Source organism: Aphelocoma coerulescens, chromosome 3 (assembly GCF_041296385.1).
Source record: "Aphelocoma coerulescens isolate FSJ_1873_10779 chromosome 3, UR_Acoe_1.0, whole genome shotgun sequence".
Taxonomy (NCBI): domain Eukaryota; kingdom Metazoa; phylum Chordata; class Aves; order Passeriformes; family Corvidae; genus Aphelocoma; species Aphelocoma coerulescens.
Genome location: NC_091016.1, coordinates 78,186,640 through 78,417,061, shown reverse-complemented (window position 1 = coordinate 78,417,061; position 230,422 = coordinate 78,186,640). Strand labels below are relative to the sequence as shown.

At 39.0% G+C, this 230,422-nt stretch overlaps 3 protein-coding genes across 4 annotated transcripts; 2 read left to right on the top strand and 1 right to left on the bottom strand.

The window, feature by feature from the left end:
* Positions 1–2,470: 2,470 nt before the first annotated feature.
* SLC16A10 (solute carrier family 16 member 10) lies at positions 2,471–70,288 on the top strand. Its single transcript, XM_069010978.1, has 6 exons — positions 2,471–3,144; positions 45,556–45,700; positions 48,838–49,276; positions 64,632–64,775; positions 66,259–66,487; positions 67,685–70,288. Exons 1-6 carry the CDS (start codon positions 2,778–2,780, stop codon positions 67,918–67,920), a joined length of 1,560 nt encoding a protein of 519 aa, XP_068867079.1. The 5' UTR covers positions 2,471–2,777; the 3' UTR covers positions 67,921–70,288.
* Positions 70,289–74,577: 4,289 nt separating this feature from the next.
* On the top strand, positions 74,578–85,622 carry MFSD4B (major facilitator superfamily domain containing 4B). Its single transcript, XM_069010977.1, has 4 exons — positions 74,578–74,983; positions 75,078–75,246; positions 77,890–78,006; positions 82,365–85,622. The coding sequence occupies exons 1-4, from the start codon at positions 74,621–74,623 to the stop codon at positions 83,606–83,608; spliced, it is 1,893 nt and encodes a 630-aa protein (XP_068867078.1). The 5' UTR covers positions 74,578–74,620; the 3' UTR covers positions 83,609–85,622.
* A 2,164-nt stretch (positions 85,623–87,786) lies between these two features.
* On the bottom strand, positions 87,787–206,279 carry REV3L (REV3 like, DNA directed polymerase zeta catalytic subunit). Of its 2 annotated transcripts, XM_069010975.1 has the most exons (32): positions 206,040–206,279; positions 159,179–159,368; positions 157,710–157,784; positions 156,114–156,274; positions 152,010–152,106; positions 143,603–143,697; positions 142,925–143,029; positions 141,880–141,964; positions 141,646–141,794; positions 141,228–141,356; positions 138,464–138,701; positions 135,227–135,366; positions 128,585–132,770; positions 127,223–128,208; positions 126,552–126,634; positions 125,382–125,507; positions 123,616–123,808; positions 121,106–121,217; positions 112,078–112,193; positions 106,937–107,055; positions 106,161–106,279; positions 105,058–105,199; positions 100,956–101,200; positions 99,846–99,954; positions 98,786–98,992; positions 98,057–98,166; positions 96,891–97,005; positions 95,299–95,436; positions 94,283–94,473; positions 92,975–93,221; positions 91,349–91,558; positions 87,787–88,937 (listed from the first exon to the last, which is right to left on the bottom strand). In XM_069010975.1, the coding sequence occupies exons 1-32, from the start codon at positions 206,176–206,178 to the stop codon at positions 88,797–88,799; spliced, it is 9,498 nt and encodes a 3,165-aa protein (XP_068867076.1). In that variant the 5' UTR covers positions 206,179–206,279; the 3' UTR covers positions 87,787–88,796. The 2 variants fall into 2 exon arrangements, with proteins under 2 accessions (XP_068867076.1, XP_068867077.1); XM_069010976.1 differs by lacking the exons at positions 159,179–159,368; positions 206,040–206,279 and having other exon boundaries at positions 156,114–156,272; positions 157,710–157,769.
* Positions 206,280–230,422: the final 24,143 nt, after the last annotated feature.

Below are 230,422 nucleotides of genomic sequence, written 5' to 3'. Positions count from 1 at the left end.
CGTATTCTTTTAGTTTAGCTAAATAGCAATAGGACAACAAGGTGCAGAATACTGAAGAAGTATTCAGAATAGTTATAGACATCACATTTATAAAAACTGTATGTACTGGAGAATCTGATTTTTTGACTATGCATTCCCAAATGTGAGGAGAAAGGGAAAATAATTAGTTCATACTAATCAGGGTATTAAAAAACCACTTAATGACTGGAAATTTGAATATTTTCTTAAAAATGCACAAAAGTGGAAGCTGCACACAATATGTTCACAAAGGGTTTTCTTAAAGAGACATCCTTTATCTTAAAAAGCGGGTGAGTCATGGTAGTGTTTATAGGAAACAGGCAAATGAAACTGTAGTACATAAATATTACCTTGGAAAACATGCAGAGAGGGAATTAGTCTTGAGCTTAACTGAACACTGTCCAAAACTGAAAAAATATGTGGCACTTCACTCAAGCTGATTTGACTTTCTATCATGCAGTTCACAGGCTTCCATTCAGAATTCCCATCTCAGGAGTCTCACTAAGAGTTAGAAACATATCTAAGACTTTGTGGAACCGTAACTCTTTGGATCAGTAATATTAAGATCCAGTCTTGGATTTTGGATTTTGCCCTTGTTTATTCCTGTGCAACTGAAAGTTTAATTAAGTTAATCATTGCTGACAAATGTAATGAAGATTCAATCTGATTCCAAAAAAAGGTTTGTTTGCTCTGTCATAATTGTTCAAAAAATGTTATATTGTGGTGGGGAAAGCTTTAATTATTGTAAGAAAGCTCAGCAGAGTTAGAAAACAGCTTCTGGACAAAGACTTGGTGGAGAATGTGAACTGTTAACTTTTGCATGTTAAATTGCTTATGAAATATTTTGAGCATAGTTAAGCTTATGATAGGCTTGCGGTTTTAATAAGCATCAACACTTGTTCCTTGGGGGGAACAGATGTGTTTTTCAGTGGTCGGCCAAATATTCTCTCTTTGCATTGACAATCACTATGCACTTCATACAACTATATTGTGTTTCATTGCTGGGCTTTTATTTTTTTCTGAATTCTACTGCTGGATGTGTATGTGTAATGTTTTTATGTTTAACTTAGAAGGGCATGGGCAACAAGACAAAGTGAGTGTGCAGGAAGATTAGTGCATCTATAAATGCACTTCCTTATAATCACAAATGTATTTTATGTTGTCATATGGTTTTCTTTCTTTAGTTACTACTTTTCATGTGGAGAGCAATGTGTGCTGAACCAGGAGACACAGTCTTAAGAACCTGTGCTTTGTTTTGGACTAAGCTTTGTTTTCCTGTGTGGCCACTGGTAGGTAGGACGGAGAAGGTGATTCAGGGTCAAAAAAGGAGGAAGAGGCTTTGGCAGGCAGGCTGAGGAGTTGGATGGCACAGTGGGTTTAGCAGTAGCAGCCCAAGTTCTGAGGGAAGAAACGGGGATGGTGTATGAATGCAAGAGGATGCTTTGAGCCCTCCAGGGCTCACAGGGAAGGACGAAGCATCCAGATTTAATCTGCTGATTTTCTTTTAAGAAGCTCCTCCTCATCAAGCCCAAACTGCTAAAAACGTAAGTAGCTGCCAAACAGCGGAACAGATGTGCGTCTGCAAGCTTGGAAGCAGGATCGTGAATCAAAAACTTGTCATTTGACCTGCGCTTCCCCTACACTCTCACTTCCATGGCTTCGGGGAGGAAAGCTCAAGAGCTGATGCCTCTGTGCAAACGGGAAACACGTGAAGAGGTGTGCAAGAGCAAGTACTTTCTCTTCCTTTGTTAAAGAGCAGGGAAGACAACTGGGCAGAAGCAGTTCCCCCACGGTCTCCCCTGGCACAGGGTGTCCCAAGGGGAGGTGGACAGCTGTCCCGGAGGACAGCGGATGCCCCGAGGCCCCTGGAGCTGGGCGCCTCCATGCCGGGGCTGGCAGCCCTTCCCTCGGGAGGGAGGGTGGGCGTTGGAGCTCCGCGGAAGCCAGAGAGCGCCAGGCAGGGCCGAGAGCCGGCTGTCACCCGTGGGTGTGCGGCGAGGAGTGCGCGTTTTGGGGCGGCTGCTCTTTATTTCGCTGTTGTTTGCAAGCAGCCGGGGCGGGAGATTCAGACTTTTCCCCCTCGCCCAGCTCGGGCGGGACACGGCTGGGCGCAGCTGCCCTTTCTCGTGGGGAGCGGGCAGAGCCCGGGAGCGGGGCCAGGGGCTTGTTTACCGCTCTGCCCGCCGAGGGCAGTGCGCGGTACCTGTGCGCTGGCTCGGGGCGCTCGCCCGCCCCCTTCCCGGCGGCCGTTAACCGCTGACTTCCAGCCTCGCCCTCCGCTTCCCCGGGCCCCGCTCCCCTTCCCCGGGCGGCCGCGGCACGCTGCGCTCGGTGCCGCTGCTGCCGCTGACACGGCGCCGTCCCGCCCCGCTCCACCCCCTCCGCCGGAGAGCCGGAGCGGCGGGCGGGGTGGGGGGGCCGAAGAGGAGCGTGGCTTCGCCTGCCTTTCCTTGGCCCCCCCTCCCTTCCCGCCCCTCCCGCCTCTCCTCCCGCGGCCAATCGGCGCGGAGGGAAGCGCTCGTGCCGCTGACGCCCCCGAGGGAGCCCCCCTTTTAAAATAAAGCGGCGGTGGTGCGGCGGGACGAGGTGGGTGTGTGTTGGCCTTGTTGGGTCCCGCACGCCGGTGGGCGGACAGAAGGCAGGGCGCCGTAGGATGCCTGTAGCCCCCGCAGCCAGGGGCTGAAGGGGGTAGGGGACGAGAGGTCGCGAGGAGGAAGGCGGGAGCGGCGCGCCTGGAGGGTCTCGCGCCCGCTCCGAGGATGGCGCCGGTGAGCGAGCAGCTGGAGCCGCAGGACGCGGGGGGAGACCCCGCCGCCACGAGCCCCCTGCCCGGCCCGCCGGCGGTCGAGGAGTCACGGCGGGAGAACGGCGGCGAGTGGTGTCCCGGGAGCGGCGAGAGCGGGGCCCAGCCCCGGGCGGCGGCGGAGGCCCCCGGGAGCGCGGGCTGCCCCGGGAGCGCTGCGGCGCCGGAGCCCCCCGAGGGCGGCTGGGGCTGGGTGGTGATGCTGGCCGCCATGTGGTGCAACGGCGCCGTCTTCGGCATTCAGAACTCATGCGGGGTCCTCTTCGTCTCCATGCTCCGGCTCTTCGGCAGCAGCGAGGACAAGCAGCTGGCCTTCAAAACAGGTGAGGGGCGGCCGGGGAAGTAGCCCGGGAGCAGAAGGTGTCCTGGCCGGGGCCTCTCGCTGCTGGCGGTGCCGCTCCGTCAGCCCCCGAGCCTCGGGGGGCCGCAGGAGCGAGACCCCTCTGGAGGGCCGGGTCAGAGCCTGCTCCTGCCCCTCCGCTGCTTGTGGGGCTGTGCTGGGGCGCTCGGGAATACCCCCCGATGGCGAGGGAAGCTCCCCTCGCCTCCCTGGCCCCTGGGGCAGCGACCTCCTGGGGTACGGGGAGAGGAGCAGGTGTGCTCTCGCTTCTTCCACAGATGGATCTTTAGGCATCTGCCGTCCTGCATTATGGGTTATAATGCACACTCCTGGTCGCAGAAACCTTCATTTGCCCTCCCCCCCCCGTTAGCCTAAAGGGGGTGTAGTGACACTTAAAATATATCAAGAATGGGCTTGATATATTGCGTTTTGATGTGCAGATTTACTGCTGCAACCAGTGTCACAAAACTCGCCAGTAAGGTTAATGATATTTACTAAACTTTAAAGACATTGACAGTACTCTCACACGTTACTGATCTAAAGCACTTTAGACACATAAGATTCAAGTAGTTAAAAGGTAAGCATATATTCTGTTTTATTTTATGTATGTTTTCTGTAGAAAGTGTCTTGTGTTCTGACTTTGTAAGTTGAGGAAATGCAGTTTTTGGCTCTTGGAGTAATAACAAAATTAACAGAATTATAATTTGTTACAGTAAATTAAAATTATAATTTATTATAGTAAATAATAAAGTTGACTTACCTAAAGGATAGCTTCGTGTTAAATTATTAAAATGAAATATTGAAAAATAAACACTGTCTTTTAATGTCTTTTTTCCTTTCTTAAAAAAGGGTGTTCCAGCTATGTAGCCTTGCAGAGGTGTAAGCCTTCTAGAAAACTTTCTCAGTACCCAGTGGGCATTACAGACCTTTTGAAATTCATGTCTTCCTTAATACTTGCATAAGAGCACCTAAAGTTGAGATGCTAAGACAAAGAAGTTAATTTTCCTCCTGCAGCCTAATAACTATTTTTGTCTGAAGTAGAAAACCAGGGCAGGTGTTTAGACTGAAGTAGGAAAGCTGAAAAGCTGTGGTAGAGCATTAAGTGATGTTCTTGCTGGCATTTGAACAGTTTGCAGTAATATACAAGGTGTATTCCCCAGTGTTCTTGAGCTAGGAAGATGGGAAGCTGCATCTGCACATCAGGTTGGGCAGTGCCTGTTTCTCAGAAGGGAAATGCATATCCAGAAGTAGGTGCCTAGGCTCATTAGCCTGCACAGGAGAAGAACGAGATTCAGAAAAGGTGCTGTGAACATCTACATACTGACCTGGGAGCACCTGGCCAGTCAGAAATGCAGAAGCAAATGGGTGGCTCTGCCTCTTCATTGTACAGAGGTGTAATTGCTTTTTCTGAGGATGTGGTTCTGTAGTAATAATCTCTTAAAAATTATTGTCTTGTACTTAAAAAAAAAAAAAGTCTTTAGGTACTAATGCAGTAGTCAAAATAATCAACAAGAGAAAAATTGAAATTATCTCCTACCTTCCAGAAGGGTAGTTGCACCACTGGTGTTTGAGTGAGGTGAGATTGTAGGTGTGCTGCACCCATGTTTTTGAAAATTTGCCTAACTGTAGGAAAGAGTGGGGAGGGGGGAAAAAAATGGAACCTGGCTATAGAGCCCAGTTGTTTTGCATCCTGCTTAGAAGAGCAGGAAGGGTTCTGAGTGCTGGATGCAGCCAGCACCTCCTGTATTGCTTTTTAAGTCATTTGAGGGGAAAAAAAAGCTACAGCTTCACTTTGTTTCACTTTGTTTTGCTTTATCAGATGTACTCTGGTTTGGGTAATGAAGAAGGCACTAACTTTGCTTTTTTAAAAATCCAAATGGGTTCAAATTAGGGAAAATACTGCAAGATAGCTGCCTTGACTAGATTACTTATGTGCATGTGAAGGAGGACTGCAAATACAGAAAGTCTCCTGTTAACAAAAGCACAGCAGATAAAAATGTACCTTTCCTTTTAAAAATGCCTGAAAGTGCCTTGATGAATTTGGGGTACTGTAAGGGCTAAGCAGCAGGTCTCAAGCAGAACTTTTTGCTTCTTAGTGTTGAGCCTCATTTGCCCAGAAACATGTGGAGAAAAGACCAAATGTGAGCTGAACTAAACAAATTGTACAATACTTATCTTGCCATAAAGGAGAGCTATGACCAGGAATGGCAAATTGCACTTAAAATAGCTCTTACTGAACACTGATGGATTAGCTGACATTGCTGTAAGAAGAAACAGAATGACTGAAGGGAAAAGTCACTATGATTTTAGTGTTAGAAAAAACTAACCTGATCATTCCCATGGTATTGATTCAAATACTTAATCTGCTGAGTCTCTTGTGTTTGGACTGATTGCAACTCAAACCTGGCAGTGGTAACTGAGTTAAGTTTAATGAATTGGAAAACTGGAATTTGTAATGAAAGTTTTCTTGCTGTGTGGCTTTGCTTTGGAAAGCAAAGTTTAATAGTCTAATCCTTCTGGAAAAAAAGATTTCTTTAATATCTGAAATGCTGATTTTTTTGAGAGGCATGAGCATTCTGGGTAATTTCTTTAAGGACCCCAGGTGTCTGTAGAATTTTGCAGTTGATCCACAGTACTAAAGAATTCAGGTCTGTTTGTGGTTCTTTAGTTTGTTGTTTGTTTTTTTTTTTTACTACAGTATTACTTAGCTGTTGGCAAAAGCACGTATGTTGCCGGAAGATTTTGTGTGCCTGCTCTTTTGGGACCAGTCAATAGTTGTCTCTTGCCTGGTGCTCTTCCCAAAAAGAGGAATTAAGTAGGTTATAATACATGCTGATTTTGGTATCTCTTAATAACATCTCGTAATATCTTAAAAGTCAATGCAAGGCAAAATGGGAGGGCCCTAAGTATCATAGTCTATGCTATTTTTGTTAGTGTTAGTAGCGGGGTGGGTATTTATCACTGTGAAAGGCAAAAAGGGAGGAGGCAGAATGGAGGAAGATGTGAAGAAGTGACTCTACCTTGCAGATGAGGAGTGGAAGGGAGCAAAAGTACAGGCGAGGTAGCAAGGCTGTTTCCAGCATGCAGCATCAGGACTTGATAAATAAGGTAAAGGACTATAATTAACATTGTTGCAGGATTTAGGAGTATTAATTGCAAAACTTGTGGGTCATAAAGGGTTCAAAAATGCCTTCAAGGGACACCTTTTTATGAAAAAAATTTGAACATAACTAGTACACAGTATTTTGGTATTTATATTAGCAAAAAAAAAGAATTTCTTTGCTTATGTAGTGCACTATATAAGCAATTCCATAGTTTCCTTGTGTAGCCATTTTTTGTTCAAAAACTAATGGATGCACAACTGCAGAAGAGGAAAAGTCCCTAGTGTAAGTATAAAACTTCTAGAAAGGTGTGCCTGAAGTCTCAGGAAACTACTCTGTTCATTGTTTATAGTTTATTGTGTTTGAGGAACAAGTTGGGTGGAAAAAAACAATGGCAATGAAATACAGGAGGCTCATGGTCCTTGGAAATAGGGCAGACCTAGCTGGCCTCTAGTGTTCAAATGCAATTGTAGTCTGATCACCATTGAAGGGAAAGGATTTGATCCTCAGACCAGTCCAGGGTCTGGGAGGAAGAGCACTTGGTTCCTTTCCCTTTTGGAGTTGTTGTTGGAAGGAGCACTGAGCCAGTCCTGTTATCTCTCAGATTTGTGTGTGAGCCCCATCTAATCCTGTGTTGTGCTCTCTTGATAGGTGCCTCTACTATATAGGTTTTTATGTGTATATATATCCATACTTGTTTTCAAAAGGAAAATGAATACTGTGATACTAGTGGAAACAGAGATAAAAATGGTAGCTTTCATTAACAAAAAAAGTCAGATAAAATTACTAGTTCCACTACTTTAATTGCTCCTTGTTCTTTGATTTGCAATGCTGACTCTGTAACTCCAGTGGATTACTCTCTCGTGTACAAGTATCAAGTACACCTATGTGTACAAGTATCACCTGCAAAGGGAGTGTGTCCTGCTGTTAGAGTTCTGCATCCACGTGTTTGCTTTGTTAGCCAGTGTTCCTAGAAGACACCGCCTCCCCTTGCCTGGACTGGTTATCTGTGTGCTTGTATGCCTCTCCCTGGGTTTGGCTCTCTAAGGTGAAGCCTTTGGTGACATATCTGGATATCAGGATGATTGATTTACTAGCTGAGCACTGTTGGCAGCATTGGGACTCTTGGACCTGGATTGCTGAGGGTCTGATAGGGCAGGGAGGGGAATTCTGATATTACTTTCATATTTAGGCTGTAATTCAGATACTGAGAAGATAATGTTGAATGACTACCAAGATCTACAAGGTCTGAGAACACATGAACTGCTGCCTTGTATGGTATCTAAATTTTGCTGAGCAGGGCTGGCTTTTTAATTTCACAGGACAGTTTGACATTTTCCTTTACTCTTTTGATATCTTCCCAAGTTTTCCTTCAGGGATAAAGACCATCAGCAACTTTGATATAATTCAAATCCTTGTTGTGCAACTGTCCTTCAGAACTACACTTATGTTTCTAAGTCTGTGGGCTGCTGTATCCAGTAAATTGGGAACCTTGGCAAGCTGGAACTGTGTCACATGGCTTATGAGAGAGCAACTGACTTTTCTTTGTAAGAAGTAGCAAGTCAAATTTGGAACACAGAAGTTACCAGAGTACACAAGTATAATTTGTGTGAGGTACAAGGAATTATACTGTATAATACCTTGGTCAGTGAGGATTGTATTGCAATGGAGGATGTAATTCCATTAAAAGCTGTATTTCAGTTTTGAACAAAAAAATGGCTACACAAGGAAACAATGGAACTGCTTATATAGTGCACTACATTATTATCAGTGCTGCTGTAGTCTGCTTTCCTTCTCATGTTTGTGTGGCTATTGAAACCAGAGCGGGAACCAGCAGTGAGTTCTAACCTGATGTGTAAGCAATGATTCATTTTATTCAGCTACAGTCATTTTTGTACCCCTTTGACCTGGCTTTGTGATTATAAATACGTATGCAAATGAAGATTCTGTAGTAGTTGATATCATGATATGACTGGGTCAAACTGGAAAGTTGAAGGCAATTTCTGTGGTATGCTCTTTGTTTAGAGCAGAATGATTAATACCACTACTGTTTATGCATACACACATGCACATGTCTTCATGCATCCAGCTCTGGAGCGTTTATCTTGTAGTGTTGATAACTAGTCTGCAGAGTGATTATTTGGGTTGTATTTGTGTTTTTTCTTGTGTTGGATTTCACATTGGTTAGATTCTTCCTGTTCCAACTGTAGGTTAACCTGAAAAAATCAGCTTTGTTAGGGAGAATAATTTTCCTCATGTGTCTGAAAGCTAGTTAGTTACCAGTTAATTTTTGTGGGTTTCTTTGGAGGCAGTACTTGAATTTCATTGGGATGAAACATCCCTATAAAGATGATTGGCAATTGTCACCACTCTGCATTAAATTCACATGCCTCAAGTTGTGAGCTCTGGTGTGCTGCGTGCCAGACAAAACCATATCCTCTAAATCCATTGAAATACTAAGTTTTACTGTACTTGATTCATGATAATTATGTTGCATGTGAAATACCTTTCATACTCCTAATGTTATGTCTTTGCCAATGTCTCTGTTGCTCTAACTCTCTGTAATGTAGAGAAGAAAGGTACTGTGTCATGTTACAAAATGAGGCTTTGCTGTTTTCTGGCATGAATGATGCACTCTGATGATATTGTGCTATTTTTCATTATTTACATAACATAATATTTTTCTTACTGCTTATTATTAGTACCTGCAGTCAGTGAAGCTTAGTTGACTTTGAAGTTTTCCAGTGTGCATTATTCCTTGCTCTTCAACTTTTTGTTTAATTGGTCCCTGTAGTCTGTTCAATGTCATCTTAGTCATCCATTTTTTGGCTACCATTCTTTGAGGTTTCTCAGATCCCTTCCTCATTTTTGAGTTGCTCTAAATAACTGCTATCTAAAGGGGAAGTTAGGAAAATGTGTATGTTTATTAATAAACCTTTTTCTTAGACTTAGCAAGGTGTACATGTGCTTAGTGTTTGCCTATCCATAAACATGATTTCATTTTTCAACAGTCTGCTTGCCTCCAGATACTTTCAGTTTCCTGATAATGTTCAGTCTCTTTTATCATGATTTCTTTAGCCTCCTGAAAGGAGAATTATTAAAGGCCATCTTGAAGTGTTACTGATCTCTCTTTCCATTATTGAGTTACTAGTCTTGTATGAAGCAATGTAGTAGACTGTTCTTAAACTATTATAGCATAATATGTCTGTTTACTCTTTTAGCCAGTCTAAGTTAATTAGGGATAATAACAAACTGGTTAATGTAGCCTTTACTTGGAGCAATGTCTACTAGAGTGGGCTTCTGAGGACATTGCCCAGTTGAGTTTTGACTGTCTGCAAGGATGGACACTCCAGAGCCTCTGGAGTGCCAATGTTTGACTACTCTGAGCAAAGAAGATTTTTCTTACCTTTAAATGGAATTTTCCCTGTTTGAATTTGTGTCCATTGCCTCCTGCTTCTCGTCAGAATACCACTGAGAAGAGTTTGGCTCAGCGTCTTTTCACATCCTTTCATTGGGTATTTGTGCATGTGAAGATTGCCCCCTCCAGCCTTTCCTGCTTGAACCTAACCAACACCACCTCTCTCAGCCTGTTATTGTGTGTCAGATGCTCCAGTTCCTTTATATTTGCTGCCCTTTGCTGGATTCACAGTAGTAATCAGGCTGCCTGCTCCACCTTTGGCATCTTTGGTGTGTCAGGCTTTTGATGCCTGAAGGTCTCAGAGAAGGTGAAGTCAATCCTTTGTCGCCTCCAGTGTTGTGCATTGTGCTGACCCCCTCCCACATTTCCCTCACCTGGTAACACAAATACTGCACCAGCACACACCTCTGCAGGCATCTGAGTGCCTGCTGCCTGCCACACTCTTTTAATAGAGTTCTACACATCAAAGATCACGCTTTGAAATGAGAGAAATATTCAGAAAATTCTGACTTGCATTGCTGTGTATTGCTAAGGCAAGTAAAGATTTTCAATAAACATTGATCTATAATGCTCAGCAAGTAATTACCCAGTTTGAAATTGCTTTTGCTCTGTGAACTCCAGGGAAGGAGAGGCACTGATTACTTGCATCCAAGCTAATGTAGCACTCGTAATATAACTGCTTGATTTTAGCATAGTCCTTGTGTGAAGGAATGATATAGGTTCTTTCTTATATCTTCCAAAGGCTTTTTTTTATTCTTTTATTTTGTGAACAAACCATGCAGCCTCAGACCACTGTAAATATGGTACATATTCAACCTTCAGCAAATATGTACAGAAAGGATAATTCTATGAGAAAACATTCCCTTGTGATCTTACACTATCTGTTTTAGTTCCAGAAATCTAATTCATTACAATAACAGCAGCTCTGTTTTAGATCTTGCCTTTAATTTTCATGGGAACTGGATAGGAATGACTGGTTCTAATAGCTAAGTTAATAGCAGCCCTTTAGTGCAGATGGGACCAATTTAAAAATGATCAGTGCTGGTTTGTTCCCACACACAGGAAGGGATTACTGGGATGTTGAGCCCAGCCTCTTTGTTATCAGCAGCAGGTCTGTAATCCCATGGAACATGGTCTCACTTAGGTGGTAGGGACTTGTACTTAGACTGAAAGTTGTAAAGCAATTTTCTTGCTGTGTTTTTGCTGAGTAAGCAGAAGTAGTGAAATCTTTGGCTGTTTATCTTCTGCAGTGTGCTTTGTCCAGTAGAGCTGTACTTTATGTATATCTTCCAAGTACCACAACAGGGTTTTTTTTCTTTTGCATTTTTAAGAACATATATTGGGGGAATAATAACTAATTTAAAACATATTAACTATTAATTTCTTAGTCTCTAGCTGTTGTCCTCTTGGAAATTATTTGTAAAACGTGCAGTAAAGATTGTCTTCTGATCTGGATTTAGCCATTTTTCAAGATGCTTCAGTAAAAATATTACAAATAGAAAATGCATTGGGTAAATAAAGAAGTCTTCTACTTTACAATAAAGATGTATGTTGATATATATAGGTACCATCATATGATTTTAGCTGTATTTTATCAGTGTGGTAACTGAGCAAGGATAAAACACTAAGATACAATGTTGTAAATAAACTGTGATCTTTTAAGGTTTTGCAGTCTGGAATGAATGAACAATCCTTTCTCTTGGACCAAAACATAACTTTCATAGTGACAACTTCATTATATGAGACCAGGAACAGTGTTCTTGTGTATCAGATAGGGAAGTTTCTGTTCTGCAGAAAGAAAAACCCCAAACCCCCTGCTTTACTTTACAACATCAAAAGAGATTGTTCTAATTCAAGATGTCCTAGTTTTAGCACTTTCTATATTGCATTGAAAGCTTAAGAGTCAAAGAATTCAAGAGAAGGTTAGTGTTCATTTCCAAGTGATCTTGAGTGAGTGTTGAGATGGGCTGAATCTTTGGAGACTTTTGTCTGTGCTGTCTCTGGTATCAGCACTCTAAACCTGCCTGTTGTCCTTAGATTGACTTCTGTGACTTTGCCTTGTTTGTTTTCTGTACCCAGGCATGTACTAGCCATGTGTCTCTTAAGGAGCTGCTTAGGCTGCTCTAGGTTAGAGTCTGGATAGCAGCTAAGCCACATACAGAGTGAACACTTGAACAAGAATATTAGTGTAAAAACAAGATTTGGTTTGTCCAAGGAGGCCTGTAGCTCTTGTCCAAAGAGTTGGAAGCACTGTGTGTGCTTGGGGTACACAGCCCCTTTCTGGGACAGTAACTTGATCCTGTGTTGTAACTGAACATGCTGGGATTGGAACAATCTCAGTGGGTTCCACAGGTCAGACTGAGCCTGCTTGTTGTCAGTGTGCTCCAGTTTGGTTGTGTATTGTAGTACTGTAGTAGTTCCAAAGTGGTTGGAACTGGCTGATGACATCTGCTTCTGTACAATGCTGCTTGTTTTTGAGAGGAAGTAAGGTGTGGTAGTGCTGCTTTACCTAAAGATGCTGTTAACCTCAAAGCACGTGAGATTGAAACTGAGGGCCTGAACTGTGGTGCATATTTGGACATGATGCTGGTATCTGTCATGGTTCAGAGTAACAGCCTTATCAAAAAGTTCATTTAGTATTGCTAGATAATATTTTTTTCAAATCTTGAATGTACTATTTTTGTGATGACTTTTGGATTCTTCTTCAATTTGTCTGTGGAAATACTGCCTGTGGCCACTTGAGTTTACTGGATTAAGTTGTTGTGTGTGTGACAAAACTGAAGGTGTGTACTTTAAAGAAAGCCTTAATGATCTTGGCACACAAGAGGGAATTTGAAGTTGCCCTTTGTTCTTTTATAACTTCAAGTAATTTCCTACCTTTGAAATATTTATGTAGCTTAGGCTCTTCAAAACCCATCATTGCATTCCAGACTTGAAAGAAATTGGAACTCTCAATTTATAATTTCTGCCACAGCTGGCTACTGGCAGTGATCTAGAAAATTAAATCAACACTAGGAAGTTTTCTGGAAGTTAAATGTGCAAGCCTGGGATGTATTTTCTAATCCTATCAGAGTAACCCCATTTTTTTATAAATTTGAGCATGAAGCATTATCAGCTTTTTACACCTCTGTATGCATCAAGGTATTTTGTTCATAGTGCAGCAGTTTAATGAATACTTAGTTTCATGCAGTGAAATCATTGACCCTTGAAGGTGTAGGGGGGGGAAACTGGGACAGAATTGGGTAAATTACTGGAAAGGCTGGAGTAGAACTGCACAAAATCGGTATGGACAATGTTAGTCTTTGTATGCAGTCAGAAGTTTAGTCAGCGTGACCCAGCTCTGGTGTTCTGACTTTTTTTTACTTTTTCTGATATTAGGCAAGGAAAATAGTATGTTGCATGCAATTTACACTACCTCATGCAGCAGTATTGATCTTTTGTATATGTGGTTTAAGGCATTTAACTTAATGTATGTTATGTGATACAGGTTTAGTCTCTGCATTGAGGTTGTGCCAAGAATTGTATACTGTATTAACTTTTTTGGCTGAAAATATCGTATTTCAGCAGTTAGTAAAAATATTTCAAAATATTTTGTAGATAATTTAACTGTATTTATTAAGGATAATTGTATTGGGAAAATACAGGTAGAGAAAGACATCCTACAAACTACTCTGCTGCTTGTTCTTTGGGATACTGTCTGAGTAATTGAGATTTCTTTTCTGTTTTATGTGGTATCCCACTTACCAGTATTCCAGGTGCATATTTTCCTGATCAGAGTAGGTAAGAGAAGTGCTATAAACAGTAAACTTCAAAGCCAGGTAAAAAATTTTATCATGTCTTTAAAACCCCCTCCATCTGGACCTAAGTGGTTGTTCTGGAGTTTCAAACAAAAAGGATGTGGGTTCTTAATGTGACAGCATTCCTCTAGGTTTCAAATTAAGGGTCAGAATGGAAAACATAGAAACTTAAAACTTGTAGCAATTTTTCATATTGAAATTATGTTGTTTTCTGAAGGTGATAAATCTTAGCATTTCTCATAGCTTCCTGTTTATAAGCAGTGTAAATTCTCTGGAAACAGTGTTTACTGTGCAGAAGATGGGGGTAATATGAACAATATTCTTAAAAAAAAAAAAAAGATGTTCATTATTTTTAGACATTGCTTTAAAAAAGAGGGTTAGGGCTCTGCTTTTCTTGGTCTTTTGCAGAGCTCTATAGAGTGCCCCATGAACTGTTCAGGAATTCCTCTTCAACACACTTATTTGTTTTTTTGGAAGAGAGTAATTTCTGTGATTAAGATACCACAACTTGGTCCCGATGGCTTAAAACCTGCTTACTACTTTTCATTTGTGTGTTAAACTAAAATATGAAGTAGAGGAGGCTCAGTGGATTCTAAAAGATAACTAGGAGTGGTCATACTTAGAAATGGGTAACAGTAAGGTGGACAAGCTGACCCCAGGAATCACACCATGTACTTGAGAGCATTGTCCAAATGCTTCTTGAACTCTCTCAGGCTGGTGCTGTGACCACTTCCATGGGGAGCCTGTTCCAGTGCCCAGCCACCCTGTGGGTGAAGAACCTTTTCCTAATATTCAACCTAACTCTCCCCTGACACAACTTCAGGCCATTCCCTTGGCTCCTGTCACTGGTCACCACAGAGAGATCAGTGTCTGCCTCTCCTCTCCTCTTCCCCTCATGAGAAAGTTGTAGACTGCCATGAGATCTTGCCTCAGTCTCCTTCAGGATGAACAAAGTGACTGCAGTCCCTCCTCATATGGCTTCCCCTCTAGACTCTCTTCACCATCTTTGTGTCCCTCCTTTGGATGCTCTCTAACACTTTATACCCTTCTTATATTGTATCACTCAAAGATGCACTTAGAACTTGGGGTGAGGCTGCCCCAGTGCAGAGCAAAGTGGGAAAATCACTTCTCTTGGCTGGCTGGTGATGCTGTTCCTGATGCACCCCAGGATATGATTTGCCTTTTAGTTTATAAGCTCTGCTTTTTATGAACTTTAAATTTCATGACAGAAAAATCACAAGGGCCATGAGCTAACTTTTTCTCTCAGGCTCCCTATATCCCTATTGCCAGTACTACCACATTCTTTTGTGCAAAACTCATAGCTTGGGAGTGGTGAATTAATTTTAAGGTAATCTTGCCACCAAGTGTGGAATTATATAATGAATAAAGTCCTTTTTTCTTGAATAAGTGCCTGTAGTGGCCAACCTTTTAGTGAAGTGTTGAGTGTACCTTTGTGTAAAACAGACATCAATTGAGTCATAGACTAAGAAGTGGTTAAAGAATGGCTTAGCAGTGTTTACACAAAAATAGTTGAAATGAGTGGAGTTCAGGACTAGTGTAAATGCAGAGGAAGGAAAAAGGAGCCTCCACTTATTGTTAGGGCTGGTGAAGAAGAGATCAAAGGTATCTGCTTCTTTTAAAAGTGGGACATCCTGTTAAGCCACACTCCAGCGAGAATGCTGCATCCACACAGATTTGTTTGTTCATATAAGTGCTTGTGTTCTAAGCTGACTTGTACTGCTTCTGATTACAGCTATGCTTTGCTGTTGGCATTGTTGTTTGCTTTAGCAGTTACTTTTTGTCTTTAGCTACCTCTCAATTTTTATGAAGTAATTTCATAATTGTAAGGCATTTTCCTGTGTGTGATTGATTTAGCTTAGATGGGCATAGCTTCTGTGAAATTCTGTAAGTAATGAATTTCAGTTTAGTGTAAGGCAAGGATATCACAAATGTTTTGTGAGGGAAGACAGTATCATAGCCTTTTAGAGCCAGTCTGTTCATATGCTTGTCTCCAATTTAAGGAGAGTTTCAAGTATTATAGTTACATTTTTACCTTCAGTGGTTATATCTGGCATGTGTTAAAATAATAAATGGGTAAACTATATATAGTTGTTCCCCTCCCTTACCTTTTTTCCTGTTATCTGGGTCACTATGGGAGTGCTGAAGCAGATGTGATGGTTGGAGGGTTTTTTTATGTTCAGAAAGGTGTGATATGGACTGAGGTGAGATGCAGCCTTCCTAAATGGCACTGGTGCCAGTCATTCAGTGATGCTTAACATCACACTGTACCAGTAATTTGCATTTTGCTTTCATTGGGGTTTTTTTTCTTTAGCTTTGTTCTGCATGTCTGTTTGCTGCACTGGTATGTTGGGTGACATTTTCAGACAGTGATGCAAAATATGTGAGAGTGGTGTTACGCCTGGAGAAAACTGGCAAGGTATGGAATTCAACTGGCAGATTATAGTAGAGGTCTGTTGAGTACATTTAGTGGCTTGTGGAGAGTTACTGAGCTGGGCAGATGCAGACTTTAACTTTAGGGTGGGCTGAAAGTCTGCAGTTAACCCAAGCTGTGCTGACTAGGTCTCCACTACCTCTAGTGGGAGCTTTGACTCCTCACTCACACAGGCATCTACACTCGGGTGCTTTCACATGGAAGTTGAGTCCTGTAGAACACCAAAAAGTACTGTCATACCCTTATGAATATGTGGTACATCTTTGTGGTCTTTGCTCTGATTAGCAGTATCCACAATGACATGCACACCAGTCCATGCTAGTTAGAGGTCACATTTACAAACCTGGTTAGTTGGATATTTAAAGGGGTTATTGCCAAAGTTATCTTTCTTTTGAAGGTTTATCAGAGCCTGATAGGATCGATACAGAAAGCTATGCCCTGTGGAACTCTTTGATGCTCTGATCTTGCATGTAGTCAGTAATTTAGCTCTATTTGCTGAAGAGTCTTCCATGTGACTGTGTATGAGCTTCAGCTTCTAATTGCTCTAGAATTTACTTCATGGCATATGGAAAACAGGCTGATGCTGACTTCATGGCCAACACTTCTGAATGATTCTGAAAGGTAAATTCATCTTGTATTTGGAACACTTAAATTCATTTATATAATTCCCACCAGTTAGACTGTAATTATAGGTGCTGGATCTGTTTCAGCTGTTTCCAAATATGAGGTAGTTATAGGCAGCTTTTCCAGGTATGATTGAGGCTAGTGGTTTGTTGATGAGCAAAGTTATGCTACAAAGAAGAATAAAAAATCAGTGTGAAAACATCAAAAAAGTTGAAGTATTTTACCAACCGGCATTGGTAGACTTGTAAAGCTTGTTCTTGGAGGCAAGATAGAGCTGCTTGGTGTGTCCCCCCCAGCTGCCTTTTAACCTTTTTGTTTCCAGTTTTGATCTTGGCAGGGTTATAGAGCTGCTGGCATACATAGATGCCAGCCAGTTATGTCCTGTCTCTGGGAGAGGGAATTCATGCTGAGTCCCACATTTGGTGGACGTTGGAAACTGCAAATTGCTTCCTCTCTGAAGCAGTGCATTGCTTCTCTGAAATTTGTCATGGCAGGAACTAATGCTTTGCCAAAGTATCTGAGAGATGCCAGTTGGTACCTGCCATTCAATTATTTTTTTTTTTTTTAAGTGTTGGCTGGGCTAATATGCTATTTGAGACTTTTGTTCATGCATTAATTACATCTCAGGAGGATAACCAAATACTTACAAATTAAATGTGGAGTGTTTTTTAGGAGGAAGCTGTCTAATAGGTAAATTGTCTAACTAGGATTTAGCTGGACATATCCAAGTACAAGTGGAATTGTTCTGGTAATGTTTTCTTATTCTAAGGAAACTGCTTAAGACCACCTTGCAGCAGTTAAAACTTGAAAGTATTTAGCTATAACAAGAAATTTGTAGTTACTTTTACTTTATGTTGGTATTAGAGGTTATATAGAGCAATAAAAAACTGAGTCTGAAAGTCTAGACAATTATGTATGCTCATCTCTTGATGTAAAAAGCCCTGGTAATGATCACATTGGTACTCACATATATATGCTCAATATATATTATATATGAAAATGTTTCTATTTTGTTTTTGTCATTTATTTAACTTGAATATTCTCTTGAGTGTTTTGGGGGGGCTGGGGTGTTTGGTTGTTTTTTGGGTTTTTGTTTGGTTGGTTGTTTTTTGGGTTTTTGTTTGGTTGGTTGTTTTTTGGGTTTTTGTTTGGTTGGTTCTGTAATGCTTTTAGTTTCTCTGGAAATAGACCAGTTGCTATGAAAATAGTTCAGAATAGCATGCTGCCTGGTTTTGGCTTAAACAGGTGTAGGTAACCAGTGGAACTGCTGGGGATCTGCATGGAAATGAAGAGCCACTTCCTTCTTTTCCTAACAGTTATTGTCTGTATATGGGCAGTATCTGGAAAGGTCAGTGCTGCTCTGTTAGAAAATGGCTTGAAGAATATTTTAGTTTTTTCCTTTCTGAAATGGATCCCTTTTCCCCTTAAGAATGTTATCTAGACAATTAATCTCAAGATTTTGCTGTGCTGTTGATCTTCAGCAGCAAATTGTCAGGTCTCTGAGTTCCCGTGCATATCAGCTCTTGATACTTTACTGATTCGAATTTCCAAGATGAAGCACTGGTTTCTACAGTTTGTTTGCAGCTGTCTGCTTTTCTGAGCTCTCAAACCAGAGGACAAATGCAGGAAAATGGAAATGCTCTTCTGTTATTTTAATAGTTTTAGTACTCTTACTACACTTACTTTTACATTCCTTACATTAAATGAGGTAAGATGCTCTCCACTTTTGACTGGAAAGAGGGAAATGTAGAAGTAACACTTAATCCAATTAATGTATTTTCCTGCTCTGATTCATTGTGATGACTTTGAGCACCTGGTGGTAACTGAGCATGAGCTGCTTAAAGTCACAGAAACCCAATTCCCATTATTTCTGCTCATTGAAGGGAATAAATGAATTACCAGACACTAATCTTGGGATAATTGCTTGCTGAGCAGGAGATCTTAGCTCTTAAAGAAATTAGTTTTGTAAGTTTATGGAGCTGTCAGAACTAGTGAACTATTAAAAAAAGGTTAACCACAAATGAACAGCAGCTGAGCTTTCAGTCTTTTATTCCCAACTATTGCAGCTGAACTTTGCAGTATAGAAATGTATGCAGTGGAGAGAAATATTTTTTCTTCCCCTTTGTTGTAGTTTAATCCCAGCCAAAACTTGGACATCCTTATGAGTTTTGCTATAATTTATCAACTGAAGTTTAAGCTGGAGACTGAAATTTGTTAATGTTTCTGGCAGTACAGAGGTATGACGTATGCGCAATAAGATACGGTATGTACTGCTGTTTTGAATGACCAAACCCAAAATGGTTTGAAGTAACTGTTATTTTGGGTAGCTCCTCTGATTTGGACATAGAAGAAGGTGTGTGTTTTTTAGGTCTAGACGATCTACCCTGTGACATTACACCAGTTTTCCTTATTCTCCCTTATTTGGTGTGACTTAGGCAGGTTAGTGTCCAAAATTCTTTTTGAGTTCTTCATAACTGTGTGGCCTTGTGATTTATGTCTTTAGGGTATTGGTATTGAAAGTCATGTTGCTTGTCACTGGTGGTCCTACTCCTTTGCCTTTGGAGAGCAGCGTGAAGGACTTGTTAGGAGTCCTCATTCGTAGCTCTTGCTCAGTAGCACTGACCTCACTGTAGTCTTCTTCTGGGTCTGGGAGCAGACTTCCTCCCTCACACATATCTGGAAGCATTCAGAGCCCAAAAATAACTAGATAAGCAAGCCTCAAATACACCTAAAATTTTCCCCTGTAGAATAAAACACCTGTTAACTAATTTTCCACACCTTTTATTTGCAGGATAACTAAGGAGTAATTAAGTGGTTCCTGGATCTTTCTGTCCTGATGAGTATTTTCTGTCTCTGTAGGTTGTTGCCATGGGCAATCAATGGATTTTTTTGAGGCTACAAAAATCTGTATTTGTCTGCCAAATTCCTAATCTGTATCCCATCTTTACAAATAACAGTATATATTCATTCAGATTTTCTTACACTGTTTATTATAAGGTTTAATACATAACATGTTTGATCAGAACTCCACAGGGATTCTGGCGAAGTGATAACAATACCCTGGGTTAACTTGGATTAAATACTCTGATTGGAAGTAAGTGTTTCATGCAATATGTTTCTGCCTGTCAGTGAGAACTGCACTTCTGTCCTGTTGACAGTCTTTATTGTGGAATCTCTGCTTGAAACTTCCTCAGTTTAAAGAAGTAGGCTTTATTTATTCTCCTTCCATTTATTTTAACTACTGTCAAAATATCAGGATATAGCAGACTTGTCATGTAAGGACACTACAATTGATAATTTTTAAGGACAAACTGATCACTGTAAGTTGTGTTTGACTTGTATTCAGAGTAGGCATGGAGTCTTCAGAGCCCTCCTCCAATCATTGTCTAGGTATCATCCACAGGTTGGTAGCAATGGAAGTGTAAAATCTATGTACTGTCACAGGTAGTTGCTGCAAATACATGATGTTTTATTCTCAACACACAAAAAGGAAACAGCATTTCCTTTTACACTCAGGGACTTATGTTTCTGAATGCAGACACTTTTAGGAAAGTACAAAAGCAGAATCAAACCCAGTCTACTGTTTGCAGATTTGTTTCTGCCACAGCATAGCCCCAGTGCTTTTTTTTAAAAATTCTAATAACAGCTGCACACAGTGGAAATGAATCCTTTATGGGAAAAAAGTAAATATTGTATGTATTTGTCATTGCAGCATTGAATTTTGATAGTTAAAATATTAGAGTAATTAAAATCAGATTTATTAAAAAAAAATCTTTGAATAGATTGATACAAAATGCAGAAGTATGTGATTTCAAACTTAGGGGTCTTCTGTACCTTGCAAATGCAGTTGTGCAAACAAGAAAATGGCTTGTTCTTGGCATTTTTTGGTGGTTAGGGGTATTGCACTGTGCACAGTTTATCAAAAGCAGAATAAAGTGAAAAGAATGTTACTCTTTTCCCTGTTGTTGTCCTTGTGTTTCCTGGACTATTGCTTGTAGAGACTTCCTTGATTTGGTATTTCCCAATGCCTTTTTATTTCTAATTTCGAGTTAATTAGAATTGCTTTATACCTGTCTTAAGCAGTTGAAGGTTGGTTTTAAACTCAGATGGTTCAAATTCTGAATTTTATGAAGAGGTTAGTGTATGCAAAAGCATTGGCACACACATTGTGCAATCACAGAACCATTACGGTTGGAGAAGACCTCTAAGATTGAGCCCAACCATTAACCCAGCACTGTTAAGTCCACCATTAAACTGTGTCCCCAAGTGCCACATCCACATGTTTTTTGAACACTTACAGGCATGGGGATTCTGCTACTTTCCTGGGCAGCCTGTTCCTAATGCCTGACCACCCTTCCGGGGAAGAAATTTTTCCTAATACGCAGTTCACAATATCCTCTCCTGGTGCAACTTGAGGCCATTTCCTCTTGTCCTGTGACTTCCTACCTGGGAGAAGGGGCCAACCCCTGCCTCGATACAACTTCCAGACCCTAACCTTTGAATGCAAACCGAGAACATGCCATAATAAAGTGGTGGCTTTTATTTTGCACACAAAGTATTGCATACATCTTTGGCTGTGTGATTTACTGCTTTTTTAAGATGGGATTTGAGTTGCTGTGACTAATGAGTAGTCACGTTGTGTCAGTATGCTCACTGGCATGACTGTGGTTGAGAAAAGAGACTAACTTGGTACTAAACCTGATTATAAAGATTTTTGAATAATTGAATTTGGCTTTTGTCTTTTAAAGTAATGTCTTCAGTGGTATGAGAACCCTCCCAACAAGAATCAGGAGCTGCTGACAGAAATATGTAATAGATTCTGTAATTTTCTGGCAGCAATTTCATTATTAAAGTTGATATTTATTTACTGTTATAAACTTGAGCTACTTGGGAACAGACCTCTGGGGTAAACTAAGGAATGTTTAATTTAACAAAAAATGTGGTTATTTGTTATTTCTGTTGTATCTTCTTCCTTGTGTTTGGTAGCTATGGAGAAAAGAAACTTATTGCATAAAAACATTGAGACTTCAATTAGTAATGCTGTGCTTTGCATGGATCCTCCTGTTAATTTGCAAGGAAGATTCATGACCTTTCCTTTCAAGCACACTGGCAGTGGATTTTAGAGGAAATAGCTCTGCTTGTGAAAACTCTCCTAGCTGTGGTGTCTCTATTAATGATAAGCTGGGTAGGATCTCTGGATCCCTTGTTAGAGCAAGTTCAGTCAAATCAGATTGCTCGGGGCCTTTGTCCAGTTAAGTTTGAGTAGAGATCCCATATTCCATCTTCTGCCTCTTGTGTTATAGCTGTGCACCTTTGAGCAGTGTAGTTACATTTTCACTGCCTTTTAGGTATGACACTAACCATGCTGTAATTACACCTGCCCTGATGAGGGAGAAATTTAGAGTCTTTGCCAGGAGTTCGGGAGACGAACAGACATTCAGTCTTCTCTGCTTTTGGATAGTTGTTTATTAAGTCTTATCAGAAAAATAGAGCCACTTAACGTGACCCAGACATAGCACAGAGCTGAGAATGCAGGAGAGTGCCCCGTTATCAAGATTTGCACAGTCTTTTAAAGGTAAATTAACCAATGGTCACTAAAAGCTTACATTATTTTTACTTTTCCACCAATGTATAAGAAATATCTAGTCATGTAGACAGGAACTGCAGAGTTCTTTGTCCAATCATCCCAAACTACTTTTACTGCAGAATATGGAGGAGTAGAAGAAAGTCTGGAGAACAACAACAATCCTCCATTTTGAAGTTTTTTGCTTTTATCTATTTACTATATTAGCAAACCCAAACCCTCTAAATTTTTCACCCTGTGACAATCTTACATACTATTCTATCACCTAGTTCACACCAGTGTAGATTCTAATTCTTCCCAGAGGGTAGGCAGTTTTCTCAAGGACGAAGGTCAAAAACAGTGTTGTCCAGGGGGGTGGAACTCTTCAAAACAGGCAGAGAAATATTCTCTGCACTCTGGGTTCCTACAAGGTAACTGTAGATGTCAATAAGATCTGCACTCCTTGTGCTTCCCCAAACTTTTCATAAGGCTGAAAAACCCCAGATCTGCCAGTCTTCCCTCCTCTATTAGGTGCTCCAACCTTCAGTTACCTTGGTGCCTTCTCCTGCTCTCACTGCAGTATTTCAGTGTCTGTCTCTTGCTCCAGGGAGCAGAAAACTCAGAGCAGCTCCAGATACAGCCTCATGAAAATTGAATGCCCATATCCCTCAGCCTGCTGGTAATACTCCTGCTAATGCAATTTGGAGTGCAGTTAGTTTTGATTGCTGAAGGGCACACTGCTGGCTCACATTCAGCTTGTGTCTGTGAGGTCTCACATGTCCCCTTCTGCAAATCTGCTTTCTAAGCAATTGACCTGCAGTCTGTACTGGCTCCTGTTCTTTCATCCCAGGTGCAAGACTTTACATCTACGTCTGAATTCCTTCTGTCTGCTGTTGTCCCATTGATCAGCACATTGAGGTCCCTGCACATAGCATCACTGACCTTCAGCATATCAGTCACTTCTTCCAGTGTGATACAACTTGGTACATGTGAATCATTTCTTTTAATATGTGCTATCTCTTGTAAAACCAGCTGTATGTCTTTAATGCTTAATAAGAGACTTTTGCACTTGAAATTAATCTGAGAGTGTTCTGCATCCAGTAATTGATGCTTACAAAGCTTAAAAAGTAATTTCTCCTGTTATACACCTTCTTCCCTTTAGCCAGTCAGTGATTTTTGAACTTGCAGAGGCTGAAGTCCAACTGACATCAGTTGCACTTAATACCTGTGGACTTCAGAACACTCAGTTGTAGAGGATGCTCAGTTAAAATTTATTTTCTTAACATAATCCGTGCTTCTTTGTGTTCTAAATGTGCTTTCTGATAATTTTGGGAGTCCCATCCCATTTTTGTTTAATGAGAAATTAAAAAATAAATTATTATATTAGATCATCCACATATATTCTCTCTCTAAAAAAAAACAACGTTGCCAAGACACACAATAAATATAAAATAAATATAAATATATATAAAAATGACAATAAATATAAATAACTTTTAGCTGCAGTCACCGGAGTTGTGTTTTAAGATGAGGAATTTTGTCTCTTCATTCCTTCTCTTTCTCAGGTGATTAGTTAATATTGCCAAACTGCAAGGGACTCAAAATGGCTTCCTTCTGGATGTTTATGGTAACTGCTGTCTCTGTATGCTAATTTGACCTCTCCTTGTTTCTTTAACCTACTTTATTCATACCTCCGAGGGCTTTTCTCTTATCAAATGGAAACTTTGTTTTTCTAAGAATCTTTTGTGATGGATGAGCCCTTTGTTGAAAGCTGCTATAAGTTCCATCGTTAAACATACTTTGAATGGCCTGTTACTTTAGCATATCCAGATAATTCTTGATAAGTGATTATATCTAAACGCTGTTTTTCTTAAATCTTTTTATTCAAAAGAAGTTTAATCGCATGATTCATGATTGCTTGATGAATGATAAGTATTTAAAGCTTTTAGATGTGCAAAAGCTCATGATATTCAGCCTCTTTGAAGAGGTTTTGTATCAGAGGTGTGGTGACCTCATTGTGGTGAACAACTACCTCTGTTTTGTATTAGTGCTTTGAAACTAGAATAAAAATTAGATGAGGGAGAAGAGTACTCCTTAAAGAAACCTTGTAAAAGGTTAAGGTAACTCTCAATTCTTTTAATTTTTATTCTAGTTTCTTAGCAAAATGCAGAAAACATACTAAAAATAGAAATTCCCTAATTATGTGCTGAGGAGCCTTTGTTTTTCTTGAGGAGTAGTTTTAAAAACAATTCCTAGTTGTATCTTTGGCAGTGGAAATGTGGGGGTCTTTTCCCCTCACACAAGAAGAAGGGTTCTTTCCTATCCCCATCACTTTTTAAAGATAATTCTTTTAATTTATCTGGCTGTATTAAAGCCATGAAGAGAATAATGTTCTTGAAGCTTCTACCAACTTGCACATAGAGGGTATTTCATTCTGATTGTCACGAAACCTCCTATTTATGTTCACCAATTCTGAAGTGTATGGCATCATCTGTTTCCCTTGGCAAGATTATGTGAAGATTTTTTTTCCCCTGGGAGTGAGGGGGGAAGGGAGAAAGATAGATTGATACTTTCATGCCTCATTCCTTGCAGGCTTTCGAAGAGCAGGAATGACCAGTTTGACAGTAGCCATCCTGAATATGAGCAATGTGAGTGAATTTGTCCTCTGTCTTCTAAGGAGCTGTCCCTAGTTGCATGTTCCAATGGAAGAGACACACTTAAAAATGGTTGTTTTGGATCTTTTTATTTTCAAGTTTCTGTAATGTCTTATATGAAGTCTGTAATATTCTTAAGAGTAGTAAACTGGTTGTAGAACTACCAGAATCCTTCAGTAAGTGTTAGTAAATTTTTTTTCCCCCTAAACTGATTCACTTCAGAGCTCCTGAAAGTAAAAGCATTGCCTCAAGCTAAGCATGATGTTGGCAGTTGTGCAAACTTCTTTGTGTAGTTTTTGCCAAAGAACCTTGTTCTTGACCTGAAATATCCCTCCTGTTTCCAGCTGTGAGCTTCATGAACAAACAGTATGAATTTTGACAAGCTTATCATTATTCATGCAGAATAATTTATTAGAGCAAATTTTTGTTCCTAATTAGTTTCCCTTTGTTTTTTTTAACAAGCTTTGTTGTTTTCACTGCCTTCTTAACAGCTCTTACTTTTTGCCCATGTCATTGAGTTGAGTAAGAAATTCTAAGAAATGACTGAAGGATTCAAGTGACATGTGACATTGCATTGTCTAGTTTAAGTGTCAGATACCTGTGCTAGTTTGAAAACAAACCAGTGGGAGGCGCCAAGTCAGAATAACAATTTAATGGAAATTAAAGAAAAGGAAAAGAAAGTAAAAGAAAACACTGACAGAGTCAAGATACAACCTGAGTCCCTGTTAGGCGGGGTGGTGGTAGCAGTCTGGTAGAATGGTAGCTGCAGTCCTCTGAAGTGGTGATCCTGTAGTAGAAGGGGTCTGCTCTTCCTCAGAAAGTCCAGTGGTGGCTGTGTAGCTCCTGTCCTCTGGAAATCCAGTGGAAAGCCAGTCTCTGGTGTAGAGTCCCAGATTATATCCAGGATGGGATGCTTGGTTCCTCCCTCTGGGTGGAGCATCTCACAATAGGGTAATGAGTCATGAGGCCAAGTGTTGATTAGGCTCATTAACAGAAGATAGTCCCAAGGGAGTTATCTCTGAGTCATGCAGCAGGACAATGATGGGCCATTAACAGCAAGACAGTCTGGGGAGAAGAGGCAAGGAAACACTGCCCCACCTGATTTCAACAGCTCGTGAGGATGGTAATAGAATACACCTCAACCCAGGACAATACCACATGTACTGTCTAAGAATGAATTAAAATGCAACTTAATTTTATTGGTACGTGGAATTATCTGAATTGGTCTTTAAATTGTCATGTTCATAAGCTAGAAATACCCAGGGAGAGAATTAATTAAATTGGAGCTTTAAGAGAAGATTGAATTTGGAGTGGTTAGGCATTTAAATTGCTGCATCAGGTGTTGGTTCACAATAAGCTAGTGTTATATGCTATTTAGGAAATCAGGAATTTCTCCTGCAACAAAATCTTTTCCTCAGTCAAATAGTTTGAAATGTTGAATCAGACATAAAATAGTCTGTACTAAATCTAGTTTCTGTGATTCCTTAATGCCTGGATAATATGGTGATGGAAGTTATGGACTGTTTCCCTTGTTAATATGGTATAGGGTTTTTTCCCCCTCTTACCTGTCCCGTTCATCTCCTTCCATCTGAATGATGAACAATGTTCACTGTGAACCCTTTGAAGATGGGGAGGTGATTTTTTTTCATTAAAACAAACCAACCCAAAAACTCACACAAAACCTAACCAGCCCTCACCCCTGTGTGTGCACACAGTCCTACCCACGTACTCAGTACCTGCTGTCGAGCAACCAGACCACATAGATAAATGTGTCAAAGTGGTTTTGCTAGAAATCCTCCCAATGAAATTAATGATGGAAGATTCCTGCTATCAAAATCCTCATGTCTGCTGGGTTTTTCTTAGGTCAGTACTTATGTGCTGAATTTGGATGTGACTTTTGTTTGTACCCTATAGGAGATCAATCCTGTTCCACCTCTGAGTCATTACTGAGATTAGAATTTACTCAGTCTCTTGACTCCGTTTCTTGGCTGCCTTATATCTTCAATCCTGTTGTTTATCTTCCCACGATTTTCTCTTAATGACCTAACCTATAGTTTGTCCCCTGCTTTACTGTAAATGTAGTCCTTGTTTTACTGACTTAGGTATTTTGAGGAGCGGATATGTAGATGTACTGTGGTCTTTGATCTGCTTATCTAGGTGTGCTGTTGTTAAAGGCTTTTCTCCTGCTATTCCTTCTGGTGTTTCCACACCCAGGCATTACTACTCATTGTCCAATCACATCAGTCTTAATGTTTCCATGTGTCTGTATTAATGTCTGTGCATTTGTACAAAAAGGGAAAGAATACATGCCTCTGTTTTACGATACCAGTTTCTCATCTGTTACTACCCCTTAAACTATTAAAATACGCTTTTTAGACCTATTGGCTGAATTGTTATTAAAATTACTCCCTTTTTGTTTGGCTAGCTACTTCACCTGCATATTCGTGTATGGGGCTCCAGTTTGTTCAGAATCTTTTTGTTCCTATATTGTCATCCAAGAAGTCTGCCTAGTTTTCCTTCTCCCCCTTTTCTTGCTTTTTCTACCTTGCTGGTGCCAAAGGAAACACAAGACTCTAGTGCCACACTAGCTTTAGTGTTAGAGCTTATCAGCTTAATGCTTTGCTTGGTTTTGGTATTGCAGCTCCTGCATTGTTCATACCTGCAGATTTATCCATCCTCAGATCTTACAAACCTGCTTAACATATGGCAATTCCTCAGTTTCAGGCTCCTGATTCACTTCCTCTCGTGGGCTGAGTATGCATTCCCTGTACAGTAAAGCTTCTCTTGTTTTCCTCAAAGAAACTCTGAAGAGCAGCCACCTTCTTCTGGAGATGGATTCCTAGAGAACTGGTGTGGTGGTTGTTACCAGGTTTGAACTGCCAAGGATTCCTCATGTTACTGCTGATTTCATCCTTCTTTGGCACCCAGTGCTTTTTACTCAATAAAGCACAAGCCACAGGGCTCTCTGCACTCATCTGCATGCTGAATTGAAAGCAAAAGTTGTTGTTTCTTTGTTTTCTTTGGGCAGTCTGGGGGATACTGAGTGTCAACAGCTTTTCTTTGAAACACTTTAGCTAAAGAAACATGCGTGCTATAATTTAGCTTTTAATAATTTCAGCATAATTAAAAAATAGGCACTGTTCTTTTGCTGTCTGCACTCCCAATAGTTAATTACTTGTGCAGTCCGTTGGACTGATACTTTTGTTTGCAGTCTTACTTGAAAATTCTCCCACACTGCTCGTGAGGAGGCATTCTAATAATTTATGTTGTTAGATTACTTTTACCTAGTGCTAGTTTACATTATATTATGCTATCAAGGTCAAGCTATGCATACCAGATTTCCATATTTCTGTTTAGGGATCAGTCATGGAAGTCTGGGGATTTTTTGGTTGTGTTGGGTTTTTTGTTGTTGTTTGTTTGGTTTGGTTTTTTTTCCATGAAGACATTTGGACTTCGAGGAAATTTAGAATAGCTGCTGAGCTCCCTAACTTGTATTCCAGTTGCTGCAAGGAAAGTATTCTGTCCTAGCAACTCTTATGCTGTGCAAGTCCTTGGGAGGAAGTGCAGAGCTTCCCAGGGGTTTTCTTTATGCTAGAATAGTGCTCTTTTTATCTGTATAAAAGCTACTTGTGAATTTACCTGACAGGGAGATCTCAAGGGAGAGGGCATTTTTTAAGTGCAACTTCGATACCTTCTACCCCTTGATACAATTTAGTGCTCCTGATGCCACCTCAGTTAACTCTGTAGTAGCTGGGGGTAAATGCTACAGCAGCTCTTCAGGAGGACAAACCTGTTGCCAACTGGACACTGTACATGAAAACTCATTTGTGAAGATGGTGAAATTAAAACTGAACTCTCAGAATTGGAAATGTCTTGTTTAGCCAGCTCTACTGAGCTGTGCTGTGTTGGTAGTTTTTCATTGGCTGGTGTAAGAAAGAGCTAATGGTTCTTGTGTGGCAAGTGCAACTTGCTGAAAGTACAAGCTTGGACCAGAAGGGGATGACTAGTGTATTTTAAGTAGGGCTATAATTTCTTTTCCTTTGGTGCTAAGTGTTTGGGAAAATCTCAGGCCAGATTTGACAGCCTGAGAGCAGTGAAGCTGCTGCAGCTTTTTGTCCCTGGTCTAGCCAGTACTGAAGCTGAAAATGTTTCCAGTAGGCACCCTCACACAGAGTGCACATGCACACCACATGTACACATCTGTGCACAGCTGGCCACACAAATTAACTGACAGGCACTCAAATAACATTCAGATGAACACAGCACCAGTGGTGCCATCCTACTTCCCCTCTCTAGCTGAACAGAATGGAGTTCTGGTAGTTGTGTGTGTGTGTATGCATCTGTATTTATAATAGAATGTTTGCAGTGTGGATCCCTCCAGGTGCTGGTTTCAGACACTCAGATATGAACACAGGTGCCTTGACCAGGAGAAGTTTAAAAGGGCATTTAGCAAGCAGACAGGACAGGCTGTGCTCATCAGGGGGCAGCGCCTGGTGAAACAACCGTACTGGCCTGCAAACTGCTGACATGTGGGCAATGCATTTTACCCTCTCATGATTCTTACTTTTCCACACTTGTTCCTCCCAAAACCCCTAAATGTCACCCTGGTTCCTTGCATAAATATTTATCCCCTGAGTTAGTTGTGTGATCCTGAAATGCTTTTCCCCCTATGAATCCCATGACCCAGATCAGTACTCTCCCTTGGTTCTGAAAGTGCCCTGGCATTGACTCATCCTGGTGGGTGTCACACCTGGATGTGGGGGCTCAGGCTTGCCTGGGACAGGCCAGGGAGAACAGGACAGGATGTCCCCTCTTCTGAGCCTGAGGCTTGGGTTCCTACCTGCCTTCACCCCAGTGCTCCTTGGGGCATAGAGAGACAGGCTGGAGCTGTCGGGGGTGAAGGCTCCTGGTGTGGGCCTGAGGACAGACAGGGCAGGATTCTCTTTGAGCTCCCCCTCCTGCCACAGCCTCTCTGTGCCCCTGTGTGTGCCTGCAGCTGACCTTCTATTGCATAAGCCAGCTCTGAGCAGCAGGAGCTCGGTGGAAGACACAACCTGATAAGGTCACTCGTGGTGCTGGCAGCAGGCCTTTGGCCAAGCTCAGTAGAGTTGTACTCCATGAGCAGCAGAAATCTAAAGCTTTATTCGGGATCTTGCATGTAATACACTTAACAGCCCTTTTTCTTGTTCTGTTGCTTTTGCTGCCCCTTTCTTCTTTCAGAAGCAGTAATTTATTGGTTGGTGAAAGCAAGCCTATGTCTTGAGTTTCTTAGATCATTGTAAGAGTGAGAGAATTTTTCTTTTATACTCTAGAGGACCAAAAATCCCTGTATATTTAATATTGGGCATATTGTATGAAATGTGGAGATACATATACTGTCTACACATTGTTAATGTTAATCTAACTGTTCACACATTATCTAGTGACAGTTCCTGTTGTAACAGAACTTTTGTTACATTTAATATTATTTTTACTACTTCTCTTCCCTTAAAATTAGAATAGAGAATAATAGTTCACTTACTTGTATGGAGTTAAACTGCATAGATGGCAAATTGTTGGTGTAATTCCTTAATTGATAGAGTTCTGGAAAACAGCACTAAAGTAAATGTGGTTGTAGAAATGGTGGTAGTAGCTGAGCTACTTAGTGCTTAGCAAGCTGATGAAATAGAACATATGTGAAATGCAGAGGTTCTAAAAAATCGGAGTGAAATGTTATTGGATGGAGGTTGAGCCTTCAGCAGAAATAATTGGGTGCTTGTCTTTGGTGATAACTGTTATACTATTCTGTAATGTACTATTATGCATTATAACTGGAAAAAAATCTGTACTGTTTATATACTAGTTCTTGCTATTGACAGAACAAAAATGGCTGTGTCACTGCAAGAAAGTGTTTCGTATTTGCTTGTTTTAAGCAAGACTGCTACAGTTACTAGGAGGAGTGGTGGTTTTAGGCTTCCTTTCAACAAATGGAAAGTTTCTCTAGTGAACAGTTAAGGAGTAAGGCATTAAAACTTCTTAAGATCTTCCATATTCCGTCAGATATTTGAAGGAGATGACTGATTCCTTGACTAAATTTTATAGTTTCTCTTAAAAAAAACCCCAATGCAAAACCGCCTTACATTAAGGAAGTAATAAACAATGTTTTAATCCAGGGCTTCAAAAAAAAACTTTATACTGCACACTGTGTGCCTGTTTGTTTGCTCATGGTAGGTACAAAGAGTTTCTAATACAGGCATCCAGAAGCTTGAAGAGCTGAAGGCATTGGTGAAAAAAGGGGAGGAAAAGAACCAGCAGTATGATTGGCTCAGTTTTGTGCTGTTTTACCTACTTTTTTTATAAATAAGAGCTTTGGACTTCTGATATTTTTCCAGAATACAGCAAAATAGTCAGTAAAAACATTGGTTTTACTACTAAGATAGTGTGATTTTTTTTTTTTTTAATTGAGCAAAACAATTTTTTTATTTAAAAGAATCTTCAGAAAGTTGTAAACCTAACCAAAATTTGATTGATTCGTGTGTCTTGTGGTGGGGTTTTTTTCAACCATAGTTTTGGTCAAGAATTGCTAGTAGGTGGAGGCAAAGTCAAAGACTAAGTAATGTAATACTAGTATTATTGGAATAGAAAGATGTTTCTTGACTAAAACAACAAATTTATTCCAGATATGATTATTTATATGCCCTTTTTATTTTTATATGGGATATATAGGCATTATTACTCCCTTATCTTTGTCTGGATTTTATCTATATAAAAACTTAAAGTATTTTGTTTGTAAGGATTCTCAGTATTTTAAGACCTGATATGATATCTTAAGCATAACCATATAATTTTTGGAAAGTAATACTGTACAATAAAGGAGAGAACCTGTAATGCTAAAGAGGACTTACATATGTGAAAAATCTTGTAAAATAAGGTTTGTACCTCATCTCAAGGAAAGAGTTTTAGCTCAAAATTTAAAAATGTAAAGACTGCTCAAGTAGCTCAATTACTTGCCCATTTATTTGTATGTTAAATTGCTGTGTTTTGCTATGGAAGTACCTGGTGCTATGTGTGAAATAAGGAAGTTGTGCGAAAATGGCTGTGAAAAACTGAGTTTGAATTAGTTTTTGGATAAACACAGTGACCTGGATAAACCTGTGGACCCCTGGAGAGAGGGAACCCATGCTGTAGCAGGTTTACTGTGAGCCTATTGGGGACCCACACTGGAGCAACCTGTCCCTGAAGGTCTGAACCCCATGGAGGGGATCTGCACTGCAGTTCATAAAGAACTGCTGCCCATGGGAAGAGCTCTTGCTGGAGAAGTTAGTGGAGGACTGTCCCCTGTGGAAGGGACCCCATGTTGGAGCAGAGGAAGAGTGTGAGGAGGAAGGAGCAGCAGAGAAAACATATGATGAACCCTGCAACCCCCATTCCCTGTACCCCTGCGCCACTGAGGGCAGGAGGTAGAGAATTTGAGAATGAAATTGAGCCGAGGAAGAAGGGGAATGTCTATTTTAAGATTAGGGTTTTTTTTCTCATTACTCTAATCTGATTTAATAGGTAATAAATTAAACTAATTTCCCTAAGTTGAGTCTATTTGTAATTGCTGAATGATCTCCCTGTCCTTGATCTCAAACCATGAGCCTTTAGTTATTTTGTCTCCCCTGTCCTGAGCTGAGGAGGGGAATCATAGAGGGGCTTGGTAGGTACCTGGTGTCTTCTACCCAAGATTAATCCACCATAAATTCAAATTCTCAGGTCTTGATTATTAACTTGAAGTAATGTGGTGCTCCTTTAAAATAGTTTTGAGCAAGTGTTAGCTTTTATGTTTCTCAGTAGTGTTTCCTAAGAAAAAAAAACAAACCCAAAACATTTTAGTCAAAGAACCATAGAACAGTTTGGATTGGAAGGGAGCTTAAACATCATGTAGTTCCAATCCCCCTAATGGCATGCCTGGATGCCCAGGGAACCCCATGGCATTTTAAGAGGGTCAGTTCTTTAAGCCAGAAATAATCATTTTGGATACCAGGAAAGCATTGCCAGCTCTTGGGAGTGTGGGTTGCATCTACTGCTGCAGCTCCTGCTGCCTCCTGGGAAGCAAGTTTGGGAACGACTGTTCCGGGAAACCGCATCTGATTTGTGGCTTGTTTTTAACTAGGGGAAAGTGGCATGTTTAGAAACACAAATAACTTACAGCCCCAAGGCATGCTGGCATTATAAGAGTAAGTCCCTTTGTGGTAGGTGCTCAATCCATGCCATCTTTCTCAGCAGTGGGTATTCAAACTCTCCTTTCTCCTCCACCTTCCTTGGAAGGAAAAACATTAAAGATTGATAAAAAGTGACTTTCCTAAGTTCCTGCCCATTGGTTTGACCCCAGGATCTTGCAGAAAATAGGGTTTGGACAGTACATTCTATCTTGGGAGAGGGTGTTCTGTTTCAACAGCTTATCAGGAAGCATTTTGTTTAAAAAACTTTTATACTTTACTAACTGTAAATATCATCCCAATTATAACTGCAACCGGTGATATTTGCAGTGTTGAGACTCCACTCAAAATCCTTTGTTGTTCATAATAACTAAAAATATGCAGATATGAACTCCAAATCTACTGAATACCTCAACAAGCTGTATTTCATGTATCCTGTATCTGTCAGGCTGATGTTTGCATCCAGTCACATCCAGCTGCTCAGCTAAGATAAAATTACTTACTCTGTGTGTGCAGTGTAGCAATTTGTTCACGTTTCCTAGATGAATGGCAACCTGGGCATTTGGATTGCTGGGTAGGAAACTGCGGGGGTAGCTGGGCATTAAGTTAATGAGGAATAGTTTTTAGTCCCAGTGAGTCACATTGGCAGACTTGAAAGTTTTGTATGAGGATGAGAGAGAAGAACAAGGTCAAGAGTTACAGTGGCTGGTTCACTTGGTTGCAAGGGTTAGAGGGCATGTGAGTGTAACTGATATAAAGGGCACATGGTGACATAAAGATTTATTCCATCGCACGTGCTTTCTGTCTACTCTTATCGAGCTTTCCATGCAAATGATTTCCTCTCACTATTAATCCTCTGAAAGGGAGGACACTTGAATTCATTTATTTGCTGTGCAAAAACTTAAGATGCCCCGATTGTTTTCTGTACTTGGAGGGAAGAGAGTAGGAGATGTGGGTAAAATAAAATGAAATGCATGGAAGTTCCCTTTTCTTCAGCCTGTGAAAATACCATCTAACTCTTAGTGTTGCTTAAAAATAATCCAGTTTTAGACTTCTATATCCACTTGGCATTGTATTTGTGATAGGTCTGATAAAATTATGTGGAAAACCAAGAAAGCATCCTTTATGAAGGACACATATTGAAGTTGTTAATTGTCAGCTCACTTTACCTGAAGGTTCCTTGCTTTAAAGTCAAATGTAACTTTCCACGTAACTATAGCACAAAATAGTGTTACAATTCCAAAGACAGAAATTTGCTGTATAGTTCAGTGTTTGTACTTCTATTATTAAATGCAGGCATGTGGCCTTGAACATTTGTCTGGTTTTTGCATGGTAAAGTTGTGTTGCAAAACAGACTCTTTTATTTCTGTATAAATACAGATTCCCCTCTGAAGCAGATGCAAGTTAAATAATCAGATCTTACCTTGAAAAATAATTACCTGTTGCAGCATCTAAATGATTTGCCCTAAAATCACTTGTTCTTCTGTTTTATTTGGACTGCATAATAGTACTTTGAGTTTGGTTAGTCTACCTTTTTCTTTGTGGTAACTAGTCTGTCCCGTGCTTAAAATGCCTATTGGCTGATGACTGCTTTGGGGTAGAGAGTGGGAAAGGGTGGTTTGTAACATGGGAAGATCTTTTCAATAACAGTTGGAGCCTTGAGGGTAGGGATTGAAAACCTAAAGTTTGATTATTTTGTAGGGGTCCTACAGAGCATAAGGGGAATATGTTGATGTAATCAGAGAATAAATGCTGTTAGAATCTGTCTTGAGGATCTGCATGAAGTTACTGACATGTGATGGGGTCTTTTAGCCAATCCTGGTAGGTTCAGAAGGATCTTTTAATGTGAAGAGTTAGGGTTAGTTTGTGAGTTGCTTGGTGGCAGTCTGTGCTCCTGAACTTTAAATAGTGTACCAAATGTATTTGTGAAGTAAGATTTCTTTATTGTGCTGCTTTTCATGGTCTCACAAGGACTTCTGATACTGTAGAAATGAAATGAATACCTGTGTCAAAAGGCAACCTTGATTTGCAGGTCTTGCCCCAGTGCAAGTGAGGTGAGGGAAAGAAAGAAGACTAATAGCTCCATTAAGAGTTTAGGAATTTGGATCTTGAGGTCTAATCTATGCTATAGCTCTAAAACATGAGGCCAATGTATAATGTCTGGTTGCAGATATGTTTGGAATGTGTGCAGCTGTTGTTTGGGAGAGCAGTTAGGATTAAACCTTTCTGGAAAATCAGAATGTCATCTTTGAAGTTAATAGCTAGTACTTCCTTATGCAGAGCATTACTTATTCTAAATCAAAACAGAACATGATTCTTGGCCTTCAACTCTTTGGAATTAAAAAAAAAAAATAAACCAGTGCTAATTTGAGGGGAGGAAAGGAAAGATAAAAATGTGCCTGGGAATCAGTTCTGAAGCTCAATTTTTTTGGCTAGTAGTTAAAAATGTGATTACATTGTGCTTTGAAAAGAGTCTCAGACAGTCAGCTGAAAACATTCTTGTATGACTCCTAAAAGGAAAAACAAGTGGTTACAGCCATTTCTTATTGATTTATTCCTTGTTTATTCTTCCTACCACAGCATTTTCAGACTTTATTAAGTGTCAAAGGTCAAGCTCAGTTTGCTATGAACCCAAATGCACGTGTTTTTCTGTTAATGATTTACTTCAGCCTTCCTTTAAAGGTTTCTGAAGGCTTAACACTTAAAATCTCTAGCAGCAATATTTTATCTAACATTGCACTTTTGAGCTATTGTTTTAGCTTCTACTAACTTAAGTGTTTATTTTCCTGTAACTTCTTAAAATACATAGAAGAGTTGCAGTCTCTCTAGTAGTAAAACTTGTTGGCCTAAAAGTACATCTTTAACTGTTGCAGGTTTATAAATTGTCCCCTGTTGTCTGAAGAAAATTTTGTGATAGCTTCCCATGGTACTTGTTTTAGGTTCACCATTGCAATCTGTTTTGTTAAAAGGAGAACCAACAAGCGAAAAAAAGTAAAGGGCTACAACACTCTGCCTAATCTTGTGTTAATATAGCAAGTGTAAATCAGATTTATTCTGATATATTAGTTAAATAATTAGCTAGTTGCAGTGGTGTGGGATGTTTTGTTAGTATAGGAATACTTTTTTTTTTCCTGCTTTCCTGCTGCTTATGCACACAAGAACTTATCTCGGGAGAAATTCTGGTCTTGTGTTGTCATTACTTATGAAGGCAGAGAGTGAAATTAGTCTAGTCCAATTCTAGTAAATGGCAAGCTTGGGGAGGCTCACTGTATTAGGGATATATGTGAAATCTGTTCTGGCACTTGGCTTTTCATCTGTCGCACAGCACATGAGAGAATAAAACCTTGGAAGAAATAAGCCTATGTTTTGACTTGATAGATGATTTGGTTTTGTTTTTCACTCCTGCAAGCTTGCTTTGCTTGTACAACAGTTTTCCAACATATTGGCAAGTTTATGCTTCTTTCTGCCTCCCTGCATTAAGTTCAACATGACATATATGAACCTGAAGTAGTGTTTTGGACAGTCATGAGGCAATACACTGAAGAGATGCGATGCATAAGCACGGGAAAGCTTACAGCTATTGGCAAAATCTGGGAGCTCAATCTTTCATTCAGGAGAAACTAATTTAAACTGCCTGATAATGACCTCATGTTTGCTGAAAGCAGAGGTTGTGCTTTCATGCTCTGTGATATGGAAACAGGTGTCTGTTCAGAGGTCTCTTTATAGGGATTCAGTGACTCATATTTAGTTCTTGGATTCGGATGCATCATAAAAAGCAGTATTTTTATAAAGTTATTCAATGAAAGGTTTGTTCCTCAGGGACAAGAAAAAAGAGTGTTTGGGGGGAATCCCCCAGTGCCTTGTATTCCTTTTGGATACTTCCACCAGTTCCTGGTTCATAATTCTTCATGTGTTGACCATGATCTCTGAATGTGTTATGGAAATCTGATTAGATCCTCTACAGATAGTTCTGATTTCCAAAGCATGCTCAAGATAGCCTTGGTGTCCAAAAGAGATGGTACTTCCTTGTGTTAAATTATCTTTGCCCAAAATATTTCAGAATTTTCATTTAAATTAGAATTCAATTTTTTTTGTTAGTATTGCTTTAAGGGAGAGCCTAGCTCAGACATCTGCAAACTAAACACTGTAAAGTAAGCAAACTGAAAGCTGTAGTCATGTAACCTGAGTTCAGAGTATAGGATACTTCCTGTGGCAGCGTTATGTCATAAATTTATTTTTAGTCCTTAAACACATACTTTCTCTAATGGGATCAGCAGTTCTCTTTTGGATAGAGCAAGCAGAGCACTTCTTTGATAGTAGGGATTCTAAGTGTGTCAGTACATGTATTTTAACACCTGCTTTCCTTTTCCACCGCCATGCTGTTCTGGGATCTATGGATTACTCAGTAATAGGAGTGGCAGTGTGGAAATCAGTTGCTCTCCCTTTTGCACTAATGAAATTCCTCACAATTCATGAGAAGTTACTGAGCAGGTTCTGAAACAATTTTCACAGGCAGGTGTAAGCAAAGCATGTAGCATAAGGTATTTGTAGTGATAGGTTAGATAAAAATGAGGTGACAGTTTCCAGGAGGCTGACCTACAGAGGCTCTCAGAGGACATGGATATTGGAATATTTGTTGGGTCTAATGGTTGTGTTCATCTGATAGGTAAGTAACATCCGCTGAACAATTCTCTCTTTTGGAAATTACTGGCTTTTCCTGGAGGAAAAAATAATAGATAATGGATAAAAGAGGCTGTACCTGGAGTGCCTTAGGCAAATGATAACCCAGGGCTCCTGGGCACAGGCAACAAGAATAAAACAATACTGATGAAAAATTGCACCAGCAGGAGAGAAATACAGAAATTCTAAGCAATGAATTTCACACTTTTAATGCTAATAATAAGTCTCATCTACGTGTTAGGATCTATTTGGTTTAGAATTTGAGGATACCCTCAACTCCTTCCCATTCTTAAGGGGGGAAAAAGTGAGGAAAAAGGTTTTAATCTCATGGCTCAGGTTTATTTCTTTTTTTCTTACCTGAAGGAGTTAATATTACCAACCTAAATTTTTTTATTCTGAAGAACTGCTTATTTTTAACATGATCTTCAGAATCCAGTTTTTCAAGAAGGGGTTTAGAACAGTACTGTTCCATAAATTATATGGAGTAACTTGAGTTACTCAAGGAGAGACTTTCTGGTTTTCTGGTCTGACACCCTTTACTCAAAGCCAGCCAAGTTAAAATACATTGAACCTCTGAGTTAGATCAGGTTGTTCAGTGTTGTCCAGTCAAGTTTTAAACATACCCAAGGGAGGAATTTCCACAGCTTTTTTTGGATAACTTTCTAAAGTTTGGCTACCTTTATGGTGAAAAATTTTCATGACATCTAATTGGAATTTCCTTTGTTGCAGTTTCAGTTGTGTTTTTGTCCCATCACTGTACACCACTGAAAAGGAGCTGGCTTTATATCTGTAATAATCACCTGTTAGATACTTGGAGGCACTGATTAGATTCATTTTGTGCTGCTTGTCTTCTGCATGCTGAACAAATTCAAATTCTGTAGCCTGTCCTCAGACGTGAGTGTGTTGGTGGCTGACCACTAGACTTGCTGTGTTCTTCTGTTATTGCTGAGGGATTAAAATGGCAGATTAAATTTGGTTTATGTACGTGTGTCATGGGGAGAAGTGTAATCCAAATAAGTGCTGCAAAAAAAGCCATCTACACCCTTAGACGTCATTAGCATTTGTAGGAAAAAAGTGTGATGGATAGTTTTCTAAACATATTTACTCTGAGGCAGCTGCAATACATTAAAAACAAAAAGAGGAGAAGAAAGGAAGTATAATTAGAACATAGAGACTAGAAAAAATAATTGTCAGCACAGAAATTTATTATTAAATGCTTTATGCAGTTCTGGCTACCCTGTCTCAGAAACAGTGTGATGTACTCAGGCTCAAGAGAAAGGGGCAAAGTAAGTCTTCTATTCGAAGACAGAGTCAAAGAGTTGCTTCATTTTGGAGAAGAAATTATTATGAACAGATCTGATTAAGGCATATACAATCATGGGTTTCAAGAGGAGCCTCGGCAGGGATGATTAATTCGTATTTCTTACAGTGGTGGAATTAAATGAGAGTAAGTTCAAAGCCAAGGGGAGTTATTTTTAATGTGGTGCTGATGCCTGAGCATGTTCTGTAACTGATTACAACAAAAGCAGAGAAGCCAAAGTAATATTGATGGAACTAAATGTTCTTTTTGAATGGTTAGATGCAGCATTATTCTTAGGTGGTTTCTAAGCTGCTTATTGCTGGATGTTGGGAGGATGTAGCCAGGGAAAAAGTATTGCAGGATGCTAGCCCTTTTTACAGAGTTCTTTGTTTAAGTAGTTTGTGGTGGTCAGAAACAGGATGCTGGGCTAAATCAATCTTTGATCTACATGGCATTGCAATTATTTTGTTGTTTTAAAAATTAAATGCCATGTAAATGTCATTATATAGGCAAAGAATTATTAATACTAGCTGGAGACAAGCAAATTATTTCCAGAAATAACCTTCAACAACCACTTTTGTCTCCTCCAGAAGAGGATCTCTCAAATTCCCAAACTATTCTCGTAACAAATCTTTTTATGGAAGCCAGTCTTCTGCTTTGCTGAAGAGAATATCTGTGTGTGTAACTGTCCATAATAGAAGTATAGGTCCTCTACCCATTCCATAGTTAAATTATGGAGTTGTTTGTTGTAAGATGTTGTGGATGCTGAAAATACAGCAGTGTTCCAGGGAAGCTTGGCAGTTCATGGAGGAGAAATTGCCAGAATATTGAAAAATACAGTGGAAAAAAAAAGTAATGTCCAGATTTTTTTTATAAAGAAAAACAAGTAAAAATATGCTCAGTCTCTCAGCTGTTAATGGTTTGAGGCTGGGAGAATACATAACAGGCTTCCTTATTCTTGCATAAATTGTAACTAATAACTTAATGAAAGCTAAATATTATTCAAGCTTATTGAGGTTTTAGAAGTTACTAAGTGCCTTTATTTTGCTTGCTCATATAGCTTGTCTTCTAGACAGTAGCATTTTGTTCCCTTTCTCAACCAGAACAATCTCAAGGGAAAATATTAAAAAAAAAAAATCTTGAAGCTTGTTAAAAAATTAAGGGTGTTACTACTGTGTTGAGCCAACCACTTGATAGACACTTGAGGATAAAACTGCCAAGTTCCTTGCTGTAATGCTTAAAAAAAATTGATTTTAAAGAATGCTTTGGCCAAGTAGCCTTTATTTAAATTTGTGCATGGTAAAACATTTCAATGGAACATGATATTAGTGTTTTCTTTTTTGTTGTCCTGTAAATCTTAGTGCTTTACTCCAAAGAATGATCTAAAATATTTAGTAGCATGGTTTATAATTTGGCTGATAAATACGTATTATGTAATATAACTGTGACAATGGGAATAATTCTGAGAGTGCTTAGATCTTAGATACTATATTTATAGTAAAGACACTTAAAATAATATTTTTTTAATTTTTAAAGACTCATGGTGGAACAGCAGCATATTTTTGGCATATGTGGTATAGTTGCATTACTGTAGACTTTTGAACAGAGGAAATAATTAAAGAAATATCAGAATATATGTTCAGATTTTCAGTGAACTGATCAGGAAAGAACACGTACCTGTGACTTTCATGTTTGATTAATTTTAGCTATAATAAAGTTCTGAGTTTTTGTAATCCATTATGTGTTTCACTGGCACAGAACAAACAAACAGACTTTTCAATACAGCTGCTCTCTGGTCTGATACTTTTATCTTAAGAATGACTTTTCCATCTTCTAGGGAAGCCTGGGAATTGTTAATTCTACAAAAAATTGCATGTTTTGAGGAGTTAATTCTTAGCTTCCAGTGCCTTAAGGAATATTTAAGTCCTTAAAGTAGGAATAGTTTTTTTTTCTATGGCAATCAAAATGTTCTGTGTATGAATATGAATGCAATTATATGTAGCAATTAGGTGCTGTATTAGTATCTGAATTAGCAGCTCTGGAATATGGCCAGCTTCTGCCAGAAAAGCAGCCAGTAGCCTGGAGGAGAAATACTTTAATTAAGATGTAATAACTGCACTAGAGAACTCTCCGTATTCTGGCAAGCTGCATTTGTAATTTTTTGTATTACTTAGGACAGTTGTAATTTCTGTTTGAAAAAATGTGGAAGACAACTCAATGTACATTTTTCATACTGCAGGAAAAAGTGTAAGGGTGCTTGAAAACTTAAAGTGAGATCAAAAATTACTTTGATCTACTGAATATATTTTAAAGCCACAAATTTCTTCATAGAATGGATATGTTGCAGCAAGAATTATTTGCCTTAGGGCATTTAAAGATTTACTCATGTGCTGTTGTTCTGTTTATTGTGATTATTTTTGGTGCTAGGTGCCTTCACAAAGGATGAAGACAGTACATTTTGTCAAACTATGCATTCATGTGAAGTTTAACTTCAAGAACATTCTTTTCAATAAATAATAAAGCTGTTCATACAAGACATGCCAACAATGTCTTTAAATCGCATTTCTGTAAGCTAATGAGAGCAACTTACTGACTCGAAGTAGTAATTTAAAGGGTTCCAGTTTTCCTTAGGGTAGGTAAGTGGTACAGCATGGGCTCCCACTTCTGTAGTGGGACTTATTCCCACATCACCATTCCATTCTGAAATGCTTCAGATAAGGCATCATCATTTGTCTTAACAGTCTGTTGTATTGAAAACCAATGGAAACCTTCTCTTTTAGGCTCTGCCCTGTAATTATTGTAATAACAAGAAGAGAGAATCAAATGATAAGAAAGGCATAGTTTTTTCATGAGTACCTGGAAGTACAAAGAGACAAAATAAGCGTGTTGTTAATTTAATTTTAGCTGGATATCTTCACTTTAGCCTTTCATATTCCAATTATTTTATTAGCTGTATAGGCTGGAAAAAAACACTGTAAACCTTGACTTCACTAAGGAGAATGGTAACTGAATCACATCCTGTAGCTCTGAAGTAATTTAGTCTGTTACTTCATGCAAGCTACTTAAGCTCAGTTTCAGATGCTCACTTTCTTTGCCTGTTTGTCTGCATGAATATGATCCATGTGAGATTGGATTCTCAAAACCAGTAATCTCTGGTGCGCTTGTCTAGTGTCTGTTGCCTTTGTGTCTTTTTTGTGCCTGGGCAGGAAGGGTGACAGGAGGATCAGCTGTTCCTTGGTATCTTCATACCATGTGAAACGTGATGGCTGCCTCTCAAGATTTAGCTGCCTCTTGGCCTTGCAGGTACCTCCAGGAGTCACAGGGACTCTTAGTGCTGCCCTGCAAATCACACAGAGGTGCTGAGGACTTTTCATGGTAATGTAGCCATCATTTATTTAGGAGGGTGACAGGCCGACATGGACATTCTATCCCCTGGTGTTTGCAGTTTCCTTTGGACAGAAAAGCAGCAGGCTCACTCTGGGAGAGCGTCATGGGTTAGCAAGCATAGTCCCAGAAGGGATGTCCTTGCTAAGGGGTGCTTACAGCTTCCCCCATGACCTGACAGAACCTATCAGCTGGCCAGTTTGAATACGGACAATTCTTTAAGCCACTTTAAGTTGTGACCGCCTCTGTGATCCACACTTAAGAATAGAAACCCTGAGGCAGACTTTCTGTCTTGTTTCCGGTGCTGGGACAGGTGGCTGCGGGCCCCATGTGGGGGCCAGCAGGCCCGGCCCAGGCCCTGCTCGGGCCGGGCCACGGCCATCCTGGAGCAGATGGGCCCTGTTCCACCCACGGAACCCCCCACAGCCCTGCTGTGGGCAGCCAGAGCAGCTCGGCTCCACCCCCATCTCCACTGTGATAAGCCACATCCCAGCTGCAAAGCCTAGGTGAGATTAACCCTTTTAGTGCTGTGAAGAGCTGAAAACCTGAGGGAAGAGAAAGAGGAGATGCTTAAAGCTGAAATTCTGTTGTGAAGCTATGATACGTCAGAGTACCCATTGTAATTCCATGAAGATGTGGGAGGTGGAGTGTTCAACTCGTGAGATAGGCAGATGCTGACGAAGCTGTAATTTCATGAGAAGTTTGGACAGGGAGAGATGGAAGCGATGAGGACTTTTGCTCCAAATGGGAAAGGAGAAAACCTCAGTTCCTAGAGATGCTCCCAGAGATAGTCCTAAAGATGAAGATGAGGAAGACCCTTTGCTCCCAGGGAAGGAGAAGGGCCTCTGTTCTTAGAGATGAAATGCTCCCAGAGATGGGTGAAGAGAACTTTTGTTTCTGAACTGCTCAACCTTAAAATTGTACCCCAAAAACCTTCAAGAGTGGACCCTTGAAAGCAGCTGTGGGAAAAGCTGCAATTTGGGGGAAGGGACTCATATGTGAGCAGAGAGACTCCTCTTCCTAAATGGACTGAACAGAGTTATTTGGAAGTGGGTGGCTGGCTCGTTGTGACAATGTGTTCATAGCAGAGCAAGAGAGACTCCTCTTCCTAAATGGACTGAACAAGGTTATTATGGAAGTGGTAAACAGACTGAACATCTTAAGGGTTGTTTTTTTACATTGTCAGTGGGAGAAGGGAGGAAGGTGGGAGGAGGAGAAGAGTTCTGAAGGTGTGGTATAATTTTTCTTCTTCTTTTAGGTCTGTTAATAAACTTTATATTCTTTCAAGTTTGGTGCCTGCTTTGCTTTCTCCTAAATCTTACCTCACAGAAGATAAACAGTAATGAGTATCTTGGACCAAACCACTACACTAAATTGGTGTTTCTGCCCGGTTACAAACCCAACCCGCTACAGAGAGATAAGGATGATGAGTCTTGTAGAAGTTGGACTTCTTAGAAGGTTTTTAACTGGGTGGTCTCCAGGCTGTATGAGATCATCTCCTCCCTCAAACTCCTGCTTATAAACTGTGGTTTATAATGTCTTGTACCTTCAGTAGCTATCTGGGCTGTAATAGGGTACAGATCTCACTGGAGTCATGTTCTGCCACACCCAAGGTCCTCTTGAGCATTCCTCAACTGCAGAGAAAGAGAAAGACTAGACCTTCCATAAACTTGGACTTTGCTGTTCAGGCAGTGTCACAGGGTCCTTGTTCTTCCTAGTCTCTTGTGCTCTCTCTTCATACAGCTTGAGTTTTTGCTGCGGAGGTGCAAGGCTGGCAGGGCTATCATATATGGGGTAGTCCTACACAGGAAATGGCCATAAGAGTACCTCGCTCTTTAGATTGTGCCTTGAAACTCTTATTTTATCACATGATCAAAAAATCCCAGCAACACACATCCTTCCCCTCCTCCCTTCCCCAGACAGGTAGGCTGTGGTTCATTGAGAGCATAGTTTGCCCTAAAACAAAGGTTTTGTTTCTTGTACTCCTTTCTGGTTTTCTCTAGCCATCTGTTCTCTCTTGCCTTTCATTTACATTGTAAACTCTTGGAAGAAACAAGTTTTTGCTTGTTGGTTTCTTTTCCTGTCTTTAGTGCACAATGATGTCTTAGTCAATGTGTAGGGCTTATTGGCTCTTTAATAACACATATCCTAAGCCTTGGTAGTGGTAGATCTACTTGCAAATATACTTCATTTAGTCTTGTGTTTATATGCTTTTCCAGATAATTTTATTTGCCTTCATCGCTGAATCACAATTGTTTATCTAACTATGTCCTTACGAAACATATTCTAAACAAAATTCCAGTTACACAGATTTAAAACTATTTCAGATTGAAAGAGTTGTCTTCTGTACAATTCAAAATGAAGCTAAAACATTTTTTCCAATTCATTTTGCATTAGCAGCTTTTTCCACTTCCTGTTTGGACCATTTTTCCCCCCCATGTAGGTGGGGACATTTGCAATATATATAAGTTACTATATATGCCAAATATATTAGTTTATTAGCTGTGCTAATAAAACTCACTTGTGGCTGAAAGTATAGGGGACTCACCTGAATTGAGTCTTAATGATCTGATAAACCAAATACAGTTTTCACAATGTCTGTAAAGCTGGAGCAGTATCAAAAGTAGTGAAAATTTCCCATTATAGATGGAAGTGGTTTTACTAACTCAAGTCTGTTTAGTATAAAGTAAAATTTCATTCCTAATGTGTATATTACAGTATAAAAGCCTATTGTTGTTTACTCATTATTAATGTTCAGTATGATCTACATCTAGTAATGAAGTTAAAAAGTTATTAATTTCTTTCAGCAAATGTACCTGTTTAAAGTCATTAAGGTCTAGCATAAAAGTCAAGTGAAATGTACTAACTAAAGTCAGAATTGATACGGATCCTCAAAGGTATCTTTAATGACCTAGGCATCAGTTTGAATATTAGGTTAGCTACTAGAGAAATGTCTGTGTGTTTATAAAAAAAAAAGTAGAAGTAATAGCTACAAAAAGGTTAATTGCATTCTTTGAGCTGATAAAATCTAAATTAGTTCATTATGTAAATTATTAGGCTTTTTTACTGTGTTAGGTAAATATATTTTAAGATGTATTTAAATATTTTAAAAATAATTACCCAATTGCTACCCAACTTTAGTTCAGCAGCATAAAATCCTAGGTGAAAACAAGTATTAACTGAAAGCTGAAATCACTTGTCTTCTAACATGTTGTCTTTTTTTTTTTTTTCTATTTTGCAGCATGGGTGAGCTCTCTTTCTATGGGGATGGTCTTCTTCTGTTCCCCAATAGTTAGCATATTCACAGACCTCTTTGGCTGTCGAAAAGTAGCTGTTATTGGAGCTGCAGTAGGGCTTGTTGGACTCCTTTCAAGTTCTTTTGTAAGGTAAAAAGCTTAAATTCATAACTTTCAAAGTATTTTAATTTAATCTGTTTTTTTAGTGTTGTAGAGGTAATGTTGATCCAGTCAGCAGAATAGGAAGGGGTAAACAGTGCTACTTTTTATTTGGGTTTGGTTTTATCTTTCAAACTATGACTGGTGAACTTTCAACTTAAAAAGTATTTTTATAAATATTATATCATTACAAGACTCCCTGTTTAACAGGAACCACTATGTATAAATATATCAACAGCAAGACTAGTGCTATAAGATTAACAGCATTGTCCAGGATAAACTTATGTTTGCTTGATGTAGATTGTATTTTAACAGGTACATAAACATTGTTGCTGTCTTCCCTTCCTGCCCTGTCCCCTTAATTTTCTTTTGAAATGGCTTTAATGCTGATAAAAACACAGTAGGACCTCCAGGAAGCTGTTAAAATTCTAGTAAAATTGGATGTTTTCTTCTCTTCTCACTGGTCCAATTGCTGAACATGGAGATAGAGAAGACCTTGGTATATTGACTATACTTAAGGCTTATTTGTTTTGTTTTGTTTTTTCTTCTAGTTTACAGTTCATTTGTATGTTTCTGTAACTTTTGCAGAATAAATCTTAAGAAATTCAAGAGTGACTGATTTGTTGGATGTACCCTGTAGAAGATGAGGAATCAGGAAATTTACTTAGTCTAGTCATCATCAGAAACTGGTTAATGAAGGTAGGGTGTAAGAAGTAGCAGGAAAATAAGCCGGTTACCTCTAGTTCTCAGACTTTTTTTTTTTCCCCCCCTGCCCTTAGCAGAATAAGTATAGGATCAATCAGGCTACATTCAGAAGATCTTTCTACTTAGGTACAAATGTATTTATACAGACAAAAAGCTTGTGGAAATGTCTTTTCTGTGCTTGTACTCTGAACCAGTTGATTGTGAGCTGCTGTGATCTGAACGGTTAATCCTGGTGCAAGTATTTGGCTTAATTCATTTTATTAAACAAACAAACGAAACCCCCACTTCTTGATATATTTTAAGAAGCTTCTTACTAAACGTGAGGTAAAAACTAAAAGATGTGCCTTGGAAAAGTCTTTCTTCCTCCTTGCTTCCTAGTAGTATGTTGAGTGATGAATACTAAACCACCCTTGTCATTAGATAAAGATCATTCTTTTGTTTGTCTGATACCCAATGGAACAAGGGCACGGAAGAGACGTGCTAGAGCAAGCTATTTTGTAAAGGGTTTAAAAATATTTCAGCTTAACTAAACTTTGAAGAGCACTTTGAGAGGTGAATTCTTGTAAGAGTACACTCCAGGTTGATGTGCATACTTGGCATTTCATTATGTTACTTACACTAAAATGATTTATGCTCATGATGTTATCAGTTCATTAAAGGAGTATAATTCAGATATACAGAAGTCAGTGTTCTAGAAGTAAAATATTGTAAAGCTGACAAATGTTCCTATGATCTACTGCTTTTGCATTGCACTAATTTCTTTATATAAATTTTATGTCTTAGGAAATTGAGACATAAGAGTGTTTATGATGCAGGACAATATTTTAATATGCATGTTGTGCTGCAGACTCTTGGAATGAATTTACGTATGGAAGCAAAAGTTCACTGTCCTTACTGTACTATGTTGCTCCTCTCATTTTATAATTGCTGGTTTTATTTTTCCTGGTTATTTTCCATTAATAAAGGTAGTAATTCTTTTCCCCATATGTTGTTTCTGCTTGGCTTATGTTGTGTATCATCAGTTTCGGAAATTGATCGCTTAGTATAGAAAGTGACAATATTATGTTACAGAAATAATTATTTTTCACTATAATACACAAAACCAGAGTTTCTGGAGTCAGACCTTTGTTAGGTCAAATAGTATTTTCAAAGAAGTTCTTTAATTGCATAGGAAGCTTGTGAAGTCTATTTTTGTATAGAGGGGTGCTGGCAAGTTGCATCCTGTGATGAAAAGCACTACATAAAGCATTCATGCTCCTTAAAAAAAAAATGAATGTATGGGCTGTTATTATGTATTGACTGTTTTTCAGAACTGCTTTAAAAGCAGGTGTTAACTAATAAAAAAGGTGGGGGGGGGGTTCACTGAAAACAGAACATTTTAAAAAATTATATAAACTGATATGTGCCACCTCAGAAATCTTGTAAAAATTTTCTTGCATACTGCCTCCATCTAAATGTTAAAAAATGTTTTATTTCGCTAACTAATACTACAGTACTAATTTAATTAATTATACTGATACTGTTACTTCATACTTTTAACATTTCTTGCACAAGTACTTTTTACTGATGTCACAAGTCTGTCTGGGATCAATTACAATGGCTTTGCTTTATTTCAGGTGTAGAGTAAATGGTAATGATGGTGAACTTTATGATGAAGAACCACCTTATTATGAGATGAAATTTTTCATTCCTTATTAACAATTTTTTTAGTTCTTTCTTAGAATATTCAGTATATGTCTCAAAACACTGAATTTAAAATATTTATTCAAAAAGGGGCTATTTGTCTAAAAAATTAATACCTAAAATGTCTATAATTTAATAATGTATTATATTACAAAATTTTGTCAGTATTTTAATTTTCATTATTAATGATGTTTGCCATGTTTGTTACTTTATTTTCATAATAAACTGTTTACTTGATTTTTCTGGGTTCATGAGGAGAGTTCAGTATTACATTTGAACTGCTAGCACAGTGAAGAAATGTGTAAATCAAAGCAGTACAAATTTCCCGGGGAGGGGGGGGAATCCAAAAACCCAGCAATGGTTGAACGTACATTTGGCTAATTTGCCCTGACAATGACTTCTAAAACTTTTTTTAGCCACACTTGTAGTGTATGCCCAATCACAGCTTCCTGGGTCTAAGTTACAGACCCCACACCAGCTGCCTCACACACTATTTGATGTAATTATAATTGGATGTAATTTTTCTTTTTTTACCTGTTGAATGAATTCTATGAAATTTTCAGTGGAAGGAGATAGAATAATTGCTGAATTAAGCTGATACGGTGCTATCTAACTAAAGTGTATACAAACTCGTAACTCACTTGTTGATTGATTGGGAAACTGTCTTGCATATGGGAGGTGAATATCAGCAACCACTGCCTTACAAAACACTAATGAGTTGTTCTTTTCTTTTGGTACAGCACCATTGAACCTCTGTATTTCACCTACGGGATCCTGTTTGCCTGTGGCTGCTCGTTTGCCTACCAGCCATCCCTGGTCATTCTCGGGCACTATTTCAAGAAGCGCCTTGGGCTCGTGAATGGCATTGTCACTGCGGGCAGCAGCTTGTTCACAGTATCACTGCCCTTCCTCCTGAGGGTTCTCATCGACTCTGTTGGCCTGTACAACACCTTGCGGGTCCTCTGCATCCTTATGTTTGTTCTCTTCCTGGCTGGATTTACATACAAACCCCTTGTTCCCAACACCAAAGACAAGGAGGGAGGAAAGAAGGGAAAGTCCAAATTTCCTCCTGCGAAAAAGATTTGCAATTTCTCCGTTTTCAAAGTTCTCAGTTACCGAATCTGGGCTTTTGGGATCCCCGCTGCACTTTTTGGATACTTTGTGCCTTATGTTCACTTGGTAAGTGCACGTTTCTTCCTACATGTGATGTTTGAAAATATTTGCCTTTGTGTTACTGATTTTAGAAATCAATTCGTGATAAGAAGCCAGATTTAAACTGCAAGTTGTGTTGGAGAGAAACACAAAATTAATTTGGATGTTGTCTTATTAAAAGAGTGCTTTAATCAGAAGTATTAGTTAAGCCAGTTAAAATCTTTGTTCTTTGTTCTCAATGTAAGGTTTAAAATACTTTAACCATGAAAAGAGAGATTTGAAAAATATTCTTTACTATTCCAAAGAGAATTCTTTATTTTGGTACTCAGCTGCATACATTGCCAATGACACTTGTGTGTTTTAGAGGAAGTGGGAAAGGAGTAAATAACAGGGAACAGGTTAGAAGTATAATTTTTGTTCCTTGGTATTGAGGTATGTTCAAATATCAGTTTTTAGGATCGATTGTATTCACCATTTTTCAGGTTTATTAAAAGCAAAATACCTGGATTTTTCTGTCTCTCAAACTCTAGCCTTGTAGTTTACTACTATAGCATTAATATGACTGCTCCTCTTACCCTGTCCCAACTGCCAGGTGAGCTGTGTTTTACTGCTGTCTACAGCAGCTGATGGAACTTTGGCTTCTGGTGATGGGGAAGGTGTCAATTAGCTGTTTCTTGTACATCTACTGGAGTTAACTTGTTTCCCTTGCATTTTTTTTCTGTAGTACACTCCTAAACTAAGAAGTTTAGGTGCAACGGGGAGATGCATATATTGTATCAGGCTGGCTGACACACGTTGCACTGCTTAAACGGTGAATTATTCTTGAGCAGCTTGCTGGTGGTGGTCTCTAAACTGAAGTGGTGTAAACCATAAGGATTAAAAGGGAAAGGTGGGGAAAAAAGCCCACAGCCCCCAATGAGACACTCCTTTTAGACCGTTACACATCCTCATATTAAGAGTTTTTGTTAGAGTATGGGCTAGTAGAACTCAGTATGAAAACAGAAGGGTCATGTTAATATTCATTATTCACCCATGATAGAACAATGGGATTAATGATAATGAATATCTTTACTTCTGTCAAAAAATCTTCCATGCCTTAAAAGCCATTCTTAATGCAATGCCTTTTCCTGGTCTTAAAATCAAGAGTCATACATGGTTAGAAGGGGAAAAGGGATTTTACCTTGGTATTTATTTTAAGGATCCTTAGGTGCACACGTCCAGGTCATATGCATCAAGATGCACCCTGCCTGAGTATGTCCCCAAAGATTGGGTATAACATTATAGGTCTTACTAATTAGCATATCTATCAAAGATTCCCCAATGAGAGGCTCAAGTGAGCCCCCCTCCCCAAGGAACCTTCTCCTGGATGGTTCTGTCTTAGTTCACAGAATGTGTTCTGGAGAGGACCTTGGGGTCTGGGGCACACTGATCCCTAGCTACGAAGCCTCTAAAATGTTTAATCTCTTAGCTTGACAAACAAGTCCAAGACTGTAGGGAAAAAGCACTAGGAATATAGAAGTTGTAAAAAGGTATAACAGGGGTATAAAAGAAAAGGCAAAAAATCTTCATGGCATCAATGCAGTATAACAAGTAGTTGTCACAGCTTTCTGTTAATTGGTTAGATTACTGGCTCTGCATCATATATTTATTTTTAAAATTACCTTATGGTGGGGGCTAGTGTGTTTTCGAGCAGCTGTAAACTGACTTATGAATGGTTAGTTCTTGTAACTTAGTTTCTAATAATGTAGATCTTACTGTATAACTCTTCAAATTAGACTATTTTGAAGGACTATACAATCCAGATGACATCTTGTGCTATTTCCCCATAAGCTTTGTAGAGATGTTTTGAAATAAAATGATCTTTAGAGGAGTAGAAGTCAAGTGTTGTGGAGTAAGCTATTGGATAGGTAATAAATGATTCTTAATGCTTGCAGAGAACTGAAGAATAAGGCTATACAAGCAAGCAGAAAGAACTTCTAAAATATACTTGTTGAGCAAAAAGCTTGTGATTTCTTTTATGAAGGTGCTTGTATTACTGCTTCCTGTTTATAAATCAGACTAAAGCAGCTAGTTGACTTGTAGAGAACAAAACTCATTATATTATAATAATATAATTTTTATAGGGTGCTCTCACTCCTGAGAGTGCTTTCCCTTCCTCCATATCAGATTGGCACAAATTCTGTTTATGAAATAAAACTCCAGCATAGGAAAACAATTTGATTGAGAGTGTTTCTAATATAGTGTTTGGTAAGACTATAAAACTTATTCCAGTATACTTCTAGAATCTAATATTTTAAAGATTACCTCAAAATTATATGAAGATACTCTTTTTGCTCAGAGTTTCAGAGAAATCATGATGCTTAAGTGTTTATAACAAAATCTTCAATGGTAGACAGATGCGTGCTTTGTTTGCCCCCTTTGAGAGGGGAAGCTCTTCACCAGCTCTTAGTAAAATTTAGACTGAATAACTCTTGTCAGAGCCCCTCCCTGAAACCCACAAGTTTTCATTTTAATTTACTTGTATCTAAATACTTAATTTTTCTTCAAGTCCCTGTGGATCAGTATTTGAGAAAGTGAATAGATCAGTGTTTGTGAAGGCACAGCATGGATTGTGCCCTTCAACACAGATACTTCAGCTCAAGTGGATAGCTCTGCATGTTTTTTTATCCTAGTTTTGTCTGCTTTTGATAAAAAAGCCACACTTTATGTACTTCCAGAAGTACACAGAAGTATGTACTTATGAATAAGTCAAAGGCTATAAGAAAAAATAAGGTTTTTCACTGGTACATTTACCAAACCAAAGACTACTTTCCTCAGCTTTTGAGAATGAAAGCTACGATTGTTTAGTTGTTTATTGTATTTTTAAAACTCTAGTAATACTGGAAATATGATCCTTAGACAAGTGACAGCTTTCTTTATGCTAAAATTCTTGAATTTTTCCCAGTGTTAGGGGGGGCTGAGAGCAGCCAGACTGCTAGACAGGGATGCTGGTTGCAAGTGCCCTAAGAAAAAAATACTTATACAGTGAGTGTCATGCCCTCTGAATCTCTTATCCCTCTGACCTGGTACCTGTACTCACCAAGTCCCATTTTTCCCACCTGGAAAGACAGCTTCTGCCAGAATGGCTGCTCTTGACCATGTGATGATGCACAGGTGGCACAGATCCTGCGGGTTGGGGTCCTTGTGTGTCACCGCTCGGCCCGTGGTGGCTGCAGGCTGGGTGTGCCGTGGTCACTGTCTGGAGTCACTGTCTGCCAGCCTGGCACTGCACAGGAGCTCCTGAGGTCCCAGCCAGGGTCTCTGTGTGCTTCTGGGCCAGCCCCGGTCTCTGTTCGTGCCTCTTCTATTTTCTGCAGCCTGTTAGAAAGGAGAATACATGCTGTGAAACCTGTAGTAAGAAAGAAGTAAAAACATTTTTGGGTATTGGAATAACAGAATTAGCCAAGTCTTTGCAGTTTAACTCTCTGCATTGTATTTGCTATGTGGAGTAAAAGCTGTTAAAACCGAAGAAACAACCTGCTCATTAAGTAGGCTCTAATTAAAATTAAATGCATTAACAAATTGATTATATGGCATGCTAGATAGGAACTGGTAACTCTTGCCAGCTCCTTGACGTGAATCCTGACTGGTAGATATCAGGCATCAGATTCCTTTTGGCTCTTGCAAGGGAGATCCAAAAGGGAGAGCTTTTCTTATCCCAGTTTAATTGGTGTCAAATTCCGTTAATAGGTGTTCCGTTACATGTGACTTGAGAATTGGGTTATAAAGACTACAAATAAGTTTTGACTTAAGTTTATTATATACTTTCAGCATGAATTGAGATTGTTGAAGAACGAACTGATAAGTCATAAGATTACTAAATCAAATGCTTGTTATTCCTCTCAATTTTAAAACCAATCCAAACTAGTGATTGAAATTTTTTTTTTTTGGATGCCTCTCTAAAGTAGGCAGACAGACAATAAAATCCTTGTTTAGTCTTTTTTTGTTTAAATTGTGAATTCACAACAGCAATCTGTGGAATTAGTGGAAAAAGCTCTTTCCAAGTGTTTTTTAGTAAGGACTGTCTCACAAGTAAATGATGAAGTTATTTGAAACAAAGTATACCTAGTCTCTGTGCCACTTGTCCTGTGCTTGTTTCGATAATAGAGTACTTCTGTTTTTCAGCAGTCTGATGTTAAGGGTTTAGTGTTGTTCTCTTACCCTTAAAACATACTTAATCAGGATCATGCATCCTTAATTCTTAGGAGCTTGTTGGGTCATTTCTGTTAAAATTTGATACAAGGTCACATGCTCTGTAGCTTACAAGATGTGGTTGCTTTTTGTGCTTTATTTAGCAGGGTGAAAAAAATACTGTTTAAAATGGATGTAGTCACTGCCTAATCTTCTCTAAGCTGTGACTAAAGTGGTTACCAGGTTTCAATATGAATTTAGGAAAATATTAATTATGACACACAAAAAGGGGGCCAGTATTGTGTTCTTTTGATGTAGCAATGTTCAGCCACTATGAAGAATACTGGTAGGACTGAGAATACCATCTTAATACTTTCAGTGCAGTGTTTCAGTCCTGTAGGAATTTGTCTTGGGGTGTTCACAAGTATGGTTTGATTTAGCAGTTACTTTTATTAAATGCCTCTTGCTAATGATAGGTCCTGCCTTATTTATAGTATTTGACAACTTGCAGGATGAAAAACTGAATTTAACAACCAAGTAGTTGAACAAAATAGTGCACATATTTATTATATGTTCTACTTTAAAAAAAAAACAAACAACTGGATGGTAGATAATGCAATAAAAATGTGTCTTGATAAAGTTTCTTTCTGAGTTTAAATATTTGTTATGAAGAAAATACTGCTAGAGAATGACTAGATATATTTGAAAATTAGGCTTATGGTTTAAATATGGCTGCAGGCTTGTATACAAAGCTACCCATTAATTGATATGCAGTGTGAAAGTTACCATGACACTGACTGGAGTCTTAAAACTTCAGAATAGCTCAGGAAAAAGATTTCAGTATTTCTCACCTTGCTTTGCTGCCTATTTCTTAATTTACTGTGTAAATCTGACTTTTCCTTTTGATGCTTATCCATGCTCATATTCCACAGTGGGTACATACTTGCATATGTAGAGATTTTTGGTTAGCAGTAGCTATGTGGAGTGCATGTGTTCTCTGTCTGTTGGCTTCATGTTTAAGAGATGAAAAAATGGTTTGTGTGCGGCCATTTTTTCCAACAGCTTTCTTGGAAACTGTCTTGGTAGGCAAATAAGTACTGGATTTAATGTTCTCCATAGATAGGTGCTGAAGATTCAATGCCTCATTGCTTCTCTGTAATCTGCACATGCCAGGAATAGGTTCATCTGGACCTCCAGGGAGCAGGGAAGTGAGATTGCAGACCTAATGCTTAGTGAAACAAAAGGTAGATATGCTGCTGAGAAACAAAGCATCACCTTGGACTCTGCTCTAAGATTCTTGGAAAAGAAAATGTGTCTCAGAATAAAAAGTAAAGATGCTTCCAAGCAATTTTATTCATGGGAGAGTCATGAAGCTGGTTAGAGTCACTGTTGAGTACATGTTAGTCATAAGAACTTTTTCATGTGTATAAACAAACTTATTTTCTTGGCTGCATTGCAAAATCAGACAACTTAGATAAATATTAGTCTGTCCTCTGGGTGGCTGTGTCTGTCTTCAGATCTTGTATCACTTTGAAGTTGCTGAGTCTAGTGCTATGCCCACATAGTCTGTCCTTGGACAAAAAGGTAGTGCTGTCTGTTGGTCCATGCTTCCTATCTTTTGCTGGAACATCCATTTTGTTCCTGCTCTTTAGATAAGTAGTCTTTTTTGCTTTAGAAATATCGTAATTAACAGGAGGACTTGCTGATATGGATTATAGATGATGCAGACTTTTTTTGCCAGATTTGATTCCTCCCCCCCACCTTCTGTTCTGTAGTGTAAGTTCTGTGTCTTTTGTGTGATTTAACTGTTCTACAGCTACTTTATCACCTTGGAGTACCTTTTTAAATTGAGCCTTGAGGATGACTTGGCCTTCAGCTCTGTTCTTTATGAGCCACCTATTTTGGCTTGTCTCTGCCTATTTCTCACTCTGTATCAGTGATGTGCCTTGTTTTAGTTAATAAGAGATCAGATTCTGCTGTGCAAATTCAGTGTGTTTGAACCTTTGCCCCCTAGAACATGTGCCAATAAAAACTGCTGTCTTGTGCAATCAGCTTGGAGAAATGAAGAGCCAAGTTCTTGTGAGATCCTCTGTAGTCACAGTTTGCCTAGGAACTTGTCTGAAATTCTTGCTATGTAGCTGGAAAGCTGTATTTACTTCTGTGTACTCTGCAAGTTTCTGAAACTTTTTCAGGACAAAATATTCTATCTATTCTACCTATTAAGAAAAATTGACATTTTCCACTTGTAAACTGCACTCTCCCCAGGTAAAAACTTTGGGTTGTTAGGAAGAATTATACTAGAAAAATATGAAGGGGGTATAGAAACCACCTAAGATTGTTCAGGCAGATCTGAGCTGCCATATTGGGATAAGCTATGATAGTCAGGATGAATCTCACTGCAGTGTTTGATGTTCTGCCCAACAAGACCCTAATCATCATCTGTACCATTGCTTACAAATATTTCTGTAACTCTTCAAGCCTCTCCTGAGGGGAGAACACACTGATGTTGTGTTCCCTAAATGTTGTCAGATGTGACATCTCTAAATTACATATCTTCATTTGAGAAATGAATGTTTTAATTTCTGCCCTTGTCCACAGACAGTGGCAGTGGCTCTGTGTTCTCTGCAGTGAGACTTGCCCAAGGAGCCATAGTAGAAAGGACTTACCTTGCAATATGCGAAGCTCTTCAGGTTTTGCGCTGTATGTAAAGTCCTAATCCTACACCTCTTTCCTCCCTTTAATTCTTATGCTCCTGGATTCCACAGTGGAGACAAATGGAAGCACAGAGCTAAATGTTTTCCTTTATGTCTGAGTGCAGAGCATGGTGAAGAGTCTGATGTATACCATAAGGCTTCTAGGAACCAAAAATCTCTAAACTTTAACATACAGAATCTGCATATCCACAGTAAATGCATACACATAACACATCTTGTGAGGCAATAACACATCAGTTCTCATAAGGTAAGTACTGTCTGTGTTTTGTGAACCACCTGTATTAGGTCATAAATTTGCTACTTTTAGAATGTTATGTAAAATAATGCTTAATATCTAATGGGTGTGTCTGGATATTTTTTTTACTCAAACTGGAAAAAACAGCCTCCATCACTCCATTCACTTGCTTTTGTGGACTGCTATTCAAGAAACCTCTTCATTTCTTCAGATCTCCTACATCAATCATTTGTCTGAAGTCTAAAATGTCTTTTATTTCCCAGAATCTGCTGTTAGTCTTGTAATGGTAGGAAAGTATCTTTTAAATTATGTCCTGTACTAACAGTAATTGTGTGTCAAACAGGTTTCTCTATACTGTAGGTAATCTAAAAAAGCTAAAACTAGGTATAGCTGTTGATTTTAGCATCCTTACTTTTCTCATCCACTTAATCTATCAGATTTCTTTCTCCAATGGAAGACTAACAAGACACTGGTTTTCTAAAGGTCTGATGTAATTATTAAGCAGATATCTCTGAGACCCAAAATCTTCAGTGGCTCCCCATGCTTTACTTGCTTTTCTAATCTTTGCATTTATCTCCCTTCAGATCTCAACATCTGCTGCAGTTTGACTGCCCAGGTTAGTGAAATTTTCCCCCTTTATTCCAATTCTATTTTCCCACTTCTGTCATTATCCTGTGCACCCATTTCTTTTCCAGTATTCCTTAATGTTGACCTGGCAGTATTTATTCTTGGTTAGATCATCCACTTTGCACGTTGGGGGTGGTGGTGGGAAAAGAAAGAAATTATTTCCTACTTTATACTTGTAATTGCTATTGAAAGCATATTTTAGATGTGTTTTTCAAATAAGTACTGAAGATAAATAGATAACATAGGTACAGAAAGAACAGAAACAAAAAAGAATAAAGCAAAGGTTTTCTGGGTTTTTTTTTTAGAAGTAAAAGTAAATGAAAGTTTTAAAAATAAATTAGGTAGCAGGTATGCTCAGGCACAAACTACATAGTGACCCTGAAGGATAACAGTGAAGCAGTCTTCCTCAGGTCTGTGCAATACTGGCAGGTTGAAAGGTCTGAGTTTCACTGTGATTTCCTTTGTATCAGTCTCTAGCAGCACACTACTTCATGTACTCTGGCATAATACAAACTATTCTGATAGCAGATGGATCATACAGTTCAAAGTCAGAGTAAATTGCAAAGTGCGTTATCCTTTTTTTTTTTGTTTGTTTTAATGCTATTTTAATGGTAAACTCAAAATCCTGTCTTTGGATGCTTGAAACGTCTTGACTTGAACTGAACTCTTCAAACTCTTCATGTGCCCAGAACCCTGAGATCACAGGTGGTTTTGCCCTGCTGCCCTCATACAAAGTAGCAAAAACTCATTGCCAATTCCTTCACTTACATACAGACCACCTTTTGTGTCCAGTTCCTGCTCCAAGAGGAGCTGTATGGAAAATCTCTTTGCTTTTTAAGTCCTAATTAGACTTCTGAGTTTCTTACCATGTGTTTTGAATCTTCCATTGGGGGATCTCAGAACCTAGCTTTCTATTTGATTGCAGCAATTGTCAAGCTCTGAGCTATTTTTCAGGTTCTTTTCTGATGATTGAGTTAAATTTGTCATTACTGCTGAGCAGAGTATTTCCTAGAAAAAGGAGAGCTGGTTTTGGATTGCTCCAGGCAGAAAAAAGAAAAAAGGAACATAAATGTCTGTATCCTGAGTAAAGACTGTAACTCTGTATGAGGAGGAGAGACTATCATTGTCATCTTTTTGTTGGGATTTAAATGAAAATTTGGCTACTTGATTCAATTTCTCAAGGCCCTGACCTGGTAGGTACCTGGCAGTGTATTTGGGACTTTCTTGAAGAATTGAGACACTTGAGAGCTTTCTGCTGTTCCCCAGTAGAATGAGTCAGGTGCTTCACCCAGGCTTGTGAAAGCTGAGGGGATTACGACCGTGTCCACAAGTAGGTCTCTAATAGTGAAGTGCTACGGATGCCCTGGGAATTCTGTGGTGGTTGAATAGAGAATCTGTTTAGGTTTTACTTGCCTAGGTCATATGGTTTAAGGAGTCTGGTCCTGAGAGATGTGATATAAGTAGCACAGATGCTGTTGTTGAGCAAGGAGGTCAGCCTCTCTTAGGACATGACAGTAGCATTGTACAGTATTTGTACAGGCTGTCCTAATCCATTGTTTTGATATTCCATAATTTCTTAATCATAGCATATCATATAATGTGCTCAGTTTTAATTACAGAAGGTGTAAACTGATAACATGTTATTACATTAGCCACAAGGATTTGAAAAGAATGACTTAAGCTTTTACTAGTGTAATGTAAGTGGTAATGTTAGAAAATTGCTTCCTTCAGTCATAGGTTTCCTTTTAATCAAATGTGCAGCAGAGTTTTACCAAGCTAGAACTAAATGAAGCATTTTTAAGTTGTAACACTCAGTAAGTATGTATCTGTGACTATTCTAAGACATCCAAGAAAACACTTTGAGAATCATAGAAAATAGGACTTGGAGGTATCTAATTTACCAGGTTTTTTTTCAGTACCAACTTACTTTGGTGTAGGACCTTTTAAAATATTTATTTTAAAAAATATTTTTCCACAAGCCATGCTTATAAAATTTGTTTGTTGCCAGGTCTTTCTTTTGTATTCTGTACACATGGTCCATGTAATAACGAGTAATGAACAAAACAGGACATAAAAAAATCAGCTGAGGCCTTACTGTTACTGAGCAGTACATAAAGGTCATGTCGTGTCCTGAATTGATGTATTTTATTATTATTATTGTATTAGACATGTATTCTAAACTAGCTCATAAGAATTATGTTTGAGAGAATTCCTAAATGCTGGCCAAAGTCAAGATTTGTTACATCTGCCCTTCCCTGTGTAGGCCAGGTTTGCTACCTACCATGTAATAGAGAGAATTTAGAGAAATTAGGGTTGTTTGTTTTCTTTTTTCCCCCCACAAATCTGTGTTGATCCTTAGTTTGTGATGTTACCTGTTAGATGTTTATAAATAGTTCTGGTTTTGTTTCCTTTTCTGCTGTTATTCTGGAAATTCAAATTAATGTGATTGACCTGTAAGTCTCTAGGATGTGCTGATAGTAGCTGATTTTGGACATAGTTTTGAGAGTAAAATAGGCCCTGGAAACACTGCTGTAGGCCACAAGAAACACAGACTGTAAATTATGCATTGTAGTCACAAATAGGAGCAATTTAAAAAACGTTTTAAAAGGATAAGTTTTATCCAACAATTTAACTCTTGTCCCTTGTGTACATAACACTTCAGTTCTTGTGGATCCCTGGCTTTATTCTGCATCCTTGTGCTCAGTCCCTGTGAGCTTCCAAAGATGTGTGTGTGCCTTATCTGTCTTGCTGCTGCTGCCCAAGCCACACCAAGCCATTGGTTTCCTTCATATGCTCTTTAGGACAACACTAACAGTTACGAAATTTTAATTTTTTTTTTTTTTTTATTTAGGGCATATGGCTTCAGGACTTGCTGTTTTTGGAAAAAAAACCCTGCAAAACCATTTTAACTGTGTAACTGTCAGCCTTGAGTCTTTTTGAATTTTAAATGCTTGGGGTTTTTATGTTAAATAGGCTTAACAGTTAACCTGTTAACTGTTGTGTTCAGTTTTACTTAAGAAATTCAGATGATGCTTGTTCTGAATCTTCATGATGTATGAATTATTCTGTTTAATCTGCTTTACTCAGTGGAATAAGAGAAAATTTCCTTATTGACATGTAATAAATCACCTTATTTATTTATTTTTCTCCTTGTTCTTTACACAGCTTAAATTGACAAGAGACAAAAAGAGCTATTACCACTGTTGGGGCAAGTGTGTCAGCAGGAATTTTTTGAAGATGTGTATATGCATATTTGTCATATGAAGACACTTAGCTACAGTCACATTTCATAGAAATTAACTCAGGATATTGGCACTCCCTTAAAAATGGATCCCTGTTAAGTATTAGTAATGCTATTTCTGTCTCTTAACATGAAGATCATCTTTTCTGTAGAAGTTCAGGAGTTGCTGGCTTGTTTTGCTGGTTTTTTGCTCATCAGTAAAAGTTTCTTTGGTGGAGTCTGGACCAGAAATGTATTTGCATTAAATGCTCTTCCTGGTGCCCAGTATCATAAAGCTCACTGGCAACCAAGTTTCTTTTTCTGTTTCTCGCCATCCTTACCCCCCATTTTTGTGGTGAGTCCATATGTTGGAGAATAAACAATGACTTATCCAGAGTTACTTTATGCTCTGCTTTTTAGCACTTTCTGAAACTTCCAATCATCCAGTACTGTTCACTGCAAAGAAACAGATCACCGGTCCTGGCTGCAGTGTTGATCCAGCTGATGGGATGGCCAGTGTGCCCACCTGGACTTAGTGGGGCCACTTCTCTCTGCCCTGGAGATAACTAAGTTGCATAGAAAGTGAGAAACTTGTTCACGGTCTGTTCTTGCAGACCTTCCTGGAAATTGGTTGGGGGTTTCAGGGCTCTTTGGTCTTGATTCCCCCCTACAATCCATGCTGGCTTCTCAACCTCATTCCTGTGCTTGCACTATTCTGTTATGCTTATCTCCAGGAGCCAGAACAAGGACATTCGTCCTGGAAGAGTGCTGCCCTGCCTCTGTATGGCCCCCTTCTCCAGCCACATCCTGTTCTTTTTCACAGTATGTTATTGCCAACAATCCTTGGTTGTTATTACCAGCAATCCTTGGTTGGCTCCACAGCTATCTGGCTATCAGTGTTTGAGACATGCACATGAGCCCCTTATCTTCTAGGCTTCTACACCCCCTCAGCTCTTTCAGGAAACTTAATTTGGAGCAGTTAGAATAATATCTCCAGTATATGAATGGTACCAGCAGTACTCTGTAAGCATTTCGTTTTAGCCTTACACTTGTTTTCAGTGAAAGTGTCAGAAATCAGGACTTGAATCAGTAATTGAAGAAAATTTAATGTTTAATGTGCTTTGAGTTTCCTAGGTTACATATTGCTGTTGGCCATCTCTGTTGGTCAGAGAGACTATTGGATTTAGCCTACTAAAGTTTTGCTTGGTTGGGAATCCCTGAAATGGAATATTCATGCGAAGAAAGTGGTTGACAGAATTATTTCTTACTAGTTCATAACCACTTCTTTCAGATTCAGATTGTGTTTGGAAAAAAAGGAGCTACAGCTTTGCTTAGATTGATGTCTTTGATTCACTGTGTGAATGTAGCTGAAATGTGTGTGCAGAGAAGGGAAGGTCTTAGCAAAAGCTGGGTGGGTCTTGGTTGGTTGCAGAGAGGTCAACCAAGACTGCATTCCAGCCACTTCTAGTCTCATTCTAAGAGTAATGAGAATTTGGACAACAAGATTTGTGTGTGTTACCCTGATAGAGGGTAGAGAGCACAGGTATAAAGCAGAATGCTGGTGTCAAGGATGTATTCAGTTCTAGTCTCCATTGCCTATATCTGGATTTGGAAAACTGGATTGTACAAAGATAAATTACATTTTTAAATCATGAAGCCGCCATGCTACTCTGGACTGTAATTTTGTATGAACCAACCAGGTCTTTTCTACATTCAGAAGCATCAGACCTGCAACTTGGCATGCACACAGCCCTGAGTGAAGAGGCAGCTGCATTACTGAGAACAGGCACAGCAGACAGTGAAATGCTTTGGCCTTTGCGTGCCTGGGTCCCCATTTGGCTGCTGTAGACAATGTCTGAAGAGCTGTATAATTACAACCTGTATAGTTCTGCAATGATGAGAGCTTTAATGCCCAAGAGGGTTCACAAGCAATTGCTCGTTGTGGGATTTTTGAGTAGTTCTAACAGATAAAAGGCTGTGGAAATCTGAATCTTGCTTGAGCTACTCCATAAATATATTTAACGTGGAGTTATACTTGCAGTACTGAATTAGTCCTGAATCCCTGTATTTTCAGACAGTTAATACTGCTGTTGCTTACAGCTTACTTGGTGACTGTGTCACTGAAGATTGAATATGCTGTTAAGGATCTGAGGATCAGCTTTGAGAGATCAGGCCAGGTTGCTCAGGGCTTTGTATGCTTGGTCCTGAAAAACCTCCAAGGAAAGAGTGAACCAAGCTCTCTGGGCAGCCTGTGCCACTGCCTTCCTGAGGAAAATGTTTCTCCTTATGTCTAGTTGGAAGCTTTCTTTAAGGTTATAGGTGTGCTTAAGAACAGTGAAGGCTACAAAAATTAATACTAATTTAGTTATTTGAAGTTTGGGATGACTAGTGGTTATTTTATTGCTTAAGGAGTTAATTGATTCAGTATTTTCCCTCTTTGATCTAAGAGTGGCAGCGTTTCACCCCCTGTGCTACTTTGAGAAATCCAGTTACTCAGTTGCAGGTGCAGGGTTAATAGTTACCTAGATGTAGAGCTTTATCTTGCCCCTTGAAAAGCCTCCAGGGAGTGGATGGATCAGGCCTGCTAATTAAACAGTCTAGAGGCTGCAGAAACCTGGAACAGGTGACAAAAATTGCAAAGAACACCTTGGCTTATCTCACCAGCAGGGCCAGCAGGTGTTGACAGGCACGTAAAGGTAGGGGTGGGAAAACTGTCAGCTTTTTCTTTTCTCACCTTTGGCAGAAAGGGAATAAGTAGAATAGCTTATCTTTTATGTTTAAATGTCATTTCAAATGAAAAAATTGCATCAGATTCTGTTCCTAAATGTGTCTTACAAAGCAAAGAAAAAAACAGAGCAAGCACCTGTCTTCAATTTAAATTAGACGTTTTTCTTTAAAACTAGAATAACCCCCCCCCCCCTTTTTTTTTTCTTACGAAATCAGTTATATTGGACAAATTAATATCAGATTCAATAGGCATTCTGTGACATTAAAAAAAACCCCAATAGATTTATACTTAAGAAAATTGTTCTTACTCAGCAAGTCCTGTTTTCTTGCTGGAAAAAAGGGCTTGGCTTGTATATTAACATTCTGGCCAGGAAAGAATCTAGACTATTTTGCTCTGTAAGTATTTACTAAAATGGAACTTTTTCATTTTATAGATAGGAAATTAAGGGTTCTCTGGTTTTCAGTGGTATCAGCCTCTCAGGTTGCCTTGTCTTTCAAATGTTCTTACTACATCTTTACTTAAAATCAGTTTCTTCTGTTTGCTCTTTCACGCCTCTGAGCTTTCACTTGTTTTTACTTGTTTTACTTTTCTTGTTCAGAACTACTTATGAGCACAGAGATTGCAGGATTGTGCAAATGATCTTCTAGTGCCCACTTTGTCATATTTGGTATTGCCAAGCATGTTCCAAAAAGCAATAAAACAATAGTGTAAAAAATCTCTTGTGGATAATTTTCTGGTCTTTGGGGTTGATTAAAAAACCACCCCCCCCCCCCAAAAAAAAAAACCAAACCAAAACAAAACAAAAAAAAAAAAAACCACAAACAAAAACCACTGTGGAAGTAGAGAGAATATAAAAAAAATCCAAATCCATCAAGCCAGTCTGGTGATATATATATGTATATGTATATTTAACATGACTTGAAAAGTTGGAACTACTGACACTGGTAGTTGATCCTGTTGTGGTTGATGACCTGCTGCCAGGAGCATCGATCAGTTGCTTTAGTTCTTCAGGCTGAAGTGGCTGGTAAATCATTCTTCCGTGTTCATTGCTGCTGTAGCTGCACCCTCTCGTGGGAGTGAGTGCTTGCTGTTGTGTTTGGAACTGCAGCTGGTTTCTGCCCCTCTTCCTCCTTGCCCCTGGACATTATGGATATTGGGATGAGACATTCTGGAGGGCCTCTTCTACTTGCACTGTCTGGTCTCCAGCTCTCTGCTGCTTGCTCCTGCCCTGAGCTGTGTTGCAAGTGTGGTAGCCTGTGTGTCTGTCTTCATGCACAGAGCAGTATTGCAGTGATTTCCATTAATCACTCAGTCCTGCACACCTGAGAGAGCCCCAGCCAGGGAAGCAACAGCCCGTGGGGCTTCTGTGTTACTTTGAATCTATGACTAGTAAATTAAGAGTGGTTGGAGAGAACACTTTGGTTGTTTTGGGGTTTTTTTGTATTAGAGCCTTCTTGTTTTCCTGAATTAAGTTCATTAATTGTGGTTAAAGCAACAACACATTTCAGATTGTTTTTATTGTACTGCACTAAATACTGCATTTTAAAATCTGTAAAAGCAGAGTAAGTCAAATGCCCATTTGTAGCTGAGTTTGTAAGTCTGAGATTGACAGATTACTTCTATTTGACTCAAGTTTTCCAAGGTCTATCTTTTAACTCTAAAGCAAATTATTTTCTCTTTTAAAACAGATGAATCATGTAAAAGACAGATTTGGTGACAGCGTGCCAGAAGAAGTGCTTCTGCTATGTCTGGGCATTACTTCAGGTGTTGGCAGATTGGTCTTTGGAAGAGTTGCAGATTATATTCCTGGTGCAAAAAAAATTTATTTACAGGTATGTCTTTATTGTTTCTATATTCCTTCAGAACTGTGTATTCTGAAGGATTTGGTTTTGGGTACTGTTAATAAGTAAGCAGAATTAACCAACTGGAGATTCAAATTTGGGAAGTTTCAAAACTCTAGGAAACTCAGTGTATGGTTTTTGATACTAGGAGCCTTTGGTACAAAGTTCATGAATCTGTGATTTTTGTTTTTAGTGCTAAGAGAATGTCTGTTTCCTGCTGGCTGTTTTCAGCTGGAAATGAAAGAAATTACTGATCATTAGCATGAGTGAGAACCTTTGGGGATTCTCTAGATTCTGCTTTCTCTGCTTTATTGCCTGATTTCATAATGGTTGTAGAAAGGGGACAAAATTAACCCATGTTTCTCTATTAAAGATTTTGGATATCTTGATCTTTGACAGGCACTAATTTGGTGTCAAATATGTTCTGTGCATAGTACACAGGGGTATGGCCATGGGAATTTAAGAGGTGCTTAGTTGAGGAGATTTTGCAGAAGGAGTCCTGACTTCTGGAAATGCTGAAGCTTGGAGATGAAGGGGGATATACATTTCTTTCTCTCCACGCTTATAAATGATATTTTTTGGGAAACTAGCAGTGTTAGTGTGGGATTTTGGAAAAGCTTAGAGCTCACTTTCATGTTGGCAACCACGAGGCGTTCGCCTTTTGGTCTCTTAAAATGAATAGCAAGGGAGACATCTTGTGGGGATTGTCTGCACTGCATGATGGAAATAAAAAATTCTTAGGCAATAACTACCTTTCTGCTGGCGTATTTGTTACCATGAAGAAATTTAGATTCCCTGGTGTTTTATTGTGGTCAGGTGGGACATTGATTTCCAATGCTGACACGTGGATGGTGCACAGGCAAAATTCTTTTGTTTTCTTTTTAATTTTGCTGAAAGACAGTTTTATTCCTTTAATCTAAAACAAGTAAATAACCTCAGGTTATATTAGAAAATCTCTGTAAGTATGCAATGACTACACCAATGTATCAGGATATTTTTTAATAGAAAAATTGTAATGTTTTCTCTTCTGTTGAATACAAGCACCTTGAAAAAACTCATAATACTGATATTTTTACTTAAAACAGTGAGTAGTCTGATTATAGTGTTTCAGCTGTTTTAAACTTTTAATATTTCTGTGACTTTTATTTGTGGAAAGAGCAGGGAGTAATTTCTCAAAAAATGTTAGTGCATGAGAAATGACCTTACAGAATCACTGTAGGATGATGGGTTACACGTGCATTTTCAAAGCTTCCAAAATGGGTAGTGGGATTTCTTTGCCTGTCATGAGTTATATGTGTTTGTTTTACCTTGTTATGTAACTTCTGATGGTGGTAATCCATGGAGACCGATTATTTTAAAGTAAATACAGGCAGACAGTTTAATTCACTGCTAATGCAAGGAAGTTCATTTGGTCTCTTTTGATTTGCAATATTGGTGCAATGTGTTTTTATATTTTTTCCTCGTTCATATTTAGGTGGCCTCATTCTTTTTTATTGGGCTGATGTCTATGATGATTCCTCTGTGCAATGTCTTTGGAGCTCTTGTTGCTGTGTGTCTCTTCATGGGTCTGTTTGATGGGTGCTTCATTTGCATTATGGCTCCGATTGCCTTTGAGCTCGTTGGGGCCCAGGATGTCTCCCAGGCCATCGGGTTTCTGCTTGGACTCATGTCAGTGCCTATGACAGTTGGTCCACCCATTGCAGGTGAGTGTAGACAGGGTTTGTAGGTGTAAATGTTACTATGTTTGCATGGCCGTGTTTCCCATTCCTGCATCACGTGCAGAGCACTGGCGTTGAAGTTTTCTCGGTGTGTGCTTGAGAAGATACAGTGAATTTAACTGCTGCTCGGGTTATTAATTTACTTCGCTCTTCAAAGTTTGCGCAGTCTTTTTCATTGTTATGTAGGTATGAAACATTCCTCAAAATAAAAATAGATAGGTTTCCAGTTGGATTTAGGACCTGACATTTTTCATGCTGTGTTAGTGATGGCCTATTGGTTGCTTGTGTTACAGAGGGGCTCCAAATTAAAATCTAAAAATTAACTGGATTCCAAAATTTGCTTATGTTAAAACCATTGTGAGGATAAAGGCTCTGGTCTATTTAATTGCTCCTCATGAGTAGGAACGCTGGCTTTATTCATTCTTTGGTGGGAGACTGACAAAGTACAGGTTTTGAAGATGAAAACTTGGAAGTTCTTGGGAGGTAGAAATAGCTAAAGCTGTATTCCTCACCACTGATGATTTTCAGTGGTAATTTACCCTGAAGTCTGGTGAGTGCTACTGAAAGGTACTTCATAAGATGTAATTGAACTGTGCAGCATTATAAAGGACAAAATTTTAAAACTGGAACAGAGCAGAGTAGGTGCTTCCTGATCTGGATATACTGTCACAGCTATTAATACTTAAATAGAATTTGACTAATGGGAGGAATTTGGAGAGAGCAATTAGAGTGAATTATTGGAAAACACACTTTTTAATAAGAGGCTATGAGGGATGCAATAAATGGAGCATATCTAGAATTAGAGGAATGGGCATATTGATCAAAGGTAACTGTTACCAAAAGAGAGGGAGTTTCTGTAAGTCATGGCAAGATACAAGTGCTGGAGAAGCTCAGATGAGCAACTTTCAAATAGGAAAGATGGTGTATGTTTTTAGTGGATGGTAATTAAGCAAATTTTAGTTGGTTGAGAGGTGACATACTGAGCTCTTCATTACTGCTCCAGATCAACTCTGAAATACCTTTCTACCTACATGTACACCTCTGTTTGGCCATCAGGTTGTCAGGCTCTAGTGGTTTATAATCTGTGCCAGCTCTTGGGTTTCTGCATCTGAAGCCATGACCTAGTTTTTGTAGATTCCTGAGGCCCCTTTATTGATGAGTGGTAACTTTGTGCCTTTGCAGGTTTGCTGCGGGATAAGCTTGGCACCTATAATGTAGCATTTTACCTGGCTGGAGTCCCTCCCCTCGTTGGAGGAGCTATTTTGTGTTTCATCCCCTGGGTCCATGAACGGCAGAAGTTGAAAGAGAGAGCAAAACCTGTTGATGGAGAAACTACAGAGAAAATGCTGGAAAATGAAAGCACTTTGGTGTCAGACACAACAGAAAAGCCAGTCAAAGAACTGGATTCTGGCCTTTGATGCCTCTTTTTTTTTTCCTTGTACCATCTGACCTCCTCCTACTGAAGCTAGATTTCTACTTTTTGGCTGAAGATATTATACGATACTGACGAAGTCTTCAACTATTGCTCAAATTGCAAAACTGCTACAAGAATCTTTTATACCATTGAACTTTTTGGACAAGTCTTTAAATTTGATTTCAAGCCACATTTTCAAGATATTTGAAGTTTTGTAGCTTTAGTGTGTACGAGTGTAGTGATTCTGTGTGTGAAGAGAATATTTTTCTAATCCATCAGAACTGATTTCTGGAAATGTGAAAGCTGGTTTTCCTCATTGACCCGGGATTCTTCAATGATATCTATGATCCATCCACTGCAGGCACACCCCTGGGTGTTTATACTGGATAATGTAGTAGCTCTTATGACTGATCTGTTTTTTGAAGTTTCTCATGCTGTTTACAGTCTTTTATAATTCTCTATCATGAACACAAATATGCATCTTTTTGCCAAAATGATTTTTTCATTAGAAAGCTAAATTATTAAACAACTGTTGAAACACTCACTTGTTTGCATTCACCTTTCACAGTAACCCAGACAAAGAACACTAAGGATGACATTTCTGATGGGCTCAGGTTTTGAATATGGGCAAACCAAGCTCCAAGTGCAAACACATTCAGAAGTAAAGCTGCTGAATAATAGATTTTTTTAATTATTATTATTTGGTGAAGGCAATACCTTTAAGGTGTATGTGTATAAATCTTTTTTCAGCCAAAACTCAGAGTAGTAGATAGTTTTGAAACTGTACTGATTAATTCTTTGGAGCAGTATTGTGAATTAGACTAAATTTCAAATTATTCTGTTGTACTTGTTAGGATTTCTTTTTTTTTGTTCTTAAAACCAAGACAGCTTTAAAGGATACATTCTAAGTGCAATACTAAGTTGTTTTTAAAGTGGAAATATACACAAGCTATTAAAACAACATTCAGCAATTAAAGATTTTTGCACTAAGTGAACATGCAGGTTTATTACAGGTCTTTATAGCTGTGTTCATTTGCCTGTAGGTTATATGGCTCCATATTTTATTCAAATATAAATAAATGTCTTTGCATGTCCTATTTCTTGCTTAACATCTTAAATGTCCCCATTGCTTATGTATTCTTAGGTATTATGCACTGTTTGTCAAGCAAGTAACCTCTTTTTCTGAAAAATGTTTAAAAGCATAATACTTTGAGATGAAAACACGGCTTTTCAGTTTATCATAAAACACTTCTAATCACGTTGCTTATCCATGGGAATGGTTCAGCAATCACTGGAATATTTAGTCATTCTTTATTTCAGGTCCATTTAATACCATTTAATATCCAATCAGTAATTTTTTTTTGCCTCATTTAAAACTGTCATAGTAAAGAGTAAATTAAATGTGATCTGGACAAAATGCATATTTAAGTGCTTTTTTTAATAAGTAACTGTTCTTGTTCTTAACATAAACCATGGAGGCATACTGTTTTACTTTTTTAAAATTATAACCTTTATTGTCTTTTCTATTTTCATTCTACTTCTTCCAGTGTTGTAGTGAATTGCTCAGAAAACCCATACAAAACAGCAATACTATTGCATTTAATGTTTACATCTAGCAACTGACAGAAGTTCTTTAAATATAATCAAGCAAAGCATCCTAATTATTGTAGACCAAAGCTCAGACTTATTTATACAGCAGAATTTCAATCCCTACTTTGCATGAGTGAGGTCTAAAAGAATTGAATCTTAAAATGTTAGACACATGTGGAGGGACTTGGAGGTGGGGGGGGGGTGTGAATAAAGCCAGTCTGTAAAACTGAGGTCCCTTCAAGTTCATTGGAACTTGTGCTCTGGCACATTGTAAGTACTTCTAAAATAGGCATTAAAATATGCATAGTAGTGTTAATTAGAATCACTGCCTTCATTACAAAAGCGATGCTGACAGCCAATGCTGCTCTTGTCTAGAGTGTTTCTGTAGAACGTGATATTCAGTATTATTTTCCATTTGGGCAATGCAGAAGGTGTTGTTGGCTAAGTGTGATAAAAGACTCCTGTTTCTTGTTGTTCTGTAATGGAAAATTAGTGTTAATCACAGATCTTGCATTTCATGTGTTTTTAGTCCTGAGTTTTATACCAAAAACAAAGCTGCTGCTTTTTTTTATCACTGGTGCAATTTGAAATGATTGTGACCAGGTATCTTGGTGTGTATTATGGCATCTTCCCAAAGTGCTGCTCTGTATCTCTGTAAATTATCTGGGAGAGTATAGAAAATAATTGTTGTTAAGTTTTACAAATGACACAGAAATGGTATAACAATAGTGTGGATTAATTATTGCCATGCTGTTTTAAAAAAATAAAAATCCAAACTCTCATATTTGAGTAACTAAATTCCATAAAATTTATAAAAATCCCAAAAACAACAAACCAAAAAACCACAAAAACCATGACTTCATGAGGAGGGTACAATGACTAATTGTTTAGGAGTGATTCCTATGGTAAAACCAGCTCTACTGAGTGGGATGTTGGATGGGAGGGAAGCAGAGTTAAGGGTAAGGAAGCTCTGCTGGTGTGATGGTGTCAGAATAACAAACCCGTTTCTGATGCCAGTGTTTGTTTTGCAACAATGCTAAAATTGGAAAGGCTTTTCAGAGGAGATAAAGCAAATTACTGCATGAGAACTCTGTTAGCATCCTTTCTGTTAGCTTGTATCTGTGGGGGAAATGTCCAGTAGCAAATGCTCTTTTCTGGACAAAAGCATAAGGTGTTTTTGTCCTAAGGCTAGGTAAGATGAAAAACAAGCTCAAATTGTTTGTGCTGAGGTTGACCAACCACTGAGAAACTTATTGAGAGATACTAGATTCTGTATGCCTTGAGGGTTTTAAAAATGAGGTTAGATGACTCTCTTTAAAAAAAACCAAATAAATCCCTAAACTAACTAAAACATGAGAAACCCTACACAAATAGCAACTATTTAGTAAATTTATTTTAAAAAATATTGAATATTGCAAAAGTGGAGAAAAGGACTGAATATTCAATTTTATTTTAATGGAATAAATGTAAATAAGATTTTCTAATGATTTATTTTTAGGTGTGAAAACCTGTTCATGGGAAACCTGCTGAAATCCTATTTTGATGACTCAAATCATGCCAGATTTAATCTTGTTGGGGGTAGATTCTAACATTAAAATAGTAGCTTAATTCAAGAAGACCCTTAAATCATTCTGATATATCCCTCTCTTGAGAACAGTTCATAGAGTACCTTCCATAGACATTATTCTCCTATCCTATAAACGTAATAATTATCTTTTCATTGAATGTTCTCAGGGTAAATCTTTGGAAGAAGATGAGTAGAAAGAGGTTCACTTAAAATGGCAGTGTGACATTTCCAGTCCTACCTGATGCTGTCATTTAATACACCAGATCTTGAAACCAATACTAATTTTGAGCAAGGTTTGATTGGTTTAATACCTTTTCAGTAGGTATGAGATCCTTTTGATCTTAAAACTGTTCAGCAAAGTCTGAAATAATGGAAACCCTTTGGGTTCTTATTTACATCTCAGCTATGCAACAGTATCCAATGTATAACTAATAAAGTACTGTTGGATTTGTCCTGGCTGTTTTTGGAGACCTGTACAAGTCTCAAACCCAGACTTCAAATTATAACATAGTTATAATTTCTTGCATCCAGGTCTTTGTCTGTTCAGCATTAGCATTTAAATTATTTTTCTAATTTTATTTCCAGTGACCATTTATTGTCCCTGAAAATTGCTCCCACAAGTCAAAGATGCTACAGCTGTTCTGTGGCCTTTCTTCGGGGTGTATTTGGCATCAGATGAGGCAGACAAACTGACACTGTTCTGCTTTGGCACTTCATGCATAATGTCTGGGCATATACATTCCCCCCTCCCTGCAGAGACACTGATTGTCAAACTGATGCCCACCACATTGGATATGAGTGGTACTTTCCAGCTTTCCCTGGATGAAACCCTTGAGCAGCCACAGCCTGGCAGAGCAGGCAGGTTTTGGAGCGGTGGGAGGTGTGAGGTTGGGTCACCCTTGCTGGGGCAGCTCTCAAAGGTACCGGATGAACGCTTTGATCGAAGGCTCGTGGTGTAAAATAAGGGACGCTGCCATTGAAAAGCAGAAGTGCCCTGCTGAGTTCCTTGCCTCAGGCAGTACATGCCAAAGGGACAGGAGGTGCTTCCTTGCAGCTCCAAAGGGAGTATGTCAAGTTGGGATTCAGTGCTACAATCCTTCAGGTCATCCATAGGGGTTGGCTTAAGCAGCTGCGTTCTCCCTGTGCTGGCACGGCAGTTCCCTACCTCGCTGCCCTTGCAGAGGGGCTCAGCTGGGCCCTCTGAGCAGGGAGCAGAGGTGATGCCTGGTCTGGGGTCTGGATTCCCCTTTGGAGAGCTGGAAGTGTTACAGAAGTCAGAAAGGACCCTCTGCTATTAAGAGTGTGTGTGAATGTATCTATAAATACAATGTATTTTGGCCAGGGTGTGCACAAATGTTCTGCATTTCCCTAGGGGAGGTGTAGTACTGGAATGTGAGAGATGGCTGAGGAGAAAGGAACCCTTTCTTTGTGTGTCTCCCTGTTGACAAGCCCAGCACCATTAGAGTTCCAGCCAGCCAGTGAGTTTCTAGTCATGTAAACTTTGGCATATGTGCAGTATGCCTTCTAGTCTGTATATGTGGTGTCAACAGTTGTAATGTTTTGGAAATGCACATGCTAAGATTAGAGTGATTTTATACCAAAATGTTTGCTAATATTGACAACACTGACATGTTTAAGCTTCTTTATAGACATCATATTTTGTATGTTGTTTTTGATATTAAAGGATACATGTTTTGCTAGCCTTAACTCCGGTTTTTCAAGTTCTGCTTTGTTAGAAAGTAAAAAATGAATGTTTAATGTTTTTCATGGTGCTAAAGTAACTGTGATTAGTCTCAAATTATTCAGAATAAAGATGGTAGTTCTTAAGTGCTCCATTTGTTACTGCATGCATCGTTTTTAGTCTTAGTCTTGTGTAAAATTATCATTTTGAAAAATAATTCTATCTTGTATTCTGATAATTTTTTAATCTAGTGTGCAGACTTTTGTATAAAAGTCTTTACAGCTTTTATTGCCACTGAGGTCTGACTGAAATGTCCCCATTACTTTTGCTCCTAAATTAATATATGGTGCAACCCATTCCATTCTGATTGCACTGACAATCCATTTTAAGACTAATGATTTATAAACCTAAACTACTGAGTTGCTTGTTTCTGAAAACTTTATTTTCTCTATTTTCCATTCTGGAGCTTAATATCAAACTTGCAGAAACACCTCCATTCACAAAAGGCAGAAGGCAAATTGAGGGAGGGAGGGAAACTGTGGTAAAATAAGCTTGAGTGGTGTTTCAAAAGAATTCTGATTTTGCTTCATGAACTGCTAGTGCAATTCAGTGGGACCTTTAATCATTTACTCTGGCCTGCTACCAATTTCCCTTTGACTTACCTTGGCGGTATGAAACATGAAGTGTTTCCTCATTGACAGCTTCAGTAAGTCCCAGGAATTCATTCACCTTTCCTTTGTACTAGGGCCAAATATTTAAGTTCTTTAATAAATATATCTGATGATATGGGTGAAATATTTCCTTTTCACCTGGGGTTATTCTCTAGGCTGCTTGTAGTTCAAATTAAAATTTGAAAAAGATGCCCAAAACCTTTATAAGTGCCTGGGTGCTGTTGCCATTTGTACACTCTCAATGTACAAAGCTTCTTTGTAGGTGTGTAAGACAACAATGAGGAGAAGCCTGGGGAAGACATTTCAAATACTGCTGTACCTTTTTCAGGAAGCTGCTTTTATAACATAGCAAAATATTAACATCTAGAAATGTGGTTTGACTTGTGTACGACTACTATTATTTTATAGTTGACATTATTTTATCTGGAATTGTCTCGACCACTGGACCTATGACTAGAAGCTCAGCAGTGTTCTGCAGATATGTCAGAGTTCAGACTCTGCACTCTTGCAAAGGTACGAATGTGGGATCGATCAGGTTTAAATGTTGTCTGGCAGTGTTACTTGTAGCAAGCAGCTACTTTTTTTTTTTTTTTTATAATGCTTCAATGCGCCCAGGCTCTCCTGAACAGGAAGGTACTTGCAACATGCTTGCCAGTGCCAGGAGAAACGGCAATGGGTTGCTCTCCCTGTCCATGCTCTGTTATATCCCAGTATCTATTTGTTATGAACAACTCACAAAACAAAGCAGTGCAGTTTGGAATTATCTTTTGAGTTGTTTGTGATGCTTAAACTTACCAGGTATGGTGAAACTCAGAGCCTTTCTTACAGGGAGCAGCACCTCAGTGCCAGACAGGGAGCATGAACAGAGACTTTCTGCACAGCCTGTGAGCTGCTCCACGTGAGTGGTGGGAATGTATGTAGTTTTAATACTTAGTACTTTTAGTACCGGGCATGTTTTTTAATACCTGTGCTTAGGAGAGCCAGCAGCTCTCTCCCTCTTGAGAAGCTTTATTAGCGTGACATAACAGTCTTTGCAGAACACGAAGTTATTTTATGATCGGTTGTCTGAAAGGTCGAGTGTCGTTTGAGTGATAACACAGATTAAAAATAAAGTAATAAATGCTGGTTTATAAAGGCACTTCTCCAGGCACTGTGGCACAAGCTTGCAGCGGTGTGGAGTGCAGCGGCCCTGGGCATGTCGCTCCCCAGCGCCGAGCCCCGTTCCCAAGAGGAGCCCCCGGCGGAGGGGGAAGCGGTGTCATCCCCCGGGGCCGAGCCCGGCGCTCCTCCCTCTCCTCTTCCCGATCCTCCGCCCGCTCCTCCCAGAGCCGTGCGCGGGGCGGGGCCGCGCTCCCCGGGCCCGGAGCGGCCCTCGGAGCCGGCGGCGGGAGCCATGGCCGAGGCCGAGCGGGAGCTGCATGTCCGCTTCATCGAGCCGGGGGAGGCCGAGGCGGAGGGGGCGGCCGGGGGCGGCGGCTGGCGCTGCGGGCGAGGCGCGGACGGGGCCGCGCTGCGCTGGTGCATCACCGGGGTGCTCTGCGCCTCCTTCCTGGGGCTGGTGAGTGAATGAGCGAGGGCGGGCCGGGGGCTGCGGGGGGCGGTGCGGACCCTTCCCTGGGACGGGCGAGGTGACCCCGCACTCTGCCCGGCAGGGGATGAGCATCGCGGTGCTGGGTCCCACCTTCCCCAACCTGGCCGCCAATGTCCGCAAGAACGTCAGCGACATCTACTACATCTTCGTGGGCCGATCTCTGGGCTACCTGGGTGGGTCGGTGCTCGGCGGGGTGCTCTTTGACTGCATGAACGCCACTCTGCTGCTCGGTGAGTGCTGCCCCGCCGGACACTGTCCGGGGTAACTTGGGCTTCTCCCCAGCGATAGCAGCCCCAGAGGGAGATGTGTCGCCTTTACGGAGCAGGGCCGAGCCCTGGGAACGGGAGGGCCCGTGGGCTGTGGTGCTGCTCCCCCAGATCCCCGCGGATGCGGTGCCGCTCGCTGCCGCCATGTTCCGCCCGGTCCGATTCCTGACACCGCGGGCGCCGGGCACTGCTGCTGTGCGGCATCGCTGCCAAGAGCCCGGGCCCGCCGGGCACACCAGCAGCGGGAACGGGATTGAACTGACAAAATCTGCATGGATTGACCTAAGGCTGCCTTTGGCTTGCACTGACAAGTACAACTGGACTTTTTTTAGTTTGTATCGAGTAATGTGCATAGTGTAGGCGCTCTTGGAACATACAGGCTTCTGTAGTGACACTACAAAACGTGAAACGGGAAGATGTGTTTGGGCTGTCGTGTGTGCAGCAGAAACCTCCAGCAGCCACGATGAGCCGCATTTCTATGGGGGGAGCTTTCTCAAACCCTTCCCTTACTTAGCACTCATCAGTCACGATCATCTTCATGTAGTGGACAAAAGTCTGTGGATTTTGACTGGAGGGTCTTAGCCAAATTTTAACTTATTTAAAGTGGGAAACATTAATTACTGTCTGTAATGGTGAGAACATTTAAACTGTAGGAACCACAGCTGATGATCTTCACAGTTTTCCGGACTTGTGGAAACTTGCTCCTGTAGGAGCACAGGACCAGCTTTGTCCAGGCAGAGCGGGGCTGCTCAGCCACCGGGGTGCCAGGAGCCAAACTCAACATCCAGAAAGGAGGGGCTCCTTTTAGAGTTGTGTTAGTGTCTCATTCCCGCAGAGATTCTCAGAACACACCTAAAACAGCAGAAGCCCTTTCAAGTGCCTTTGTGCTCTAAATTAGGGATTAAAACATATACCAGGGCTTACTCTTTTTTTCCTCCTTTGTTCAGGGAACTGTGCCTCCCTTAAGGACCGTGCTGTAATCACATGGTCAGTCCAGAGAAGATGAGAAGATCCCATTTTCCACTGTTCTAAGATACCTGTACCCAACCTCCTCTCTGTAATTTGCTCCAGAACACCTGCAGAGTGCGTTTCCTTTAGCCTCCTCCTTGTGCACCTGACAAGGTCAGAGTTGCCTGTGTCTCACATTTGAGACTTTACCTTCTGTAATGGAATCAGTACACACCTCTGGAAGTGCACGTTAACTTGAAATAGTTTAGTATTTCCTTCTTTCCCTGAGGATAGCTGTCAGCAATGCTAGGGAAATGATGGATCTCCTAATTCTTTCCAATTTGGTAGTGCTTATGGCAAGACCACAATTTGAACCGCTGAACCTGTTCTCATTTTTATCATCTGGGTGCTGCCTGTAAAAGATTTTGGCGTGTGTAGTTTTACCTCCCATGTCTCAACTGCTGGAACTCTGCTACAAAGAAAAACTCTGTTCTGAGGAAAAATTGAAAACATCATCTGTCTTTGTCAAGGAAACTTTTAAGTGCCAATCTTCAGGTGTGGAGCTGAAGTGGACAACTGAGCACTTGCTGAGAAGTTACTTTCCAGGTCTCAGTGGGGCACTTGAGAAGCTGTACTTAATACACCCCATCTCTAGTGTTTTCTTCACACAGCTCAGCACACACACCTTCAGAAATGTTTTGAGGCTGGTATGCCAAGTATCTTAGGACTTTCGGGTTCTGGACATTGCTGTTTTTGTTTGGAATTTACCTAAATTCTTAATTACATCAGCCCCATTGATCTTTTATGTGTCTGCTGCATCTGTGATCATGCATTGATTTGAAAAATAATACAGACAGCTGAACAAGCTTTCTAATAACCTAATACTGTCTGTTCAAGATATTAATTGCAGGTAATTTTTAAATGGAGGTAATTATAAGCACAGAATTGAACTGCTGAACTTCCTCCCAAATGGTAATAGAAGCAATTTCCATCTGCTAAAAAATATTTTTTGAAATGCTATGTTGTAAGTGTAGGTAATAATGGCAAAACTAATACAGTTAATGAATTGCTGCTAAATTTATTATGAGAAATTTTGTAGTTCTGCCTAGAATTCCAGAGATCCATTGGAATACACCCCTCATGTGAGAGCAGACTATAAATGAAAGTCAATATCTTTATATGGAGGTTACTTGTGGACAAGGTATATTTACTTTATAGTATTTTAAGAGCTTAATGATTTGGGTTCTTTTAAAAATGGAGCCAAATTAAATGTTGTGCAGTTCTCAGAGGGCAGACTTGATACTGTTTCAACCCATGTTTTACTGGTTTTGTAGTGAAGTCACATTTCTAAAGCAGAAATTTCCAGAAGACTTCTTAATGTCCTAGCAGGAGCTGCTGCTCCCTTTGCTTTAGCCAAACAGGTTTGTCATTCAGGGCTTATATCTTGATGAAATTCCGTTTTTTTCCAAAGGAAAATGATCTGTTGAACTTTCTAGCTGCAACTGCTAACCATGGATTGAGATATTTAGATTACATTACTTATTAGGTTTATTTATAACTTCAATAATAATGAATTTATTTGTATTTCTTGGTCTTCTGTGTTATTTAAATGGAAACTGTAGTATGTGAGTTATTTGTTTTGTTTTTTAACCTTTCCAGCATTATCCATGCTTGCAACAACAGCTGGTCTTTATGGGATACCCTGGTGTAAGGAATCCCTGCTATTAACAATCTTGATGTCAGTTATTGGAGGTTCCATGGGAATTCTGGACACAGGTAAGGGACCCTGTGGTCTGACTGTTCTTTCACCGAAATAGTTGGAAACTTCGAGCATACCAAAACAGTTGCTGGTTTTTCTTGTGATACATCCTGAATTAAAAGAGGGGAGCTGTTTCACTTGGCTGTGATTCTTGGATTAATCTGGTCCTGAGGCTTCCAGTGTTTGTGTGGGTATGACAGGCCTCCCTTTAAGGGACTGGGGAGTGGGTATGTCTTGCTTCACAAGATCAATTTGCATTTCAGTGGGTCATTACAAGCAGAGAGGAAGTGCCCTGTTCTTTTTAAGCAGTGTTTTCTTTAATTTACTCATCTACAGGAAGCTGGTCAGGATATTCATTAGCATTAGCTGGGCCTAAGTCCTGAGCAAAGCCCTGGTGTTTGAGAGAGGGATTCTTAGAGCTGCTGTTGGAAGAATTGCCCACCTACAGCTGGCTCAGCAGCAGCTGGGGATTCACAGCACCATGGCACCCATCTCCCTGAATTAAGGGATATTTTCCACCTTTGGCCAGCCATGCTTACGTGGCTGGGAATACAAATCTGTTCTGTCCCCCAGATTGTAGTTCTGTGGCATGTGCATACTGCAAATGGCCTGGGCAAAAAAAAACCCCAAACCCAGCACTTTTGCTGGAAAGCTGTTCAAACCCAGTTTCTTAGCAGAGGCTTATTATTGGAGGAAGATGATGTCAGAGGTCTTTTCCAACTTAAATGATTCTGTGATCCTGAGATGTGTTGGTGAAGTTGCAGAGAAAATGTCTACAGGTGTGGTCAGAAAGGTCAGTTACACTGGGGGTATGAAAAATGAACTCCCACAGAAATGAGTCCCCTGGGCACGGCTTAGAAAAGGTGGATTACAGATGGCTGGCTTTAGCAGGCACTTTGCATCAGGAGGCAAGGCCACAGCAAGGGATTTGGGCATGCTTAAGACACCTGGGAAAAGCTGGCATACTTGCACACAGAGATTAGGAAATGCTCAAAAGTACATCAGTGAGCAGTGTTCTGGCATTGCTGTAGCACATGGTGGTGAAGCAATCCCAGGCAGCCACTCCTGGCACCTCTCTCGAGAGATCCCAGCAGTGTGTGCTGACTGCTGCCCTACTGCAGGAGCCTGTGGATGCTCACTAACCAGCAAGATACTACTGGAGCTGGTTGATCACCTTCAGGGCAGGGTTATTTCTGAGAAAGAGCTGACTCATCTGTTAGCTTAGCCACCCAAACAGCTCTGGAAGTATCTCAGCCAGGGCCTGGCTGTGGTGGCTTGGCTGGTTGGCAACACAGAGGAATGTTGGCTGCACATGTGAACTGTCTGCCTTAATTCTGTGGGGTTTGAGGGAGCTCTGCTAAGATGTAAAACACGGCACAGGATCCAGTAGTGAAGAGATGGTTTTGCATGGCACTTGGTTTAAAAATTCTTTGTATGGGAAAATCTTGTCAGCTAATGGTAAAAATACCTTCAGTGGGTGTACTGCTTGGATCAGACCTCAGAGGCAGGGAAGACTTCCCAGCAGGGAGCAGGACCAGCAGAAGAAACTCCGAGCAAGACAGTAAACCGAAGCTGAATTGATTTGGAAGAGTGCTGAGTGACAAGGGCTGCTGTACTGCAGCACAGGAATGTGACTGCTGTTTTGTTTTCCTGCATTCTTCTGAGGGACTACTTCAAAACACCTGTGGTGGTTTGACACTGGTTAGGCACCAGCACCACGAAATCTATTTGCCTCTACTATAGTTAAGCAGAGAAGGGGAAATCGGAACTTCATTTTTATGAGGATTATTGAGGAAAATGGAAAAAACTTCAAGGAAAAACAGGCTCAGACTTAACAGTATAAAGAAGATTTATTACTAGCAGAATTAAAAGTAAAAAGAATGATGAGAAACCAAAGCAAACTTTCAGAACATCTTTCTCTTCCAATACCTCCCTCTTTCCACCAAACCATGCAAGGGAAACAAACATGGGGTTTTGGTCAGTGTTTCATTTCTTAAGTCTTTTTTTATGTTTAAGGAAAAGAGTTTCTCCTGCTGTGCTGTGGGATTCTTCCCACAGAATATAGTTCCCTGCAAACTTCTCTAGTGTGGTTTCAAAACCTCACGACAACAGTCTGCCCAAATCTGCTGCAGTGAAAAATACCTCTCCCATGAATCCTGCAGTCTTCCCACACCACCCTCATGGGTCATAAGAGTCATGGGGGTTTAGTCTTTTAAGGATGAGCTACTCCAGCTTGAAAGCAAAGGCTTTCTTCTTCAATCTCTAAAAGCCTTTCACAACATCTGTGAGCTCTGGCATGAGCACTTTTTTCACGAGCTGCACGTGGATTTCTGCATCCCCCCATGTACCTCATCTCATGAACTACAGGGATAAAACAAATGGCTGTATTATAGTCCTCACCACGGCTTGCAAGGAGAACTTCAGCTCCAGCGCTGGGAGCGCCACCTCTCCCTTCCCCCACTGACCGTGGCATCGCCGTGTTGGCCTCTTCTCAACGTGATCTCACTTTTCCCTTCTCTCTGACTTGGAAGAAAGTTGGTATCTGTTAAGTTGCAGCTGAGAAGTTGCTCTTGTTTGGGCTGCTCTCGGCTGCTCTCGGTTGCCCACGGCTGCTTTGCAGCTCCGGGTGGTTTTCTCCTGGCGGCTTGGCCCCATGCTGCCATGCCAGGACGGGCCCCGGGGCTTACCGCCTCGCCACCCCTCAGCAGAGGAGCAGAAACGAAAGGCACTTCTCGCATTTCCTCCTTCTTCAAATATATCTATCACTGTGGCAGTGCAAGTGGCTCCAGCCACTCCGTCTCCTGAGAACGCAGACAAGCAGCTGTGGTGGTCAGCAATGCAAATTTAGCATGTAACTTTCCGTCATGGTGAGAACCCATGAGTCCCCTGTTCTGTCTTTTGCATGTTTTCCCCTGATTGGGTAATGCTTCCCCCCTTCCTCTTTTATGTATGAGTTATGTTTATTAAGTTCTCTTCTTTAATATGTATTAGCTCTAGAAAGTTCTTTGTTCCTCGACGCCCCATTGGATCCTTCCCTGAGTCCCTCCTATGTGTTGTTCCCATTGGTTCCCTTCCTGTCAATCCCACCTGCTTGCCCCTATCCCATTGGCTGAGATCCCTTTCCCCACCTATTCTGTACCCAGTATAAGATTCCTGGACCCTCCCACCAATTGGCCACTTTGTCCCTGTCTTTTCACGGGAATAAACCTGTGTGGAACACACACGGAGAGCCCCCTCTCTTTACTTCTTTCCCTTCGCCTTTGTGCCTGCCTGACAGCGACAGGAAGGTACGGCCCCTTTTGGGTGAGGAGCTCTGCCCCTTTTTCATTGTGTGTTGGGCACTGAGTGCCGCCTTCCAGAGGGGTTTCAGCGTTGACCTCCGGGCTTCTTTGTGTCGGCACGCGAGGGGTAAAACCCCCTTCTGCCAGCCCCCAGCGGCTGCAAACCCCTCACATCACGGAGGTGTTACCAGCTTATTTAACTGATCTGACGACCTGTCCATCAACCACAGGCTCTGTGCGGTCACAGGAGTTTTTCCAAACTGCTGAACTGCCACAGCACCTCCCTGATATTTTACTCCTGTCATTATTGTTGATCTAATGGTGGTGTAGTTTGGTGTTTGCAGCGGTATTGATGTAAACCCTTCTGCTTCTGGAAAGTCATTTGAATGCAGTTGGGGTGGGCCCAGCCCATCAGAAGCAAGTGCTTTGTTATTTCTCCTGGGATGTTGTTTAATGAGGCCTGTGATTCTTAGCACTAGGTGTTGTTGCTTTTGATACTTAGAGAAATGAGAAGCAGTTAAACTTCCCTTTTAAAAAAGGCTGATAAATGCTGCAAACTGTCAAATATGGTAATTAGAACCATAGAATCATAGGGTCAACTAGGATGGAAAAGACCCTTACGGTCATCGAGTCCAGCCCTTAACCCAGCACTGCTGAGGCCAGGCCTAAGCCATATCCCTAATGCCACATCCACGTGCGTTTTAAATACCTGCAGGGATGGTGGCGTAACCACTTCCTTGGGCAGCCTGTTCTAATGCTTGACAACCCTCTTCCATGAAGGAATTTTTCCTAATACCCCATCTAAACCTCCCCTGGCACAGTTATGCATGGCCATTGCTGCTGGATTAAGCTGCTGTGTGACTCTTTGTTTTGACTGCTGTGAATACCCTCCTGAAGCTCAAGTAATCACATGGATTTAAGGCAGAATTTCAGTTAACTGCTGTTTTGCACATTGTATTTGCTAAACCTGGCATTATTGTACATTGAATTAGTAATATATGTTATGGTTTGTTTTGTAGGGTTTTTGTTTTTTTTTTCTTTTAAACAATATCTGGTCTTGGACTAAAATGAATCTTTCTCTCTCTGATCTGCAGGTGGCAATGTAGTGGCACTGAATACCTGGGGATCAGAGGCTGGGCCACACTTGCAGGCTTTGCACTTCAGTTTTGCTGCTGGTGCATTTGCTGCTCCAATCCTGGCTAAAATGGCCTTGGGAGGCTCTGAATCTGAAGAACTTCCAGGGGCCGAAAAGACAAACCAGTCTGTCCTGAAGTCTGTGCCGACAGCATCAGCTGCATCAACTACATCAGCACTGAAAGACCATCATGATGGAGATTTTTTGTGGTCCTATATTATCATAGGGACATATATTCTTTTCATTTCCATCTTCTTTTTTGTTTTGTATTCAAAGGGCAGCTCAGCTCAAGACAAATTGAAGGCTTCTGCGCAGAAGAGAGTGCTTGCCAAATACCACTGGCTTCTAGTTGGTCTCCTGTTTTTATTCTTCTTTTTCTATGTGGGAGCAGAGGTCACTTATGGCTCTTATGTATTTACTTATGCAATGGTCTTTGCTGAGATGAAAGAAAGTGAAGCAGCTGCTTTGAATTCTGTCTTCTGGGGTGCATTTGCCGTGTGCAGAGGAGCGGCGATATTCGGTGCTGCTTTCCTATATCCTGGCACCATGATCCTGATGAGTCTCTTAAGCTCTGCTGCCTCCTCTTCAGCCCTGGCCTTCTTTGCACATTACCAAGCCTTGCTGTGGGTGGGAACTGCCATTTACGGAGCATCCATGGCCACCGTCTTCCCCAGCGGCATTGCCTGGATCGAGCAGTACACGGTCGTTGAAGGGAAATCAGCCTCTCTGTTCGTGGTGGGCGCGGCGCTGGGCGAGATGTGCATTCCTGCCACCGTGGGCTATCTCCAAGGCAGGTTCCACCACGTTCCTGTCCTCACGTACGCTGCCTTCGTGACTTCTGCAATGACAGTCCTGCTCTTCCCCATCATGTACAAACTGGCCAACGTTCCCCAGGAGAATGACTTGAAAGAAGTGAGTGACAGCGAGACCCAGGCAGCTTTGTTGTCAGACTCGAGGCTTACTGAGGATGAGGAGGATGAGGAGGATGTAACAGAGTGGAACGATGCAGACTTTGAGGTAATAGAAATGAATGACAAACTGAAAAACTCTCTGATGGACACCTCCCATAAGATACCAGGGGACCCTCCAGCTGAAGTCTCTCTCCAGCCCCATCTGGATGATGTATTGGGCAACTCTCCAGTGGTTGCTGGTGGCTCCCCTGGAAGACAAAATGGGAATGTTGACTGGGAGAAGAGTGAATAGAGTCAAAGCTTTTTTTTTTTTTAATGGAAATGCAATTGAATTGTAGCTGTTGTCAAGTGGTTCAGGAATCCTTTCAAAGTGGTGCAGAGCTCAGCATGTTCATTTTCCCAGCCCTTTCTCCTCTTTCATTTTCAGCCTGCAAGGGAAGGTCCTCAGTGATGTGACTGGGGTAACATGATAAATATACAGGCTATGCCAAAACTGTTAAAACGTAAGAGATGTTTTCTAAATTTGAGGCATGCATCCAAGGAAGAGATGCTGCTGTAGTAACTGGAAAAGAAGGGGACTGCTCAGACTACTCAGTTTTTTTGGGGGTGGGTGAAATGTGCAGGTCTGAGGTCCTTTGTCACAAAATGGTTGCATGAGAGAGGAGAGAGATCTGTTATCTGTGGTGCTGAACTTTCTTACCTTGTGAAGGAGGAGTGTTTCTACTGTGTTTGAAAATTGTGTGTGATCAGGAGATCAGTTAAAATTTCTGGTGATGCCCAGCAGCTGTAAATTGAATAACCTTTTGGCAAACTATATGAATTTCTGGTTCTGAGACAAAGACAAGAAAAAACTGGAAATTACTTCTTAGGAGTGAAACCATGCCTTTGGGTCATTTAAAAGCAGTTTATGAGAAAGGGCACAAAATGGGTCATTGTTTATCTGCTCAAATGCATGATTCCAACCTACTGAACAGTGGCAACAAATCTAAAAGTATTTGTGATTTTAATTATGGCACTACCACTGAAATCAACAAATGTATGCAGAAGATGATAAATTACTATGTAATCTTAGAATGGTTGGGGTTGGAAGGACCTTTTAAAGATCATCCAGTTCCAACCCCCCTGCATGGCAGGGACACCTTCCACTAGACCAGGTTGCTCAGAGCTCCATCCAGACTGACCTTGAAAACTTTCAGGGATGGGGCATCCACAGCTTCTCTGGGCAGCCTATTCCAGTGCCTCACCACCCTCAGAGCAAAGAATTTTTTTCTTGATTTCTAATCCAAACCTACTCTCTTCCAGTTTGAATCCATTCCCCCTTCTCCTATCACTACGTGCTCTTGTAAAAAGTCCCTCTCCATCCTTCTTGCTGGCTCCCTACAGGTAAAAGAGATGGCTTAATATATGGTATTTTTATGCCAGTTGTTTAAATTCAGGTTGTAGCAAATTCTCTGGCTTCTTGTGCCAAGAATTTAACAGGGTAATGTGTTACAATGAAGATTTGAGAAGGAGAGGGAATTACCAGTGAGACAATCCTTTCCAGTATGACTACTTGCTCCTGGTCAGTTGGATTGGTGACATTTTGGTTTTATTTATTTCTTTGGGGGATGGCACAGAGCCTGACTCTTCCTAGCAGAGAAGCCATGGATTATAGGTGTAGGTTTATTGCTGCTAAGAAGGAAGCCCTGGGCAGGCACAGCCATGCCAGGGAGCCCTCCTAGTAAGAGCAAAAAAAAAACCAAAAAAACAAACCAAAACCTAAACCAGCAGCAAATGGCAAAATCCGTCTAAACAGTAATCTTGTCATTTGTCAACTTGGAACTCCATATTTATTAAGTATTTTTTTAAGTCTTTGTGATCAGAATCTACTCTTGTTTGGGGTTTTTAACTGCACTTTTATTAGTATTTTTCTCACTAAGAGGTTTCATTTAGTAACAAAAGAGCTCTAGGTGTAACATAGCACAGAATCTTAGATGTTCCCTGCATTTTCAGGTCTGCTTCTGCTCCCTCTCTTGTCCTCCAAGTGTGCAACCTAGGCTTGCATGGCTTTTTCCTTTCTGAGGAGTTAGTAAGAAGCCAGAATCAACTTGTGGTGAAAAATGTGTATTTTTTTTGTTTGCGCCTTGCCATGTTGCAGGGCCTCCCTCTCCCTCTGCTGCTGGCACTTAAATGCCACTTTGTTATTGCCACATTTCTTCTGTGGCATCTTTCTCCAGCACAATGCATGAACCTGCACTTTAAAATGCAGCCTTGTTTCACTTGTGGCACGAGGGTTCTCTCTGCTTGCAGGAAATGGTAAAGGCTTGTAAATGGCCTAGGCACAGGTGACAGGAGTGAGTCCATGTGGCCCTGTGTGCTTAGTTGATTTGACATGGAAGCAAACAGTGTGGCAGGCAGAGGGAGTGGCTGGAATGCAGGCAGCTGGAGCCTGCATTTCATCATTTTTCCTCTTCCCATTTTTCCTCCTGCACGCTGCTCTCTGTGTGTGTGCAAAATAAGGGGGTGTCAGCTGATGGTGAGGACAAATCCCACTGGTGGAGGGGGATGGAGAAGGTGCAGGACACACAATGAAATATATGGAAACTGCTGGAACTGCAATCCCCCCAGCTTCACCTGCGTTGACATTGCTATAAGAAAGCTTCCCTATACCTGAGATCATGTTGCCAGAAGAAAATTATTTAAAGAAAGATACTGGGCAACCAAGAAGATTCTAAACTCCCCCAATTCATATGCGAATTTTTGATGAAATTCCAGATCAGAATGTCCTACAAGTACGACTGTTCTCAGGGATAGTTTACATGGACAGTTTAGTTGACATCATTTGCATAATCAAGTACTAAAAAACCCCAGAAAATGAAATCAAAGCTCCATTGGGAAATATGCTGTAATCTCTTAGATGCTTATCTACTGCATATATTCACACACTTATTTGTGTTTCTGACCAGCGTCTTTCCAGCAAATGTAAAAATACTGCGCAAAACAAAGATTTTTTTTTTTTACTGCCTGTTTTAACTCCTGTGTGAGTAACTTCAATTCATCCCCATTCCCTCCTTAAAAAGCAGGAGGCTTGTGTAATGGGAATGGAGGAGCAGGCTGGAATGCCAAGGTAAGAGCAGCCTTTTCCCACGAATAAAGGATCCAAAAAACTGGCTGTAAGACAGTGGAAGCTGAAGCATTATCTGTGTAGAATCACTTTCCACTGATGTGTGGAGACCTTTGCCTGGATGACATCTAAATTTAGACTCATCTTACAGGACCTTGGAGCCTTCAGTGTCTTAGTTCTGGTCTTAAACTTGAACTGGGATAGACTGACAGAAAGTATTCTCCTTATCCCCTAACCAGCCTGCTTTTAATAGCAGGGGCTGCCCTTGACTGAAAATGAAATGCCTGAAGAAATTAAAGTTTAAAACAAGATCTAGGACATTTCCAATGATGAGTCCAGCTCACAGCAATTTTAGGCACCCTCGCTGGTCAAGGCTTAACTCCCTGCTCTCAGATTTTGGTGTTCCTCAAGGCTTGTGTTTAGACAATGAATGTTAGTTTTCACAAGTTTAAGTTTCCTTCCCAAGTAAATTGCTTCTTGGCAAATACAGCTGAAATGAGGATCTGTTTACAGTGCAGATCTATTTTAAGTTACACATCCTCTAGAAAGCTTAAGTTCCTTACAGGTTAGGAACGGAAATTACTTGGACTAAATGTTTTGCCCTGCTTATGCTAGAAAAGCCATCTCTCTGTTGAGGACAAGAACTTTAATCCATAGATTAGATACCTGACTTTGATAATCCTCTTTTTGTCCACAAACCCAGGAATGGGTTGAAGATGAGCGCTCTGCTTCAGTGTGAAAGGTAACCTCTTGCAGCTGTCATTTAATACTTCATTTATGCTGAGGCACTGCCAAGTGCTGGACTGTACTGCAAGCACTCACACTCCTGGCATTTGCACTTTTATTCTGTACCTGACCAATGCTTGAATGCAAGACTAGGCAAAGTTTTATGCCTTGATGTTTGTTTCTTTTAAGTTACTTTGCATACAAGTGTATTGCAATCTGTGGATGTTCTCTTATATATTTAATAGTTTTTATTCTGCTTGGTGTGGATTTTACATTGTACCATATAATGTGATATTTAATAGACTGACTTGGGTCTTGACTGTAATAAATTCTTATCTGGAGAAGGCACTCAGGTTCCTTGATGTAAATAAAGTTTTGTTCTATTTTTCAAAACTCCTCTGGACTTTTAAATTTAAAACTCAGTCCTGTTTTGACTAATGGAAAACTGGAAATGTTTCTCTTCTGGTATGGGGAAGGCCTCCAAGAATTGCTACTGATGTTTTAGATCCAGAAGTTTAAGCTGGATTCTTAACTTTGATTTGAGCAGTCTTGTTTTTACATTACTGTGTGTGCCAGAGAAGGGAAACAAATTGAGGGTAAATATTAAAAAAAAACCACATAAATTTTTTTACCATATCATTTTATTCAACTTTAATATGGTTTCCATTATTAACTTCTAAAACAAAATGATTTCCAGTTTAGAAAACAATGCACTGACCACATAATTCCTTTTCCATTTTATACAGTTATACAAATATTCTAAATACACATTTTGTCAAGATGGTGGCAAATAAGATTTAACTGTACAGTACGTAAGGAAAGAAAATATTTTAAGCATATTTAGAAGCAATAGAAATGTCTATACAAAACAAGCAAAAATGGAATAAAATTTTATATTTAAAGTATTGCAACAGTCCCACAGGTTTGTAACAAAAATGTCTTTGCACAGTTCCTCACAATGCCCCATTAATAGCTAAAGCAAGACAGCAATTTTTAGAAAATAATGTTTCAAAATGCTACACATGGTACTACTGCTTGCACAGTCTGATCAAAATAACAATCTACTTGGAATCAAGCAAAACTTAGGAGGAGATATACCAACCAACTTTAAAATTATCTGTATAAAAGTCATTGCACATTATTTTACTCAGTTGTTTGAAAAGTAAAAAAGTGTATTTACAAAATATTTCGCAGACAAAATTATAAAGTGAATGGATAATATATAAGTAACACGTCTTGATACTGACAGTTCAAGAACACACACAAATGGTTTTATCGTTTCAAGAGGTTTTCAGTGCTCCTTCCTCCAGGAAGTAAACTTGACTTCTACTTTGAAATGGATTTACAAGATGTTACACAGAGCTATTTCAACATCAGCATTATAAAACAGTATGTTAGAAACATGAAAGGAAGAAGAAATTTGTACATCTTAAAAAGTGAGCTATTCATAGATCAACAAATGGGTTGGGTTTTTTTTTTTTAAATTTAGTTATGATATAAGTGTTCTTTGTTCTTCAGATAATAAACCCAACAGCTAAAATGGAAATCCTGGACTAGGTGAGAATTGAAAAAGCACCATGCACAATAGTCTTAGTGTGGTAAACACTGAAGAAAAAAAAAATAGCACCTGGAATCCTGTAACACAGATCATTTAAAACTTGTCAAGCAGCTGGCGGAGATAGGGTGCCTTTGACAGTTCTCTGCTTACTCTGGAGAGCTTGAAAAGTACTGGGCAGTTGAGGGAGACACACTGGATCTGCCGATCAAAGCAGCCTGTGCAGTTCTTGCATATCTGGATTACACGAGAAAAAACAAACCAATTATTTTAAATGACACAAGGAAGGCATAAACCACTAAGGACTGCTAAATCCTCAAGATTGTATCAGCAGAACAGGCACAGCCCTTCTGCACAGAGCTTTTCCCCAACATGGAGTGATCCACAGCAGCTCCCTTCTCTGCTTCAGCCTCTTTGGCTGCTGCCAGACAGCTCATTTGGCTGCTGGTGGGTGGCTGCCAACATCACCCACTGAACTGGGCAGAGAGCAACAGCAGGACACTACAGCTCGAGTTTCAATCCTGCTAATTAAGTCCTACTTGAACTTGAAAAATAAGGTAAATAAGTTGACTGGATTTAAGCAGGGCAGTGTGTTCTATTTGTGATAAACTTACTCTCTATAAAAGTTTCCTAGTGAAAAAAGACAAAACTCTTATCCTGCAGTTATTCTCTGCAGAGAAAAGGGACTTCAAATAAATAACTCGTTTCAAGATAAGCTTTAATTAGAGTTTCACCTAATCAGAGTCAATCAATCCCAACAAAGAACAGACCACATAAGTAGCACTGCTCTCCTTGTTCACGGAACTACTTGTTAATGCTGCTTGAAAATACCTTTAATGTGAGATACCTGATGGAACAAAATAGCAGCAGGCACAGTTTTCCCAAAGGCAGATACCTTTAGAAAACGAACAGCTCCTGTTTTGCTATTTTGTTTTTATCCTTTGCAGCATTTGCCACCTCCAACAGTTTTTCCAAAACCTTAGAAATTTGCTTCCAACCACACCTGTGTTTTGTAACATTAAAAGTTACACAGTTTATCCTATCATTTGCATAGCCTGATCAACAAACCCACATTGTATCCCTTTGTTTTTACAACTACTTTTCCTTCTTTCCACGTTCCGTGCTGATGCCAGGCCTGCATCAGCACCAAATCCCTGCAGACCAGAAACTCAGACTGACAATAGCTGGAGAGGGGCAGCCCCTCCTGGCCAAGTCCCACATGTGGCACCTCAGAGAATACCCGAGTCCTCTGGCCTGAAACTGTGACCAGAAGGAACAGGATTTAAACAGCTGGTTCCAGCTTTGTAATCTCAGAACTACATCTACCCAACTTCTTCTGAAAGAGGCTGTGGCTGGTTTAAATGCTAGGGACCAAACTAAATGGTACTTGAGACATGTCCTACGTTCAGTTTGTGTTGAGGAGAGAAGTCTATGGTTTCAACCTAGAGCACGTAATTTTTGAGTGCAGTTTAAAATAATGTACAGCTCAGTGTTATATCAGTTTTCTGCTGGCTCCAGCATGTATGTAATCTCACAGAGCTAAAGATTTAAGCTGTGAAGGATATATATGCCTTCATATTAAAATAAGAAGATGCTCTTACAGCTGCATCAAACACTGACACTGTCCCAAAAGGATCCCAGGCCTTGCTGAGTTGTTGCGTTGTTGGAGGGACAAGAGAATGTTCTAATCAAACTCACTGATCCTTCTGTGGAGCTGATCCAGTCTGCCAAATTCTGATTTATTCCAGAACAAGAGCAATGCAAAGGGTTTAGAGTACCACAGGCAAACTGCAGAACACGCATCTTCTCCCTTACTGCCACTTCCAACACAGATAAAAGCAAATACTACAAAATACAGCAAGAAGTCCACACCTTAGAAATGACGTATTTTAGAAGTGAATTACAGTGGGATTTTAGCAACCCCATGAGAGCCTATCAAATCAATGCTTAATTTAGGAACATTTATATCCCTGACATTCAGACAAGTCTTTAAAATGGTTCATGTGCTAGTGGCAAAAATAAATTTAAACTAAAATATTTATTAATTATAAAATATGACAGTATGAAAATCAGGTGAGCGTATGCATATGTTTCCACAAGGGGAGGCATTGTGCTTTGCTGTAATATATTCATGAGCACAGTCAGCTACCCTCTTAATTGACTTCTAGCTCAAGGGGAAAAAGCAGCTTGGAAAATTCCTATTGAGAGGAAAGGTAGCAAGAAAATCCCCCAACTAAACAACATCCATGTTATGCATTTAAATAAATAAATTTTCTGGCCCAAACATTTTTGTTTCTAGAATATCATCTGTTATTTTAATGCAAAAAAGGGTGAATCTTTTACACTCTCACACAGCTGTCATGATAAAAAGGGACCTACAAAACATAAGATACTCTTAAAAATCAGAAGAAAATGAGAAAAGTGTCTTCTGTTCTGATCTCTTCCTTTGCCTTAGCTTTCCACAAAGCCTAGGAGAGTAACAGCTGCTGCCCTGCCTTCGACAGCAATGGAAAAAGCAAACAAGCTGCAGCACATTTAACACACGGACCATACTTCCAATTTCTGTTGGGAGCATTCAGTAACACACTGCTTTGAAATTTCAGCCCCTGTCTCTTGCTGACAGACATCTGACAATGCTTTAATTGTACCTGGACCAGCTGTTCTTGCTTACGCTCCAACTCTCGGATTTCTTGGTTGAGAATCACTGCCACATGCTGCGGCTGACTTCTGCATTTATTACAGATCCCATACTGGGTCAGTTCATCACACACAGGACAGTGTAAGGTCGTGAAATACTGCGAGATGGTGCCTTTGCGTCCTTCTAGCTCAGTGCGGGCAGCTGAGGCAGCCTTCTGAATCTGTGAAGAAAAATAATTAAGAGGTAATGAACTTCCAAGGCAGCAGCTTGCCTTATTCCTAGATTACGTACGTTTTTCTCGAGTAAGAAAGTGCAAGACAGCCTGCAGGGCATGGAATTATGAACATGAATCAGCACTCTGAGGAGCGCAGCACTGGCCCTGAAGTGATACGCTGATCAGAGCCCTCCCCCACACCTATTTCACAGGGAATCTGTAACCAAAAAATCCTTGGTCACATGCTTAACTCCTGATCTCACCTCAAACTCTGCCTCCTGCAGCTGTTCCTGTCTTAGGTGCTGATCTGATTCGCATCTAAACGTGCCCTGGCTGCAGCCCCAGTGGCTGCTGTCTGGATCCTGCCTGCCCTCGAGTGTCTGTGCTGGGCAGTCCTGGGCACAGCTCTGCCACAGTGCTTTGGTCCATGGCACTAGCTCATGCTCTGATTTCCTTGGACAAGGCTCCACCACTGGCCCATCACCCTGGGAAGTTCGTTCTCTGCACTTGCTCTTGCTGCTGCATGACTTTTGCTTTGTGCTATCCTTCACTTTCCTGCTGCTCTGCTCCCTGTGACTTCCTCGCTGCTCCTTGGCCTAGCACAAAGCCAGGGCTCTTTTTACCTTTTTACAGCAGCTTGTTGGAGACACTTAAGGTGACTGCCACGGTGCCATTGGAAAGGTAGAGAAAAGAAGAAGAACTGAATTCAGTCAAGGCTATACTGGGAAATACAGCTATAATGCTATATTGCAGTGTGAAACACCATGTGTTACTATGCTGCGAAGTCTACTCTGAGTAGAGTAACCAAACGACACAGATACACTGTCTTTCACCATCCCTTTTTGTCTGGGGAATCACAAACTAAAATCCAGCTATCCAATTCTTCTTTTCCTGCACCTCAATGACTTCTTTAACTTTTAGGGAAATCATGCTTGGGTATTATTGGTTTTAAATTTCTGGTGATACAAATTTTTAAAGTGTTCCTGCTGCTGGGGCATGCCACCTTTTCTATACAGAGGAAAGATCTTCAGAAGGTTTTGGAAAAACAGGAATTCCAACAGCTTTTACTGACAGATTTAAAAGGTGATATGGCCAAACAGATGCACACACTGTTACTGTTAAAAATACACTGTTATAGAAAAATATTCTCTAAAACTATAGAAGGGATCAGAAAACACAAGATGACAGTGTGATCAACCCTGCACAGAAGGGCTGGCTGAAAAAATTGATTTGCTATGTGGAAAAAAACCCCCACACAGAAGATCTAAGAATCAGGACTGCGTACTTGAGCATCAAACACTGCTTCACAAAATAACCTTTGCTGTTGCCTCCTATCAACCTCATTCCACTAGAAGTCACAACAAGGCCAAACACTGCACACAGATGCACTGCACTTGCTAACTCTCGTTTGAAAACACTCACCCGGGGCAGCTCGTGGTACCAGCTGAAGACGTCTATGCCAATGAGTGAGAACACCCTGGCCAGAGGGGGCAGGATCTGCTTGGTGATGTAGTAGGTGGCGTTGAGCCTCAGGCTGGGGTCCTGCAGCACCTCGATGGGCCGCCTGACGAGCTGGATCAGGGGCAGGCCGGGCATGCCGTACACAATGACGTAGGGCACTCGCTCCCCGACGCGCGGCTCAGAGCGACGGTCGTAGGCAAGCATTCTCCTGCCAAAACACAGCCTTGAGAATGCATCCAGAGGCAAATTCATAGTTAAGTCATTGGCCTGTAAGCTTCCCCATCTGATTATATTAGTTGCTCTCCAGGTGACTGGAGTTAGGACCAAATTGTTTCATTTTTGTCTCATGATCAGACCTAAATTTTAGGACTTGAGACACAAGCCCTACAGCTGTTCTGTTTCAGGTCACTTGGATTTACATGCAGGCTGTTTTCTAGCTACCCCTTCCTTAAGGAAATATTTTAATAAGGAGCAGCCAGGGTACTAAAAAGAGCTCCAGTACAATTGGCTTTCTGGTCAAATTGTCCTCTGCTTTCTGAGACTGCTTGCTCAGTAGAATGAGATGTGCTTCAAATTGAATTATCCTTTGCTCAGAAAGCAAATGACAATTCCATTTGAAGCAGGTATCAGTTTTGGACTTGGATGTTATTTTATTAAAAAAGCATAGCTTAATTGGAAGACCTTTTGTATTAAGCAAGGTGACAAAATGTTCCAGCTTACATTATCTGTTCATCTATTACTGATAAATGATATCAACAGGATGAAATATTAACTTTAAGTAAGGTACTTTATTAAAATTGAAAAACTATGCCTGGTAATGTATTTCACAACACTAAGAGATATCACTATCACAATTTGTAACATATCTAACAACCATGAATGACAAGTAAACTAGGAGAGTCCAGCCCTTGTACAAAACCCACACTGTAAATAACAGAAGTGAACACACTGTTACAGCGTCCTGCCAAGACTTTCCTCTTGAACATGTGGCTCTTTCCAGGACTACAAAATGGCTTTCTAGGACCATCTCTTTTCACATACAGAAGAAAGTCAGGGACAACTGCCTCAACAGTATTTGAAGGTGACATCTCACTGCCACCCATAACTTGACAGTATGACGGTCAAGAGAAAAAATACCCACAATCTTCTACTCATAATGTGTCAGTACAAAGATCAAGAAAAAAATATCTATGAGCTCCTACCCATAACTTGTCAGCACAAAGGTCAGGATAAGAAATATGTATGATTAGCACTTCTTGATCTCATTACCTGGTGATTTCCAGAGCAGGTACACAGGCTCCAGGTTTGTATGCTGAGCTCCCTCTGTACTCTTTTGCAAAGATGAAGTCTTGCATGCTGGCTTTTCCTTCCAGTAACTTCATGCATTGATTCTGAACATACTGCTTGATCTGACTTATGTCCCGTGTTTCAAATAGCAGCTTGATGGAACACTCAAGTATCTTTACAACCAAAGGAGAAAGGTGAGAAAAACATGTATGTTTAACTAGAAAATAATTAATTCCAATTAATTCAGTAAATTACATGGAAATAAAAATACACTGCTTAGAAAAAGTACCAGTGGTGAACTAGGATATTAATATGACAACAGGCTGCAATCTCTTCCACTCAAAGACAAACACATTACTGGACAACTTTTTCCTTGGTTTGCCACACCCTTCATGACATCATCCATACTCCAGCACTAAGATTTTTTCAACAATTATGGAAATTTCCAGAGTAGGAGAGAAGATGTTTTTCCCTGCCATCTAAAATATTTTGCCATGACTTTAGTAAACCCTTCTATGTGGTTACCTTTTTTACTGGCATAAAATTATTTTAATTTGGCTAAAAACAAGATTTCCTAACTTCTTTTTAACCTCTCAATACACAGCTTAAAATAAAGAGGCCAAAAAGCATATTTTAAAGGAACTCTTAGCTGAACCAGATTTATGTAAGTGAGCTATTGGCAGACTGATCAGCATGTCTCACTCATCTGGCAGTAATACTTCCAGGTAAAGTGAACTGGATTAAGAATGGTCTTTGAGAGAATTTACATGGGCCAAGGGCTTTTAATGGGGTTTTTAGGGGATGAAAGATAAGGTGTAAAATGCAAGTCCTTGTAATGCTGTAAAAGATCTTCAGTTTATCTTTCAAATGGCTCATACTAGAAAAACAGATGAAGACTCAGACAACTCAAAAGGACTAGAAACTCTGAGAAAGGACAAACATAAAATGAAAGAAGAAGATTATAATTTCATTCAGGAAGAAATCTGTGAATACTTTACCTTGGAAACAGCAGGACAGGAGTCCCTTCGGACTGTCTCTATGCCTTTTGCATCAAATACTGGGTCCTTCTGGTCCAGTGTTTCATACATGTAACCCACATACCTCTTTTTAGTTTGCAGGACACATGGCAAGTAGACCTGGAATGTTCAGAAAGAAGATAGCCCAATCTGGAATATGTTGGGAATATAAGGTGACTTTGAACATAGAGGGTTTCCTAAGGAATATTGTGCTTTGTAGGTTTGTTTGTTGGGGTTTTTTGTTTGCTTGCTTTTTTTTTGTTAAATCATTACAACTGATAAAACAGATCAAAGGACCCTTAAAGGATGGCTAAGGAAGTTGGGATTCTGTGGTGTTCCATTCTTAAATCACTTTCTATTTCATTTAGCTGAAGCTCAGATGGAAAGTGACACACCATATAAACTGTTGCAAGTACCCTTACTTTTCTGGATTGCATCTGTCACCATTTCTAATGTAACTCTATTATCTTTCTTTCTTATAAAGACAACTTCATTTTTAACATTTGAGAAGAAAATGTTCCTAGCAAAAGTAGTGGCTTAGAACTTCCTGTTTTCAAACTTTATCTAATAAGGAGGTGCCAAAAATCAGCTAGTATCTCCATCTGGGAAAAGTATGCTTTTTAAATGCCGGTGCTTGGAGAACAGTCTTCTCAGGAATGGATTTTTAGGATCATGGTCTCTTTGGCTTGTTTTCTCCAACCTCTTATTTCATTCTTGATTGTGTAAGTATTCCTTGAACACTTTTAAATAAAAGAATGGAAAACAATTTCCTCTTTGTAGTGTTACTAGGATAACACCACATCTTCCTGACTCTCATGGAAGAGGGAACAGTGAGTTTAGGTTGCCTCAGGCTTACAAATTCTGAATGAACTTGTTGGGTCAGGAATGTATTTTGAAAATATCCAGACCACCTGAAGTAAAGCTAACAGACCTGAACACCTTGCTAATGACTCTACAGTGACAAACTTCCAGCAAAATCGGTAACACACTGCCTTACTCTTCTATAAAAGATTTGTTGTGGTTAACATTTCTTCCAGAAGCCTACTGAATGGATTTCTATGATTTTTCATTTTACAGGTGTTGAGTATCACAGGGACATATGCTGAAGTGTCCTAAGTCTGCCTAAAAAATACATATCAGGCTTGTAATTAATGCGCTGGAATTGGGGATGGTGAACATTTCCTCTACTAAGTTGCACACATTGATTTAATTGTAGGTATACAATACCAAACTGAGGGAGACATTTCCAAAAACTGATGAGACAGGAATTCAAACTGCCTGATGCTGCCAGCACAACAAACCACTGATGTGAAAGTAGGGAATTTTTTTTTATTGTTCATACTGTAGTGCTCCTCTGAGAAGGTCCCTGAGGCATTAAGCAGCTTGCAATATACCCACAGAAACAGCACAGCACATGACTTTTTTATCCTTATGTACATTAGGGTTCAGAAAAATCTTTTCAACTTTTTTTCTGGTGGCTTTTTTTTGTTTGGTTGGTTTTATGTGTTTTGTTGTTGTTGGGGTTTTTTTTGTATGGCACCCTACACATTTGAAGCAAAATATTTTCCTTTTACCTTTTCAAACTTCAGTTTGACAGGTTTGGGGTTTGTTGCTGTTACAGCTTCAGCAATTTCTTGACCAATCTTAAAAGACTGCTCCTTTGTGGCTCCTTTCAAGAGTACAAACATGCTACAAGAAATCAGACATAGGAAGTCAGCACAGATCTGTTCAACATAGTTCCTGAAAATTACAAGCTATAGTTTCCTGGTAGAGAGGCAGGGATGCTGCTATCAGTTGTACTCCCTTCCTTCAGCTAGAAAAGCCAAAAGTCTGGGAAACTTCGGTGTTCAGCATGAGATGAGGAGTGCCAAAGGGCTGATGAATGCTGTGACTATCTGGTGAGGCAGGGAATGTGACTGTTCCCAGGCAGTGCAAAACTGGAGTTCCCAGGAAAGAATTGTAGAGAGCTCTGGTACGCCATTTTTCCCCCACTATGGGCAGCAACAGGATTTTACTTCCTCCAAGAGTTTTTTTTAAAATGAAGCCACTATGAATTCAGTATCTTTGAAATGTCAAGTCTTTTATCAGATCTGGCTGAAGTCAGTCACTAGATTCACAACTTATTAAGAAAGGACAGCCAGACAAGCTTTGTTTCCCAATGGCTGAAAAATTATCCAAGTGTGGAACAGAGATGGATATGTCTAGAGCATGGCTATTATTTAGATGAAAGACTGACTGAGAAAATGTATGTCAGGCAGCTTAATAATATCTTTGTATGCTCTGGTGGCTGCTTTTGCATTGTACCCAATTCTGAAGCTTAAAACAGTGCCTTCCTCGAGGTGCAATGCCTACTGTGTTATAAGTACTCTATTTTCCAAAATAAAAATGGCATCAGAAACAGGCACAAAACCAGTAATTTGGTAAATTAGATTTATATTAATTCACAACTGAAAAAATATTTCCCCTCCCCCTTTTCTGTTCCACATAATTTTCAAAAGAAAGGAAACCTTCAAAGTGCTAAAAGAAATCCAAGCAAACTCGGTATTAGTCACTTTGCATATTCAGCAAAGACAGTAAGCAACATCCAAAGAAGATCCACATGCACTTTTCAAGATCACAAATCTCCCTTGTTGAGACAAAAGCAAAATCTATCTATGAAGAACTACTATGATTATTACATTATTAAAACATTAAAACATTATTATTATTAAAAAATTATAGGAAGCAGACCGTGAATTACCTGTCTGTATCACCATATACAACATGAGCACCCCATTTTTTGGTATCATTCACCAGTTTAATGGCACGCTCCAACGTTTCTCTGGCTTTGTGGACAATGCTGTCTCCAATCTGGAAAGTTAAAGATAGATGGAAAATCTTTATTCTGCTGCTAAACCTTATACTAGGTTTTGGTAAACACAGTCTAACAGTGCTTGATCTTTTTATGAAAATTACTGTATTGAGACAATATATTTTATTTCATGCTTTAAATACATACAATAAATAAAAAGGTTGCTTAACTTACCTGAAAAAAAGGACTAAAAGGAAAATGATAAAAAATTATTAAGTATTAAAATAAAGAAAATATTGTTTTAAACTTCTTTAGAAGTATTAAAAATCTAAGGAGCAAGACAAGACTGCTCAGGATCATTTTCTCTAGTTTTTGGATTCTGCTGATTCCTATGGAAACTATGAAAAAGCTACAATGTTTTATTTCCACTATTAGAAGTGTAATCCAATCTACCTTTGGAAACAGTTCTACAGAAATGCCAACTCCAAATGCTCCTTTACAGGAAAAAGAAAAAGAAGACCTTTATATTTTTCTAGATGATCATAAATAAATCCTAAATTGCTGATTTTCAGTACTACAAATGAAAACAGCTTTTCTGAAAGTATTTAATTTGTTTCAAATAATAATATTATGTTATCTGACCAACATCTTTCCAACATTTTTATCTGCAATTCTTACCTCAGTGCATGGCATTCTTCCAGAAAAATTAGCAGCAGTATAGCCAAAAGTAAAATTGGCTATATATTTAAGACCCAACTGACGAGCTTCAAGCATTCGAGTCACAGCCTTGTCATGCTTATAAGCCTTCATTGACTGTTTCACCATTATCCTGGTCTTCAAGATTTCTTCTAGCATCCTTGGCAGCACACCCTTTCTTACCGAAGGCTGCCGGAAAGGGAACAAAGGAAAACGTGGTGTTAAAGAGCCCAACATAAATAGTTAAGAGTAAAATCAAACCCCAGAACTGTTAGTTAACCACTGACAGGAAGAAAAATTAGCAAGATGCCCTTGCCACCAACAGTTTGGCTTTTCCCACAAATATTACAAGGAACCTAGAATACAGGCAAAGCGCTTAAGGACAGAACAAGCAGCTTTTTGTTCTTTGTATTCATCAGCCCCGCTAATGCAAAGTTCAGATAACCTTATCAACTAAAAGGGGACTTCAATATTTAGCTGTTAATTCTCAAAGTATTAAATGCTGAAGGAACATTATATTTTAAAAATTCTGCAAATATTCTTTACTAAAAAGTTTTTGTTTTACATTAAATACGTGTATGCTGGTGACTGGCTAACTATTTGCAACAGCTCCAGGCCATATTCATTACACACCAGCCAGGAGGACATATAACAGAATGAGAACAATAGAAAGCAAGTCAGGGACTTTCATGTCCCAAATCACTACTTTTTCTAAGACACCATTCTGCTATACAGGCAGGACAAGAACAAATTGTTGCACACAGATAATTACTGTTTGATCCCCAAACTGCACAAGTAAAATAGTTTAATTATAGATTAAATAAGCCTTCAGTATAAAGGAGAGCATAAAGAAGTTTTACTTCCTGAACTGCCAGAAGTTCAACACTTTGACAAATACCAAAACATTGTGAAATGAGAGATTGAACCTCCCCTTCTTCTCTGCTCTTAATGCAGCAAAATATAAACTACAGTATCAGTTTGATCTTAAGCTCGTCAGCCAACAGGCAGTGAAAATCCTGTCACAGAGCACTAGTATCATTACCTTGACAAAAGCTACTCCACTGGGTGACACTGTGATATCGTGCCTAATCTGATAAAGTAAGTCAGGAGGTACTCTCAGAGATGCACAGCCAAATTTGAATGCATCATACCTAATAAAGAGAAAATTCAAATATGAAGACAATTCATTCATTTACAGACTAATCAAGCAAAAGCACCAGTTCACATTAAAATGCTGATAATGCCAGCAAGGACAGAGTAATCTCAGGTATAAATGAACAAAACATCCTTTCAAATTTCTTAGCTACATACAAAAGGTTCTAGGAACAAAGTAGTAGTAAATAGCTAAATTCCAATGCATGCAAAATTTATCAATTCTGCTCTGTGTTATGAATTATTACCAAATACTGAGTTAGTGGAGGCACATACTAAATACTGTAATCCCCTATGGAAACTGTGCATGTTTACCAAGTACCACACTGCACTTTCTTCCTACAAATTCAGAATTTCAAATCAGAAACTTGAAAACCTGATGGTGACACCCAGCAATTATTGCAGGTATCTTTCCATTCTTCAAAATGCTGTTTATATTATAGAGTAATTACAAAGAGCAGTGAGATCTTTTTCCAATTAACAGAATAACTGTTAAGCTCAATAAAAGATGCTACAAAGAATAACTAAATTGTACCTTTTAATTTTTAGTAGTTAGAACCAGAGTGAACTACAACTGATACAGGAACTATCATAACTCATTAAGGAATAACCCCAGTCCAGTCTTGAAGACAGATGGTGGATTTATATTAATTTTAACTTATTCTGAAGCAATAATAAAAACTAGCACCATGACAAATAATCAAAGAGGTGTACATACACACATGCACAGAGCTGTTTTGGGGGGGTTTTATGAGAACAGAGTCTAATTCTATATTTAATTAAAATACATATTGATGTGTATATGTATGTGTGTGTATACACATATGCACACACCCACATGGTAGATTTTTATCACTTGTATTGTGTAACAGAAAATGGTGCTATTCATATGTGCCCACTATTTCCAATGGCAACCAGGGGTTCTCGGTACCTTAGAAAAGACACTCAACCCTCAAGTCTCTATGGAATCAAAGCTTGTGAGAAAACAGTAACAACTTACTTTCCTAAGTTTTCAACGTGTCCCAGGCAGGTTGAAAAACAGTAGTTGTATGCTATGACAATGGAAGGATATAAGGACTGGAAATCCAAGACAAGAACAGCGTTGCTGTAGAAGCGGGATTCTGGCTCCATTATCAAGGGAACACATTGTGGGGCTTTCATCTGAGCTCGCTGCTGGACACTGGGAGTCACAGCAATGTAGTTCATTGGCTTTGCAATGCGCAGCATCACAGACTCCACACGGTACTGCAAAACAGTTCAGATAAAACCATTATCATTTAAAAATGCAGAACAAACGTGTATTAACCGGTGCAAATACAAGCTTACACTTCCTGAATTTGAAGTACAGATAACTAACTAGTTTTCCAAAATAAATAGCCATGTTCTTAATGTATATTTTAGTTGTATTTTATATCACTAGATCATTTTCAGGTCCCTTCCAACCCTAACCATTCTATGATTCTGTATTTTGTATCACATATAGTGGAACTTTTCCATGTGCTTCCTCTTCATTCAGCCCTAATCCTAGAAAATCGAGTACTTTTAATTTTTATCTATGGAAAAAATAGACATCCAACAGGCTTCAACAATACATGTGGAGGCCATGCTACAGTCAGTGAATGAGCATGTGCTCAACTGTAGTACTCTTAGATTTGCAGACCACTGAAGAAAATGAAGTATAATATGAAGTAAATGCACTGGATATCATGCTTTCTCCCTGATACCACAAGTAGAACAGGAAGCATAAAACAGCAAACACCTTGTTCAAGACATGACAGAATGTAGCCGTCAACAAGTGAAAAAACCCCCAGTCCTATTTATTTTTGTATTACTCAATGCTTTAGTAAAGGCTTTACAAGCCTGAGTGGGCTTCACTGTGTCCATTAACAATAAAAACCAAAACAGCTGAAAACTACATACATGGGTGGCAAGGGACTGAAAATCACAAATATCGAAGAACAAGCCTACATAATCCTAAAATCTTGTGCTTTGTAAGAAACTAAATCACTATTAAAGGCCATCTGCCTGACATACTATGTATTCAATCACTGTACTGAATTGGTTAGGTATAATTTCTTTAACCTTGAAGTTATAAATGAACTTACAGAACCAACAGTTTTAACAAGACCCTGCACCTTAAAAACAGGTTGGGGTTTGAGGTGTAGTTAGGAGCAACATAAACTGCCACTGTTGCCTTGCACTACTTGCACACTAATTGGTGTCCAGTGATGAATTGGGATGTGTGACAAGATGGTCAGGGACTGGTTCTGGCAAGAGACAGATTTTGGGTTTTTTTCCCCTAGTTTTCATAGCATCATAGAATTTAGGTTGGAAAAGACCTTTAAGATCACCAAATCCAATATTAATCCAGCACTGCCAAGGACCACATCTAGACATTTCTTAACTCCAGGGATGGTGACCCTGGACAGCCTGTTCCAATGCCTGACCATCCTCTTGGAGAAGAAATTTTTTTAATATCCAATCTAAACCAGCCCTGGCACAAACTCAGGCTATTTCCTCTTGTCCTATTGTTTCTTTCTCGGGAAAAGAGACTGACCTCCACCTCACTACAGCCTCCCTTCAGGGAGTTGTAGAGAGCGGTAAGGTCCACCACGAGCCTCCTTTATTCCAGACTAAACAACCCCAGCTCCCTCAGATGCTTCTCACAGGACTTGTGCTCCAGACTCTTCACCAGCTTCACTGCCCTTCTCTGCACTTGCTCCAGCACCTCCATGTCCTTTGTGTAGTGAGCAGCCCAGAACTGAACACAGGGTTTGAGTTGTGGCCTCACTAGTGCTGGGTACAGAGCGACAACTCGGTGCTGCTGGCCACACTGTTTCTGACAGAGGCCAGGATGCCACTGGCTTTCTTGGCCACCTGGGCACAGATGGCTCATGTTCAACTGCAGCTGACCAGCACCCCCAGGTCCTTTTCCTCCAGGCAGTTTTCCAGCCACTCTTCCCGTAGCCTGTAGCCCTGCATGGGGTTGTTGGGAGCCAAGGGCAGAACCCTCATAGAGCTGGCCTCAGCCCATTGAACCAGCCTGCCCAGATCCCTCTCTAGAGCCTTATTAACCTCCAGCAGATCAACACTCCCTCCCAACTTGGGAGTTGTCTGCTAAGTGACTAAGGGAGCACTCAATCCCATTGTCCAGATCATCAGTGAAGATATAAAAACAGGACTGGCGCCTCTTGTTTGTTGCCACGCTGAGTGCACTGGCACAGGTGCACCTCAATTGGGCTATTGATCCTAACACCTTTTTGAGGGGGGGGGAACCCTAATCCCTACATGACCATTCTCAGGTCCATCTGTGGTTTCTAACACATCAATAGTCCTTTTGTCTTTGCTGCCACATGGATCTCCACCCTCTACCTCCACTGAGACAGCAGACCAAAAGACTTTGCTAGGACACTTTCTCAACCACTGGTGTGATGTTCCCAGCTTTACCTCCAGTGAGCCTGGTCTTATTCCTTTCTCCCTTGAAATCCAGTTTAAAGTTCTCTCAATCAGCCCTGCTGACTCCTGTGCAAAAATCAGCAAGTTCTTCCAACATCTGACTAATTATCTGTATGCCTATGACCATTTCTTGTTAGATTTGTTTAGTCTACTATGAAATATTTGAGATGGCTTAATACAATAAAATAATTTTTAAAAGTTATTGTAAAACTCAATGAGAGATACAAATGTGGAAAAATAAAATATTGGAAATCTGTTCTTCTTACTATTCCATTTTAATGTGTTTTTTAGCTAAGGAGCAGTATCTTCATAAAAGGTAGTGATTCTTCTGTGTGAAAAAAAATTATTTGAGGTGACTGGGAATTGTTGCAAGTGCCGTTTTTGTGATCTAGAAAGTTTCAATGGAAACAGAACATACGTGCACAGAAGGGAAGAGAAAAGAACAGTCAGGATAGAAAATGCAGCATGCTTCTGTTGCTCACTCCCACTCACAGACATCTGAGAAAATGACAGGCAGAACAGTCTTTGTGGGCTGCAATCATGACAGTTTAAGCATATCTATCTTGGCAGTATGCCGGTCCCACACTCCCTGTCCCTAACTGTGCATTTCTCTTCCCTTGCTCCAACAGTGGTATTTTTTGATAATATGGTAAACCAGATCGGGGAGCTAAACTGGCAAATACCTACTGAACACTGCCATGGTTCTGCTGATGGTGCCTGCCAGCCTGCTCCCCTTTTCCCCCAAATATAGGGTGATTACCAGCAAGACCAACAAGAATCTGCTCTGAGTCAGGAGATGACACGGGCAACTGCAGTCAAAGGAAAAAACGTGGCAGAAGTTTTTTAATAGGATTGAATTGTTCAGGAAACTGCAGCTTCGGACACTCCAGTATTTGCCTGGCTTATGGTAACAGAAGAGCTAACACTTGACCAAGTAGCTGACTCTCATTTCAGGTGCTGTTCAGCTCTCACATGTAGCCATGAAAGCAGCAGAGGTAGCCTAATCACTCAGAATCTTGGCAAGGAAAGCCTTTGGTATTACTGGAGACTGCTGGGCTCTCAAACAAAGCACACATCTTGCTCTGTCCTGCTCCCTTTTCCCTCTGATGCCGGTATCAAAATAATAGAACCACAAACATCTTGCATGACACGTATTTAATAAAGCCAGAGCCCTTCTTGTCTTACTGTAAAATCTCACCTAGAGGTCTGCTGCACCAGAATTGTCACTTAGAACATATTCAAAGCTGCTTTGTCTGCCCTGGAAGAAACTAATTTCATCTTTCTAAAACATGCTTAATTATATTTCTTAGTGTTTTAGAAAGCACTCATTTTCAGACTCATCTAAGTGTGAACAATACCAACTCAAAGGGAAAGCTTAGTGCTCCTGAAGTCAGTAGAAGAGATTCCCACGTGTGATTACATTTGGGGAACTCCATTTTTAACACTTATTTTTAAACTCTGAGACTAGGCAATTCAAAAGCAGCAATAATAGACTGAATAGTATTCTTTATCTTTCAGTTTCATGTTAATTCATGTTAACAGTCTTCTGTGACCCTATGAAAATACACATATGGACTGAGAAGATACTCGAACATTTTGTAAAAACTATTTTGGTTTTGTGAAGTATAAGGAGAACAAAGTCTTACCTGGGAGCCTCTTGTTAATACATGTAAGAACTGAATGCCAAAAAGTCTTGCCATTTCACTTGTTCTGTCAATCAAATCCAGTTTGTCTAACAACAGGAGATTCCCACGAACCCGGCTAACGTAATGATCAACCATTTTCCATCTGTGAGAGTGAACACCTCATTATAAACAATCAGAAGAGAGCTGCTCTTTCTACTAAGCCAAATGTATTTTTATGGTAACTTGTAACAAATCAGCAAAAAGAAATTTCCTCTAGAACATTTTCATACAGCTCTTTCAAAAGTGTGGTGTATATAAATATACATTTATATATTCTAAAGATGTACACAGAATGTGTTACAGCAAACTACAGTTAAGGCATCTCACAATGACATACTACATCCTGTTCTCCTCACTGCCCCAAAGGATTACCAAAACAGAAACAACTATCTCCTCATCTGTTTACATGCTTTTTAACTGAGTGGACCTTTGTGGAAACATCTTTCTGTATTAAGAATGCCTATCACAGAATTCATAATTTCAGTATAAACCACATTTCCACTTAGTTACAAGGTTCAACTTTTACAAAAAATTTGTGTATGTCACGAACAATGTTCAGATCAGTACTCAGTTTCACGAATTGTTCATATCACACAATATCAAACTGCTTCAAGAAGAATGAAGCTGAATGTGATACATGTCATATGAAGGTATTTTTAAGCAGCTGTAACTCCTGTCTTAACATCTTGTGTGCTGTTTTGTACTACTTTTAAGCCTAGCTTGCTTGACATGCACTCTGAAGTGAAACAGAAGCCTGACAGTTCATTAAAAGTCTTTCTGATGAACAGTATATATAAAATAAAATAAAGACATTACAGAACTTCAAAATAGTACATCTATTCAGATATGTTCAAAATGTAACTGAAAATATCTTATTGTAATATTGAGGGTATAACTATGTAACAGAACATCCAAGTAAACAAGTTCACGTTGCTGCATATACACTGCTCTAGTGCCTGAGCTAAATTGATTATTTCTTCCTATGCTGATTTTACCTTCCACCTATCCATTGTTAAGAATCTGGCCTTAAAAACAGTTAACAAAATGGATTAATAGATCATTACCTGTAGACATCTGCCTTATTGTCAAACCAATCAGACAAAACTCGGAATGTAAATAAAGGAAAGCGATGATGGAGAACATGAAAGCCCACGTTCTCAAAAGTGTAATTCGTTAGATTCACCTAGAAAAACACAGCAGACATGTCAAGATGCATGATGGCTGTCATAATCAAAAAATCTCTACTTTTCAAAAACTGCAACGACTGCATTTATTAACTTTTATTAGTATTTTGTTAAAAAAGCTAATATTTCTTCTTAGAAGTCACTAAGTATTTACAAGTCTGGAAGAAGTATCCCTTATCAGTTGAAAAGACTATGCAGAACTAAGCAGTTCATAAAGATCAGGTCTGAACTTGGTCAGAAGAAGATTTGTAAAGACTGGGCTGTTTGAATATCAAATGTAAAGTTATAAATGGAACAAAAAAGAAAAGAAAAAAAAAGAAGAGTAAATCTGACATCTTAAAAATACATTCAAGTACTTAATGTAGTAAAAACACCATATTAGACAAATTCCTAAAACGAGTAAGTTGTTCTCAAAACCCACTAATCAGTGAAAAGGAGTATCATTAAGAAACACTACTGAAAAGTAAGGGCTTCAGTACTTTACAGTTTAGCGATATGCAAAACCCATTCTCACAAACTGGCAAACTACTCTATTTGAAGAGGTGTGTAAAGAAAAAAAAATCTAGAAGTTACACAATTTACATGAAACTTTCAACAAAGTCTGCAATAATTAGAAAACCCAGTAAGTCAAAACATTAATCTTTTAAAAAATTTACCTCATGTCTCATCATTCTCCAAATATTCAAGACAATTCGCCCAACAATATTTATTTCACTCATTGTATCCGCTCCGTATTCATCCAGCTCAGTGGCAAATCTGTTCTCTTTCTTTTCATCTAAAGACATTAAAAGAGAATATATTTACACAAGTTATAGGACAGTCAAGACCCAATCAAGCCATTCCTCTTCCAATTTGTGCTCTCTAGAAAAACAAGAATTCATAAAGATTACTACTGATTCCACAAGATTATTTATTTACCAATCATCCACTCAATCTCTAAATGGAAGTCCTCCAGGTTTTTCTGCTCTTTCCCTTTGCAGAGAACCCTTACTTCAGTTTCATTGAAATAATGTCCAAGGCAATATATTCTCCATAGTGGATATATTGGTTATGCAATGCTGAATGTTACTTGAGAGTTAGCTGCACGTGCAGTAGTACACAACATAAAAACATTATAATAAGCAAAAGTGATTTCTGCCCTAAGGTGTTTATAACTCAAGGCTTTACTTGCAATGATCTTACTCCAAACCAGGTCATGGAAGAGAAAATTCAGTGTCTTTTATACAGTAAAAGCAAACCCACTGCAGTGAGTGCAGGTAGACATGAGTTCTGGATAGCAGAGGGAGAAAGAAATAGGAAGGAACTAATGCAGATGCAGCACTCTACATCTTTCTGTGAGGCAGCGGTGACTAAAGCACAGAAATATATCCTCTTTTGTCATCCTTGATTTTTGTCATGCTTTGGAATACTACAGCACAAGAGAAGACAGTCTTTTTGGTATACATTTCTTTAAACTATCTCTTTTTTCAGTCATTACAAGTCTACAGTTTCGGTGTTCTTTCCAGAGTTTACATAGATGTTTTTTAAAATGTACCACACAGACTAAAATCCATTACGAAAATACACCGATCCTGTCTTATTTCTTATTAGTTTAATGGAAGAGAAATCACGTCAAGGCAATTTTCCCACAATTCTAAATCCACCCATTTTTTAACTGCTGGTTGCTTTGTATTCTGCCACCACTCATTTATCAGGTACAGCACAGCCTGTACAGTACCCTGCTAACAAAAAGCAGAACATTTTGGACAGTGTGTGGAAGTGTGGATACAAACTGTTTTGCAATAATGATCAGAGCTGAACAATTAGATCCTCAGACAGCCATGAAGCACATTTATGCTTGATGCCAGAAGTAAAAACTGCCTGAAATGCTGCAGAACTGCTGTGAAACAACATAATACAGACTAATTTTGTATGTTGTTCTTCAAATGTGTACCATATTAATTAAAATATGATTAAGAAAACCTATTTTTCATTTACTAACCTTATCAATAAATCACAGATCCTTGACAAAATTGAGCAGACCTTTTGTACACTTCACCAAAATGCATAGTATCTTTTTAACCTCCTTATTGTTTCAGATTTTTAAGGAGGAAAACCGCAACTTCTTTTTCCATGTCTGGATGGAAAAAAAGGCCCACCAAGTAGCAACATTTTTTCTTCTGCTTTTCTTCACTTTCACATGCTGGATCTCCTGTGAAAGTGAGGAACTTGTATTTCCTTCCCCTCCATATTTTTTTTCATTGGAAGCAGAAAGTATTGGTTAGATTTACTTTCTGCAGTGTCATCCCAGTTCTCTTCTGACTTGTTAAGGAGATTTCCCATAGTAAGCTTGCTTCACGTGTTGCTGGTAAAAACAGGTAGCAAAGTATACTGTGGTCACAAGAGAGACCCACCCACTGCTTGATGAACCAGACTGCCTGCGATGAGCACCACTATATTACAAAAACCTGCACTACTCCACAGCTGGGGTGGGAACTGTATCACCAGAACCATGTAAGCCTCTTTGGAAACTATGTTGTTAAGAAGCAGAACTGGACATTCCTCCTATCTTTCAAGTGCATGAGATGAAATAAAAAGAAGTCTCATCTTACCCTCTCTTACCCACTCCCTTTGAGCTGTGATGCAAAGGAGGAAACAGGAGGCCACAGTGCGCACACAAAAAATGCCACTATGCACAGGCACAGCACTCACTGTTCTTGTGATGTGTCCTAACGACTTATGTATGAATAGTTCACTTGTAAATGGCAGAGGCAGCACCAGACTCAGCCAATAAAGCAAAACCAGAGAGAAGTCCAGATTTCTTTTTGTTAAGTGAAATCACAGGAAAGGGAAGGAGAAGTCCCTTCCATCTTTATTTCAACAGGAAGAATGAGGAGCATATCGCTTGAAGGAGCACTTCCTGTTCTGAAAATACAGCATATGAATAAAGGAGGGAAATGTGAAGCACAGGGGATGGAAATGCAAAAGGAACACAGATGGGATCAAAACCATGGACAAGGAGGCCACAAAGCAACAGAGAACACAACTTGCATGTATACGGTCATGCATGCAAGCCCACACTAATGATATGACATTTTTGGGAGAGCTCATCAGTGTAAACGTTTTCTCGTTTTTCTCCTGCAATTCTGTCAAAAAATAATTACTTACCTTAAAATAACACCCGTTCTTAGAAGCATTTTTAAGTGTTATGTATTCCACTTCTGAGTGTGCATGTACCAGTTGGCACAGGAACATCTGCACTACAAATACCAGTGCTGTGCAGACTGTATCTATGCTCTGCATGCCCACTCGAACTTCCTGTCCAAAAATGTTAAGGGCTACAATCCTGGTTTCCTTCACTAGAACTGAACCCAGGTTGTGTGGGACTTCATAGTTGTAGGGAAGGAAGCCTGACTGAAATACATGAGGATATTACCATTAGGAACCATAAAGTTCCCTTTCTTCTTTGAGGACCCATTCATGTGTATCCCAAAATCAGTAACTTGAGGAAGAGCTTATGTCAGGAAGATGGGTACTATTAACAGCTTTGCTGATCTGTTTGGTTATGCATTAACTAAAGTACAGACAGAGCTGTCCTGCAAGACAAGAGCTGCAACAGCCTTTAAGAATAACAGCAGAGGCACATGTCCCAAACTGAAGCGATTGTTCAGCCATACTTCTACAGTAGAGCAGTAAATCTTTGTGATCTTTGGAGGTTTTAAGAAACCTTTGACTACAACACTTAACTGTTCCTCTTACCAAAGACATTGCAAATCTTAAGATGTAATGGGTCAAAAATTTTTCTGAACATGATTCAGTACCTCTGAACACTGTAACTAGAGGCATTATTCTGCAACTAGCATATCATCTCAATTTAAGCCATCAGAGGAATTGCATAACAAGGTTCATGCAATCAGTTATTATTCCTGAAGAATAAATTTGAGAGCTTTGTGCTGAAGAAGGAAACTTGTGAGCTTTGATGGTCTATTCATATTTAAACTATCATGTGCTCCTGTTTTCATACATAAAGTATTTTAAAATTCACCAAAGTCCAATTGCCAACAAATTTCAGCTGAAGATACAATTTTTTTCTTGTATTTTCTTGTCTCTGGGAAGACTCTATAACTCAGTTTTTTTCTAAACATGTTACAGGTATTGAAAGCATCAAAAGAGTATACAATCATTTAAACCTCAAGGAAGGAGTGTGTGAACATAGTGCTCCTAAAACATCGTATTTTCCTGGCCAGGCACACAGGAAAACTACACAAAAGATGACTCCTGTGCTGGGTATGCCCAAAGATTCAAGTAGCCCAGTATCAGGTTGTCATGTACTCAAAGGCAGATGCTTCAAGATAGGGGAAGCAGTTATTGATACTCTCTCTAGAGCTCTTCCAGCTTCTAAACACTTGCAGTTTTCTGGTCCAGACCTTGTTTTCACATACATCATAGATCCCAATGGACTTTTTTTGTCAAGAATTTATCTCCTTTTGAAGCAATGTACACTTTAAGCATTTGTACTATCTTGTGACAAGGAACTCAAGAGTTCAACAATGAAGAGATTAAAAATCAACTTCTATCCTGTACCTGCCACTTGCTAGCTTCACTTGATTTCTGGTTCTTATATTGGAAAAGACCATGAAAACCCAATCTCTATTTCTCTTTACATTCCTCAAGATTTCGTAGGCTTTTACCTTTCCTACACTGTTTTGTCTCTTCTGGAATCCCAAAACACTAAATTACTAGACACCTTTGGATTATCCTTCTCATCTTTACCAGTTCTCCTATATCCACTTTGATAAGGGGGATGGTTATGAGGAGGCTACATCAGTATTTGAGGTACAAGCACACTACAGATTTTTACATTTTTTACATTTACATTCATTGCTTTATATTTTCCTTGCTCCATAATTCCTAAAATTTGCTTTTGCAACCATTACAAAGCAACAGGCTGAAGATTTTAACAGAACAATCACAGTAAAGCACTTCTTACTTCATGGCTATTTACTACGGCAAGAGTCCTGACAAAAGCAGCTTTTTCAACTATTTTCATTTTTAAAATATCCCTCACCCACATCACCTTGATGACTGTAAAGAGCTACAACAAATTTTTGAGACAGTTTTTAATTTTGCAAAGTCATCCTGGCTCTTCTTGGGTGCAACAGCACATTTATTTAGCTGTTCACTAACTCCATTCTTCAGAATGGTGGCTTCTATTGATTGGCTAAGTACAGACACTAGGCTTACCATTCTCATCCAAGTTTTCTTGCCAGTCTAAACAGACTTTTTTCCAAATGTTGGAGGAAAGCATGAGCACTTGGGGACAATAAAATTTGCCCAAAATACACGAATGGGTATTGAAAGTGAGGATTTTATTACAAAGCTGCTGTCCAGAACAGTTGCTACTCAGGAGCATTTTTATGTCCTTGTATCCCAGCCAGAGAAACCACAAATGATGATTATGGTAGGTACTCTGAATGACTTAAGCCAAGGAAAGCAAGAGAAGGTTTGGTAGCAGAAACACCTCAAAGAGCTGAAAACTTAACACACAACTACAGAATGTAAGTCCAGGTTCATGAATACAGGACACACACAGAAATGGAATACTCCAGGAATTTGTAAATTCAGAAAACACCAGAATCTCATTGGTATTTCTAATTTCTTTTTGGTGTGTGGGTGTGATTATACTGTAACAACACAGGAGCAAGAACAAAAACTGAGGCCTATCTCAAGAAATACTCTGTATTTATTTTTTTAAATTGTTCATAGATTTCAATTTGCTTCTACTAGAACTGAACTGAAGCCCTATACAATAACTTACCTGGCACACGAGAAATCATCTGGCATAAATCAACATTCAGTGCAGCAGCCCTCTGTAAGAGATAACCCCAGGAATGCATCTGGACTTCATAGCCTAACAAAATGTCTGGGTCATATCTAGAGAGGTGGGAGGAAAAGAAAAAATGAGCTTCATATCATTTAAGAAAATATTTTCCATGAACAGAGTATAAACAGGATTGCATTCAAATCATGTTGAGTTTAAAAAAGACGCAGTCACAATCGGTTTCTATAAAAGCAGAATCTGGACTAGGAGACAATATTTAAAACAGGCAATCTCTCAGGATTTTTAGTAGCATTCAACAGCAAAAATATTTAGAAAGAATACTTTCACTGGAATTTTTTTTTACATACTTCTATTATTTCGGTCTTTACAAATAAAGAACAAAATTGAGGTCTCATCAGGTTTTATTGATGGAATCAGGAGGTATCAAGCATAAACTTAAACCTAGCTACTGGCACGAGACAGATGTGCAGTGAAATATAGTCAGGCCTATGGAACAGAATTTGCCAGTAGGTTAACTGGAATGTTTTACAAATAATAATGTGTTATGCATACTGAAGTGTAGCTTTGAATAATAAGAGGGAAGTTCAGGTCCTAAATGATGACCCTTTATAGGGAGTTACAATTTGTAGCTGAGTGAGAGCTGTCTAAACTGAAACACACAGAAAAGCAACCATATCTACCAGTTCTCTTTAAATACCTTTTCTTATGACTACCTTCTTCCTATAAAAGATACAAGAAAAACCCCTTTAATGCTGTACCTCTTTCCAGCTGGAAAATCTGACTGGCTCAAGTATGACAAAAAGAAAAGTCAGAATTGACTTCTGACACAGTCACTTCCAATCAGGCTCAGAGCAGAGCTCACTAGACAGAAGGACAAACAATGTGGCTTTAAAGACAAAGCAGAGGCAGGAGTTAGCTCAGAGGAGCTAGTATCACCTAACTTTTGAGCAGGCACTATTAAAACCAGAAGTCATGATCTGGTCACTTGCTCAATAGCCTAAGAATGATTTTCTTGGGCTGGGCAGACAGCGACTAGCCAAAGTAATGAGATATCTGTTATTTTTAGCAAAAAAAGAAAGGAAGCTTCCTTGGGAAGAACAGCTGCTTCTTGGTTAGACTAAATGATCTTTAGTGTATTTTCCAACCTTGATGATTCTTTCAATGCAGCTAAGGGGTTTTGAGTTCCAACAGGCAGCATTCAATACAACTGAATGACATAAGGGCAGCTGTCAGGAGGTAAAGGATTGATGACAGGCTGAGGGTCCTGTACCACAGTCTATGCCCAACCCTACAACAGGATGCAGGCTTGAAGACCTCAGTTTATTGGAGAAGGAGGCAGGGGCCTTGGTTTATGAACAGGATCTCTGTACTCCTTGCATCCATAAACACATCCAAAAAACGCAAGTATTTCCTGACTGCTGAATACAGAACACCCTTTCCCCAAATACCGAGTGAGTTGTATCACAGACATTACAAATGAAGCTTCAGACTTTATCAGGAAAGTGTCTTCCTTGCTTATGCCACCCAGCCCAATATCTTAGTATTTGAAGATACTAATTACTCTGAGAATAGCTCCAAAAAAGAGCTTCTCCACACTTCTGCCATGGGACACTAACTTTCTGTGAAAAATATCTGAACCTTGTTACTCAGCATGGCTCTCTCTTTATTACAATTTGGGCTTTTGCACCTGCCAGAAGTTGCAAAAATACCCTTTATCACCTACTTCTACTTGTGAGAGAACGGATTTGATACAATTTTTGCCTAAAGCAGAGGATTCTAAAGTAAGTTTTTCATTTCTAGCATTCTACAGAAAGTAAAAGAACTAGTACTTTGCCTTTGGGGGATATTCTGCTATCTGCTCTTCATGTCGAAAGAATAATTCTTTGGTTTTGGAGATAGGAAATGATCATCAGGAGTGGAAGTGGTAAATTTACTCAATTTGGAAACCTAGTCTACCAACAGTACAAACCCAAAGCTACTTGGAACAATTTATGGACAAATGACTGAAGCTAGCCTGCAGTTCATTCCAGCAGTGGAGTCAGCAAGAGTTATGACCACTTGCTGCTCTGCACAACATACAATGACTGCCAAATGACTCTCCAAAATTATTAATAGCTCCATTTATGCTTTGAAATAAAAAGGAATTATGCCATGTTTTATATAGGCATAGAATAAACATGACAAAAATTAACATATTTTCAAATTAATTCTTGTAACTAAACTATCTTGGTCCTAGCATATTCCAAAACACTACTGATTAATTAAAATGAGGGAAGTAATCAGGCACGTTCATATTTGAAAACTGGTGTCACGTAATTCAAAATGGAAAATACTTGCAGATTTTGCACAGGACAAGGCATTATGCAGACTGGTTCCATGATAGATGCAAATGTGAATCTGAAACTTGTGAAGAACTGCTTAAGTGGTACATAAAACAATATTCACTATGCCAGAAATCTGCTTTCCCTTTTAAGCCTGTTCTGAACAGAAACAAGCATCTTGTTTGGAAGCAGCAAGTTGCCATAATCATATTAGCAGCTACCACCTGTGATGAAGGACACTTGCTTTGGGTTTTAACTTGCCCAAGCAGAGCATTATTTTTCTCACTTTCTACTTAAAAAAAATTTAGTGGGCTATTATATTACTACTGCAACTGAATACATTTCATCAGTTCTGGAGGTAATCTTCCAATTATCTTTTAACCTAATGAACAAAATGACCTCTGTAATCCATCTGCATGTAAACTCAACAACTGTTTCTCTAGTATCCTTCAGATGTGAAGATGCTTTTATAGGACAAGACATAAAAGCCCTTTAGTTTATGGTGTTTTCAGATACATGCTTTTTCTTATAAAAATTAATTGTATCTAACTTAAGTATCACATATTTTAATGCAATTTTATGTAAATCCACATGTAGATTGGAAAGCTTATTAATCAAAAGATTTTTTAAAAAACCAGTGTGCTAGTTTGGAACTCAGTCTTGCCTGTCCAGGCCATTAGGGATCGCCTCTAATTGCACATTACTGAGTTACAGGCTATCACTTTATGGCGCCATTACTTACTCTGCTTTTCCATCCCAACTAGACACCACACATGCATTAAGGGGAGTGTCTAATTTCAGCTAATTTTGGCATCTCAAGTTTTCTAAGCTGGTCTCTATTGTCATTGAACAAAAAGCCTCTTTGGGCGAACCATTTTTTATATTTTAGCCACCTCTTGCAGACCAAGATCCTGTTCTCTCTGTTTAACTTTCCTGGTGATGAGGATAGCTAGTTAGACAATGACAGTGAAGTACAGATGTTTACATTTCAGTCATCTGATTTATACAAAGCTATCTAAATGGAAAATCAAGGTAGAGTAGCTAGTAAACGGTGAGATCAAATCTTACTGTAAATTCCCTATAATCACAGTCCTTTAATATCAGTTTGTCCAACTTGGATCCAAGTGGCATCCTTCTAAAAGCATGAAAACCAATAAATGTACTACTGGCAGCTGAGTTGCTCAGATACCACAGCAAGTTACACATATATGTATTTTGTATGTATATCTGTATGCATTCACAAGTATATCTGATTATCTCTGAAGGAAAAACCAAAATAACATTAAATTGAAGAACTCCTTTCTACTATATTACATTTAGAACCCTGAACTCCTGCACTACCTATGCATAAGATCAACCTCATGCAACAGGTTTAACAGATCTATGAAATTTCTTGCACCTAGAAAGAGACACTGTTGTTTCTTACTTCTAATTTGTTTGCTGATGAACGAAGTCCTAATTTATGCAGCAGAAATGCCCTCTCCTGCAGCCCAATCTCATGTACCAGCTGTACCAGTGAACCAGTGTGACACTTGCTGAGATCTCCTGTGGTATTCTATTTGCTATTAGAGCAGAAGATGTGGCTGGACCTAAAAGAGTACATTATTCCACATGGGGAAATGAACAGGCAAACCTGAAGTTTAGCTGATGTGAGCTTAGCTGAAGTGCAACTCCCTCTCACTTTCTCTCTCCCCTTTTCATGTGGTGCCACAAAGAAACAGGCTGGGAGCTAAGAGGACAAGTTTTATATGTTTCATCTTCCCCTCTCACAGTTTTTACAGTATACTACGAAGCTGGTCTTCATCATCAGATCAAGCTATTTTATCAGAAGAAATTGTAATGAGACCAGGTGTTACACCTGCAAGAAACTAGTAAATTTTAATACTGATATCTGAAAGCTGCTGGCTAGGAATAACACGACAGGAATAAGAGGTGTGCTTGCCAACATATGCTCTTTTGTTAAAAGGATGGGCCCTGATACTGCTTTGCATGCTGTTGCCAATCTTTCTGCAAAGATGAAAAGCAGCATTTATGCTGGCAGGATTTAAACACAACAGCATTAACATTCAACTCATACATGCTGCAGAGAGAAGAAATGCGATTATTTTCCTTTCCAGCTAAGTCGTATATGCTACTATGACATCTCTTCCTCTTTCTCATTTGACAATTTCGTGAATGAACACTAAAGCTTCCCAGTTATACCTTCCCTTCTATTATGTGTCTGGTTTTCCTGACTGCCATTTTTCTTCCAGCTATGATTAAGAGAAAAAGGGGGAGAGGGTAGGGGGGAAATTGCTAGACTTATGATATAGACAAAAGCAGTAACTGTGCATAGCAACACAAGGCATGGTGACTCAAACATGTAACTGAAATCCCTGAAAACATTTTTCCAGTTTGCCTTAGAATATAAAAATCCATACAATTGACACAGGACATTAAATACAGATTTCTACAGGAAAATGCCTCTGATGAAGATGATACTGGCCTGGAAAAAGAAGGTTAGATTAGCACATCTCTATTTTAAGAAGAAAATGTTGCTAGAGCATTTACAGAAGAAAAAATATAATGCACTGTATACAAACAAAAAAAATTATTAGCATTATGCCTTATAAGAAAAACATTATAAAAAGTATTTAAGCATTAAGAGTTAAGTAATATGCAAATGTTATCCCCAAAATGTTTATGTAAAATCTTACATTATACTCTGTTCATGTAATTCTATCAAAAACTACTTCAATGGAGACAAGGAGCTGGTGGGCGTCTGGTAAGTCTCAAGTAGCAATGAATGTACTATTTTTTTCAAGCCCATCCTGGTTTCACATTCTCCTGTGTCAGAGAGATGGGGACTGTACATTCCCACATGAATTCCCCAAATTCTGCTCCTCTCACACCTGCAGGACCTGCCCTTTTCTGCTGTTAGCATCTGCACTTCAAGAGAAATGGATCAATTTGCCTTGAAAGTGAAGGAGAGGCCCAGACATTTAATTTCTCTCTCATGGGAATCCACTGCTCCATCAGGCTTGGACATCCCTAGTTTTGCTACGTTTTAAATCTCCATGCAAACATTCTTGTAGCATTTCCTTCAACCTTCTCCTCCTCCTCAAACAGTCAGTTTTCCTGTGTTAGGGAGCTATGTCAATGTGTTTACTCTTTCCTGCTTTTAGGTTCAGAGGGATGGTTCTCTTATTTTCTCAAGCAGAAAGATTCTTCCATTTTTTCTCCCATCTGAGTGCAGCTGCCACCTTATGATCAAAAGAGGGTCTATTCAAGAAAGCACTTCAGACAGCAGAACAGAATGCTTTAGGACAGCAATGTATGTCAAGGCTCCATTTCAAGAAAAAAATAATGCTCTCTGACAACTCCAGAGAGCCTACAACCTGGATCTCTCTGCTTCTAGGACATCCCCAGCGACTGCACAGGATTAGAAGGAGGTGTCTCTCAGCTGCTTTATGTCAGTTTTGAGCTGAAGCCCTTTTTTTTTTTTTTTTTTTTTGGTTTACAGCCAGAGGACAGCTTACCAAAGAAGGGAAATTCAGACCTATGCAGGTGCAGCTCCCTCTCAAGGTCTAAGACAGTTGTCAGGGTACCAAAAACCAATTTAACGATGCTTTTCTTTGCTACAAATCTGTGCTGTTTGTTTTTCCCTCCCTCCTCCAAACTCACCTTTGTGGCTGTTCCTTTCTGTCTGCTTCCTGACTCTCAACCATCAACTTCAGTATTACAATACCTTTTAAAATTAAAATTGTCTCTACATAGACTTTGGTATTCACACTTGTAAGTACTCCCATTTCACAGGTTAGTCATTCTCAGTAATGACCTCCTAGAAACAGAGGTGCTTATTCTCCTCAATGTTTGGATAAATCTGTGAATTTTCAGTATAGATGAAATCATAGATCACAATTCAAGAGAAAAATCAGGTCTTCTTCTGGTCTACTAGAACTCAAGATGACTTATTTCTGTTTGCCAATGGCTCTGAGTTAATCAGAGACAACATCTACTAATCCACAGAAGAACATTTAACCTGGTACTTCACAGATGCCTAGGTATTAACCTTACCATGGTCATTCAGATTTAGCAGACCCTAAACAACCTCACAGTGAAGGTATTAACTGAATCCAACTTCAGTTCATCAATTCCAGTCAACTTTCTGGAGCAGTACTCATCTTCAGTGAAAACAGAATAACTTTAGCTCTGCTATAAAAAGTTAGATTTGGGAAACACTCTTCACTGACAAAAACTTAGTCAAAGAGACTGATGAGCTAAGAGTACTGCAGAAGTTACAAATTTTTCAGGAATCACCTTTGCCTCATCTGTGTGAAAGACTGACCAAGAATTCTCTATTGGGCTCTTCCAAAGTTTATATGTATTGACTACAAGTTACAGAATCAACCACTGTTTATTTTCAATAGCCAGGATAGAAAGAAAACAAAAGGCCTAAACAAAGAAGTAGGCAGCTGGAACTTGAAACAAATTCCACAATTTCACCTATATGCAATAAGAGGAAGAATTAGGCCAACTACTAAGAGAATGACTAGAAATAGGAACAAGAATTCTTAAACTGGACTGTATAAGATAATTCCTCCTGCAGCTGAGATCCTCTCTGTTCAGTGCTCCAACAAGTTGATAAAATCTGTTCCTGATACTGACAATCAAGAGTGAGTAGACAGTCTGTCATTCATTATGCCAGGAATCTGGAATTTCAGTCTTCCACAGCCCAAGAGGCCTAGAACATGAACCAAAAGCAGGCTGCAGTCATGCTGGGAAAGCTGTTCAGTCACAAGAGCCTATTATTGTCCAGCCTAAAGCATGTATCAGAATATAAGATACTGATACAATTCTCAGCTGGAAAATTAAGGTGATTTTGAGTGTTGCTCCATGAAGTTCAAGTGGTAGTATTTCTTAAATATGGCCTGATAGTTTTCTTTCTCTAATCTATCAGATCTATTATTAAGTGCATCTACCAGCTCCTAGCTTGTGCTGGAAAAAAATAACACTAAAAAAGATCAACAGAAGATTGTTTAAAAAATAATCACTAATTTTCATTAAAGCTGCTTGCTTGTTCATTTCTCACTGAGGAAGTTTTTGCAGTCCACTACTTCTTAATCACATAGTTTTACCATACTTCCTCCTTCAGCTAAAGCTACTCTGGGCCTAGACACTTGTTTTGTGCTTAAGAAATACAAAACATTTACTCCAACAAAATTTCTTCTTTTTTTTGCCCAGGCTACAGAAAATAAATGGGGAAAAAGAGCAGCAAACTGTAGATGTGGTCCAAGATTCAAAAAACATATTTTCTGAGAGTCCATCAGAAGTCTGATACCTGAGGTGTTATTCTAGAGTTGGGAGGGAAGTAAACTAAGATGATGACAGCAGTCTGCCTCTCCATTAATAGATCAAACCTTTTATCTTCCAGGAATACAAGTCAACAACTCAATGTTTGTGGATGAAGTTGTTGCATCAAAAAGGTATGCTAGCACATGGTAGAGAAGATCCCGTAAGCAGAGATTTCTCAGTCAGCAACCCGGGACATTCCATCTTGGAGTCCACCAAAACTGCATGACTTTTTTTCGTTCTGTAATGCTTTCAGTATGTACAGATACAGACAATTTCTGTTCTTCAGTGATTAATGTGGATGTATATTTTAACTGCTGAGTTCTCTCTATCATATTCTTTCTGTCCTGTCACTTTTTAACTTCTTCATTTATTGGTAGTTTCTCATTCTGAGTAATTTTCTCAAGTTTGATGGAGCACTAGATTTCCAAGAAAGAGAAAAATAGTATTATGTTCCTTACCTGAATTTTGTCTTCTCTGAACAGGAATCTGCTGCTCTGCCAGGACCCACCCTGTGCTGGTTGCATTCAGCAACTCTTTTTGTATTCTGGCTTCATGGGGTTGGTCAAAGTCTTTCTCATCAGAGGTTTTCTGGTTGGAGAGAGAAAGAATTGCAAATGTACTCTGCCTAGCTTTTTTTGTCTTGTGCCTCTATTCCAGCAGGGTGACTCAGAGTTTAAATCTGTTTATTTTCCTTGCAGTTTCACAGCTTTGCACCTGTCAGTAGGGTCTGGAGAGACGTCTGTGGTTCCACCTACGCACCAGGCAAGAGGGTTCCCAAACAGGCTTCTCAGCCTTGGTGAAGATGGGGAAAACCAGCAGTTTTCCAAGTCTGATGGAGCAGGGGATTTCCATTCAGAGAAGACAAAACTAATGAAGGAAACTGATTTTTCAACAAACCCTTACTTTAAACTGCAGCAGTTTCAGTACCATGCAGGTTTTTTTCTGTCTTGCCTCAAGAGTTCCTAGAAAACTCTTCCTGTCTGAGGGGTTTTCTATAGCTCTCAGCACTGTTAATATCTACTATTCTGAGAGTCTCAGAGAGAGATGTGTAATGAATTCTGGGGTTAAGAGGAAAAGTTGTATGTTAAAAAAGATTACTAATATGGCTGATTAGTTTCAAGACTGTAACTCAGCTGCTTAAGAGGATCTGAATGTTCTTGCTGTCAGAGAAAAGGAAAAGCAAAAAGTATTTTTATTTGAAAGACCACCATGCTTGTCCACTCTAGAAATAAGCCTCTGAGGAAAACAACAACAAAAAAATCAGTATTTGAAAGACTGGCAAGGGTTGAAGGAACTAAATCTGCTGTTCCAAGCCTGAAAAATAAAAGCAGAACGTACAGATATGCTACCTTTTTACAATATTCACTACTTCCTGGAAAAGAGTTCTTTCATCAGTAGCGTAACTGACTTCTAGTCCTGTAACTCCAGATCTTGTAAGCAAGGGGGCTTGGCCTCTGCTCCCTAGAAAATAAAAGTAAAAAAACCTGTTACAATTTAGAAGGAATTTCATTACTTCAGTCAACAATACTGCTTTAGAATAAAACATATAACTGAAAAGACACATGGAACACAGCTTATTTTTATCTTTAATAATTATCACAATTAATTCCATGGACTTATTTTGTTCCTCTGGGGTGGAATAATTTTTTCTTGTCACTTTGTAGAATTCTGCCATAGTGGTAATCTTGTACAAATTCTCAGATATAAACAAATTTGATTCAAGAGAAATGTCACTATTTTACATGTACAAGAGTCCAGCTACTACAAAATGACTTTTACTAAGAAATATTAAATTACTATATGACAGCTCACACACTGTTTTTGTGAAAAATATAGTTTTAATTGCTATCTTAGAGTAGTGCTTTGCAAAATGCCTTACAGAATGAAAATGCTATATAACAGTATAGTTCTTTTTTTCAGCACACTGCTAAGTTACTGACAGAAATGGAAAAACATGAGCAACTGCTCACTTAGTGCACATTAGGAGTGTCCACATTGATAATGTCTGAGTAACATCTAAATTTGTATACATGCAGGAACTCAGCATTTGCCTCCCCTATTAGAAAGCCCCTCCTTATATGAATAATGCACAACACATACTCTGTTTTCTCTATATAACAGGTAGTATGATCTCTGTTAAGATAACCTTGTAGATTTTAAGAACTGGAGTTTTTAAAAGGTATTCTACTTTGACACATTTTTAAGACCTCGAGAATTAAGAAAAGTGTGCTTTCAGAAACAAATGTTAAAACGAGTACTGTGACTTCCAAAGCAATAATAACACAAAAGGGGAAAAAAGATGTATCTCAATGTCAAGTCACTCCACAAGAAACTCAAAAAGTTCTAACCAAGAAAGTATTGACAGCACACATCAATTAAAGCAATGAATGTCACAATAACATTTAAACATATCATTTTATTTCACTAACAAAACCAGATCAGAACCTTTGTTTTTTCAAAGTATCACTGGACCTTTCACAGAAAGCTTTTTCTTGATAAATTATCAGTGGCACACACCTAGGGAGCCATAGTGGCTATACTGTGGAAAAATCTCACTTAGTAAGGTAATGGAAATAAATTTTCTAAAGATAGTAACAAGCATATAATACCAGAATAAAATTCACTGAGAATAGTAAGAACTTAGCTTAACATGATATAATATCTACAATACTTTGAAAAATAAACTGGTAAAAGAAGAAGCTGTTGCCTTATTGCTAAATTTATTTTTGGTAGGTTTTTGTCCATGCTTAAAATTTTAGACAGTATTTTGTGGTTTGATACATATTTACAATGCCAAAGAAACCCTGAAAGAAAAGAGGACTACTTTGGGGATGTTTTTTGGTTTGAGTTTTTTTTTGGTTGGTTTTTTTTTACTAGCCTAAACCAGTGGTACTCAACCTTTAACAGCTGGAGAGCCACTTCTTAATAAAATGGAGTTGTAGAGCACCATAAAAATCAAGTATCAACAGTGTGATTTTTTTCCATCATGACACTTCAACGTGTGATGATGCTGCCTTAATGCCACCACACATTGATACATCACGACATGACACATCAGCATCCTCTCTCCCAGCAGCACTCTGTCTTCGATCCCTTCTGGCTGCTAGGAAGGAGTGGGGTGGAGGGGTGGAAGGGGCAAAAGGGCAAGTTTTTCCCCATTCTGCCCCACAGCTGCTGGGTGGGAGGTGATCTCTACTCTTACCTGTGGGGGGATCCCAGCAGCTCCTTTTCTTTCCCCCTATGGGAGGGGGAACTTCAGCGACTCCCACACTGCTGGTCCATTTGCTCAGTGCTCCCCGCGCTGCCTGATAGAGTGGAGCGCCGATCAGATGCCTACATTGCGAGAGCCGCCTGTAGGGCCATGAAGAGCCACATCCGGCTCTAGAGCCACAGGTTGAGTATCACTGGTCTAAACAAAGCCAAAAAGGTACAATAGAATAAGGGCCCCTGTTTGGATCCTAAAAGGATCAGATAAAACCACAAAAATAACCCTTAAGTAAAATATAAAACATACTGTCTTGCTTTTAACATTTTCTACTTGTAGCTATCCAGCAACTTGAGTAGGAAACTAAAGGCAGGTTTTCCTCTTTACACTTTTAGAACACTGCAGGAGCTTGTCCACAAGTACGCAAACATGGATATTTTGCACATGCGTATGTTATCTGTGGTTTACAGCCCATGCAATAGTTCTTTGGAAGATATAAGCAGGAAAACTCCATATTTAATATGGCCATTCAACAAGACAAAATTAAATGAGATACACAGTAATATAGATACTCTATTACATTTGGCTTGCTACTGTTTGATTACTATGAAATAGCATTTTTGTAAAATATATTAAGAAAAAAGAAATAGGAACCTTGGCTTGAGAGTGTCCTGTCTCTATCAATCACTATAGCACCAGTGATTTCTTTTTTATCAGTATTTGGCAGTGCTGAGTCTGATGAGATGCAATAGAATAAAGCACAGATCGGATCAAACTCTGGGTCTGGTTCCAAATCTCGTCTTGTTCGAGCATGTAACTCCATACTGATGAGGGTAAGGTGTTGGACCTAGCAAAAAATAAACACAGTATGTTAGCTCGTTCTGCAGGTTTATTAAAAAAAAAATTAAAAGAAGACTATCAGTGCAAATTAGGACAGTGCAGACATTTATATGGTGGTATTACATTGTAACTACAAGGTCCCACCTGAAAATTAACAGATGTGATTAAACATGCATCTCTGGATCTCACTTTTTTGCAAAAAACACCACCTTAGGAAAAAATATGATTAATCATTTAACACATTTTTATACTCAGTTATGAAAATTCAGCATGTGTTTCTGAGTACCGTAGTCTTCTACCAAAAGCAGAAAATAAGACAAAAACCAGATAATGTTCAACTTCAACAACTGTAAATTCCTGCAGTGTTTTCAAACAGCTTTGTATATTGAGCTGAATCACATTTCTGAACTGATGAAGAACAAAGAATCAATCACTCTTGGTTTTTCTTCTCCCTTCCCCCTCTCACCCAAGACAAGCATGAAGACTAAGTCTTACAGGAAGGTAGGGAGAATACCTAACTTTGCCTTTGCTTGCATTAAGGAACTTTCACATCATATTATCAGAGCTTTTTGCAGAATGGTTTACATTAAGAAAATGCTAATCCCTATATACCGTCAAGTTTTGACTCTGCAATAAAGACAGTATTATTTTATACTGTTTCAATGTTATGTTGCTGCTCTGTTGTCTTGCCTAATATTGCTCATAATGTGGATTAATGGAGAGGTTGGACAGATAATGAGGGAAAAGTTAGAAGAATTTCTGTGTATGTAAGCTGCCCTGGGGGCAGCCTGATTTCCTCTAGATTTGCATGCTAAATCGCTACAAACATCACTGAAGTGAAATTTTACTATCAAAGCTCTATCTCAATTTCCCCCTGGTTTCTTGTGGCTTCTCCTGTGTCCTCTACTCAGTGCTATCTCCCTACCTCCTGTAAAAACTGGCCAACAGCTAAATGCAAGGCACAGGTGTGGAGACTGTCCAGGAGCACATATACACACACTGCTTGCCCAGTCAGCAGCCAAACACAGCAATACTGTATTTACATTGATTCCCTTTCTCCAGCACTTTGACTCCTCTCCCCACACCAAACACTTATCTGCATCAAATATACAGAGACCTTCTTTGAGATAGGCACCATTTTGTTAAATGTAGTAGAAACTGCCCAACAGGTTCAGAAGGTAACAAGTAGAAATACCAGGAGGGTCTGACGGAGTGCTGCCAGATGCTTTATTTCTTAAGGAAACAATCCATGAAAATTATGGTCAACTAGTTTTTCAAGTAATGTTTTTATGCAAAACTTACTATTTATTTCTTCTGATTTTTCCCTTATTTTTATTTTTAAAGGGAGATTTACCATCTTCTCAACCAAAATACTGTGAAGTTTAGTTCAATACTGTTGGAGGCACCTGGACATCAAGCTGAAACTGATAGATCAACTACTTAAAAGTTGCAGACATCACACACTGATTATTTTTTAAGTCATGTAGGAACCCAGGAGAAAAAGATTTTTGATTTCTGCCAGTATAAAATCAGCCTGATAAACTACAATTTTATAAAGTGACATGAAACAGTACAGTTACCTCATGTAAAGATTTTGCTTCCTGCAGGTTTTCCACACTGACTTTAAAACCGTAAGTATTATTTAAAGATGGTCCTTCAATCTGGGAAGTCTCTTTCTTCGGAGCACCGAGGGCAGCAAATTGATTCTTATCGGACAGGGGAAGAAAAAAGCACAGGATAATGAGAAAACACAGGTTGCTAAACTCATATATAACACAAAATAATATGAAGTATTAAATACAAATTTATCAGTGAAAATGTAAATGCTACACTACAAGCTACTAAGAAGTCCCCAACTTTTTACTATGTCCTCGTTTCATTTTTCAACATGCAAACAACAGCTGTATCTTTCTGCCTTCTAGAAATAATTTTAGTTCATAGCAAAGCAAGAGGCAGTTTGAAATACTTAAAAAACCTCCCAAACAACCAAAAATTTCCAGAACCCTACCAAAAAGTCCCGCCAGCCCCACACATACTGGCTTTCTTGCAATTCTGAGGATGTGGAAACCAGCAATTCTCTATTCTCTCTTGAGAAACAACTTGTCAAAAACCCCTGTTTCAGTCATCACTTTTTAAGGCACTGAATTAAAGGTACATTAAGTACCCCCTTGAAATAGGTGAATGCCAGTATACTGAGAAGAAAAAACTACTGGGTCACTCCAGTAATACACCTAGCCTGCCATTCTGTTTCCAACATGGGGAGCAGAAACACTGTTTAGGGAAAACAAGTCCAATCCCTTTCTCCTCTGTCAGCACACCACAAACCGACCTCCTTGTTTTCCAAAAATGTTTAGAACACTGTCTGAAAACTAATGCACATTGAGACACATAAATATACACAGGTCTGGGTATACATATATAAAAATGGGATATCACACTAGAACTTAAAAAGGATGTTGTAACTCAAAGAGCAAAACAACATCTTTACACAGTGCCTCTTTAGTGTTTCATTAGTGTCTCACTACCCTAGAACAGCACCCTCAATCTCCAACTTACACTCCCCCCAAATTAAACTCATAAATTTATTCCTAACTTTGAGTGTGCTCTGATTCTACAACAATTGTACCCTACCATTTAAAATGTATTTTCAAGATCTTAACAGCTAAAGACAAAAACAACTAAGAAGAAAGAATGGAAATGTGTATACGTGGCATAATAAAAATACATCTGTACAGAAAATGTTAATTTACCTTCATTTGTGTGGTTAGAAGTACTCTTCGAAGACCATCAGTATTACTTCCTCTCTTGTGGCTCAATTTCTGAGCTTTTGGTTCTGTAAACGTATGAGTGAAAGACTACTTAGCCTCAATAGTATTGTCTAGGCATTAAACAACATGCAAAAAACAACAGAGGCATTTCCTTAACATTACAAACAAATGTTTCATATATAAGCAAATACAGCTTTATCCTTCATCAAAGCCAAAGCACAACTACTGCAATTTGGTATTTATGGACATTTAGGAACATATAGTACAAGGCCAGTAAGTTACAAAGCCTCACATCATTATCATCTTCAACACTGCAATGTTATTCACACTATACATTGAGATTATTTTTGGAAAAATACAAGCAATATAGTCAACAAGATCAAAAAATCCCCCAAATAAGCAATACTTTTAAATTAAGCTTTTAACCAGCACTTCAGAGTTCAGATACTAGAGACTGTTAGGAAGCAAATGGATGTTCTACTTCTAGACTTTTTGAATAATTCAGTAGTTACTTTAAAACAATGCACAGAACCTTTTCTTTCAAAAACTAGTTTAAAATATATTTTTGCAGAGATATAATTTTTTTCTTATTACGTGAAAAGAAACATATTCAGATTTGTGTGTGTGTTACTAGAATCACTTAATGGATTTACCTGCAGATAAAGGAGTAAAACCAAGAACTTCAGGCATTCCATCTTGGTTTTTTCTCTGCACAATGGGTGTACTATGTAGGCAAATGGATTCAGAATTTCTCGGATCTTCATTAACTGGAAATGGAGATGTGTCAAAGGATGTCCTAATGTCCTCTTGGGTGCATGGAGAATTTTGTGCACTTCCAACAGGTACTACATCACTTCCTTCCATGGAAGACAAAATAATATCCTGATTTTTCCACTCTGTGTCTTCTAAACTGCACTGCTTGGGATCTGGAGATGCCACCTGCTGCCAAGGAGGAAGCACTGGAGAATCTGGTGAACTGTAATTGACATAATAATCTTCCTCCTCCTCCTCCTCTTTATCATGTTCTGGAGCTGAAGTAGTGTGTGTCTTGCTTTCACATGAAGTTTTATTAGAGTCTATGTCATTTTTAGTATTTACAGACATTCCTATAGTGCTTATAGACTTATCACAGGTTTCCTTGGTTTGTGTTTTTGTATTTTCTGCCACAGAGGCAGGAGAGTTCTTTGTAGGCACAATAGGTCTTTCATCTTCCAGGCTAGACAAATTTAAGTCTTTAGCTACTTTTATTACTTCTATAGATTTCTCTTCAGACAATACTGTAGAGCTGAAATTTTCATCTGCCTTTGCCAGCTCAGCAGGATGATTCTTAGGCAATTTCTTGAAATGTTCATACTCTTCTTTGGCATGAAGCCATATCTGAACTTGCTGTTGGCTTGGAGCACACTTACATGGCATTATGACTATTTTTTTGTCTTCACTAGTTTTATGGCTATTACTTTCTTTTTTATTAACAGTAGAGTGACCATAATGAGGAGGAGATCCCGGTCTAGGACTTTCTGTCATTGCTGAAAATGCAGTCTTCCAGAGTCGTAGACCTTCTAATGAGAAGTCCCCCTCAAACTCAAGAAGGTCATTTGGAAGTCTGGTTTCCACTGTGAGAAGCCGCCCTCCAATCTCCCTGTGAAAAAAAGTAGTCTGAATTACTGTTTTACTCTAAACTACACTGCAGGCAGTCCTCTAGATGATGGAAAACCAGAATACTACTAACTAGTTTTCTCACTGTGCAATTCCCATGGGCAGTATTTTTATTTTACAAACCATGAAGGCACATTCCCACTTACTACAACAATATGCAATAAAAACCCCAAAGTTCCATGAAAGAAAACGGGTATTTGGACTGGAAGCACAGTAATTTTCAACTTCAAATGTATGTATATCAGATGGGATCTTTCATGCATCCATGCCACATAACACCATAAAATTGTTTACAGGAAAAAAGTAAAATTGAATATAATCACAATCATACGTAGACAGAAATGCATTCAACACAGTACCTTGGCTTTTCTGGGGCATCTGAAGGATTGCTGCAAAATGGTTCCTGATAAACTGTTTCTGCAAGATCATGATCCAGCAAAGTTGCCATGATTTCTTCACGACTGGGTGGGGACATGAGAGGCTTAAGAATGTGAGCAGTACGAGGTGTAAAGCTTCCATTCTTTGATTGTGAGGGAGAACTGGTTGATCTTGGCGAACTATCTGGAGTTGGAGTTAATGCTTCATTGTTTCTTGAAACATGTAATTCTAAATCCTCAGAAGCTGCATCTATAAGCTCACCATCAGGCGATGACAATAAAGATGTAAAAGAGGTATTAACTGAATCAAGTGGTTGACAGGGCTCAAAAGTGGTTTCTTTTCTAATGTGGCTTTGAATCCAGTCTGAGCAGGTTGGCTGAGAAAGGTTAAGAAATCTCTCTTTATTTACTGTATTTCTATTCAATTTGAATTTTTCATTTAAACAGACTTCAGTCTCTTGAGTACAAGAGGTATCGATAAAACTAGATCTAGAAGAATGAATGGTTTTCCTCCATTGACTATGGCAGTGGTTCTCACTATTATCTAGTGAGGTCTTCTCAAAAAGCTCAGGGCTCAGGGAACCAGACTGTATCCATTTATTTGTGCTTGAAGAATGTTGCTTTTCTTCCTCAGATTTTTGGTCATTATGACACAGAAAGTCATTTTCTGTTGTTTGTCCAGAACCAAGATCCTGAACTGCATCACTCAAGAATTTCTGGGGCAAATTTTGATCTGCTGGGACAAACTGGCTTGCAGAATAAAAACTGCAAAATCCACTTTGCCCTATAGTATTAATATCAAAGTTGTAATTGTGGTCTGGAGATAAGCTGTCTTCAAGTGAGTAACAGCTTTCAAAACCAGGGTCTGAAAAAAAAATGGGGCTGTCATCAGATACAGAGTGATCAATGCGACTGGTAATCGGCTGGCTTGAAGACGTCATTTTTGAAAATTTTGCTGTTTTTTCTTTAGGTTTTGTGCTCCTGGGAGCACGAGATTTTCTTGATGATGTGACTGACCGTGACCTTTTGATGGCTTTATTCTGTTCAAGAGGGCATGGTATGCCCTTGCTCAGCTGTGGTTTGTCCGGCAACGGCTCCTGTGCAATACTGGCATTCTGAGCTTTCTGCTGTCTCTTTTGGAGCAACTCTTTCAAAACAGCCAGACCAGACTGTCCTTCACCAAACGCTGATGGGGCCACTATATTCCTATTTTTATACTGGGAGATGGGTTTTGGTTGCACCGTTGCTTCTGACAGAGGCCTTTGTTTTGTGGTTTCGGGTTTAAAATGTGACATATCCAAAAGAAATCCTCTCTGGTTTTGATCGCAATTTAACTGTTTCACTGGACTCTTCAAAGACGTTACAAAGCAGTTTTTAGGCAATTGAAGTGGCCCAGGGTTTTCCTCAGATGGCTTAAGAATAGAAGAACAAGGATCAGATTGCTTGGATGCCTCTGGTAAACAAAAAATCTGCTGTTGATTATTGTCTTTACAATGCAAATAGTTAGTGGCATTTAATTGATCCATCTTTGCTGTGTCCAGAGAGTCATGAGTTTCATTTAATTTCCCAGCTGGTGGCAAATATCTGACTTGCAAATTTTTTATCTCTTCCACTTTTGGGGAAGTCTTATCTTTAGACATGTGCGCATTCTGTGTTACGTGAGTTGAGTGATTAGATGGATCAAATATGTTTTGAATGAGAGCAGAATCCTTCATTCTAAATACAGCACTCTGAGTCCTGGACCTTTGAGAGCTCATTTTTGGTACTTCTCTTCCAGATGCCACAGGAGTAGATGCGAAAGATGAATGAGGGTCTTCCCGTGGAGCAGATAAACACTGTGCATCTACAGGCTTATCAATTTCCATCAATGACTGAAAACAGCCCGATGAATTACCTTGTGCATCAGCTGAAGGGAGCTGTGCTGATGGCAGATATCCAGCTGAATAGCCAGGAAGAGGACTGTCTTTGTGGTTGTGAAGTGGCTGAGAACAGAGAGAGTTGTAAGAAATCTCAGGCAGATCTTGATGTTTCAGCACAAACTTGACTTCTGCAGTAGAGCGACCATTTCCTTTTTCATCTTTAAATACAATGCGTTTTCTTGAGGACGTTTTTCCAGCCGTTTTTTGTTTTGTTCTAGGTTTCTTCTTTCCATCATCTGGTGTTTCATTGGCCTGATGAATCTTTTTCTTTTTCTTGGTAGATACAGTGGGGCTGGCAAATTTCTTTTTACATTTCTTAACCTGAGTTTTTGCTCGACTAGTTTTTCCTACACTAGTATTAACAGTCTTGCTGTTGTAGATATTGGGCCCCCTACTAAATAAAGCTTCTCTGTCCAGGTTGGTCAAAATTTCTTCTGCTTTTGGATCAGTGGGAGACCAGCAGCGAGGTGGAGACGTGTTTACTGGGCTTGTGCTTCTCTCAGAAAGAAAACCTAACTTAGACATAACATCACTATAGTTATAGTCACAGTCTTCAGCTTCAGCGCTGTAGGAGGGCGAAGGAGGAGAAAGAATTGTATGAGTCCTTTTTCTGAAAGATAAAGTTCTTTTAATATTTGTACTACCTGTTTTTTGTGGTTTTCCAGCTTTTTTCTTGGTTGACTTATGTTTTGCTTTCCTTTTGTGACTTTTCTTTGGTGTTAGTGGATAAATAGGATATTTGGTTGCAGGAGAGTCAGGAACTTTTGGCCAAAAGTCCTTTAAAGGTGCAAGCTTTTTATATAAATTCATCTTTTCCTCTGTGAGTACTACTCTTTCCTCACTAGAATCTACTTTCCCCAATTTAACAAGCATGTTTTTTCTCCCTCTAAATCTATTGATGATAATATATTTAATAATAACAGGTGGCAATTTTTTAGAAAGTTTTCTACGCTTTCGAGACTTCTGAGACCCATCCAAACTTTCAACACTTTCTATCGGTTGAGGTAGATTAATTTTTGAGTTGTGTGCGACAAAGCTCGATTCACTGTCTTCAGTCTCATAATTTACCTTCCGTTTCGTTCGGAGCGTGTACTTATTCCCACACAGTCCAAATGACTGCTCAGTTTCAAGAGATCCATCTGCAAACTGGCAGTCAGTGTAATTAGCAGTACTTATAGGCATTTTGTTTTCAAAAGCCTCAAGAGGAACTTGAACTAAGTCACTAGGTAAAGCACTATCCTTATCAGGAATGTTACTACAAGCATTACCTTGTGTATAGCAGCTTTCCTTCACTGATGCAACATCATTTACACTTGCAGGCTCCTGACGACTGATAAAACTATGCTTCTTTTTATTCAGTTTCAACCTGGACTGTTTGTTGCCTTGCTGTAATTTATATGTCACGGGAGCTAACTTCTGTGGTCGACTGAGACAATTAGAAAGAACAACACTAGGAAAGAACATATAATGTGCTGCTTGTTGACTGAGGCTTGGCTTTTCTGCCTTGTGCTCCTGAAATTCTTCATACCTAATTTTAAGCTTATTAAGGCCACCTTCATCAGTGTTATTTTCAAGTGAATGTACCACAGTTCGACTGCCTCCTGAACAAGATAACAATTCACCATTTTCTGTAGCTGTTGCTGGAAAATAACTATTTATACTTGCACTGCTGGATTTTTCATTTACTTCAGAGGACATTTTACCTTTGGAGTGGCTCATATCAGAAAAGTTATATAAGTTTTTATTCAACATGTTGTCACCAATATGGCGGCCCACATGCATAAAAGAGACATCCTTTTCAGCCTTTCTAACGCTAATGTACTTCCTACTAGGTATTGGTCTGTTCACTGATGAAATATCATCTTCATAGTCAAAAATATTATTTCCACATGAAGGAACTTGGAGAGTATCTTTCTTGTTACTCTCTTTGTGAGAGTTTTCTGCATGGGTACTATTGCTGAATGGAGTTGGGTACTTTGCTGAGTAAGTGCTTTCTTTTGTAAGAGAATGGACTGAAAGTTCAGGTCTTGTTTCTGTGTTTGGTTGTGAGAGGTCTTCTACAAAATCTTCATTATTCAAAACATGGTTAGAAAGGGCACTTGTGTGTTTACACTGAAAAGTAATTTTAGCAGAAGATGGGGGTTCTAGTGTAGCAGCATCTTTGTGAAAGATTGAGGTCTTAACAGACATTTTGCTTGTTGCAATGACGGAGGAGTGAGTTCGAGAACTTTCATTATTCAAAGGATTGTCTGAAATGGAAGACAAGCAATTTTATTCTAGTTTCCCTGTAAGAAAATAACCTAAGGCATTAAAAATTTTAATAGTATTTTTCTGAAAGCCTTCCCATCCAAACAAGAAACAAAACTCTTGCAAATCACATTACATTTATAATCATGACAACTAAAGACCCTGACTACATGAGTCGCTTTATCAAAATCACATCATCAGTACATTTGTCTCAGGCATTTTGCCGGTAATTCCTCAATGGCAGACTTGCATACAATTGTCAAAGATTTCATGCTGACTTTCTGAAAGAAGGCTTCACAATCACTTTCAGATGACTAAATACAAACAGACTGATTTCTAGAAAAGGTTGTACCCTGCTTTGTCCCTGAGAAGTATGTGTACTCATTGGCTCTGAAAAACAAAAAACTTACCTAAATAACCTTCCTCCTGCAGAAAAGTCATTGCACAGAAAGCTAAAGTAGTATATCTTACAACATGGCAAGGGCTTTGTATGAACTGTGCTGGGCACTAAACATGGGTAGTTTCCGGCACTTTTATAAAGCAGAGCAATACAGCACCCACTCAGGTGTTCATGCAAGAAGCTTGCACCAGTTAGTTAGATCCTGGATTCATATCCATGTATTAATGTTCCCACATAAATCTGAGACCAGCAGGGGCTGTGGTAACTTGTCCTGTGCAGACTCATCACATGGTATGTGTGATGATTTTCATCTCTCTCAGTGATACTTTCACCATATTCCTTGCAGGATAAGTATGGACAGGGAAGTGGTAACAAATTAACAAGTGCCTGCTCGCTCATAACCTCGCTGAACCACAAGCAACTTGAGAGAGGTTATACCACTGCAAGAGGCAGCTACCACAGAGCACCTGGCACACAGAATTTGTTCATGTGTCTACCTCTTTAGATGAAATGTTGAAGGGGGACAGGAGTTATGAAATATGCTGTATGACCTGGAAGCATGTGCTACACATTGATGTACTAGACTGGGGATCCTTTGGGCCTTTACTGTAAATCTCAACCAATTTGGGGATTACCTTAGATTCATCCTGCCTTCATCTTAGCAATTTATTTGCTGGTCGCTGAGAAAAATAAAGGAAGTCCCAATCTGTTTCTAATAACATTTTCTAATGCATACACTGAGTCCCTGATCTGTGAAACACAGCTGGGAGATGCTGCCTATTATTCTTTGAGGGCAGGAGTCCACAGAAAGAATGAAGATGATTAACTGAAAACTCAGAAAATGCAAGTTTGGCAGCGTCAACAAACACCTGGAAAATACCTGGCTATTCAGGTACAAAAACTGCAAAAATACTTGTCAGTCAGTCAGATCACACAAACACAGATTCATGTGTGGATAGGCATTTTCTAATTTAGAGGACCTGGACTGAGATCTGTTTAGAATTTACTGTATCTTCTATTATAAGAAATCAGTGTAAAAGTTCACAGTAATAAACTTTCTAAGCTGACGTTCTGCATGTGACATTTCACATACTTAAAATATGCTAAAATTTAAACAATTATTAAAGATACAGTCTCATTATCCAGCAGCATCTCTCATTACAACAAATTAGAAAGTATGGCAAATAAAGAAATCCCAATCGTATATTTGACAAAAGCAAATCATATTAGCAGTACATCAAATCATGTATTAATCCTACCATTATACCTATAAAAGCAAAGGAAAAAGCAAACTATGTTTTAAACACTGAATACAAAAGAATAGCTGTGGTTGTCTATATAATAAGATCATATCGCTCACTTTCTCAACTGAACATTATAATGTGACATGCAAACTTTCTAATGAAACAAATAATATAATTTATATATTTGCCTAACCTCAAAGTGTGCATTCTGTTGACTAATGCTATTTGATCAAAGACAGCATACTATAAAGATGGCAAAAGATCTCTACAGATTAATTTATTTTTTACAGATTTTGAAAGGCAGTTCCTTCTGCATTAGCTTTGCTGCTGCATAGTTTTAAGTCATGCAATCCCAAATGTGAACATGCAATCTGCAGAATGAAACACAGGCCCAAACAAAGCCTCACTATATTTTAGCATGCGTGGCAAATACTTGCAAAAAATCATCTAAATTTGCACAGTAATACCTTTATTATTTACAATTATCCTAGGAGTATAAATGATCCTACAGAATCATTACTTTAAATACCATATTTGTTTTTTTCCAAAAAACTAATTAAACTATGTCCTATTTTGGATCATTGATACAATAAGAAAAACAGATTCTGGCCATCCATAGGGCATTGAGGGCATTGAGATTAAAATACAGTCGTTTTTTAAGGAAGATGTTGAGGACCTGCTTCTGAAATCTGTTGAGAACTTTTCCTTCCAATTGAAACAAGGACTGAAAATGGCCATCACTTTTGAGAATTAGCAATTTCATGTGAAAGTGAACTATGACTCAACTTATAAAGCTGTTTTTCTATTTACTTACCACCATTTTCATCTGCAGTTCCATCTAACTGAGGTATTGAAAGATTAGTTAGGAGCATATTGTTACCACTCCACTCCATTTCTTCCTCTGAAGATGAATCCTCTTCTGTTGAGCTTCGATGCATATTTTTGCCAGCTGACCTGGAGGAAAGTGAAGGAACTAATTGATGCACAATACTTCTATTAGAAAACACCATGATCCACAAGGAACATGAAAATCAATGGGATGTGGTGCTATGTAGTTGTATAATTTGGGGGAGCAAAAGGAAACAAACAAAAATTTTGTCACATTTCTCACTGAGAAATTCAAAATATATTCAATGTTACTATTTTAAGAGGCAACAGTTGTAGCCAACCATTTTAAACAGCAGGATTCACTAACTTAAGATACAGAGAAGGCATTTAGATGCTTAATTTTAGTTCAATTTTACTGAGATTTAATTTCATTGCTTCAAAGTGCTTGAAATTTGAAGACTAAACCAACTGTGCAAAATTACGTCAGTTTAGCTGTTAGCAAACAGCTAAACTGAAGATTTTGTGGGGTTTTTTTTGCTAAGAAATCTTTACTGTATTATAACAATTATCTCTCTTGGCAGGCTTAACTAAATCATGACCAAACTATGTTTCATTTCACCTCTCATTGAATATTCTGAAGCAGCCGTTGTTAATACTTAAGCTGCTTTTACTAAGTTAACTGCTCTACACTGCCATGTTTACAGCCACAAATTCACTGGGAAAAAAAAAAAGTGAATCTACAAAGAAAAGCTTCTATGACTTTTTCATGTTTTTAAGGTGGCATGCTTTATATGGGCATGGGGGAAGGAAGAATATAATAGAAAACCACAAAAAACCCAAATCCTTCAGTAGATTGTAACTGTACAAGCACTTAGGAATTTGATTTCTTCTTCTTTAAAATAAAGTGTGAGATGGACAAAAATCTTAACAGAAATAAGATATTCTGTGGCTACAAGAAAGAAATCCAGATACATATTAAGGAACTGAGCTTTGGGGTTTTTTAATTTGTCTGTTGTTTAAGTTTGTGTAATACCTTAAGATATAAATACAAGGAAAATCCACAATAACCTAAATACAGTTTACTTTTGCAGAACTCTTTTATGACTGGAGTTAGACCAGCATGAATTATATGTATGGTACCACCCCAGACATCTGAATGTCAGCACTGAGCTAATTTAGATCAGGACAGATTTGTTAGTTCAAAAACAATAGGCTCAAATGTAACCAAAATTTCCACTCAGATCTGGAAGCATGACTTGGAAAATCAAGTAACAAACACAGCTAGGTACAGTCTCCATGATCTAAGTGAGCTTAGTTGTCCCTCTTCTATGTTTCCAAAACATGGAAAAGTACAGCACAAAGCAATCAGCTCTATATGCAAATTAGTATCAAACTGGGGATGTTTCTTCCAAACTGAATTATAATGTAATCCCAGGTAAATTTTTGTCAACTTCAGTAAACCAGATCAGACTGGAGATGACTTCTGCAGGTAGCTTGGATTTCTCCTCATTCAGACCCATCAGTTTGGATTCCAGGAAAATTTGTCTAACACACATGATACCACCATACATGAACTAGTCTAGATCTTGGTGGGCTTTTTTATTCCTGATGGGCTTTTTTCTTCAGTTCAATACAAATCTAACCCAAGCCATTTAATTCACTCAACAGGGTGTGGGTTACTCCTCATTAGTTCAACAGATTTTCTGAGATAACAAAGATCGGTGAATACTCACTAACAGAAAAACCATAGTATGGATATGGTAGGATGCATTAGGGAGCCATACAGATGGAATGAGCCTGAGCAGAGTAAATCATGAGAGATCTATCATCAGACTCAAACTGGTTCTTTACGCATAAGCAGAATCATGCAGGGGGCAAAGATACCCATGCTTGTGTCTGAAATCAGTCCAAACTCTGTAGAGAGCTCAGTGAAACAGAACTTGCAATTCCCTCTGAACACAAGTTCACTCCCTGTGGAAGTACATGGTATGTACATTTTCCCTTGTGCTTTCTGTCTAGGGTTAAAGTGTAGGCATACGTGGACAAGATATCAGTGAGACAGCTCATCAAGTCACTTGAGTTTTTAAATAGGATTCTGTACTGCATGAAAGCAGTTAATTGCTTCAGGATCCTACCTGACTCCTGAAGTTGTACAGTCAAGCTCATACAGAGCTGTGCCTGAGCTAATGAATTCTGCAAGATACGGTTTTCACAGAAACTAGCACTAAACTGAAGTTTGATGTTATGTGTTTTGGATGGAAATTTCAACTTTTCAGACTACTGGGAAGGAAAAAAACATAGAAAATCAAAGGTCAAATAGGAAAATTAGCTTTAGAGATCAATTATCTCTAGAACTAGGAGACTAATGAACTAACTTCTGGTTCTGTTACAACTTTTATGTGTCTTTGGGAAAGAAAAAAAAAAAAGTATTTCTATACCTCTCTGGTTCTCTGAAACACAGCATTATGACAATTTCTGATGTAGGAAAAAACCCCAAATATAAAAATGTTATGTCTGTGAAGTTTCTCATATTTCAAGCAGAATTATAAATATCAGAAGGTGTGCCATAAGCAGGGGTCAAGGGAAACTGGATATAGCTGCTTTCAATGCCTGTCAGTGCAGACTGTACAAAAGGTCATTACAACCTGAGAAGGTGTTCCAAGAATCTTGGCCTTAAAAATATTGAAGTTGCTGACCTTTAGCAGTTGAGCAGAGTGAGCAACATTCATGTTTTGATTTAAACTTTGAGCATGGAAACAAATGGGTATTTTTTCCTCAGGTCGATTGGTTAGTCTTTATAATAATATTTCTTAAATATTGACTTTAGTAAAAGATGTACAAGATAACACCTTTAACATTTGTACTACATCTAAAGTGTGACCTTATAAGCAAACTACCACTAAAGGTTTTCTTGTATTTGGACTTGTTGAACAAAAAGCCTACTTAATTTTTCCTCAAAGAGAAAACTAGAAGCTTATGTTTGGCCAAACCTAAACACTCAATCTTTATTTCCAGATAACGCTCATGATTCACATCATCATCTGAACAACTTGCATTCCATCCCAAGATCTGCACAGATTTTTCCATGTTGTCAACAGAGACCTCTCTACATCCCATTGGGCCCATAGCATACTTGAAAACAAGGTGGGAGGAAGGAAAGATCTGCCAGAAAAAAAAAAAACAAAACAAAACAAAAAAAAAAAAAAGAAAAGAAAATATATACCTTCTTTTTGGCCCAGGCTCTTCCATGCTACTGTCCCACCTCTGGGACATTAGCAAGCTAAGTTCCATTTCTTCTTTCTCACACTGTGGCTCATTTTCTTCATCGTCACTGTTCTGAGAATTTCGCCAGCTTCCAAGAGAACGATGGTGAGAGAGTGTTTTTTGATGTCCCATCTGATATCCATCATTCTCCAATCCAGCCAACAGATCAATCATGGCCTCATCAGCACTACTGCCCACTGCAGAAAAAGCCCATACAAGTAGAATCTATATTTTGTTCTACTTGTAAATTACTAGTTACAGTCTACCAGTAAAAAACAAAACCAACCAAACCAAACAAAAAAAGCCCCTCACCATTTTAAAATCTACTAGTTTGTTACTGTCTAAGGCAAGGCATGCTACAGAAACAGAGCCTTTTCATATCTTATGTTTTCAAATTTTATGATTTATCTTTTCTAGCTCTGTATCTAAAACTTTGACAACTTTCTGGATTTCTGCCCTACTCTTTTGACTGTACCAGATTTAGTGGACGCAATTCTCTCTCCACTCTCCTATTACCTCTCCTCACATTCAGTAAAGCTTCACTCTCCCCTTTAATTTAAGCATGAGTGCCAGCTTCTGAAGCATCACTGTCTTCTCTTGCTCAACAGCTGCATTAGCTTTGTTAGGCACTTCTCTCTGTATCACCTGAGGACTTTCAATCACTGCATCTTGTCAAAAGGGATGCTGATTTTGACCAACTCTTCCTCCTTCTGTTCTTTACTATAATGCTCAACTTTGGTTCCCTTTTCATGTCACTATAAGCTGTTCTACTCCAAGGTTTCTCTAAACGTTGAAAGTTTACCTGATTTCAGTCCTCTCCTTAATTTTATTTTCTTTTATGTGACACAAGCTTACAAGCTTACAGTAATTCATGCACTTCCCTTCTCATTTTTTATTTTTGTTTCTTAAAAATTCTTCCAAGTCACAAATTTTTCTCACTCTCTTCCTACTTACCTATCATCTGACCTCATAACCAATTTATGACCTCCAGTCTACCAGGCATCTTTGTTACTTCTCTCTCCTTCTCTGGCTGAAGAACTACAATCTCTACTTCCTTTCCTCGGAAAGCATGATATGATTAAAATGATCTTGAGAGTTATATAAAATAGATCTCAACATTGGTGAGAAAGGCATTTTTTATATTTTGCAAAGGCTTCACAAGACCCCATGCAACCCTTTACAATAGAAACCATCCCCTTTTACAGAGTTCTGAACTAACCCATTTTCAATTATACTTTCTGTTCTTGGCTCCTTTGCCCTTTGTGAGGCCCATCATTAAACTCCAACCTCTACTTCATGTTAATATGAACCTTGGGGTATAATTCACAGTGAATAGCAGAATTCATGTGGTTCACAGTCCCTGTGGCACTACAACTCAACAGAGGAATAATAAAGACTAGTGCAGGCTATGAAGGAGCATAAGAGACCCAAATATGCAGCATGTCACTCACAGCCACACAAGACACCAGAAATTAGTAGCTGCATCACAAGAAGGGAGGAGAGGAAAAAAAGGCAAAAAAAAGGGCATATAATCTCAATTTGATTCTCTAGTCAATGGAAAAAAACAGACCATTTCAACACTTTAATTTGGTTGAGCAATTCAAATGTACAGGCATAAGGCATACCCTACATATTATTTTAGCCACTTTTTATCCTCTCAGGTTTGCTCATGTTTCCCAGCTCCCACAGAATTTCTTATAGTTCTTTCAATAAATCCAAATCCTTGCCTATTAAACTCCTATAATCAAAATCTTGCCTATTCTCTGCAAAATAAAACAGCACTACAGTCTTAATCTAACTTCATCCACTCCTCCTTTCTCAGCAAGAATAGATTTCAATTGCATTTTGGATGCATATTGTACTACCCACAGACATATATTGTTGTCCAAGCATACATCCACACCCTATAGGTATCAAAGAAATGGAGGCTACCATGGGTTTTAGATACTTTTCCCTGCCCCACACCACGTGGTTCATATTAACATTATACATTATGTTTACCAAAGAACACAGATAGAGACATACCATGAACTATGTGCTTTTCATCTTCTATAGAGTATTTGAACTATTTCTACCTCACGTAGCTTTTCATACAAGTTCTTTTATTGTTGTTTCCCCCTTGTGCCACTCACAATTTTACTGCCATGGTTTTTCTCCTCCTCTTAAACATTTTGCTTCCTGCTTCTTTGCCTCCAGCCATTCTTTGTATCTACAAATTTTGGGAAAAGCTCTGCTGCAACTTGCCTCTCATTATCAACCTAGTATTGCGCAGTATCTCCCGACAGCTGAACGTCTGAAGACAGATGATATGCATGTTTTCTACCTTAACTGTATGAAAAATGCAGTCAGTAACTGCAAGAGTATCATGGGTAGACAGTCAAAATCATCTTCATTCTGATAGTTTTAGCCTTTTAGACCTAGGAGCATAAGGAAGAGCAATACCCACAAGAGACTGCATTGAGCTGACCTGGCAAGAGGACAGGGCTTACTGAACCAGTCGAACACAGACAGCCTCTACAAATACAGTCCTGGTGACACTTCTTAGAAAACATAGGGTGTGTTTTGGTGGTGGTAGGGTATGTGTGTGTGCGAAGTCTTAACCTGTTTGAAAAACTCCTTGAGATCAACTACTTACTTTCTTTCATGATAGGTAGCCTAAGGGAACACAAAGACTGTGGAACAATAAAATAGTCTGGAAGAAAACACACTCCGGTCATACTCACTAAAAACTGTAGTCTGATTCAGTCTTTGAGACAAAGGCTGAAAGCTCTGACTATTCTCCACAATGTTTAAAATTGCTTCTTCATTAATAAGTGCTTCCTCTTCTTTATCAGTATGCAGCCTATTGGAGTCTTAAAAAGAAAAAAAGAGAAAGCATAAAACTTCAGAGTCAAGACATCGATACATTGTGAAAGCAAAGCACTTTAGACTGGATTTTACAATCCAAGTATATTTCCATTATTTGCTGTGGCAATTTTAGAAAGGCTTACTCTAACAATAATAAAAATAAAAGCAAAGCTACTCTTTGGTTTTTCATAACTAACAATCACAACTTCCTTGGCTTACTTCTGCTAATAGTATAAACAGTCAAACCATGACATAGATTTATGCCTAAATAATTAGGATATTAAAAAAACTCACCTTTGCTCATCTTTTTATCATCATGCACTTCTACCGTATTAGCTGGTGTACATGGAAAGGCTTCAGGAGAAAGTACCTCAGAATGTAGTGTTAGCTCAGCAGAGAACTCCTCTGATCCATTACTGTAGTCCAACGATCCTGACAACGTTCTAGTTAATTGAAAAGCAAGTTTTAAATGCACATTTAAGGTTTGCATAGAATACTGTATTTTATGACAAATGGCTAAACACTTACACAGAGAAGTCATTTTGCTTGAGAATTTCTTTAAGTCTCTTCTGAAAAAATTTTTCACTCTCTGTTGCTGGCACAAATCCACGGTCTTTAAAATTTGAAAAATATTTGTTATTCAGTTTTACTTTGACCTCTCAACACAGAGAGAAGCTAAAATTACTGATTTTATTAGGAAAAGGCTCTAAGTCGAAGTGCCTGCTAATTTTTAGTGCCAAATCTGAGGGCTGACTTTCAAAGTGCATTAAAAAACTCTAAAATACTTCACGTACTCCCACTGATCTCATTTGCAACTGTGAGTATCAAGAGTATCAACAGCATTTACAAATCACGATGCAATTACACCAAGGTGAACATCCAAGAAAAATCAGTGAACAATTTTGAGAAGTCTGGCTTATGCAGCCTGACTAACATTACACAGAAACACAGGAAGAAAGTCAATCAGAAAGTAGTCTGTCTTAGCCAGGAACCTGCCTCTTTCCTTCTTGCAAGCCTCTGTCTTACTTGCCAAATATCATTCATACTTTAAAAGAAATATGGCCTAGGTTCCACAGAGAATAGCCTGTTCATTACGCAATTACGTTGCAGAGCAGTCTTCACTGTGTAATGAATTTTACATAAAAATACAGGGATTTGTCTATCCTATTAGAATTTTAATCGAATATCACCTTAGCTATAATTCCGCAGAAATTAAATGGGACTGCCCTTGTGCATAAACCACAATGGAAAGCTTCAAGATAAAAGAGATTTAGTTTTGTCGGTATTTAAATGTTTTCCATCACAAAGCATGCAATCTTAACTGCCATTATCATTCATTCTGTCTAGAATGTTCTGCAGATAGCTAAATCATGATGTTGTTAGGCAAGGTTAAGTGTCTTGCTTTCAAAATTGGCAAACACATACTGGACCATCAGTAAGCCTGGAAGTGAAAAAAACAGTACATCTAAAAAACCCTCAAACTTGATACACCAATTTAAATTCTGTCCTCTTGCTTGCTTCTCATTCAATGTTTTGGATTAACAGCTGCACACATTTTTATGGTTTTTTTTACCTTGTGACTCAGGTGGCTTAATCTGAGAAGATTCACATTTTTGTCTCCGTCGCTGCTTTTCATCCTCCCATATAGCTTGCAAACCAGGGTTCCTGCCAATCTGGGCTGAAATATGCAATCATACATGAAGGGAAGTCTGCCCAAGTGACAAAGCATTCTTTCCCCAAATTGGATTCTGACACTCTTCTTCACCTCTTTGTCATTCTAGCCTGTTATTTTTTAATTGCCATTCTAGCCTTACTCTAAGATTTGGTATTATGTAAAAGTTAAGGCATAACTTCATTTATTTTCTAGATCTCTTATTTGTAATCTAGACCCTCAGCTTTTTCTGGTCTTCCCACCAAGTATGTGTATATATGTATATACAGGTGTATGTACATACATATGCATACATGCACACATTTCATGTTGGTATTTCCATTACTATTCTTTCTGTAAGTCTGAAACCTTCTGTTACGCATTAACAAAAATCTCTTTATATTGCTCTATTTTTCTAACCTCTTTTCTTTCAGAGTTAATTAATTTTTTTTAAACTTTATAAATCTGGAGATTAACAATTCACTAACACTGAAATCTGGACTGTGATTTAACTAAGCTGAGCTTTAAAAGAAGAGTGAACTATGACATCACAGTTTCTGTTCTAAAACCATTTTACATGGAAAGTTATTAACACTTCACCTTCAATATCCAGTTGATTCAAAATGTCAGCAGCTACTGCATCCACCTCCAATTCACAGGTACTTTGTGGCTCAACACCTTTCAACATTAAAGAGCTGTGACAACATAAATACCACAGGTTAATTTCATCAATATACTGAGTTTGAAACATGCATCGTCACTGTTTTTTAAGTGGACTAATATCTAAAATTTTTCAGAGTGAGCAGGAGTGGCTAACCGAATGCAGAATTATCAGTTCCCATCCTCACCTGCAAGTCCTTAAACTAATGACCATATTCAAATCTAATTAGATAAATCTATATCTGTAACTTAAAGGCTTTAGATTTTTCTTTTGTGAGGAGAAGAGAAAGAGCTGGTAAATAACTCCAAGTTCTAAAGCAATTACAATAATATTCTCCTTCTCAAATATAAGATGAAACATTCTATAGAACTCAGCCAATAGGACCAAGTGTGTAGGCAGGATCATGCACCCAGAAAACACAGTGGCAAGAACTTTTCTCAGCTCAGAGCAATGCATAACACTTGCAACATTTACAGCTATTTTTTCTGGGTTTTTTTCTTTATTTAGCCTGGTGAATAAGAAAGAGAGCATTAACAACCCAAATACATGCTGAACTAAGGATAACTGGCTTGATGAAGACTTAAAATACTAGAAACAGATTCAATGACTGATCACCTTCCTGCTGTGCCTTTTCAGATCTGCAAATGTCAGTAACCTTCCACCTGCTGCTGTCAGTGAACAAATTTTATGGAGTCCATGGAGGAAGCTAACAAACAGAAACCATCTCCCAGATTTGTTGAAAAAGTCTGTTTACCCTTTAAAATTTTTCAGGGCAACACTGAAAATCCACTCCAAGCTCTTCAACTTTCTAGTAAGGCATGTAGCAATAGGACAAGGAGTAATGGTTTTAAACTAAAAGAGGGTAAATTTAGATAAGACATAAAGAAGATTTTTTTTTATGATGAGGGTGATGAAATGCTGGAACAGCCTGTCAAAAGAGGGAGGAGAAGTCTCGTGTCTGGAAACATTCAATGCCAGGTTACAGGGCTCTGAGCAACCTAATCTACTTGAAGGTATTCCTGTTCATTGCAGAGGGGCTGGTCTAGATGACATTTAAAGATCTCTTCAAACCCAAACTATTTTATGATTCTACACACACTTTTAAAGACAATCCATTGCCATCATGTCCCTCCGTTCCCAGTCACACCATCAGCTGAGAAACAAGTCCATAATATGCTCAAAATGCGTAATTTTCATGCCACACACCTCACATTCATCAAAAGATTCAAACAGAGCTTTGCCTGCACAGTGGGCAACAGGAACTGCAGGCAAGCTGAAACTTGTATTTTGATCCTACAGTAAGAAACAACTGCAGGATCACTGGAAAACAAGACTGAGGGAAGAGGCTGCAAGAATTGTTAGCTCCCTTTACAAAATCAAAACACTTCTGGGAACAAGCAAAAAGGGACCACAATACAGAACGGTCACTGATACCAGAAATGTGGTAAAGACCTGCCTTTGACTTGTCTGGAGGACACAAAATCAAAGACCTGAGCGTCCCACTTCCACTAATTTTCTCTTTTAAAATACAATGAAAAAACCAAAAAGTCATGGGGGTTAGGGAGAAAGTGAGAAAGAATGAAAGTTCTTGAAAAGTTTAAGAAAAAATGTGTTTTAATGACCTGTTTCTGAGGAGTTTGTTTGATGACTAAAACCATTAACTGAAGCATTTGCTTTTCCTCTGACAAAGACAGCTTTCTATTGTTTTCCCTTCATTTAGCTAGGATTTTTTGTAAAAAAACCCCAAACCTATGTCTTGGTTTTCCACACCCCCATCAAGAGTATGGCCAGTGATCTGAGAACTGATCAAGACCAAAGGTAAAACTGGCCAAGAGCTTTCCAAGTAATCAGATTTCTTACTAACAAGAGACTCTAATATGGATTTCTCATATAAAAAGAACACTAAATTCAACATTGCTGAATTTAAAACAAACTGGGAGACGTTAATGTAACTTAAGTCTTTTTCCATAGTAATATCAATTTGAAGCATGCTCTTTGTCTGCAATTCATTCAAACAATTTGAGCAACTAGAAGAGTTAGCTCATTTTGCCCAAGCTCTAAATCAAATAGATATGAGGAATCTTTCTGTCAAAAACTACACTATTTCAAATTACACGGCACATTATTCAAATTAAAAACACTGAGCTAATAACAGACCTTTTCTGAAACAAATCTAGGATTTATCATCAAAATTGTCATTAACACTTTCATAATGAAGGCAGGGCTGGCAGTCAAAACTGCACATTCCAAAGACTTACATGGAAGCTAATAAAGACACCTGACACACACAGTAAGTTCTTCATTACACTTGAAAAATGTCTTCCCAATACAACAGGTACATTGGCCTGGCATTTAACATAATTGTCAAGGTGAGCTGCTAGACACTTGCACTAGCTGAAGTCATAGCAGTAGCACTACAAGTTTCTGCAACATTCAGGTAAGCCACAAAGGCCAAGAAGTCATTTGTTCCCACTTCAGGAAAAACCTTGAAGAGCATATGAGAGCAGAGCAGCTTTAACTGGTCCTTCTAACATTTTAATTTATGTTGATTAAAACAAAAACATGAGGTGGAGAGGGGGAGTACGAACTGTCCTGAACTACAGTTATTTAACATGGTTACATGCTGCTTTGGGAACTGCTTTATCTGAGTATCAGCAACAGCTTGGTCAGCTGCTAGGTTTGGTGCTCTTGCTCACCTAAAACAAATGTGTGCAACATATACACAAAGTAACCATATTTCCCATTCTCCCTGATCAAGACACACTTCCTCAGCAGCTACAGTGCTGTTTTTAGCAGGTGAGAAGACAGCATGAAGAAGTCAGAACATGTCTAGTCTCCAGCTGTAGTTAGTTGAAAATATGAACTACTTCATGTCATAAGCAGTTGTAATGGCTTGGAAGACACTCAGAAGTGGCCTGTTTGACATAGATTGCCTTATACAACAGACTAATCACCTGCCTCACACTGCACGCATCAGTTCTGCAAAGAAAAATGGTGGTTTAGGTAATGCCAAAACCATGATTTGAGAATATCTGTATTAGAACAAGGTTAGAAAAGTGACTTAGCAAGTCCCACGCAAAGCTTTTCACAGCGTCTATGTTTCATTTTTTAAGAAGGAATGTAGAGAGAACTGTTCACAAGATAAAACTTGTAATACAGATATATGAAAGACAGGGTTAAGTGAGGTGGTGTAGAAGCAACCCAACTGCATGAGAATGGAAATTTACTCTCCAAAGAAGCAAGATAAATCAGGGTTGCACAACACTGAGCTGCCATGGCTAGGCTACTTGGGATACTCATACCAGTTAATTTAAAACTGCCTTTTAAACCTACATACCAGGTGAAAAACTGCAATACAAATCCATTTTACTTTATTTTGAGAACAGAGAAAATGGTCCTTATTTTTGAAGAAAGTAATAGTTTGATCACACTATCCACTGAGACAAAAACTATAGTTTAGGATGAAACTTGTACTCAAAGAAACTACCAACATCTGGTTTCTCAGACACTGAGGCAATGAATTAAACCTACAGTCAACACATATTTTAAAAAGTGCCCACTACATACAGCTAGGTAGATCAAAGCCCTCAAAAACCTTGAAGAATAAATAATCAACAAGGTCAGTATCTTAATTCACCAATACTAATGACAGCCTAAGGAAACAAGCTCTGTAATGACAACATCTGAGGTATTTGTAATGTTAAACTGAGCACAAGAGAAAAAACTAACTCCATGGAGAATCTGAAAGGTGTTACTCAACTATGCTGATAAGGACTCTAAAAATCGACATTATAATTTTCCATACTCTGTTCACGGCAGAAAATGTGTCCTTGTTTTCAGGATGTTCAAGTGACTTAAATAATGTGCACATTATATTAAAAAATCAAATAGCTAAATAAAAACATGCACAGGCTGACAAGCGAGAAAAGCAATTATGACAGCCACAAACCTAGCAAAAATATGCAGTATTACATATCTGCTAGATATTTTTGTGCAAAAGTGTTACTTGTCAGATCTTTCCACTTCCATATAAACTAGAGTCTAATAGCAAATCTAGGATTTAAAAAAAGAAAGTGTTTCTCAAAAGCATTCTACCAATCATTCTGCTTTTAACACATCATATCCAAGTGGCAGACTTGACTGGCAGATTACTCTGATGCTAAGATTAAGTCTGATGTTTACCAGAAAGTTTTCTCAATGGAACTCATGGAAGTGTTTCATCATTTATTATCAGCTGCCTGAGCGGGATAAAAAATGTGTCTCGTGTCCAGAACTCCTCATGTCAAAAACTGTTGGACAGCACCACCAGGTTCAGGTGACTGCCACCCATTTTAGGGCAGGCTTTGTAGGTTTCAGTGCAACAACACTGGCAAGTATTATACCTAAAAGCCTTACAACATATAGGATTCCTGGGCACTGGAGATTTTGGACATTTATCCATTTGATAACAGAATCATTCTAGAATTACATTAAAAGAAGTGTCTCTGGCTTAATACAGTGCACTAATCAAAGCAGCAAGTAAATAATCTGGAGGTTTGCCAGGAGCAAGACAGGACATGGCTGGGTTAAATGCTGTTCTTGGTAAGTGGCCGAGTAGCACGGTGCTCTCTAGCACGGAAGAGGGAGTTCAGTCACCAAGACACTTTGACATAGTTCTCAAACATTTTTTGAAGTAAGGAACCATCACTAGCATTTACTCATGCTGTTCTTGTAATATATGTGACTTTTAAATTTTGCAATTACCTTCCAGGTATCCAGAATTGTATTTCAGCCAAGTGATATACTGTGTTCCAAAGTCAAGAGATGCCCAATCACTGGCACTGTTTGCTTAAACAAGAGAACTTGTTAACTGCCACTTACAGCAAGCACTTGGCAGATACACATTCAACTATCTCTAAAATGTATTCCTAATGTACATGAAGGATAATGAGTCTGAACAGACATCCCAGTCACTGTGAATACAAGACAGGCCTAGAAATTTTGTGGTCTCAAACAACATTTGACTGTCTTTTCCCTTCTTGCTTTTTCTTGACAGAACAACTAATAACTTAAGCATATAGCTGAAAGGTAGGGAAAGATTTATGCGATCTTTGATATAAAGGACAAGCAAAGAACTTATGAGTTCAGTGATATTTAGAAGAAACTCCAAATGCTACTGAAAACAGCAGCCAAGTGGTGAAATACAGTAAGTAAAAAAACTTCGTTAAACAATTCACGAAACAGTTAAATATCTCAATTTGAACTGGATAGAACTTGAGGAGGACTGGATAATAAAGTGAGGGGACTGTGCTGGTATTGCACATGAAACCAGAAATGAATACAGCTGTTGATATGGAAGTATGTTGGGAATACAGAACATACTTTGTTAAGGAAACAGAAACCAAGGAAGAAAGGCAGCTTTCCAACTACTGAGTAATGCTGTAGACTGCAAAAATAGAAACAGTTGAGTCACAATCATTTTAGGACACAATTACAAGGGTTTCCTTGGATAGATATACTATCTCGGTCAGATTTACCCTCAGTAAGGCTGATCATGACAATTATAAATCCATTAAACCAAACTAGAAGCAAATTTTCAGAATTTGAAAGGAAACTAAGTAGGAAGGCAATCTGGAAGTGGCACTGCAGTATGTTTGGTTACAAGAGCACTGTTTTAAGTTGATGACTCCCATAAATAATCCAGGAGACATTTTAACAGGCAAATAATTTTGTGTAAATACAGAACAGAGTAAAATTAGGATGGAAAAGTTTAGGTTTGTTGCTTTGCTGTGGTATTCATGTCATACAGCATGGGGAACACTCATGTGAGAACACCCTAAATAAAAAAATTCATTTTCTAGACAAAAGAATGTTTAACACAGTATCAAACAGGAAACAATTTCAGTTGAAGAAACCATAAATGAGTTCCTAATTTATTAAAGCATTTTAAGAGCTAATTAAATGTGAAATTCCTCTTGGTTATACAAAAAGGACAGAGTGTCAACACAAAATGTGTAGAACTGAATATAGACCAGTTTCTGTGACTGAGTTTACTTCACATCTCATTAATACTTTTGGCAGAAAATGCAGCAGTATAGTAATGAAATATGTTGATAAGGCAAGCCAGTAGACATACTGGATACATAACCAGATCATACTAAGAAACAAAAGCATGATAACTCAGAAGTAAAACAATAGAAACAGAATGAAATTTTAAAATGGGATTAAAGATCCTATAGGAACTTATAATGGCTTCCAAACAGAAGATTCTCAATTGGAAAAAAGAAAGAAGAGAAACATCTTGTACTAATAAATCCTAAAATGCTCACAGACAAATTGGTATGATAAATTAAACTGTAAAATGTATCAGGAACTACCATTATCATTGCATATGGTGTAGAGAGAAATTTGTGTAGTATATTATGTAGTATTCAGGCTTTACGTTCAAGAAATAAATTCCTGCTGGCAGAACTTCAGCAAACGAATGCCAGGGAAATGGACAGTCTTGGTATTTTCCCCTTACTGTTAACACCCCACTTCTGGAACATCTGTGAGTGCTGGAGAAGGACTGGCACGAGTGAGGTGTTGCACCCCTGGCTGTATACATGGAAGTGCAGAAGGAGGAGGAAAGAAGACCTGTGGTTATAGCCATGAGGCTGCATCCTTGGCTCCTGCTCTGCTGAGCTCATCCCTCTCTGGTTTTGACAGCCAAGAAGTACTACTTTGCTTTCTTTTTACTTGCCTTCCTCAGATCTATGTAAAGTAACATCAGATAATCCTGGGCTAACTTATGATCACCCCTTTAATGTTTAAGTAAGCTGGCTTGCAGAACCAAGCCAAATAAAAGTTGAAATGGACTGGGAATGAAATATGCAGCCAAGAAGGAGAAGAAACAGCCCAAGAACAACTGTACATAAAGGGACCAGAAGTAAGATGATCAGGAATGTTGTTGCAAAATCCCCTAAAGTAGTAATAGAATCAGAAAACCAGACATAACCAACACAAGCTCATGTTTTTGCACACTAGAAAAACCTGAAGTATGGTTTAAGGCACACACTTTCTACTGGGGAAGCACATTCTCCCAGTACATAACATTAGCAGGAAGCATGGCTTACTGAGCCCAATAAGCTCTTCAGAGAAGAATGACAGGAACCACCCAAAGAATGAGAAGACTACTAGATGACAAAAGGACCTGCCAAACATTAGCAAATAGCTTAACGAAGGAACTTGCTGTAGATAAACTATTCAAATCAAAGTAGCTTCAGATACTGTGACTTTCTCTCCCCTCCCCAACTCTGGCCAAAAAAACCCCAAAATTGCAGAAACATTCAATTTTCTTATAGAAGTGAAACAATTACAACTTACAAACTGTAAAGTAGGAAATGCTTAAGAAAATGGAAAAGCATGGGAGACAGACATGAAAATTCTAAGCTGAGAGTCTTATGCAGCTACCATTTAAAATGGACAAACTGAAATTCTCTGATAACACACTATTCATAGGATCATAGAGTCATTAAGGTTGGAGAAGTCCTCTAAGATCAAGTCCAACTTTTAATCTAGCAGTGCTAAACCATGTCCCCCAAGCACCACATTCATGTATTTTTTGAACACTTCCAGGAGATTCCACCACTTCCTGGGTAGCCTATTCCAATGCCTGACCATCCTTTCAGTGAAGAAACTAATATTCAGCCTCCCTTGGCATAACTTCAGGCCATTTCATTTTGTCCTCCCACTCCCACTTGCTACCTGGGAGAAAAGACTGACCCTCACCTGGCTATGCCCTCCTTTCAGGTGGTTGTAGAAAGCAATAAGGACCCCCGAGCCTCCTTCTCTCCAGGCTAAACAACCCCAGCTCCCGCTCACAGGACTTGTGCTCCAGACCCTTCACCAGCTTCATTGCCCTTCTCTGGACTCGCTCCAGCCCCTCAACGTCCTTCTTGTACTTGAGGGCCCCAAAACCAAACAGAGGGTTTGAGATGTGGCCTCACCAGTGAGGTCATGTTAGTTAAGGATGATTACAAAAACACAATCTGTGAACTGATGTGGAAATATTCTCTGTAACTATTAAGCTTGCTAAGCTCTTCATCAAAGTCATAATTCCAAACCGCAGAAAGTCAAATTTTGCCCATTATCTCCTAGTTGGATTTTTATAACCATATACCACAAAGCATCAGGTGACCAAAACTATACAAAGAAACTAAATAATGATGATTTGTGTTACATTATCACCTTTGTTTTGTTTGTTTGTTTTTTTAACACATAAAACACGTAAGGGTCCTTTAAATGAGAGACTGGAACTCTGTATTACATGCAAGTTAATGTATATAAGAAAATAAGGCATACAACAGAAAAACCTGGGATGCTGACCTTGGTATTTCATCTTCTTCCCATTCAATGAAAGATATGTTGCTTGAATTTTCTGGTAAATGAGTTCTATGATGTTTACTTACACCTGATGTATCACCTAGGGAAAAAAGTAAAATGAGAAATTAATTTATGTGGCGGTATTTTTTACAAATATCATTATATAACTGCATTTATTATTTAATATTACCAATCTACCTGCTCCTAAAGAATAAATAGCATTGCACATCATCTTCATCCATTAACTGTGCTATTGTATAAATGATCTGATTTTCTAACACGTAGACAGACACATACAAAAAGAAAAAAGTATTGCCAACACACTGACATCATTAGAATTACATTTGTTGCATTCTATTTATATCTTAACCTAAACTCAATCTTCTCCTATTTGTGAAAATTTCAAAATAAATCATGCAGAGTCTGATGTAAACTTCAGAATTTCCTGGGTCTACAGTTCAAATTCCAATGGAAATTAGAAACCAAAGAAAACACTAAATTCTACTTCTACTTTTCTTATTTGTGAGCTGAAAGGGAATATACAATACATTCCAGATACAATGGTAGTAGCAGTAAGTGGAAACCTGAAATGAAGGCAGATGCTGTCTGACCTACAAATAAAGAAAACACTGTAAGTTTGCTCAGAGGTCTCCATGTAAGGAAGTGTGCTCCAAAGTCATGCTGGTGAAGTCCTCTCTGAAGAATTCCTACCTCCCTTGAGGTCTCCACATGAACCCCCAGTCTTCAGAGAAAGGAAAGACAATATACACAGGATATGGCCCAAGAAAGAAAAAGGCCCAGGAATAGAGTTGTAGGGAGGTAGAATGGGAGAAGACTGAAAATTACTCAGTCTCCCACTTCTACCAGAAAGACCAGCTTGAACTTTGAATTTTCTCAGCTATGTTGGTGTCATGCACTAGCAGTTTTCTGGTATTTCAACCATAGCAAACACTTCCGCATTTGTTAAAAATACACCAGTTAAACAACTCAATTGTCAGAGGTCTTCAGTAATTAAATATTTATTAGAACATGTATTTTTTATCCTATAAATTTTGTAATAGTCTTGCCAATGTGAATTCCACTACTTGGAATATTTGGTTTAGGGATACGTCATGTAGAAAAAGCCCTAAGTTACTACAGAAGCAACTGGCAGACACCATGACAAAGAACCTTAGAAGCTACAAACAGAAGCAAGCAGGCTTAATTCCATATGTTCCAGACCAAGCTTTCTGCACCCAGACTAGTTCCTGCAAACCCTGCCCTTACATCAGACTCTTTAAGTGTACTGACATGGCACAGAGATGTGGCATTCAAGTGGGGTGAAAAGACACTCTTTTGCTTATGCAGAGCCAGCTCATATTTCAGTCACACCAGTGCTGTTACAGTCTATACACTTTGATGCCCAAGCAGACGTTTCCAGAAAGACAACACAAAATATCTGATCCCATTTGCACAGATCCAGCTCAAATCTAGCACACCTTACTGTCTGTGCATTGGGCAGCTAGTCCAGGAAGAAACACAGCCATGTTTTTACTGTGTGGCACATCAGCTAATTCTCCACATTAAAATGTAAGCTGACTATGCATGGAAACATCTCTTGTTATTTTTCATCTGCAACTTGATTATTTTAAGTTGATGAAATGGGACTGAATAGTCGTATATTTTAAAGGAAAATACATCTCACAGCAGCTATGCAAGATTATAGGCCAACTGGAAAAATAGATACTATTATTTTTTAAATTTATATGCATTTCAAATACCACACCACAGCAGTTTCAGTGCATTATTCCCTTTCTTATTCCCTATGAGCCCTGTTTTCATATACTTCTAAATAGTGAGGCTCAAATTCCTGTATCAGTTTGTTTCTTCAGTAAAGTTAATCACAGGGATAGGGATTTAAGGACACCTAATATTCCCCTTTTCTTGATATAAAGATCTTTAAAGACAATGACACATCAAGGTCTTTCAGAATCATACTACAGAAGAAGATTCAGCCACTGAAAATAAAAGTTTTGCAACAGTTACAGTGGTATGTGGTGCATGAATGAATAGGCAGCCTTCTTCACAGCCCATAAAGACAAGGACTTGAGAAAATGAACTGGATACAGTTCTGATACCTTCTGGATACAGGCTGATGAAGGCAGAGTGCTCCTGCTAATACAAATTTGCATGCTGACCTCTCTCAGCCTTCAAAAAGGTCTACTTATCTCAGTGAGAAAAATACCACTATGAACAGGCTTCTGAGGCCACTTGCTTACATTGACAAATGAACATATTAATTGCCAGACTCATTTTTGTATCATCATCTGCAAGGGAAGTAAGGTAACTGTTTGCTGCACATCTTTTGACAAAGGCTTTTACTGCTGTCTAAGAAACAACGTTTGACCTGGCCTGTGTGACACAGGTACACTTGACTGAAAGGAATGCACAACAACACAGATGCTGAGGGACAGGCAGGGTGTCAGCTGCAAGCAGAGGCTGTGCCTTCTACAGCACTCTAACAGCCTGAGCTCAGAGAGGGTTGCTGTACAAGGACAGGCCTCTTGACAGCAGTGCCTCTGTAAGGCTGCACCAGGGATTCAGCTGCTGTGCCAGGAGCAAGAGACAGTGATCCTGTGCCTGGGGATCAACAACAGAGTGAGGCAAGCTACTGATGCATGTGTTATATGGAGCCATGCAAAACAGAATTTATCTTCCTAGGAGCACTGCAACCAGTATCTGAACAAGCCAGACAAGGCAGTGTCGTTTTCTTCCTTTTATTTTATTGGATTCTTCCCTATAAGAACAGTTAAAATCCACTGGTCTCAGCCCATGCTCCTCTTTCACCCCCTTGATTCCATTCAAGACTTAGGTCTCTCATCCTTAAATAAATGGTGAAGGAGAATATAAATAGCTTGTGTTTTTCATCTATCATCTGAAAGAGAGGAAAAAAAAGAGCTATGGAAAAAGAATGGAAGCAACTATTTGATACAATCACATTGCATGTTTCCAGAAGGCTGATTGGAATATTTGGAAGACTAAAGGTACCTGACTATACCTCCTCAAGACTGAAAATCCTCAAGATGCTCTGTCCATGGCTGAGGTTCTGCCTTCCTACAGTTCTGACACCACCAAAAAGTGTGGCCTATTGTTGAGCATGAAAAGAGTATCTTCCTTTAAACAATAATTAGTTATAAAACTCCAAGGGCTACTCTATTGCTGTCTGAATATACAGGCATAAAAACAAGGAGGAAATGAAGCATGATTCTTGCTTGTCGTTTTTACAGAAAAATACTTCACCATTCCTTTCAACTTTGTTTTAGCTGGAGGAACAATTATGTTTTAAGTAAACGATACTTATTTCATTAAACATTAAGTACCAATGGCATTATGCTTTTCCTACTGTTATCTCTCCTTTATAACGAAGAATTTAGAAGAATTAGGGATGTTCTCACCAAACTTAATTTTTATGTCAGTGTGTACATCCAAAAGGACAAACTAATTTTTAAGAATACCTCCTTTACTCACACACTAAGAATTCAAACTTTACCTTAAAGCAAATGACTTTCGCACAAACACAAGCATTTTAATTAAGAACACTGATTGTCATCGGAGCAAAATCATTTAGCCATAATTTTATAAAGACACTACTGCAACAACAAAAAAAAAAGAATTTGAATTGATATAAGAATCAAAACCATTAAAAAGGAAAGCGACAGTATTATTATGCTATCTTTCATGTCAATTCTTCACCTGAATATCCACAATTTTTCATCTAGAAAAGAGGTGTGGTCATCTTGTGAAATGGTCACAGCTGTGCTGCTGATAGAACACTTTCTTGATATACAGCATGTCATTTCAGGAAGCAGGCTCTTCCTCAATCCTCATACAGAGGTATAAAAAGGAAAAAAGCTACATATGGACTTTGTTTTGACACAGAAAGCAAACTTCATGGAAACAACACAATACCCATTCAGGCAAACTACAGCAAACGCCTGACAGCTAGTGACATCTTGTTCAAAATGGTAGTTTTTTAGCCTTCAAAGCAATTATTTGGTCTTAAGAAATAAGAAAAAAATAAAGAAATAATTTAAGAAATAAATTTCTTTCTTAAGAAATAAACCTTACTTTTTCTCCTTGCCTTTCTGAATTTGACAGCAGCCAGGTTTATTAAATTCATTCCATATAAATTGTAGTCTATAAAGAGTTGGAGGAGGTAGGGAATATGGGCTTCATGAGGCTGGTAAGATTTGTTCATTATGGCTCCACCTTGCAGAAGCTCACAAACTCTAGAAGACAAATTAGGACATAAATAAAAAATTATTTCAGTACAACAATATTGATATTTGACTTTATCAAAATATTAAATACTTAGACACTTTAATTTTTGCCTTAGTTGTACTTTTAACTTAAGAACTGTGTTTTCACAATAACACACGAAAAAAAAAGATCTCTGCTAATAATTATACAATATTTGGGTGTTAGTTATAAAGGAGCCTTGAATCCTTCGGCTTAAAAAACATGAAACTCTCTGAAAAAAAAATTCCACAGTATTCTATTCCTGCAAGTGATTCAAAAGCCACTATAAGCCATGGAAATCTTTCAACAGAACAACTGTGGCAGCTGTATGCCTACACACCAGTAAAAAGTTTGAAAGTCTCTCTAGTTCTCCTTGACATATATATGATACATATGACGTCCTTCACGGCTTTAAAGCTACATATTGTGTACTCAGAAACAGTATTTTAAAGCTCTGTAGAAGGACAAATCCTCTCTTTTAAACAGATACACATTAAAAAATAACTGCAAGTATCTGATTAATTATAAATTGGTACAATATGATTATCTCAAATTAACATATATTTATACAACGAAAAAAAGCACAAAGCATTTGTAAATGCAACAAAATGGGATTAAAAATAAAGTTATATACAGAAAAAAGAAAGGAATAATTTAAGTGAAGTGTCAGTCTTTACTTGGAATGGAGCAATTCAAACATAAGAAACTCCAAATTTTGAAACAACCGTCATGTCATAAATTGACAGAAGGTTAAATTGCGCAAAATTTCACTTACCTAGAAGAAAAATCAAGACAATCCTGTCTTATGATCATGTATCAGACCTTTTAAAAAAGGTTACAGTATGTAATAGCGCACACTCAAGGGATTTCAGTTTAAGCTTGGGAAATAATTCCTTATTTATTCCTGAATTTACTACAACTACTTTGACAGTGAGATTGAAATCAACAGCACTTTCATATAACAGAACACTACTCTGTTGAGAAATAGAAAACCTGTCTAATAACAAAAGCTATTCAGTTTTCCAAGTAAATCTTAAATTTAGTAATTGTTGCTGGAATTAAAACCTACCAAAATTTACTTCATAATAGATAAAATGAAGCCATATGAAAGACATCTATGTTTTTTTACTTAAGAGTTACAGGAAAAGAAACCTGATGCAAATTTGTTTAAGTGTTCAAGAATTACAGTAAACACAAAACAACTAAAGGCAAGTGTGTTTTGGTATTGTTTTCCTAACATGCTACTGCTTTAAAAGATTATTGGTGTGTTTAAAATTAGCAATTTTTTAAGTGTTTTGAAAACTGTGGGACAATAATTTTGGAGCTTTTATTTTGCTAAGTTATTGGTGAATCTTGTTTCAAACATGACTTTTTAATTCAAGATATAAGGAAATCAGACAGAACTTTGTATTTCCACATCCTTACCTTTTTACCATTGCAGGATTGTAAAGATAAATCTTCATAAACTGTCTCTCCTTTTCATGGTAACCGTAAAAAGGCCTGGAGAGAAAGAAATAAAAGCAAGAAGCTAGCCAGTTATGCTGTGGCATTTATTCAATGACATTTTATTATAAGGAGCATGAAATAAGCATGTCTATCTACCCAGGTAAAGATGAAGATGCATTTCATTTAGGTCTTCCCCATTAGCCTCTTACGCAAACAAACAAAATACCTGAAACACTCCCTTATGCTGCTTTGAGGCAACGAGCAGCTGACTTTCAGTAATGACTGTTCTGAAGTTCTAAGGCAAGACAGGTGAAAAAGAGGCAGGTTCTCCTAATTTCTACCTGTTCTCACTGATTCAAGTAAAGACTGTTAGCAACAGTTTACTCTGCCCAGTTTTCATGATGAGAGGAACAGCTTATACTACAATTCACAAAGTTCTCACAAAAAGAACAACATCAAGAAATTTGGTAGGTGACCTTCTTTGTTACTGCAAAAACATCAGAAAGTTCTGATTGAAAATAAAAACAAATTATTGCAGCCACTTTACTCACAATATCTAGAAGCCACCAAAACTGGCTGGGAACAGAAATATCTTCCTACACTTAACAATTAGAAAGAATATATTCCAGAAATGCATGAAAAAAGCAAATAAAACATAGTGCTGCACAACACTGAAAATTAGCATTTACATTGTTTTGAAGATAAAAAATTGAATACATGTATCTAGACTACCTGTGTTCCTCCAGGGTATTTTCCTATTATTCATTATGATTTGACTTGTTTTTCAGACCTTGGATATACAAGTTAAGTAAAAATTAACTAATAGAATCCTTAGAATGTTCATTCATTCATGTTAACATTCAATAATAACATATAGTTCAGCAGCAACAGAAAGCTACACCAAATAAAACACAATGGTCATCTTGATACATTAGTAAATGTATGTTTAAAAGCCTCCACTTCCTGGCCTGTGCTGCTGGAAGAATCAGACAGATAAACATGACCTGTCAGTCTCTGTGGGGGCTATTTTAGATGAACAAAAAATAAAGACCACCTAGAATCAGGCTCATGTAAGACATGTCTGGTCTCAGGGAACCTAGAATAATCCAGAGTGGTAGAAAATGCTGCACGGAAAGTACTGCTCTAACAGCAGAGACAGAAAAAGCTAGTAAGAACAGATTTTGCAAAATTACACACACTAGGATACAATTTAGGAAAAAATCGTTGTGTCAAGAAAGTTTCTTGGGAAGACCTGTTAACTATGTTTAAGTCAAAGCAAGTGAGAAGAGTTATTTAGAAGTTGTACAGCCCTGTATGAAGACATACATGGGTGGGGAACGAAAAAGGATTAGCACTGCAATCACCCAAGTCCAAAGTGCTTCGATGTAGTACAACTGCAAAAAACATTTCAAAACAGACAACCAAAACTCCTGACAGGTAATACTTACATTCCAGATACTAATGATACTTTGAAAACATGTTGAACAGTAGAAGATGGATTGCCTAAAGCCACATTGAGTGCTCTGTCAATGCTGAATGCCACTTGACGAAGGTAACATTCTGGATGCTGTCCAAAGCCGTCGTATGGTACATAGAGGTAAGGAAAGATACCATGTAAGTGGAGACAAGTCTTCTGACCTAAAAAAAAAGGTAAACATTTATTTCCTAGTGACTACTTCTTCTAAGTAGTTGCTACATCTGAATTTTTTCGTATTATTTTCAGTTTCTGCAGACAGGATAAATTTATGACACAAGTGCAGGTGTGTTTCAAACAAAAGGTACTAATGTAGAGCAGTTCTCACACTTGATTAATTGACAAAACCAATACAGAACAGATGTGGTTATGTGACATACACATGATTATAGCTGTGCAACAACAGAATTCACTACTAATTATGTTCTTTATAGTAGTAACACAGCATCTCTCCAAGAATAACTTTGCATACTGAGTAAGTGTTGGATGCTTAACAGTTTCTCAGCCTTTGTGAAAATTTTTCAGTATCAATCACACAACCTTTCAGAAATTAAAAAGAACATTCAGAGCACCTATGAGGCCATTCAATATTCTAGTTATTAAGGCATAAGTTGGGATGTGGAAAAAAACCCAGGTGATTTTCAACTTTTAAAATCTGTGGATCCCTGAGAGATTTCTACTGTATATGCAAATCTCTAGACTTCTAACAACACTCTTACTTCTCAGCATTAGCTTCCCTGAGTCTGCAGTAAGAGCAGAGTGAAAGGACACACTGTGAAAACCTTTGTGCTGGACCACAGTCTGAGCTTCTCATTCAGACAAGGCAGTACAGGGCTATGGATTGGGACCCCCCAAACCCACCATAATTTTGGGGGGGCTAGTCTCAACTACAATGCATGTTATCTGTTATTTTCTCACCACAATACAACAAAGCATGCATTCACTGGCATTCATTTGCCACCTTTTCAGTCCCCAAAATCGTTCGTGACTTCTCACTGCCACTGAAAAGTTTTCACAGAAAAATACTGTAAGCATGTGTTGCTGATTAACAACCACCACCACAATGACAGGCAGCACATATCCCTTTGCATTTTGTTTGGATGAACTCCCTGCATGAGGACACCAAAACTGGCTGTGCTTTCATCACCCAGGAGATGAATGTTACAAAGAGGGAGCACAACTTCACTGGTTCACAAGACCAATGAAAAGACTTCCAAAAGTCCACTCTTTTAAACTGAGGTTATTTCTCAGTTGGGGGAGCTTGCCTGAAGTATTTACACTCAATCATATACCAGTGGCCACCCAGTGAAGACAGTTTAAGTCCATTAAAGCGCAGCAATAACAAGACCTTCAGGCTGAGGACTGCCTGCAAATCTTTCACACCTGCGAAAAGCACCCCCAAAAATCCCAGTAGCAGCAGAGCCTTTTTTGTCTCTTTTTTAAAACTGGGGTCAGATGTATTGTTCTTCAAATTATGTTTAGAAGTAAAATAATTGCTAAAAAACATGGTACTACAAGTCCATTTTACAAGGTGAATTTTATTCTTCTTGCAAGTCAACTCTGTCAAGTCTCATCAATGGTGAAATGCAATCTATATATGCATTCATAATGGTGAAGTCATCATCTATGAATTCTGCCCATGTCTTTAAAATATTTCAGGAGAACAAAAGTCTTATTTATGTATCATGTTTTTCAAATAACAACACACTAAGAGAAAGGGGAAAATAAAGAAAATAAGAACTACAGGTTTGTTTTTTTGGGGTTTTTTTTAATGGCAAAATAAAGGACAGTAACAGCTTTATATGGCAGGAAACTTCTTCACTCCTAAGGTGGAAAAAGTCATATATTAGTAGCATGTGAACTGAGAGAGGATTTATTTGTGCAGTGGTAGCAAACCATTTATTTTCTGTACCAAGTCACCAACAAATCTGAGTGTATACTGATGGCTGTACCTAAAACTGATTCTGAAATAAAGGAGTCCCCCATCCAAATATAATTAACAACTAATTAATAGTTGTTTAAAGTGTTACAGGTTCTCTATTCAAATTTTGTTGGTTGGTTTTGGGAAGGGTTTGAATTTGGGGTTTTTTACTATTTTTGTTGCTAAGTTGGAAAGGGTGGGTTGTTGTTGTTGGTTTTTTTAAATGTATCCCAGGATCATGTTGAGGGGGAAATTCAAACTAGTTCATAAAATAATTTGTCTGAATGCCCACTGCAGCTTAAAGAAACAAGTGAATAAACCAACTCACCGCAAGCTAAATTTGATATTGGAACACAGACTGAATTTCTGTACATACAAATATACATGTCTATCCCCCGTGAATTTTATAAATTCAGGTCTTTGCTTCCTACAGCTTGTCAGTCAGAATCAGTTCTGCACTTACACTTTTTATTTGCACTACTAGCTATGAACTCCTTTCAGAAGTGTGAATTTTTTCACGTTTTAAAAAATACTTTCGCTTTAATAGTTGTCCAAGTATTCTGAGTTAATTTATGTCCCCTTAGAATGCAAAATTGCAGAGCACCAGAATAAACAGAACAGTTGCACATTCTAAACTTACTGTACTTAAATTCATGTTCCTTTCAAGTTCAACAGCTATTTAACTGTTCTTGCTGAACTGAAAATGTAATTTTATTGTTGAATAAAAAAGAGAACACATACAAAGAAAGTTTCCTTCTATTTCCTTCTGTTCCCTTCTCCTGTACTCCCCTTTATCTGCAAAAAACCCCATGAAAAACACTATGGCTTTCAACTGAGCAGAGTCAAATTACTCAACTTACTTAATTCCAGGGAAATCTTAGAGAACTCATACCCTGAGCTGCTTTTCATTTTTGATTCTGCCAAGAAAGCAAACAAGTTACTGCTGATCTAAGACTCCTATTAGGCTAGCAGCTGTCAAGTTACATGGGTTTACACAGCTACTTACTTTGATCCTTGATGGTATTGATTTTATCATGATATTTAGTTATACTGCTATTTGTACTTAAAATCGACATTATTGCAAGTCTGACCCTGCTACTGTTAAGAACAGTCATTTATTTCCATCATTTAGGTAAAATAATCAAAGTGCACCAAATATCACAGTATTGAGTTTGAAGCCCAGACTCCAGTAATAGCAACCATGGTTTGCCCTATGCCATTACAAACTCTAGTGGGTTCTTTCCAACGGAGCCACAAGGAGAAAAAAGATCTACCCACTGAGGATTTCAGGCTACACAGACCTGCCAATTTACATAAATTAAAAACTTGGCTTGGGAAAAGGTTAATGAGTTTTATGGTTTATATATGCTAATCTTATGTTCCTGTTTCTTTTTGGAGGTACAGAGAAATGAATTTGTACCACTAGAACAGCACTGACTGCTACAGCAGCCCACTTACAGTGACCAGATGATGTTATTTTTGTATCTATTCATCACTTTCTTCACATCTGTAGAATCAGTGGAAGTGGTGCTCAACAGCAGACTCTGCATATGACTGCTCTCCTCAGAATTTCTGGATACAAAACTGGCCCCTGATGGGACAGGCCACTGAAATGTTTCATTCCGTGGTCTCTTCATGGACCGAAAAGAATGGGGTCTGCACTGACTGACTCTGCTGATCAAGCATCCCAGAATGACTCAAGGAGACTGGTAAGTAAACATACAGACACCTACAAGTAAAGCTGAGGCTTAATCATGAGTCTTTCTAAGGCACTGAATGAAGTGATAAAAAATTGCTGCTGTAACATAGAAGAAAGGCAGTCCACAAAACCTTGAGATATTAACTAGCAAACTGGCTATTTTCTCTTAAAAGAAGACACTGCCAACTAAATGCCAATATAGGTGAATAGCCATAATACTTCTAATAAATCAATACTTCAAAAATAATATAAATGCAGTATTTTCATACAATACAGAAAGAAAGCCCACCTCCCAAACCTATACTTATAAAAGCAAGTGGCATAAATGTTACTGAAGTATTAAATTATAGCATTTTGCATACTTGAAACCCATGAGAGCGAGATTAAGAAATCTAGTATTTTTTCTGGAAGATGGTTGCCATATACATTACTATTAGGAGCACATACCAAGCATAATCCTTGAGTTACTCTACAATTTTTATGATTACAAGAAAAATCTGTGGGAACCCTAAGATAGAAAACTTCAATATTATCAGAAGAGAACTGAAACCAGTATGATAATGCAACGCAAAGATGCTCAACAACTCCTTAGCAAGATACAAGAACTGATGTCTTCTGACCACCAGAATGCTCAGCCATGCAGGATGATCTGGTATGTAAAAAACTGAGATGCAATCTACACAGAATGGCTGAAGTTGGAAGGGACCCCTGAAAGTCATCTTGTCCAGCCCCTTTCCCAAGCTTATAAACATGTAATTTCACAGTACAAGTTAGAGAACCTGAGGATTATTATTCATGTATCCTCAGAGAAGTGCTTTTTCATCACCTGCTAACACTGACTTTGTTTTAAACTTCTAAAAACCTTCCACCGAGATCAAACTGGAAAACTTTCTGTACAAAAGAAAAATGTGAAAATTATAAATAAGGGAACTTATTTTATTGTCCAGCTCAGGAATGAAGTTTGCAAACAAGATAGACAAGGAGCACATGAACATCTGTGTATATGAGAAAACAGAAGTCCCTCTGTTCTAGATGGAATTCCACACATACATGACTACCTGCTGGCTCATATTCCATCAAGGGGAGAGCTTCTGCAGATACTGTCTCCATTTATTTCCTTCAGAAGACTTACAATCTCATGGGAGAACTGCCTGAATGAAGCATGTAGATTGATCACAGAAGGCAATCAGGTTGGCCAAGCATGATTTACCTTGAGTGGATCCATTCTGACTACTCTAATTTCCAATAATGAATCAGAACATGTTCTACAGTTGTGATACAGTTAACTAACTTTTCATAAATGATACTCAAAACTGTGTAGCTCCTATCCTGGAATTCTTAATTTAGGAACTGACTACAGAACCCTCACAAACTGAACTCAATACTGGAAACATTCTGAACAGACATTTTCTTTAGTATTTAGAAAACAAAAACTAAATCTAAATCCAGATAACTATGACTTCAGAAAACAGTTCAGTGTTGGTCTACATGCAGACATATTTTGCTGTGATATTTCTGCTACAGAACAAGCTGATCCCATTATAAGAAGCTAAGCAAAGCCATGGGGAACAATGGTGTGGGAGTAAAATGAAGACTTCAGCAGCATTTAAAAACATGGAAAAACCCTGAGATTTTAGGAAATTCAGGCTGGGAATTAATAAAGAGATGCAGAAGATGGAAGACAAATGGCTTTTTATACACTTGTAATCTATTAGAAGCACTTTAGGTGCAGTTTTGTAAAGTGGAAGAACTAATTAAGCATGGACAAGTATTAGAAGAAGAATGCACACAAACACATCAACCGTCACTACAGGATGCAGAAAAAAAAAGACAGTCATAAGGGATTTCTTTCCTTTAACAGCAACAGTAAGGCAAAATCATTAGAAATCAAAAGACATGACACTACCATCATAAAAAGAAAATTGGTATTTTCAACGAACTGTTGAACCACTTACATTCAAAAACACTTGAAAAATGAACTGTGAATAGTGACGCCTACAGAGAATTAGAAAACTAACAGTCCTGTTGTAAAAACAATTCTAAAAATGAAAATTTGTAAGTGGAATAATATTAGAATTCCATTTCAAAGTAATTTCTTCATGTAATAAAAGTTCCTGTGTCAAAGGCAATCTCACCTTTTCTCCAGGAACAGGCTTCAGAGAGCAACATCAAGTTGTAACAGGAGTACTTAATCTACCTTGCATGGTAGGTGCAACATGGGCATCTTGTGCACAGTTTGGATGGTGCTTTAAGTCTAAGCTACATTGCTCACTGGGGTGGGCTTGTCAAGCCTGTATCACTGAATACTATCAGAACTGAGCTACTGAAAAGGGACAGGACTCCATTACTTTCTAGTGCTAACACAGCCTGTGAAACTATAGTCACCATTCCATCCTCTGACACAAAGCAAATGAATAACATACATGGACTGGTGAAGTAAGGCAATGCTTTGACGAAGACAAATCCCTTTCCTAACAAAACTTGGGAAGATCCTTCTGCCTTAAAACTCTTGCTAAGACATTCAGAAACATAAGAGTACACACTTTTAATCTCAAAGAGTTCTTCAATAGTATATTACATTAATGTAACTCCTTCAGTGATTACATGAAACTTTCAGTCTTCTCCCTGAGTCATGAAACAAGCCAGCTTTTCCACAAGGACTGAGAAGAAAGGAAGAACTACACACACTGCAGTCTTTGATATTAGAGAATACTCAATGTCAGAGAAACAAGAAGAGTGAAATTAGGCCTTGCAGCAGCAAGATATCCTCAAAACATAATTGAGAACAGAGCACAAGACCTTACAAGACCTTATTTCACATATATTATTAGATATTTATGTCAAGGTTTTCAGTTTTTCCCAAGGAAGTGAGAAAACACTTATTTCAGTAACACCTGTAAATGGGACCAAAATTTTTTTCTTACATTTGTTGGAATCCAAATGGAGTGCTTGGTTATTTATAATTCTTTAGTCAGTAACTGTTCCTTGCAACGTGTAATACCTTTACTCTTATGAAGACAAAAAAACCCCAAAAACACCACTAGGAAAATGAGGCCTTTGACTCATTGCAATTAGATTGTTCCTGAGCCTTGATGCAGGGATCCTTAGTAGAGGAGAAGAGATGGGTTTTCTGTCTGTAATTTAAAATTAGAAACCTCTGTATAACTAGATGCATATTGGTGTGATACCCTGAGCTATGGGGGGAAACAAAGATCAGAGAAAAGCAGATCTCTGGGCAGTATGGAGATTCAAACAAGAAGTCCATGAGCTTCCTTGAATTTGGCATCTTCCAAAGGACAAATTCCTCTCAAGTTTAGGTAACACCAAATAAAATTACATTTGAAACACTGATTTTAACTGACATCTGCAACTGATATCCATACAATTATTTTGCTCACTGATAGCTTTTTACATCAAATCTAAGTTGTCTTAATCATTTGAAATATTAGGCCTATGAGACCATGTGGTTCACCAAGTCTTGTCTTCTCCAGTCTAGCAAGCAATGTAATAGTCACAAAAAACTGAGGACTATTGGATACTTTGAACCGTGAAGTATCCAAAGAAGAAATAACCTTTGAGACCTCTCAGGCTAGAATTTACCTTGGAAATTACTGCTGATGGCAAGTATCAATTTTAAGTTCCAAAAGCAAGGCTACTATCTTTGTCTTACTGAGAATTTTTAATGTAAATTTTTTAGACTAGTATGTAAGAGAGGCATTGATTTTTTTTTTACACATAAACAATGAGCAAACCCCAAGAAAAAGCATAAAAGTTGAAACAGTTTATTTAATACATCAACTCAGTGAAGATATTCTGATCATCTCCATAAAACTACCTCCTCCTGACTGGAATTGATTAGGATGGATCTTTTTTGAATTCCTGCTGTGACATTAGAAAACAATCTCAGAAACACTACTGATAAGTCTAACTATTTATAGGATGCAAAGAACAATCATCAGAAAGGAACATCTATTCCCTACTGTTATCACCAAGCAAAAATAACTGAAACATAACTGAAGAAATTTACTGTTATGTGGGCCAACTAAAACCAGTAAAGTCCAGAGAAGCAGAAGATAATTTAAAAGAACAAATCTCCAGAAATAATGAAGACCAAAGAATAAGCATCTCAAAAACCAAATATAAGCTATGTACAAACCATCTTCAAGCTGATAATTCTGAGTTACAGAAATAGCCATAGTATTTTCTTCTTTTCTTAAGACGCACAACATGAGGTCAGGTATTCACTTATTAAGCACCCATCTATAAAATGAACCACATACAAAATATTATTCTTGCTTCCTCTATTGACAGATTACTCATATAAGCAGCTGATCAATATCAGCAACTATTTCTAGAATGAGTGTCAAAAATCACTACAAAGCCAGCTAAAATGAACTAAAACACATAAAGGAGGCAAATGCAGCTGGCCCCAGCTACAAATTCCAGTGATCATACCAGGCTCTTGGCATTCACAGGCTGGCAGCACAGTCCAAGCTGCTATTCCAGTAAGAAACACAACCACATGAAAGCAACACAGGCAGACTATGTTAGACCACACTGACCAAAGCATAGCTGAGTAGAAAAGTGTGTATTTACTAGTCCCAGGTAAACTGATGAGGTGTACTTCACCACATCCTGTAAAAGATGAAACAACAAGTCAGTAGTGAAAAGGGGGAGCAGAGTAGTCACACAGCCTTTGGTTTCCATTTCCCTCAATGACCATTCATTAAAGACTGACACTGCCACACAAGTTCTGGTAGCTATCTTACTGGTCTTTCTTCGTGCAAGTAACACAAGTCACATGTAAATGGAGAATGCTGCACAGCTAGATACCCAAAGAAAAAGTTTTCCTGGTTGGTAACTGAACTTTCACTTCTGTATGAGGCTCATCTGTCTATTTAAATACTGGGATGTGTATGCAGCGCTCCAGCCACAACTCATCTTTTTTCCCTGTGTCAGACAAAATCAACTGAAACATTTTTGTTCAACAGGTATTTTCCTGTCAGCTACAGAGCTAGTTAGAGAAAAAGCACCATAAACTATTGCCAAAAATTATTTGTCACTCTAAACTGCAGGCAAAAAAACCCCTAGCCTTTTGGTAAGGTTAACAGTGTTTTCATCAATATTATCTTTCATAGACACTTTTCAGAAATGTTGACTATAAATTCCTGAACAACACCAAGCTTCTGTAATATCCCCCAAATTACACACTGTAGAGTATAAACACTCTCATGAGTCAGATTAGGTTATGTTAACAAGCAAATGACATCACATTCTGCTTGTTTTCTCTTCCTCTGTTCTTCAAACAGCACTAAATAATTCTATAAATATTTCTTGAAATTTTTGGGTTTGTACTTGCATTAGGATCTCTCACTTGCAGGTAACTGTCATTTCAGCCTGTTCCTCGAGCTGATGAAAGCCAAAGGATGTGCTCCACAAATACAAGCACTGCTCTTTTTTTTTTTATTTGCACCCATAAGCAAATTTGCAACACTTGGTACTCCTTATCACACATACCCTTTTATTTCATTAAAGAAATTCTTAACATCTTTTGTATGTTCTAGGCTTATAAATTTTGGACAAGCAGCAACTTACTAGGAAGTACTTCCCTACTACAGACACCTTCCAAATTTCTGTGTAAGCTTTGAAATGACTACATGGTGTTTGACAGTAATAGTAGGGGACAGAATCTCATGACCCAGGAAACAAAATAGGTTCTTAATATCTTACTAAACTGTGTTCCAGGTTTCTGTGGCAACTGGTTGGCAGAGGAGAGGTTGCTGTGGGAAGAAGCCAGACGCTGTCCCGTGTGGGACACAGCCAGATCCAACAGACATACTGCAGAGCACAGCTGAGTCCCTCAGGCAAGCCGGGGACACTTCTGGGAAAACATGTTTAAGAAAGGGAACACCAAAGTCAGAGGAAAGTGGAGGAGGAACATCTCCATGGAACAGAAGATATCCCCCGCAGCTCACGGAGGATGCCAGAGTGGAGCACAAGGATATTCCTGAAGGAACTGAAGCCCGCGGAGAGTCCACATCAGAGCAGGGAAAGATGTGATGAGGAAGAAGGCAGAGAAGCACCATTACGTAATGGCTGCAACCCCCCTGCCATTCTCCATGTGAGCTTGCATGGCAGGGGTAAGGTATGTGAGAAAGAGCTGAGCCTGGCGGAAGGGGTAGGAAAGCTGTGCTGTTTTGAGTTTGTTTCTCACTACCTGAATTGATTTTAGTTGGCAATAAATTAGCTATTTTTTCCCGAAAAGAGTTCATTTTGCCTGCAATGGTAATTGGTAAGCAATTTCCCTGTTGTTATCTCAACCTGTTATTTTAGTGTTTCTGTTTTTCCTATTTTACTCCTCTGCATTACCAGACTGGAGGTGCTGGGTTGAACAAGCAAGTAGCAGGGTGGGAATTTTGATGTTGGCCAAGGCTGCCTCAGCACAGACCACTTAACAGAAATGATCCTCTGGATGTCAACCTCTGAAACATACTAAGTATGTCAGACAGTAAAGGTAACAAAGTAAAGCAAGTCTTAGAGTTGGTAGACTCCTACCTACTACCTTGTGATCTCTAACTGCACCAGGAAACTTCAGAGGGTGTTACCGCTGCAAGTCTCTGCTTTAAACCTTTACTCAGAATAGAAGTTTCAGCCTTCCTAATTTAACTTAATAAAAACAATATACAGCCTCAATCACCAAAGTAACAAAACCTTTCAATGCAACATTAATATATTTAACCACAAACTTGCCTAAAATAAAGCTATTACCATAGCTTACATTAAATGATGTAATGGCATAAACATTGTCCGTTTGTTGTGTTAATACATAACTAAACAATGTAGGAGACAGTATTATCCTTTACAATAAACCTACTTAAAAACATATTAGTGAAAGATATGCTTGTTCACGAGTCTTCCAAAAAAGGTTGTGCATGAAGGTGCAGAACATTCAAGACATTTCCATGTGGGGGAGAAAAACTACAGCAAGCAGACAGCATGATAAAATGCTCTAATCCATTGAAGCTTTTAAAATTGAGATTGCACATACCTCAAACCCTTATTCAAAGTAATTCCTAAAGATCCTCATGACAGAATCTTTCAAGCAGGTACACAAGCGAAACAATTTTCATCTGATAACAGCAGTATTTGGTGTGCCATGAATACATCCTCAGCCAAACTCAATTCTGTAACACAGAGAGGAAGCAGCTCCACGCATGACTTAGAGAAACCATATTCTTGAAAACTGGTGGTCTGAATCCTGATTTATCTAACAGAATTGTGAATCCTGAGCAATTCTGTAGTTTGTATCACACAAAAATCTTACCATCCCCTTTTCCTTCACATAATTTTTAACATTCACTCCAATTCAGCAGTTGTTCAATAATTGCAGTCAATAGTTACTCAGGATTAACTTGAAAGGTACTGTGCAAGTGCAAAACCAACAGTTTTAAACAGTGGAAGCAGCAGCAGCATTAGAAAAAAATCAGATTACAGCATTTTTCAGTATTTTTAAAAATTGTTTTCCTTCACACTAAAGAGTATGGTAAATGGAAATCACACTACAGTAATGTTTTATTTTGCTTGTCAATATATTAGATAGCCTCACTGATTTTCAAAAGACACAGGAGGGTAAGAAAAAAAGCCCTTAAAAACAAAAGTAAATGAAACTAGCTCTTTTTAGACTTTATCTATGGTACTTCAAAAGAATCTATATTTTAGCTTTTTGCCTTCTACTGCAAATATAGTCCTCAGGTGTCTGCCACACCCTCAGCTGTGGGTACTAACAAGCAGGGTCTTTACTGACTCGTTTCAAGGTGAACAAAGACCTTAGCATCCACTAAAGCACAACTGAAGTCAATAGATGCTAAATGAAGGCACAGCATGTTATTCTTTAAATGTGATCTTTTTATGCCTTCTTCTTTTATATTTTGCAAAATACATAAATGAATGTTCTTTCAGTAATACAGCTGGTGTTACTATTTTATTCTACACATTTTGCAATACTATTATCTTACTTCCTATCTTAGTTTTTTTTTGGTGACATACTACTTTCCTTCCTCATCCTGAATTAGGCATCCATCCCCCTCTTTTCATCTTCTGTAAAGCCTAATGTCTTTGGCAGCATTTGAAGGGTGTTTCATGGCTATTTGCCTGCCCTAGGCCTTTGTTTCTTTTTGCAAAGAACGCCCAGACTTTGTAGTATTCTTATCGTAGGCTTGTTACCATCATTAATTTAGAACATACACACTGTTCCACTTCTTCACATGATTAGAACTACAAAATATTTTTCTGTTTCTGTGCTACAGCAAAAAAATTTAAACATCCGAGCACTTTACAGAAAGTACGTATCCAAAGATTGCTTGCCTTGTACAGATTTCATGTGGTTGTCTTGTATTTAATCAATAACCTTCAGAGTGGCTGTAAAGACTGTGTAAACTGGATACTTCACTTGCCAAGGCAATGTATTTATAGCAATGCATTCTTTAAGAAATGTTTTGAGGTGTTATTCAGAAGTATCTGTCGCAGATGCGGTGTCATCCAGTCCAAATATTCCTATTTTACAAGGTCATCTCATTGGCTATTATATGTTAAATTGCTGAAATTCTGTGCACAGCACAACTAACTAGTGACTACCTTTCTGCACTGAAAACAAAGGGTCTCCCTCAAAAAATCAGCCAGCAATCTAGTTTCATGTTTTAAGCCAATGTTACAAATGTGCTAAAGGACTACTTAATACCAATCTCTCCATTGCTCTGTTCAGATCTGAATTCTCTCTTACTACGATTTATCCCTTTCCCCAAATCTATGCCAGCAGTGTCACAGAATCACAGAATTAATTAGGTTGGAAAAGACCTCCTAGATCAAGTCCAACCTATGACCAAACACCACTGTGTCAACTAAACCACAGCACTGACTGCCACATCCAGTCTTTCCATAAACACCACCAGGGATGGTGACTCCACCACTGCCCTGGGCAGCCCATTCCAATGCCCAAACACCGCCCTTCTGTGAAGAAATTTCCTCCTAATGTCCAACTTAAACCTCCTGTAGTAGTGCAGCTTAAGACTATGTCCTTTGTGACTCATGTACTACACACTACAAGTTTTCAATAAAAATAATACCTGAGCAATAATGGGATTTTTTGGTATGGTTTTGTCTAACAGCATTAATAAAGTATGCCTCAACAGCAAAAGAACTGCATTAAAATACAAACATTCCCCCTCCCTAGGTTCTCAGTAGCCCTACTGCTAGTATCCAGAGAGCAGAAAACAAACAAAAAACCAGATAAAACCCCTTAAAAACCACCACCACGACATAATCCAACAAAAAAAAAAATACGCTGTGCATGAAGAGGGGGAGCAAAAAGATAAACAGATTAAAAAAACGCAGAGTGGGAGGTGCTGGTGTGGGGGGAGAACAAGGCCAATCTATTGACAGAAATCTTAGTATGTGCGAGAACAAATTGCTACACTAGTTAAGCCCTTGACTCCTCACATATATTAGTGTATTTGTACAACTGATAGTGACTCTCTCACAAAACCTTAGCTACACAGGATACAGAGGAAAGACCTGGCATCTGCAAGTCAGAACAACATGCTGAATAATTTACTCGCATAATGCATATCTCATTTGTCATAGTAGTTAGAAATTTATGCCAATGAAGCAGACACCAATGCATACAGAAAGATTCATCATCGAGGCAGATAAGTATCACTGTAGTAAACATCATTCCCACTTTTCCCTCAGAATTTTTATTGTGATGCTGAGTAAGTCATACGTTAAAAAGGCAGAGGGATTTATTACATTGAGACAGTTAAAATGGTTTAGAAAATGACAAAGTAGTTCCATGCTTAATTAAATCATTAAGCACTGTAATGTTACAGAAACTTAAAACCATAATACTTTCTGTTGAAACCCCACAAAAGCTTAAAAAATTTAGTATTTTTATTTTGTAATCTCAGTTCTTCATATAGAAGTTACTATCACTACCACAGCTCTGACTTGCAGAAAACTTCACAAAAAGATTATAAATACATCAATATTACAAGAAAAAAACCCTGAGTGAATGTTTTATTTGGATTAAGTTTTTGACTGTGGATGATAAAAAAGATCATACCTACTCACTGAATAATTGGTTAGAGTCACTAAGCACCTTGTGCTAATTGCTAGGGAAAATGAGAAAATATAGTGGTTTATCACGTTATTGAAAATCATCCTAAGATTTCACACAAGGGAAAATACTTCTGGCACATTTTCACTCTTTATAGTGACTGCAACCCTGGTGTTCTTTTAACAAAGAATTTATATGCAATACTGATAAACAGGAACTCCAGAACTCCTACAGCAGATGAGGAAAAGATGAGATTGAAGGGGAACTGTCAGAAACTGAAATATTATAGTTTATGACTTAAACATTTTCTTAAAGGACTTTTAAAATTGTATTACAAAAGCTGCAGAGAAGACTACTGCACCCTGGATGGGGCCTTGAGCAAGGCCTTACACTGCTCGCTGAGGAAGATAAATGAAGATAAGATAAAGTAATGATTTAGGGCGGGGGACATTCACAAAGCACAAGCTTAACACCTCCAAGGTGGAGACCACAGCCCCAGGGCTATCAGCTGCCAGGCTCCCACAGACCCCCTGCACCAAAGGGTGGAGAGGCTTTGGGTATCTGGGAAAAGCCTCTGGTCAGAGGTGCAGTGACTGCCCATCCTCCACTGTGCAGAGGAGCCCAGCTGAGGGGTCCTCATGGGGGGGCGGGGGGAAGCTTATCCACAGCAGAAGGGGGTGACATGGCCCATCACAGGAGCCTCTCCTCAGAGGGGTCCCCAGACCTGCACCAGAGCACCAGAGATGGTGCAACAGACCCTCAGCGTTGCAGGGGACAGTGTCAAGCCAGCCCCAGGAAGAGGAGGCAGGTGGGCGTTCCCACCTGGCCCACAGCGTATATTAATCCACGGGATTCTGCACTCTTTGGTATGCAGAGGTGTGGCAGCATGCAGCGGCATGGCCACGGCGGCGACGGGGGACCCTCACCACCAGCAGAGCAGATGGAGGGGAGCAACAAGACGTCGTTGGGACCCTCGGATGGGTGATGTGCTTCCACCTAACCCCTGTCACCTCTCCCTGTCCCCCCACCCCCCACACACACTTCTTTTTTCTATTTCTTTCTCTTTCTTTTCTCTTTCCTTCTCTTTGCCTCTCTACTATTAAATAAAATACATCCATTTTTTGGCATCAACATCTAACCTCATTTGGTTTTAATCTTGTTTCTGGGAATATTTTGAACCTTCTAAGTTCTTTCCAGTTTATGCACAGAGACTTAGCTTTCTTTGCTTTTCTGGGTTTAAACTGGATCGTAATAGGAACTACTTAAAATTTGGCAACTCTGAAGGTTGAAGATGTCCTTGTTCATTGCAAGAGGGTTAGACTAAACTACCTTCAAAAGTCCCTTCCAAACCAAACCATTCTATGGTTCTCTGAAGGTGAAAAATCAATTTGAATTGACCAGTAGATGCAACTTGACAGACTTTGCTGCTCTAGATCAAAATCTAAAATCATTTGTTCCTTGTCTCAGGACACAGAAGGACCTAAGTCTATCAAAATTTATGTTGGTGTTTCCTAGGCTCTATAAGGCCATATTTCTTGTCTGTTGCTTAGGTGCAGCTCATATTTCAGGTTAAACCTCCAATGATTTACTACACTTTGATAAACAATATAAGGAACCAAGCCAATTAACAGTAAGACACTGAATGATGAAAAGGTTTGAGATACATAAAAGGTAAATGTGTTGAAGATGAAAGCGTCAATTTATTGAAGTTCAAGGTTGCTGCGAAGTCACAAAATTCCTACAGAAAACTGCAATATATTACCAGAACATATAGAACTAAAAAACCATGAATGGTATCATGACACATAGGCTTTGCTATAGGAATAACATCAGCTCCTACATATTAATTCTGAGAATAACTGTCTGCCAAACACAAACTGACTGACATTTGACCTCAGCACAAGTGACATCTATCACACTATTTAATCTTCCCAATCAAGATCAGTCCAGGCCAAAGAGAGCAAACCTGGTAAACAAACCACCTTTGGTTCAGCTGCTCCTGTATGCTGTCCTTTGTAATGAATATATACTTTCTCATTTAATTCCAGCTCTGTAAGAGCAACAACTGCATGGGTGACCTCATGGCTGGAATGAATCATGTACTTGATTCCTCACGAACTTTAATCTAAAACCAGTTTTATGACAGTACTGCATGTTCAGCATCTGCACACATCAACTTCAGCAAGTGTATCAAAAAGTGAAATTATGAGTAGAGTTTGGTTGCAAATAGTACAGCTGAAGTACTAAAGATTTACTTCTCATACCAGCATATGAGAAACTACATTACAAAGGTGCATGGATTCATTTGAGTTGGAGGTAAAGTATTTGCTCACTGGTCTTTTCTTTCCCCTAAATTTAAATGTCAAATTTATTTAAATACTACATATGAATTACTGTTGAAATATAAGCATGTTTTAAGTTACTATGTTTTAAAGTAAATTTTTAAAATATATATATTAAAGCATATGTAACTGTCCATTTAGATCTTTGAGTTTTCAGATTACAGTGAACTGAATGGAAAACATCTCAATGTTTAGATACCATCTTCTTTCCCCCCACCCATTTTAACCTCAACAATACTTAGGAAGAAGTGAAATAACATACAATTTTACAACCCTGGAAACTTGCTATACATGTTCCTCAGTTTTAAATTTTTGGCATTTTATTTCTCTAAGAAAGGTAAGGGAAAGAAAAAAATCCAAAATGCAGCATAAGGAAACAAACAAAAAAACCCCAATCTCAAAATCTCCTTTGTACTCCAAGCATTTCAATACAAAAACATCCTCCAGGTGTTTATACAGAAAGAAATAACATTGAGAGATCATTCTTTAGAAAAAGCAATTTGGCTCTATAGTAGAGACAAAAATCAGATGGAAACGAAGCTGTCTAGGTCATCTGGTCTTGCTCCTGCTCTCCATTTCTCTTTTGAGACTGAACAAGACTGGAAACTAGGAACTGAGCAGGAATCTGGCTAAAAACTCACCCTGCAAAACGATTACCCTTTCAACACATCAGCTCCCCATGTTCACCATAACTGCACACAAAGACACACAATCACGCAGGGCAGCTGTGCACAGCTCTTGCTTCATACAGTATCAATGTCAGCTAATAGACAGCATATGCAGTATTCTAAACTACAATCTAACTGTTAGCTACTTTCAAAGCAAGGGGAAAAAAATCCTGTACTGCCACATTCTTACAAGTGAAGGGATTCTGCCACATTGTTACAAGGGAAGGAATGTTTGGTACACACACACAGCTTTTGTGTTGTGCCCCTTTCAGAGAGAGATAAAAAGCAGTTATTTTCTGCAAATATAAGAAAATACCAGTTAACTAACTGTTCTAATGTATTTAAGCAAACAGCATCTCTAAATGTTTCTTACTTCTAAAGCAAGCTGGACAAACAGTACTTTACAGTATTTTCGGCAAACTAGACTGTAGTTTCTAGTTACTAGACTGTAACTTCCAAAGATTAATAAAACAGAAAAGGATTTGTTCTACATTTTCAAGACAAAAATCCTATTATTCTTATCACCTGTAAACCACATAAGATGACTTGAGTTTCATGTAGAGAAAAAGAACTAATTAATCCAGATCGTAAAGCAAATTAAGTATTTCTAAAATTAGAGCAATTATATTACTGTTACTACAACTGGATCAAAGTTAGGACAGTGGCTATTGAATGGTGAAAGTCACATTTCTGCCCTTTTTCACATTAAAAAAAAAAAAAAAGGGGCAGTGGTGGTGTTCACAATCCAGAAATGTACCAGATGTACCAGTAAAGCTTTATATACTTTGCAGTTGTTTGCTGCACAACATAAATGGGCAGAATGAGAGACCAATGTGAAATCATGTGTTCACACTGTAAGGCTATGGGATCACAATACACAAGAAATGAACAGAATCAGTACAGTATGAAGTGCACTGTTTTAAGACACAGCTACTGGTCAGAATACAGTTGTCATTCCCAAACTGATTAAAACAATTACAGAGAATGAAAACATGACAGTGTTATACACCAATACATTGTCTTTCCACCACAAGTGAACCTACACCAGTTTTGATAACACTGCTTATAAATAAAGATCTATGTAAGGAAAAAAATATGCATGAAAGTTCACAAAGAAATCATAGCAAAAGAAATTGGCTCAGCATTGGAGATTCAAACAAATCTGCACAAAGTTGCTGTGTCAGAATTATGATTTATCAAATCACTTAAAAAAAGTGGAACAAAAGCAATCTAACTGGAATACACCCAATACAGGATTCAAGACACACCCACCACAATCTGTAGTTAGGCTTTCAAAAGAATGCAAATTTATTTAAACATTCAGAAAGAAGTATGACTATTGTTAAGAAAACTTTTAAGAAGTCCTGATGATAGAAATCAACACTGGCTTGCCATGTGACCAGGTTTACATTTTTGCTCCAGAGAAGTTTGAGGTTAACCAACTAATAATTAACATCTGCACTCAACTGGAAGATATATAGCTCTAGGGATGTATATTACAAAACAGCTATTTTCTAAAGTACCTTTATTCTAGTTTTTAAAAGTGCTTAAAAGTCCAATTTGTAGCTCATTGCTTATAAAAAAATTGTGCAGACAAGCCCCCTGTGTACACTATAAACATGCATAAAGTAACTTTCCTTTTTGTAATGGAAACACATATAATAAGGGACTGTCCAACTTCAAATGGAGCTAATACAGACAAAATTATTTTTAAAACTTTCCTAGTGCCAAGTAAATTATTTCAGCAAAAGTAGAACCACTGCAAAAATAAGCAGACTCAAGACAATACATGGATAAAATTACTACTCTTCATGTAGTTATCACACCATGTTAAAACAACATGATTTGTCTTGTTACTTGCCTGTATTTTAGGGCCCATGAATCCTGCCTACGTGTGTGAGGCTCTTTATTTGCAGTTCCCTATCCTGACTCATTTCACCATGGATACTTCAATCCAAAACTTGTGTCACATAATTTGTGGTACCACTGACTCCATAATGATGCCTCTGTACTGCTGTTCCCTGAAGGGAGGGAGGGGGAAAAAAAAAGTAATTTATTTTCGTGTGTCTAATTGTTAGAAAAACAGACCTACTATGAATCAGATGGATCTTTTTTCTTGGTCCAGAGACATACCTTTTTTTTTTAAGCATGAGATTCATGCAGTCTAATGAGTTAAGCATCATATTGCTTCAAAGGGGACTAGCGGCAGATTGGACACCTTCATCCTACTTTAAGACAGCAGTTTTACAGACAACACCTCTCCAGTGTTTCAGGGGCATAAACACCTACTTCCAGAAACAGCAAGAAAGCAAAAAAGCTATTCCCTGCCATGTAAATTTAAAACATTTTACAGGGGCATGTTACATGCACTCAAATTTGAAAGAGTTGACAGAAATTTCAAGCTGTCACCACAAGATGCATTTTCTAACAAACTTCCAGTATTTTCTACCATGTTCTAAAAGTTTCCTTACTTTTTACCTCTGCATTGTAGTTACCAGATAAATTAGGTTTCTTCCTATTACCATACAAGCTGAAACTTCACAGCAATGTGTATCACAAAACAGAACAGCACAAAAACCCCATAAAAGCACACCGAGAATCACATCTTTGTGGTATTTGTGAAATTTTAAATTAAATTATACATGCCACTGCCTTTCTTAAGCAGAGGAATGGTCAACAGACATCACCTCCTTAAAGTCTTGTTAGAAGCATGTTCTGCTCAAAGAATCAAAGCCATAGTGATGCTAAATCAGAAACATCAAATGCAACTTACATTGCCAAGCAAATAATACTGATTCTGTGCTACTAAGCTTTATGAGAAATACAGTGCAGAGTGCTTGACAGTTTGCCACTAAAGGGTATAAAGTCCTCTCAACTAAGCCCATAACTGCACTTGCCAGAAAGCAGTGATCTTCTGAAAAATACTTTCTTCCTTTCTTAGTTCTCCTTTTAAAAACTGGGTTTCAACCAGGACAATATTCACTCAAACTGGAGTGTATACTCTGTGATGGGCATAAATGAATAATATTGAATTCGGTGACTATTCAGTGAAGGACATCTACTTCCAACAAATGAAGCCCATCTACTTTCAACAAATGAAGAGACCCAATCCTTCTGGGACTGGTGAGGCCACTGCATTAAATGTGATGATGTCAGCTGCTTCTTGTACAACAAAAATTCTCTCTCCATTCCACCTGAAAATTCTCCATTGATTCATTCTGACTTGTATTTCATCAACATGGGTTGTGCAAAGTACAACTGAGTAAGAAATCTCTGCGGGCATAGGATGAGCTGCTTTCAGTGGATGGGTCTGACTATTTGGAAACATGTCCAAAACAATACTGACCCACATTTTGCAATGAAACAGACAAGAGCAATGGCAATGCCAGAAGATCTCCCAATGCCGTCAATCAAATCAATACCAGTGAAATACTTGTATTGCCATAAATAAATCAGTCTGTCTAGAAATAAAGATAACTGTTTCAAAGAATATTGTAATGATCAGTACACTTGATGTTGAAGTGCTTAACACTAACAGGAGAAAAAATACAATTGCTTTAGAAAAGAACAGCAGAAGCTTTCTATTTCACACAGTACAGAAGCAAACCACATCTGGCCTAATGCTGTGGTCTCCTGAAGCTGCTTTTTACAGTGTTACTTTTTATATGCTAGAAAGAGGTTTGAACAAAAATAGACCGGGCTTGCCAAACTACACTTGTGTTTACTAAAATAGTGGCTTTCTCAGGCTGATGCGCTTGCCTGATCTTTCAGTAGATCTAACCAGATCAAGCACTACCTGAAAAGGTGTCTTGTGTGTCATTTACATCCTTCTGGAGAAGAGTTCCCTCACACAGGTGAAACAAGGAAATAGCATCTGCCAAAACGCAGTAAGCATCAGAAATGTTTAACAATAATGGATAAATAGTAAAGGCCAATGATCCTATGAACCCAAACACTTTGCCTTTGCAACTGGCCAAAATGCTACTATACATGGCTTATCCTGTTTGAAAGGGAGAAAGAATCAAGGAACAAATAAATTCTAGACATATCACACTTATTTTGTAAGGTATGCATTCACTACAGGATTCTCTCTTAGAACCAGAAAGAGCAGACAGGAGGTAGAAGCCACTTGCCCTTTATGCCCTGAGCTACCATGTGTGAGAGCACTCAGTATTGGTATCCTCTCTTAGGTCACAAGCAGTCAGAAGACTCCAATCCTGCACATGCTGAATTATTAATCAGATACATTTTTAACGACAAGCACATCTCAAAAACTGGTTTATCAAACTAAAATTTACTCAAATTATGCATTTAACAGCTGTTTTTGGAAGACAACAAAGGCCTCTGCTCTATGACAGTAATCTCCCTCTTCCATAGAAAGAAAACGGCAGAGAGAGACCCTGATTATCCACAGATACATTTAATGGAAAAGTTACATTTAGTTTCAAATTCTGATTCTGTTGTGGCAGTGACACCAGCTGAAGACACTGTAATGGATTGCTCAAATGCTTTGAAAGCACAGGCAAGATGTTTTGCCTGTCATCCCTGGAAGTATGAGCACACGCACAAGTTACAGCAGGTTGAACCAGCACATAAATTTACAGCCTATCAGCTGCTCTCGCTATGACAGTTTGCATAGCTGTTACTAGAGGGTAACACCATTAAAATGGTGCTGCAAAGCTAGTGAGCTCTCTCATGAGCTCCAAGATAGAGAAAGCACAATTCCTACCCACAGATTTTATCTAAACCCCCAGTATTTGGGGCCAGCTGTTTACATACAGCTCAGATCTGCACAGGCCAGTAGGCTCTGAAGTAATACAAGGAGCCTAAGGGGGAGCTGGAACTGAAATCTTTCTACTTCACACACCTGTAGTTAGTACTCCACATTGCTGAGACTGAAGTACAAGCAGTACCTTCCAACCAGAAGCAGCTCTGCACTGATACAGCATTGACTCATATTGATGCAGTGGACTGATACTTAATGTACTTTTTTTTTTTTTCTCCCCCTAGTTATGGGGGAACAAAGGCCTCTGCTCAAATTGAAGGCTTCTTCAATTTGTCTGTATTCCAGGACATTACAGTCCAGTGGCTTACATGACAAAAGCAGCCATTCTAGAAAGATCTGTATCTAGCTTTAGAAGAGATGGCTACCACTTTCTTCTAACAGGCAGCTCAAAAGTTGTTAAATTCCTCTCTCTAGAATTCTTCATCGCTTATGTATTTGTTTGAATTTGACTAACCTACATTTCAGGTATTTGGTTTTTTTCTGTGGTTTTCTTACTAAACTAGAACTTCTCATCACTTCTTCACAAGCTCCTGATACCATCTAATAAAAGTGTATCTAAATATCCTCTAGAGGAGGAAAAAAAGTGTTTGAGCATTCCTCTAAGCCTCCTATATTTTTCCTACATAATTTAAAATACATTGGCACAGAGTCACACTGCTTAGCACAGTTAACATCTGTTTCACAAATGCTACCTTCAACATCTTTGGCATTCTGCTGTATTAGCCCTTTCAGCATCATACCAATATTCATTCAGCCACTTGTCTGCAATGACTTGAATTCTTCTCACAGTCCCTGTTTTCTATACCATGGACTTTGTTTACATTCTTTGTTCTTACATACAACACTGCACTTTGTCTGCACACTCAAACTCTACCAGGTTTCTCACTTCAACACTCACTTCTACCAAGTGATCTGCATAACTGTGTATGACTGCTACTATTCTTTGTCTTTCTTGAGTTCTATGAACATTACATGTTACTTATACAAGCTAATTGCATGGTCAACTAGCACTAAAATAGTTTATTATAAGTAAGTATTATAATCAGTAGCTTTTTGTGAAATATTATGCTCCTTAAAGGGATGAAGCTCTCAAAGTTATTAAACTCTTCTAAAGATGAAGCTCCAGCTCTTACTCTGCAACCACATATAATTCAGAATGAGAGCATATGGTATCAGGTGATACAGTTATCAGAAAACTTTTACCTTGAATTTTACATCGCAGTGAGCATTAAAATAAAAAATTCTCAAGCAGCTCTCTTGTGTCCTCTACTCTCAATAAACTGATTAATTTTACTACAGTTAGAAGGGATGTTTTTGTTCAACAGGCCAGAAAGAGCCAGTATGTTTGTACTTCATGGCATACAGCTAAGGAGCAATAAATTAAACAAGCAGTACAAGAATATAAACATAAAAATGCATGAACATGCATACCAAAAACATGTGCAAAAATATGCAGGAGTATTTTTACCATAAAGCTTAAAACCAGTCCAACTGAAAACAAGATACATTGTACATTAAAACCATAGTAACATTTCTAACTACATACATTTTATCTATATATATATATAGTAGTCAGAGCATGTAGGTGTGTTTGTTCAAATAAGTAGCACTCTGGTTGAAATGTCTGTATTCTAAAATTTTACTTGTGGGAGTAAAAAAGCTCTGTCAAACTCATATTTATTTATTTACTTACTTTTTTTTGTTTCCTTTTCACTTGTGTTGCAGTATTCCTAGTTTAAAACTCTTTGGTACTCATTTTGACCACCAAAGCTGACAATTTAAATCTTCTGAAGGGATACTCCGCATGCTAAGTGAGCTGTTAAAATGCCAACAATCAAATGCAACCTAATCTGAACTATGCAAATTTTACTAAGTGCTGGCTGTTTGCCTTTGTTCCATGATTGAAGATCTAATCACTTACTCACTTAATATCGTGTCTCTCCTGAAACTCAATTCTTAGAAGTCTGTAATGCTTCATCATGAGCAACTAGAGTGCATCTCTGTTAGCTGTACTGAGCTTCTCCCTTGTATTACCTGGATGAAATCATGCTCCTTTGTCCAAATAGTTAGCTATTACATTTCCATTTTTAGGGAATCACAAATTGTATGGCAGTGTGTGGTGGTTTGATCCTGCCTGGGTGCCAGCTGCCCACCAAAGCCACTCTGTCAATCCCATCCTCAACTGGACAGGGGAGAGAGAATTTAACAGAAGACACATGAGTCAAGGACAGGGAGAGATCACTCAACAATTCCCATCCACAGGCAAAACAGACTCAACTTAGTGAAATTAATTGAATTTATTATCAATCAGATCACAGTAGGATAATGAGGAAAAAGAACTTATTCTGAGGTTTATGTTTGCTGCAAGCCACTAACATTATTTCACTCAAAAGCTTTTAAATGTTAAGGAAACCATGTCCAAAAGGAAGGTATTAGAAGAAAACCAAACTATTGAAATGGAAAAGTAAGTGACCTAGAATTACAAAGTTTTTCTAAAAACATCTTGTGACAGAGACCATCTCTCTCAAGTAGGTGCAGAACAAATATCTTAGGTTTGGTCAAATTTATATATATATATATATATATATATATATATATATATATATAGATGATATTCCTGCAGAACTGAGAAAAAGCTCCATTAATAAATACCACACAGAAATTACTTAAGTAGTCTTTTTTTTAATTGAAGACAATAGAGATAAAATATTTCAACAAAACATAGAAGAAAATCTGAAAAAACAAGCTAGTTGGATAAACCCAGTTTAAACACAGGTATATTAAATGCAATTCTTCTGTCATATAACAGATTGGCAGAACAGTTGAGGTTGGGAGGCACCTCTAGACACCATCTAATCCAACCTCCCTGCTCAAAGCAGAGTCAAGGTGATCTATGACAATGTCTAGTACTTCAGTTAAGGGTTTTTTTTTCTTCATTTTATACACAAATGTATTTTAACAAATGTTTAAACCATCCATCACAACCACAGTTAGCCTTAAGCCCAAGAATATTTGAAACAAAAGAAAAAGCAGTGGGGTAGTTTTTCTTCAAGAAAAATAAATGTAATTGATTATCATGTATATGAAGTATCCTGATTTGACATCAATTACAGTGGCAAGTCTAAAGTTTTACAAAACTTGTTTCAGGAAAGAGATTCTAAATCTGAAAGTTTGCTGCTGTTCAATTTAATATCCATGTATGTACACTCTTTTATCATTTTACTGACTATCAGCTTGTCTGATACAAGCTCTACATTTTTCAGAATGCAAGTAACATGCACATAAATATGGCATTACTTTCTCGAGCTCAATGAACAGTCTAACAGTAAAGTATTCTGACTTTCTGGACCAGCACTAGGCACTCAGATTGGCACAGCTATCGGGTCAGGCTCTCTGACAGCTCAAGCACACATTACATTGACTTCGTTTTGGTGTTGAATGTTTCCTTGTAACTACATCTACAGAACTGGTTCTCATTTGAAAACAAAGTCAAAATGACAAATCAAAAAACAAGGGTTCCCAAGAGGAATCCCCCAGAGTCACTGCTATTATTCTTAGAAGTCTGACTTTGCAAAAAAAGAATTTGCTTAAATTGAAGATGGCAAGGAATAGCACGTATTATACAAAACTGTATACAAAGTTCCACTAACAGAACTTCGTTGATTCAGGTTTTGAAAATTTATGTCTACTAATTACCATGTTTAGAGAATGGTATCAAATACCTATACAAGCTTAATATAAAAATTTCACATCTTACTATACTAAGCCTTTGAGTTGAATGGATCATCAAAAGCAACAGGAATTCTTAAAGAACACAAAGAACTTGCATTTCCAATGCACTGAGAAAATCACTGTCCAGTTGCATCAAAGTAAATCTTCAGTTTTGATCCGTAATCTGTTTAAAAGATGCATATTTTAGTAATAGGATGGAGGCCATCTACATTTAAGACATCCAGAGGACTTAATCAAGCTACTCAGTAGAACCTGGTAACTGGAATAGCACCATCCAAACCAAGTACAGACACCTCACTGAATGGTCCTTTAATTAACTGAAGGTCCACATGGACTAAGGGTTTTCATACAGAAGCAAGGCTAGTTACACACATGACAAAACCAAAACAACAAAAAGCATGCTGGAGAGGTTAGGACTAAATGTTCGTTAGCTAAAAGGGGGAGCAACGTGGATGGGACAGAACTCTCAGGACACTGCATGTTTAGTAAGGAAATGGCATGAAGTCTCCTTGGCACACTAACAGGTAGAACTTGCAAATAACACTACAGATTAGCTACAAAAGGTAATTTTATGTGGTTTTAGTATAATTTTTGATTAAACTATTAAACCCTTTAAACCAGCTTATTCCATAGTAGTTGGTTGTCTGTAGTGGATTCATTGCTTTTTACCCAAGAGCTCACAGAAACAAGCACTGCTGTTTGTTTCAGCTGGTGGCAGAATACACATATGGTAACCTTCTTGAACCATTGTTTTCCCATGCTACAACTACTGGAATAGTAGAAGTTAGCCATAAAAGAAAACAAAGAGAACTAGAAGATACTGAACATATTTTTATTTTCATTGTCAGAGAAGCAACAGTCTTCATCTCTTTGAAAATAGCTTTTGCTTTATTCACATGTATTTAGATGCCCTAGCAGCTGCTTATCCCATGGAGAACAAAAAGATCAGCAACCAAATCTGAAAACCCAGGTTAACTTTTGTAAAACACCATTCAGTGACTCTGCATCTTCAGTACTCTGTTCATCCATGTACCTCTAGTGGTCTGTTCTACTTTTCATGCTGAGATCCTCTAAGAGAATTTACCAGCACACACTGTCAGCTTACATGCCCCCTGAGAACAACTGCAGCCAGAGGACTGGAGGACTAAAAGCCCCAAAAATAATTTTAGCTGCATAGTCACAAGCTTGAGTAAGAAATGTGCTTGATTTCCAATCTGTGATTTTTCCTGAAGTCAGTAAGCTTGACCAAATCTGAAAATACAGGCAGGTTGTTACAGTAAACTATATGCACACTTTTGGAGAAGAACCAAAGAAGCACTACTGCTAATTGCTTAGTAAAGACACCTTAAATGAGCACTTAAGAATCCTCCTCAGAAGCAACTATTTATGTTTCTAAGATTTGAAAAGAACGACCATGTTCCTGAAGCCATGCAACAGCTTCACACTAATGATATTGCATCAGGAGACAGATAAGTTTATACAAGTTCAGAAGTACACCGAGAAATCACAGCTCCAGGTTTTTTTGTCCCTGAGATCTGTTGGATGGTTATTGCTGCAGTTAACTCACATTCTATAAAGATTACTGACTAGTAAATGGTTTTAGACTGTTGAAGTATAAAGTTGCCATCATCTCTTGTCCTTTAAAAAAGAAGTTGTCATAGGTTAGCAAGTATAGTCCCGGAAGGGATGTCCTTGCTAAGGGGTGCTTACAGCTTCCTCTGGGACCTGATAGAACCTATCAGCTGGCCAGTTTGAATATGGACAATTCTTTAAGCCACTTAAAGTTGTGACCGCCTCTGTGATACACACTTAAGAATAGACAAACTCCCCCCCAAGCTCTCTCTCGTTTCCGGCGCTGGCACAGGTGGCTGCAGACCCCGTGCGGGGGCCAGCGGGCCCGGCCAGGCCCTGCTTGGGCCAGGCCGGGCCGGGCCACGGCCAGCCTGGAGCCATGGGCCTGTTCCAGCCATGGAACCCCCCCCACTGCCTTGCCGTGGGTGGCCAGAGCAGGGAGTAGCTCAGACACCCCCCCCCCCACTGCAGCCAAGATTTCAGCAAAGCGGCACCTCTGTCCGGCAGAGGTCAGGGGACCAACTGCGATAAGCCACATTCCAGCTGCAAGGCCGAGGTGAGATTAACCCTTTTATTGCTGTGAAGAGCTGAAACCCTGAGGGAAGAGAGAGAGGAGATGCTTAAAGCTGAAAGTCTGTTGTGAAGCTATGATATATCAGAGTATCCCGTTGTAATTTCATGAAGATATGGGGGGTGGAGTGTTCAACTCGTAAGCAATAGGCAGATGCTGACGAAGCTGTAATGTCATGAGAAGTTTGGACAGAGAGAGAGATGAACCAGATGAAGACTTTTGCTCCAAATGCAAAAGGAGAAAAACCTCAATTCCTAGAGATGCTCTAAGAGATAGTCTTAAAGATGAAGATAAGAAAGACCCTTTGCTCCCAGGGAAGGAGAAGGGCCTCTGTTTTTTGTTTCTGAACGGCTCAACCTTAAAATTGTACCCCAAAAAACTTCAAGAGTGGACCCTCGAAAGCAGTTGCGGGAAAAGCTGCAAGTCGGGGAAGGGACTCACATTGCGAGCAGAGAGACTTCTCTTCCTGAATGGACTGAACAATATTTGGAAGTGGGTGGCTGTCTTGTTGTGGATACTGTTTTTCATAGCACGAGCAAGAACAGAGTTCTCTTTCTAAATGGAGTGAACAAGGTTATTATGGAAGTGGTAAACAGACTGAACATCTTAAGGGTTGTCTTTTTACATTGTCAGTGGGAGAAGGGAGGAAGGTGGGGGGAGGAGGAGAGTTCTGAAGGTGGTATAATTTTTTTCTTTTCTTCTTTTAGGTCTGTTAATAAACTTCTTTATATTCATTCAAGTTGGTGCCTGCTTTGCATTTCTCCTAATTCTTATCTCACAGAAGATAAACAGTAATGAGTATTTTAGACCAAACCACTACAGAAGTAAAACATTTCTCAGGATGTACAGTTTTGTAGAGCACCACTTAATTAGAGGCCCCAGCTCAAGTCTAGAAAAATCTCTTGAGAATACCAGTATCACAGAACAGAAATATTCCCATTCTCATGTTTCACATTGGGAAATACTTGCATTTCCAGTACTAATGGTTCCACTTCTATTCTGGATAGTGATATTTATTTGCTGTCCCTACTCGTGGTCCTTTTGAGAGAAAGGTTTCATTCAATCCTTTGAACATAATGATGAAATTATTAATAATGAGTTTAAGAAATCACTGACACACTTGAACTTGCTCAGGCATACAAAACAGAAGAACCTAGAAGTTTCTGCTAGTAAACTGAAATGATAGCGAAGTTCAGGACAATGAAGAAAAGAACACATTTTCTTATCTGCAATTAGACCAAAAAGTGGAAACAGGACAATTAGATTCAAATTATTCAAGTGAGATTACCAGTGCAGCACTGTGCCAGTTTATAAATTAGGACTTCACTTCTACTTATATTTTTATAGATATGAGAAGTGTTTTCCAAAGTCTCACAGGAAACAGACAGAAGAAACAGTATCTGACTGCTCTTACTTTTCCAGCGGGCATTCAAACAATTGGACAACTGGAGAAAATGGACCATAATCAGAATGAAAAATCTGTGCTTAAAAAATATTTTACATAGTTGGGACCAACACTTTGCTGATTATTTGAAATCCAAGTCAATTAACTTGGATGTACTTATTTTACTTTTGATACAAAGTGCATCAACAGTGAAGCACAGACCCAGCAGAACTTCTCACACAAGTGACCGCCACATCATGGTATTAACAGTGATGGCTGTGGACTGGGAAAACAACCTGAAACCCTCTTGTTGAGAGAAAATAATAATAAGTCTTGTGCAAGCTTAAAAAGAAGCTGACTATTAAAACTTCCAGGGCTCTAGCCCTTTCAGAGCCAAAAAATTTTCTCTTGAAAAAGCAGAAAAGAATTGCCATCCAAACCACCAGAAGACCTTGAAATACAAAAACACAGGTAAAGCTATGTATTTTCTCTCTTGGCTTTGGCCAGAAAAATAATTCATTGCTGTCACTAGGGCATTTCTGCACTGTCCTGTTCTAAAATCAATGTTCAAAACCTTTTAATTATATGTAGTGTAAACAGATTTTAATTTCTTCAGGAAAAAAACATTACGAGAAAAAACCCCTATGCTTCCAACTCTTTGATGACAAAGGCAGTCTTCCAAATAAGCACCACTTAAACCCTATGCCTGTAGAAAAATTGTTCCTCTGCCTTTACTCTTGCTATTCATAGTTCTCTAAGCAGCTACTAGTCCTGACCAGATGACTGTAACAAATTCAAACACTTCTGGCAGAGGCGTGTTTATTATTTTCTAATATGAATGCCGGCCAAGTTTTCCTGTCCAGGATTTTTTTTTTTTTTAAAGAAAGGAACTATGTGAGCCAAACTATGTCAGGGACTATCCTTCAAGCAGCTCTTTCAGAAAGTGGAAGTGCACTATCATATATGCAGACTTGCATTTGAATATGGTTAAAAACATTAGAAGACACAGCACAGTCAAAACTTCAATCTTCAGAGCACAAAATGCTATGCTGTGAGTCTTGAAAATCACTTACCAATACAGAATACTCAAAATCTTTCTTAGCACATGATAAAAAAAGCATAAACTTTAATGAAATGAGCCATCTTTAATTCCCCTCAAAATAAAATCTTTTAATAAAACCTTCTGTTTAGTGACTTTTCAATACATATATTCTACAATGTCCTGTGTCCAGTCTATTGCTCATTAGTTTGCTGTACAAATCTCCACACAATATTATGGCATAAAGGCACACATCTTATGAGGAACTCTTAGAAGCACTAGTGCACATCATTATCTTAAATGATGGTCTTGTGATTAAAATACCTAGTGGCATGAAAAGGAGAATGAATCCCACTTCAAATCCATTATGACCTTGTACAAAAGTCACTCAATCCCTCGGTCTTGATTCTACATCTGTAATAACCAAATTAATAATTGATTAAATATTTTAAAGCACAAAGTCATTCACTAACCACATAGATGGCATTCTGAGAAAAAAGCAGTCACACAATTTATATATGTGTTAAACACACAAAACCTACTCTTTGCAGGAGTGGAATTAAAAGAAAGGAAAGTCAAATGTCTTTGCAAAGATTCTGCACATTACTCTCAGCTTTCCATCAGAACATAATCCTGAAAGGCCAACTTGAAGGAAATATTATCTTGCAAGAGTTTAATCCAATTGAAAATAACTCTAATATAATGACCAAAGCAGAGATATTACTTAAATGGGCAGTGGTTTGATATGGCAAGTATTTTGATTTATGTTGCTATTACCAGGTTTTCAAGTCTTGACATATAAAATTCTGTTCAGGATATGAACTGAGGAGGGGTGGGGGAGACAAAAACCTTAAGTTATGACTGCATGAAAAACAGCAATCACTTCAAAATTATGGCCAAAAAGAACTAAAAACTTAACCTCATACACAAATCACAAATGAGACTGCGGGTTCTCCTTACTTACTCCTACAAGTAAGTAACTACCCTTGACAGTTATGCATTTAAAAACCTCACAGGACTCCAATTACTGGTTCTAAACAAAAACATCTGTAGCACATTTCTATGAGGAAAAAAAAAAAACAAACCAACAAAAAACCTGTAAGAATGGAATTCCTAGAGCTAGCCAGAAATATATTGGTTTTATAGGAACTGTGATTCTTACATACTACCAAAAAATTAAGTCTTGATGTTATATAACCATATCAGCCAGATCATCTACTGACAAATTTCCTTGTACCCAACTGATGAATTGTGCATTGAAATTTTGATGTCTCATGTATTAAGAAACTGTCCTAAAGCAAAGAAAGATCTAACACATGGTTTCTTACAACAATGGTGTGTTAGCAAAGAAAGTCTTCAAATGTGACATTTTGGATGCATTGATTCTGTTATTGTGGCTGCCACTGTTCAATAACTGAGGATCAAGAACTCCATTAACAGACAATTACGGAACATAAATATTTGTCTCCCCACTGAAAAAGGTGTAAGCCATTTCTAAATAGATATTAATTATAATCATGATAGTCTGCATTTATTTTTTTTTCTCCTTTCACTTAATGGAAATTATGAGTCTTAATTCAGTCCAAAATTTCTTTTGTTTCACTTTATTTCTTTGGAAAGATCACTCCATTTTCATCACATTCTTTACTAACAGTAGAAAACATCTGTTTGCCTTTCTTTTTTTTTTTTCTCACACATTTTTTAACTGCTTGAGCAAATTCTAATACAAAACTATAACAATTCCAACCATCACTATCCCTCTTTGGAGTAAAGCCTTTTGTCTATGAATGGGCCTATGAGGAAATACCACTAAGCCTCATGAGAGGTGATCTTTAGAAGCCTTTTTAAAGCTAAATACTTCAACATACAGCTTGGCAATGAGAGACAATGATGTCCAGTTGCAACTGACCTTATTTTAAAATGTGACTGAAATTCCTGAATAGCAGAAGAGCTTTTGACCCCACTGTGCAACTACAAAAATGGTCAAAGAACAACAATTTTCACTACAGATGTGACCTTTGCTTCATGACTTCAGAACTAAACTGGAACTAACTCATAAAAGCAGAAACTACCTCAGGCCAGGTTTACTTCTGAGTTAGGGATGAGTGTGCACAGAAGCTATGTGCCAGAAAAACAAGTAATTCATGCAGTTGGCACCTTGTCCTTTCACATGGCTAGCCTCCAGTGTCAACTTGGAGATTTCCTTGTTCTAAATGCTAGCAGCTACTAGAACATAGGTTGATTTTTAAAAATCCACTTTACTCCTTGTAAAATATGTATCATGATCATGAGTCCTATCGGTCAACTGAAAACTAATAAAAAATAATAATAAAAGAATCCCAACCCAACAGGTTAAAAAACCACTGCTCTAGTACTTTCCTCCATAGAGTACTTTTTTAAAGACATTACAAAGAATTGAGAGGATACAAGAGCTACAAGGAAAAAAAAAATTATACTTTAAAAAGTAACTGATTAGTATTCAAATAGTAATAACAACTAGGACTTGATTGTTTATTCCTTGGCTGGAACACTGGAAAGAATTTCTGGAGTTGCAATTAAGGTTCAATTCACTACCTATGAAAAGCAGAACATGCCTTCTCTTTCACCAGTACTGTAAGTTTCATAGAAAGAAGTAACAAAGTGACACTGAGAGATTTTGGGTGGCATTAGTGACAATAATAATATTTAAGAATATTTTGAAAACCAACACCAAAAAAAAAGAACTACCATCACCTCCAAAGAAGTTTACTAGAAGTCATTTCTTTTGTATTGATGACACTATCATCCTTAATTACAAACTTCATTCTTAAACTGATTTTTAAACAATGTTTTCCCAATCATTTAAATTTTCCCTAAAAAACCCCATAGTAACAAATGAAACATACAATTTGAAGTATAATGACATTGGACTGCTCTCATATCCAATTACTCTGGTATTTACACAAGGATTTAGTGGACAGATTTCTCTATCACATATTCCTTCTCTTCTGAAAACTGTAACAAAATGAAGGGCATCAATACAACAGTTGGAGAGTTTTCCAAATATTACTTAAATGCAAAAAAAGAAAAGAGAGAAAAACTATTCCTATCTAATTTAAACATCCAAAATTTTGTTCAAAACCGTATCATAACATTTGTAACTGCTATACCAGGTTCTACTCAGTCGAAAAAACTGGGGTTCTGGGTATGCACTTAAATACAATTTAGAGATATTGAAGAGCTAGGATTATATTCAGAGTAGCAGAATATATCTAATTCTGTTACATCTGGTTACATTAAGAAATGGCTGGTATCTGTAACAGATCATTTCACATTTGAAGAAATTAAGAGACTGTTTTAGCATGTTTAGATGGAAGAAAGTTGAGATTCCTTCATGAATGCAGATGGAATGGACTTCTAATTCCCCACGCTTTATTTTTTCCTCTTTTTTCTTTGTATGTTTCTCCTCCTGTAATCCTCACAGGAATATGCAACCTCTAGTACTAGAAGTGTCTTGTTTTACTGTTCTGATGAATTCAAACACCACATTTTTGCAAAGCTGCAGTGTGTGCAGTAATTTAGAACACAGCCAGCAGATAATCATCTGCCTTTCTCAGTTACTCATTACAGTATCAATATGCAGCTCACAAAACAGTCTGAAGCTGTAAGTTATTTTCAGCTCTAGAACAGTTGAAACCTCAAATTACGCTGTGCTAACAATGAACCCAATTACTTGAGGACAACAAACTGAGTCTACCTCCATTAAAAAAAAAACAGAATACCACAAACCCCCCCCAAAAGCCTCCTCAGCTCAGCAAACATATTGAATGAGTCCTTCCCCCTCTCTTGCCTCTTCCCTGCAATTCTAAGTGATGTCCTAGTGTAAAAGCACTAACAATTAACCACACCTGATCATTTATTTGTCGCAACACAAGCCAAATAAAATCTGAAGGCTTCAGAAAGCAACATTTATGCAATGTGATGGTTTCTATATCAAATTCTTGGACCAAGAAACTCTTGTTCAATACTGCACACCATAAAGCATTTTAAATCATTAACTAAATATAGAAAAAAGAAAATGCAAACCACTGGACTGGAAACTCATCAACTTATCTGATGTAGAGATTCAACTGTATGATCAGGTTTTAAGTTTCAACTGAAGGCTGCTGCAAAGCAGCTGTAAAAACAGACAAGTTTTGTACTACTCTGTTACGAAAAATGCATGTGCTTCTCCTGACCCTTGTATAACAAATTATGTATCTTCAGACAATAAAAGCACTACAATGACTTAAGATTTTAAGTCACCAGGTTTTCTCCTAAATCAGTTTCTTACTCAACTTTCTCTGGCCAACTCCACTCTGATCTACTGTTATTTTTCCACCACCATTTTATCTCCACAACTTTATTGCCAACTGCATAAGCTTCAGCCTCTCACCATTACATGTTCTGCTGTCAAAATACCAAATCCCTGGTCATTAGGGTTCTACAAGTAAAAAATGTAGTCACTCATCCTTTAAAAACTAGAATTGAAACATTAGCTGTAATTAAATGGCTTACTCTGAGTCAGATGGGTACAGAAGCCAAATTATTAATAAACTTAAAACACTGCATTTCTAGTGGTTTCCATAAGAGAACAATATTCTGAAAAAGCCAAAGACTAACCTGGAAAGAACAAGGTATCGCTATGGTTTTCTTACAATAAATCAAGCTTACATAACATAATTAAGATTTTTATGGAAGTAACTGAGTAATGTAACAAACAAACAGGCTACAAGAAGCCCACTGGCACTGAAGAAGATGATCAGGTTGAAGAAGTGTGTTGTTTTTCACAGCATTTGGGTTTTGCTCTGTTTTTGAAATCTGCCACATATGCACCTAACATTATGCAGGCCCACTTATCTTTCTTTGCCAGCAAGAGATGCATTTTCTTGTGCACCCATCATGGCTGAGTCTGGCTTGAAGTCTGGCTGGTTTTAACTTATTTCTACTGATACACTGGGAAGATGAACACCAGATATTTATTTGTTTTATTTACATTTTCACATCCCTTAACCTAAAAATAATACAAATTGTCATGAAAGTAGGCAATATAAAAGGTGTTCACAAACTGTACAGTGTTGATGAGAATATTGTAGTTCTTCACTATGTGCTACACTTCTTGGACAGTTCTTGGTCAGGGGGACCTTGTTTTTCTCTCCTCTCCTCTCCCACTGCACAGAGCAATAAACCTCATGCAACAACCTCACTTCCAGCCACAAGCCCAGAGATAAGAAATTTCAGGGGATGAGTCATCTCCATGAGCCACAGCAAGCAAAACCAAAAGGGAGCAGCCTTAGATAACTGGTCCCTGTTATTTCAACTCCAACATCAGTATTTTCACAGTCCTGGCTCTCATCACTCTCCTTCCTCCAACCTCCCCCACCCCCCAGCTCACCTCACATGCTCTACATACTCCTTTCTGAGCCCAGTCTTCCTTTCAACACATCCTACCCTTCCCCTGTTTTTCCATTCAGGAAATCCCTCCTACAAAATTCCTCTTCAAAATAATGACTAACAATATTGCCATGCCATCTGTTTTCATAACATATCACTCTTTCTACACCTTTTAACGCTCCATTTATATAGAACATAACTTTTTTGGAGTGAGGACTACCCTACTATTATCTGCACACTGCCTAAAACAACTGGTTTTGATTCCTAAATCTTTCATCTTTAATATAGCAGTGGTTAAAATGACTATTATTTCCTTGATTAGGTTTCCAGCCACTGGCACAAGAACACAAATTCACCAAAACCTGACATGCTGGCACAATCAGTAAATGCTTAGCAGTATTTTATTCTGTTCTTCTCATCTATCTGAAAGTGGGGGGGTTGCTGATGGGGTTTTTTGTGGTTTGTTTTTCTTTTTTTAGCTTTTCTTGTTGTGGGTTTTTTGGGGGTTTTTAATGCATCAGACTCAAACCAGGAATCTATACTGTAAAGATACTAAATTAATCTCTGCATGGGAATTGCAGGTTTACAAATACCCATGCCAATTCACAATTCCTCAAGAACTGTACATCAAAAAAACCACCACCACCAAAAAAACACAACCCAAAAAAACATAAAAAACTGAAACAAAGAATGACCTGAATTACCATGGCATAAATGTACAACATACGCTGTTCTTCTGAAGTAAAAAAACATGGGACAATTTAAAACTGTATTTCCAATACAGAACACCTTTTTAGTCACATGATGACTTATATTCAGTTGTTTTACATAGTTCTCATGTTTTCCGTCAGCTAAAACATACCATAGAAAAAACAGAAAATCCAGAAAATCCAGATCCAAGATTTATTACTTTTACACAGTCATAACATACCCAAAATATCTACATAGAAGCTTTATAAATGTTACAAAACAAACCTTGCTGTAATCAGAATTGAGATGAAGTGTTTATACTTTCACCTCAGAGGATGGCATGTTAAAAAAAAAGGAAGGGGTAACAAGACACACACTGGACATCTCTAAAACAGATCTGGCTGTTATGCAGCAAGGAAAGAAACGAAACTTAGGTGTGGAGAAGCAGTCTTGTAATAATGGACCACAGAGGCCAGTCATGTGCAGTGTACTTTAGAAGTCAAAACTCAGGCCAAGATTGTTTAACATCTTCACTAAGGAGCTGGACATTGAACAGGTGCACCTCAGCAAGTTTGCAGATGATAAAATCTGGAGGAGTGCCTTCTACAACAGAGGGTTGTGTTGACATTCGTAACAGACAGAAGAAATGGGTAGAAGAACTTCATGGAGCCCCACAAGGAGAAATGAAAAGTCTTAACCTGGGGAGAAGTAACTCCATACATCACTAGGGGCTGGACGCAGACTGACTGGAAAGCAGCTCTGATGGAAAAGACCCACGGGTCCTGAACATAAATGAGCAGCCACAAAGGCCAAGAGTCTCCTGAGCACCATTAGGAAGAATAACACCAGCAGATCGAGGGGCATGATGCTTCTCTACTCAGTACTGGTGAGATGCATCCTGGATGCTAGCTTCAGGTCTGGGTTTTCCAGCACTAAACATGGATAGTGGAGTCGGGCCATGAAGATAATTAAGGGCTGGGAACACTGGACATGCAAAGGAAGGCTGAGTAAGCCAGGATTTTGTAGCCTCAGGAAGAGAAGGTGGGAAGGATCTTATCGATGTGTATAAATACCGGATAGGAAGTACTAAAGAAGAGTGAGTCTGACTCCTCAGCAGTGCCCAATGAATGGACAAGAGGCAATGAGCACAAACTGAAACACAAGAAACTTAAAAGTCTGGTGGTTTTCTTTCTTTCTTTGGTTTGGTTTGTTGTGTGTGGTCAAACACTGGAAGTTACATAGATTGTGGCGTTTTCATCCTTGGAGCTTGTCTAGATAGCCCTGCTCTGTGCATGGTACTTGGACTAACTAGACAATCTCTAGGGATGTCCCTTCCGACATGAACATTAATCTGAGGGTGAAAACACACTTCTACTGTAAGAAATACATAAACAGATAACCCACAGCAGAACCGGGTTCTTTTTATTGCTACTATTTAGGTCTAACAGTAAAGATGGCTAAGTATCAGTTCCAAAAAGCTAATTCAAACAGCTCAAAAATTAAAATATTTGATACCATAGATTTATTTTACCTCAGCATAAGAATCTGCCTGTAATCTCTTCTGATTTCCTACAGGCAGCAGAATAGGTTTCACTGCTTAAAAATGTGAATGCCACAAATCCATTTGGTTAATGGTCAATGGACGAAGACATACGAGAACATAAAGAATGATTCATCTGCAATTAAAGTATTTTGTAATATTTTAGCTAGCTTAAATATGTAACTTTTCAGAAGAAAATACAAAAGTTTCTATATCAAGAACTCCAGAAAACAGCCTCTTCATCTGGATATTATGTGTAATAAGGGTGGCAGCAATAAGAATTTGTTCACTATTGATCTGAAGGCAGTACCTGCCAACACAAGGGCTGAATCAGTTTCCAATTCTTACTGCTTAATAAGATCTATACTATGCAGAAACCCACCTAAGTAGTTTCAAACACAAAACTTTCAAAAGACTCATTATACATCTCATTATACGAAACTTGGAAAACTTTTATTGTAAACCTCCCCTGAGGTGTAATGTCAGGTATTATGGATTAGGTGCAACATTCCACAGTCCTTTCAATATTCACACTGAGTACCACATGTTGATATTGCACCTAAAATAGGACATACAGCTTTTCTGTAGTAAACACTAGTTTAGTCAGCAAACAGCACAGAAGCACAACATGAGTGTAAATAAGCAAGGCTGCTCTTACTTCTTCTCTTTTAGGAAAAGAACATGTCACTAAGGGACAAACACAGCTAAGCAATGATCTCTGTACTGAGTATTCTCTTTTTTCTTCTTCTTTCCAAATCTAAATCAGTTTTCACTAACAACACCAAAACCTTCCAGTAACTTTCACAGCTGTAGGGTAATCAACTTCAAGACAGCTACCTGGCAACCTTTCCACATCGTTTGGATGCAACTGTGCTTACCTGGACACACAAACAGGCTGTGCAAAGCACCTGGATACTCACTGCTGACAAGAGTAATCTCAGTAATCACAGAATGCTGAGATTAGAAGTGGACTCTGGAGGTCACCTGGACCAAACTCCCTGCCCAAACAGGGCCACTGACAGCTGGCTGCCCAGGACCATATCCCCAGAACTTTTAAGTGCCTCCAAGGATGATGACTCCCCAACCTGAAACCAGAGAAGGCATGCACATATACACCAAGGTAACACAACATGAACTCATAAACATGCAGTAAACATGACAGACTGCAAATATATGAGTCGGGGAAGAAGTTATCTGAAATGGCTGTCTGCATACTGATCACAGGAAAGCTGGAACATTCAGACATCAAATGGTTCCCTAATAAGCCATATGGCTCAGCCCAGCCAGCAAGTGTGAAGTTTTATTTAAATGCCCTGCCAAAAAACACACAAACTTGTGCACACCTTATAACTTCTCAGTAATAAAAAGCAGCTCTTGAAAGAAAAGAACCTTAACAAACATGCATGAATGAAGACTATGCAAGAAGTGACATTTTGGACAGCCCCTATATGTGGTATAAACTTTTCTGGTATTTGTTTAGATTCTTGTATATTTTGGGCTCTATTCTCAGTCTTAACTGTATCACTGGCAGAAAAATACTGCCTGTCTGCAAGCTCACATACTTGATTATTCCACTGCATTCTTCAGAATTGTTGGTTTCACTGGAATACATATAGGTATTGTGAATAACAGTGCAATTAAGTGGAACTATATAGATTTCACAGCAGATCTTTGCAATCAATCCCTGGACCCTGCTAATCAAGGCTATGGCTTAACATTATAATTGTTACCACAACGATAACTTTGGTCAACATTGAAAGAATGTTATTTTACTGTTCACATTATTTTATTACTGGGCAGTGTAGTAGCCCAGAAATAACACTGCTTGTAGACAGCAGCTTCTTCACTGTATTATCAGTTCTGCTACTTACTTGATGTGGGACCCTAAGTAAACTCATCCTTTTCTTTACATAGGTATACCTTGCTGTCTGTCAAGAACATGTTCCTGAAATGTGAGATAATTCAATATAGTGATACAATTTTTCCCACAGAATAAATGTGATATAGAGGAGACATACACACAAAAAATGCACACAATTGTAACATACAGGGACAGTATCTATGACATGGCAGACAGAGAGGAAAAGGCAAAGAAGCAAGTTCATCAGCTGTCACCTCAACATCCAGTGATGACAGGTCAGGAGGCTGAGGTACTGGCTTTGCAATAGCTGGAGATAGAGAGTCTCTTTAAAGTGTAATTAAAGAAGAAAAAAAATTTTCGACTGCCAATTGTCCTGAGATTTTGATGAGGAGGTCTCCGGTAACATGAGAATGAATCCTCAGTGACTCTGTCTGATTATAAAAAATTTCACCCGCTTCATTTGTGAGACAGGGCATTGACTATAAATCTTTTAGTATGAGTCTTCATACTGCCTCTTTCCAAATGGTTATATGTTCACTGTCATCATCATGCTTCTCAGAGGTCCACTGCACACAGAGGTCAAGCAAGTCAACTAAGGGTGAAGGACAAAACCAAGGTAATGGCAACAGTTAGTAGAAGAGAGTATTATTAAATGATCAATACTGGAACTCTGAATATGAGAGACTGAGAAGAAATTGATAGCATGGTATTACCACACCTGTTTCCTTCTTTCAGAGATTTATCTTGTCTACTCAGACTGCAAAAATTACTAATCAGGAGCTGTTTCTCACTGAGTGTTTACACATCATCTCATCCTGCCAACCTCCGTTGTGATATGCATGTGCTTCTCTGGTAAAAATAAGAGAGACAACTATTTTCAGACCAGTGTGCTATTTTGAGGAGGTTCATTTTACACACTGCAAAAGAATATATTTCAACAAGCAGCCAAAAAGCACCCTTAAGAAGTATGTAACAGAACTGGAAATTGTAGTTGAGATAGATAAGCTCCTGGTCTACTTCCAGGGACACTAATCATAAAAACCAATCCCAGATTCAATACAGATGCAGCTACTTTATGGACATTTTAAAGTCTGCAGCTGATTGAGTTTTAAGCATGTAGGGTCACGTATGTATGTGGTTTTTTGACTGAATTACAACAGCACAAATATATTCAGTGACTTGACCAGAAGGTACTCTACAATAGCAAACACAATATTGGTTATGAACCTAGTAACCGGATTCTATTTAGAACATCAATTTTGTCACAGTATTTTAAAGTTTATTTAAGAAACAGAATTTTAGCAAGTTGCATATATACAAGTATGAAATTGGCTACTTAACAAGTTTCATGCCAGTGGAGCAGAATCTCAGTTTATTCAGGCAGCCTCTCATTGCTCAAACAACTCAGCTGGCAATCTACACAAAGTATGTAACAAATGCCTCTAAAAAAAACACAAAAAACCAAAACAAAAACCCCAAAATAACAACAACAAAAATCCAGAAGGTTCTTAAAAAAACCCAACCAAACACACCACCACCAAACCCCCACCAAAACCTGACAATTTGGAAAATACGTCCTTTTAATACATGAGGCAATTCTTTGGAAGTATGAGAAGAAAGCTGTCAGTACAAGATGCAGAAATGTTATGATGGAAATGAAGCTACACTGTACGACACAAAAATCTTTTAGGCCATGCTGTAGCTCACAGAATAACCTCTTATCAAGAGTTGTACACTGGTATATTTTGGGAAAGGGTGTGAAAAGGTAAAGCAAAGGCACAAGCCTCACCACAATGGCTGTATCCTCTTCTGCATCCTCTCACAGAAGAAACTGGAAGAGTGTTACCAAGAAGTAGTACCCACTTCTGAGAAATGGAATATGGGAAGTAGCAGCAACTGGAACAATGCTCAGCTGTGAACACTGAACTAAGGAAGCTACAGGGAAATGACCACTGTGGGGGACAGTGTCTGAAATGGTAGGGAAATTGGGGAGAGGAAAAGTTCACCATGAGCTGAGTGTAGAAAGCAGCAAGATCCTGCAATAAGTTCAGTCCTTCTCAAATGAACAGTAACAGAGGACAGAAAGACAGACACTGGATAGGATCAGATATACAGCCTAGCCCGGTCAGTGAAGGGGGAAAGGGGAGGGGGAAGAACAGAAGAAAGAAGATAAGCAGGCCCCTTCACTGAGTCATACCAGAGCTACTGCTGCTGGAAGGGAGCCAGATTTTAGCTGGAGCTTTTGCCTCTGCTTTTCTTCCCCCCTCTCTTCTGGTCTCAGAAAACCAAGAAGTGAAGGCACCAAACTGAGATGTCTACCTGAAATACATTCAGATTTTGCTGACTGCAAGCCCTTACTCTATATTACATTTAGCCTCAGAAAAACTTGCAATCAAAAGCACGCAAGAGTAACTTAAAAACATACTTTCCTTTGGCTGAGTTTTTGTGCTGCCCTGAGTAAGATTCCTTCTTGGATCAGTGATTGCATAACGTAAAATACAAAACCCCTCCAAACAAGACAAATACATAAAGTGGCAGTTGAGGACAGCAGTTATATTACCTCTCAAATTACACATCGCTTTTTCCTAGGTAAATTCCTAATCTGCCTTCTCCAAAGGCCATCCTGTCAATTGAACGCACATTTCTCAACCTAACACCCTTCAAAAGCAATTTTAAAATGTGCACCTATTTTTGTGAAATTTATCACACATCAGCCTCAAATCACATCCACATCCCCAATATTTTTTTTGCTAATATTTCAACTGTTTGACAATACTCATTATTACACACCAACAGATATCTCCTACGTGGTTTATGAGTAGTGTCCTCAGCTACTTGTGCTCAAGTCTTGTTAAGTGAAGTGATAATTTAGCAACCTCAGCTTGCTAATTAATGTCTCTCCTAAAATGACATCTAGTCTCCCTGATTTCTTTATGAAGGGAGTTACAGCTTGGTTCTTTCTGCAGCTGAATAAGCACCTGACAGAAACATGCAACTGAGCATTCACGCAGATGTTCTGAAATGGTCAGTGAAATCTTGAGGACAGACTACAAGAGCTTGAAATAGCCAAGAGCTAGTAGGAACCAATACACCCCATACACCATAAGAGATCTCATATCAGACAAATCTTCACAATACCAGATAAATGGAAGCAACATGGGATAGCAATCGCCTTCTGAGGTCACCTAAATGTAACAGAAGTTTGGAATGAGGCTTAGGGTGACTTACAAAGCTTGATTAGCAAACAGAGAATTAAATTCCACATACTTTTTCAGAGGAATAAAAATAATATGGACATGGCATCCGATCACTAGTGGGGTTCCATAGGGCTCCATCTGCAGCCCAGTTCTCTTCAACACCTTCAGAAACGACTTGGACACAGGACTCGAAGGAAGACTAAGTATGTTTGCAGTGACATTTAATTGGGAGGAGCTGCTGACTCCCTCAAGGGCAGAGAGGCTCTGCAGAGACACCTTGACAAATTAGTGAGATGGGCAACCACCAACCATATGAGGTTTAACAAGGTCAAGTGCTGGATTCTGCACGAGGGATGGGGGAGCCCTGGTTTTGTGTATAGATCAGGGAACAAGAGGCTGGGGAGCAGCATTCCAGAAAGGGACCTGGGGGTCCAGGTCAATGGCAGCTTGAACAAGAGTCATTAAGCTATTAGAGAGCATCCAAGGGAGCACCACAGGGATGGTGAAGGGCCCTGAGGGGAAGCCATATGAGGAACAGCTGAGGTCACTTGGTCTGTTCAGCCTGGAGGAGACTGAGGGGAGACCTCATTGTAGTCTTACAACTCCCTCATGAAGGAGGTGCAGGTACAGATCTCTTCACTCTTGTGACCAGTGACAGGACTTGAGGAAATGGCACGAAGTTGCATTGGGGGAGGTCTAGGTTTGGTATCAGGAAAAAGGTTTACCTGGCACTGGCACAGGCTCCCCAGGGAAGTGGTTACAGCACCAAGTCTGAGAGAGTTCAAGAAGAATTTGGACAATACTATCGGGCACCTCATGTGACTCTTGGAGTGTCCTGTGCAGGACCAGGAGTTGGACTCGATGATCCTGATGGGTCCCTTCCAACCCAGCATATTCCATGATTAAGACCTGTGGAACAACCTATTCCCAAACAAAACTATTAACATACATGACTTTTACGATTATAGATATCTCTTACCTTAAATATATCTGTTTTGAAGCCATAAATTCAGGTACTTATGTGGTTGCAAAAATCTTAATAAGATTCAGATTAGCAACAGGAATGACAATTCAAGAACTGACAATTCAACTAACAACAATACATTAACAGAAAAATAAATTTTCATTATGATTTCACACTGAACAACAGGCCTTGCAATTTTTCTAAGTTTTTTTCTGTTTTTACAAAAAGCATTTACAAAAGTACTAGTTAGCAGACAATACTGCCTAAGAATAGAATGTGACTTGGTTTCATACTTAAGCATTATCTAGTGAATTAAAACCTATTGTTCTTAAGTATAAGCAGCAATATTATGAGACTCTCTTACAGATACAAATACTGGTGCATCAGATAGTATCTATGCTCTTATACAATAAAGCATTAATTCAACACTGCTTTCATTGTATTACCACCATGGCAGTGTTGCAGCATTTCTGAAATTATACTTTTGTCCACGTCACTATGTCAACAGACATGCCAGTCTGCTTAAAGCAGCAAACAGCTAAAATTGAATGAAATGGCTCAACCAGCTCACTTCACCTTTTGCTACTGTAATCAGAACTTTACTCTTCACAAAATAACAGAATATAATAGGCAGGTCTTTGGGCTTAAACAGAATTTTGATTCCTTGTCTTTCAAGCTCTTATGCAAAGATGTAGGACATCAAGACAGAATTTGCATAGCCTTGCCAAATACAACAAGATTTCTTCCTCAAAAGACACGAAGAAATTGTCAAATGTTACTGCCAACACAGTCCGTTATAGGATGTGATCCTTCCATTACTTGTAATTAAAAGTCTGGGTTTTATCTCCCCCAACCACAAGCCGCTTTCATTTTATAGATTGTAGCAGTAAACCTTTACAAATTAATTGCTGGGTACTGGATTACATAAAAGCCTTCTAAGGTAAGAACACTGGCAATCCCTGTCATTCACACACCTCACTGAATGCAGTACCTCCACAAGATGGGGCAGAAAGCACCAGGTGGGTGCCTTCAGGACCACTGTCCATAGCTGCTGGTGGACACAAGGATACAGCACTGCTAGACGTTTGACTTTCTGAACATCTGCATAAGCCACTGCCACATACCAATCAAACTCCCTTCACTCAGCAGGTGAAATTTGAAGTCTGTTCTGAACCTGACTCCCAATTAGCTGCACAGCTTGGGCACACAGCTATAAACACAGTAAGATTCTGCAAAGTTAATCATGCCGGAGGTGGAGCAGCCTATACAGCGATAATGGGTTGCTACCATGGAGGCAACAAGGCAACTGAGCACCTTTCCTGGAGGCAAGGCACACACATTAAACCCAGTAAGAAAGGGTTATTCCCACCCAGACCAACTCAAGTGAAGATAAGCATCACGCTGCCTGTAAGCCAAACAATAAGGACATCCCATTGTCTTAGACAGTATGCTAGAAGTTGTTTTTTCTATTCCTTTTTCCTCAAAGAAAATGTCGGTGTAGATATAAATGATTATACTTAATTTTAAACTTCAGCTCTCAAGAAATAACCTGAGAATCACAGTCAGAGTACTTCTAACAATGACTGCTTAGGTCCAACACCTCTGAAAAGAGAGAATTACATTTGCCTGCCTTTTTTAAAAGAAAAAAAAAATGCAGAGATGCAGTAAGAAGCTCATGAAGCCTATCAGCAAACATTACTAAAGGTACAGAACATTTAAAAAAGATTTAAAAGTTTAAAAAGGAAATAAATAGGATAGACAAGTCACACTGCCTTTGCAGACTCCAGTGAATTGTCTTCTCTAAGGAAGACAAATTAGAAACACTTCTATTATGCAAACTGACATTAGTTTATGGTTGGGAAAGCCAGAGATTTCCTACTGTATTCCTAATAGCTGGACAACTAAACTACTTTACTGTTTACTTTATGATGCCACATTCATGATATGGCATAGCCTAAACATTTTTCTTAAAAGAAAATAAGCCTTAATGAGTTAACCACACATATGCACAAAAATCCTGCTACCTGCCAACAACCTCAGGCTCTACATTTTTTAATAATGAAATAGCTACTCGTGCCATTACATAAATATTATTACATAATATCTCCTTTGTATGCAGAATTAGAGCTACAATAAAATAGGTCCCACTATTTCAATATTGTATCTATTAATCCCACTCATTCACTTAATAATTTGGAGCTGTAGCTGCATCAGAGCACAACAGCTTTAATATGTCACACTCCTCTGTGCTTAAACAGAGAAGACAGTTAATTCTGAATTTAAAAAAAAAAAAACAAGCCAACAAAAAAATACAACAAAAATATCTGCTCTACTATAATAACTGGTTGAAGGGAAAGACACCTCTGCTGTGCTCTTTTATTACGTGTTTTTTCTCTTGCCTAAGATTTAATGTATGTATCAATATATAATTTTCAATATGCCAGTCAATAAAACATGCAGAAATACCTTAATTCCCAAGGTCAGCATTACACAGCATAAGTGTAAAGAAATCACAAGCAATGATGCTTAGTACGTCTAATAGCTCAAAAAACAGGGTTTTTTTCCAACTTAATATTTACCGTATGAGCAAACTACAATACATATTAAATTAATTTTCTTAAGTATTATATTTGTTAGAAATTTGTTCTGAGAGTGTATTTGTTTGTATTGGTCAGAAACACATTTGAGACGTGGGACGGCTGTAAGCACAAGGCCACACAGCGAAGAGGCAGTGTAGAAGTAGCATGTGACATTCGGGAGTCTCGGGGGGCAACATGTGGCCGGCGCTCAGGACGCTCCTCTCTGCAGTGCAGCACCGGTGCCTCCGGCCGTGCGCGATCCGCACCGCGACACGAGCCCCCACTTCCGAAGTGCCGCACAAGTCTCACTTGTGCCCGCGCTCAGCGGCTTCCCCCTTGTCCGCTCGCCCTCCCGCAGCAACAGCTCCCGGGAAGGGCAGGAGAGCGGCGGTGGGCACCGGGAGCGAGGGCGGCACGGGCCGGCCCCGGTGTTTGCACAGCTGCGCCGCTCTCCCGGGGCAGCCCCGCACAAAGCCCCGGCGGCCCCGCAGCCCCCGCGCGGGCGCGGCGCGACACCCGGGGCAGGTCCCCGCTCCTCGCCGCTGCCCTGCCGTCCCCGCGGCCGCCGCTGGCAGGTGAGACGCGCCGCAGCGGCGGCGCCGGGCGCGGAGGGGGGGGGCGCGACCCAGCCACAAAGAGCGGGAGCTGCCGCTGCCTCCGCCGCGGGGTGGGCGACGGCGGGGCTGGCGCCAGCACGACCCCCGGCGTCGCAGCGGGGGGACGTCCCCACCCGTCCGTCGGTGGCGGCGGCGGGGGTCATCCCTTACCTGCAGGGGTGGCGCCGAAGACTCTCACGACGGGCACCCGCTTGGCCGGGGCCTCTCGGAAGCGGGACTGGCAGGGGTCCAGGCCGGGCAGCGGGCTGCCCATGTAGTAGTCGGCAGTCACGATCCGCACTGAGAACATGTTTGTTCGCCGCCGCCGAGGCACCAGCACAGCACCGAGCGAGCGCGGAGCGAGCGCGGAGCCCGCACGGCTCCCCCCGCCCGCCGCTGCCGCCGCAGCGAGCGCGCGCGCGCGCAAGACTGCCAGCGCCTACCGCTCCTCGCCCGCCCGCCGGAGCGCGCGCACGCTCCGCGGGAGCGCGGACAGCCCGGCACGCGCCTTGTCTGTGTCTCCGCTCCCCCCCCCCGCCGCCGCCGCCTGATGCTGCCGCTCTGGGCGCGTGCGCGGCGGCGCGCCCCGCGCGCGCTCCTACAGCCGGTGCGGCCGCGCGCCCCTGAGGGACAGCGCGGGCTCGGTCCCCGCGGACGCCCCGGCGGCGACGGGGGCACCCCGGCCCCGGGCTGCAGCTGCTGTTGCCATGATGATGTCGTCACGGATGCAACCATTGGGGGAACGGGGCGGGGGGGGTGGATGGGCCATGTGTTGGGGGAAAGGGGCACAATGTGCAGAGGAGGTATCCCTCACTCCCCGACACTCATACGCGTTACCCCCCACCCAATCTTTCGGGTGGGCTCGGCAGGCGGGGCGCGAGCCCGCGTGGGACGGTGGGGGGAAATCTTCCTATCGCTTCTCCTGGTGGCGAGGGAGGAGGTAGGGAAGGAGAGAGGGGCGGCCTCGGTGATTCGGCGATCGGCCGCGCGGGCTGGGGGTGAGGCTGCGGAATCCCGAGCCGCGGATGAGGCGGGAGAAGCAGCGCTGCCGGGACACGACGGGGTTAAGCTGGGTCGACCGCCATTTTGGATGGCGGGGAGGTGAGTCTCCGCACGCCGCAGGGGCCAGCCAAAAAAAAGAAAAACCCTAAGAAGATGGGGGCGAGGAAGGAGACGGGACACGGAAGAGAGGGTGGAGCGGCCGCGCTCCCACCAGCGCCCGCGCGCCCTCGGGCTGTGACGGTCCGCGCGCGCGGCCGGGGGGGCGGGGCCGGGGCTGCGGAGGGACGGCGGGGATTGGCGGCGGGGCCGAGCGCGCGGGAGGGGCGGGGCGGGGCCGGGCCGGGCGCGCTGCGGCGGAGCGGCGGGGGCGGGGTCGCGTCCCAGCGCCCCTGCGGGCGGCTCGGCACCGCGGCGGCCGCGTCCCCCTGCTCCTACTGCCCCTGCCTGTCTGCCTCCTCCTCCGCCCTTTAGGGGAGCTTAGTTTGCGGTTTGCAGCGCTCTCGTGCAGGCTTTTATTGAAAACCGTGAAACAGGCTTGACTTTAGGCTGAGGTGCTGAAAAAACCTTGAGTTTAGGTTTAAGATTCGTGTTGCAGTCTCTTTGTCTGAGAGCTGCGGATTCGGGAGGAAAAACCCCAAAACAGCAAATATCCAAAGAGTTGGCAGTGTGGGAGATGAGCCGGTTAAAAGGCCAAATACTCACACGCACTGCGAGCGATGCTGATACATGTGCGTGCAGGACTGGATGATACGAGACAAATGTACGAATCCATAAAACCTGACAAACGTCCAATATGTAGAACACATGTTTCGCATTTTGGTTACATGTGTTTCGGGTTTAGATTTGAACAAAAGACAGGTCAGGCAGTTGCTACCCTTCATTTTTTCATTGTAATGAACAGGAAGCTTGCCTGTCTACTCAAGGGTAACTGGTTTCCTACTCTTTCTTTGTAGGCTGTTTATTTTCTCTAGCTCACATCTGTTTTCCTCCTTAAACTCATTTTTATGTGAACAGAAAAAAAAATCCAACTACCTTGTCATCAAGAAATCTTACGTCACAAAAGTGGTCAAAATTGGTTTGAAATCCAAACTATTTTCATTGTAACTAAAGAATAACTGAGCTAAAGCTTTAATTTTTGACAGTTGTTTACATTTGCAAAGCTAATATTTGGAAAACCTTTGGAACTGCAAAAATACTTTTATGAATACTTAGATTTCACAAAGGCTAATAAATCACTAGGAGTTTACTGGTGGGGCTTATTAACAAACAGCATCTCTTAACTATTGTTATTTGAATACATTTTGTACTGCTCCTTTACTAATCCGTTTCCTTAGTTTTCCATAGAACTTTGGTAGGGACAATAACAGTTCTTGTGTTACTCCATTCTGTGCTCTGTTTTCTTTCTGTTCACATGATCTTCTTAACTTGCTGAGCATTGTGTCTTCCCACCACTGTGTATTTCACTGACAGTTTAATGTCTTTGAACACTGGCAGATGTGGTCTGTTGCCTGCATGAGCTGAAGATACATCAGCAGTCCTGTTCTGTGCTAGGAGATACCAGTCCACTGCTGTATTCTGTTGTCATCTGCATAGGCAGGAGAACATCAGCTAGGTTGGTGAATAAACCAAGACATTTGAGCCACTGGTGGATTCTGGTTTCTCCTAAATGAGTGTGGTGTGCGAGATGTAGCACAAGTTCCTCTCTGGGAGTCCTGCTGAAGAGAAAGTAGTTGCCCACAGTAGAACAGTGTAGAAAGCTGAAATAACTAACTTCTTAGAAGCATAAAGCAGGATTTGCTAAAGCATGTAATTCAGAGTCTTCTATTTAAAATGACAATTTTTTTATGTTGTTTATTAAATCAGGGAGTCCCATACTTTGAATCAGAAAAAACAAGAACAGTTAATACCTAACCTACAGCCAGTTTCTTGTTCAAATGAGGTGCTAATTTGATTTCTGAAAGTGTTGAATGTTACTCTCAGAAAAAAAAATTAAAGTGACTTTCCTTTTTGATGTAAATAGCTTAATCCAAGTGGTAGTCTTAAAGCCATGCAGACACTTTTGTGGAACTTGCATGCTTTCTGAGCAGTGCCTTTTCAGTTTACCTTAATTTCCTACAGCTCACTTCTGCTTTCAGTTTTGTCTTGCAGTCAAGTCAGTAGGTTCGTCTGCAGGGTCGCACCAAGGTAAGACTATTTTCAGTAAAGGTTTGAGTCAGCACTGTCACAGGAGGTCCCCTGCCCTCCTCATGTCAGTGCAAGCATTTGAATAGCTGCACAAGGAGCCTGACTCAGAAACGGAGCCAGGTAAAAGCAATCCCACTAAAAAAGCTGGGTTAGTTTTAGCCTAGATCAGGTCCGTGATCTGCCTCATTACGTAGGGGTGTGAAAGCCTGTGCTTGCACAGCGGAGGAGGCAGTGCAGGGGCTGAGATTGAGCAGCAGGAAGAAAGAGAGCACTTCTTCCAGAAAGCTTGGCTTGTGGTAGTTTAAGTTGCTGAAGCCTGAAATTCAGTTTAACCCTTTCAATAGATGACAGACACAAAGCGTGTTTCTGGATTTCCTACGTTTCAATTTGTGTGTCAGTGTTTGTCTTTAGCAGTTGTTCTATTTGTTGTTCATGCACATGAGTGGATGCATGTACGATAAATAAATTTTCTTCTAGTTTACACTTTACTACCTGAAAATGCTGCTGTCCTAGGGTGTCAGTAATTGTAAGAAGAAACATCCTGGTTGGAGAGCACTACCACCCATTTTCCCTGGTACCTCCAAACACTCTATGTTCTCTCTATATAAGGTTTCATCCAGTTTTCTGTTATAAAGCAAGTCACCCCCTTTCTCTGTTCTTCCAGTTGCTAAGCAGCAGCTGTTCTCCCCATTAGCCAGCCAAGTATTTGCATGAAAATAATCACTCTTGAATATATAACTGGTCCTAATCATGCACAGCTAAACAGCTGTACAATCAAAATTTGAGTATTAATAGTATTACTTATCTGCATAACTGATGACTGTCTTTTAAGTTAAATTTCTCCACAGAGTAAAATCAATAAAGGTTTGCCCTTTTTTTTAAACAAAATGCATGTCAGTTTTTATTATTCTTTAATGCTTATTATGTAGCTACTTAAAAAAACCTGGTCACAAAATGATATCTGCAGTTCACAAAAAACTATAAATGCAAATATAAGCAGACACAGAATCATCTAGTGACTAAACATGATGGAGGCCAAGGGAAAAGCCACATTTTTCAAAGATCTAATTATAGTAGCAGAGTGCAACAAAATTTGATGATAAAAGTTTAGATTATGACACAAAGGTAAAATTTCCAGCAGTACATCTTACCTTCAAAACCCACTTAGTTGTCCATGTTTGAGTTCCTATTGATTTCAAGGATGTTCAGTATTTCTGATGTGTACGATCTGAAATCTTGGAGTGCTCTCTCAGTCTGGGGATGCCCTGGATTTATCCAAACTATTATTTCAGAATGACAGCTGAGTGTGGCTCACATATTCTCAGGTGCTGTTTTTTCAGATGACACAAACACAGTGTCTGCAGGGAGAAAACCTGGACACATGGACAAGGAGTGATATGTGGTCCATCCAGTTGGTATCCCAACCTAGACAGTCAGACTGTCTGCATTACACAGGAAATTTATTTCCCAGTGTGCCCCACAGACTAAGTGAAATGAAGAAGGTCTGAATCTTCACACTGAAGTACCTGGTACTGTATAGTTCTGGACTGCCAAACCTGTACTTGCTTTGTTACGTGTGAGAATCCATAGTCTTGTGTTAGACTGTAAGGCTCCATACACACCCAGTGCAAGAAGTCCACATGAGAGTTCTGACAAGCCTTGCTTATACTCCAGGAGGTTAAGCCCACTAAAGGCAGAATGTGAAGCAATAACATGCATGCCCATCAGACCAGCTGAAAGTCAATTACTCTCTGGATGTTATCAGATAAAAATCTAAGGACAGCGTGTGAACGGCAAGGAATTGAGCAACTTGTGGATACCAAACTGCCTCAAAGTGGCTCTTAGGCGGCTGAATTAATTTGTAGGGGTAACAGTGTTTTGGAAATAATGCTTAAGATCCTAATTAATGAGGTGTATTTATTTGTTTGTTTGTTTGTTTGTTTGAATTCTCAATTACTAGCTACAGGCTAGGCAGTAGGCTCTGAAGTGTAGTGCAGTCACACATTTAGTCAATGGCATTACAACAGCAGTGTCTTGTCACTAGAAACCTGATGGGAAAACTAAACTAGGTCTCAATTATGAAAACATTAGAAGTATCAAGGCAGTCTTTTAGCAAAGACTCTTAATAAACCTATCAGGGCAAGAACAGTGCCATGTGATTGGAAAGTAACAAATGTGCTTGAAGGAGAGCCCATGGGCATTGGATGGGACATCGGAGACAAATTATAACACAGGGTATGCAAAGGTGTAGAAGTAAAAAAAAAAAAGAGATATATCTCTGGTGTAGTAATGTTAGATTTTATTGGAATAACTGTATATTTTTTTAAAAAACCAATTTTTTGACAAAATTAAGTCAATTTCACAAAATCATCAAGGCTGGAAGAGACCTTCACAATCAGCTAGTCCAGCTGTCATCCAAGCACCACCATAATCAGATTTAATCTGTGCTTCCTATAAAGATTCAGTATAGTGTCAAATGAGAAATGAAGGAGGATGCATAATGTAAAGAATTGCTGATGGGAAGTTCTGATGGATTGTTTTGAGAGAAGGACTATAAAACCGGAAGTTGGCTCCCGGTAGAGTCTGCCCATTTAATGTCTTTAGTGCAGTCCTAGTTAGCATATAAATAAAAGTTGCTAATAACCTTAAGTTTGAAGGAGAGCAGCATATCAAATAAGATCCATAACTTTGGAGTTAAGGAAGAAGAAAAAATATTTAAGCCAAAGAACGCTGTAAATGTAGAATGATTAGACATAAACTGGAAATTAACTTCCCATGACAGAAGGTTTCAACCCAGTGGAAGAATGGATTTCTTCTCTCAGTGAAAGCAACAGGGCAGAGCATTTTAGCAAATTTTAATACAGAGATTAATGAGATTATGGAAAGGGTTATATGATGTTTGCTGGTTATTGCACATGACTGCACCTGATTATCAGAATTCTAGAAGGATTGCATGCAGATCCCTGAACATTTCAATAGTGGTTCCTCTAATCAGTGCAAACAATTTAGCCATTAGGATAAATGAGTTTGCATCATCATTGTACAAAATAGATTGTATAACATGGAGGTGGTACAGCTTTCTGTTTCAGAAAATCTTGACAGTAGTATACTAGTAGTATAAAAGGCAACTCTTTTACAACATGCATCATGACATTATGTATATGTTCCTTTCTGTAAATGAGTTGTCTGTACAAACTCACATACATAATCTTTATACGAAAATGCAAACTACCTTTGACCATTTTTGTTTCCTGGGTTGTATTTGCATTTAGCAACTTATGTTTCTAACAGTTTTGACTGAAAATTACCCTTTGTTGTTGTTTTTTTGAAAATAATGGGTTTTTTTCCAACATTTTCAGGTCTTGCTGTTGCCTTGTATCAGAAAAAGCCTGCCACTGAATTCAAGAAAATGATAAAAACTGAAATGTAAAAATTAATAAAGAATTACATGTGTAACATGTAGAACTATGTAGAACTAATGTAGAACTATGCCACTATTTTAAAAAATTGAGAAAGTGCAACACATGCATCATGTAAGAAAAGGGCCAGTAAACACTTAATTGTAAAGATGAGACTCCTGATCTGCTCTTTGCTGGCAGAATTCTACATGTCAAGAAGTGATTGAGGTTCCCCTCCATGCTTGGAAAGTGACCTATTATCAAGAGTAAAATAATTATATGATTGCATAAGGAATTCAGTTTAGTATAACAAAAACACACATTGTTGGGGAGCAGTTAACAGTATAGCAGTAAGTGACATTTAGAGACTGTATGTATAACAGTGAGAATTTCATAGATGAAATTTGATTAAAATGAACTTATTAAGTCTTAGATAATTGAGGAATGGTGCTAGAGTTGTTGGCATTGCTGAACCAGCGTAATTTAAAAACCTGCTGTCTATTGCTTTGTACTAATGACTAAAATTTGGGAATGGACTCAAAAGAGAAAACAGTGTTTAATGACATATAACATTTGAACATTAATACTATTTTGGGAAACGGTATGTTCAACAGAGTTATTGGCAAGTAGTGGAATATACAAAGAAAAGTGGTTGAGCATTTGAATAGCTTTTTTTAAAAAAAATCAAAGTAATAGGTTTATTTTTATAAGAGAGCTGCCAATCCCTCCATACTCTGAAATTTCTATTCCACACAATGTAGCTCAGGTAGATGATTGTAAGAACTGCTTTTAAACAGGCAAGTGAAACATAATTTTTCATATTCTAGTTCTGATGAATAGCTGAAGCATTCAGTTGAAAGTCTCCATTGAGAAATATGTCTGGTGTGAAGAGAGTTAGCCCAAATGGTTCAAATAATAAGTAATTAGAAAGATGTCATAATGGAAAATTTTCAAGTACTGTAACTGCCAAAAGCCCTATCATTCTTCTATAACTTGTGTAGCCAAATACACATGGGTATGTGGTTATTATTTGAATTTTTGTTGTTTTAAAATGGGAAATGTGTTTCTGTGAATGAATCACAGAAATGGGGCTGGATGGTAAGGAGTGAAAGCCATTTAATTTTAGATGCTAAGTTTTTTTCTGCCATGTAGTCTGACTTATGGGAGGCATTCCTCATTCATGCATCAGACAAAGTGAAAAGCCTCAGCGCAATATGTAGATCACAAACAGCCATCTGTTATCCAAAAGGAAAGAGGAGTGTTGCTATAAGAGTAAACTTAAAATGTTTTAAGATTAGCTTAGAGATGGCAGAGCTCCATTAAATATTTTGTCCATCTCTGTTGGTATTGGTCCCTGTCATATATGAATGTGTACATTATACAATATATATTATTTCAGATGCCTGCTATATTTTTTTCTATCAGGACAATTACCTCTAGTTTAGAACTCAATATAGGCTTTCTCTAAGTTCCTAAATAAGTATGTATATATAACTTTTTATCACTTCAAAATAATTATTTTTCCTTGGGATTTGTTCCTTTGAAATGATTTTCCTGATCAAACTGAATGTTAAGAAAAAAGCATTTTAAACTTTTTACTTGCTTAGCTTAACCTAAGTAAAGCAACACTTGTTTAGGCTTGTAACATTTCCTTTTGATTCTTTCTAGCTCCCAAAGAATTTCTGTTATTTTTATGTGAATTCCATCCAATTTGCATAGATCTTTCTTGTCATATGCCTAGAATTCATTGGTGATTTCCAGACTTGGTTGTAAAGAGTGTGGATGGAGAATTTATGTTTTATGTCCAGGCAACCATATGACCTCCATTTGTAGGGCAGAACTAATTACTTGGGAGTATTGATGTTTGGTCCACCAAGACGCTTGAAGGACTCTGTTGGCTGTTCACAAATGAAGTGTTGCACAGTCTGCCTACAGCTGCGTACAGACAAACCATTACCTTCCTGCTCCAGGATACAGTGCTTCCAAGTATGCAACTCAAATCTAAATTAGTCTTTTTGTTGGTACTCTTACAAATCTATTTGTAGTTTCTGCTTGCTTGTTATTCTTAGATCCTTTACAAATATGATGCCTTTGGGGTATTTCCATCCCACTGAATATATTCCAGAATCTGTTCCATAATATTTCTCTCAGTCTTTTCCATAGCAGTAGCTTGTTTTTTCTTGTATTGAGTTTGATTTTACAGTTTTCTGGCTGCATTTTAGCCTCACTAATTTATGTTGAAGTATCTCAGTGTCCTCAAAGTTGCCCACATTGCAGCCTCTCGGGGAGTAATGAAGCTGTCAAATAAAACAAGGCCTCACAATGGTTCCTGTGGCACTACAGGTATAGATAAATTACTGCTTTTCCTTTATTCCAATTTTATCTTGAGCCCTATAATATTCACTGTTTTCTTTAAGCTACAGAATTTTTACACAGTCCTTGTGTCTTTGGACCTCCTGCTCTGCACTGTAATCTATCCAGCACATCCTAAGTGATTTTTGAGGTTTCAATAGAGTACCATATGCTTTCCGAAAATTGAGTTATTGAGTTATATATATATATGTCTAAAGGGTTCCTTTGGACACTGTACTTTGTTCTGGATTTTGAGGGAAGCGGTGGTGTTTGTTTTATTGTAAGCTAAGTATTGCCTAGTATTCACTGTCCTTTAAGGCTAACATTTTCAGGCTTGCTGAAATTAACGTAATTTCAGAGGTAATGCTCTTATCTAGATGTTTAAAAAACTAATTTTGTGGCTATTGAACCTAGTTTCAAAAGTGTTGACTTACTGAATACTTTTTGCTAGTGTTCTTTTTTTTCTCAGTACTTGCACTGAAGGGATGACATTATTATGTTATTTTAATATCAAGATTGTATTATTATTATTACTACAGTCTGCCAATTCCAGTAGTATCTGCTGAAGGATGACCCTGGAAATGCAGACCCCATCAGCACACAGATCTACCTTGACAATTTGAGTCTAGCAAATAAAATTAAATTTCATACCAATATATTGATCTTTTTACATCTCAAAGCATGAGATAGGTACCACTGGAGATGCTAACTGGGGAAAAAAACAAATTTATAGAGTAGATCTGCTAATCTAATGTTATATATTAACTGAAGTTAGGACAGATTGAAAGGCAAGACACTGTGATTTTGTTCCCAGATTTTGGGGAGGAAAATCATGTGTGCTGTTTATAAACACGTAGTCGCATACAGAAATTGGCTATGTTCTCTCTGGAAGCTGTGCAGTTAAGTGACTGGGACTGGATTCTGTTAAGATATGGTACATGTTTCCTGCTGTGTTTTGAGTAATCTTGCAGCTGTTCTGCTTAGAAAATCAGTGACACTTGTTTTTGTCCAAAAGCAGGACCTTGATGACTTGGCTAATAAGATGAAACAACACTGTCCCCAAAATCTGTGAAGTATTAAGTACTATTTCCAGCCTCTTCACACACTGCACCTCCACCTTCCTTTCCCTATGCTATTTTTTAAGCTATTTTGTGGAGACAGTATTTTGTCCTGTTTTTCTGAAGACAGGACTGAGGCTTTTGACCTATTTAATTTTTAATCTCTAATGATTAACTGGTGTGTTTGCATTAGGACAGTGCTTCTTTGAAAAAAAAAATGGTGAGTGAAAGTACTAATGCACAGGGGGAAATAGGAAATTATTATGCCATAAAAATAACTTTGAGAGAGTCTCACATTGTTCAGAGAGGGAAGAGAACCTTCCAAGAAGTGATCACATTCTCAAACTCGGCTTTAAACACATTCTTTATCTTTAAAAGGAAACAGAAGATAATCAGTCAGTAAATCAAGTGTAGTTGTGGGCTTGTCTGCAGAGCTGTAGCATTCTGAAATAAGGCATTTGGACTAGGCATTTGACATAAGAATTGTCAGTGCCAAGGTCTCTTGTGCCTTGAGAAAAATGGGTATGTCTTTCATTAAACAATACCTTTTCTCCATACCCTGATTTTTTTAATCTTGATCATTGTCTAAAGATAGCAGCTATGGTGGCTATTCTGGGTAAATCTTTAGGTACACATTAAAATCAGACTGTATTTCTGTGCTGTAATGAATAAGCTTTTAAAAGCATTGTAAGTTTTTTTAACATGTATTTGTTTGAAGAGGAAATTGGATTTCTTATAAAAAATCTCCACCTTTTCTTAGTTGCTGTTGGAGAAAAAAAAAAGCAAGTTCAAAGACATGTTTTAGCTGCCACTGTTTTTTTGTGATCAAACTTTCAATACCAGTAATCTGAGTTTCCCCTCTCTTGCTCCAGCCAAGGTTACTAGTCAGTTCCCTAATTTCCTCTTTTTCTTACTGGCACAGAATTGTTGTGGTTTTTTGGGTTTTTTTTTTTTTTTTTTTTTTTTTTTAATACTTCAGAAATTACTTCTTTTAAACAAAAGAAATCCACAGCATCCATGCCTTTCAAGCTTATCCTGAGTAGCTTTAATCTTTTATCACAATTTGGAAGTAATAGCATTTTAAAAATTAAATAGTTCTGTTTAGGAGTAAATTTCACTCAGATAAAGAGAAAATACAGCAGTAGTTGCCAAAGGGATAAAGTGCATTACCTGGTAACATATGCTTTATTTCTTACGTTGTGACAGAAAAGGAGCTGAATGAGCATGTTATAGGCACAACTTTTCAGTAAATACCGTATTGTTGTTAGCATAAGATATATCTATGTTCCTAAGAAACCCAAAACCTTTTAAGCTTATTTTAATTTAATCATTTATAAAATTATAACACTGCTACTTCCAAGGTTTAAAAATTCCAAATTATTTGGTATGAACTGTAGCATTAGAGTAGAATTCATAATTTCCTCCTTTGGTTCCTTTTTAATGTTCCTTACCGTATATTGCAACTATACTGTGAAATGAAAAAGGACTGCTGAGACCACTGCATCCCTCTGCCTTCCAATGCTATCCCCGAGCAGCGTGGGAATGCTGCTTTGGATGGCTCTTGCTCTTGTGGTCCTAAACTGCCCCCTGGCACGCTGGCCCAGGTGAGGAGCAGCCTGGTGTCCAGGTTTGTTCCTTGGGACCATTTTACTAAATGGTATAGGCAGAGCAGCAGTGTCTCAGATCAGGTTTTTAAAATGTGCCAATTTGCCAAATTCAGAACAAGACCTTTAGGGTTATTCCGTTCCATTGACTGATTTCTTTTCTATGTGCTTCAAATAGAACCACAGAATGGTTTGGCTTGGAAGGGACCTCTAACATCATCTAGTTCCAAACCCTCTGCTAAGGGCAGGGACACCTTCCACTAGACCAGCTTGCTCAAACTCCCGTCCAGCCTGGCCTTGAAATGGATTAATTACTTTTCATAGCATCCAAATAAATGAGTGATAAGGGCCCCTGCCTAAAGGTCCTTTGTCCCTGCACTCAGTACTATGTATGTAAGCTGTCTAATTATTGTTCAATGAAAAAAGCATAAGAAGGCCTAGGAAATCAAAGCTTCCTTATTCTTTCTGTCCTCCAAGTCTTCCAGTCATCAGCAATGACTGGCAAATTCCCAAATTGGAGGTAAGAGATGCTTTACATGCAACTACCTGCTGATGGAAGCGTTCTCCTCGGAGTGTGCCAGGACTGTGAGACAGGAGAGGTTGGCTTGGTGTCCTTCAAATGGAAAGCCTAGAATCCAGTCTGCTGTGGCCTCTTCAGCTGCTGTTGAATAATGCACCATCCTAACGACTCTGCTGCTACATAAAAGTATGCAACAAAGGTATATGTCCCAAAGGAGGGGGAGGTAACCTCTGCCAAGACTTACTTAGTTCTAGAAAAGCTTATGCAGCAGATGCAAATTTGTGCCTGATGACTGATCTAAATTTTGCCAAGGAGACAGACTGAACAGCAATAAATGTCCTGTAACCTGTTGTCTGGGCTACTGTAAATGTGCCTCTGGTTCAAGCTTTTAAGAAGGCAGGAGTTGTGGTGCAATACTGTCACCAGGTCCTGGTGTTGGAGGACTAAACTCTCTCAGTTCTAGACATTCACCCATCTCGTTGGGTGGGCAATAGCTGGGTTCTGCACACCATTCAAGTTGGGCATGAATGGCTACACAAAGGACCAAGTTCTGAAGAATTAGGTCAGTAGGTTTTACATCTAATTAGGCCTCTAATCCTACAAACCACTTGCAGTTTTGCATTATTTTATGTTCATTGTGTCTTAAATGGAACTACTCATTTGAGTGAAGTTATGGGTGTAATTGCACACAGGATTGGATCTGGGCAGTAACATTTTGGCTTATTATTCGTACCGTAGCACTGTTGCAAATCAGGTATCTCTGATGTTACACCTTGCCCAGACAGGGTGAAGGGGTAGCTGAAACTGAATATGTTTCTGTGAAATGGCTTGCACTCCATTACTGTACCTGTCCAAACCAAGCACTTCCAGGAAGACACATCATAGAGAGCATTTCAACTGTTAAGAGAGTCATAAGGCATAGATTTTCAATGCGAAAGGTCATGAGGCTGCAGTTTCACTGGGTAATGTGCTGCATTTGCATATACACATATTCAGACAGTTAATGGTAGTGCAGAATGCTTTAATGATTTTCATTTGCATCAAGCTGTTCTCACCTCTTAGGAACATAATGGATAAATAGAAGAGGCCTTTTGTTTGCTCTTCATGAAAGTTACCAGTGATTAAGTGCTGCTGAGGGAACAGACTCATGCTCTCATTTGAAAAAAAAAACCAAAACCAACAACAAAACTGCCCATCAAAGCTGACTTCAAAGTGACCTACTTAGTTTTGATTTAAAATGGCACTTGAGTAATTTATTTTAATGTTATGCAGATTTCATAATTCAAAACACAGAAGTGGTCACTCTTAACTGAAAATACAGAAATAGTTATTACATCAGTTGCAAAATACTCGTAATTTGTTAGGGTACTCTTTATAGTATTGAATTACAAACAAAGCTATATACACTTAGGTTTTCTTCCAAATGGATTCAGCAGTCACGTTTTTTATTAAAAAATATGTCCAGAATAGTGGTAATTTGATACTTTTTGCACTATGCTATGGTGTTTCATAAGAAAATCCATGCCAGAGGCTTGCTAGAGAAAATCTTGTCATGATTCCATGTAAGGGCTCCCTGTGAAAATCTTCTCCACGCCTACCTGGAGTATAAAGGTATGCAGACTTCCAAACTATCTCTTGGACCCTTGCAACTCAGTATCAGCTTCTTGGGCTCCTCTGTCATGCATCAGCTCAAAAGCCCCTTCTTGAAAAGGGCTTAAAGGAAGTTCTCTTAGTCTCTGGCTGTGTTATGTTTTTAGGCATTTTCTGAAGGATTTTGTGTGCAGTTCAGTCTCTTTCAGTGTAATCTTGAAAAAAATCTGAGTGGCTTTTTGAGAATAAAGCTCTGTTCTTAAATACCTTTCTCTCAGAATAGCCATGCTTAAATTTTTGTTCCTAATTTGTAGGCACACAAGTCATGATTTCATTGCCCTGATTTGCACATTGGTGCCTTGGTACCAGTATTTTTTATTATATTTTTCCAAATGTGCTAGAGTTTCAATTTCATGTATCACTCTGAGAAGCTCAGCCAAGACACTCCATATCCCAAATACCCAAATTTCAGTAGTCTCCACTCAGGGTACAAGGGTACAGTATTTCTGACAGCTGCTAGAATGAACAGGCTTTCAGAAAGTACGTGGGTCTTTTCAGTTAATGATTTTCAGTTCTTTCAGTTTCTAGCCCCTTGCCTTCCAGACAGTGATCTTGCGTACTTCTTGTGCCATCGCATGCCTGTCATTTAAATCAAGATATGGAACTTGACTTCATGTGTTTAGAATATTCTCCATTTTCACAGAATCAGTAGGATATTTAGGGAACACAGAATATGCAAATGAAGACCTGCTTAATACATAATTTTTATGGCCCTTCTGTTTTGTGTTGGCTTTGTAATGTGTCCAGTGTTTGACTAAGAGGTAATTAAATTTACAATGAGAATATATTGGTCCCTCCTTCTCTTCACTGATTTTAATTCTTTACTCCTCCAGTTAATTTTCTTCTAAATCTGCTTTTGTATTCTCAGTGTGCCATGAAAAGACTAGTCAACAGCCTGAATACAGGGGCAGTTGAGGGAAACTTCTGTCTGCAATCAATCTCCCCACTACAGGAGGGGTGCTGGATATCCTTACATGTACAATAAAACTGGCTGAATTCAGTGACCACTGCCTGACCAGCATAACAATTCCTTAGCAATTTATGGTAGGTTTGGAGAACAAGGATTTAGGATTACATTCAAGAGGTCTGTGCATGCAAGGCTTTGACTTTCTTGGGTTAGGAATACGAGACCTGTTTGGAGTTATGTGTAATTTCAGTGTATGGTAAGATGCAGTGTCTTCACACATGAAAATAAGATCCATTATTGACATTGTATTTCAGTACATGTAGATAAAAATGTATTTTACATGTATTTTCTGTGTAGATTCTTTGCATTTTGTGTGTTTGTAGCCTCACAGTGGTCTTGATCATCTTAATCTTGGGTTTTAGTTATGCACTTACATGCAACACATGGAAATATAGCTTACTAAGTGAATATGACTGAGGAGATATTCCAGGAGCAAATCCTAGAAGTGAAGGTGAAGCATTTTAGCTGATGCTGACATAACTGCAGAAACTCCTTGCTGTAGTGGGAAAGCTTTATTCAAAACCAAAAATGTTCTTATGGTTTTAATTGAGTGGCAGAAAATTACTTCTGTGTGGTCGTCCCTGCTAAGAGTTTCTTTAAAACCAACATTTTCCATCTTTCCTTGTTTATTTCTTTTTTGGCTAGTAGTTGCCTCCCCGAATTGGATTTATAAACTATGCATCTAAGGAGGATAAAATGTTTTCTGAAGAATTTGATCCAGATGTATATTACTGTTTCAAGAAATGTATTTTAAGATATTTAGGGTGAAGAAGGGTTTTTGGGAATTTGGGGGGTTGTTTGGGTTTGTTGGGATATTTTGTTTTTTTTTTTTTTTTTAAATATCCTCGTTAACTTTGAAGCAGCCAAATTCTTGCTGTGTAAAACTCCAGGAAAGTCTATAGTATTTCAGCAGGGATTCATGTGGCCCTTGGGTTTTTGGACTGCATCGTGTTGCAAGCTCCTAAAATAGGACTGTTTGGACAGCTACAGGCTTCCCATCTTTTTGTCTGGAAAAGTTATAAAATGGAACAGGCAGGCTTTTCACTGAGCTGCTGAGAATGCAGTTCTGGCTATGCAATCAGGACTAAATAAGGAGCAAGATCCTGCACTAAAAATAGAAACAGAGGCTGATCCAACTGCATCGTGAGTTATAATCCTCACACAGCAAAGGGCTGGTAGGTTCAGCTGAGGACACTCAGTTACAGAGAATCAAATAAACTTTATCCTGCCCCTAAAAAACCATCATACCCTAGCTGCTCTAACCAGATTTTTACCAGTCAGCAGAACTATTAATCATGCCTGCAAATTATTTAACACGTTTTTTCAAATGTAGATCTCTTACTATTATTATTTTATTAGAGAGAGGATTATATTTGTGACATAGTAAGAGAGAAATGTGGGTTGGGTTTATGTAACTGTTTGAGGGACGTGGTGGAAAAGGACACAGAGAGATTTACTGCACTTTTCCTCTCAGCTGGGTAAATACGTTCTTATCACTGCTTTGTGCCTTAAGCTAATGTGTCCGCTGACATGACGTGACTCCAGCTGGGCACAGTGAGCTGATCTGGGTATCTGGCCAGGCCTGGGCTCTTGTCACAGTCTGTGCAGTTCACAGTGTGTGCTTTGAGGGCAGTTATTCTGCCTATTTCAAGAACAAAGTACAGAACTGTATAGTTCGTTCCTGCCCCCTCCCCTCCTCTTTGTTGGTAAAATAGTTCAGAACATATTCATCTTTTATTTGTGTATTTTCACTTTCCACTAACACATACCTCATAAGCTTAACCCAAACTTGCCCAGGTAGTTCAAATATATCCTTTGATACAGAATAGATTGCTATTTCTTATTTGTTGTTAGGAACATTTGATTATTAAATATTTGGATTAAATGAGCACAGCCAGCTACAGCTATGTTCTGCTTGTTTTCTTTGCCTGTTCCTGCATCTCTCCAGGCAGTAATATGGCAAGCATGAACAAATTTTCTGTTCCTTCAGTCTTAAAAGGCAGAGAATCTGTAACAGACTCTAGTAATTCATCATAGAATTCCAATTATTCTAAATATGATTACATATGAAAATTTTAAAAAGTAGAAGACACCAAATCACTCATCTACTAACTAAATGTTTAAAAATATTTTAATTAATTTTTCGTTTTCAATTAGCTGCAGAATTTTTACTGAAAATACACCCTGTTCATGCATTTTTTGCCTGTTAATCACAGGTGTTGCTCAGTCAAATTGGAAGACAGTGAGTGGAGGAGAAACATCTGGGTCATTTGACACATGCAAAAGCTCACATAGCAGTGGGAGTAAGTGGAATAAGACCAAGGACAGAGGTCATCAAACCTGCACAGGCCAAGAGCAAGGCATATAAAATACTCGGTGTCAGTGAGTCACAAATCAATGGCTTGGCTGCATTTTCCTCATTCAGTTCCCTCCACACCATAACATGAACTACAACATTCTCTGTTTCCAGACTCCAATCCCAGCACCCCTATCTCCTCTCTTCCGCGCCCCATACGGAGTGCACAGCTTAGCAGAAGCTGTGAGCAGCTGCCTTGCAGAAAGCCAAGCTGATCAACACCATCTTGTAGCTGGGGAGGCAGCAGCCTCGTTCTCCAGCTGACTTCAGAGGCCTTTTTTCTTGTTTTGTTTTTGTATTCTCGTTATTTGTGCTTATATTTGAAGATCTGTGTTTTCTGGGGGGAAAAAAAAGGAGTGTGTGCAGTCCAGGAGGCATAGAGAAGGGACATTGGGTGATCACTGCTGTAAGTGCTTTACAGTGAAATATGTGTATCGTTGCGTTTTAGTCACATTCAAAACTTACTCTGATTGTCTCATTTTTTGACATAAATTAAATCTTTATAAGACTACATAAGGTTTTGCATTAGTTTAACAATGGGTTGCACACACCTAGTTTTTGTGTACTGTTAGCTATTTGAAAGAAATCATTTGGTGTAATAAAAGCAATATAAGCCTGCAGTGCAGATGCAGTAATTTTAGTGAATTTATTAAAAGTAGTTAAATACTAGTACCAGTTAAGTGATTACTCTTGAAAAGTCACACCCAATACAACAAAGAATTGTTTAAATTATATATAGAAAGAGGGAAATCCTTTCAATAATGTATTTTCGGTAACTGAAAGTTGCACAAAGAGGAAATGGCATTGCTTGAACTCAGTTTCAGCCCACCCCGAGGTTTACATGAACATCGTATTAGTTTACAATGAGTCTGGTTCTAGATTAGAAAACAGTGGTGGTGAACAGAGCATTATAACTGAAATGTTAAGAGGTAACTCCAAAACTACATATGAACCTTGCCTGCCTCTTCACTATTAATTCTGAATGTAATAAAAACATGGAATAATTTCTTAAGTCCTTACACATGCAGGATGACTGAATCCAAATTAAGAATTTCTTTCTTAGAGAGGATTTGTTTATTTTTTATCAGAGTCCTTTTGAAGTACAAGGGAAGGTCACAGCTGTTCTCTTCATTCACATGTAGTCTAATAAAACAAACAACATATGTATAGGTCACAGGAGTTTAGCACTCAGAACATAGGGATTTGTATATGATTTTGAAAACTGTAAATAACAAACGACGCTTAAACTTTTTAATTCTGCCCATCAACCTGATTTTTTAATAATGATTTGTGTTGGAATTAAGGTTTTCATATATCACAATATTCAGAAAAATAAAAATTCCCCCACCAAATGCAAGATAGCAAGGTCCACATTACATCCTCAGTCTTAATTCCAATTGTCATAAGTCTTATAGATTTACATAATTACTGCATTTGCATAATCACTTAAGACCTGGATCTGTGCTCCAATGAAAGCAGACCTGAAACCTTTTCCTAAATAATGCTTAACTGCATTTTATACTGTGAGGATACAGGACTGACCTCAGAAATGGGCATGCTGCCCTTTCCTTAGAGCATGTTGGCATCTGGGCACCTGAGTGAGTTTGGTGGGTTAGTACAGGAGCATCCTAATGGTCATGAGCAGTCTGCTGGTGGTCCTTGTGCTATAATATATCTGGAGTGGATAGGGCTTGGGGAGGAGGGGCTATGGATTATACCATGTTTGCTCATGGGCCAAAGGGCTTTTGGTTCAATTACAGTTTGGATGCAGCTGTGGGGGTCTCTTTTACCCTCAGAGGGGTGCTTTCAAATAGTGAGGATTAAAGTAACAAACCCCAAATGTATCAGTTTCTTGTAAGTCAAGTGGGAAGATTAGCTGAAAATTCACATATACAAATCAATGGGTCCTTCCCCTTTTTTAAAATTCTTCTTGTTGAAGACAGTGAGCTACAGAAACCCATCAGTTTGCACATGGTCACATGGATATTTGCTTTTGAACCAGGCAGGGAATTTCCCTTTGACTTGCCCAAAACACAGAACCCTTACCTCTCTTCACTCTAAAAATTCTGTCAGTTCGGGGAAATTGTGCTTGCTAGACTGAAACACTAGAAAGCAGATAAGTATTTCAGTGCAGAATAGGTGGTTGCCATTGTTATATGATAGTATAAATTAATTCATTGTAGGAAATAGGTAACTTACAGGATATAGGTTAGGTCTTGACACCACACAAGTCATGACAGAAAGTTACTGTCATCTGATAGTTTTTGGATGGCCTCTTACAGTTAAGTCAGACCCTTAAACCAGTTTCCAGTGGACAAATATCTGAATCAGAAAGGTCATCATGATTGTGAGCAATCTTATATGGCTTCATGTCAATAGTGTGAGAATGTGGCATTACTCTCTGTGCCAGGAAGAAATTAAATTATGATATTTGCATAAAATCTTCTTTTTGTTGTGTTGTGCTTAGTCTGCAGAATATCTGCTTAAAAGATTTCAGTAGATACTCCTCTTCCAAACACAGACAGGAAATCAAAAACAGTTGAAGGTGTCTTTTCAAAATAGAGTTGCCCTGAATGGACATCTTCAAGCACAAGCCAACAAAGCAGTGATTTCCTTGTTCCAGAGATAGCTGTTTCCTTTTATTTTTTCCTGTCAGTCCGTCTAAATTGGCAGATTACTTGGCAAAATCAAGTAAGACTCAGCAAAATTAACCTTTTAAATAACTACTTGCCAAAAGAGTCCTGCTTTCCAAATATCCTGAGTAGATTAACTGTAGAACTAACGGACTTCCAGCATTTGGACCCACCAAAGAAAGGAACAGTTTGGTATCTGTACTTAAAGTTATTCCCTCTCTTAGCCTGCATGCTGGATAGCTGTTAAGAATAGGAAGTGCTGCTTTTCACTCATTCTTGCACAATCCTAAGAAGATCTCATTCAGGCAATTCTAATTGGCAAAGAAAATGAGATTTTCCTCCTAGACCCATGAAGTATCTTGAGTACATTTCAGGAATTGCTACATGATGTTTTAAACCTTCTTCTGGCTTTGGAACAGTGGCCAGTCCTGAAAGGCTGAAAGAAGTTGAACTTGCAGCAGTCGATATTCAGTATCTTTGCCCGCTCACTGAATTCTTGAAGGTTCTTGAAGTGTACATCTAAGGTAAATATGGTAGTTCTGCTTCAGACTGGGACCCGTATCTGGAACCATCAGCTCACGGAAGTCCCTATCCTTGACAAAAGTTTTATGCCCTTAATGACTTTTGGCCATCATTTCAATGACAAGAGAGATGGAAAAATCAAGATGATCCCTCTTCTGTAAATGGATACAGAGCATTTAATTCAATCCTCCAATTTCTGTCGACGATGGTTACGGAGCTCCACCTGAACTAGAGGATTCATCTTTCTGTATTCTTCTGTCAAACCACATGTTATTGGAGTCAGTCATCTCTTTACACTTGGAATGTAACAACTGCCCTGTTAACTACAAAAAGTGAAGTATTTTAAGATACTTGACTTTTCTTACCTAGTTATTGCAGGCTGCATTCTGTTTTAAGATTGTTATAGCAATTCCAGGTAAAGCATTAGATCATACTCTGTCAGAGCAGCATCTGTGCTGACAATTTCAGCAAGAAAATTATTTATCTTAGACATCTACAGAGCATCATCCTGAAGCTCTGTCTTCCCAGTTCAACAGATGTTACATATATTAACAACTCTTGATGGGTTGCACCATAAAGTGTTGCTCCTATTGCAACCTCTCAAGAATCTGAGTCTGGCTGGGAAGGAACTAATGATTGTTATTGAGTACACTGTGGTGAAAATAGGGATATATGCTGCATGCAGGTAACTGCTAGGAGGAAAACAGAGAATGAGTTCCCTATCAGTAATGATGAGCGTTAGATGCGCACATATCCCACACAGCCCCCACTCTCTTTCTGCTGTGCTCCTGCCCACTTGGGATTCTCACACACAAAGGCATGCTGAGTGTTCTATTGTCCAAATTAAAATCTTGAGGTGCCTCAAGGCTATGTCAGCCCTTGCAGTCCCATAAACAAACATGCAACTCCAGCAGATATGCATTTATACCTCTCATTGAACTCCTGGTGCCATATCTTATCAGTTATTCAATCCCAGAAATGAAAAGCTTTCCTGCAGGTTCTTTGTGCAATGAAAGTAGCAATACCAGATAGCATAAGCATGTTCAATCATACAAAGGATAAAGTAATTTTAAAATGCACACATAAAGCAAGAGTACCTGAACAAACAATATTGGAAAATGTGTGAATTACAACTTTTAAGATATTTTCCTTAAACTCCAGACTTTGAAACTTATTAATGGAATGTGGCATCCATAAATAGCGTGTTAAACCTTTGTCTGCACAGTGAGTGTGCAGTTCTACTGTCATGTATAAAATTTAAGAACACAAACAAAATTGCCAACAAACATCACCAGGCAAACAGTTACAAGACAACAGTAAGCCATCGTCCCTAAAAGCAAAAATGTGGACCAATCCACAATGAAATTAAAATTGTCAAGAGCACATCACATTTGCTCTCGAAGAATTCAGTACATTTCCAAATCACAGCCAAACAAAACACAGGTAGACATCTGTCTGCAATCTGCATAGTTGCAGGATGTGTCTTCTCCCAATTCATCCCTTAAATAATGAGTATTTCTGTGCAATCCTGTTGTTGTCATACATTATATACAATGGCTTAAACTTTTCAATATCTCATAAATAACAACAGTAGACTAACCTGGGGATTAGACAGTGCAAAGCCTGATAGGAAGATAAGGATTCAGGAGACTAGACAAAAAAAACATAGAAAAGACTGAAAATGAGGGAAGAGCAGAAGGGGAACAAAACAATAAACTCTGAGGAAAGTGTCAATGCCAGTAAATGTAATGTCCTATTCAAGTAAAAAAGAGTGAAGCACTGATGGAAACAGGAGGGCGTGTTCATCCAAACCCATTATAGGAAAGAAGGACAATTATTCCTCTTTTGTTCTTTGCCATGTTTTAATACTACTGTATAAAGTCATGCATTCTAACTGTTGAGGGAAAGGTATACCTAGAATTTAAAAGCAAGTATTTACCATAAGAAGATTCATGAACCACAGAGATAGGAAATAATGCTTGTGGTCATTCCTAGAGAATTCATGGGCCTTCTGAAAACCAGGGATCAGATTCAGACTTGACTCCCTCAATTTGGTTAAATAAGCCACAACTGTTGCCAGCAGGTTTGTTTTCTTGTGAGTCAAACTACCTTTGCCCTTTTGTCTCAGTGGAAGATCAGCGTGTATATATGAACACAGAATTATTTTCTTTTCCATAATGATCGAACCCAAATGTTATTTTACCTTTGCCAGCTCTGTGTAGGTGATGTGCCATCCTGCATATTTATTTTCCTGGAGTGATTCCCAGAAGTATGCTATGCTTTTTCTTGCTCATGTCTCACTAGCTTTATTTATGAGTTGTGTACACCAGGTTTTCAGTCCCTGGGGACAGGGCTACAAAGGAAATCTGTGGATAGTATTTAATTCATACAAGCATGAGACTAGTAAAAAGGCAGCTCCAAATGATTCACAATTTCAGACTAGATCGTGGATAAGTTAGCATCCATGGTTTAAAGCCCAGACACCTTTACCTGTAGGAGGAAGGCTCCTTTATCAAGTGGAAACAACTGAATGTGCAAATTTTTGCTTGGTTTACAGGTTTAAAATTCCATTGTTCTCTGATGACTGAGTCTAATAGCAGTATTGTTATTGTTATTGATTCTTACTGATTGCATAGAACAATGTTTTAAAAATACCTTTTTTCTTGCAATTAGATACATGAATTCCCTTTGGCTGTAAAATAAATCAAGATAAGGCCCTCTTTCTACATGCCATCACAACTGATGTGATCTGAGAGGTGTATTATCCCTTCAATTATAGCTTGCAATCCCATTAATTGAATAATAGCATGACCTGAGGAAACTTAATGGCTAGTAAGGGTACACAGGAAAGTTGACATACAAATCTGATGAACATGTTAAACTGCTGTTGAGCTTACAGGTTGGCTGCTTGAAAAAAACACAAACAGTTTTTACCATCCTCTAGGACTTCTGTGAGATGCCATAATTGCTGGACCATTCCTCAAAACAGTACTGATGGATAAGCATTCTGATGGTCAAGCCAAGGAGCAGGACATCTTCCCCCCCCCCCCCAATGCTGTAATTCATCTGACAAGCCGGTTTGATATTTATGCCTGTGTTCTTCATCTGGCAAATATTTCCTCCCTAAGTCTCTTCATAACAGCTGCACTAGGTGTGGTGAGGCTGTCAGCTCATGTAGCATGTTAACATGTTGGTATTGTACTTAAGGATGCTCCTAGACTTTCCTAGTGCCGGTGCAAACTGCAAGCACAGGATCTCACTTGCAAGCTGTCTGTGTGTCTGTGCATATCTGGGGTTTAGTAGCTGGTAGTGAGGTGGTTTAGCAGGCTGCTCAGTGCAGCGGACAGGGGACGCGCCACTGGTCCCGTGCAGGGGAAGCAGATGGCACTTTGAGGTGTCAGGATGGAGAAGGCAACTGTTTCAGCTGGGCATGGTAAAGATGTCAAGGAGCATGTGGAGAGATAGACAAGTGCTAGACTCTTAAGTGAGGTAACTGGTGTTACTTGGGACCCTTAATTCAGTAAAGGGTTCCTTTAAGCTACTTACTGACTGGTTTTCCCTCAGGCCAGATCCCAGACTTTACAGAGCAGTAGCTGAGATGGCAGAAGCTGCAAAGCCAGTCCATAGTAATGCCTGTCCTCAGGCTACCTCGCTCCATATCATCCCACTGAGTAATCAGCTCTTTAGGGTCACTGGGTGAATCGCCTTAAAGGGAATTGCTTTGTGAGGTCAGGTGTCAGTAGAAACAAGAGGGTAAAGGGTGGTAGATGGCAGGTCACCTCAGCAGCTCTGTCCAGCCTGTCACCAGTAGGTCTGATAGCTGCCAATGACACCAAGTGGAACCAAACCAACAGTGCTCATTCCTCCATCACACTTACAGCCCTTGCATTTCCCTCCTGCCTGCCACAAGGCAAGGGTGCCCAGCCTGGCACAGAAGAAGTTGTGCACAATCACTTGTGCACCATCACCAGAAAGCCTGCTCTGGCACAGCACCTGGGAGAACGATCTTGGTTATGGCTGGCATTGAACTGTGCTCTGCACAGTTCAGCTATCAGACCTACTGGTGACAGGCTGGACAGAGCTGCTGAGGTGACCTGCCATCTACCACCCTTTACCCTCTTGTTTCTACTGACACCTGACCTCACAAAGCAATTCCCTTTAAGGCGATTCACCCAGTGACCCTAAAGAGCTGATTACTCAGTGGGATGATATGGAGCGAGGTAGCCTGAGGACAGGCATTACTATGGACTGGCTTTGCAGCTTCTGCCATCTCAGCTACTGCTCTGTAAAGTCTGGGATCTGGCCTGA

Excerpts from the sequence above, each read along its gene's own strand:
- SLC16A10 (XM_069010978.1), top strand. The coding sequence starts at position 2,778 with ATGGCGCCGGTGAGCGAGCAGCTGGAGCCGCAGGACGCGGGGGGAGAC. Across the intron at positions 3,145-45,555 it reads GCAGCTGGCCTTCAAAACAG|CATGGGTGAGCTCTCTTTCT; the intron begins GTGAGGGGCGGC and ends TCTATTTTGCAG. Across the intron at positions 49,277-64,631 it reads TTGTGCCTTATGTTCACTTG|ATGAATCATGTAAAAGACAG; the intron begins GTAAGTGCACGT and ends CTTTTAAAACAG.
- MFSD4B (XM_069010977.1), top strand. The coding sequence starts at position 74,621 with ATGTCGCTCCCCAGCGCCGAGCCCCGTTCCCAAGAGGAGCCCCCGGCG. Across the intron at positions 75,247-77,889 it reads GAACGCCACTCTGCTGCTCG|CATTATCCATGCTTGCAACA; the intron begins GTGAGTGCTGCC and ends TAACCTTTCCAG. Across the intron at positions 78,007-82,364 it reads CATGGGAATTCTGGACACAG|GTGGCAATGTAGTGGCACTG; the intron begins GTAAGGGACCCT and ends TCTGATCTGCAG.
- REV3L (XM_069010975.1), bottom strand. The coding sequence starts at position 206,178 with ATGTTCTCAGTGCGGATCGTGACTGCCGACTACTACATGGGCAGCCCG. Across the intron at positions 143,030-143,602 it reads GAATCAACTGGATATTGAAG|CCCAGATTGGCAGGAACCCT; the intron begins GTGAAGTGTTAA and ends TGCATATTTCAG. Across the intron at positions 126,635-127,222 it reads TTTTACTCCTTTATCTGCAG|AACCAAAAGCTCAGAAATTG; the intron begins GTAAATCCATTA and ends ATACGTTTACAG.